General features: G+C 56.9%; 6 protein-coding genes, 3 long non-coding RNA genes and 1 pseudogene across 26 annotated transcripts; 6 read left to right on the top strand and 4 right to left on the bottom strand.

Annotated features, from left to right (window-relative positions):
* Positions 1-3,121: 3,121 nt before the first annotated feature.
* LOC101129722 (CLK4-associating serine/arginine rich protein-like) lies at positions 3,122-4,664 on the bottom strand. Its single transcript, XM_055355664.2, has 2 exons — positions 3,291-4,664; positions 3,122-3,159 (listed from the first exon to the last, which is right to left on the bottom strand). Exons 1-2 carry the CDS (start codon positions 3,910-3,912, stop codon positions 3,122-3,124), a joined length of 660 nt encoding a protein of 219 aa, XP_055211639.2. The 5' UTR covers positions 3,913-4,664.
* A 33,535-nt stretch (positions 4,665-38,199) lies between these two features.
* On the top strand, positions 38,200-42,993 carry LOC129525217 (uncharacterized). Its single transcript, XR_008669356.2, has 3 exons — positions 38,200-39,451; positions 42,434-42,498; positions 42,770-42,993. It is a non-coding gene; the product is annotated as an uncharacterized lncRNA (long non-coding RNA).
* Positions 42,993-45,409, bottom strand: LOC129525216 (uncharacterized). Its single transcript, XM_055354209.2, has 2 exons — positions 44,587-45,409; positions 42,993-44,436 (listed from the first exon to the last, which is right to left on the bottom strand). The coding sequence occupies exons 1-2, from the start codon at positions 44,914-44,916 to the stop codon at positions 43,453-43,455; spliced, it is 1,314 nt and encodes a 437-aa protein (XP_055210184.2). The 5' UTR covers positions 44,917-45,409; the 3' UTR covers positions 42,993-43,452.
* Positions 45,410-55,414: 10,005 nt separating this feature from the next.
* Positions 55,415-57,960, bottom strand: LOC109025278 (putative uncharacterized protein DDB_G0291608; annotated as a pseudogene).
* A 12,125-nt stretch (positions 57,961-70,085) lies between these two features.
* DUSP8 (dual specificity phosphatase 8) lies at positions 70,086-87,920 on the top strand. 2 transcript variants are annotated; one of them, XM_031016285.3, is made up of 7 exons: positions 70,086-70,188; positions 76,151-76,489; positions 78,097-78,235; positions 83,028-83,194; positions 83,812-83,971; positions 84,166-84,289; positions 84,509-87,920. In XM_031016285.3, exons 2-7 carry the CDS (start codon positions 76,259-76,261, stop codon positions 85,563-85,565), a joined length of 1,878 nt encoding a protein of 625 aa, XP_030872145.2. In that variant the 5' UTR covers positions 70,086-70,188; positions 76,151-76,258; the 3' UTR covers positions 85,566-87,920. The 2 variants fall into 2 exon arrangements, with proteins under 2 accessions (XP_030872145.2, XP_055210182.1); XM_055354207.2 differs by lacking the exons at positions 70,086-70,188; positions 76,151-76,489; positions 78,097-78,235 and adding an exon at positions 78,296-81,404.
* Positions 86,600-87,473, top strand: LOC109028957 (protein enabled homolog). Its single transcript, XM_063710871.1, has 2 exons — positions 86,600-87,131; positions 87,400-87,473. Exons 1-2 carry the CDS (start codon positions 86,600-86,602, stop codon positions 87,471-87,473), a joined length of 606 nt encoding a protein of 201 aa, XP_063566941.1.
* A 19,946-nt stretch (positions 87,921-107,866) lies between the features above and the next one.
* Positions 107,867-178,185, top strand: MOB2 (MOB kinase activator 2). Of its 4 annotated transcripts, none has more exons than XM_055356639.2 (5): positions 107,867-108,030; positions 166,592-166,752; positions 166,991-167,084; positions 176,225-176,349; positions 177,157-178,185. In XM_055356639.2, exons 1-5 carry the CDS (start codon positions 108,014-108,016, stop codon positions 177,471-177,473), a joined length of 714 nt encoding a protein of 237 aa, XP_055212614.1. In that variant the 5' UTR covers positions 107,867-108,013; the 3' UTR covers positions 177,474-178,185. The 4 variants fall into 4 exon arrangements, with proteins under 4 accessions (XP_055212614.1, XP_055212615.1, XP_055212613.1 ...); XM_055356640.2 differs by lacking the exon at positions 107,867-108,030 and adding an exon at positions 115,044-115,313; XM_055356638.2 differs by lacking the exon at positions 107,867-108,030 and adding an exon at positions 160,731-161,081.
* Positions 178,186-184,920: 6,735 nt separating this feature from the next.
* BRSK2 (BR serine/threonine kinase 2) lies at positions 184,921-250,034 on the bottom strand. Of its 12 annotated transcripts, none has more exons than XR_008669993.2 (22): positions 249,592-249,832; positions 211,249-211,343; positions 209,048-209,133; positions 206,591-206,731; positions 205,188-205,304; positions 204,655-204,688; positions 204,391-204,459; positions 204,161-204,307; positions 202,791-202,822; positions 202,328-202,492; positions 202,118-202,215; positions 201,879-202,029; positions 199,766-199,831; positions 197,758-197,818; positions 196,800-197,007; positions 196,155-196,203; positions 192,982-193,105; positions 191,070-191,250; positions 190,911-191,000; positions 190,549-190,643; positions 188,372-188,419; positions 184,921-186,652 (listed from the first exon to the last, which is right to left on the bottom strand). XR_008669993.2 is itself a non-coding variant. In XM_055356630.2 (21 exons), exons 1-21 carry the CDS (start codon positions 249,680-249,682, stop codon positions 186,898-186,900), a joined length of 2,277 nt encoding a protein of 758 aa, XP_055212605.1. In that variant the 5' UTR covers positions 249,683-249,857; the 3' UTR covers positions 184,921-186,897. The 12 variants fall into 12 exon arrangements, 8 of the variants coding, with proteins under 8 accessions (XP_055212605.1, XP_063566937.1, XP_063566938.1 ...); XR_010135422.1 differs by lacking the exon at positions 184,921-186,652 and adding an exon at positions 187,008-187,073 and having other exon boundaries at positions 249,592-249,833; XR_010135423.1 differs by lacking the exon at positions 184,921-186,652 and adding an exon at positions 187,082-187,121 and having other exon boundaries at positions 249,592-249,833.
* LOC134759321 (uncharacterized) lies at positions 207,633-209,107 on the top strand. The gene is made up of 2 exons (XR_010135425.1): positions 207,633-208,449; positions 208,778-209,107. It is a non-coding gene; the product is annotated as an uncharacterized lncRNA (long non-coding RNA).
* A 46-nt stretch (positions 250,035-250,080) lies between the features above and the next one.
* LOC129525593 (uncharacterized) lies at positions 250,081-253,450 on the top strand. Of its 3 annotated transcripts, none has more exons than XR_008669996.2 (3): positions 250,081-251,072; positions 251,176-253,069; positions 253,164-253,450. It is a non-coding gene; the product is annotated as an uncharacterized lncRNA (long non-coding RNA). The 3 variants fall into 3 exon arrangements; XR_008669995.2 differs by having other exon boundaries at positions 250,081-251,357; positions 253,007-253,069; XR_010135424.1 differs by having other exon boundaries at positions 250,081-253,069.
* The last annotated feature ends 25,727 nt before the right edge of the window (positions 253,451-279,177 follow it).

The raw sequence follows: 279,177 nt of genomic DNA, 5'->3' as shown, positions 1-279,177 counted from the left end.
TCTGGGAATGCAGGTGGGCTCCATAACTCACCATCGCCCGTGTAGTTAATTACTCAATGTTGGTCTTCATTCTACTGTCCTGAGCCCTTCCTGCCTTGCCTATCCCTGCCTCACTCCTTTAATTGGAATGAATCCCAATTGTGTAGGGTCCATATGATTTTCCCGAGTCCCAGGTGCTGTCGTCTTAGATTTCTGCCATTTTGGAGGCTGTGTTCCTGTTTTCTTCTATTTGAAGGACGTTTTGTCGCCATGTTCTTGGGTCATGTTTTGGTTTTGTCCTTTTTGGAGAAATTGATCACCTATCTTTGGGTTTATGACCTCTCTGAGGAGCATCTAGGAGCAGCTAGCTATGAGCACCCTCCTCAGCCCTGACAGCCACGGCAGACTGGCCAGGGATTTGCAGAAGCGGCAATGTTGATTCAGCCTTTGGAGTTCTGTCACCAAACCACCACGGGCTCAGTACTCAGCATTCCGCCTTCATTCTTTCCTGGAGCATGTTACGCTCTTTGGGGCTAAACTTTCAGATCTTCCTGCGGGTCATGGTGCATTTCTCTGGCCTTTGAATCTGCTTTCTGCTCCATTTGTTAAAGCCTCCACTGCTTACACCGATGCTGCAGCTTTCCTGTCCTCCCCGTTCGCCAGCCTCTCTCTGGCTGATTCCACGGCTTTGTGCTTTAGCCACACTGTGAGCATCTCGCGCCCTTCTCGGATGCCAGCAATCCAAGTCCCAGCCACCTCCGTTCTGCCCCTCACTCTTCCTAATCACCAACTCGAACTGTAATGACTTCTGGTGCTCATTTATTCCCTGAGGCCTCCGCTCTTCCTTTTAAAACTTACTCTATAGGCCGGATGCAGAGGCTCACGCCTGTAATCCCAGCACTTTGGGAGGCCAACGTGGGCGGATCACTTGAGGTCAGGAGTTTGAGAATAGCCTGGCCAACATGGTGAAACCCTGTCTCTACTAAAAATACAAAAATTAGTGGGGTGTGGTGGCACGTGCCTGTAATCTCAGCTACTTCAGAGGCTGAGGCAGGAGAATCGGTTGAACCCGGGAGGCAGAGGTTTCAGTGAGCTGAGATCACATCATTGCACTCCAGCCTAGGTGAAAGAGCAAAACTCCATCTCAAAAAATAAACAAATAAACAAAATAAAACTTACTCTATAATTTTACCATCTCAACTGAGAGCCCTATTAAAGTTAGTATGCCATATTTGTAATTTGCTGCCATATTTGTTATTATTTGTTGCATAACTCAACCATTTGCAGGAAATCTACTTTTGTCTCCCGGATGACAAGTTCGCTTAGAAAGGTTTGTCTCCTTCCTTCCCTCCTCCTTTTGTTTTTTAAGGTTTGCTTTCATAGCTGTTACAGAATCTCACGTTACCTCTCTTGGGTTTGGCCAATCCTGTCTAGATCTTCTACCTGTGTTGAAACAAAATGGGATGCTCCTGGTTCCCTTTACCGAGCACCTGAGGGCGGAGCTGCCAAGCTCTGGTGAGCACCTGGGGTGCATGATGGTCTGCTCACGTCCAGTGCGGCCTCGCGCAGGGCTGGTGGGGGATGGCTTTGTTAGGATGCCTGGGCTCTGTGCTCACAATCCAGCTCTTATGAAATGTCCCCATCCCAGCCTCACCGCGCCCAGTCGGGAGGCGTGAACTGTTGCCACACAGGGCTGCATCCTCTGACCCAGTGTGTTCCCTAGGAAGAAGCCATTTTCAGCACAGCGGGCACTTCCCTCTCTGTGGGTTTCTCTCAGTCCCCTGCCCCCACAGCCCCCATTAGCAATGGGAACGACGGAAACTATAACCCCTCTCTCACCTTTTCCAGACAAGACAAGGCCTTTATCCCAAGCTTGAAAGACATTCTTTTTTTTTTTTTTTTGAGATGGAATCTCGCTCTGTCGCCCAGGCTGGAGTGCAGTGGCGCGATCTCGGCTCACTGCAAGCTCCGCCTGCCGGGTTCATGCCATTCTCCTGCCTCAGCCTCCCGAGGAGCTGGGACTACAGGCGTCCGCCACCACGCCCAGCTAATTTTTTTTTGTATTTTTAGTAGAGACGGGGTTTCACCATGTTAGCCAGGATGGTCTTGATCTCCTGACCTCGTGATCCGCCCACCTCAGCCTCCCAAAGTGCTGGGATTACAGGCATGAGCCACCGCACCCGGCTGAAAGACATTCATTTTTATACCATCTAATAATGTTGGCGAGGCTAAAAATGACGAGACAAAGTGAGAATGGTTTTTTAAAATGTCAGAAATTAAACTCAAGTACATGCCTGTGGAAAAACAAAGTGCACTGTTTGAACACAAGGGATTTGTTCTCTCAATATCCAAATAACTTTTAAAGCAGTAATGAGAAGTCAAAAAGGTATAATTTTTTTTTTTTTTGAGACGGAGTATTGCTCTGTCGCCCAGGCTGGAGTGCAGTGGCATGATCTCGGCTCACTGCAAGCTCCACCTCCCAGGTTCACACCATTCTCCTGCCTCAGCCTCCCGAGTAGCTGGAACTACAGGCGCCCACCACCATGCCCGGCTAATTTTTTGTACTTTTAATAGAGACGGGGTTTCACCATGTTAGCCAGGATGGTCTCGATCTCCTGACCTCGTGATTCGCCCGCCTTGGTCTCCCAAAGTGCTGGGATTATAGGTGTGAGCCACTGTGCCCTGCCAATAAAAAAGTATATAATTTATATTGGAGTAAAAGAATCACCCTCACTAATAGTTAATTGAAGAGATTAACAACAGGATGATAAATGAGATCCCCCATCCACCCATGAAATTCCTGAGATTTTTAACATAAACAATACTCACCATGTGAGGCTGTGTATGCAGCAGCCAGGAGTCCTGAGCACCCCACGACCTGAGGCTGGCGGAGGAGAGATTCACTGCAGTGCACCAATGTGTTAAGACAGAACCAAGATACAACATTGGTTCCTCAATTAGCCTCTTTAATTATATGGATGAAAGCTTAGTTTTTAAAAAATTCTCTTTACACAAAGATCACAGTTTCAAAGAAAAATATAATGCCATAGGTGGGAAGAAAAGGTGGGAAGAAAACAACCAAATGATCTTTGTAGAAAACCCATCCTCTGCCCGTCACATGAGGAAAACAGAAGGCAGGTGATCAGTTCAGTACAAGGTCCAGTTCCAAGGAGGAAGTGGCTACATTTAGAAACATAAGCAGGTGGGTGTTGGATCAGGCCAATGAGAACCCGAAGTCCAGCAAACAAATAATCACATACCCAGGAAGTACTGGGAATGATGGAGTGACCAAGGTCTCAGAGCAACCCTACCCAGGGATATAAGGGGGTCCAGGCTCAGGGGGCTCCACACCTGCACCTCCATCTCATCCGCTCCTCTACCTGCTCCACCCTCAATCCACCAGAACCATGGGCTGCTGTGGCTGCTCTGGAGGCTGTGGCTCCGGCTGTGGGGGCTGCCGCTCTGGCTGTGGGGGCTGTGGCTCCGGCTGTGGGGGCTGCGGCTCCGGCTGTGGGGGCTGTGGCTCCAGCTGCTGTGTGCCCGTCTGCTGCTGCAAACCCATGTGCTGCTGTGTGCCTGCCTGTTCCTGCACCAGCTGTGGCTCCTGTGGGAGCTCCAAGGGGGGCTGTGGCTCTTGTGGGGGTTCCAAGGGGGGCTGTGGCTCCTGTGGGGTCTCCAAAGGAGGCTGTGGCTCTTGTGGCTGCTACCAGGGCAGCTGCTATAAGCGCTGCTGCTGCTCTTCAGGCTGTGGGTCATCCTGCTGCCAGTCCAGCTGCTGCAAGCCCTGCTGCTGCCAGTCCAGCTGCTGCAAGCCCTGCTGCTGCCAGTCCAGCTGCTGCAAGCCCTGCTGCTGCCAGTCCAGCTGCTGCAAGCCCTGCTGCTGCCAGTCCAGCTGCTGTAAGCCCTGCTGCTCCTCCTCAGGTTGTGGGTCATCCTGCTGCCAGTCCAGTTGCTGCAATCCCTGCTGCTCCCAGTCTAGTTGCTGTGTCCCTGTGTGCTGCCAGTGTAAGATCTGAGGCTCTGGACTCAGGCCTCATGTGAGTCCTGCTAATCCTGTCTTCTGAAGCTGTGACCTGTCCTTCATTGTTGAGCCCCAAATCATTGCTCAGGGTCCATTCCCCGCTGTAGAACGATGCCATATCTGGCTGCCTTTTCCTAAGAAGAGTCCACCCTAATTAATGTCCATTGTCTCTCCTAACAAATTCTCTTCCCAAGTCAACTGCAATTGCAGCTGAATCACCCCTCACCCACTAGCCTCGCCTTTGCTCATCTTTTCAGAGGCCTGAGCTCCTGAACCCACTTGCAGTCCTGTCTTTTCCAGCTGGAGCAGCTGGGCATAAGCGTCCCACCTGCAACAAGGTGGGCGTTTAAGAGGCTTCCTTGGAGTGGCTTTGCATGTCCAACACTCTGCTGTATCTTTTTTTTTTTTTTTTGAGACGGAGTCTCACACTGTCACCCAGGCTGGAGTGCAGTGGCACCATCTCGGCTCACTGCAAGCTCCGCCTCCCGGGTTCACTCCATTCTCCTGCCTCAGCCTCCCGAGTAGCTGGGACTACAGGCGCCTGCCACCACGCCCGGCTAATTTTTTTTATTAGTAGTAGTAGTAGAGACGGGGTTTCACCATGTTAACCAGGATCACACTGCTTTATCTTAAACAGAAAGTTGCAAACTAATAAAAATACCATGCCGACAAACTGAAACACATATCTTGCTGATTTCTCTGTTGTTCGGTGTCATTACTATGGCTATGGCTATTGTTTTCTTATTCTTGTTATATTTCGGACTCCGTGAGTCTGATGGTGATGTTGCTGGAAGGTGCTAGGATGGGGCTGGCTGTCTCCCCTGCCTCTCGTCCTTCTCAAAAAGAGAAAAAAAAAAAAAAGGTAAGAGTCAAACCTGGAGAAACTCTGTATAGACAGACTTGGAACAATCTGAACACCAATTTCTTAACTGGACTGATACACATCAAATATGTTTAAACTAGGAGTGAGTAATCATACACACACACATACATACACAAATAATAATAGAGATACTATGCAAACTGTAAAATTTAGTTGCCTTTAGAGGATTCTAGGAATCAAGTCATTATTTCGAAGATGACTATATAAAGGAAAATAATCAGGCACTTATTCTATCTCTGATAGACAAACTCTATCTTATGGTAACCAAAAAATTAGAGGAAGTGTTCCAGTTTATAAATAAAGAAGAAATCGTAGAATTAGAAACTAACCATTTTGTAACCCCTAATGAAATAATGGGGCTATCAAATTTACTGCATGCAGCCAAATCACTGCTTAGAGAAAAATTTATAGCCTTAAATGCATATGTTGGAGTAAAAAAAAAAAAAAAGCTTAAGCTCATTTAGCCAAAAACCTATCTATAGGACTGGCAGCATTGCCACGCAGAGCCCAGAATGGAGTGGTAATTAGGGCTATTTGTAGGCATCCTGGTTCTCCTCTCCTTCTGGGAACAGGTTGGATGGCAGGTGGTAGGGTGGCCCTTCCATGAGCCCTCTCTAAGTCAGGTGCGGCCATGTGATTTGCTTGCGTCAGTGGGAAGAAGTTTGAAGCACCTGCTGCAGTCTTCTGCATTCTCTGTTTCTTCTCCCGCCATGACCACTAACGTTCCAAGCAGTGGCTGCTGCTTCCGACTGAGTCCCAGAGTGACGAAGCACAGAGCAGAGTCACCAGCTGACGTGCAGTGGCCTGGGATGTGAACAGGAAGTAAGCCTGTGTCGTGTGAAGTCACTGAAACATGGGGGTGGCGTGTGCGAGCAGCGTAATTGGTCTATCCTGGTTGACCCAGAAACCTACCAGAACAAAAACATAGCATTGTGGCCCTGGTTTATTGGTCAGGGGGCGGGTGGAAAGGAAAGCTATCGGAGGCGAGAAAGGTAGTTATTATGTGTTTGGTAAGACTGTCCCAGATCGTGTATCCCTGAGGGAAGAGTTCAGAAAACACAATGCCACTCCCGCGTGGGTCGTTGTGGCTGCATTTATCAAAGCATTACAAGAACAGGGTGAGCTCGAAAGAACCGGCTGATTTGCCAGCCAGGAGGAAAGTTCTAGAAAGCCTGGAGAAACCTGGGGAGCTACAGAGTTCTCAGTTCTGCCTGGTAAATGATAAGACTTAGAAGGCTTTTGAGCAGCAAAGGACAATTAAAGCTCAAATGAAAGAAATTCTTTTTTTTTCTTTTTTTTATTTGAGACGGAGTCTCACTCTGTTGCCCAGGCTGGAGTGTAGTGGCACGATCTCGGCTCACTGCAAGCTCTGCCTCCCGGGTTCACACCATTCTCCTACCTCAGCCTCCCAAGTAGCTGGGACTACAGGCGCCCGCCACCACGACCGGCTAATTTTTTTTTTTCTGTATTTTTAGTAGAGATGGGGTTTCACTGTGTTAGCCAGGATGGTCTCGATCTCCTGACCTCATGATCCGCCTGCCTCAGCCTCCCAAAGTCCTGGGATTACAGGCATGAGCCACCGTGCCTGGCTGAAAGGAACCCTTTTTAAGGGTACACTTTGATGAGGTTCCATGACAGCGGACCACACTGAGGTAGGGAGTTGGTAGCTGCCTCCAGCCTGGCCAGTGGGGCAGGAGGGGCTGCTGTGGGGTCAGTGGGTCCAGAAGAAGACGCCGGAAACTTCTCCCCCCATGGCTCACTTGGCGTTCTCTTTGCTTGGCCTGTGGCTCCTGTGGGTAAATTCATGTCTTGCTGTGTGATGAAGAGGTTTCTGCAGGGAAGAGAGGGAGGTGTTTGGCCCAGGCAGGACCCAGTGACCTGCAGATCAAAGATGGCCTCACTACCACGGTAATGGGCACCAGAGAAGAGCCTGCTGCCAGCCATTCGTTGGAAACAGGCCCAACAGAACCAATGCTGTCTGTGCTTGTGGTGTGGGGGTAGAAGAGAAAGCGAAAGAAACCCAAAACCTTCCTTAATAATGAACAGATGTCACATGATTGTTAGCAAGATTTAAGACATAGTTGTAACTCTCCATGAAATCAACAAAGAGAAAATCACGTGTTGGATATTTTATGCATAATTTTTTGATAAAATCATAGGATTGCCTGCTGCAACATCCTTCATTTCACAGTTGGCCGTGACAGAATGACGCTGAAGGGAGTCGCGTAGCAAAAACAACTGAGCTCCTTCTCATCCTTCACGAACGCCTCTCTTTGAGGTCAACTCACCCCGTTGGGAAGCCCCTATCTTGTCTCCTTGGCCAGCTTCTCTTTCAGGGTGAACTGCCTGATCTTCACTGTGGTGGCCTTGCCTGGCTCCCAGCAGATGTTCTCCAATGTCACTTTCAGTGACATCACAGAATCCTAAGTTTCTTTTTTTGCAAGCATTGCAATTTTACTTAAAATTTGCATTGTAAATATGACTGTGGAAAATGTATTTAAGAGAGCTGGTTCTGCAAAGACATGGAAGACATTTGGGAGGGGTGTGTGGGAATAAGTGATATTGTTAAGTAAATGAGCTGCTTGAGTGGAGAACACTTTTGGAAGTGGTCAGCTTGGCCCCATCTGTGTTAAAATACAAAAAAAGAAAAAATTAGCCAGATGTGGTGGTGGGCACCTGTAGTCCCAGCTACTCGGGAGGCTGAGGCAGGAGAATGGTGTTAACCCAGGAGGCGGAGCTTGCAGTGAGCCAAGATGGTGCCACTGCACTCCAGCCTGGGTGACAGAGCGAGACTCTGTCTCAAAAAAAAGTAGTCAGCTTGGGCTTGGCTTACTCCTGTAATCCCAGTACTTTGGGAGGTTAAGGAAGAAGGAACACTTTAGCTCAGGAGTTCAAGACCAGCCTGGGTGACATAGCCAGACCCTGTCTCTGCAGAAAAATGAAAGAATTAGCTGGGCATGGTGGTGCACACCTGCAGTCCCAGCTAATGGGGAGGCTGAGGTGGAAGAATCTCTTGAGCCTGGGAGGTTGAGGCTACAGTGAGTTATGATTGCACTGCTACACTCCAGCCTGGGTGACAGATTGAGACCCTGTCTCAAATAAATAAAAAATAAATAAATAAATGACATTGTCAGCTTGTTTACTTGTTTGTGATTATTTTCTTTTTTACCTTCCTCTTCTTGTTTTTAATAGAGATAGAGTCTCACTGTGTTGCCCAGGCTGGTCTTGAACTCCTGGGCTCGAGGGATCCTCCTGCCTCAGTCTCTCGAGTAGCTGGTACTACAGGCATGCACCACTGCCACTAGTGAATATTTTCAAGGCCTGATGGTTTACAATGAGCACAGGGAGACCCTGTATGGAGCCTAGAGATGCTGGCTGGGTGTGGAGTGGTCACCGAGGGAGCATCTTAGCATGAATCTCTGGTCAGAGTGATCGGGGAACCAGACTCTGTGTGGAAACAAGCAGGGGACACCTTCAGCTTACAGACAGCAGATTGTGGAGCTGCTCAACTTCCATAATTGCAGGGTCCAATTCTTCAGAATCATCTGTGTATCTATCTATGTATCTATTTATCTATGTATCTATTGATCATCTATGTATCTCTGTATCCATCTATGTAAGTATGTAAGTACCTATCTATGTATCTATGTATCCATCTATGTATGCACGTATGTATGTATCTATCTATGTATCTATTTACGTATCTATCGATCATCTATGTAACTCTATATCCATCTATGTATGTATGTAAGTACCTATCTATCTATGTATCTATGTATCCATCTATGTATGTATCTATGTATCCATCTATGTATGTATGTATGTATCTATGTATCTATGTATCCATCTATGTGTGTATGTATGTATGTATCTAGCTAGCTAGCTATGTATCTATGTATCCATGTATGTATCCATGTATGTATGTATGTATGTATGTATGTATCTATCTATCTATCTATCTATCTATCTATCTATCTATGTAGGGACAGAGCCAGCCCAGTGCAGAGCCCTGGCTTCCTTTCTGTGCCACCAGCCACTCCACCTCAGTCTCCATTGCTTAATTCTCCTCCTCCAGGCCCTGAGCACTGGGCGGTGCCAGGTTCAGCCGGGGGGGTCTCTATCTCACCTGCGACCTCCTCCATGTCTCTCACAACACCTTCCCCTCTAGGTTCCACACTCACAGGCCCAGGTGCCTGCTTCTCATGGACATGTGGCCTTTCAAACTAAGCACATCCCGGACTGAACTCCTCCTCCTTCCCCTGGAACCAGCGCCTTCCCAGCCTTCCCCATTGTGGTTCACAGCAGCTCCATCCTTCCCAGGGCTCAGGACAGAAGCCTGGGCATCCTCTCGACTCCTCTTCCTCCCTCCACATCCAATCCAACAGCAAATCTCCAAGGTTCTACCTTGGAAACGTATTTGGAATCTGATTCGCCAATTGCCTAATTGGTGATTTATCCCATGACCGCCTTCACTGCCACCACCCGATATTGACAGCACCTCCTGCATTCCAGCTACTCTCCCACGCACTTTATAAACATGACTCCCTGAGTATCTGTGAGGTATGCACTCTTTTTTCAGTTTAACTTTTTATATTCGGGTGATTGTAGATTCACCTGCAGTTACTTATAAGAAGTCACTCGTAAGAGGACACAAAGGGGATCTCACGTACCCTTTCCCATGTCCCCTGTGACAGCATCTGGAACACAGGTAACATAACACCACAGCGATATTGACCTTGGCACGGTCACAATACAGATCATTTCTCTAGCAAGGACCCCACGCGTTGCCCTGATGCAGCCCCCACATTTCCCTCCTGTTCTCCATTTCTGTAATTTTGTCATTTCGAGAATGCTCCATGAATGGAAACACACGGTGTGTAACCTTTTCAGACTGGCTTTTCCTACCCAGCACGATTCTCTGGAGATTCATCTGGGTCATCGAGCGTCTGTCATTCCTGCCATTTCATGGCTGAGATGTGTCCCCTGGCAGAGGTGAACCAGTGTGTTTCCCCTTCACCCATCAAGGGACATGTGGGTGTCTCCAGCATTTGGTGATCATGAATAAGCCTACTATAAACATTTGTGGACAGGGTTTCCGTGTGCACATGTCTCTGGGATAAATGCCCAGGAGTGAGATTGCTGTGCTGAATGGCGGTTGTGTGGTTAGTTTTTTTCACAAGCTGCCAACCTATCTTCCAGAGTGGCTGTGCCATTTTGCATTCCCACCATCAACATACAAGTGGCCCAGCTTCTCTGCCTTTTGCCAGCATTTGGTGTTGCTGCTATTTTTTTGTTAAGCCATTCTCATAGGGGCATCATGATATTGCATTACTGGTTAGTTTGTCTTTCCTAAAGTCTAAGGATGTCAAACTTCCTCTCACATCCTTATTTGCCATCTGTACGTCCTCTTCAGAGAATTGTCTCTTCAAGTCTTTTGCCCATTTTTGGATCGGATTGTTTTTGTTTTTATGTATGATTTGCTGCTGTGTTTTGAGAGTTCTTTACATAGTCTAGATTTGTATATTCCAGTCCTTTGTCAGATACGTGGTTTGTAAATATTTTGGTTAGGGTGCAAAGTTATTTTATTTATTATTTATTTACTATTATTTTTAGACAGGTTCTCACGTTGTTGCCCAGGCTGGAGTGCAGTGGTGCAATCATGGCTCACTGTCCCCTTGATCTCCCAGGCTCAAGTGATCCTCCCACCTCAGCCTCCCAAGTAGCTGGGACCACAGGTGCACATCAGTATGCCTTTTTTTTTTTTTCTGTAGAGATGGGGTCTCCCTAAGTTGCCTAGGCTGGTCTCAAACTCCTGGACTCAAGTGATCCTCCCGCCTTGGCCTCTTACAGTGTTGAGATTACAGGCATAAGCCACCATGCCTGTAAGCCAAAATTCTTTTTAATATACTGCTGAATTCTATTATGAATAGTATATTTTTCTTTTCCTCTGCCACAGCAACTGGCTGCCTGGGTTATGGAATAAGAGGCAGAGCCCCAGGTGTCTTGTGGTGGTGGGAGGTGTGGGTTGACTTAGCTACTGAGATCTTGGTGTGGTTTGTTGCTGCGGCACAACCCAGGCCATCCTGACTGACACTGGGTAAATGAAGGGCTGGAAAAGAAAACATGCCGAGAAAGGCAGTTTCCACACGAATACACAAAAATCTATACTGCATTAATCGGGGTTCTCCAGAGACACAGAACCAGTGGGAGATTAGGTACACAGGTAGATTAGATAGATAGATAGATGCATACATACATAGATAATAGATAGATACATAGATACATAAATGGATAGATAGATACAAAGATAGACAGATAATAGACATATAGATACATAGATGGATACATATAGAGATACATAGATGATAGCTAGATACATAGACACATAGATACATACATAGGTAGATATATACATAAATAAATAGATGATAGGTAGATAGATAGCTACATAGATACATAGTTAGATAGCTACATAGATAGATACATACATACATAGATACACAGACAGATACATGGATACATAGATACAAAGATAGATACATAGATGGATAGATACATATATAGATACATAGATGATAGATACATGCATAGATACATAGATACATAGCTACATAGATAGTTACATAGATAGATACATACATACATACACACAGAGAGAGATACACAGATACACAGATGATTATGAAGAATTGGCCCATGCAATTCTGGAGGCTGAGCAGCTCCATGACCTGCTGTCTGTAAGCTGAAGACCTAGGAAAGCTGGCGGGGTCATTCTGTTCAAGTCCAAAGGCCCGAGAACCAGGGAGCTGACGGTGTGAGTGTAAGTCCAAGGGCAGGAGACCGATGTCCCAGCTAGAGCGGTCAGGCAAAAAGGGACTTCCTCCACCTTTTGATCTATTCAGGCCCTCAGTCATCAGAGGAAGCCACCCACACTGGGGAGGGCGTCTGCTTTCCTGAGTCCACTGATCCCAATGCTGGTCTCATCCAGAAACCGCCCTCACCGACCACCAAGAAATAACATTCAGCCAAATATCCGGGCACCCTGGGATCCAGCCAAATTGACGCATAAAATTAACCATCACATATACCTGATTCAAGATTTTAAAACAGATGACAAAAGTTTTCAACTTTTACAGAAAAATATATCATGATCTCAGAGAAGTATTTCCTAAATAAGGCCCCAAATTACTCTAATTCTAAAGGAAGAGGTGGGTGAATTGATAAGTTAAAATTAAACACTCAAGGATTCTCATTTAACAAGGGAAGCTGTCGCGAGAATGAAAAGATGAACCAAGGAGGATCTTGCAACATAAAAGCTGACCACGCGACAGTTTGCTGAGTAAATGACGAGTAATGGGTGCAGCACAACAACATGGCACATGGATACATATGTAACAAACCTGCACATTGTGCACATGTACCCTAAAACTTAAAGTATAATAATAATAAAATAAAATAAAATAAAGCTGACCGTGGCTCAGCATTTGAAAACACAAAGAGCTCACACCAATTAGCAAGCAAAGAAAACAACTAAACAGAGGAACCAACTCATAGACATCAGCAGGCATTTTATAAAAGAGGAAAGACAGACCGGGCGCAGTGGCTCACGCTTGTAATCCCAGCACTTTGGGAGGCCGAGGCGGGCGGATCACAAGGTCAGGAGATCGAGACCACGGTGAAACCCCGTCTCTACCAAAAATACAAAAAAAAAAAAAAAATTAGCTGGGCGTGGTGGCGGGCACCTATAGTCCCAGCTACTCAGAGAGGCTGAGGCAGGAGAATGGCGTGAAGCCGGGAGGCGGAGCTTGCAGTGAGCCGAGGTCGGGCCACTGCATCCAGCCTGGGTGACAGAGCGAGACTCTGTCTCAAAAAAAAAAAAAAGAAAGAAAGAAAAGAGGAAAGACAAAGACTTGGTGGGTGCAGTTACCTTTGTTCCCACGGGATTCATAGTCTGGTGATGAGGGTGGGGGCTGGAGTGAGGAGACATTTCCCAGTCTTAGAATTCCAGCTTCAGCCTTCAGCCTTCTCCAATTGCCCACATGGCACAGGGGCTCTCTCCAGGGTCTTTCCCGTGCCTCGGCTGTCTATTGCAACAGCAACGGGTTTTTTGGTATTTGAGATGATCAAGTTGGTTCTAAAATTTCGCTGGAGAAGTAAAGGAATTGGAAACAAACAAAACAATCTTTAAAAAGAAGAATGAAGTTGGAGTCTCACAAGACTTAACTTCAAAACCTCCCATAATGTCACAGTGACGCTGTGTTTGCATTAGGAAGCGGCATACAGACCTGCGGAGCGGGACACAGGAAGAAACTCGCCATAGTGTCGGCTGATTCTCATTAAAAACACCAGTGATTTCAGTGGGATAAGCACGGTTTGTTTGTTTGTTTGTTTGTTTGTTTGTTTATATCGAGACAGAGTCTCACTCTGTCACCCAGGCTGGAGTGCCGTGCTGCAGTCTCGGCTCACCGCAACCTCTACCTCCCGGGTTAAAGCGATTCTCCTGCCTCAGCCCCCTGAGTAGCTGGGATTACAGGCGCCCCCCACCACGTCTGGCTAATTTTTGTATTTTTGGTAGAGACAGGGTTTTGCCATGTTGGCCAGGCTGGTCTTGCACTCCTGACCTCAGGTGATCTGCCCTCCTTGGCCTCCCAAAGTGCTGTGATTCCAGGCGTGAGTCACTGCGCCTGGCCAGGAAGGTCTTTTTATCAAATGCTGCTGAAACAATTGGATGAAAATGTGAAAAAATGGATCTCAACTCCTACCTCACATTACACGCAAAAATTAGCTTGAGATCCATCATAGAACTAAATATAGAAACTAAAACTCTAATGCTTCTAAAGGAAATGCTAGGAAAAAGGGTTTCAAAGAGGTCACAAGAAAGCACTAGCTGTCAAAACAAATGTTAACGTGGACTTCAAAATCAAAAACGTTTCCATATAAAAAGTTCAGATAACAATAAGGCAAGTCAAATACTAGAAAATTATATACTATATATATTCTACATATATATTATATACACACATATACACATGTATATGAAATATATATGTAAATATATATACATACATATGGCAAAGCACTTCACATATTCATTCTTGATATAGAATTTATGAAGAGTTCCAACAACTCAATAACAAAAAGACAAAAAAAACACAATAAAATGGGCAAACAATTTTAGCAAAACTTTTTAACAAGAAAGATGTGCAAATGTCCAATAAGTGCAAGAAAGAATCCTTGCGAACATTAGTCATCAGAGAAACACAGGTCAAAATCCACACGAGATGCGATTTTACACCTATCCGATGCCTCACATTTGAAAAGCCGCTGGCCAGTACTGACAGGCCTGGGGCAGCGGACACTCTCAGGCATTGCTGGGGAGGGGGAAAGCAGCATGAGCGTTTGGAAAGCTGTCTGTTTCTTAGCAAGTTAGGCATACGCTACTCTATGGTCTAGCAAGGCCAGTCCTCAATATTTAACCAAAAAATTAAAACTAAAAACATGAATACGGAAGGACTGGAAGGCATGATTATGTGTTATTCATCATCACCCCAAACTGCGAACGATTCAAATATCTACAAACCTGAGAATGGGGGAACGCAGTGGAGAATATTTTTACATGGAATAAGGGGGCACCACCCCTCATATTGTCTTATGCCCAATTTCTGTCTCCAAAGAAAAAAGAAGTAAAAACTAAATCCACAGGCAGACAGCCTGTCACCACACCCTGGGCCTGGTAGTTAAAGATTGACCCCTGACCTAATCAGTTATATTATCTATAGATTCCAGACATTGTATGGAAAAGCATTGTGAAAATCCCTGTCCTGTCCTGTTCCGTTCTGATTACCGGTGCATGCAGCCCCCAGTCACGTACCCCCTGCTTGCTCAATCGATCACGACCCTCTCGCACAGACCCCCTTAGAGTTGTAAGCCCTTAAAAGGGACAGGAATTGCTCACTTGGGGAGCTCGGTTTTTGGAGACATGAGTCTGCCGATGCTCCCAGCTGAATAAAGCCCTTTCCTTCTACAATTCGGTGTCTGAGGGGTTCTTGTCTGCGGCTCGCCCTGCTACAGAAACACTATGTGGTGATTACAAAAGAAGAAGGCCAGGCGTGGTGGCTCATACCTGTAATCCCAGCACATTGGGAGGCTGGGGCAGGTGGATCGCTTGAGCCCAGGAGGTCGAGGCTGCAGTGAGCCATGAGCGCACCACTCTGCACTCCAGCCTGGGTGACAGAGCAAGACCCTGTCTTAAAAAAAAAAAAAAAAAGAAGAAGAGCAAATCATTGACACACAGAATAACATCGTGAGGGAAAGAAACCAGAGTTCATTTTTAATGATTTCATTTTTGCAACATTCAACAACAGACACAACTGGTCAGCACAGCTGTGCCTGGAGCGATGGGCAGGAAGGGAAGGCGGCGAAAGGGAACCTTCTGGGGGTGAAGCAGTTGGTCATGGTTGGAGTGATGGGCACACGAGTACATGTTTAGCAGAACTCATGGAATTGTACACTCAAAATATGTGCAGAGCCCAGGAGACCAAGGCTGCAGTGAGCTAGGATCACACCACTGCCCTCCAGCCCGGGCGACAGAATGAGACCCCGTCTCAAAAAAAAAAAAAAAAAAAAAAAAATGCAGCCCAAGCCTGGTGGCTCATGCCTGTAATCCCAGCACTTTGGGAGGCCAAGGCAGGTGGATCACCTGAGGTCAGGGGTTTGAGACCAGCCTGGCAAACATAGTGAAACCCCGTCTCTACTAAAAATACAAAATTAGCTGGGTGTGGTGGCGGGTGCCTGTAATCCCAGCTACTTGGGAGGCTGAGGCAGGAGAATTGCTTGAACTCGGGAGGCAGAGGTTGTAGTGAGCTGAAATTGTGTCACTGCACCCCAGCCTGGGCGACAGAGGGAGACTCAGAAAAAAAAATTTTTTTCACTGCATGTAAATTTTACCTTAATAAAAAATTAAAATTTGGCTGGGTGCAGTGGCTCACACTTGTAATCCCAGCACTTTGGGAGACTGAGGCGGGTGGTTCACCTGAGGTCAGGAGTTCGAGACCAGCCTGCCCAACATGGTGAAACTCTGTCTTCACTAAAAATACAAAAAAATTAGCCGGGCCTGGTGGTGGGCGCCTGTAATTCCAGCTACTGGGGAGGCTGAGGCAGGAAAATTGCTTGAACCCAGGAGGCAGAGATTGCAGTGAGCCAAGATTGCGTCACTGCACTTCAGCCCTGGTGACAAGAGCGATACTCCTTCTCAAAAAAAAAATATTAAAATTAATCTTTTAGAAAATAAAAGTGTGTTAGAGAGGGTGGCTAATCGAAATTTTTGTAGCTTTCAAGAAGAATAAACTTGAAGAATATCCATTGATTTGTGGAATTTTTACAAAGAATTAATTGAGGAAAACTCGAAAGCGTTAGAAAGGGTCCCGTTCCTCTGTTCCCTCTGTGAGCCCAGCTTGCCTGAAGGGAACGTGGGTCTAATCCGTGTCTGGAGGAGTGAGCCAAACCGCAGGAAGAAGAGGTAAGAAAGACAAAGGAGAACCAGGACCACACTCAAATCCATGCTCTTCAAAACTTTGTTTTACAGATTTGACAAAATATTTATACTTGAAGTTTTTAAGCGGTGGAACCTATAGACAGCCTTTTCTTTCAGCTTATTTTTTTAATTTTTATTTTATTTTATTTTTTACAAAATGACCATCCTTGATATAAACACCAGTGCCAGGGCGTGGAGGGTCTGCATCGCTGAGGAGAGCCCTGAGCACCAAGTACAATGGTCCACCCTTCGGCCAAGCCACCACCGCTTCCCAGGCTCCTGGGACACCCGCTGGAGAGGGAGCCCAGTGTCTTCTAACAAAGGGAAACACCTATGAGGAAGAGGCCAAATTTAGAAACCAAGGAAAGGACAGCTTGGCTTAAGCTGATGGTGGCTCATGGGATTGTGGAGAGATTAAAAATAACACTTGTGCATGTGAAATGGCAGAAACAACAACAGAAGTATTCACGTGTTCAGTATAAACACCTGGGCAGGAATATAAAGAGCCCGGGCTCAGGGAGCTCCACACCTGCACACCTCCCTCTCACCTGCTCCTCTACCTGCTCCACCCTCAACCCACCAGAACCATGGGCTGCTGTGGCTGCTCTGGAGGCTGTGGCTCCAGCTGTGGGGGCTGTGGCACCGGCTGTGGGGGCTGTGGCTCCGGCTGTAGGGGCTGTGGCTCCGGCTGTGGGGGCTGTGGCTCCGGCTGCTGTGTGCCCATCTGCTGCTGCAAGCCCGTGTGCTGCTGTGTGCCAGCCTGTTCCTGCTCCAGCTGTGGCTCCTGTGGGGGCTCCAAGGGGTTCTGTGGCTCTTGCGGGGGCTGCAAGGGGGTCTGTGGCTCCTGTGGAGGCTCCAAGGGGGGCTGTGGCTCCAGCTGCTGTGTGCCTGTCTGCTGCTCCTCCAGCTGTGGCTCCTGTGGAGGCTGCAAGGGGGGCTGTGGATTTCGTGGGGGCTCCAAGGGGGGCTGCGGTTCTTGTGGCTGCTCCCAGTGCAGCTGCTGTAAGCCCTGCTGCTGCTCCTCAGGCTGTGGGTCATCCTGCTGCCAGTCCAGCTGCTGCAAGCCCAGCTGCTCCCAGTCCAGCTGCTGTAAGCCCTGCTGCTGCTCCTCAGGCTGTGGGTCATCCTGCTGCCAGTCCAGCTGCTGCAAGCCCAGCTGCTCCCAGTCCAGCTGCTGTAAGCCCTGCTGCTGCTCCTCAGGCTGTGGGTCATCCTGCTGCCAGTCCAGCTGCTGTAAGCCCTGCTGCTGCTCCTCAGGCTGTGGGTCATCCTGCTGCCAGTCCAGCTGCTGCAAACCCTGCTGTTCCCAGTCCAGCTGTTGTAAGCCCTGCTGCTGCTCCTCAGGCTGTGGGTCATCCTGCTGCCAGTCCAGCTGCTGCAAGCCCTGCTCCTCCCAGTCCAGCTGCTGTGTCCCAATTTGCTGCCAGTGCAAGATCTGAGGCTCTGCCCACAAACCTCAGTGGGTCCTACAGATCCGGGCTCTCCAGGAATGACTGCAGCTGTGTCCTGAATTCCTGAAGCACGTCTCTGAATCTGTCCTCCTCTGGACTAAGGCAGCCTAGCGTCCAGGGCTCAGTACTCAGCCGCTCAGCCTCTGAGGTCATGAGGGCTTCTGGCATGCTGGGTCCTGCCCATCAACCCTCCCGGAATCCCCTCTTCCTTTCCTGACACCACCACTTCAACCTTCTCAGGGCTTCAAGATCCCACATCCCTGGGCCCCTCCTGTGAGCCTGCTGGAAACACGCTGAAACTGGAATCCTCTGACCTGCTGCCGCCTCTCCCCGGTCCCTGCAACCTCCTGGCTCCTCCCCCCTTCATCTTCATCCTGCCTGAGCTGCCACAGCTCCGATTGCTTTTGGAGTTGACCTAGAGGACTCAGAATTATTAGAGACCCCAGGATCCTCTCCAGAGGAGGAGGGGTGCCCAGTCTCCTCTTCTACCTCCGAACTGGCCTTATTTCTTTCCCCAGGGCTTTGCCTTGTAAGTGCCTAGGCTAGATCTTCTAAATAAATACAATCCGCACCTCCCACGAGTTTGCATTGTGATTCTTTTGTTTCAACTTCTGTGTGATTAGAGAAATGTACACTTTTCACAGAGTTGCACTCCCAGGCATTTGGGAACCCCCCATACCCTGCTGTGTGAGTTTGCTAGGGCTGCTCCACAAACCATGTGGCTTAAGCAACAGGAGTGGATTGTCTCACAGTCTGGAGTCCAGAATCTGCAATCGAGGTGCCTCAGGGCTGGGTCCTCCTGAGGCCTCCCTCCATGGCTTACTGATGCCGCCATCCCTATATCCTCACGTGCTCATCCCTCTGTGTGTGTCTGCGTCCTCATCTCTTTGCATAAGGACACAGATTAGATTAGGGCCCACCCTACTCCATTAGGTCCATGTTTGAACTAATCACCCCTGTAAAGACCTATCTTCAAATAAGGTGCCATTCTGAGATACTGCGTTGAGGACTCCAACATATGAACCAGGGGGCACAACTCAGCCGTGGCATCCACTTGGCTTGGGGCGTCGCCATCTTTCCCATCTTACAGGATACAGAATTGGGAGGCCCCTTGGGCTTCTCTCCCCCACAAGTGGCCAAATCCTGCAACATCTCCTGGAAGGCTTCCTACAGACATCTATTTCCTGCCTCCTTGTGACACCTCCCTACACAGACTTCTGGTTCAGGTGCCCACCTGTCCCTTCCCTGCTGCCTCTGTCAGCTGGGGCTGCCAGAACAAAACCCACAGAATAAGCCTGGAAGACGGAACAACAGACACCATTTCTCCCAGTTCCGGAGGCTGGAGGGCCTAGACCAAAGTCCAGCATGTTCGACTCATGGGGAGGGAAGGCAGGAGCTGGCGGAGGAGGAGGTGGGCTGCAAGGCTGGAGCCCCCAGACCCAGGCGTCTGTAACAGCAGAGCACTGGAGGCTGCTCGGGAAGCCACCGTCTCACAGGGTGGTAGGCAGTGAGTGCCTGACGGAACTGTAACAAGAAAGTGAAAACTCAACAACACGGAAGTTTTAGAAATTGCTCCTGAGTTTCTGTTTTGGTAGTAAGGTTGACTAGACGCTATTCACAACCCTGAAACTTCTAAAAGGACATGGTGAAACCCCGTCTCCACTAAAAATACAAAAATTAGCCAGGCACGGTGGTGGGCGCCTGTATCCCAGCTACTTGGGAGGCTGACGAAAGAGAATTGCTTGAACCCGGGAGGCAGAGGCTGCAGCGAGCCTAGATCGCACCACTGCATTCCAGCCTGGGCAACAGAGCTAGAATCTTTCTCTAAATAAATAAATAAATACATAAGTAAGTAAATAAATAAAGCTTTAAAGTGCTATATTTAAAGCATATATATATTTTTTAAGTCACTGAGCTGTTGAAAAACTAAATAATCCTCAGAGCCAACAAGCAAGAGAGAGCTGGACCCACAGAAGAAGGTGAAAGTCAAAAACGGCCTCCACCCCATGGCTGGACCAGAAAGAGGCCCTCTCTGTTTTCTTCCACCTGTGTTATTGCTTCTGTTGTCAGCAGGAATCTGAGAAAAACATAGTTTCTCTGCACTCTCACACAGAACACTCTCATTCCTGATGTGCGGGTTTTCCCCACACCACTCAATTTTCTGCCTCTTTCCACACTGACCGATTCTCTGACACCAGCTGGGTGTCCTGCAATTCACTCCCATCCTGAAACAGAGTTCATTTCAGATCCCACAGGCAAAGGGCTCAGTCCCACAAGACTGTCCCCACCTGAGAGGCTGACATGGTTTTCCTGTGTCCCCACCCAAATCTCATCTTGAACTGTAGCTCCCACAATTCCCCTGTGTTGTGGGAGGGACCCAATGGGAGGTAATTGAATCATGGGGGTGGGTGTTTCCTGTGCCGTTCTCATGACAGTGAATAAGTCTCACAAGATCTGATGACTTTATGAATGGGAGTTTCCCTGCACAAGTTCTCTTATCTTGTCTGCTGCCATGTGAGATGTGCCTTTCACCTTCCACCGTGATTGTAAGGCCTCCCCAGCCAGGTAGAACTGTGAGTCCATTAAACTTCCTTCTTTTGTAAATTGCCCAGTCTCAGGTATGTCTTTATCAGCAGTGTGAAAATGGACTAATACAGATGCCAATCACAAGTCCAGCCTCCCGAGCTTCTAACCAACAGGCTTCACCAATCAGGGTTCACAATGATACCTGAAATGAGTGGCTGAGGCAAAGCTCTCTGTCCATCAAGGTTTACTAAGCCTGCTTTAAGGTGCATCTGAGAAAAATGCAAGATGCAGGCACATCTGTGGCTGTTTTCCCAAAGAGGTTTTTGGGAAGTTTGGTATTTATACATTTCCTTAAAGGGGGGCAGGCAGGTAGGAAGAGGCAGGTAAGCATTAGGCAAATGATTGCATTCCTGTGAGACTTTAGTTAGTGCCCAGTAAATCTGCATTTTACATAAGGTAAGGTGAATGTTTGAGGAGAAAAAGAGACTAAAGGAAGAGTCAGTTATGCAGACCTCTCTGGGTAGGTGGAGGAGGGACTGGTGTCATCTTGTTTTTGTTCTGCTCCTGGGAGGATAGACTCATAATCTGTATGATCGGTGTGGAATGGAAGACTTTCGTTTTAGGAGCTGGAATTGGATTGCAGGCCCAAAGTCACAACGGGCACATCCTTATTGATGGCAGGACACACGTCTTGAGAGGTTTTGCAACCAGCACGGCGCGTATTTATGAGTGATTTGCAGAGGCAGTGTCCTGAGATGCCTGAAGCCTTTGTCGTTTCCTGGGCCTGGAGAGCGAAACACACCACGACACAGGCTGTGGAGAAACAGCGCTGCTTTTGTGAGAGGGTGGTGCGACTCAGCCTCCGTGCTTAACTCTCCCTTTGGCCTGAGGAATTTGGGAGTTCTGAGATGTTTATTTTCCTTTACTCAACACCACCCTCCTTGGGTTCGATAATCTGCTAGAACAGCACCCAGAACTCAGGGAAACACTTGCTTATGTTTATCGGTTTATTATAGAGGATGAGACACAGATGAACCCCCAGGTGAAGAGGCACCGAGGGTGAGGTCCAGGACAGTCCTGAGGGTGGGAGCTTTGTCCCGTGGAGCCGGGGGCATCGCTCTCCCAGTGGGGGAATGTGAGGTGAAGAGGCACCTAGGGCAAGGTCCAGGACGGTCCTGAGTGTGGGAGCTTTGTCCCGTGGAGCTGGGAGCATCACTGTCCCGGCAGGCTGATGTGAGGTGAAGAGGCACCTAAGGTGAGGTCCAGGACGGTCCTGAGTGTGGGAGCTTTGTCCCGTGGAGCTGGGGCATCCTTCTCCGGCAGGAGGATGTGTGCACCAACTAGAAGCTCATGGGATCTCACTGCTTGTTGGGGTGATCAGACCCAACACCGGGTCGTGGGGGCAACGAAGTTGGGCAGAGTCAAAGGTTTGAGAGAGAAAGTGGGACCAGGGGGCCATCGCGAGTGTGGAGGCTGTGAAGTCCCTGAGCTCTGGGAGCCCACACTATTTATTGGTGCTCAAACAAACAAATAGGTGGTGAGGATGTGGGGGTTGAAACAGTGTATCAAGTGAATGAGAAACATATGGCTGTTTGAGATAACAGGAGTGCTAGAAGCAAGGAGCCAGCAAGTCTAGCAGACATGCAAGCCCTGCCTCAGCTTCTCTCCCAACACTCAGCTTTTCTCCCAACACTGTTCAATTTTGTAGAGTTTTTACCCGCAGCCCTCCCCGTCCTGGAGCTGAGAGTTCCCAGGCTCTTTTCACTGCATCTTTCCGGCCACTGGTCCCATCCTGAGGCCATGTAGGGCCCCCCACCAAGCTCATTAGCATAAACTCTGTGATCTAAGGGAGCTTATTAGAAATAACAAACAAACAAACAAAAAACAATAACTCTCAGAGAAATTGCAAGGATTTGAAGAGCTCTGTGCCAGAAGCCAGGGAGTAAGATCAAGACCGTCTCTTCTCACACAGTGAAAGCTCCATGTCAGTGTGCTTTGCACGTGTCCATGAGTCCTTTCCATCATTTGATTCTGTGCAACGGGTACAGGAGGAAGCTATTACGAATCAAGGAAGAAAACAGCTGAGCTTTTAAAAAGGCTTTGAGGCCGGGCACGGTGGTTCACGCCTGTAATCCCAGCACTTTGGGAGGCCAAGGTGAGTGGATCACCTGAGGTCAGGAGTTCGAGACCAGCCTGGCCAACATGACGAAACTCGCATCTCTACTAAAAATAGAAAAATTACCTGGGCATGGTGGTGTGCACCTGTAATCCCAGCTACTCAGGAGGCTGAGGCAGGAGAATTGCTTGAACCGAGGAGGCGGAGGTTGCAGTGAGCAGAGATGGCACCATTGCACTCCAGCCTGGGCAACAGAGTGAGACTCCATCTCAAAAAAAAAAAAAAGACTTTGACAGGCCCAATGTGGATGGGCATGAGCGTTTAAACACCCAGGTATCCCAGCCTAGTTGAATCAGTACCAGCCTGCCAGCTCTGTTTCCCCATGGCTCCTGAGAAAGACTGCACACAGAGGGTAAGTGAGGCATCAGGGCCACTGAAGAAGCAGCTCAGAGTGGAGAGCCAGACCACCCTGAGAGCCAGGCCACAGCAGCAGCTGCTGGAGGAGGGCCAGGGAGCCCAGGGCTGCCTGGAGGACAGACACAGGGGCTGCTGACTTCTGAGGAAGGCAGGAGAATGGACAGACACACTGCAAGCAAGATCACAGATCTGCTCAAGGGAAAGGTCCCTTCCTGACCTCTAGCACTTGAAGCCCATAGAACTGAATCTAACTAAAGAAGCCATGAGTCTGGAACTGCCCAAGGGGTGGGTTCACCTTGCCCGCTGCCCACACAGAGCTGATTCATCAAGACAGGAGAACTGCAATAGAGAAAGAGTCATTCACACAAAGCCAGCTGTGCGTGAGATCGGAGTTTTATTATTACTCAGATCAGCCTCCCTGAGCATTTAGGGAGCAGAGGCTTTTTTTTTGTTTTTTGTTTTTTGTTTTTATTATACTTTAAGTTCTAGGGTACATGTGCACAACATGCAGGTTTGTTACATTGGTATACATGTGCCATGTTGGTGTGCTGCACCCATCAACTCGTCATTTACATTAGGTATTTCTCTAATGCTATCCCTCCCCCAGCCCCCCAGGCCCGACAGGCCCAGGTTTGTGATGTTCCCCGCCCTGTGTCCAAGTGTTCTCATTGTTCAATTCCCACCTATGAGTGAGAACATGCAGTGTTTGGTTTTCTGTCCTTGTGATAGTTTGCTGAGAATGATGGTTTCCAGCTTCATCCATGTCCCTGCAAAGGATATGAGCTCATCCTTTTTTATGGCTGCATAGTATTCCGTGGTGTATATGTGCCAAGGGAGCAGAGTTTTTAAGGACAACTTGGTGTGGGGGGAGAAGCCAGTGAGCCAGGAGTGCTGATTGGTCAGGGATGAAATCACAGGGAGTCAAAGCCATCTTCTTGCGCTGAGTCAGTTCCTGGGTGGGGACCACAAGATCAGATGAGCCAATTTATTGATCTGGGTGGTGCCACCTGATCCATCAAGTGCAGGGAGGGTCAGAATCTTGTAAATGACCTCTGGCTATGTGACTCCTAAACCGTAATTTCCAATCTTGTGGCTAATGTTTGTCTAGTCCCCAGGCAAGAAGGCGGTCTGCTTTGGGAAAGGGTTGTTACTGTCTTTGTTGAAACTATAAACTACAAACTAAATTTCTCCCAAAGTTAGTTCAGCCAACGCCCAGGAATGAACAAGGACAGCTTGGAGATTAGAAGCAAGGTAGAGTGGGTTAAGTTAGATCTCTCACTGTCTCAGTCATAACTTTGCAAAGGCGGTTTCAAGCCCAGCTGCCAACCAGAGGAACTCACTCAACACGTGAGCAGCAGGCAGAAGCAAGAGCCTTCCCCCGAGAAATCAGAAGGAAATCCTAGCCACGCCCCCACCAACCACTGACCCAACGGGACCCCTCTTGGCCAAGGGGGTGTCGACAAAGTGTCAAACTCTAAAATATTTGAAAAGATTCTGAGCTGAACATGAGTGACCAATGGCCCATGACACAGCCCTCAGGAAGTCCTGAGAGCAGGGGCCCAAGGTGGTCGGGTGCAGCTTGGTTTTATATATTTTAGGGAGACATGAGACTTCAATCAAATACATTTAAGAAATACTAAGGCCTAAACTCTGTTTTTTTATCTTGCTCAAATTCCTATCTAAGGGGTCTGGACATGCCGTACAGATCATAAACTCTCATCAGACAGGTTTTGTCTAGCCCTAAATATTGAGACTTTCTTTCCAACCCGACTCTGGCATAACATTGCTAGACAAGGAAGAAAATCAAAATAGTTTCCCCTAAACATGTTTCTTTGCCATATTTTGAAATGGCCCTGCAAAGCTGTCCTTTAAGGGGGAAAATTTGCATCTGGAAAGAATCTCTGTTAACATAGCTAGGTGTTTTTCTCCCAGGCCTCCCCAGTCCTAAAGAGATTACCTAAGGGTCTAGCACCCTTTAAACATAAACATCTGAATAGGAAAATCTGTCATCTATTGTCTCTAAGGGAGCCACTATAAGACTTCTAAAGAACCTTGGTGTCCACAATCTTTATCTTAACCTGAACACTCCCTTTCTGCCAGTCCCAGGTCTTTAGACAAACTCAACCAATTGTCAACCAGAAAACATTTAAATTTACCTTTACCCTGGAATCCTCCCACCCCCCAACCCCCACCACCTGCTTTGAGTTGTTCCGCAAATATGGACCAAACCAATGTATTTCTGAAATGTATTTGATTGATGTCTCCTGCCTCCCTAAAATATATAAAACCAAGCTGTACCGTGACCACCTTGGGCCCATGTTCTCAGGACCACCTGAGGGCTGTGTCATGGGCCATGGTCACTCATATTTGGCCCAGAATAAGTCTCTTCAAATATTTTACAGAGTTTTACTCTTTTCGTCGACAATACATTGGTTTGGTCCAGAAAGGTGGGACAACTTGAAGGGCAGGGAGCTTCCCGGATATAGGTAGATGTAAAAATTTTCTGTTTGACAATTGGTTAAGCTTGTCTAAAGACCTGGGATCAACAGAAAGGAATGTCTGGGTTAGGATAAAAGATCATGGACACCCAGGTTGTTATTTGCAGAGGAAGCCTTTCGGTAGCAGGCTTCAGAGAGAAGAGGTTGTGAGACGTTTCTTATCAGACTTAAGGTCTGTGTGGATGTTAATGCCAGAGAGGTAGAATGAGGCATGTCTGACCCCCACTGCCCGTCATAGTTTCTCGGGTTAAATTTTAAAACAGCCCTGGCTGAGGAGGAAGTCCATTCAGATGGTGGAGGAGGGGGCCTTAGAATTTTATGTCTAGTTTACAGGGAAACCTTAGAAGCTGAGTTCCTGGCTCTGAGGATGGGAGGCTGGACTCACCTCCTTCTGCTTCCTGGCCAGCCATGATCCAGCTCCTTCACTGTCATGTGTGTCCTTGTGAAGAGACCACCAAACAGGCTTTGTGTGAGCAATAAAGCTTTTTAATCACCTGGGTTCAGGTGGGCTGAGTCCGAAAAGACAGCGAAGGGAGATAGGGGTGGGGCCGTTTTATAGGATTTGGGTGGGTAGTGGAAAATTACAGTCAAAGGGGGTTTTTGTCTTGCGGGCAGGGGCGGGGGTCACAAGGTGCTCAGTGGGGGAGCTTCTGAGCCAAGAGAAGGAATTTCACAAGGTTAATCGCTCAGTTAAGGTGGGGCAGAGACAGATCACAATGGTGGAATGTCATCAGTTAAGGCAGGAACCGGTCATTTTCACTTCTTTTGTGATTCTTCACTTGCTTCAGGCCATCTGGATGTATACGTGCAGGTCACAGGGGATATGATGGCTTAGCTCAGGCTCAGGGGCCTGACACTCACCTCAGGGAAAACAGAAACCTACCCTGTGGAGACTGTGCCTCTGAGATCAGCAAACCCCTGACGTTGCCCCTCTCCTTCCTGATAGAAGATCCCCCACGGAGAGGCCATGGCCAGTCTAGGGAAGAGGCGCAGGGAGGGCTTCTGAGTCCGCTGCTTCACCTTTAATGTCAGAGGGCTTAAAACTCCGCCCTCATATCAGGCTAACACCTCTGGTTTTGGCACGTGGAGAGACGTGAAGCTCAGTTACACATATGCCTGGTTTCACCTCTCATCAATATTCATGCCCCTCCCACAGCTTATTGAATATGCATATTCAGCCACCCCCACACAGTGTAGATCTCTGCCTTATTCATCCCTCCCTCCAAGTGTCTGTTTCCAGCTTCCTACCAGAAGCTGTGCCTCCCAGATGGTCAGAACAGCCACACTCAGCCCGCAGCACTTTATGAGAAGTAAAGCGCTCCTTTCCAAATTGACGACCTCGTCCTTCTTCAGTTAACACCTCCCTCTCTCAATGACGATGATGGAGCATGTCCAGGTGTTGGTGACACAGCTGCCTGGCTGCTTGTGGGATAAAGTCACTGCCCCTTCAGAACTCACAGTCCCCTGAGGAGGGACACACACCTCTAAGAACAAACAAGGGTGAGAGCAGAGCCAGCTTGGCATCATGGGAATCAATAAATGAAGCAGAGAATGCAAGGTGGCAGGGGCAGTTATCTCGGGATGGGGTGTCAGAGGTGGATCTGAGCTGGGCAGATAGGAGGGATGCAATCCAGGGCAGTCCTGGGTGAGTCTGTTCCACGTAAAGAACCGCCAGCACACAGGACGTAAGGAAGAGTGCGGTGTGGCCGCGGCACCGATCCAGGGCTGGATGAATGATTGAGGCAGTTTGAAGATGATGCCAAGTCATTCTCCTCCCGTGGAGAGGTGGACTTTCTCTTCTCTCTGCAATCTGGACTGGCCTTAGTGACTTGAGGAGGCTGGGTCATAAGGTGCCTTCCGGCCTCTGCTCCAGTGACCTTGTAGGAAGTACAGCTGCCCTGAGCCCACCATGCTGTGAGGAAGCCCAAGCCAGCCATGGGAAGAGGCCGTGAGGTGGGGGAGAGGAGGGAGATCTGTCCAGCGTCACCTGTTGTAGCCATCCCACAGGTGTGTGAACACAGCATCTTGGACAAGCCAGCCCCAGATGACATAATTTACAGAAAAACCAAGGAACCCTGCAGACAGCCGGAACTGAGGTCCCAAAATATAGCCCAGCCAAGCCATGCTGCCATCATTAGCCATTGGTACCTTCCCAACTGAGACCCCACAAATCATGCAGCCTGTGCCACCATCCAGTGCCAGATCTGAACTCCTGATCCACTGAGCTTTGGGCTGATTGGTTCTGCAACGATGGGTGGCCAAGGCCACGGTCAAATCCAGCTGGAGAGGTGGGTGGGGTCAGCGTCAGGGGTTTGGATTTCACCCCAAGTCAGCTGAGGCACACTGGAAGGTTGTAAGCCTGCACATCCACTCATCACACATTTGAACCGTATCTGAGTGTGGACCGTACCGATGGGTTCCTGCACCTGCAGCCTCCACACCATTGCTGGTGCCCTACCTCCTGGCTGCAGTATCCTTCCTGTCTCTTGGCTGCTCTTTGTACCCATCATGGTCCCCCCACCACCCTTCAAGCTCTGCTCCAAGCTTTGTTTTCCTCCAAGAGAAGAATCTATCCAGACAATAGTTTCAAAGCAGCAGGAAACTCTGCTTACGTGTCCCCAAGGACCACGCTGTGTGAAATTCCCTTCTGTAATCACAGAGCCCATTGCCCTGACCACAGGGACTGGCCCAGGAATAGGGAGGAGGTAAACAGAGGATGCCTCCTTCCCCACTGCCGAGAACCCTGCCATCCTCAGCCACAGTTGCCACAGAGAAGATACCACATCCCTGGGGGCATCAGCAGGAATCAGGTAGAGAGCGGCACTGCTCTGGGGAGGGAGGGCGTCTCACAGCATCAAACGTCGAAAACCCACAACATTGACCCAGTCCTGCCAAGATGGAACCCGGCATGAGCGTGGGGGATGGGGAGTTGGGGTGTTGCGAAAGAAGCAATATATGAATGATCTCAGATAATTCTCATGCAACCCCCAGAGGCTGGTGTTGCTAGCACCCCTCTGCAGGAGAGGAAGCTGGGGCTCCAGGGCTGATTGGATCTGCTCAAAGGCCCAGGAAGAGTAAGAGTCAGGACCTGGGACAGAGCCTAAGACCTTGAGGAGGCTGCACTTCCTCCTGAGGTGAGCCAGCGTTGGAGCTGTCTTTCCTTTCGGTATGAATTCCACAAGGAAATCACCTCATGAGGAAGAGCTCATACTTGGATCCAGAAAATATCAACATAGCCAAAGAAAAACAATCAAGACATACCTCCAGGAGCTGTGTAAACAGCAACCAGAAAAAGACAGAGATGATGGTGTGTTCCTATGTGGGGTAAAAAGGGCCTGGGCTCAAGGCGCTCCACACCTGCACCTCCTTCTCACCTGCTCCTCTACCTACTCCATCCTCAACCCACCAGAACCATGGGCTGATGTGGCTGCTCCGGAGCACACACATACACACACAAACACGCAGACACATGCACATATGTGGGCACAAAATCACATACAAACATACAAACACACAAACACATGCACATGCAGACACAAATGCACCACACACAAACACACACACATGCACAAAACACACAAAAAACACACACATGCATACATATACATACACAAACACACACAAATACACACACTTACAAAAACAGAAACACACCACAGAAACACACAGACACACCACAAAAACACACACTCACACAAACACATGCATACGTACACCACACACAAACACACACATCACACACATATATATACACATGCACACACCACACGCATACACACATACACACCAACACACATGCACATACACATACACATGCATACACAAACACATGCCCACATACCATAGATACACACATACACATACACACCAACACACATGCACACACGCATATGCACACACATACACATATCAAACACACACATACACACATACATATACACATAGACACCTCCACACACCACATACATACCCCACACACACACATATTCACACATGCTCACACACACATACACACAACACATACATGGCACACACCATACATACATGCACACACAGAAGTTTTGCAGATTTTGACATATACTAAATTTTCCAGGAATGCAACTGCCATTGTCAATCAATGGAAGGGTGTCGTTTTAAAAAACATTTCGAATGTATTAAGATCTGTTCATCATGTTGGAAATTCACATCCCTTTGGGGGACAGCACTCCTGGTACTTGGCCTGCCAACATGTTGGTCTTATGGTTGTCACCACCACCTGCAAATACATGAGGAACAAGACCTGGGAATCCTTTGAACAGACTCAGAATGAAGATGTGAACACTGAGGAGACACATGAAATGCAGGGCTCCATTGAGTTCCATCAATAGAAGTTGTTAAAGTGTCTTGTATTATTTGCAGGGCCCCAGTGAGTTCCATCAGTAGAAGTTGTTGTTAAAGTGTGTTGTATTATTCGCAGGGTTCCAGTGAGTTCCATCAGTAGAAGTTGTTGTTAAAGCATATTGTATTATTCATAGGGCCCCATTGAGTTCTATCAGTAGAAGTTGTTGTTAAAGTGTGTTGTATTATTCGCAGGGTTCCACTGAGTTCCATCAGTAGAAGCTGTTGTTAAAGGGCATTGTACTATTTCTGTCCCACACATTCTTGAAATTGTTGCTGCTTTGTAACAAGAAGCCTAGTGTGTGACTGCACGTGGAAAGCCTGCAGCTCTTTGTGGGTTGTCCCCGTGTTTTCATCCCACCCTGACCTGTCCCCAGCGGTCTCCTGCCCAATGCTCTCTCCATCCTCTTCACACTGAACGCCTCACTCTTCAGGCTCTTTTTGAAGACTGGAGGGAGACGTGGCCTCCATAGGGACTGGAATTGGAGGCACAAGATGTGCTTCCTGTGATACTTTTCGCAACCCGGGGAATGACATTGATTTTCCATGGGTAGGTGAGACCCAGCTTGCAAGTGGTCATCAGTCAGCCCTGTGTGTGCATGTGGACGACCGCTCATCATGGACAGTGAGTCCAGGCCGGGCCACGGGTCCTGTGTCCCTGCACGGCCACTCCTTCACGTCTCCGTGGTGCTCACGCAGAATCGTGTCTGCCGCCACATTTCTCCTCTCTCTTACTCCTTTCTTTCTTTCTCTTTTTCTTTCTTTCTTTCTTTTTCTCTCTCTCTCCCTCCTTCCCTCCCTCCTTTTCTTTTCCTTCTTCATCTTCAACTTCATCTTCTTCTTTTCTTCTTCTCCCTTTCTTTTTTTATTTTTTGAGATGCAGTTTCACTCTGTCAGCTGGGCTGGAGTGCAATGGTGCAATCTTGGCTCACTGCAACCTCCACCTCCCCGGTTCAAGCAATTCTCCTGCCTCAGTCTCCTGAGTAGTCGAGATTACAGGCAAGAGCCACCATGCCCAGCTAATTCTTATATTTTTAGTAGAGACATGGTTTCACCATGTTGGTCGGGCTGGTTTCGAACTCCTGACCTCAAGTTATCAGGCTGCCTCGGCCTCCCAAAGTACTGGGATTACAGGCATGTGCCACCACATTTGGCTACTTTTTGTATTTTTAGTAGAGATGGGGTTTCACCATGTTGGCTAGGCTGGTCTCGAACTCCTAACCTCAGGTGATCCACCCTCCTCGGCTTCCTAAGGTGCTGGGATTACAGGCATGAGCACTCCGTGCTTTTTTTTTTTTTTTTGAGATAGAGTTTCACTCTTGTTGCCCAGGCTGGAGTGCAATGGCGCGATCTTGGCTCACCGCAACCTCCACCTCCCGGGTACAAGCAATTCTCCTGCTTCGGCCTCCCGAGTAGCTGGGATTACAGGCATGCACCACCACACTGGCTAATTTTGTATTTTAGTAGAGATGGGGTTTCTCCGTGTTGGTCAAGCTGGTCTCGAACTCCTGACCTCAGGTGGTCCACCCGCCTCGGCCTCCCAAAGTGCTGGGATTACAGGCATGAGCCACCGTGCCCGGCCAGGGGAGCTTTAATTTTTAACAAATTGAATGGGGAAGATGGCTCACTCTATGCAGAAAATTAAAATTAGATGCCTACCTCACACCCTCTACAATCCAGATGGATTTAAGACCTAAAAGGATATGTAAAAGTGAAAGGAAAATATAAAAAGAGTGGAAGATAATATAGGAGACTGTGTTTATTATCTTGGGGTCAGGAAATGAATTCTTAAATATGATCCCCAGAACATAAACAGTAATTAGGAAAATGCTGTATTTAACCACATCAAAATTACTGATATATGTCTGGATATCACCCCACAAAAAAACCATTAAAAGATGATTGGGGCCAAGTGTGGTGGGTCACCCCTGTAATCCCAGCACTTTGGGAGGCCGAGGCGGGCAGATCACCTGATGTCAGGAGTTCGAGACCAGCCTGACCAACGTGGTGAAACCCCATCTCTACTAAAAATACAAAATTAGCCGGGTGTGGTGGTGCATGCCTGTAATCCCAGCTACTCGGGATGCTGAAGCAGGAGAATTGCTTAAACCCGGGAGGTGGAGGTTGCGGTGAGCCGAGATTGTGCCATTGCACTCCAGCCTGGGCAGCAAGAGTGAAACTCCGTCTCAAAAAAAAAAAAAAGAAGATTGATCAACTGGGAGAAGATATTTGCCATTTGCCATATTTATAACCCCTAGAAGCTAATGTCTAGACAGGAACCCTGAAAATCAACAGAAGAGGGCAGGAGACCCAGTGGAGAAGTGGGCAAAGCATAGGAATGGACCACACACAGATGGCTAGTGAGGACGCAAAAAGACCTTCAACCTTATTTTTAATCAGAGTTAAGCAATGAAAACAAAACGCCCCTGGTTTTTGAAGAGAATGGAAACACCTGCAGTCTTACTGACATGTTACATTTAGTGCGTAGTATTTAGTGAGAGGCGTGAGCAGCTATGTGCTTACCTGCGGCATACAGCGGGAGTCGTTACGTGACTTCTGCCTTTCAAGCACATACAGTGTAATGGGGTCCATCCATCACACAAATATACTACCTCTGTACACAGCCTTGAGGAGGAGCAATATTTTTGGTTGTTGTAAACTGCATTTTTTTTTTTTTTTTGGTATGGCCTTTTGATTCTGGGAAGCACATTCGTTCTATGGCTATTGCCTTTTTAGATCATGAAAGCATCATTCCATATTGATGAAGAAGATGTAGATATGGCGCTGATCAACACTTCAGTCACCTTCCTTCCAAAACAGATACTTCTCAAGAAATCTGGGGCCAGGTGCGGTGGCTCACGCCTGTAATTCCAGCACTTTGGGAGGCCAAGGTGGGCAGATCACAAGGTCAGGAGATGGAGACCATCCTGGCTAACACGGTGAAAACCCATCTCTACTAAAAATACAAAAAATTATCCGGGCATGGTGGCGGGTGCCTGTAGTCCCAGCGACTCGGGAGGCTGAGGCAGGAGAATGGCGTGAACTCAGGAGGCAGAGCTTGCAGTGAGCTGAGATCGCGCCACTGCACTCCAACCTGGGTGACAGAATGAGACTCTATCTCAAAAAAAAAGGAAAAGAAATCTGTTCTCCCAGGCTCCCCATTTCAGCATCCTACTCATTGATCATTGAAAACTCATTTGCTAGGTTCACCACTCCTGGGTGTTATGCTGAGGAATGAGGATATTCATCATGGTGGATTATATGGCAGCAAAGAGCTCAAAAAAGGGTGATGGATGTGGGAAATGGGGGGGCAGGAATCTAGTGGAACACACTTCAGTGGCCAGAAATAATACATTGTATTTTCATGTAGCAATACATGCCAAAAGCACCAGATTTGCTTAAAAGGAAAGAAACAGAACAGAATTTATAACCATCATGAATTTAAATAACATACACGGCCGGGCGCGGTGGCTCACGCTTGTAATCCCAGCACTTTGGGAGGCCGAGGCGGGCGGATCACGAGGTCAGGAGATCGAGACCATCCTGGCTAACACGGTGAAACCCCGTCTCTACTAAAAATACAAAAAAATTAGCCGGGCGTGATGGCGGGCGCCTGTAGTCCCAGCTACTCGGGAGGCTGAGGCAGGAGAATGGCGTGAACCCGGGAGGCGGAGCTTGCAGTGAGCCGAGATTGCGCCACTGCACTCCCGCCTGGGCCACAGAGCGAGACTTCGCCTCAAAAAAAAAAAAATAAATAAAAATAAATAAATAACATACACAAAGCTGGACGCAGTGGCTCACGTCTGTAATCCCAGCAGTTTGGGAGGGCCAGGCAGGTGGATTACTTGAGTCCAGGAGTTCGAGACCAGCCTGGGCAACGTGGTGAAACCCTATCTCTACAAAAAATACAAAAATTAGCCAGGTGTGGAGTGTGCGACTGTAGTCCCAGCTACTTGGGAGGCTGAGGCAGGAGGATCATTTGAGCCTGGGATGTGGAGGTTGCAGTGAGCTGAGATTGCACCATTGCACTCTATCTCCAGCTTGGGTGACAGAGCAAGACCTGTCTCAAAAACAAAACCAAAACCAAATACATACACATTGAAAAATGCTACATATTTGTCATGATTATTTGCAAATGTTTGTAAACAACTTATGGAAGATGAATTGGAAAGATACCTGCAAGGATGGATGCCTATGGGTGGAGAGGATGATGGGACTTGAGATAATAAAGGAGAAAAAAGTTAAATAAAAACAATGTCTATATAGGATTCATTAGCTGAGGATTGTGATCTATAAAATTCTCAGCACATATATGATGCATGCATATATATGTATGTATATATATATTTTTTGAGATGGAGTCTCACTCTTGTTGCCCAGGCTGGAGTGCAGTGGCGCGATCTTGGCTCACTGCAACCTCTGCCTCCTGGGTTCAAGCGATTCTTCTCCCTCAGCCTCCTGAGTAGCTGGGATTACAGGCGTGCCCCACCATGCCCAGCTATTTTTTTTGTTAGTTTTAGTAGAGATTGGGTTTCACCATGTTGGTCAGGCTGGTCTCAAACTTCCGACCTCAGGTGATCTGTGCGCCTCAGCCTCCCAAAGTGCTGGGATTACAGGTGTGAGCCACTGCACCCAGCCAGGCCTTTGTTTTTATTTTGCCTACTATTAGTATAGCTTTCTTTGCATGTTATGTCTTTTTCTATCCCCCCCTTCTTTCTTTTTTCCATTTTTGAATCCTTATGTTTTAGATGCAACTTTTGACTTTACATATAGTTACACATTTTTTAAGAAAACTTGTCTAGCAATCTTTATATGTAAACTAGAGCATTTTGTCCATTTACTTGTGATATAATTACTGAAATATTTGGGTTTAAAACCTATGTTCTTAGTCTGAATTTTCTATTGCATCACCTGATCTATATTTCTTTTTCTCTTCTATTGTTTTTGATTAGTGCTTTTTTATTCTAGTTTTTTATGTAATTGTTTGACTGTCATACATGACTTTGGTTAGGAGTCTTGGATCTTCTTTGCTTCTTTTCAATTTTTGTCATTGTCTCTTGAATCCTTTTTAGTTCTTCATTTCTTTTTGGTTTTTAAAATTTATTGTACTTTTTTACTCATATGTTTGTCCCATTTTAGACTTTATTTCTAGAGTGATTTCTTTTAACTCTAATTTTCTCTTGAGTGATGTCCCCTCATTTAGCAATTCTTCTATTTATGACTTTTGTTGTTCATTTATGTCTCTTTTTTTGAGATGGGGTTTCACTCTGTTGCCCAGGCTGGAGTGCAGTGGCAGGATCATAGCTCACTGCAGCCTCAACCTCCCAGGCTCAAGCAATCCTCCCACCTCAACTTCCCTAGCAGCTGGGATTAAAGACACACACCACCATACCCACTTAGTTTTTAACATGTTTTGTAGAGGTGGGGGGGTCTCATTATGTTGCCCAGGCTGGTTTTGAACTCCTGGCCTCAAGTGATCGTCCTGCCTCATCTCCCAAAGTGCTGCGATTACAGGTGTGAGCCACCGCGCCCGGCCTTATTTATGTCTGGTATCATTTCCTTTCATTGTTCATTAGCTCCTTTGGAAACAGTAGGCTACCACTGTGATCTGTTTCACGGCAGGCTTCCTAGCTTTCTTCCATTGCCTCTAGGGACTTACCCAGGGCCCTTGCACCCACTCACCACTAGAGGGAGGAAAACCTTCCCCATTTCAGGAGCTGAATTCAAAATTCATGCTGCGCTTTTCCAGCACACACCTGTTGGCTCTTTTGAGGTTCCCCTGTTTTCGGCTCTGTTAGATGTTTCTTCGCTTTCTCCTGCACAGACACTGAAACCCTGGGGGACTGTGGCTCTTGGAAATTTATCCCCACCTTTTTGTACTTTTAGGTTCACCTGCTTTTTCTTAAGACACCATCTGACTTTATATTGCCCAGGCTGGAGTTCAGTGGTGCGATCACAGCTCACTGCAGCCTCAGACTCCTAGGCTCAAGCCATCCTCCTGCCTCAGCCTCCCGAGTAGCTGGGGGCTGCAGGTTTGCGCTACCATGCCTGGCTTACCTGGTTTTGTTATAAGTCTCCAGCATGCATTTTTGGTTTTGTTACCGAGTTGCTCGGTGTCCTGTGGGCTGTGGGAATGTACAGGGCCCAAATATAATGAACTCTGCGTTCACGTCTGCTGCCACCTTCTGGAGTTTCCCAGTTTGGATTTTTGAGTAAACTGTCTTAAGCAGCATTTCCTTTTAACGTCGTGAAACTAACGATAGCCATGTCCCCTAGCAAGATGCACCTTTGACACACTTTTATTCCCTCTCCTAAAAGTGGCTGCATTAATCTAAGCCTTTATTTCTAGATTATTTCATTTTTCCTTACATTGCATCTCTTTTCTCTCAGAAATTTGTCCTGGAAATTCCCACTCTGCTCTTCCCTGGCATTATCAGCAGTCGCTTAGATCTGTGGGTGTTCTGTGGGAGCTCATTTCTCACCAGCGCTCCCTGTGTGCTGTCTTCCCTCCACCTTTTCCCTCCGGGTTCGCTTGTCTGGAGATCATCCTCAGATCACTCTCGTCCCCTCCTCCCCAGTGCGTGATTTCTAAAGCCTTGCCTGTGACACTGGTCAGAGAACAGGCTCAGCGTGGTGGCACGTCACCATGAAACAGATGGACTTGGCTCAGGGTCCCCAAATGTGTCATTTCCCAGGAACTCCCCTTTCCTGCCGGGAGACTGAGCTCCGAGGACACCTTGGGCCATTCTGTAACTTCCTGGTTACCTTTAGTTATGGAAAGCCGTTGACCTCATGATTGTAAAAGGCTAATTGAGTGTTTGAATCAGAGTGCGCTGGAGCTCAGCGGTGCTTCACTCCTCCCTCCTCCGACCTTGCCCTGCCTGGGGTCCTTCCAAGGCCCCAGAGGAGAGCGGGAAGCTGGAAGCCACGGGTCTTGTGCAAGGCCCTGCTTGGCTGGTCGTCAGGACTCAGGGCCCGCCTGCACCTCTGTGCCTCTAGGGCGGGCATTGAATGCCGAATCCTCCCCGGGCTGAGCCCTCTTCTCCTGCAAGCAGAGACTGTGAAGATATTTGAGGCCGAGAGGAGGACAGAAGGGAATGGCAGGCTTTTTTATGAATGTACCAGGCCTGCTGGCAGGCGTTTCCCAGCTTAGCTGACAGATCAGAACACAGAATCGGTCACCGCACAGGAAAGGGGTTGGACAGAATTGCACCAAGTGTACAGTTGATTTACAGACATGAGAGGCTTTATTGCAAGGAAATTCATTCATTATTTTGTTATTTTTTTTTTTAAAACAGGTGGAGACAACAGGAAGGAAAGAGACCTTCCTGGTCACAGTTGGGCCACAGGAGAACAGGCAGCGGCCCAGGAGGATCCAGGGTCCTGATGGTGGTTGAGAAGCTGGTTCTTAGTGATCACTCAGAAACGTCGGCCTGGCCTTGTGGGGTCAGACCTTGCGTCTCAGTCAGCCCAGGGAGAAGAAGAAGATGGTCCACACCAAAGTGCAGGGAACATCATGGCAGTCGGCTGGGTGCCTGCGTCCAGGCAAGGACACCTCCCGCATCAGGGAAACACACGTTTCTGGAGTGAGGAGGCTGAAGGCAGGGCCCAGAGGAGAGCCGAGCCATGGAAGGAGGTGTGTGCATGGATGGTGAGCTACAGCAGGTGCAGGTGCCTCAGGGAGGATGTGTGGGACGAACTGACTCAGGGAAACCATAAGAAATGCTTTCACCAAACAGGAGAAACCTGAAGGTCTGGGTCCAGAGCCTCAGATCTTACACTGGCAGCACACAGGGACACAACAGTTGGACTGGCAGCAATGGGGCTTGCAGCAGCTGGACTGGCAGCACACGGGGACACAGCAGCTGGACTGGCAGCAGCAGGGCTTGCAGCAGCTGGACTGGCAGCAGGATGATCCACAGCCTGAGGAGCAGCAGCAGGGCTTACAGCAGCTGGACTGGGAGCAGCCACAAGAACCACAGCCCCCCTTGGAGCCCCCACAGGAGCCACAGCCCCCCTTGGAGCCCCCACAGGAGCCACAGCCCCCCTTGGAGCCCCCACAGGAGCCACAGCCCCCCTTGGAGCCCCCACAGGAGCCACAGCCCCCCTTGGAGCCCCCACAGGAGCCACAGCCCCCCTTGGAGCCCCCACAAGAGCCACAGCCCCCCTTGCAGCCCCCACAGGAGCCACAGCTGGAGCAGGAACAGGCTGGCACACAGCAGCACACGGGCTTGCAGCAGCAGACAGGCACACAGCAGCTGGAGCCACATCCCCCACAGCCGGAGCCACAGCCCCCACAGCCGGAGCCACAGCCCCCACAGCCGGAGCCACAGCCCCCATAGCCGGAGCCACATCCCCCACAGCCGGAGCCACAGCCCCCACAGCCGGAGCCACAGCCCCCACAGCCGGAGCCACAGCCTCCAGAGCAGCCACAGCAGCCCATGGTTCTGGTGGATTGAGGGTGGAGCAGGTAGAGGAGCAGGTGAGAGGGAGGTGCAGGTGTGGAGCTCCCTGAGCCTGGGCCCTTTATATCCCTGCCCAGGGTCAGGTGTGAAGCTGGGCACATGGTCACTTCCTGGTTCCTCTTTGTGCCATTCTCCCAGGAAGATTTTGTTTGCTTTCTTGAAACTAGAAACAACCACGTTCTGTTTATTGTGTTTTGCAGTTTTACTTCTGGCTCTGCGTCTCTACTCTGACTGGCGCGTGCCACACCCGTGTATCATGGAACTGACTGGGGCTCGCGGGCGCCCGCTGGACCTGCCACACATCCCCTTCCCCAGTGGTTGTCCTCACACGACTCCTGGCCATCAGGGGAATGCCTCTGAACAGCCACCAAGAGACCCGGAGAGCTTGGCCAGGAGGGGCGTGCAGGACCTCGTAGCTTTCACAGCTCTTAGGGCAGGAGGCTGGGATCAACTCCTCCCTCCTGGGGGGCTCCCCAGCTGGGCAGCTGCCAGGAGCTGCTTGCAGGGCCTCACGCCTGAGGCTGCATCAAACCCAAGGTCACGCATGTGCAGGGTGATGGGGCTGGGAGGGGCCCGACACACTCGTTCAGAAAGGCAGAGCTGGCGGGGTTACTCTTCCGACACTGTCGAGAGAGACCTTTGCAGGATGTCAGAAAAGGAGGGAGCTAGAGGCAGGGGTGAAGCCTGTGTCCCTGTCCTGGGGCTCCCGTGACAAATGACCACAGACTGGGGGCTCAGACAAGAGGAATTAGTTCTCTCACAATTACAGAGGACAGACACCTGGGTGTCTGCAGGCTGAGCTCCCGCCAAAGGCTCTCGGGAGGCTTCTTCCTGCCTCTTCCAGCTTCTGGGCTCCGGGTGTTCCCTGGCTGTTCCTTGACTGTGGCCGCATGGCCCAGCCTCTGCCTCCGCAGCCACAGGGCCGTCTCCTGCGCTCCAGGCCTCTCTTCTCCTGCAGTCAGGTTCCTCCGGCCTCCCTCTTACCAGGACGCTGAGGTCACGCTCAGGGCCCGCCCCGGAGTCTAGGATATCCTTCCCATCTCAGGATCCTAGACACAATCACGTTTGCCAAGGCCCCTTACATCCACAGGACCCAGGAACCTGGACTTGGGGGCCAGGAAGGCATCGGTCAGCCAAGCACAAGACCCCTGGGGTCACCCTTGGTGCCTGTCTCTGTACAACAAGGTGGGTCCCTTATGAACACAGCTTCGGGTTCCAGGTGGCCTCCCCGCAGGAGCCACTGCCCCTCGGGGGTGGTGGGCAAGAGGGGGCAGGCCCTGGTAAGGTGGCAGAAACTTTGGGGCTTTTGTGGGTCTCCTCGTGTCCCGCGGTCTGTGTCCGCGGTCTGTGAGCGTCAGGCAATGTTCTGTGCAAGCTCATCCTGGCCTGGAAGCACTGGGGGAGGAGGAGGTGTGGGAAGGAGGGGTCTGGAGTTAGGAAGCCAGCTCCTGCTCAGGAGGGCCCAGCTCTGTCCAGCAGGGAGCCGTGAGGTCTTGGGCCGGAGCAAGGTGTGGGGTGAGGGTAGTTCTGAAAGGGCGAGGGGGGCTGAGGCTGAGACTGGAGAGGAGGGAATCCCAGGAGAGGGAACCCCAGGAGAGGACAAAAGGAATGGGGCTTCTCCCTCCTCCCACCCTCAGAAGATGGAATGTTCATTCCTGGGCCCCAAAACTCCGCTGCCTCTTTCCAGGATCTAACACGCCGCTCACTCCCTGGATAGGCAGCTGCTGTGCTGGCACAGAGGGAAGGGTTGTGAGGGGTCCCAGCGCCAGCCCCCGCTGCTTCTGGTTGCTGTGTATTCCTTCAGGGCTCTGGACCTGCACCTTTTGTTCTTCCATCTTAGAGAACACCGGTTTGCTAATGATGATGCACGTGTGCACGGGAACACATACATGTCATTCAATGTGTTCCTTGTAGCATGATCAGTTTGCAATGTGGAAATGAATGAAGGCTGCCTGAATAGGAATGCGCGGAGGCTGTTTACCCGGAGCTTGCTCTGGCAAGGGGTCAGCCACGCCACCTGCATCGGGCACTGTCGGTTGATATATTCAGTCTCTCAACACTTTATTTGCATATCATTTAAACAAATTTCACCAAATGTTGGGTATATATATTTAAAAAGTCAGATAATGACAAGCGGCTTACAGTTGCTTCACCTTGCTCAGCCCAGCCTCATGCAGGGATGGGCATGTGTATAACCACCCGCCTTCTGCGGTTACTGGCCAGGCTTTCCGTAGGTGCCGGTCCTGCAGGCTCTTGGTGTATCATTTTGAGAGCATAGGTCGTTACTTTCTGTTGTGATGTATGCGGGCTCACCTCTCCTACACACGTCTTTTGTGTCCTCCCAATACACTCCCTGTGTGTGTTTTGTGAAACCACCGTCCCCATCATTGGAATGTTTATGTGAACATTGTTCTCTGTGGAGCCAAGCTGCCCATGCGGGTGCCATTTCCTTCTTGCTCAGCTGCCTTCTTCGGAAGCTTAGGTTGGCTTTGTTTTTTCACTTTTATCATTTGTTCTCCCTGAGGCTTGATTCTCCCAGGGTTTCACTGTCTCATCTCTGCCAGGAGAGGCGCCAGGCACCAAGGCTCTTGTCTGGCCCCATGCACAGTGATCACAGGGCTCAGGTGGGAGGTGGCGTGGGGGAGGTTTTAGCCAATCTGCTTCTTCAGGAGATTCTGGGTGATGAATCTGTCCCTGAACACCCTGTTTTCTTGGGACCTCTTTTTCCTAGAGCCCCTGTCTTCCTGATCCAAACTGGGCAGATCTGATTGGACCCACACACAGCTGTCAACCCAGGTCTTGGTCCTTGCCTCTCCTGGGCTGAGCCCCCTCCTTCTTGGAGCCTGGGCCTTCTTCCTTCTTGGTTTACGCCTTTAGTTGACTGAGCAACTCCCCACGCCAGACCACACCCCAGACCCCACCCCATGTAGCTTCCTAAGTGAGCCTGGGAAGGAACAGCCAAGCTCTTGCATGCATTACTCTATCCTTTCCGCCTTTGTACGGACTTGAATTTGGAGGTTGATGGCCGGGCGCGGTGGCTCACGCCTGTAATCCCAGCACTTTGGGAGGCCGAGGCGGGTGGATCACGAGGTCAGGAGATGGAGAGCATCCTGCCTAACACGGTGAAACCCCATCTCTACTAAAAATACAAAAAATTAGCCGGGCATGGTGGTGGGCGCCTGTAGTCCCAGCTACGCGGGAGGCTGAGGCAGGAGAATGGTGTGAACCCGGGAGGTGGAGCTTGCAGTGAGCCGAGATCGCGCCACTGCACTCCAGCTGGTGCCACAGAGTGAGACTCCGTCTCAAAAAAAAAAAAAAAAAAAAAAAAAGAATTTGGAGGTTGAAACCATTTCCATTTCCAGCAACCAGCGCTGCTGTTGTGAAATCCAACAGAAATTCTTCCCAGCCTCCTGTTGTGTGGGGCCTGTTTTCTCTGTCTGGAAGCTTGGGGCCCTCTCTTTGCTCCTGATGTGTAGACATCTCATGACGGAGACTCATTCCATTCACTTTCATTGATTGTGCTGCAGCTCCTCTCGTGTGGAGGCTCACAACCTTTGCCATTGGGGCTTTTTTCTTACATAATTTCTTGGGTACTCTCCTCTCCTTCATTTTCCACTTTTTATCCTTCTGTAATTCCCATTAATCTGAAGCTGAGCCTCCCTGATCAGGCCCAAGAACTCTCTTTCATAAGTATGAGTATTTTGTAATTTTTTTTTAGATAGGGTCTTGCTATGTTGCCCAGGCTAGAGTGCAGTGGTGTGATCATAGTTCACTGCAGCCTCAACCTCCTGGGTTCAAACGATCCTGCTGCCTCAGCCTCCCAAGTAGCTTGGACTACAGGAGTGCACCACCACACCTGGCTAATTCTAAAAATTTTTAATGGAGACCAGGCTCTCACTCTGTTGCCCACACTGGTCCTAAACTCCTGAGCTCAAATGATCCTCCTGCCTCAGCCTCCCAAAGTGCTGGGATTACAGGCGTGAGCCATTACGCCCCGCCAGCATAAGTATTTTGTAACACCTTTTTAATGCATTGAAATAAAACTTATAAATAATATAAACAACCTACACATGTAAGTTTAACAAAATCTATCCAAAGCCCCAACTGTTACATAAAGAGGAAGTAAAAGGAAACCAATTAATACTAAAACTTTGTGCATTTCTCTAGATGAAAACTAGGCGCAGCTACACTGGAAGACGGAATGCTGGCTATGACATACTTATCCAAAATGTGTAAGTTTGCATGTAAAGAAATGCATCTTCTGAGGGTGGGAGGAGGGAGAAGCCCCATTCCTTTTGTCCTCTCCTGGGGTTCCCTCTCCTGGGGTTCCCTCCTCTCCAGTCTCAGCCTCAGCCCCACTCGCCCTTTCAGAACTACCCTCACCCCACACCTTGCTCCGGCCCAAGACCTCACGGCTCCCTGCTGGACAGAGCTGGGCCCTCCTGAGCAGGAGCTGGCTTCCTAACTCCAGACCCCTCCTTCCCACACCTCCTCCTCCCCCAGTGCTTCCAGGCCAGGATGAGCTTGCACAGAACATTGCCTGACGCTCACAGACCGCGGACACAGACCGCGGGACACGAGGAGACCCACAAAAGCCCCAAAGTTTCTGCCACCTTACCAGGGCCTGCCCCCTCTTGCCCACCACCCCCGAGGGGCAGTGGCTCCTGCGGGGAGGCCACCTGGAACCCGAAGCTGTGTTCATAAGGGACCCACCTTGTTGTACAGAGACAGGCACCAAGGGTGACCCCAGGGGTCTTGTGCTTGGCTGACCGATGCCTTCCTGGCCCCCAAGTCCAGGTTCCTGGGTCCTGTGGATGTAAGGGGCCTTGGCAAACGTGATTGTGTCTAGGATCCTGAGATGGGAAGGATATCCTAGACTCCGGGGCGGGCCCTGAGCGTGACCTCAGCGTCCTGGTAAGAGGGAGGCCGGAGGAACCTGACTGCAGGAGAAGAGAGGCCTGGAGCGCAGGAGACGGCCCTGTGGCTGCGGAGGCAGAGGCTGGGCCATGCGGCCACAGTCAAGGAACAGCCAGGGAACACCCGGAGCCCAGAAGCTGGAAGAGGCAGGAAGAAGCCTCCCGAGAGCCTTTGGCGGGAGCTCAGCCTGCAGACACCCAGGTGTCTGTCCTCTGTAATTGTGAGAGAACTAATTCCTCTTGTCTGAGCCCCCAGTCTGTGGTCATTTGTCACGGGAGCCCCAGGACAGGGACACAGGCTTCACCCCTGCCTCTAGCTCCCTCCTTTTCTGACATCCTGCAAAGGTCTCTCTCGACAGTGTCGGAAGAGTAACCCCGCCAGCTCTGCCTTTCTGAACGAGTGTGTCGGGCCCCTCCCAGCCCCATCACCCTGCACATGCGTGACCTTGGGTTTGATGCAGCCTCAGGCGTGAGGCCCTGCAAGCAGCTCCTGGCAGCTGCCCAGCTGGGGAGCCCCCCAGGAGGGAGGAGTTGATCCCAGCCTCCTGCCCTAAGAGCTGTGAAAGCTACGAGGTCCTGCACGCCCCTCCTGGCCAAGCTCTCCGGGTCTCTTGGTGGCTGTTCAGAGGCATTCCCCTGATGGCCAGGAGTCGTGTGAGGACAACCACTGGGGAAGGGGATGTGTGGCAGGTCCAGCGGGCGCCCGCGAGCCCCAGTCAGTTCCATGATACACGGGTGTGGCACGCGCCAGTCAGAGTAGAGACGCAGAGCCAGAAGTAAAACTGCAAAACACAATAAACAGAACGTGGTTGTTTCTAGTTTCAAGAAAGCAAACAAAATCTTCCTGGGAGAATGGCACAAAGAGGAACCAGGAAGTGACCATGTGCCCAGCTTCACACCTGACCCTGGGCAGGGATATAAAGGGCCCAGGCTCAGGGAGCTCCACACCTGCACCTCCCTCTCACCTGCTCCTCTACCTGCTCCACCCTCAATCCACCAGAACCATGGGCTGCTGTGGCTGCTCTGGAGGCTGTGGCTCCGGCTGTGGGGGCTGTGGCACCGGCTGTGGGGGCTGTGGCTCCGGCTGTGGGGGATGTGGCTCCGGCTATGGGGGCTGTGGCTCCGGCTGTGGGGGCTGTGGCTCCGGCTGTGGGGGATGTGGCTCCAGCTGCTGTGTGCCTGTCTGCTGCTGCAAGCCCGTGTGCTGCTGTGTGCCAGCCTGTTCCTGCTCCAGCTGTGGCTCCTGTGGGGGCTGCAAGGGGGGCTGTGGCTCCTGTGGGGGCTCCAAGGGGGGCTGTGGCTCCTGTGGGGGCTCCAAGGGGGGCTGTGGCTCCTGTGGGGGCTCCAAGGGGGGCTGTGGCTCCTGTGGGGGCTCCAAGGGGGGCTGTGGCTCCTGTGGGGGCTCCAAGGGGGGCTGTGGCTCCTGTGGGGGCTCCAAGGGGGGCTGTGGCTCCTGTGGGGGCTCCAAGGGGGGCTGTGGTTCTTGTGGCTGCTCCCAGTCCAGCTGCTGTAAGCCCTGCTGCTGCTCCTCAGGCTGTGGATCATCCTGCTGCCAGTCCAGCTGCTGCAAGCCCTGCTGCTGCCAGTCCAGCTGCTGTGTCCCCGTGTGCTGCCAGTCCAGCTGCTGCAAGCCCCATTGCTGCCAGTCCAACTGTTGTGTCCCTGTGTGCTGCCAGTGTAAGATCTGAGGCTCTGGACCCAGACCTTCAGGTTTCTCCTGTTTGGTGAAAGCATTTCTTATGGTTTCCCTGAGTCAGTTCGTCCCACACATCCTCCCTGAGGCACCTGCACCTGCTGTAGCTCACCATCCATGCACACACCTCCTTCCATGGCTCGGCTCTCCTCTGGGCCCTGCCTTCAGCCTCCTCACTCCAGAAACGTGTGTTTCCCTGATGCGGGAGGTGTCCTTGCCTGGACACAGGCACCCAGCCGACTGCCACGATGTTCCCTGCACTTCGGTGTGGACCATCTTCTTCTTCTCCCTGGGCTGACTGAGACGCAAGGTCTGACCCCACAAGGCCAGGCCGACGTTTCTGAGTGATCACTAAGAACCAGCTTCTCAACCACCATCAGGACCCTGGATCCTCCTGGGCCGCTGCCTGTTCTCCTGTGGCCCAACTGTGACCAGGAAGGTCTCTTTCCTTCCTGTTGTCTCCATCTGTTTAAAAAAAAAAAATAACAAAATAATGAATGAATTTCCTTGCAATAAAGCCTCTCATGTCTGTAAATCAACTGTACACTTGGTGCAATTCTGTCCAACCCCTTTCCTGTGCGGTGACCGATTCTGTGTTCTGATCTGTCAGCTAAACTGGGAAACGCCTGCCAGCAGGCCTGGTACATTCATAAAAAAGCCTGCCATTCCCTTCTGTCCTCCTCTCGGCCTCAAATATCTTCACAGTCTCTGCTTGCAGGAGAAGAGGGCTCAGCCCGGGGAGGATTCGGCATTCAATGCCCGCCCTAGAGGCACAGAGGTGCAGGCGGGCCCTGAGTCCTGACGACCAGCCAAGCAGGGCCTTGCACAAGACCCGTGGCTTCCAGCTTCCCGCTCTCCTCTGGGGCCTTGGAAGGACCCCAGGCAGGGCAAGGTCGGAGGAGGGAGGAGTGAAGCACCGCTGAGCTCCAGCGCACTCTGATTCAAACACTCAATTAGCCTTTTACAATCATGAGGTCAACGGCTTTCCATAACTAAAGGTAACCAGGAAGTTACAGAATGGCCCAAGGTGTCCTCGGAGCTCAGTCTCCCGGCAGGAAAGGGGAGTTCCTGGGAAATGACACATTTGGGGACCCTGAGCCAAGTCCATCTGTTTCATGGTGACGTGCCACCACGCTGAGCCTGTTCTCTGACCAGTGTCACAGGCAAGGCTTTAGAAATCACGCACTGGGGAGGAGGGGACGAGAGTGATCTGAGGATGATCTCCAGACAAGCGAACCCGGAGGGAAAAGGTGGAGGGAAGACAGCACACAGGGAGCGCTGGTGAGAAATGAGCTCCCACAGAACACCCACAGATCTAAGCGACTGCTGATAATGCCAGGGAAGAGCAGAGTGGGAATTTCCAGGACAAATTTCTGAGAGAAAAGAGATGCAATGTAAGGAAAAATGAAATAATCTAGAAATAAAGGCTTAGATTAATTCAGCCACTTTTAGGAGAGGGAATAAAAGTGTGCCAAGGTGCATCTTGCTAGGGGACATGGCTATCGTTAGTTTCACGACGTTAAAAGGAAATGCTGCTTAAGACAGTTTACTCAAAAATCCAAACTGGGAAACTCCAGAAGGTGGCAGCAGACATGAACGCAGAGTTCATTATATTTGGGCCCTGTACATTCCCACAGCCCACAGGACACCGAGCAACTCGGTAACAAAACCAAAAATGCATGCTGGAGACTTATAACAAAACCAGGTAAGCCAGGCATGGTAGCGCAAACCTGCAGCCCCAGCTACTCGGGAGGCTGAGGCAGGAGGATGGCTTGAGCCTAGGAGTCTGAGGCTGCAGTGAGCTGTGATCGCACCACTGAACTCCAGCCTGGGCAATATAAAGTCAGATGGTGTCTTAAGAAAAAGCAGGTGAACCTAAAAGTACAAAAAGGTGGGGATAAATTTCCAAGAGCCACAGTCCCCCAGGGTTTCAGTGTCTGTGCAGGAGAAAGCGAAGAAACATCTAACAGAGCCGAAAACAGGGGAACCTCAAAAGAGCCAACAGGTGTGTGCTGGAAAAGCGCAGCATGAATTTTGAATTCAGCTCCTGAAATGGGGAAGGTTTTCCTCCCTCTAGTGGTGAGTGGGTGCAAGGGCCCTGGGTAAGTCCCTAGAGGCAATGGAAGAAAGCTAGGAAGCCTGCCGTGAAACAGATCACAGTGGTAGCCTACTGTTTCCAAAGGAGCTAATGAACAATGAAAGGAAATGATACCAGACATAAATAAGGCCGGGCGCGGTGGCTCACACCTGTAATCGCAGCACTTTGGGAGATGAGGCAGGACGATCACTTGAGGCCAGGAGTTCAAAACCAGCCTGGGCAACATAATGAGACCCCCCCACCTCTACAAAACATGTTAAAAACTAAGTGGGTATGGTGGTGTGTGTCTTTAATCCCAGCTGCTAGGGAAGTTGAGGTGGGAGGATTGCTTGAGCCTGGGAGGTTGAGGCTGCAGTGAGCTATGATCCTGCCACTGCACTCCAGCCTGGGCAACAGAGTGAAACCCCATCTCAAAAAAAGAGACATAAATGAACAACAAAAGTCATAAATAGAAGAATTGCTAAATGAGGGGACATCACTCAAGAGAAAATTAGAGTTAAAAGAAATCACTCTAGAAATAAAGTCTAAAATGGGACAAACATATGAGTAAAAAAGTACAATAAATTTTAAAAACCAAAAAGAAATGAAGAACTAAAAAGGATTCAAGAGACAATGACAAAAATTGAAAAGAAGCAAAGAAGATCCAAGACTCCTAACCAAAGTCATGTATGACAGTCAAACAATTACATAAAAAACTAGAATAAAAAAGCACTAATCAAAAACAATAGAAGAGAAAAAGAAATATAGATCAGGTGATGCAATAGAAAATTCAGACTAAGAACATAGGTTTTAAACCCAAATATTTCAGTAATTATATCACAAGTAAATGGACAAAATGCTCTAGTTTACATATAAAGATTGCTAGACAAGTTTTCTTAAAAAATGTGTAACTATATGTAAAGTCAAAAGTTGCATCTAAAACATAAGGATTCAAAAATGGAAAAAAGAAAGAAGGGGGGGATAGAAAAAGACATAACATGCAAAGAAAGCTATACTAATAGTAGGCAAAATAAAAACAAAGGCCTGGCTGGGTGCAGTGGCTCACACCTGTAATCCCAGCACTTTGGGAGGCTGAGGCGCACAGATCACCTGAGGTCGGAAGTTTGAGACCAGCCTGACCAACATGGTGAAACCCAATCTCTACTAAAACTAACAAAAAAAATAGCTGGGCATGGTGGGGCACGCCTGTAATCCCAGCTACTCAGGAGGCTGAGGGAGAAGAATCGCTTGAACCCAGGAGGCAGAGGTTGCAGTGAGCCAAGATCGCGCCACTGCACTCCAGCCTGGGCAACAAGAGTGAGACTCCATCTCAAAAAATATATATATACATACATATATATGCATGCATCATATATGTGCTGAGAATTTTATAGATCACAATCCTCAGCTAATGAATCCTATATAGACATTGTTTTTATTTAACTTTTTTCTCCTTTATTATCTCAAGTCCCATCATCCTCTCCACCCATAGGCATCCATCCTTGCAGGTATCTTTCCAATTCATCTTCCATAAGTTGTTTACAAACATTTGCAAATAATCATGACAAATATGTAGCATTTTTCAATGTGTATGTATTTGGTTTTGGTTTTGTTTTTGAGACAGGTCTTGCTCTGTCACCCAAGCTGGAGATAGAGTGCAATGGTGCAATCTCAGCTCACTGCAACCTCCACATCCCAGGCTCAAATGATCCTCCTGCCTCAGCCTCCCAAGTAGCTGGGACTACAGTCGCACACTCCACACCTGGCTAATTTTTGTATTTTTTGTAGAGATAGGGTTTCACCACGTTGCCCAGGCTGGTCTCGAACTCCTGGACTCAAGTAATCCACCTGCCTGGCCCTCCCAAACTGCTGGGATTACAGACGTGAGCCACTGCGTCCAGCTTTGTGTATGTTATTTATTTATTTATTTATTTATTTATTTATTTATTTATTTATTTTGAGGCGAAGTCTCGCTCTGTGGCCCAGGCGGGAGTGCAGTGGCGCAATCTCGGCTCACTGCAAGCTCCGCCTCCCGGGTTCACGCCATTCTCCTGCCTCAGCCTCCCGAGTAGCTGGGACTACAGGCGCCCGCCATCACGCCCGGCTAATTTTTTTGTATTTTTAGTAGAGACGGGGTTTCACCGTGTTAGCCAGGATGGTCTCGATCTCCTGACCTCGTGATCCGCCCGCCTCGGCCTCCCAAAGTGCTGGGATTACAAGCGTGAGCCACCGCGCCCGGCCGTGTATGTTATTTAAATTCATGATGGTTATAAATTCTGTTCTGTTTCTTTCCTTTTAAGCAAATCTGGTGCTTTTGGCATGTATTGCTACATGAAAATACAATGTATTATTTCTGGCCACTGAAGTGTGTTCCACTAGATTCCTGTCCCCCCATTTCCCACATCCATCACCCTTTTTTGAGCTCTTTGCTGCCATATAATCCACCATGATGAATATCCTCATTCCTCAGCATAACACCCAGGAGTGGTGAACCTAGCAAATGAGTTTTCAATGATCAATGAGTGGGATGCTGAAATGGGGAGCCTGGGAGAACAGATTTCTTTTCCTTTTTTTTTGAGATAGAGTCTCATTCTGTCACCCAGGTTGGAGTGCAGTGGCACGATCTCAGCTCACTGCAAGCTCTGCCTCCTGAGTTCACGCCATTCTCCTGCCTCAGCCTCCCGAGTCGCTGGGACTACAGGCACCCGCCACCATGCCCGGATAATTTTTTGTATTTTTAGTAGAGATGGGTTTTCACCGTGTTAGCCAGGATGGTCTCCATCTCCTGACCTTGTGATCTGCCCACCTTGGCCTCCCAAAGTGCTGGAATTACAGGCGTGAGCCACCGCACCTGGCCCCAGATTTCTTGAGAAGTATCTGTTTTGGAAGGAAGGTGACTGAAGTGTTGATCAGCGCCATATCTACATCTTCTTCATCAATATGGAATGATGCTTTCATGATCTAAAAAGGCAATAGCCATAGAACGAATGTGCTTCCCAGAATCAAAAGGCCATACCAAAAAAAAAAAAAATGCAGTTTACAACAACCAAAAATATTGCTCCTCCTCAAGGCTGTGTACAGAGGTAGTATATTTGTGTGATGGATGGACCCCATTACACTGTATGTGCTTGAAAGGCAGAAGTCACGTAACGACTCCCGCTGTATGCCGCAGGTAAGCACATAGCTGCTCACGCCTCTCACTAAATACTACGCACTAAATGTAACATGTCAGTAAGACTGCAGGTGTTTCCATTCTCTTCAAAAACCAGGGGCGTTTTGTTTTCATTGCTTAACTCTGATTAAAAATAAGGTTGAAGGTCTTTTTGCGTCCTCACTAGCCATCTGTGTGTGGTCCATTCCTATGCTTTGCCCACTTCTCCACTGGGTCTCCTGCCCTCTTCTGTTGATTTTCAGGGTTCCTGTCTAGACATTAGCTTCTAGGGGTTATAAATATGGCAAATGGCAAATATCTTCTCCCAGTTGATCAATCTTCTTTTTTTTTTTTTTGAGACGGAGTTTCACTCTTGCTGCCCAGGCTGGAGTGCAATGGCACAATCTCGGCTCACCGCAACCTCCACCTCCCGGGTTTAAGCAATTCTCCTGCCTCAGCATCCCGAGTAGCTGGGATTACAGGCATGCACCACCACACCTGGCTAATTTTGTATTTTTAGTAGAGATGGGGTTTCACCACGTTGGTCAGGCTGGTCTCGAACTCCTGACATCAGGTGATCTGCCCGCCTCGGCCTCCCAAAGTGCTGGGATTACAGGGGTGACCCACCACACTTGGCCCCAATCATCTTTTAATGGTTTTTTTGTGGGGTGATATCCAGACATATATCAGTAATTTTGATGTGGTTAAATACAGCATTTTCCTAATTACTGTTCGTGTTCTGGGGATCATATTTAAGAATTCATTTCCTGACCCCAAGATAATAAACACAGTCTCCTATATTATCTTCCACTCTTTTTATATTTTCCTTTCACTTTTACATATCCTTTTAGGTCTTAAATCCATCTGGATTGTAGAGGGTGTGAGGTAGGCATCTAATTTTAATTTTCTGCATAGAGTGAGCCATCTTCCCCATTCAATTTGTTAAAAATTAAAGCTCCCCTGGCCGGGCACGGTGGCTCATGCCTGTAATCCCAGCACTTTGGGAGGCCGAGGCGGGTGGACCACCTGAGGTCAGGAGTTGGAGACCAGCTTGACCAACACGGAGAAACCCCATCTCTACTAAAATACAAAATTAGCCAGTGTGGTGGTGCATGCCTGTAATCCCAGCTACTCGGGAGGCCGAAGCAGGAGAATTGCTTGTACCCGGGAGGTGGAGGTTGCGGTGAGCCAAGATCGCGCCATTGCACTCCAGCCTGGGCAACAAGAGTGAAACTCTATCTCAAAAAAAAAAAAAAAAAATTAAAGCTCCACAATGGATGGGTCTTTTCTGGGTTCCTGTTCTGTACTTCTAACTATTTATCCATTCATGTGCTAGTAGCAAACTGTTTTAACAATGAAGACTTTATTATGCCTTAATATCAGGCAGAGACTACCCCTTCTGAATATTATTCAGGAGTGTCTCAGTTATTCACAAGTTTGCACATAAATTTTAGATCTATGGAAGAATTTTCAGAATTAAATCCTTCTGGAATTTTAATGGAATAAAATCCATTGAATGTATGAATATAAGAAACTGAACTTTTTATAATGTTAAGACTTTCCACCCATGAACGTGATATATTTCTCCACTTATGAAGGTCTTCTTTTATTTATTTATTTTTTTGAGATGGAGTCTCACTCTGTTGCCCAAGTTGGAGTGTAGTGGCAAGATCTCAGCTCACTGCAACCTCCGCTCCTGGGTTCAAGCCATTCTCCTGCCTCAGCCTCCCAAGTAGCTGGGATTACAGGCATGCACCACCACACCCAGCTAATTTTTGTATTTTTAGTAGAGACAGGGTTTCATCATGTTGGCCAGGCTGGTCTTGAACTCCTGGCCTCAGGTGATCCACTCACCTTAGCCACCCAAAGTGCAGGGATTACAGGTGTGAGCCACCACGCCTGGCCAGATTGTGGACTTTTAAATAGACAAACTGTATATGCACATTTTATCTCAATAAAACGGTTTTCTTTTTTTAAAAAAGACACATGGGGGCCAGGCGCAGTGGTTCACGCCTGTAATCCCAGCACTTTGGGCAGCCAAGGCAGGCGGATCATGAGGTCAGGAGTTTGAGACCAGCCTGGCCAGCATGGTGAAACCCCTTCTCTACTAAAAATACAAAAAATAAAATAAAATAAAATAGCTGGGCATGGTGACAGGCGCCTGTAATCCCAGCTACTTGGGAGGTTGAGGTAGAAGAATCACTTGACTCCGGGAGTTGGAGGTTGCAGTGAACCAAGATCTCGCCACTGCACTCCAGCCTAGGCAACAGAACAGGGCTCTGTCATAAAAAAAAAAAAAAAAAAAAAAGACATATGGGGACATGTAGTAGATTTGACATTTGTCCAACTAGAGATGAGAGAGACTCGGGAGAGGTGAGACAGGGAGAGTCTCCCAAGGTTGAAACTGGAACCCTCGGTCCAGGAAGGACATGGCATGAAGCAGGTGGGAGAACCAAATGTGCAAGCCAGCTTCCACAGCAGACATGGAAGGCCAGGGACTCCAGCCTGCACAGCAGACACAGAAGGCCAGGCAGCTCCAGCTTCCACAGTAGACACGGAAGACCAGGACTCCAGCTTTCACAGCGGACACAGAAGGCCAGAGACTCCAGCTTCCACAGCAGACTCAGAAGGCTGGGGACTCCAGCGGAGGGGCAGATAAAGTGACAGCAGCAGCAGACGAAACAGCCGCCAGTGACACCTTTCAAGCACTGAGGAATTTTGTGCCAACCAAAGCATTATTCAAAAGTGAGGGCAGGCCAGGCATAGTGGCTCACGTCTGTAATCCCAGCACTTTGGGAGGCCAAGGTGGGAGGGTTGCTTGAGCCAAGGAACTCTAGACCAGCTTGGGCAACTTAGAGAGACTGCATCTCTACACAGAAATTAAAATTAGCTGAGTGTGATGGTGTGCCTTTGTCATCCCAGCTGCTGGGGAGGCTGAGGAGAAAGGATGGCTTGAGCCCAGGAGCAGGAAACAAGCCACCTCCATGTAAAAATGCAGACTGTCTACTGATGAATGCTTGTGAGGGAACTTCCGGAGGATGTTTTCAGGAAGAAGGAAGCTGAGCCCGGAAGGAAGAAGTATGGTGTAAGCAAGAACCACGCCTAGAGTTGTTGGTGGATGTGTGGCAAGTTTAAGCAAGTACTGACTATAAATAATCAATGATGAGCAATGTGAGAGGAGCTAAGACGCTGGAGAAACTCCCGCAGCTGACACCGGAGGGGCTGGGCAGGGGAAGAAGCTGTCCCCAGCTCCCTGCACAACTCTCAGCAGGGGAGGAATAGAGGGCCATCACGTGTAGACAACATTTGTTTAAAAATACACATGAAATGCATAAGGTTGCTGCTAAAAACAGGAATAGCATATATAACTTCTAAGTCAGTCAAAGCAAAACAAAACAAAAACAAAAACAGAACCTTAAAAACTACATCTAAAAGAAGAAGGGAAGGAAGCACTACCACAGGATGGTGAAATGCAAAGGGTGGTGGGAAGCAGCCCACGTATGTCAGAAATCACAGCAAACCCCACAGGCTTAGCTCATCGGGTAAAGAACAGAGACCCCAAAATATGGGAGCTTTTAAAGCAGCCCCACAGTAGTTACAAGACACAGCCCTCACCCGGAAGCTTGCAGAAAGGCTGAAAGAAGCTGAATGAAAATGACTGCAGAAAAGGGAGGGAAGGAGGGAGGGAAGGAAGGAGGGAGAGACAGAAAGCCCAGATGGCAGTGACTCTCTATCGCACGCCTCCTGGCCTGACAGTCCACGTCCAGCAGACAGTCACGCACCCCAGCACCCACATGTTTAGAAAGTGCAAAAAGAACAATGGAGAAAACAAAGATATGAGCAGAACTAAATAAAAATGTTTAACACATACAACAAACAGAATCAACAAAATCAAAAGCTGGTCTTTCAAAAGACAAAGAAAATCAACAATATTTAGCAAAACCGATGAGGAAAAAAAGGGTCGGGCAGGAGAAACAGCATGTATAACCTGAAGCAGGGATGGAAAATGGCGAATAGGCCGGGCACAGTGGCTCACGCCTGTAATCCCAGCACCGTGGGAGGCCAAGGCAGGTGGATCACCTGAAGCCAGGAGTTCGAGACCAGGCTGGCCAACATGGCAAAACCCTATCTCTACTAAAAATACAAAAATTAGCCAGGCATGATAGCAGGTGCCTATAATCCCAGCTACTCGGGAGGCTAAGGCAGGAGAATTACTTGAACCCGGGAGGCAAAGGTTGTGGTGAGCCGAGATCACACCACTGTACTCCAGCCTGGGCGACAGAGTGAGACCCTGCCATAAAAAAAAAAAGAAAGAAAAGAAAGAAAAGAAAGCAAATAATGACAAATTTAGCAGCTATTAAAAATAACAGGCTACTAAGCCAGGCGTGGTGGCACACGGTAGGGATTTGTAGTAGTCAAATGTGGTAGTCTGTAGTAGTCCCAGCTACTTCAGAGGCTGAGGACCACTTGAGGCCAGGAGTGAGTTTGAGACTGCAGTGAGCTATGATGGTGTCTGTGAACGGCCACTGCACCCCAGCCTGGACAACATAGCAAGATCCCATCTTCAAAAACAGAGGCAACTATGAAAAGTACATCCCAATAAATTTGAAAAACTTAGAATAAATGACATCTATGTTAAGAAGAAACACAGGAGGATGAGGCAGGAGAATTGCTTGAACTCGGAGGCAGAGGTTGCAGTGAGCCGAGATCACACCACTGCACTCCAGCCTGCGCAACAGAGCGAGACTCTGTCTCAAAAAAAAAAAAAAAAAAGAAGAAGAAGAAGAAGAAGAAACAAAAGGCTGGGCGCTGTGGCTCCCGCCTGTAATCCCAGCACTCTGGAAGGCTGAGGCAGGTGGATCATGAGGTCAGGAGACCAGCCTGGCCAACATGGTGAAACCCTGTCTCTACTAAAAGTACAAAAATTAGCTGGATGTGGTGGCACGTGCCTGTAATCCCAGGGGAGACTGAAGCAGGAGAATTGCTCAAACCAGGGAGTCAGAGGCTGCAGTGAGCCGAGACCATGCCACTGCACTCCAGCCTGGCAACAGAGCAAGACTCCATCTCAAAAAAAAAAAGAATCCAGAAAATTCAAAGAACTTCAGACACCAATAAAAATAATAATGATCTTGGCCAGGTGCGGTGGCTCACACCTGTAATCCCAGCACTCTGGGAGGCCGAGGTGGGTGGATCACTTGAGGTCAGGAGTTCAAGACCAGCCTGGCCAACATGGTGAAACCTTGACTCTACTAAAAATACAAAAATTAGCCATGTGTGGTAGCACACACCCGTAATCCCAGATACTCGGGAGGCTGACGCAGGAGAATTGCTCGAGCATGGAAAGCGGAGGTTGCAGTGAGCTGAAATTGTACCACTGCACTACAGCCTGGGAGACAGAGCAAGACTCTGCATCTCAAAAATTAATAATAATAACTATCTCAATTTTGTAAAGTGGGCCAAGGACGTGAAATTAATGAGACTCTAATGACAGGTGACCATATGGAAAGAGGCACAGCATGGCTAGTAACCAGGAAGAGGGAAGATTAAACTACAGTGTGTAACACTGTGTTACACACCCACATGAAGGGTGTAAGTTGACAGTTGCAAGTTTTGGTGGGGGTGCCAGGAAACAGGAGCTCTCTGGCAATGCTGGTTGGACAGCAGCTGGCTGGGAGGATCCCTTGGGAAGACAGCTTGGTAACAAGAACCTCCTGACTTTCAGGCACCCACACCTGCAGGAGGAGTTTTGGGCAAGAAAGTTGCAGTTTGCTTGAAATAGCAACAAAAAGGAAACAAAATGTCCACCAACAAGTAAATGGATAAGTCAATGTATATTTAGAAATCAGAGAAAACAAATAAATTAAAACCATATGTATCCCTAGAGAAAATCTCTTTAGCCTAACACCTATTTTTTTCAAAAGCAATTTACAGAAAGAGAAATACAGTGTAATACCCATTACATAAAGTTTTCAGCATGTAAAACTTTTTTTTCTTTTTTCTTTTTTCTTTTTTTTTTTTTTTTTTTTTTGAGATAGAGTCTCACTCTGTTGCCCAGGCTGGAGTGCAATGGCGTGATTTCAGCCCGCTGCAACCACTGCCTCCCAGGTTCAAGCGATTCTCCTGCCTCAGCCGCCCGAATAGCTAGGATTACAGGCACATGCCACCATGCCTGGTTAATTTTTGCATTTTTAGTAAAGACAAGGTTTCACCATGTTAGTGAGGCTGGTCTCAAACTCCTGGACTCAAATGATCCGCCCACCTCAGCCTCCCAAAGTGCTGAAATTACAGGTGTGAGCCACCGCGCCTGGCCACAAAACATTTTTAAAGGAACATACATATTAAGTAGGAGTGTGAGGACCTTCATGAGAGTGGTAAATTCCAAATTCAAGAAATTATTAGGGTGGGACAGAAACAATATGGAGAGATGGATGAACGGAGACTTCATTTATTTACATCATTTTTTCCCAAGTTAAGTAGGGTTTCTTAACATTTTTTAAATATATTACTCTTTATACCATCTGTTCAACTAAAATAGATCACTTTTTTTTCTTTCTTTCTTTTTTTTTTTTTTTTGAGACAGAGTCCCGCTCTGTTGCCCAGGCTAGAGTGCAGTGGTGTGATCTCTGTTCACTGCAACCTCCACCTCCTGGGTTCAAGCGATTCTCCTGCCTCAGCCTCCCAAGTAGCTGAGGTTACAAACATGCACCACCATGCCTGGCTAATTTTTGTATTTTTAGTAGAGATGGGGTTTTGCCATGTTGGGCAGGCTGGTCTCCAACTCCTGACCTCAAATGATCCACCTGCCTCGGCCTCCCAAAGTGCTGGGATTACAGATGTGAGCCACCACACCCGGTTAATTTTTGTGTTTTTAGTAGACACGAGATTTCACCATTCTGGCCAGGCTGGTCTCCAACCCCTCACCTCAAGTGATCCACCTGCCTAGGCCTCCCAAAGTGCTGAGATTACAGGTGTGAGCCACCATGCCCGGCCTAAAATAGATGCTTTTGTAAATCCAGTGTGACTCTGGAGTCAACAGGGAGAGGCTAGACCCTTGGGGGCCTCCATTAAGTCTGGACACAGATTCAGCAAGAGAGCAGTGGCCCACTGAGCAGCCCATACACCAAGGGGCGGATTTCTAGAGGAAACAAGAAAAAGGGGCCCTGAAAATGGCACAAACAGGAACCAGGAAATGACCGTGTGCCCAGCCTCACACATGACCCTGGGCAGGGATATAAAGGGCCCAGGCTCAGGGGGCTCCACACCTGCACCTCCCTCTCACCGGATCTTCTACCTGCTCCACCCTCAATCCACCACAACCATGGGCTGTTGTGGCTGCTCCGGAGGCTGTGGCTCCAGCTATGGGGGCTGTGGCTCCTGCTGTAGGGGCTGTGGCTCCGGCTGTGGGGGCTGTGGCTCCGGCTGTGGGGGCTGTGGCTCCGGCTGTGGGGGCTGTGGCTCTGGCTGTGGGGGCTGTGGCTCCAGCTGCTGTGTGCCCGTCTGCTGCTGCAAGCCCGTGTGCTGCCGTGTGCCAGCCTGTTCCTGCCCCAGCTGTGGCAAAGGGGGCTGTGGCTCTTCTGGGGGCTCCAAGGGGGGCTGTGGCTCCTGTGGAGGCTGCAAGGGGGGCTGTGGCTCCTGTGGGGGCTCCAAGGGGGGCTGTGGTTCTTGTGGGGGATCGAAAGGGGGTTGTGGCTCCGGCTGTGGGGGCTGTGGCTCCAGCTGCGGTGTGCCCGTGTGTTGCTGTTCCTGTTCCAGTTGTGGCTCTTGCGGGGGTTCTAAGGGAGGCTGTGGGTCATCCTGCTCCCAGTGCAGTTGCTGTAAGCCCTGCTGCTGTTCCTCAGGCTGTGGGTCATCCTGTTGTCAATCCAGCTGCTGCAAGCCCTGCTGCTCCCAGTCCAGTTGCTGTGTCCCCGTGTGCTGCCAGTGCAAGATCTGATTTCTGGCTTTGCAGGACTCTTACCATGGCCAGGCATTCCTGCCCAGCCTTTACCTCCTTTTCCTGGCACCCAGTGAGCCAGACTCTCCTTCCCCACCCACTGCCCTATCTCCCACCCTCCTGCCTTGCCAAGCATGAACACTTCTCTTTGACCTTCTACCAAGAAATGCCACGGGCCCATGCATCCAAGAAGAATGACTTTCAAGGCCTCTCTTCCAGGCATCTGGAGACCAGCCCCCCACCGCCCCAGCCACCTGCAGCAAATGCCTATCCGCAAGCCCTGCCTGCTGGCATCGCATCCAGCATGGACAGCCCTGCAGGACAGCCCAGGGTGCTCGCTCACTCTGCAGTCACTAGGAGTTCAGATCTCTGTCCTTTAAACATCCAATAAACCGCTCACCCCAGCACCCCATAGCTGTCTTGGTATATTTATGTTTATTTCCCTCTCGAGGCAGGTGGGGGGGCATCTGTGGCTACACTGGGTCCCCTGGGAACCACACACACACACACCGGCCCTGAACCAAACCGGAGCAGGCAGGTGGGTGCCCTGGCCAGCAGGGATCCTGGATACATGGTGGCGGTCAGAGGCAGGAGCACCAGCCTCTGGCTCAGCCCCTCGCCGTGCAGCCTCTACCACACCCTCTCAGCATCTGGCTTAGGGCGGGGGTGCCTTGCCTTGATCAGGCAAAAGCAATCACTAGGGGGTCCTCATGGCCTGTTACCACGCGGTGTTATTCTCTTTGGGCTGATGTAACAGAACACCATGGACTGACACGTACAACAGAAGTGTATTTCTCAGGGTTCTGGAAGCTGGCAGTCTGAATTAAAGATGCCGGCGGCCAGGCGCGGTGGCTCATGCCTGTAATCCCAGCACTTTGGGAGGCCGAGGCGGGTGGATCACGAGGTCAGGAGATCGAGACCATCCTGGCTAACAGGGTGAAACCCCCCTCTCTACTAAAAATACAAAAATTTAGCCGGGCGTGGTGGCGGCGCCTGTAGTCCCAGCTACTCAGGAGGCTGAGGCAGAAGAATGGTGTGAACCCAGGAGGCGGAGGCTGCAGTGAGCCGAGATCACGCCACTGCACTCCAGCCTGGGCAACAGAGCAAGATTCCATCTCAAAAAAAACAAAAAACAAACAAACAAAAAAAGCCAGAAGAATGCAAATATGACATTCCAGAGGGGATGTATACGGAAGGTCAGCAATCCCATCGCAGCAACCAGAGAAGGCCACATTAATTACAGAACTCAGATGGTAAAATAAATAAATAAATAAATAAATAAATAAATAAATAAGTAAGTAACTTCAGGAAATCCTACCGTATGTATCTTACCACATTTTTTTTTTTTCTGAGATGGAGTCTCACTCTGTTGCCCAGGCTGGAGTGAAGTAGTGTGATCTCCACTCACTGCAACCTCTGCCTCCTGGGTTCAAGCTATTCTCCTGCCTCAGCCTCCTGAGTCTCTGGGACTACAGGCATGAGCCACCATGCCCAGCTAATTTTGTTTTGTTTGTATTTTTAGTAGAGACGGGGTTTCACCATGTTGGCCAGGCTGGTCTCAAACTCCTGACCTCAAGTGATCTACCTGCCTCACCCTCCCAAAGTGCTGGGATTATAGGCGTCAGCCACTGCATCCGGCCCACAATTTTGAAATACCGGAAAAATGTATCTATAAAAAAGACATTGGAGAACTGTAGAAGCAACAAGAACCAGATGAAAACATTCAGAGAGAGCCCTTCCAAGATGAGCTGAATGTCGGCTTCTCTCCCTTTAAGGAATTAACCAGTGCTGGGTATGAGCTGAGCCTCGGTCCCACTGGGGAAGAGGAATTCTACTGGGAGAAATACCCAGCAGGGCTCTTGGCAACCACAGGGGCTGGAGCAGAAAACTGGGACATTTGCAAATTTCTGGGGAGGCTAGGAAGTGAGGCCTGAGGCCTCCACAGGTGCGTTGAAGTCTTGCATAGCCTTGTGGAGCTTAGTACACAGAGCTTTTCTAGAGGAAGGGGTCCTGCCCCAGGCACAGGTTAATCTGGCCCTTAAGACATTTTCCAAATTTTGAAGCAGCCTGAGCAGACAACTAAAGAGCTAAGCCTGTAGCTCAGGGGAAGAAGTGACTCTCTGACAGCCTGTCAGGGATGAGAAGACACGGACTGGCCAGGCTCTTAACCAAAACTCCAGGAGAGCCACACAGAGGGACGATGGACTGAAGTGGCCCAATCCCTAACCGGGCGGGTAGACGAAATGTTCAGCTCCTCTCCCTGTCTGCACTAGAGAGGGAGGCCACGTGCTCGCTGTTGGAAGAGAGCAGCTAGACCCCCACAGTCCTTAGATGGAGACCCCCACGGTCCCGAGATATGGACCCCCACGGTCCCGAGATATAGACTCCCACAGTCCCTAGATATAGACCCCCACGGTCCCTAGATATAGATCCCCACGGTCCCTATAGATCCCCCACGGTCCCTAGATATAGACCCCCACGGTCCTGAGATACAGATCCCCACGGTCCCTAGATATAGATCCCCACGGTCCCTAGATATAGACCCCCACGGTCCCGAGATACAGATCCCCACGGTCCTGAGATACAGATCCCCACGGTCCCTAGATATAGACCCCCACGGTCCCGAGATATAGATCCCCACGGTCCTTAGATATAGATCCCCACGGTCCCTAGATATAGACCCCCACGGTCCCCAGATATAGATCCCTACGGTCCCTAGATATAGACCCCCACGGTCCCTAGATATAGATCCCCACGGTCCCTATAGATCCCCCACGGTCCCTAGATATAGACCCCCACGGTCCTGAGATACAGATCCCCACGGTCCCTAGATATAGATCCCCACGGTCCCTAGATATAGATCCCTACGGTCCCTAGATATAGAACCCCATGGTCCCTAGATATAGACCCCCACGGTCCCTAGATATAGATCCCCACGGTCCCTAGATACAGACCCCCACGGTCCCGAGATACAGATCCCCACGGTCCCTAGATACAGATCCCCACGGTCCCTAGATATAGACCCCCACGGTCCCGAGATATAGATCCCCACGGTCCCTAGATATAGACCCCCACGGTCCCTAGATATAGACCCCCACGGTCCTGAGATATAGATCCCCACGGTCCCTAGATATAGACCCCCACGGTCCTGAGATACAGATCCCCACGGTCCTTAGATATAGATCCCCACGGTCCCTAGATATAGACCCCCACGGTCCTTAGATATAGATCCCCACGGTCCCTAGATATAGATCCCTACGGTCCCTAGATATAGACCCCACGGTCCCTAGATATAGATCCCCACGGTCCCTAGATATAGATCCCCACGGTCCCGAGATATAGACCCCCACGGTCCTGAGATATAGACCCCACGGTCCTTAGATATAGACCCCCACGGTCCCTAGATATAGATCCCCACGGTCCTGAGATATAGACCCCCACGGTCCCTAGATATAGACCCCCAAGGTCCGGAGATATAGACCCCCAAGGTCCGGAGATATAGACCCCCAAGGTCCCTAGATATAGACTCCCACGGTCCCGAGATATAGACCCCCACGGTCCTGAGATATAGACCCCCACGGTCCCTAGATATAGACCCCACGGTCCTGAGATATAGACCCCACGGTCCTTAGATATAGACCCCCACGGTCCCTAGATATAGATCCCCACGGTCCCTAGATATAGACCCCCACGGTCCCTAGATATAGACCCCCACGGTCCCTAGATATGGATCCCCACGGTCCCTAGATATGGACCCCCACAGTCCCTAGATACGGACCCCCACGGTCCCTAGATACGGACCCCCACGGTCCCGAGATACGGACCCCCACGGTCCCGAGATACAGACCCCCACGGTCCCGAGATACAGATCCTCACGGTCCCTAGATATAGACCCCCACGGTCCCTAGATGTAGATCCCTACGGTCCCTAGATGTAGATCCCTACGGTCCCTAGAAATAGACCCCCACGGTCCCTAGATATAGATCCCCCACGGTCCCAAGATATAGACCCCCACGGTCCCGAGATATAGACCCCCACGGTCCCTAGATATAGATCCCCCACGGTCCCGAGATATAGATCCCCCATGGTCCCGAGATATAGACCCCCACGGTCCCTAGATATAGACCCTCACGGTCCCTAGATATAGACCCCCACGGTCCCGAGATATAGACCCCCACGGTCCCGAGATATAGATCCCCAACGGTCCCGAGATATAGACCCCCACGGTCCCGAGATATAGACCCCCACGGTGCCTAGATATAGACCCCCACGGTCCCTAGATATAGACCCCCACGGTCCCGAGATATAGACCCCCACCGTCCCTAGATATAGACCCCACGGTCCTTAGATATAGACCCCCAAGGTCCTGAGATACAGACCCCCACGGTCCCGAGATACAGACCCCCACGGTCCCTAGATATAGACCCCCACGGTCCCTAGATATAGACCCCCACGGTCCCTAGATATAGACCCCCACAGTCCCTATAGATCCCCACGGTCCTGAGATACAGACCCCCAAGGTCCCTAGATATAGACCCCCACGGTCCTGAGATATAGACCCCCACGGTCCCGACATATAGACCCTCCACAGTCCCGAGATATGGACCCCCATGGTCCTTAGATATGGACCCCCACGGTCCCAAGATATAGACCCCCACGGTCCTGAGATACAGACCCCCACGGTCCCTAGATATAGACCCCCACGGTCCCTATAGATCCCCACGGTCCTGAGATACAGACCCCCACGGTCCCTAGATATAGACCCCCATGGTCCTGAGATATAGACCCCCACGGTCCTGAGATATAGACCCCCACAGTCCCGACATATAGACCCCCCCACGGTCCCGAGATATGGACCCCCATGGTCCTTAGATATGGACCCCCACGGTCCCAAGATATAGACCCCCCCCCACGGTCCTGACATATGGACCCCCACGGTCCCGAGATATGGACTCCCACGGTCCTTTGAGGCATACCTCTGACAGAAAGCACGAGATACAGGACACAGCAGGAAACAGTGATCAATAATCATGTGGAAAGCTAACAGAAGAAGCAGATTACAGATAAGCCACATATTGGAGTTAGGAAACAAGGGCTTTAAAATAACTATGATTGGGCCAGGCACAGTGGCTCACGTTTGTAATCCCAGTGCTTAGGGAGGCCAAGGAGGGCGGATCACCTGAGGTCAGGAGTTCAAGACCAGACTGGCCAACATGGTGAAACCCCATCTCTACTAAAAATATAAAAAGTAGCCAAGGGCCAGGCACGGTGGCTCACGCCTGTAATCCCAGCACTTTGCGGGGCCGAAGTGGGTGTATCACAAGGTCAGGAGTTCAAGACCAGACTGGCCGACATGGTGAAACCCTGTCTCTACTAAAAATATAAAAAGTAGCCAAGGGCTGGGCACAGTGGCTCACGCCTGTAATCTCAGCACTTTGGGAGGCCGAGGCAGGCAGATCACAGGTCAGGAGATCGAGACCAGCCTGGCCAACATGGTAAAATCCCGTCTCAACTAAAAATACAAAATATTAGCCGGGTGTGGTGGCATGCGCCTGTAGTCCCAGCTACTCAGGAGGGTGAGGCAGGAGAATCGCTTGAACCCGGGATGTGGAGGTTGCAGTGAGCCGAGATCATGCCACTGCACTCCAGCCTGGGCAACAAGAGCAAGACTCTATCTCAAAAAAAACAAAAAAAAAAGTAGCCGGGCATGGTGGTGGGCACCTGTAATCCCAGCTACTCGGGAGGCTGCGACAAGATAATTGCTTGAACCTGGGAGGTGGAGGTTGTAGTGAGCCAATATCACACCATTGCACTCCAGCCTGGGCAACAGAGCAAGACTCCGTCTCTAAATAAATAAATAAATAAAACAATATTTAATGTCCTATAAAATTTTTAAACTTCGTGGAAGTAAAATGTATGACAACAGCACAGAAGTCAGGAGAGGGATAAACAGAATTAAATAGTTGTAAGGTTCTTGCCTCGTTTATGAAGACATGAGATTATTAACCGATAATATGTTATCATAATCTCGGGATGGGTGCAGAAGCTCACGCCTGTAGTCCCAGCACTTCGGGAAGCCAAGGCAGATGGATTGCTCGAGACCAGGAGTTCAAAACCAGCCTGGGCAACATGGCAAAACTCCATCTCTACCAAAAATACACAAATTAGCACGGTGTGTTGGCAGGTGCCTATAGTCCTAGCTACTCAGGAGGCTGAGGTGGGAGGATCACCTGAGCCTGGGAGGTCAAGTCTGCAGTGAGCCATGATTATGCCACTGCACTCCAGCTTGGATAACAGAGTGAGACCCCATCTCAAAAAAATAAATAAATAAATATAACCATCTCTAGGGTAGCCATTAAAGGATAATGAATACATAACACGGAAGCTAACAGAAGACAGAAATTAGGCCAGGTACGGTGGCTCATGCCTGTAATCCCAGCTCTTTGGGAGGCCAAGGCAGGCTGATCACTTGAGGTCAGGAGTTTGAGACCAGCCTGGCCAACATGGTGAAATCTCGTCTCTACTAAAAATACAAAAAATTAGCCAGGTGTGGTGGCACGTGCCTGTAATTCCAGCTACTCAGGAGGCTGAGGCACAAGAATCACTTGAATCTGGGAGGCAGAGGCTGCAGTGAGTTGAGATTGCACCATTGCACTCCAGCCTGGGTGACAGAGTGAGACTCTGTCTCAAAAAAAAAAAAAAGGAAAAAAAAAAAACACAAAGACGTTAAATAAGATGTATGTTGTTTAGAAAAAACAAACCCTAAATATCAAGATCCAGGAAGATAGAAAGCAAAAGAATAAAAAAAAGATATATTAGGCAAACATTAATGTTTTCAAAAACCTAGTATAATGATAGTAAGATCAGACAATGTGGACTTTGAAACAAAACCATTATTAGAAGAGATAACATTTCATGATGATAGGAGAGTTCATGCAACCAAACAGAAAACAATCCTAAACTTCTATGTGCCAAATAACAGAGCTTTAAAACATATAAAGCAAACATTGACAAAACTAAAAGAAGAAATAGATAAATCCACAAATACAATTGGGACTATAATTGGGAATGTATAGGAATAATTGGGAATTTTAATGAACCTCTCTCTCACTCCACACAATGTGCCAGCTTCCCCAAACCCTCAGACACTCTGGCCTGCCCAGCAGCTGCCAAGAGGGGCCAGTAACACCACCTGAAGATGCAGGGAACTTAATTCCTCAGGAGAGCAACTCTGACCTACGAGAGCAGAAGACAGGAAGGAGCTTGCAGAGAAACTGTTCTCCCTTCCTCCTCCCTGTGGACCATTCTGAGGTGGAGGATCGCTGTAGGGTCTCGTGGGAGAGGGTGTGCAGATGTGCCCAGCTGAGCTGCAACTTCCAAAAAGCCACAGCAGCTGAGTAAGAAGCAGCCTCGCCTCAGCTTCACCTCCTCCCTGGCTTGGTGTGTTCCTCCCTCATGCTTGCATCCCTAGGATTCACCCTTCCAGAAAACGTGTGCACTGAGCTTTGCATCTGGCTACTTTCTGGGGAATGGAAGCTAAGACTCCCACCATCACCATGTCCACTTAGCATTATAATGGTGATGCCAGCCCATGCAATATGACAAGAAACAAGCAATGTGAGGTTTGGAAAGAAACGAAAGTGCAGATTCATAGATGATAGGGCCGTCTACCTGGGAAATCCAAGTGAACCTACAGGCAGCCTGCTTGGAGGAGTAAGAGAAGTCAGAGAGGGTGATCGACAGCCAGCCCATGACAGGCAACAACACATCAGAAATCGTGGTTTTTATAACCTTTCACAAAGCAACCGAAATCATAAGCTCAGGAGTAATATATGCAATGGGAAGACTGTAAGGCCTTCCTGGGGAAGATTATAAAGCAATATAGAAGGACGTCTTCAAACTAAATATGGAGTCTGTGTGAGAAGACACTCCAGTGTCCTCCTAGTCAATCCATCAAGTAATGCAGCTATAATCAAAATGCATAAAATCCCAAGTGTTGGCAAGGGTTTTATTTTATTTTATTTTGAGACAGAGTTTTGCCCTTGTTGCCCAAGCTAGAGTGCAATGGCACAATCACAGCTCACCGCAACCTCCACCTCCCGGGTTCAAAGGATTCTCCTGCTTCAGCCTCCTAAGCAGCTGGGATTACAAGTGCCCACCACCACACCCGGCTAATTTTTGTATTTTTTAGTAGAGATGGGGTTTCACCATGTTGGCCACGCTGGTCTCAAGCTCCTGACCTCAGGTGATCCGCCCACCTCAACCTCCCAGAGTGCTGGGATTACAGGTGTTAGCCACCATGCCCAGCCCTGGCAAGGGTTTTAAATGGAGTTCTTCTAGCCTGCTGGCAAGGTGTGTATTAGAATTCCCCACTCAGGGCAACTTTGCAATATCTGGGGACATGGAAGGTGGGGGCAGGGGGCACTGTGGCTCACGCCTGTCATCCCAACACTTTGGGAGACCGAGGCGGGCAGATCACCTGAAGTCAGGAGTTCGAGACCATCCTGGCCAACATGGTGAAACCCCATCTCTACTAAACACACAAAATTAGCTGGGCATGGTAGTGGCCGCCTGTAATCCCAGCTACTTGGGAGGCTGAGGCAGGAGAATCGCTTGAACCCAGGAGATGGAGGTTGCAGTGAGCTGAGATCGTGCCACTCCACTCCAGCCTGGGCGACAAGAATGAGACTCCGTCAAAAAAAAAAAAATCTACTTGAATAATGGGTGCCAAGGGCTGGGGAGGGGGTTGGGAAGTTGGTGTCTAATGAGGACAGAGTTCCAGTTTTGCAAGACGAAAAGCTCCAGACATGGGTGGTGGTGACGGTTACACAGCAAGTGAATGTACTTAATGCTGCCAAATTCACTTAAAAATAGTTAATATGGCACACCGTATGTTCCTGCATGCATTTTACCACAATAAAAAATCATACGGTTTTTAAAGAAATAACGGGAGAAAAAGTCTACTTGAACAGCTGGGATGGGCATTGTATTGAGTTAGCTATGCTTTGACTTAAAAAAGTTGGGGAAATAGTGGCATGGCGGTTTGCTACACATAATTAGTTGCAACGATTATATGCACATTAGCGAGAAAAGTGAACCCCACTGTTCCTTCTGCGCAATAAGGATGCTTTAAGAAACGACCTTGGACGTCCTCCCGGAGGCGAGAGGAGCTTCAGGCGGCCGAGCCTGCGCCACGGCCTGCGGACGGCAGAGGGCGCGCGCGAACCGCCGGGCCGGCCCCGCTCGGACCCCACCTGCACGGCACGGAGCGCGCGTCCCCGACCCAGGCTGCTGGACCCCGGCACGACCCTCGCCGCGGCCTTGGCGCCTCCCTGGCCCCTCGCAAGGTCCTCCCCAGCCCCAGAGACCCCCGAGGCGGCGTCTACAGGCCCGGGCCGGGACTGAGACCGCAGCCCTCTCCCTAGTCGCGCCTCCCACCCCCGTCCACACCTGTGCCGGGAGGCGGTGCGGCCGCCGAGCTGAGCTGAGCTGAGCTGACCTGGTCGGGCACCCAGGCCCCTGAGCCCACCGCCCAGGCCGGCCTCTGCTGGGTGCAAAGGCAACGTGGAACTAAGCAGCGGGGCTGCAGAAAAACCACCGTCCTCTCCAGGGTGCCACCTCCCTAGTCCGCCACCCTGGTTGGGGGCAGAACCTAACGCTCTCAGTGCTTATTTGCATGAAAATGACTACGGGGATTATAACAATCGCCGCCCAGGGCACTCTGCCCCCCCCAGGGACAGCCCAGGCCCTCCATGGAGCCGTATTCCCCTCCAAACCACCCCCTGGGAGCCTCCAGGAGGGACTAAAGGTCGCTGCCTGCCGCCTGCTCCAGCCTGACCAGTAGCTGACCAGGGTATAACCAGAGCTCTTAGGGGACAATGGGCACTCCCAGGCCACAGGCAGATGCTGGCCACATCCCAGCTGGGCAGAAGACACGCCCATCGGGCTCACCTAGGCCTGGCAGGGAGAACAAGCCAGGTGAGGCTTCCTCCCAGGCGACAGCCCCTCTATCTAATGGCCAACAGCTCCCATGCCTGCGGGTCCCAGGTCCTTCCAGGCCTGTGACTGCCTCCTCAAGGACCTCCTTCGCCCCCTCCGGGTCTCAGCCTGAATCCTCCTGCCCCCTCCCAGGGCCAAGCCTCCCCCACTTTTCAAACCCAGCAAGGCTGCACCAGGCAGCCCTACTCGCCTGGCCCCGCATCCGGGTCCGGCACCTCCAGTCTCAGGGTCCCCCTCCAGCCAGGGCCTCCCTTCTCGCAGGGCCCTCCCGCTTTGGGGCGCAGCCCCAACCCCAATAACCCCTGGGCTCCCTTCCGGGACAGACCCACTCCCGCCAAGGCGTTTGTTTGTGCTGTGTGCCAGCTCTGCGCCAGGATGCACTCCACCGCCACCCCCACCCCATACTGGCCACTGCCGCTCCCCTCAAGCTGGCCAGGGAAGGGAGCTGCAAGCGCTTATTAATCGCCAACGGTGTACTCAGCTCTGAGGCTGGCAGGAAGACTGAGTATGGAAAGGGGGAGCCCCAAACCCCGCTCAGCATCCCCTGCTACCCACAGTACTCCCCACCCCCAGCCATCACCATTGGCACCCTGAGCTCCGTGGTCCTGGTGCCCACTGAGGGTTCTGCGGTCGTTGCGCCAGCTTCACTTTCTGTGGCCCTTCATTCAACCAGCGGCCGAAGCCCCCTTCAGAGCCCCAGGGTGACCCTGGGGGGCCCAGGCTGGCTGGGGGCTCGGGGGCAGAAGGTGGATCCCCCCACGCTCCCTCTCCACCAGGCAGCGGGGAGGGGGCCTTTTAGAAATGTCTAGGGTGTCTCGTGACACCCCCCCCCCAAAAAATCATTACTTTCAAAGGCTCCCAGGCTCCTGGGCAGGGGTCTTTCTCCCCTTCCTCCAGGACAGCGAGGCCTCCCCCGCCCTCCCCCTGCAGTGCGAGTCTGACCCCCTTGCTCCCGCCCAACACCTGCCGAAGGTGCAATTACCCGTGCGTTCTTCCTGCCCCGGACTCGCCCCGTCCCCGCCGCACGCGCGGAGGTGTTCCCACAGCGGTCGGCGGGGTGCGGCCCCTCAACAGCCCGCACAGGGGTCGTCGGGGCGGCTTTCCACCGAAGCGGGAGGGCTGGGGGTCGTGGGGGGTCGGCGGCGTCCTGGGGAGCCCGCCCCCGGAGTTCGCGGATGTGTGACCCGAGGCAGCCGGCTCGCCTCTGAGAGTCCCAGGTCCGCCCGAGTGCAGGGGGATCCGACTCCGTCCTGCGGGTGTCGCGGCGGGGCGAGCACAGCCGCTGCAGGTAAAACGCCGCGCCTGGGTCTGGGGAGGGCTCCCCGGCAGCGGCCCAGCGCCAACAAAGGCCAGGAGAAGGGGGGAGCGGCGCCGGCGCCTGTCCGGGTCGGGGGGAGAACTTCGCGCCCGGAGCCGCTCAGCTGGACCGTCCGGGGTCTGTGCGATGCGGCTGGGGGCCCGGGTGACGGGGGGGCCTGGGTGACGCGGGGCCCGGGGCCGGGAGGGCTTCCTGGAGGCGGGGTCCCGGACGCCGCGTGGTCCCTTTAAGAGCCGGTCCCGGGGTGAGGGCGGAAGGCGGCGGCAGCGCGACCCACCCGCACCCTGCACCCCGCCTCCCCCCCCCGCGGCAGCCGCCTCAGCTTCACCCCGAGCCCGGGCTCCGCTGACGTCACCTGCCCCCGAGCCGCGCGCGCTGATTGGCTGCAGGTGACGTCAGGGGCTTTTTTCGCTCGGCATGACCTCATCCCCGCCGGCGGCCCCGCCCTCCGCCCCGGGCCTGTCACTCGCGGCCGAGCGCGGCGGCCGAGGCGGCTCCCCCCACAACGCCCCGCCGGACGCCGGACGCCCGAGCCCGAGCCCGAGCCCGAGCCCGAGCCGCGCCGGAACCGCCCGGCCGCGCCCGCCGAGCCGCGGGGCTGGGATGCGCGCCGCGAGCGCGCGTGCCCGCCCGCAGTGCGCGCGCCCCGGCCCGAGCGAGCGCTCCCCGCGGCGTTGGCGGCGGCGACGGCGGCGACGGCGACGCGGCCCGCGCGCTCCCCCGGCCCCTGCCCCGGCTGCGCGGGCCCCCGCCGGGCCCATGGACGGCGCAGCCGAGCGGGCGCCCTGAGCGCGGCGCGGGTCCCCGGAGCGCCCCCGAGGCGAGCGCGAGCGAGGTGAGCGGAGGCGCCGGCGGGGCGGGGGGCGGGCGCCGGGGATGGGGTTCACCGGCCCGGGCCGGGGGGCGGAGGGCGCCGCGTCGGGGGCGCTGGGGCAGCGGCACCCGGTGGGCGCCCGGGAGGAGGAGGCGGCCCCGGAATGAGCGGCCACGGCCGGCCAGGACGCCAGGGACAGGGAGGCCCCTTCCCCGCCCCCCGCAACGCCCGGCGGACCCGGGCCCAGCCCACGCCCGCCCGCCGCGTTGCCGCCCTTCTCCGCGCAGCTCCTTCTTTGGGTGTGGAATGGGGGGGACAAAAATCCAGGACCCACCAGGGCCGCCTGAGATCCAGCGCGGATCTGCGCGAGCCCCCGACGTCCCGAACGGCACCCCCGCGGGGGCCAGAACCGGAGCAGGCGGACCCTGGCCCGGAGTCGGTCCGGGAGGTGTGGAGCCTCGGCCGTGGGAGGGACGCGACGGCCTCTGGCCTGGGACACCCGGGAAGGGGCCTTCCCCTGTCGCGGGGGAGGGCTGCAGATCCATCCCCCCAGTGTCCAGACCGCACTGCATCCCCACCCCGGGGTGCCCAGCCGGCCCCTGAGGGATAAAGCCCCCGCGCCCTTCCGCCTGCTGCAGAGGCAGCCGCGGCGCTGGGGGAGGGGCTGGCACAGCCAGGCTGCTGCAGCCACCTCGCTAGGCCCAGCTGCCCAGCCTGGGATGAGGAGCAGACCAGGCTGGGGGTACCTAATAGTCTGGCCTGGAGGGGAGGGGGCAACAATAGGCCCAGCCCCAACAGGGTCACCCCTTCTGGGAGAATCTGCCTCCGTCTCCCTGCTGCGGGGTGTACCGGCCTCTGCTGAGGGGAATAGGGGCTCTGGTGCTGCAGTGATGGGGGGCGGGGACACTGTGGGATGGAGGAGGGGGTGGCAGGATGTAGCGTGGCTCCGCAGTGCTCTTGCTGTGCAGCTTGGGGTGGGGGTGGGGTGCTGCAGGCCAGGGAAGCTCCTTTTGTGCCCCAGCGGGGGGTCTGAGCGGAGGTCCAAGCCCCGGCACTCTCCCTTGCCTCCCTTCTGGCACAGCCCACCCAGAGACACTGTTGCACCTAGGGCGGTCCAGGGGTGAATGTAGCACCCCAGGCCCCAGCCCTCCACCAGGAGGACAGTCCCATGCATTCACTGCTAATAAGCACTGGATACGGATGGCAGATCATGTGACCCCAGCTGGAAGTTCATCCTGAAGTCTCGCTGAAATACCTCCTGCTGCAGCCAGCCGGGGGCTGCACGAGTGTGGCTGGGCAGGTTCTATTCCCCTGGTATCCTCTGTCCTCCGGGAGGCTTCTGGGAATAAAGTCCCATTAACAGAGTGCAGAAAGACACTTAGAGTCAGTCTCTGCTCCAGGACCCTTCTCTTCTCAGGCTGGGGCTGAAGTCAGGGCCTAGAGGCTGCCACGGGACAGGTGCCTCGAAGGGGCATCAGCTACGGCCTGGGGAGACCTAGGTGTCACTTCTTGCAGAAGGCAGGGAAAGGGGCAGACCCACAGTGAGAGAGAGGGGGTTGGACTCTGGCCATGAGAACTGCACCCGCTGAGGCCCCCTCTGCTGGAGTTGCTCAGGGCAGTGAACCTTGGAAGCCCCACACTGGTCCTGATGTTTAGCGTGTGGCACAGTGACCAGGAGGAGGGGCACAGGTCTGGTGGGAAGGGAGGGAACCTGGATATGTCTGGCTCTGAGACTCGACTGTTACGGCCCCTTGTGCCAAGTCCTCCCATTCCCTGCCCTGCCCGGACCCCGTTCCTGGGATCGGAGGGAGCCCCCAGCCCCACCCCACTTTCTCCCAGGTCCACAGCTTCCCCAGGCCAGCGGAGCAGAGTGTAGGCCAGCTTGGGTCCTACACCACTAGCCAAGGGAGCTGAGGGGAGGCAGGGATGAGGGCATCTGGGGGAGCCCAGTGAGGGAAGATGAGCTGACCTGTGTGAGTGCAGGGTCCCTGCCTCCCAGAGTTGCCACCCTCCAGTCTCTCCTCAGCCTCCTTAGTGTGACGATTTCTGCCTCCAGAAGCATCCCTGGGTGACAGTGAGCCGGACAGCTCCAAGAGCCTGCCTAGGTGTGAGGGGGAGACACAGTCCCATCCCCCCGTGCTTGACAGTCCTGGCAGCTGTCTCTGAAGGTAGTGAGTCCCCATTTCTAGGTGCTGAGCAGAAGGTAACGTGGTAAGGATGCTGTCAGTTGAGAGCTGGGGGTGGCCTGGGACTCCCTGGTCCCGTCCGTGCTCAGGGACAGGAATGTGCTGCACTGAGGCGCTAGGTGTGGGAGCTCATGTTTGTAAGGAGTCTGAAGCTGACCCCTCGGGTACCGGAGTACTGGGGTTCTCAGGGGATCCTGCATACAGAGGGCAAAGACGTGTGTGTGCTCTAGTGTATGTCCAGCCCACGTATGTGCACATATTCACGCGTGGGTACTTGCACACAGGGCAGGTGGATTGTGGGTAAGGAGCACCAGCCCTGTGTGTGGAGTGGGTGTGCAAAGAGGTGTGTTCTGGCACGCACAGAGGGCAGTGTGCACGCAGCACTGGAGCCAGGCGTGCTGTGTCCCAGGGGAGGGTGGCGGCCTGGTGCCTCCTGGAAGGTGTGGGCCTGGGAGGAGCCTTCTTCTGACTTTGGACTTGGAAACTGCTTCCTCCTGGGCTCAAAGACCTTTGAAAAGGGTGTATGGGGCACACTAGGGGGCATCCTGTCCCCAGCCCTGCCTCTCACCCCCCAACCCCTAGACACTGGAATAGCAGGGCCACAGGTACTCAGGAGGGCTTGGCATGTGGGGCCGTGAAAGGAGAGGCGTGGAACCAACACCATCCACATTGCCTTACCTCTGTTCCCACATGGCCAGTGCTGGCCCCACTGACCTGCACCAGGCTGTCCTTAGAGTCTCTGCTCCCCACCCCACCCAACCTGCCCCATCCCTGGCAGAGCTGAGCCCCGATCCTTAGCATCTGGGGAGACAGAGGTGAGGAACATGTCCCCCTGGGAGCTGCAGGTCCAAGGAGACCCTGTGGGTGAGGATGCTCTCCCAGAGGCCAGCATGGCACAGAGGCTTCCTGCAGGAGGGGGCACTCGGCCAGCCCTTCGCAGTACAGAGAAGGCCTCTGAGGGGGCGGGGAGCCAGGGAGCTGCAGGGAGCGTGCTGGGCACAGCAGGTACCGGGAGTGGGAAGGAAGGTTAGGACCAGGTAGGGCAGAGGAGCGGAGGGGCTGAGGACTGGGCTCTGCACTGCCGGGCACCTGCTGGGGTGGGTAGGAGAGAGCAGGGAGGGGCGCGTGCCCACTCTGCAGAGGAGCCTGCTCCATGGTGGTGGCTGCCGCAGGAGCAGCGGTTGCCTGGCACCTCTGCTGTTGCCGTGGTGACGATGGAGGTGCTAACTTGCTAATGAATCCCCTTCGGCTGTAAATAACAATACTATTGTGGGTGATAGGCCCAGCTCCAGCTCAGCGTTGCTTAGGAGGCAGAGCAGGGCCAGGTAAAGGCCAGGACCCATCCTCCCGCCCCTCCAGCCCCTGCCCACCACCCTGCAGCTGGACTTGCCCTCCTCCCTCCCCTCCTTCTGGGTCTCAGATCTGGCTGGCTGCACCGAGGTCTCTCATGGCAGTGTCAGGACTCAGGGCTGTATGAAGGCTAGGCCCTGGCTGCAGAGAGGGCGAGGGCCTCTCCTCACACCTGCCCTCCTCCCTGCACTGGGGGGTATTTGCTTCTGTTGTTTTCAGTGAGAGAGAATCCACCCCCACTTAATGGATGAGGACATTGAGGCCGGGGCAGCTCCTCAAAAGACCCCCAGCCCAAGTGTCCCTGCCACTGCAGCCTTCTCGGGGTTCTGGGTCTCTGAGCTGGACCCTTGGGTATCCTACGGGGCACCTGGAGCCGCTGTCTCACCAGAACCACACATCTGGGCCCTCGCCTCTCACCACCTGTGCAAGGCTCAGGTAGAACTCGGGAAGGACAAACAGCTCATCAAGGACCCCCTGTGGGCAATCAGGGACCCCCTTGGCAGACAGAGACCCTCCACAGCAGGCAGGCAGCAGGCCCTTTTGCTGTTGAACTTGCTGGGTCTGGCCCTGGAGAGGACTCCCAGGCCTCGTTCCCCACCCTGTGGTGGAGGCTGGAGCACCAGCCCAGGAACGTTATCTGAGTGGGATCCTGAGGCCCTGCTGACCAGGTGCCACCGCAATCCCTGGTGTCAGCCGTGGGGTCAGCTGAGGCTGCCCATCCACAGTCAGGTGTTTCCCTGGCCTCTGGCAACAGGAGGGATGGTGGGAATGCACAGAAGCCTGGGCCTAGTCGAGGCAGGAGGGTCCAGGCAGGGGCCAAGCTTGAAGTGTCTGGAGAAGGAGAGTGAGTGCGAGGCTGGGGCTCCTGGGCAGGGAGGAGCTGGGACCTGCCCCTCAGTGTGGAGTCGGGGCTGGGCCAGGGACGAGGTCCACACCAGCCTTGCACCTGCTGCTCTGTGAACTCTCCCATGGGCCCCCGCCGGCCTGGAAGCTGACCTGGAGAGTCCAGAAACGGTGGTGGCCTCTGTCCCCAGCCTGCTGTTTGCAGTGCACGGGTGTCCTCAGGGCGCCTCCCCCCAGTGCCTCCTGTGGCTGTGGGTTGGGGGTCTGGCTTGCTGAGGGCCCGCTACCCACTGTAGCCCGCTTTGCACAGGGCGCAGGGCCCAGGGTACATCTATCTCCCAGCCTTCCCTCAGTCCTGAGCTGGGTGGAGTAAACTTCCTGACTGCCGGCAGCTGTGGAGGCACAGGGGAGATGGCATTGCAGGGACACCCAGTGCCCATCTGTGTGTGGCCCAGGTGTGACCCAGGTCCCACCCCTGCCCCAAGCCTCGGTTTCCCCATAGTTAAAGCAAACTCATCATCCTTAACACTGTGTGCCTCCTAGGGGCTGTGAGTCTAAAGTGGACCCAGAGGAAGGCCAGTCCTGGCAGGTGACAGGGAGATGGGGCCCGGCAGTGGGGCAGTGACAGGCTTGTCATCAAGCCTGCAGGAGGGGCTTCCAGAGACTCCATCCTCAGACATCCCTACTCCACCTGCCCACCCGGCAGTCTGAGGCCTTTGCAGGCCATGCCGAGGGCCTGGCACCTGCGGGGTCCCCGACACTGACCCTCCTCCTAGGGCTGCCCCGCCCCTCCCATCCTGGGCCCCATCAGCCCCTGAAGGAGCCTCCTAGACCCCAGGCTCCGCTAGGGGAGGGGCACTGTGTGGGTGCGACACGCCCCTGCAGGAGCTGGGCACTCACCCCCAGCAGGCACGTGGCGCACGCTAAACCTCAGCCTGCAGGTCAGGAGGGCAGCAGTGGCAAAGGAGCCGTGCCTCTGTGCCTGAGCCCCTCCCGCACCCGCCTGCTATCCGGCTGCCCCCGGGAGCCCACTCTCCAGTGGAGGCAGCCCCAAGGCCACCATCCACCAGGGGCTGGATTATCAGCTTACGGAGCTGCCCTGGAGTCAAGTCTCCAGGGATTGGACTCCCTGGGGCTGTGCTAGGGAGAGAGGGGCAGGTGTGAGGACAGCAAGCCCGGAGGAGGGCAGAGAGCTTGACCGTGTGGGAGGGTGAGGTGCAGTCCAGACCCCGACTTGCTGGGGGTCCTGTGGTGGAAAAGATGCAGAAGTCACAGCAGGGAGATGCCTGTGTCCCAGGGATGAGATGGAATGTTCTGGAATGCCTAAGGGTCCGTGAACCCCAGGGCCCACAGGAAGGACCCCTGGCCTCTTCCAGTCCTCAGACCCTTCTCTGTGGGGCCCATTTGCCCCCCTCTGCCTTGTTGCATCCTGCTGAGAGCTGGCCTTGTGACCTGGACGGGGTCTCTCCAGAGGGAGAAGGGTTCCCACGGGCACTTGTTGGTGTGTCCTGGTGGGCGCAGCTCCCAGCTCTGATCTGTCCTGGGGATCTTCTGGGTGCCACCCAGGGGCCCGCAGCACTGCTGACCATCCCCCGTCCCTGCAGGTCCAGCACCATGTGCTAGGTCACTCCCAGCGTGAGGCCACACCTGGGCCGTCGGAGCAGCCCCTCCTCACTTCAGGGGTCACCCTCCCCAGCACCCATTGCCCCACCATGGCCGGGGACCGGCTCCCGAGGAAGGTGATGGATGCCAAGAAGCTGGCCAGCCTGCTGCGGGGCGGGCCTGGGGGGCCGCTGGTCATCGACAGCCGCTCCTTCGTGGAGTACAACAGCTGGCATGTGCTCAGCTCTGTCAACATCTGCTGCTCCAAGCTGGTGAAGCGGCGGCTACAGCAGGGCAAGGTGACCATTGCGGAGCTCATCCAGCCGGCTGCACGCAGCCAGGTACCCAGCCCACTGCCCACCAGGCATGCACCACGTCCAGAGTCCATGGCTAAGGGGCCCTCAGCTCGGGCAGCACCCCCCTCCTCTGCCTTCCAGTCCAAACTCGACTCCTTGGGGTCACAGCCAGGGGCGTGTGGAGCAGTCCTCTCTGGCACTTGCCTCTCACCGCTGCCTGTTGCCCCTGCTCAGGGAATCCCCCGCACCCCCGCCGGCAGCACCCCTCCCTACCCTCCCTCCAGGGCCTCCTTGCTCAGCTTCTGCACAGAGGTGCCGGGCCCTCCCCACGCAGATAGGACTGTGTGGCCAGGGCCAACGCAGGCTCACAGAGGGGAGCAGTGAGTGGAATAGCAAGGTGTGACCACATGGCAGTGGGAGCGGCCCAGCTGGCCTACACGGGACAGGGACAGCTGTGTGGTCCACTTCCACTGCTGTGAGGACAGGAGGGGTGGTCAAAAGGCACACATGAGCAGTCCGTGTCCCCATCCCACAGCTTTCCCCAGCCCGCAGAGTATTCAGGGACCCAGAATTCTCTCTGTGGCCCCCCAGGAACGTCCTTCTGGGGAAGGACAGCTCATTCTGCCCAGGACCATCAGGTGCAGCTGGGGAGGGAACAGCAGGGCTGTTGACCTGTGAAGGTGGCGGCACCTCTTCCTTCTACTGCCTCGCAGGGGACAAGGGTGACAAGCTCTTGGCCCTGGAGGCTTTGAGAGGGGTCTGGGTCACTGATAGGCCCTGTTCGGAGCTGGGACATGGGAGGACTCAAGTGGGATGGCCACTGGCCAGGAGTCCGCCCGCCCCAAGGCCAGAATCGGCTCCCTTTGGTTTCCAACAAGGGGAATCCGGTGATTAATGACCCCCAGCAAGGACTCCCAGCAGAGTGCGATCCCATTGGCTGCCGGTGACGTCACCCAGCCCGGGGTTGGCGGCTCAGCTGGCTTAAGGGCTGAGTGTGTGCTTGCAGGGCGGGGGCACCGGTGCTGTCTGAGCAAAAGCCGCTCAACATCTGGGCTGGCCCTTGGGGTGGGGGAGGAGAGCAGGAGGAACCCAGCTTCCAGCTGCTGCCTCCGGAATTGGTGCGGGGGCCTGGGGTCCTGCTGCAGCCCTCTGTTTCTCCACTGGGGGTTGGGGAGGGGATAGGGTGGGGAGCAGAATTGCTGGCTACAGAGTTAGCCCCACTGAGAGCCCACACCCGAAGGCATGCGTTTCAGGGCCGAACTTCTCTGTCCCTCCGCCACCCTGGGAGCCAGCCATGTCCTATCCTGGGCTCCCATCGCACTCACCTGTGTCTCCTCCACACAGGCCTGGCCCAGAGCTTCCGTCCCCTTCACCGATGTGCATGGCATGGGGGCACAGCTGCGCAGGGCAGGAGCCCACCCCCTCCCTGCCCCCATGGCTTGCTGTGTGGTGTGGGTGTGTGCACCTGGGCCTCTGGCAGATGGAGGAGAGTGTGTGACCGCACCTGCCCTCCCCTCCAGGCAGCAAGGTGACAGCTGCCTGCCTCCCATCATCTGATGCCCTTACTATTCCCTTGAGCCAGCATGGCTGGGACGGGGCCAGGGCATCGATAGGTGGAGGCAGCATGCTGATCTCTGCCCCATGGCCCCCAGGTGGAGGCTACAGAGCCACAGGACGTGGTGGTCTATGACCAGAGCACGCGGGACGCCAGCGTGCTGGCCGCAGACAGCTTCCTCTCCATCCTGCTGAGCAAGCTGGACGGCTGCTTCGACAGCGTGGCCATCCTCACTGGTGAGTCCGTGACCCACGCCTCCCCAAGGCACTTGCTCCGCCAGCAGTGGGGCTGGGGCTGGGGCTGGGGCTGGGGCATCAGGGAGGCGTCTGCTGGGCACGGGGGGATCTCCATACATCTGTGGTTCTTGAGGCCCCACCATCCTCTCCCCAGGACGCCCACACTTCAGGACCCACCAATATGACTATCCTCAACACAGAAGGAAATCTCACAGTACGGCTGGGCTCCAGAGGTGTAGGGCAAGGCATGCAGGCTGGGAGCCCCTCCCCCTCCCGGAGCTCCTGTCAGAAGCCAGAGGCAGAGGCCCCATCCTCTGGAAACTCAGTTGGAGCCGTGGGGTCCCGAGGAAGTCCCCCTGCCCCCGAAAGCCCAGCTGAGTGCAGGTTGCCTGGCAACAGCCTGGCATCAAGGCTGCTGCCTGGGTCCCAGCAGACAGCCCCCAGGGATCCCTGTGGCCCAAAAGCAGTCTGGGCAACTGGCCCCAAGCCCTGGAGGCAGGGAAGCCGCCCCCCTACACACGCTGATACACACTCATATACACTCACACACTCGTGGTCCCAGAGGGTTCTTTCTTTCTTTGGGCTGTGGCTGAGGGCGTGTCTGTAGAATCCACCTCCTGGGGTCGGCCCAGGTCCCAGAGCCGGACGGAGCTGGCCTGTCCCAGGGATGTGCACCCTCCCCCATCCAGGTCTGGGGTCTTTGTCCAGGCTCCTTCTGCCTGGCCTCTGCTACCAGGGGCTGTTCCAGGCAAGCAGAGGGTATGGGGGACTGTGGGGTGCAGGCACGGTGGGGTGAGGAGTAGGCAGCCAAGCCAGGCCCTTGGCCCTGCATCCAGTGGAAGCAGGGACCTTCAGCCAGCCTGAGGGCGGCTGTGGGGGATGAAGGGGTGGCAGCCGCTTTGGCCAGGCCAACCTCCCGACATGCCATGTCCTGGGACCTAAAGGGCACCCGGGAGGCTTGAGGGTGGTCCAGTGTCCTGGGCAAAAGCATTGAGGCCAGGCTCCCTCCCCACCTGTCTGTGGGTGAGACCAGCAGCCTGCACTGCTGGGTGGCCACGGTCAGAGGGTGTCTGTGCGTCCGTGCATGGCTCTGGGCGTCTGGTGACCAGCATCTGCCTCTGCGAGTGTGTACGTGAGCATGTGTGTGCATGTGTGTGTGTGTGCGTGTGTGTGCATGTATGTGTGTGCATGTACGTGTGTGCATGTATGGGCATATGCATGCCTGTGTGTGCACATATGTGCATGTACGTGTGTGCACGTGTATATGCATGTATATACACGGAGGTATATTTGTGTATGTACCCGCCTGTGCTTGTCTGGGTGAGATTTGGGATTTGTGTGCGTATGTGTGAACTCTCAGAACCAGAAGCCACAGAATGACGCACTCTGATCCAACCCTGTTTCCCTAGGTCCAGTTTGAGGACTGAACTGGTGGGGGGCGGGGAGAGAGTAGTTTGGGGCTTTTTACAGCTCACCAGGTGTAACAGGACCCCTCCCAAGGGCCAGTTTGCTGCCCTAGCCAGGAATGGGAGTCAGGAGGCTCTTCTTGGAGGCTGAGAAAGGTCCCAGAGTGGCACCTCCCTACTTGCAGGCAGATCCCAGGAAAGTCCCAAGCCTGGAAGGGCCTGTCTCCCTCGAGGCCAGAGTGGGACGGTTTGGGGGGCTGGGGCCCTCACCCAGCACTGGTGGGTGGGACAGCATGGGTGTGCAGGTGGGCGTGGATGGGTGTGGGCATGGGAGGGGCCGGGCCTGGGCTAGGATTTGCCAGGAGGGCACTCCCAGGGCCTGGTCATGCCACCCTCAGAACTGCCTTTCTGTGCTGACATCTGCCCTGCAAGGTTGAGGCTGTGTCCCCTTTTCTCCAGAAGTGCAGCTGCCAAGGAGTCCCAGGCCCCGTGGTATACAGTGGGCTCATGGCGACACCCAGGCAGGCCCACGGGCTCTGCCCTCAGGCTCCCTCCCACCCTGTGGTGGGCACAGCCCCTGCTCTGGGCTGGCTCTGCGAAGAACCAGGGAGAGTGGGAAAGAATATATTGGGTGGGGCAGGGGTGCTGCCCCTCACCCAGGAGAAGGGATGTTCCAGGATCCCGCGGCACAGGCAACACAGCTCCTTGGTCCATTTGCGGGGATGGTAGAGGCCAGAATGTGAGGACCAAGCCTCTGTCCTCCCCACAGCAGGGCAGGTTTGCGGGAAGCGGGAGAGAGACAGTGGCGGGACAGGCTGTGCTGGGGTCCCAGGACTGCTGTGAACCCCACCTCCCCCTGCCGCTCCTCTTCCCCCACTCCAGCTGCGCTGCTCATGATGTTGGGGGGCAAGCGGCAAGGGATGGGAGAGGGGCCTGGCCCTTTAAGCAGCGGCCTGCAGTCGGCCTTGGACCCTTGGCCGGGTGACTGCACTGCAAGTGGGTGGGGTGGCGGCCCCCGCCCTGGCGGGGAGTCCGGGGGTCATGGAGGTGGCGGGCAGAAGCGCATCTGTGACTGTGGCCATAAGCGCTTGCAGGGTCTCCCAGGTGGCATGGGGCAGGCACATGTCCTGGTACACACGCCTTTTTTCAAGTCTGGGATTTCACTGTGAGTAGCAGGTGAACTGCAGGCGCTGCCCCAGAAACCCCCGAGTCAGAGAGCAGGAATACTGGGAAGGCGCCTTTGGAGATGCCTGGGGGTAGGGGTGCCTCCCCAGGGCCCAAAGAGTGCTGAGACCTACAAAGGGTCCACTGAACCCCAACACCCCTCACTTATCACTCACTCCCAGAGCCTGGGTGGTTCTGAAATCCCTGGAGCCTTGGTCTGGAGCCTCGGTCCCTGCTAGGCCTGGCATCCACAGTGGGGTGTGTAGGGACATCCACACTACCTGCTCCACCTGGGGGGTCCTGGGAAGCTTCCTGGGGAATTGCTGACATAGCTGTCGGTTCTCTGCACCTGTCCAGAGACTTTCCTGCCTTTACCTCCTCTGGGAGAGGTGGGAGGGTTCTGATGGAATCCCCAGCACCTTCTCCTTTGGCCAGGCCCTGGAGAAAGCAGAGAGTAAGGCACAAAATCCCTGGGAGAGCCACAGGGAGGAGGAGAGGCAGCAGGTGGCAGAAGAGTCTGCAGAGAAGTGGTGCAGCCCTTCCCCCTCCGCGGGGCTGTCCTGCAGCGGGAACATCCAGGGCTCCCCCAGCTCAGAACAGTGAGTGGAAGCCAGCTACAGTGCCCATCCCGGCCTCTGCTCAGGGGAACCTGCAAGCTGGGGCGTCGTTGGTGACAAGTCACCTACCTGCTTTCCCCTGTCCAGCCAGCAGGTTCCCACAGAAGAGACTGTTCCTCCAAGGCTGCTGCCTCAACCCACCCAGCCTGGAACTTCCCCCATATCCACAGTCCCCCAGCGTCACGCCCTTTTTAGGGACACGGGGAGCTGGCACAGCAGGTGTTCTGGTTGGGGGTTTGCACACACTCCCCTGTCCTCAGGAGTTATCCAGGGTGGCTCTACTCCACCCAGCAGGGGAGGATGGAGAGAGGAGGAGCCCTGGGCACTGGGGGCACGTGGGGCAGGCAGTGGGCACCTGCTACACATGTGGCACCAGCCTCTTCTGCAAACCAGGACAAAAAAGAGCCCTGGGGTTCCCAGGCCCTGAGCTCCCGCCGTCACTCCCCTGCCCCGTCCAGTGGGATAGGGCAGGCCTCAGCCCAGCTGCCTCAGGCTCTGCACAAGCAGCAGCCGGCTTGCCATGGGGCTTATGTTCTGGAAGGTGTCCCCGGGGTGGTGCTGGGCCATGCTGGCCTCACCCTCCCAAGAGCTGGCAGCCACCAGGTGGGTGCTGCCCAGTTTCTGGTCCACATTGGTGGTCGCCCCAGCCAGGTCAGGGACGGCCAGGTCCATTCTCACCATGTGTCTTCATGCTCATTATCTTCTTGGAACCACGCGATGCTGTGTGGCAGGCAGGAGGAGGAAGCTGAGACCAGAGACATGGTGTGCACTACCCATGGTCACTGAGTCAGACATCCAGGGATTCACGTTCGGGTCCTTCCAGCCGATGCAGGGCAGGGGACTTCCTCCCACCAGCCTGTGGCCTCGGACTTGGACGCGTGTGGAAGGCAGCAGCACACGCTGGTCACGTGTGCAGCGGGTGCCCACTGCCTGCCCCGCGTGTCCCCAGTGCCCCGGGCTTCTCCACTCTCCGTCCTCCCCTGCTGGGTGGAGTACAGCCATAACCAGACGGCAAATGCCCCGAGGGCTGTGCCAGGGTGATGTCATGCCTGGGGACGGGGAGGGCCTCTCGGAAGCCCTGGCCTCCTGGTCCTGGCACCCAAGCCCAGGCCTGGAGCTCCCAGCCAGCTGGAGGCAGGGAGGCATTGCATCAGTGCAGGGGAGGAGGAAGGCCCGGCCCGGCCCCAGGCCATGGGTATGAGAGATGGCGGGGCTCGTGAGGGCCTCTCCTCTGGGCTGTGTGACGCACACCCTCAGCAGGAGACCCCTGTGGCCTCTGAGCTCACCCCTGCCTGGGCCCAGCGCGTGCCATGATGGCCAGCCACCTCAACGCCACCTTTACGGGCATCATAGCAGCGTCCTCAGCTGGGTCAGCCCCTAATTAGCATGAGGAGGAATGTGGGCGTAGGTGCAGGCTGTAAATGTGTGGCAGTACCCCCTCCCCCCACCGCGGGCAGAGCAGGTGCTCTGCCAGAGGCTTGCCAGCTGGGCTCAGGCTTGGGTCTGGGCTGGGTGTGACTGATCCTCAGCAGTAGATGGGGTGCCCTAGGCGGACAGGGAGCCCTAGGTGTTCTCTCAACCCACTTGACGGCCCTCCTCCCACAGGGGGCTTCGCCACCTTCTCCTCCTGCTTCCCCGGCCTCTGCGAGGGCAAGCCTGCTGCCCTGCTACCCATGAGCCTCTCCCAGCCCTGCCTGCCTGTGCCCAGCGTGGGCCTGACCCGCATCCTGCCTCACCTCTACCTGGGCTCGCAGAAAGACGTCCTAAACAAGGTGTGTGTGCAGTGGAGTTGGGGGGGTGGTCAATGGGAAAGGGGCAGGAGCTCCAGAAGCAGCTTGGCAGCGGAGCGGAGGATGAGGGAGGAAAGGAGCTGAAGGCAGTGGATGAGCTGGGTGTGGGAGAAGCATGGGTGGGGGCCCAGGAGGACCCCAGGCTCCCCATCCATGCCCCCAGAAGGACCACAGCAGGGCTTGGGGGAGGGCCCGGCAGGGCTGGGGGGAGGAGCGGGGAGCTGGCATGCCAAGCTGTGGATGTCACTGGGCCTCTGGCCAGCTCTGAAAGAATCCCGTGTTTTAAAAATGGTGACGAGGGAAAAGGGTAAAAGCCACCACCCAGGCAATCATAAAATTCCTAGGAGCCCACCACCCGCCGTGGGTGGGGCCTGCAGTCGGAGGCCAGCCGTGCCCCACCCCCCGCACGGGCCCAGGGTGCCAGGGTGGACCAGAGAGGCCTCCTGGGCCCTCCCCTGGATACGCTGGGATCTGGGACAAATTCCAAGGCTCCCAGGATTCTAAAGGCCCTCCTGACGGCAGGGCAGGAAAAGCCTCCACCTTCACTCCCGCCCCAAGCTTCTCCCACCCCTTTCCAACCCACCCTCCCGCCCCTCCAGGATCTGATGACGCAGAATGGAATAAGCTACGTCCTCAACGCCAGCAACTCCTGCCCCAAGCCTGACTTCATCTGCGAGAGCCGCTTCATGCGGGTCCCCATCAACGACAACTACTGTGAAAAACTGCTGCCCTGGCTGGACAAGTCCATCGAGTTCATCGGTGAGTCTGCGGTGGGCGGAGGGCGGGGACCTGGCTAGAGGAAGGCTAGAGCTGTGTGTGGCCACAGACACAGGAGGGGTCCCCAGGAAGTAGCCGGAACTGTTGGCAGTTGGGCGAGTGGGGTCCCCTACCTGGGCCAGGGAGAAGCTGTGCAGTCTTAGCCCTCACCTGGCCCCCATGGCCCACCTGCCCAGATAAAGCCAAGCTCTCCAGCTGCCAAGTCATCGTCCACTGTCTGGCTGGCATCTCCCGCTCTGCCACCATCGCCATCGCCTACATCATGAAGACCATGGGCATGTCCTCCGACGACGCCTACAGGTACCGCCTTCCCCAGTCGCGCACTTGTGGCTCACAGCGTCGCCTCCCTTCCCCCGGCTGCCCACTTGCACCAGAATGACCCCACCGTCCAGCACCCGTGGCAAGGGAGGAGGGTCTGAGACCAGCCTGGCGCACATGAGCTCGTGGGTGCCCAGCGGGTGCGTCAGGTGGGCAGCCTGGCCCCGGCGGGCGCCTGGGACTGAGCCTCCTCCCCTGCAGGTTCGTGAAGGACAGGCGCCCGTCCATCTCGCCCAACTTCAACTTCCTGGGCCAGCTGCTGGAGTACGAGCGCAGCCTGAAGCTGCTGGCCGCCCTGCAGGGCGACCCGGGCACCCCCTCAGGGACGCCGGAGCCTCCGCCCAGTCCTGTCGCCGGGGCCCCGCTGCCACGGCTGCCACCACCTACCTCAGAGAGCGCTGCCACAGGGAATGCGGCTGCCAGAGAGGGCGGCCTGAGCGCGGGCGGGGAGCCCCCCGCGCCCCCCACGCCCCCGGCGACCAGCGCGCTGCAGCAGGGCCTGCGCGGCCTGCACCTCTCCTCGGACCGCCTGCAGGACACTAACCGCCTCAAGCGCTCCTTCTCCTTGGACATCAAGTCTGCCTACGCCCCTAGCAGGCGGCCCGACGGCCCCGGGCCCCCCGACCCCGGCGAGGCCCCGAAGCTCTGCAAGCTGGACAGCCCGTCGGGGGCCGCGCTGGGCCTGTCCTCGCCCAGCCCAGACAGCCCGGACGCCGCGCCCGAGGCGCGCCCACGGCTCCGCCGGCGGCCCCGGCCCCCCGCCGGCTCCCCCGCGCGCTCCCCCGCGCACAGCCTCGGCCTGAACTTCGGCGATGCGGCCCGGCAGACTCCGCGGCACGGCCTCTCGGCCCTGTCGGCGCCCGGGCTGCCCGGCCCTGGCCAGCCGGCCGGCCCCGGGGCCTGGGCACCGCCGCTCGACTCCCCAGGCACGCCGTCGCCCGACGGGCCCTGGTGCTTCAGCCCCGAGGGCGCGCAGGGGGCGGGCGGGGTGCTGTTTGCGCCCTTCGGCCGGGCGGGCGCCCCGGGACCAGGCGGCGGCAGCGACCTGCGGCGGCGGGAGGCAGCGAGGGCTGAGCCCCGGGACGCGCGGACCGGCTGGCCCGAGGAGCCGGCCCCGGAGACGCAGTTCAAGCGCCGCAGCTGCCAGATGGAGTTCGAGGAGGGCATGGTGGAGGGGCGCGCGCGCGGCGAGGAGCTGGCCGCCCTGGGCAAGCAGGCGAGCTTCTCGGGCAGCGTGGAGGTCATCGAGGTGTCCTGACCCCTCCGCTGCCCTCGGCCCCGCAGCCCGCAGCCAGGCCCGTTATAAGTGTATATTATATATAATGCAAAGAAAGGTAAATGGTTTTACTGGGATTTTTATCGAGAAGTAAATATTTCGATTTTTTATTTATTTAAGCTGTTCATTCTGGCAATGATTTGGCAACAGTGCGGGTGGTCCTCGAGCTCTATTTTTACTGTCTGGTATTTAAACTGAAACATACGTTTCTAAGCAATACGAGGCCACCTTCAGTCGCAAGCTGGGTGCCAGGCCTGGGGCCCCTCCCAGTTCCCCCGCCCCAGGAAACACTGCTGACCTTTGCAAAGGCTGCCGAGCTTTCGTGCACTTTTTACATAACAAAAAGGTGAAAAAAAGGAAAAAAAAACTTCTTTGCCACAAACTGAGCCGCAGAACCCCCCTTCTTCCCCCACCCACCTCCCCTGCTCCTTCCCTTCTCTGCACCGGCCTAGGGCTCTGCACCAAAGCCGTAGGATGGAGGAGCAGGAGCTGGTGTGCCCCGGAGAGGTGCGGCCAGCCCTCCATCAGCTCCAGGCACCAAATCTTGGTGGCAAGGAGGGCACCCCGCTGCCCGTTGCCCCAGAGCTGTTCTCTGCCAGGGGAGGACAGGCATTGGGCCCCATGGTGCCCGGGTGTTCAGAGGGGCTGAGAAATAGAACAGTGTGTGTAGGGGCTTCGGGCAGGGAGTTCTGGAACGTCAGGTGAGGTGGAGCCCAGGGGAGGACAGAGGTGTTAGTGCCCCCAACTCCTGCCAGAGCCCCAGTCCAGCCACAGAGTGGCTCAGAAAGGCCATTCCTAGAGGGCTGCGGCCCTCCCTTCTCCCTTGCCCATGCCCCCAGAGCTGCCTGCCGGGCAGGGTGGCACCACTGCAGGAGAGGAGCTTGGCCTCCGGGGGTCAGGCAGGAGGCGCCTGGCTAGCCAGTGCTGGCTCCACTGGGCAGGAAGCCCTGGACCCCCAGGTATGAGGAGGGGGTGGTCTTAGGGTTCTGTTCCAGGTCTGCCCCCTGCCCCCAGCCATGCCCCAGGCAGAACTTGGAATTCAGGTGTGCACCTGCAGGCTGAGGGGCTCTGTGAGCAGGTGCTGCTCACACAGGGAGTTCAGGCGCCAGCCAAGCCCCTGTGCTGCTGGGATAGGCCTGCTTCACTTAGGGAGCGCTGCCTCAAGACAGGTAAAGCCCCCTCGTTTGCCCCCACCCCCATGGGGCCGCTCAGGAGAGAAACTCCCATTCACCCCTTTCCCAGGGTGCTCTCTCTCTAGGTGGCATGCCAGCTCCCAAACACAGGTGGCTTTTGGGCCCAGGTGGGTCAGCCTGCTGCCCCTGCCCCATACCCCCTCGGGCCATTGGGGCCCCTGCCCTTCAGATGTCCTAGGGTCTAGGAGTGGGGCCAGTCACTGTGGGAAGAGGCCAGGGGCTTGGCCAGAGAGGCAGCCCAGGGCAGGACCCAGTCCTGAGTCCTGGAGCAGGGCCAGGGAGGCGCCCACCCCGCCCCGGCCAGCCGCCCTCTCTGCTGTTTCTTCTGTTTGTTCTTCTTTTCACCCACAGCTCTGTGTTCCTGTCATCCCTCCTTTCAGCAAAAGTCCTGTTCCCGTTCCCTCTGTCCCCACCCACTCCTGTTCCCCCAAGAAAATAAGCTATCATTGTTGTATTTGCAATCTATGGATTAGAGGTTTAAGTATTTATTATTATTGGTTAATTATTAATTATGTAAATTTGCCTCCCATCTGTCTGTTGCGTTGGGTTTCTGAGGAGACCCTGGGTGAGGAGGATGCACTGGCTCCCCGCTTCTCGCCCCCCACCCCTGTGCTGTCCGGGAGACAGTGGTCTGGGGCCACTGGTTGGGCCCCCTTCTCCCTTCCCCCTTCCCCTCGTCCTTTCTGCAGGCCGTTGAGGGGGGGCTGTCTGTCTCAGTCTGTCTCTGCTCCCACTCTTGAGGCACTGGTTACCCCAAAGTGAGCAGCCAGCAGGGGGACGAAGGTCCTGTGTTGGCCACTGCCTCCTCCAGTGCTGCAGGAGGCGGGCTGAGGCCCCACCTGGTGGCTTTCTCCTGACCGAGCCCTGAGTCCTTTTCAAGCCTCTCTCCTGCCCCTCCCACCTGGCCACTGCCTGGCATTGGGATCGCCCCAAAATGGACCCGGCCCCTCCTGTTATTTGCTGGGAAGTCCAGCGGAGGAGAGGGTGCAGGTCCCCCGATGAGCCTCCAGTCTCTGTAGACTGGGCTGCCGGCCCTTCAGCCCCCCTTGGAGCCCCTCCCGCCGCAGCCGCACCTTCTGCTCCTGGCCCCTCCCTTTGTATTTGGAGACAATGTGTTGTAATAAAGCTTAAAGTGGATGTTTTCCCCACGACTCCGCGCCTCTTCCTCCAGACTGGCAGTGGGCAGGGTGGGGGCAGAGGCTGCTGGGAGGCAGGCCTGAGGCCAGAGCCTAGTGTGTTGGGTCTGGAAACTTGCCCCAGGCTCACACTGTGGGCGAGCTCTGAGAATAGTCCCTGGGGGCCAGGCATGGGCACAGGTCCTCAGCTGCAGCTTTAGGGTATAAAACACACTTTTTCGGTTGTTACATGCTAGTAAAAGCTTAAATAACTTAAAACGATATAAAAACTCAGTGTTACCCACCACTCCCCTCAATCCCACAATCCCAATGTGAACAGTTGGATGCTTCCCTCCCAGCCCCTCCATGTGTGCTGTGTGGTGTGTGCATGTGTGTGGGTGCCTATATGTACCAGCAGAAATAGGGGTCTAGCTATATATAGTGTCTCCAACCAGACTTTTTTTTTTTTTTTGAAATGGGGTTTCGTTCTGTCATCTAGGCTGGAGTGCAATGGTGCGATCTCCGCTCACTGCAACCTCCGCCTCCTGGGTTCAAACAATTCTCATGCCTCAGATTCCCAAGTAGCTGGGATTACAGGCACGTGCCATCACACCTGCCTAATTTTTGTATTTTTAGTAGAGATGGGGTTGCACCATGTTGGCCAGGCTGGTCTCAATCTCACTGACCTCAAGTGATCTGCTTGCTTTGGCCTCCCAAAGTGCTGGGATTACAGGTGTGAGCCACTGTGCCCGGCCTCCAACCAGCTTTTCAAATCTTAAGTAATGTGCACGTCATACAAGGATCAAAAGCACACCAGGGTATGTGGTAGAAAGTACTGGTTTGTCTCCCCCAGGCTTGTCCCCAGCCTCCAGGGTCCTCTCCCTGGAGGCAGCCCCAGCCCGGCCTGCAGAGCCCCGCCTCCCCCCCCCACCCCCCACGGAGGGCAGACCTGGCTGCTGCAGGTGCCACAGGCTGCAAAGATTCACAGTGTGCGTGCAGTCCGGGCTGAGGCTTGTCTACACTGCGGCGGAGGATACCAGATCTGTCCTTACCACACAGACCTCTGGTTCATGCAGCTTCTTCCAGGTTTAGTATACCTATCCCAGGGACCCCTCCCAACCAGTGATGCTGTCCAGACTGTGTGTGTGAGCGCTCATGAGACGGGAGGAAGAGGAAGCAAGAGAGGGGAAGAGGAGGGGGCCAGCCCCTCCTCGGGGGCTGCAGGAGGAGGTAGGGTCCTTGAATCCTGCATCTTTAAGAGTCCTCAAAAAGGAGGAAAGCTAGAAACAGAGTCTGATGCTCCCGCAAGGCTATTTTTGGCTCAAGAACATCTATTTATAACTCGGGCAGCCCCGAGCAGTCAATAAAACTGAGGCCTGGAAAGAGCTGATGGCTGACTCAAGCAGCACCGAGGTGCTCCCTTACCCCTTGCGCGCAGGAGCACCTGCAGCTCCAGCAGGTGGGTGACAGCCTCTCCTAGGATACCCATCTGGGACACACAGGTCTCAGGACCCTGGGGGCAGTGTAAGACTCCAGATGGAAGGAGGGGGTCTCATTTACCAACTCAATCAGGCTCCTAGAGGTCCAAGAGCTGCCCAAAGTAGGCGGTGAAGCAAGAGTTGAACACTGGTGGACTGGCCTCCAACTGCTATATAGAGTTCCCTAAAGGCTTGATGCCCTGCCTACAGCTGTGTCTCCCCCCAGGACAAGAGCTTTAGTTGCTGGATGGGTCTTGGATGGGGGGGTAGATGGGTGGATGAGGGAGGGAGACATGGATGGATGGATAGGTGAATTTATGGATGCGCAGATGGATGAATGGTGGATGGATGGATGGGTGCATGGATGGGTGGGTAGAAGGGCAGATGGATGAATGGGTAGAGGGATGCATGGGTGGGTGGGTAGATGGATGGATGGATCAATGAATGGGTGGATGGGTGGGCAGATGGATGAATGGTTAGAGGGATGAGTGGGGTGGGTGGGTGGATGGATCAATAGGTGGAGGGATAAATGGGATGGATGGATGGATGGGTGGATGGATGGATGGATGGATGGATGGATGGATGGATGGATGGATGGATGGATAGATGGGCAGATGGATGAATGGGTGGAGAGGGATGAGTGGGGTGGATGGATGGATGGATGGGCAAATGGATGAATGGGTAGAGGGATGAGTGGGGTGGGTGGGTGGGTGGATGGATGGATGGATGGGCAGATGGATGAATGGGTAGAAGGATGAGTGGGGTGGGTGGGTGGATGGATGGGCAGATGGATGAATGGGTAGAGGGATGAGTGGGGTGGGTGGATGGATGGATGGATGGGCAGATGAATGAATGGGTAGAGGGATGAGTGGGGTGGGCGGGTGGGTGGACGGATGGATGGATGGGCAGATGGATGAATGGGTAGAGGGATGAGTGGGGTGGGTGGGTAGGTGGATGAATGGGTAGAGGGATGAATGCGGTGGGTGGATGGATGGATGGATGGGCAGATGGATGAATGGGTAGAGGGATGAGTGGGGTGGATGGGTGGGTGGATGGATGGATGGGCAGATGGATGAATGGGTAGAGGGATGAGTGGGGTGGGTGGGTGGATGGATGGATAGGTGGGCAGATGGATGAATGGGTGGAGGGATGAGTGGGGTGGATGGATGGATGAGCAAATGGATGAATGGGTAGAGGGATGAGTGGGGTGGGTGGGTGGATGGATGGATGGGCAGATGGATGAATGGGTAGAGGGATGAGTGGGGTGGGTGGGTAGATGGATGAATGGGTAGAGGGATGAATGCGGTGGGTGGATGGATGGATGGATGGATGGGCAGATGGATGAATGGGTAGAGGGATGAGTGGGGTGGATGGGTGGGTGGATGGATGGATGGATGGGCAGATGGATGAATGGGTAGAGGGATGAGTGGGGTGGGTGGGTGGATGGATGGATGGATGGGCAGATGGATGAATGGGTAGAGGGTTGAGTGGGGTGGGTGGGTGGATGGATGGATAGGTGGGCAGATGGATGAATGGGTGGAGGGATGAGTGGGGTGGATGGATGGATGAGCAAATGGATGAATGGGTAGAGGGATGAGTAGGGTGGGTGGGTGGATGGATGGATGGGCAGATGGATGAATGGGTAGAGGGATGAGTGGGGTGGGTGGGTGGATGGATGGATGGATAGGCAGATGGATGAATGGGTAGAGGGTTGAGTGGGGTGGGTGGGTGGATGGAAGGATGGATAGGCAGATGGATGGATGGATAGGCAGATGGATGAATGGGTACAGGGTTGAGTGGGGTGGGTGGGTGGATGGATGGATAGGTGGGCAGATGGATGAATGGGTGGAGGGATGAGTGGGGTGGATGGATGAGCAAATGGATGAATGGGTAGAGGGATGAGTAGGGTGGGTGGGTGGATGGATGGGCAGATGGATGAATGGGTAGAGGGATGAGTAGGGTGGGTGGGTGGATGGATGGATGGGCAGATGGATGAATGGGTAGAGGGATGAGTGGGGTGGGTGGGTGGATGGATGGATGGATAGGCAGATGGATGAATGGGTAGAGGGTTGAGTGGGGTGGGTGGGTGGATGGATGGATGGATAGGCAGATGGATGAATGGGTAGAGGGTTGAGTGGGGTGGGTGGGTGGATGGATGGATAGGTGGGCAGATGGATGAATGGGTGGAGGGATGAGTGGGGTGGATGGATGGATGAGCAAATGGATGAATGGGTAGAGGGATGAGTAGGGTGGGTGGGTGGATGGATGGGCAGATGGATGAATGGGTAGAGGGATGAGTGGGGTGGGTGGGTAGATGGATGAATGGGTGGAGGAATGAATAGGATGGATGGATGGATGAATACATAAATGGGTATTCATAAATAGGCAAGTAGATGGGTGGCTAGGGAGTAGAAGGAAAGGAAGGTGGACAGATGGATGGACGGGTGGATAAGTGATGGGGTGGATAGGAGGTGGAAGAATGGGTAAATGAGAGGGAGGGAGGGAGCGAAGGTGGGTGGGTAATAATGTTACATTGCGTTAGTTGCACTTCTGTTAGTCTTACATTAAAGCCAGCGTGTGCTTACCTCCATTCTCCATTGGACTGCAGATGGGTACCTGGTCTTTGCATACAGAAGGCACCCAGTGAATGTCCAATGAATAAGCCACATACTAACTGTCTTGGAGTGGGACATCACAGGAGAGACCCTCTCCAAGGCCCAGGGAGAGGAACAGGCTTGGTCAATGTCCCTTAGAGGGTCAGGGGCCAAGTTGGGGCTGGGCTTGGTTCCTGGTCTCTCAGGCACCATTCCTCTGCCTGCCGAGCAGTCCCTGGAAGTGAGCTGGAGGCTGGTCTCAGTGGCATCCCTGCCAGCTGCCACTGTACTCCTGTGGATGGACTTACCAAGGCCCTTCCGGGGCTCAGAACTGAAGAGACTGAGCAGGAGAAAGGGCAGAGGGCCAGTTCTCAGGAAGCCTTTCAGGAGGAGAGTTTTGGCCTCTGAAGACCAGGTTGTGTTTGGAGGGGCTGGGGGCAGGTGGGGCAGGAGGACATTGCAAAGGTCAACAGCATGGGAGAAAGGGCAGAGGTAGGAGCGCCCTGCGGGGAGCCAGGCAGAAGCTGAAGGCCTCTGGCCAAGGCAAGGCCCGACGGGAAGAGGGTGCATCTCGATGGGGCTCTGAATGGCAGGTGGGTTGGGGGAGCGTCTAAGAAGAGTGGTTCTTTGTGGGCAAGATGAAGGGAGGACTTGCTGTTAAGGGGAAGCCATGGAGTCTTTGAGGGGCCTATACAATGGACACCAGCAGAGGGTGCCCCAACCTCCCCGGAAGGGCGCAGGGCACAGGGCAGGGCAGGCCCTGGACAGAGGGTGGGAGAGGAGGGGCTGATTCTCAGCAGAGCTTCACAACAAATGCCTTGTGTCCATGGCGGGAGCACGTGGGGAAACTCAATTATCCCTGCAGGCAGCTGGGGCTTGGCGGCACAGTCCCTCCAGAGAAAGCACAGCCTTCTGGCCCAGGGGTGAGGGTCTAGACCTGTAAGGCAGCCCACAGTCCCAGGCCCCACTCCTGCCCCTGGGAATGGGTCTCCTGGCGTAAGAGCCTCTGTGGAAGACACTAGGCCCTGAAGGCGTGATGATGGCTTGTTTGTGAAGCGCGCGGCCCCTGACTGTGGGGACCAGAGCTCAGAGGGGATCCTGGTGGGGCGAGGGGAACATGCGTGTGCCTCCCACCCCCAAGCAGGGTGATGCCAGGGCAGGCCTTTGCCAAACACTAGGCAGGTGCCTGGGTGGATGCCCTTCAGTCCTTCCAAACTGAGCAGGTAGACTTGTCTTGCTTCAGAACCCTTCAATGTCCCCCTCCGGAGGGGCTGGGTTGGGGGTGGCCTCAGGGAGGGAAGGGGTATGGGAGCTGAACTGGAGTTGAGTGAGAATGCTGGGGAGAGGGAGGCCTCAGTAGTGGGGTGAGAGGAGAGGAACTCAGTGAAGGGCCTTCATTCTGGAAGGTGGGCGGGGGGAGGGGGATGGGTGCTAGGTCCAGGGGCATCTCTCCCAGTCTTTGCAGACACCACCCATGAAACCAAGGAACAGTGGCCTGTCCCCAGGCAGCTCCCAAGAGGAAGCTCTGGAAAGGAAAGGGGAAGACGCCGCTTACCCCTTCCCCGCCAGGAATTCTGCTGGCCCCTCACCAAGTCCAGTGCCCTCCCACTCTGCCCCAGCACATGCGCCCTCACGGCTGAGCGCACCTGCAGAACGCACTCCCGCCCCCCACACACCTGGGGCCTCCGACCAGGACAGCGCAGGGCAGGTGACTGCCCAGGAAGGGTAGGGGAATGTAGGGGGACTGGTGGCACCGTTGGCATCGCCGGCCGAAGCCTGCCCCTGACTGACGCAATTGCCGGCCGGTCACAGCTATAAATAGCCAAGGAGAGCTGGAAATAGAAGCCAGGGAAGGGCCAGAGGCGGGTGGAGGGAGGAGCTTGGGCTTGAGCACCTGATGCCAGAGGAGGAAAACAAAACTCCATTCTAGGGCTCCCCTCCCTCATCCCACCCTAGCCCAGAGGGGCGTTTGCACCCGGAAACGTTTGGGGAAGCAGGGTGAAGTCAAGAACCTGCTGGACAGTGGGCGGGGCCTCCCTGCCGCGAGGGTCGGGGCGGTCTTCGGCTCTGGGTCATCTGCGGGGCAGTGGCCCCTCCTGATATCCGCCCGCCCCCGCTCCCAAGCAGAAACAGATTCCGGTGCCTCTCAACCCTCCCCACCCCACTCCCTCCATCAAGCCCCTGGCCCAGGAGACCCCCGACAGCCCTGGAACACAGGCCCGATTGGCGAGATCAGTGGACACTAGGCCTGCCCAGAGCCTAGCCGGTGGGGGCGGCGTCCTGCGGGCAGGAGGGGGGCTTGTGGGGCAGTTTCCATATCTTCCTCGCCCAACCCAATCCTCCGGCCAGCGGCAGTAATGGGGCTCAGAGACTTTGCCGGCCTGGGGCAGGGCGCACTGCAGCCAGTGTGGAAGCCAGACCCAAACCGGACGGTCCCGGTGCCTGGTTCTGCTCGGTCACCTCTTGCCCACCTACCCAGCGGGCGCTCACAAGCTGGGGGCCCAAAAGAGGAACAGAAAACCACAGGACGGAGGGGGGCGCTTTGAGGCTGAAGGGCGAAGGCCCTTCCCGGACACCCCTGAGCCCTCCACCCTGAGCCCCTAGCAGCGCCAGGGAGTGACTTCAGTCCGGGTTCCCACTGTGGGGCCTCCGCCTCTCGGAGGGCGTTAGGGCTGGCAAGGCGCGGCCGATGGGGCCCTTCGCCTGTGTGGACCGTAACAAGAAACTCCAGGAGGGGCAGGATTGAGGGCAGTAGGACGGGGTTGGTGTGGGCGAGGGGAGGTTTGGGTCCCCCCACCTCTCCGGGCAGCTGGTGGCGGCCCCGCCCTCCCTGAGGGCAAGGACCCCGCAGCCGGGAGGACGGCGGCTGCAGGCCAGTGTAGGGTGGGCGCGGTCCCATAGAGCGGGCGGGGTCCGCCAGGATGGGCGGTGAGGTCAGCCCCGACGTAGGGGGCCCAGAGCATCGCTGGGTGGCTCGGGTGGCACCGGCGTTCGGGCCGCCAACCCCGCAGGAAGCGCCCAGTCACAATCCCGCCCCAGGGCTCCTCCACGCCCCGCCGCCCAGAGCCCAGAACTTGCCCAACCTGCGCGCGCCGCGGAGCGCAGCCGGGGGCTCCGAGGACCGGGAGGCAGGCGCGGGGGGTGCGCCAGCTGCTCGCGATGACCTCACGCCCGGCGGGGCAGCGCCCACTCCCAGACCGCCCTCCGCGGCGCTCTCCATCCTCAAAGCGCCGCTGCTCCTCGGCTCCCGCGTCCTGCGCGCCCCTCGCGGGTCCGGGTCCCCGGGCACTGCTGGCGTGGAGGGCGGGCGCGGGGAGCAGCTGCTCCGCTCCGAGCACGTGGGTAGCGCGGCTCCGGGTCCGGGGCCTAGGTGGGCAAACACCTGTCCCGCATGGGCGGGGCGAGCGCCCCTCCGGAGCCCGCCTGTCCGGCCCGGGGGACGTAGTATGAGCTCTTCTCCCGCCTCGGGCTTCGACTTGGGCTCGCCCGCCACCCCCACCCGGCGCTCCCCGAACCCGAGGCGGAGCGCAGCCCGGCAGCGCCATCTGCTGCCCGCGCCCGCCGAGGCTGAGGCCGGTTCTCTGGCCCGGGGCCCTGCACGCACGCCCACCCGTCGGGAACCCACCTGCTGGGAGGAAGGCTCAGCCCTGTCTCCACCCCGCGCCCCCAGCCCACCCTCCTTCTAAGGCCCTCCCCTTGGTCCTTCGGCTGCCTCAGCTGTACCTACAACCTGCACCTGCTCTGGGCTTGCGGGTCCCGCAGGAAGGTCGCCCACACCGCGGCCCCAGGGACTCACGCAGTCAGTGACCAGCTGTGTCTCCAGCCAGGTTTTCTCCCTGTCCTCCAGACCGGGCAATGCCAAATGGCAGAGGCCACCTGCGTCTGACTAGGCCCCCATCCCAACGCCTCCAACCCTCTTCGCGGCCACCCCTCCTTCTCAGATAAGCAGTACACCTAGCTGCTGTTCTTGGCTCTCCCGCCACCACGCCCTCACCTGGATGGTTCCACCAGACCCCGCAGGCCCCTTAGTCCGCCCCAGCCCTACCCAGCTGTCTACAAAGCGCATTCCTGGAAGGGCCCCTCCCTGGTCTGCCGGTGTGCTCTGCGCTCCTCCCCCAGCTCAGGTGCAGGGCGGCACTCTGAATCCCCTACCGTGCAGAGGGCATGTTCACCTCGACCCTTGACTTCCCAGCAGGGCCTGGCATTGAGGATGCCGCCCTGGGATATTGTGTGTGGCCTGAGGCTGCTGGAGCCAAGCACCGCAAACCAGGCGGCTTCAACAGAAACGTCTCTCCAGCCCTGCGTGGTGGCTCATGCCTAGAATCCCAGCACTTCGGGAGGCTGAGGCAGGCGGATCATCTGAGGTCAGGAGTAAGACACCAGCCTGGCCAACATGGTGAAACCCCAGTCTCTACTCAAACTACAAAAATAAGCCGGGCATAGTGGCAGGCGCCTGTGATCCCAGCTACTCAAGAGGCTAAGGCCGGAGAATCCCTTGAACTCGGGAGGTGGAGGTTGCAGTGAGCTGAGATTGCGCCACTGCACTCCAGCCTGGGTGACAGAGCAAAATTCTGTCTCAAAACAAAACAAAAAAAGAAGAAAGAAGGAAAGAAAGAAAGAAAGGAAGGAATGAAGGAAGGAAGGAAGGAGGGAAGAAAGAAAGGAAGGGAGAGAAAAAGAAAAGAAATGTCTCTCCAAGGCCTGGAGGCCATGAGTCCACGATCCAGGTGTAGGCAGGTGGGCTCTGTGGAGGGCCAGGAGGGAGCATCTGCCTCAGCCCCTCGCTGCAGCCTTTTACAAGGCCGTCCACCCACCCTACTCCAGTGTGGCCTCATCTTAACTAGGTTCATCTGCAGTGACCCTAGTTCCAAATAATGAGGTCACATTCTGAGGTACTGGGGTCAGGACATCGACATATGAATGTGGGATGCACAACCCCACCCATAACATGTATCGGTGGGAGAAGGAGGCGTGTGCACGCTCTATGGCCACCACCGGGAGCCCTTCAGACTGCCCTCACCACACTGCTGGCAACCAGTCCTAGGAACGGGCTCCGCAGAGGTGAGTCTGCAGAGCCAGCGTCCCAGGAGGTGGGGCCCGCATGGGTTTGATAAGTAAAAGCTGTCAGGCTGTCAGGGTCCATCTGGTCCGGGGCCTCCCACCCTCCTGCCCTCCAGCAATGCCTGGGGAGATCTTTAAATACAGGGCCCAGGGACCTACATAGCCAGCCTCTGTGGGGGCAGGGCTCAGGAATGTGTATTTCCAAAGTTTCCCTATGGAGTCTGCTGCATCTGTTGATGAGACATGTACATTTGGGGACCTGAAATCTAGGGGTCCCTACCCAGTGGATGGAGGGGACAATAGTGAACCCCAGCTGGCTAGAGGCAGAGCCAGGAGGAAGGCTGAGCCTCCTGGCCTCCATCTGTAGTTTCTGTGTGGGTGCATCCCCACGAGGCCGAGGCCCTGCTCCTTCACTGCTTCCTGACCCTCCACACCTCCAGGCCACGCTTTGGCCATGTGCACCATGCACTCTGTGTCCCAGAGCACAGGCTCCCACCAGGACAGCTTCTCCCAGTCTGGCTCCAGGCTCTGCGTGGCTTGTGGGATCAGCAGCAGCTCCCACTGGACCCTGGAGGGCAGAGCTGTCCTGCCAGTACCCCACCTGTCATGGGCCTCAGTGTCCCCATCCAGGAGAGGGAGCTGGAGAAGGCCTGGTGCCTCCTCCTTCCCGTAGGGAGACGGGGAGCCTGTGCACAGGCTAGCTCTGTGGGGGCCAGTTCCATACTGTGCCGCACCCACTGGGCCCTCTGGGGCCTCAGGGTCTTGTCTGCAAAATGGGAACTGGGGAGGGGTGGAATGTCAGTAACTTACTTTCCCGTTCCTGCTTTTTGTGGATTTTTTCCATTAACATGTGTGGAACCCTTCTGGTGCTGGGGATGGCCCCTCGGAGCCCCAGTGCCTGGGAAACAAGCCTCTGTCATCACTCTGAGATCAGTGGTTTCTGTGCCAGGCATGTACAAAAGGTGCCACCACTCAGGAAGGGGGCAGCAGGAAGGCTGCCTGGAGGAAGGGGCATGTGAGAGAGGCCTTGTGTGATGAGCGGGAGTTCTTTGAGAGGAGCAACTCCTTCCCAACAGTAGCAGCACATTGGAAGCCCCGCAGTGCAGGGGAGCCCACGACTGCAGCCACGGGAGCCCCTGACCGACCACACACCCACCTAGGGCCAGGCGCCCTGCCGAGTGCACAGGATGAAGTAATTCCTAGAGCTGGGGAGGGGGCAGGGAATGGTCAGTTCCCAAGGATGTCAGACTCTGTCCCCAGGGCAAGGGGAGCAAACCTGCAGGTCCTTGCCTGAAAGGGTGTTTTGTTAGGGGCTGGCACCACCGGCCAGGAAGGGTGGTGGATCCCGGCCGGGTGGGGGTGGCAGGAAGGGTGGTCATCGGGGACACAAAGGGCAAGTTCCCAACTCCTCAGGTCAGTCACCTCTTTGCTTCAAGGAATGGCCTGCAGGTGACCCTGGGGGTCAGGGCCTCAAGGAGCAACCCACGGCAGCCTGGACCCTGCCTGCCCTGAGCGCTCTCTGCCCAGGTCTGGACAAGGACTCTGCCCATCCTGCACTTGCCGGCTGGCAGGTGGCCTGTGCCCCAGCCTCAGGCCTCATCTGTATTTGCAGATCACTGGCACCTTACAAGAATGATTCCCAGGGGAGATGAGCCCCGTCTCAGCCTCAGGTAAAGCGCACCCTATATGCTATGAATCATGTGGCCGGTAACTGCACCTGTTACAAGTTGAATTGTGTGCCCCAGAAAGATATGCTCAGAGATGGGGCACGGTGGCTCACACCTGTAATCCCAAGGCTTTGAGAGTCCAATGCAGAAGGATCGTTCGTACCCAGGAGGTTGAGGCTGCAGGGAGCTGCAATAGTACCGTTGCACTCCAGCCTGGGCGGCAGAGCCATACCCCATACCCTGTCTCAAATAAATAAATAAATAAATAAATATTATATATATATATATATACATACACACACACATATATACACACACATACATGTGTGCGTATAAAATAATAAACATATTTTATATATATACATATATATGTGTGTGTGTATGTGTGTGTGTGTGTATATGTATATATATATATGTATATATATATATATATATATGAGACAAAGTCTTGCTCTGTCACCCAGGCTAGAGTGCAGTGGCACGATCTCAGCTCACTGCAACCTCTGCCTCCCAGGTTCAAGTGATTCTCCTGCCTCAGCCTCCCGAGTAGCTGGGACTACAGGCATGTGCCACTACGCCTGGCTAATTTTTGTATTTTCAGTAGAAACAGGGTTTCACCATGTTGGCTAGGCTGGTATTGAACTCCAGACCTCAGGTGATACACCTGCCTCGGCCTCCCAAAGTGCTGGGATTACAGGCATGAGCCACTGCTCCTGGCCAGGACAGGGCAGCTTTCTGGGAGCAGAGGCTCCAGCCCTCCCTCTACTGGACCTCAGTGAATCCTGGCTAGCGGGAGCTTTGATGGGGGTTGTTGCAGCTGCCTGCAGGTCCTGGGGGATGAAGTGGCCTGGAGGGCCCTGAGTGAATGGGCAGGTGAGAGCCCTGGATGTGGGTAGCAGCATCCACCAGAGATGAGCAGGAGCACCCAGCCTGCCTCCCTGTGGTGCCGCCATGGCCCGTTTACTTAGCCACACCGGGAGATAGGGAGGCAGAGGGTACCCTCTCAGAGAGCACTGGCAGCTGCTTCGGGTCATGCACACGGAGCTTTCGGCTGCACCTGGCTCATGGGAAGGCCCCAGCCATGATCCCAGGTGACACTGATTATCAGCATCCTCATGCCCTGCCTGCATTCTGGTCACCCCAGGGGCACCAGGCCCCCACGGAGAGCTAAGCCAAATGCAGGGGCTGTCCTGGCCTCTGGAGGGGAGGCGGGGACGACTGAAGCCCGGAGAACACTGCCCAGCCTGCTCCCAAGGGTGACCACCTTGACTGTTTCCTCAAGACCCAGGGAGGAGCATCCCTTTGGGAGGCAGGTCGTGGTGGGACAATGGCGGGCTTGAGAGCAGATGTTTCTGGAACCCCAGCTGCCCGCCCACTCGCTGAGTGACCTCAGACAAGCCTCTGGTCCTCCAGGAGCCTCGGCCTCCTCTCTGGATTGTCACTGCCTGGGGATTAAGTGAGGGAACAGGAGCAGGACAGCAGGCACAGTGCGATCAGCAGGAGGTCGTCTGAGGCGTTTGTTGAAGGCTTGGAAGAGCTGGCGGCACCTTGGGACCGGGAGGCAGGGCAGGCTTCTGCGCCACCATCCCCAAATCAGACTCTGTTCAGGTCTAGGAGGTAAAGGGAATGCTGAACCATGGGGGTGCTGGGGATGGAGGGGCTGCCCAGGCAGGCGCTGGCAGCTGTGGCTACCCTCAGCCTCACTGGGGACTGTCCCAAGCACAAGAACCAGCTCAGAGGTGAGAGGGAGCCATTGTTCTCCAGGCTCTGCAGCGTTGGAGAATGTGTGTGTCACGAGGCCTACCCCGTGCCAAGGCCTCTCGGCGGCGCAGCCTGGGACAGAGAGGGGACGCTGAGCACCAGCTATGTCCCCTGCTGGCCCCGAAAGGCAATGAGTGGGCCTGAGAGAAGGACAGGCAGGGTCAGAGCAGAGTCCGTGAATGACCCCGCAGGGCTTGGCCTGCATCCTGGAGTCAGCGGTTGACTGGGGAATCAGCTCTTTCCCCTGAAACATGCCATGAGGTCACCCTTATCCTGGAAGCCCCAGCTTTCCACCCCACAGTGGAGGACAGCTGCCCGAGGATCTCCACACAGGTCCTGCCTGTAAGGGGTCCCCAGTCTAGATGGAAGCATGATTGGGAAAATCAAGCCCCTCACTTCTCTGGCCAGAAACTCCCAGTGGGCACAGCAGCCCCCGGGTAGAGCCAGGCAGAAGGAAGGAGCCTGATTAGAAAGGGCAGGGGCTGTCACGAGGTGGCTTCAATCCGCAGAAATGAACTGTCTCTCAGTCCTGGAGGCCAGAAGTCTGACATTGTCAGCATCACCAGGGCTGGTTTCTTCTGAGGGCTGTGAGGAAGGGTCTGCTCCAGGTGTCCCTCCTCGGTTTGTGTTGTAGATGGCCTTCTCCTTCCTGCGTCTCTTCACACTGTCTTCTCTACGTGAGGCTGTGTCCAAACTCCCCCCAACCCTTTTTATTTTTTTTGAGACGGAGTCTCTCTGTCACCCAGGCTGGAGTGCAGTGGTGTGATCCTGGCTCACTACAACCTCTGCCTCTCAGGTTCAAGCGATTCTCCTGCCTCAGCCTCCCGAGTAGCTGGGATTACAGGCGCCCACCACCAGGCCCAGCTAATTTTTGTATTTTTAGTAGAGACGGGGTTTCACCATGTTGGCCAGGCTGGTCTCGAACTCCTGATCTCAGGTGATCCACCCGCCTCTGCCTCCCAAAGTGCTGGGATTACAGGCGTGAGCCACCGCACCCAGCCTAAATTCCTCCTTTTTATAAGGTCACCAGTCATATAGGATTGGAAGCCCCCATTCCACCAGGACCTCATCTTAACAAATGACATCTGTGGACAGGGCATGGGGGCTCACGCCTATAATCGAGACCAATCTGGCCAATGTGGTGAAACATCGTTTCTACCAAAAACATAAAAATTAGCCGAGCGTGGTGGTGGACACCTGTAATCCCAGCTACTCAGGAGGCTGAGGCAGGAGAATCAATTGAACCTGGGAGGCAGAGGTTGCAGTGAGCCGAGATCTCACCATTGCACTCCAGCCTGGGCTACAAGAGCAAAACTCCATCTCAAACAAACAACAACAACAAAAAATGACGTCTGCAGTGACTCTTTTTCCAGATAAGGTCCCCTTCAGACCTTACTGGTACTAGGGGTTAGAACTGCCTCTTATCTTTCCAGGGGACACCCGTCAGCCCACGACACTGAGTGTGCCGTGACCCTCTCCCTGGCTCTGTTTACCCCAGGGTACTGGTCATTTTGAATGCGCTGCCTGCTTTATTATTTTTTTTCACTGACACACCACAGCTCCTCAAGGGGAGGCTTTAGTCTGTTGTGTCTACTACTGTTCTCCAGGCGCCTTACAAGTGCCTTGTCCTTGTACGTAGTTGGCACTCACTACCTATTTGTCAGATGAATGGGTGAATGGAAGGAGGAGAGGGCTGAGTGGGAAACACTACGGGTCTTCTTTCCCACCAAAACTGTCAACCAAAAGCAAACCTTAATCTCCAGAGATGCCCAGAAATGGGTGCCACCCTCCCAGACCCCAAAGTTGCAGAGAAGGGGCCCCTCTAGGATTCCAGTCTCACTCCCACGTCTTGTCTGTGCGGAAGACAGAGAGTGTTGGTGATTGACAGTGGATTGAAAGATGTCACGATTCCAACTGCAGCTGTTCTTCCAGACGTGGTGTCCTTATTGGAGCCAATCAACAGTTATGATTCAGCTATTGATCAGGCAGCCACACCCACCTCAATCCCAATAAACAGAGAACATCAGAAGCAGGGTGTCGTTATTTGGAGAAATTGGCAGTATACCTCCCCACTCAGGCCTCAGGGTCCTGCAAACTCGAATTCGCTCTGCCACAATTTCGTCCACACCGACTTTTTTTTTTTTTTTTTTTTTTTTTTGAGACAGAGTTTCACTCTTGTCGCCAGGCTGGAGTGCAGTGGCGCCATCTCGGCTCACTGCAATCTCTGCCTCCAGGGTTCAAGCAATTCTCCTGCCTCAGCCTTCGGAGTAGTTGGGATTACAGGTGCATGCTACCACGCCCAGCTAATTTTTTTTTGTATTTTTAGTAGAGATGGGGCTTTACCATGTTGCCCAGGCTGATCTCCAACCCGCCTCAGCCTCCCAAAGTGCTGGGATCACAGGTGCCTGCCACCACGCCCAGCTAATTTTTGTATTTTTAGTAGAGACGAGGTTTCACCATGTTGGTCAGGCTGGTCTCAAACTCCTGACCTCATGATCCGCCCGCCTTGGCCTCCCCCAGTGCTGGGATCACAGGCATCAGCCACCGCGCCCGGCCTCATCCACACAGATTTTGATTGTCTCTTAGGATATCACATCATATGAATGATGCCACGTTCACAGGCCCCGGAGCTGAGGACCTAGATACTCTAGAGGCTAAATCATACACGTGTGACCGGGCGCGGTGGCTCACGCCTGTAATCCCAGTACTTTGGGAGGCTGACGTGGGCAGATCATGAGGTCAGGAGTTCGAGACCAGCCTGACCAACATGGTGAAACCCTGTCTCTACTAAAAATACAAAAATTAGCCAGGCGTGGTGGCGCACGCCTGTAATCCCAGCTATGTGGGAGGCTGAGGCAGGAGGATCCCTGGAGCCCAGGAGGCAGAGGCTGCAGTAAGCCGAGATTGTGCCACTGTACTCCAGCCTGGCAACAGAGCAAGACTCTGTCTAAAAAGAAAAAAAGAAAAAGAGAAAAAATATACATGTGCTTGCCAAGAGATATATCCCATGAACATTTAGGGACTTGGCAACATTTTGGGGATCTAATGATCTGAGAACATTCTTCTCAAAGTAAAGGATGGGCTGTTTCACCTCCAGCACCATGATACACTGATGGATGCGTCAATTAGACATTGTCTTTTCCTTCAAGTAGCAGAAATTTGGAAGAACGATGATTTAACCCATATTTCTTTCAAATAACATAAGCACCTTGGTAAGAGAATCAGGACTGTCATAGAGGGTTCTGAGTTTCAGCATGAACCCAGGTTCTTTCTGCCTTTCTGCTCTCCATCATCACTTCCTCATGCTCCAAGGTGGCTGCAAGAGCTCCAGCCATCATTTTTTTTTTCTATTCTGGTCAGGAAGCAGGAGACTGGGTCAGGGTTGGGGTAGATAGGAAGGACAAAAAGGATTTCCTGGAAGCTATGCAATAACTTCACCTTACATCTCGTTGCCCACCTCGCCTACCTGGGAAGCTGGATAAAATAGTTTTTCCTGTGGTCATATTGCTCAGCATTCAATGCCTAAGTAAAAAGAGGAGGAGGAAGGAGGAGGAAGAGGGGGAGAAGCAAAGAGAAGAAAAAGGAAACGGAAGTAGACGTGGGGCAGCTAACCTACCCTCTCTGACCAGTACTTACTGAATGTGCTGTTCTTAACTAATTAGCAAGAGACCCAAGAGTGCACAAAAGCTTTAAATGTGCCCCAGATTGAAAACAATGTTTAGCTGGGGCTGCAGTACAAGCAGTTCTGTCAGTTGCCACTTTTTTTTTTGTCTCATTCTTGTTGCCCACACTAGAGTGCAAAGTCATGGTCTTGGCTCACTGCAACCTCAACCTCCCAGGTTCAAGCGATTCTCCTGCCTCAGCCTCCCAAGTAGGTGGGATTACAGGTGCCTGCCACCATGCCCCGCTAATTTTTGTGTTTTTACTAGAGATGGGGTTTCACCATGTTGGCCAGGCTGGTCACAAACTCCTGAGCTCAGGTAGTCCACCCACCTCGGCCTCCCAAAGTGCTGGGATTACAGGCGTGAGCCACCGCACCCAGCCTTTTTCTTTTCTTTTCTTTTTTTGAGATGGAGCCTTCCTCTGTCACCCAGGCTGGAGTGCAGTGGTGTGATCTCAGCTCACTGCAGCCTCCTCCTCCTGGGTTCAAACGATTTTCCTGCCTCAGCCTCCTGAGTAGCTGGGATTACAGGTGCCCACCACCACGCCCGGCTAATTTTTGTATTTTGAGTAGACCATGTTGGCCAGGCTGGTCACTAACTCCTGACCTCAAGGGATCCACCCACCTCGGCCTCCTAATGTGCTGGGATGACAGACATGAGCCACCGCACCTGGTCACTTGTTACTTCTGACTCAACAGATCCAGTGGCACCCCATGTGCTGCTACATGGAGATGGTGGCAAGCTCTACTAGGAGGGTGAGCTAGGAGGGCCCCAGGGCTTTGGAGCAAAGCCCTATCCTCTTAAGAAATAAACATGATTCTTAGAGATGCACGTTCCGGCTTGCCACTGGGCTCCAGATCAGACAATATGTAACACATGAGATAGCACACATGTGATCTGGGCGGGACACACGAAGACATGCATGGGGTGCACTGGGCAGGGGTCCTCAGGGGAGGAGGGCCGGGCCAAGGCAGGAGAGCTGCCCAAGCCAGGGGCCACACGCCCAGCATGCCCACCCACTCCCCCATGGCTCCTCACCTCCGCCTGCACCAGGGGCCTAATGAAGGATTTCTTAAGACAAGTTTGCTAATATCATTCCCATTCCACTAAAAAGGAAGCTGAGGCACAGGGACATTAAACAACCTGTCCAAGTCAGGCAGGCTGTCACCAGGATTGCTGGCACCCAATGGGGCAGGAAGGAATGTGGATGGAACCTGGGGGGGGCTGCCTGAAGCATCCCTTAGGACAATCACTTTCAGGGGAGCCATTACTGGAAGAGGCCAGCACCTAGGAGCAGGCAGGGCCACCAAGGGTTCCTCGTCCTCAGGAACGATGGGTTGGGTCACTCTGCGAGGTAAAGAGATGCAGCCAGCCGAGCGAGCGGTTTGTTAAAGCAAAGTGAGCATGAAGCAGGGAGAAGGAAGTCATCAACCTTGGCCACACGAGTAAGGTAACCTGTCCTCTCTGACCAGGGCTTACGGAATGTGCTGCTCTTAAGTAATTAGCAAGAGACCCAAGAGTGCGCAAAAGCTTTAAATGTGCCCCAGATTGAGAACAAGGCTTAGCTGGGGCTGCAGTACAAGCAGTTCTGTCACTTGTCACTTTTTTTTTTTTTTTTGAGACGGAGTCTGGCTCTTGTTGCCCAGGCTAGAGTGCAGTGGCATGGTCTCCGCTCACTGCAACCTCTGACTCAACAGTCAGACCTGGGTGACATGTGTCTGTCTTTTCTTCCTTCCCGAGATGCTGTGTGTTAAATGCGTGTTCCTCCTCTTTCCTTTGTCTTTCCTATTTTATCTCCGGTGTTTTTTGCTGGTTAAGTTTGCAATGTTCACCCATGAGCTTTACAACCAGGAAAGCGACGCAGCAAGAGTGGACGCCTCCCAGCCTCTTGGCGGTTGCTGATAAGCTGCGGGCTGGGCCCTGGAGGGAGTGGGGGTTCACCTCTACAAGGCTCAGCTGCACTATGAGGGCAGTAAGGTGAGGTGTGGGCAGAACGGTGTTTGTACAAAGCAGCGAAATAGAAGGACTGTTGTGGGCCGTTTCGTTCTTCACCGTCTAAGCACCTTAACTTCCTGGAGAAACCCCCTCTTTAGGAGGCCGGGTCCGCCTTGCATTGGAGAAGCTGCCAGCGGCGGTGCAGGCAGACGCCCTCAGCTTCCCTGTCAGCAGCACCTGCCCAACTTGGAACGGAAAGCGGCATGCACGGCCCATGCGAGCAGCAGCAGCAGCAGCAGCAGCGCTTGGCCGGCGGAGGCGGCATCTCCAGCACCAGCACTCAGGGATGCGGGACGCTGGCGCCCTGTGGTTGCAGCAGTGACGCCTTTACTGTCCCAGTTCTGTGCTCACACATCAGGCAGGAAGAGGCTTGGCTGTGACCAGCAGAAATTCCAGTGCCGGGTCTGCATTTCCCGCACATCAAGAGCTCCGGAGAAGGGCAGCCCATGGCTGGTGCAGCCGCTTTTTGGAGTCATCTACGTCCCAAGCTCTTCCGGTCTTCTCGGTCCTTGTTTTCTGTCAATGCCTCCCACCAAGGCAGTCCCAATACCTGGTTCCCGCCCTCCAGGTATTCTGCCCGTGCAGAAACAGAAGTCAAACAGCCTCCCTGCGGAGGCGTCATTCTCTCATTCGGGTGGGAAGCCTCCCTGGCCGACTTCTGTTCTGACTCCATTGACCATAACCACGTCACGCAGCCTCCTGCTGCTGCGGGGAGGTGGGGCGGGGGGGTCTGGGGTTGAAAGGTTTCGCCTGCTGGTCTCAACTGTGGGGCAAAGCCAGAGAGAAGGGACTAAGAACGGAGGCCACTGCGACTGGAGGCGTTCCCAGATGCACGGTCTTAGAAGTTCTCGAGCTTTCTGGGCAATGCCGTGAGCTACCCAGGATCTGTTATGAATTCCCTTTCACCTTAAGCCTTTCTCTTGATGGTAACTGAGAGTCCTGCCTGATACCTAAGCATTCTCGAGCCTGGAGAGAGGCCAGGTGGCAGGAGGGGACCTGGGGAGAGCGGGGAGGGGCCGCTTCCCCCTGGCTGAATACAGGGCAGCAGGCGGGGCTGACCCTGGAGGGGCGAGGTCAGCTGTCCTGATGCGGTCACTTGTCTGACAAGCATGGTGGAGTGACACAGCCACTGGGCTTCAGACAAGTGACCGCATCAGGCCAGCTGACCTCGCCCCCTCCAGAGTCAGCCCCGCCGGCCGCCCTGTATTCAGCCGGGGGAAGCAGTCCCTCCCCGCTCTCCCCCAGGTTCCGCGTTCTCCCTGTCCTGATTCTGTGCTCCTCCGAGCATCTTCCCCGGGGGAAGCATGGGGAATTCCTGTCACTGAGTAACTGCTGTGGGCCGGGCCCAGGACAGAGTGGCTAGGAGCTCAGATGCCCAGGGGACATGGGGACACCCAGGGGCTCAAGGGGAGAGTCTGGGATGGGGGAGAGACAGCCAAGAGCGAGGCGATACACAGCCCACCAAGCGGGGACAGCGCAGGGAGCGAGGAGAGGGCCAAAGGTGGGAGAGGACAGCCGGGGGCGCAGGGGGACTGCCGGGGAGGGAGGGGGCAGCCAGGGTATGAGGGACAGTCCTGGAGCAAGGGGAGCGCCCAAGGCGGAAGGTAACCGTCCAGGGCGTGGGGGACAGCGCGGAGAGAGCCCAAGGGGGAAATTACAGCCGGGGTGTGGGGAGACAGTTCAGGTGCGCGGGGACAGCCCGTGGAGCCAGGAACACCCGGCGGCCAGGAAGCGCAGGGTGCGAGGCCGGGACTACGCGTCCCAGCAGGCGGCGCGCGGGCGCATCACTTCCGGCGGCAGCGGGCGGTGCGTGTGGGAGCGAGCGGGCGGGCGAGTGTTTACTTCCGGACGCCGGGGCTGAGGCCGATCGCGTCGGGCAGCGGGCGCGGCGGCCCCGCGCAGCCATGGACTGGCTCATGGGGTGAGTCTGCGGCCGGGCCGGGCTCGGGCGGGCGCCAGGCGGGGCGGTCGGGGCGCGAGTGAGTTGCGGCGCTCAGTGCGGGCACCGTCGCTCAAGGGCATCGGGCCCGGGCGGAGCGGGCGGAGCAGACGCGCCTGTCCTGGGCGGGCCGGGCCGGGGCGGGCGTCTCGGGGGCAGCCCGGTTCTGGTCCCGTCAGAGGCCTGGCCCGGCCGCCCCGCGCGCCCGGCTGTCGGTGGGCCGGGGCCTCGCAGCTTTCCCTGCCCGCTCCGCTCCCTGCGCGGGGCTCGCTTCTGGACTAAGTAACTTGAACACCGGTAGAGGCAAGTTCCTTAAGAAAAAGGAAAAAGAAGTGAAAGACCCCAGTTTCCTGAGATACTCGCGGGGCTGTGGCCAAGGACGGGAGCAGGACTGGGTGTTGCGGGCTGCGGACCCACGGAGGGTCCCGGCGAGGTGCAGATCTTGCTGCGGTCCGCAGGCGGCCGGGGCAGGAGGGTGGAGTAGGAAGGAAGCCGGAGAAACTGCTCGCTCTTAGCTGGGGAGCCGCGGCCGCCTTCCCCTCCCATCCGCTTCTGTGTTTAGCTTGCTGGAAACCGGAGAAGCGGTATAGCAGCTAAAGCGTCGCCGCTTTGCCCGCAGCAGTTATTCTGGCTATAGTGATTTAAAAAAAAAAACACACTTTTTTCCTTTGGAAGAACAATAAGGACAGGCATTTTCACCCGACAGCGTGGTCCTTGCGCATCTCTGCCTGTCCATGTAGCTACCCCTATAGCGCCTGCCCAGAGTCCGCTTACTCATTCCAGGGGCCTGGGGTGGGAGTGGGGAGCCGTTGCTCTTGGTTTTGGCCGGTGGAAGGACTTGTGTAGACACCGAAGTTCAGAAAGTGGAGTGAAAGGCTTGATGGACATTTTGTTTCAGTGTCTCTCAGGCCCTTGGGAGTCGAAGGGCGGCGTGGGGGCGCGGGGTCGGGGGGGTGTTGTCAGGATAACCAAGGAGAGGAATTAGAACCGTTCTTGGCATCGCATTGCATGGACTTCAGTGACGGGGAGACCAGGGAAAACAAGCAGAATGGGATGAATCAAGAGACGGCAGAAGTGCCCAGTGCAGCGGGGATCGGCCTGGAGTCAGAGTGCAGGGGTCAGGGCAGCTGTGCAGATGGCTCGGGGGACCAGCCATGGGGTGGGAGGGCTCATGTCTTTTTTTTTTTTTTTGAGACAGAGTCTCACTGTGTCGTCCAGGCTGGAGTGCAGTGGCGTGATCTCGGCTCACTGCAACCTCTGCCTCCTGGGTTCAAGCAGTTACCTGCCTCAGCCTCCTGAGTAGCTGGGATTACAGGCTTCCGCCACCATGCCCGCCTAATTTTTGTATTTTTAGTGGAGATGGGGTTTCAAGGCCAGGTTGGTCTTGAACTCCTGACCTCGTGATCCACCCGCCTCAGCCTCCCAAAGTGCTGGGATTACAGGTGTGAGCCACTGCGCCCGGCCGGCTCATGGCTTCTTGAAGAGGCAACACTGCTGTTCCAGCCCTGCCGCTTATTAGCTGTGTGAGTGGTCACTTCATCTCTTTCTTTAAATCACTTGCTTTAAAAAAATCACCCCTAAGGCGGAAACTGTACGACTTGCAGTGCATGGTTGTGGAGGGAAAGACCAAGGTAAAGGCTTAGCCCAGTGCTTGGCGTGTGGTAAATGTTGGCTACTGTTAGTGTGGAGAGGTGTTTCATGCAAGGCCTCTGAAACCCACGGACACTGAGAGTTGAGGCCGCACAGCTGTGTTTGCTTTATTCCGAATCATAGGCGCTTGCTTGCTTTCTGCATTTACTGGGAGGGACTGCATTGGAAGCACCCAGGCCTTGGAGTGGGAAGTAGACTCTTGAGCCGGTGAGTTGAACCCACAGGGATTCGTGTCAGCGGGACCAGCACAGTCAGCCGGGTTCCCAAGGAGGCAGCTGAGTGCGTTTTGTGAATGTGTGATTATTACCTGTGTACATTCATAAGTAGCAGGTACTTTGTGCCTGGAAGCTGACCAGCAGTTGGTCTTTTTAAACTCACTTAGGTCTATGCTTTGTGGATTTTGCTGTCATCATTGTCAATATTCAGAAATTAACTAATACTAGCTTCCGGGGGACTGATTCTTGTTTTTGTTTTGTTTTGTTTTGTTTTGTTTTGTTTTGAGATGGAGTCTCGCTCTGTTGCCCAGGCCAGAGTGCAGCGGCATGTTCTCGGCTCATCACAACCTCCGCCTTCTGGGTTCAAGTGATTGTCCTGCCTCAGTCTCTCAAGTAGCTGGTATTACAGGCACGTGCCACCAGCCCAGCTAATTTTTGTGTTTTTAGTAGAGACGGGGTTTCACTATGTTGGCCAGGCTGGTCTCAAACTCCTGACCTCAAGCGATACACCTGCCTTGGCCTCTTAAAGTGCAGGGGTTATGGGCATGAGCCACCACGCCCAGCCTGGGGGACAGATTCTTGTGACCCTTGTTAAGACTTTGGTAACCAAGTAATCCTCCAGGGAAGGATGGTGGTGCACTCATCTCATGGGCCCCAGGCTGGGTCTGGGTGCCAGGGGAAGGCTGGCGAGGACCTTGGAGCTGCTGCCTCAGAGGGCCCTGGCCAGGGAAGGGGTGTTTGCCGCTGCCTGGCTGTAAAAGTGGGCAGTTCCAAGAGGGCAGTGAGATTTTCAAGTGGGATTAGGATGGAGTGCAGTTATCTTTGCATACGTGGTTTCAAATCTATTGGACGTTGTGAATCATGAATTCTTTAACAATTCCTTAAATATATGCTTCCCCCCGCCCCCCCTTTTTTTTTTTTTTTGAGACGGAGTCTTGCTCAGCCGCCCAGGCTGGAGTGCAGTAGCGCGATCTTGGCTGGCTCACTGCAACACTGTTTCCCGGGTTCAAGTGATTCTCCCCTCTCAGCCTCCTGAGTCGCTGGGATTACAGGCGCCTGCCACCACACCCGGCTAATTTTTTTGTGTTTCAGTAGAGATGGGGTTTCACCATGTTGGCCAGGCTGGTCTTAAACTCCTGACCTCAGGTGATCCGCCTACCTTGGCCTCCCAAAGTGCTAGGATTACAGGCGTGAGCCACCGCGCCTGGCTGTGCTTCCTGTTTTAAGAGGTACATTTCAGTGGTCAAGTACTGCTTTTCCTCCAGAGCCTGTTTTAAGCTGGTATACAAGGATGCAGAGCAGAGAGGGCCCAGGGACTACTCTGTCTCTCCTTCCCTCTGCTCATTTCACATGTTTATTGAGCATCTACTATAAAAATAAGTTGTAAAAGCTGAAGAGTGAGCGAGCCGCAGAGACCCACAGGTCTCTCTCATTCTGGTCCACTGCTCACTTAATCAGGCTCTACCACTGGAGAGGGGTCAGCGGTGAGTGAAGAAGCTTGCTCCTATCTGAGCAGCTTTTGTGTGGTCATTGCCAGCGCTTTCATTGGCCATTAATCCTTCAACTAGGTGTCAGTCTGGGATTGGGGAAATGTGTTATTTTTGACTATTTCTTGATATTTTTAATTAATTCAAAGCACTCACTGTCAGCCAAGTAGTTAGTTTGGAATACAGGTCTCTTATGTTTTAAAAGTTTTTTTTTAAAGAAAGGATTTCTTTGAATTAGTTCATCTCAGATGACAAAGTATGGACTTGACAGTAGCAGCAAACAGTGCCTTTGCCTGCCGTGTTCTCTTCTGATCACCAGAAGAGTGTTCTGTGGATGTGCAAGTGAAAAGCCACGTCTTCCTTGTCAGTGGGAGAAGAGCTAAGAGCCTGGCCTGCTGAGCATTCTAGCAGCCTTATCATCAGCACTCCCAGCCACTCCTGAGGAAGGGGGGCCCTGCAGGGAAACCTGTTCGGGAAACCGGAACAGAGCCCAGCACGTCAGGACTGGTGATGATGAGCGTGGCTGGGGCTTTTCTGGAGAAGGTTTGCAGGCATGGCTCTCCACCATCTCTTTCTCGTAGGTTTCCTTTGCTTGGCATTGCTTTGAGTTTGCTGGTGAAGTAGCTGTAAAGGTAAACTTTTTTTTCTCTCTTTCTTCCTTTTACAAAGAGTAACTCGTAACTTGAAAACGGTTTCCACTTTTTGTATACAAGCTCTGTTCCATTCTGGGCAGCCAGTGACAGGATGTCATCCCTCGCCACTGAGTTGTAGGCAGGTGGAGAGGAGAAGCTTGAGCTGCGGTGGTTTCCCTGGAGGCTAGGGAAGGGAGGAACTCTACCACACAGTGTTTGGAGTTTAGGAGAAACTTTTGTCTTGTCTTTAACTGACAACAGGCATTTGTGAAGAGGTGTGTGTGCAGTCAGTGTTACCCAACGGAACGCACAGCCCAGGAGCAGCTAAGCATCCGGGAATACAGGAGAGGAAACACACTTCCTCCCCTCCCGACTGATGGGAATGTAGCCGCCCTCCTGCTGGCCCTGCACAGGGCCCAGTGTGGTGGAGTTTGCGGGGAAAGGCCCCTCTCCTCCAGGCAGCTTCTCCGGCTGGCCACAGCCAGGGCAAGGGGGCACGTATCTCAGGCACCCTTCCTTGGGGCTCTCCTGGCTCCTTCTGAGGCCGCACGGTGCCTTGACACCAGTGCCCTGGTTACTCTCCAAGCAGCAGGTGAACTGTGGGTTAGCGGGCTCGGGCTGTGGCACCACAGTGCTGGTGATTGAATACAGACTGCAGGTGAGTGGGGAGGGCCTCTCTGGGGCCGCTGGCCTGTGCTTACTGACTCAGCTCTGATTGAAGACAGGCTGCAGGTGAGTGGGGAGGGCCTCTTTGGGGCTGTTAGCTTGTGCTTACTAACTTGGCTCTCCCAGCTGCCTTCAGGGGTCCTCCTCTCTGACCGAGATAAAATCTCGTGAGTGTGTGTCTCTGCAGGAATGTGAATGGAGTGATGACGACCTTGTTTTTCTTCTTTCTTTTCTTTGCCGCATGGGAGGATGTTACTGGTGGTTGACAGTTGATTCTGATTATGAGGACACCCAGGCTGAACTTGCTTGAATCTCTAGAGTTCTTTTAACAGCCTCATTGAGGTATAATTTACATACCATAAAGTTAACTTAAGTTTGCAATTAAATAATTTTTGGTAAAATTACAGGGCTGAGTAACCATCACCACAGTTTAATTTGAGAACTTTGCTATCATGCCCCAGAGAAGCCTCACGTCCACTGGCACTGCTCCCCATCCCCACCTCTAGCCCCGAGGCGGCCACCAGTCTCCCGCCATCTGTGTGGATGAGCTGAATCATGCAAATGGAATCCCAGTACACGGGCTGTGTGCCTGGCCCACGCGGCGCAGTGTTGCGAACGTCCATCCATGGCGTTGCGTGTGTCTGCAGCTCCGTCCTCTTCATCACCAAGTGCAGTTCAGTCCTGGGGAGATGTGCATCTGCCACTCTCCTTCCACCACTGATCCGCGGTTTGTGACTGTGACTTTTAGGACAGTGAGCTGGGCCTGTTCCTCAGCCGGGGGCCCCAGATTCTTGAGTTCATGGGCTGCCGTGTACCAGGCTCTGTGCTGGGGCGGAGGTCCAGAGATGGAGACACAGCCATTTCCGCTTTTCTAGAGCTGTCAGGCTGGTAGAGAAGGGCCCCAGGCAGCAGGAGAATTGAGGAGTGGGTGAGTGCGGCCAAAAGCAGGGGGCTCGGTTAGAGCAGGTATGAAGGGCTTTTCCAAGAGGGAAGGAGGAAGGAGGTGGCCCAGGAAGAGGCAGCAACACATGCGGAGGTGTGAGCAGAGAAGCCGGCTGGCCCAGGTCCGCTGTATCTCCAGCAGGCAGCCCTGGAAGGTCTGGTTTCAGGAATAGCCTCTTTCCATCAGGGCTCCACCAGGGCGCTCTTAGGCCTGGGTTTCAGAGGTGTTTGCCTAGGGTGGTGTTGCATTCAGAGTCCTCTTCTTTAAAAAAAAGTTTTCCATCACCCCTCCCGTTTCCAAATTAACCTTAAAAAGAGCAGTGGTCGGCCAGGCGCGGTGGCTCACGCCTATAGTCTCAGCAGTTTGGGAGGCCGAGGCGGGCGGATCACGAGGTCAGGAGGTTGAGACCATCCTGGCTAACACGGTGAAACCCCATCTCTACTAAAAATACAAAAAATTAGCCGGTCATGGTGGCGCGTGCCTGTAATCCCAGCTGCTTGGAAGGCTGAGGCAGGAAAGTCACTTGAACCCGGGACGTGGAGGTTGCAGTAAGTGGAGATGGCGCCACTGCACTCCAGTCTGGGTGACAGAGTGAGGCTCCATCTCAAAAAAAAAAAAAAAAAAGCAGTGGTCGTGGATACATGGAGCCCTTTTTAGAATGAGCCTCCCTGTAAACCCCTAGCGACACCCCTCCCGTTTCTCCTGCTCGGACTGTCTACTAGGAACCCTTGCACAAGTGTCCTTGAAGCTGGGGGTGAGCCCACCAGGGGAGCTGCAGACGGCCTCCCCTGGTCGGGGGCTGGTAGACGGCAGGGCTGTGTTTCTCATCATGAGTGTATCTGAGACAGCGCAGCCCCCACCTTTGCTTTAGTGTTGCCACCACCAAGTGCCACCCTTGTGTCCTGGCTCATGAGGGCCTCTTCCCAGCCCTGGGAAAGCCAGCCACCCTAGGGGTCTGCCTGCCAAGTGCTGCTGTCAGATCGAGCAGGGGCTTGGTGTACCACCAGACCCCCTCTCCAGAGGAAGCTGTGGTCTCTGCTGCGGTCATCCGATACGGGAGGAGGGGTGTTGAGGCCACTGTGAGGGAGGACCCCTGTGCCATGCCCCTGTCACCCCAGTGTTTCTCCTTTGTCCACACAGCGGTCTGGGTTAGAAACATCAGGGCCCACTGCAACTTTTGTTAGGGCCACTGAGTGCTGGTTGGGAGCCACAGGGCCGTGGCCTTTGTTTCTCCGTGGTGATTACTGCGTGTGCAGCCTCCTGCCAGTGCTAGACCTGTCTGGAAGGGAAGGGCGTGTGCTGTTCCCGTCTGTCTTTGGCCAGAAGAGCCTCCCATTCTTTGCCTTCACCATGTTTGTTTTTTTTCTGCACAGGATTTCTCCTGGCTGGGGCACACCCATTGGTGTTCAGTGGAAGTAGAAACAATTGGAACAAACAAAATGTGGAAGCTTAAAGAGAAAAGAAGGAGACGGTGGGCAGGGCTTCCAGGCCACGTGTGATCTGTGGCACTGCTTGGCCTGTGGACTGTGGCCACAGTCACATTGCTGTCCCTGGCTCCCTTCTCTTTGAAGGTCTCCTTTGCCAGCGCACACGGCTCCCTGGGCTGGAATGTCTGTTCATTCATCCCTGCAGTTGTTTGCGGATGTCCCGGGGCTAACGTGAGTTAGTTAATGTGAGTGAGTTAAGTGCTGCAGCTCCTGTTTTTCACCCTGCGTGGTGGTGATTTTGGTCCGTGTCATCGAGCATTTCGCTGTGGTGGGCGGGGAGGCAAAGAGCTCCCACAAAGGTATGCAGCTTTTCCCTGCAGAAAGCAGGCAAGCTGGAGGGTTGGAAAGCACGGAGGCACCATGCTGTTTCCCTTTTGCCCGTGACCTTTGCGGGTTGGGAGACTTTTCTTCCAAGCACCCTTTCAGCAGCGCCTCTTCCCCTCCAGACATGGTGGCTGTGCAGGCTGTGGGCTGGCAGACCCTATCCCCACAGCAATGCAATCTCAGGAGCCCATGTGGGGCTGTCATCTCGGGGTTTGGCCTGCACCGTCTACGGAAGCTCCTAACTCCTGCTTTGCTGGGACTTGTCCTCAGCCCATGGAAAGGCCTGATGGTGCCAGGTGGCCCTGAGGAGCCGGATGCCTGAGCCTGGGGCCAGGCCTGGGCGTGAGCCCAGGAGCATAAAATTAGCTCGGGCGTGGGTTGAAAGTTGCTGGTGCGAGCATGGCTTGTCTGTGTTGAGTTTGTCGTGCACAGCCCTGGCCTCTCCCCACAGCCTGCGGCCAGCCCTCTACATGGGCGGCCACTCTGGGTTCCCCCTCCCGGCACATCTGCCCTTCTGCTGCGTGCCCTGTTCTTTGTGCCCCATGTGACGGGACCATTTGTCATAGCAGTGGTGTCATGAAATACAAGAGTGTGGGCCTGAGAATGTGGGTTGAGTCAGGTTCCTGTTGGAGGCCTGCACGCGCGCAGCCTGCTCTGAGCGCTCTGGACACGCGTGAACAGAGGCAACAGGAGCCACCCCTGGGCAGCTTCCCCACTGCCGAGGGGGACGGGAGTAAGGAGGTGTGGGATGGGGTGCCTGGAGGGGGTGCGTGGGAGAGCTGTTTGAATAGGGGCTCTAGAAGGCCTCTTTGAGAAGGTGCTGTGGAGCTGAGACCTGCAGAGGTGAGGGAGGGGACTCGCCATGCAGGCCTGTGGAGGGAGCCCTGGCTCCCTGGTGCTTTGTCTCAGAAGGGCTGCCTTTGCCTCCTCCCCCTCATGGTTCCAGGGACACGTGGGTTTTTATTTAATATTTTTCAGTCGATTGTCATCTTTAATAATACTTTGATGAATGGGCTGTGTCAAATTTAGCCAGCAGGAGCGCATGTGACTCAGCTCCTGTATCAGTTGAATAGACGAAGGGGAAGGGAGGGAAGCCTCTGTGAGCAGGAACCAGTGAGCCTGGCTGTGTATCACCTGGATAACCTCTGAGCTGAAGAGCTGTGCCGGCAAAGCACTTGAGCTCATGTGGGCATGGGGGACAGTCTGAGGACGGGAGGAACAGCAAGGAGACCTCAGGCTGCGCTCAGGAGGCTTCGGTGGCAGGTCAGATTGCTCTTACAATTTGGCAACCATCTTATGAATATTGTGGGTTAAAAGAAATAATCAGTGTCACCGGTAGCCAAGTTTTCAATGTTAAAAAAGATGACAATATAGAATAAAATGAACCCCTGCAGGGTTCTGTGGGGAGTATTACCATGAGAGCATCATTCTGTGCGTAGGCTGTGCTCCCTGCCAGCAGTGGGCTTCCCAGCAGGCGGCCTTGGCTGTGCGTGTGACATGCTCGGCCTGCAGCACCGTGTGCCCTCCTGAGCAGCTCTGCTCTGGTGGATGCTCTCAGCAGAAAACACACAACTTCATGGTCCCTTCTTCTGCCCCTGGCAGGGGTAGTGTGTGGGCCAGGGTGCGGGTGTGCATCCCACGCCCAGGACTGCCAGGCAGGCCGCATGGTCAGCCACCAGGGTCAGGTGTCAGGCGCTGCTCCAGACGCGTGCACCTCTGATCTTGGGCATGGCTCAGCAGCCTCCAGCTTGGCCGTGGGTGGTTCCTGCTCACCTGTTTCTGAGTAACCAACCCTGAAACTTCTGGGCCTAACATGAGAACTCATCACCTTTCCCGCATCTGTGGGCTGGTGGGTGGGGCTCTGGCCCCACAGGTTATTCCTGCACTGCCACCCGTGGTGGCTGGGCTGGCAGCCCTCAGGGGCCTTGCTGTCATGGGTGTCTGCTGGGGTGCCACAGTTTCCCCCACATGGATGTCTCCAGGCAGAGTTTTATATCCTCACCCTAGAGCAGAGTTTTTGGACTTCTTGCTCTCAGGACCCCTTAAAGTCCTTGTTGAGGCTGGGCATGGTGGCTTCTGCCTGTAATCCCAGCACTTTGGGAGGCCAAGGTGGGAGGATCACTTGAGACTAGGAGTTCAGGACCAGCCTGAGCAACATAGGGAAACCCCATCTGTACAAAAAAGTAAAAAGAATTAGCCAGATGTGATGGTGTATGCCTCTAGTTCCAGTTGTTTGGGAGGCTGAGGCGGGAGGATTGCTTGAACCCAAGAGGCTGAGGCTGCGGTGAGCTCTGCACCACTGCACTCCAGTCTCAGTGACAGTGAGCCCCTGCCTCTCAAATTTAAAAAAAAGTCCTTATTGAGTTTACATGATGGAGCTATGAATATTCATCTTTTAGAAATTAAAATTGAGAATGTAAAACAACTTTAATTCATTTAGAAATAATTAAAAACCCAGTATATCTTAACATAAGTAATATTTTTAAAATTAAAACCTATTATCTTCTAGAGTCAAATAAACAGAGTGGCTTTACTTTTTGCAAATCTCGAGAGCTGGATCTGTCAGGTTCTGTGTTTATCCTGCTGTAATTTTACAGGCCAGGTGGCTTCCACAAGGCTTTGGCACATGGCACCTTTGTGGTACTGTAAGGACAGTGCTAACCTCATGGTCCCAGACCACACTTTGGGCTCTAGGACTCCCCACGTGGCCTCTCTTTGCCTCTGCCGGGACGGCCTTCATCCCAGGAGAGCCATCGTGAAAATGGCTGGAAGACAGTGCATCCTTTCAGCCACCTTCTGTTGGTCAGGGAGTCACGGAGCCACCTGGATCTGGGGGTGGGAGTGGTTAAGAGTGGACAGCCTGCCTCTGGATGGAGGAGGGCTCTAGGAGGCCCTGGTCCTCCTGCCTTCTTCAGGAGGCCCTGGCTGGTCACCTCAGAGACCAAGGCCTTTTCTCTCTCCCTCTAACTTCTGGGCAGGGCTCGGCCCTCCTCGCGGGCTACCTTCCTCTTCCTGCCATTTAGTTTTCCTCCCAGGGCGTGCAGCCCGGCACTACTGTGGGCCATGGGGTTGTGCAGGTGGGGCAGGTGCTGTCTCCGGGTGCCACCGAGGGCTGCTGAGGCAGAGCCAACACTGGACAGCCCGCGTTTCCATTGCTGAGCTTTCGTGGTGCCCGCTCAGGTGAGCGTCGGCCTGTGCAGGCCATGGCCCAGCGTGTTCTGTGGCTTCACCCAAGCTTTCAGCTTGATTCAGTCCAGTGTCACTGTGACAGGGCTTCCATGTGGCCCGGGAGACGCCTCTAGGGAGAGGCTGCTCAGGCAGCCCCTCATTTAGGAAGAGCTCCTGAGCCCTAGTCTCCGGTCTGAGAGGGTGTCGGTACTCAGTGCTGGCCTGGACTGTCCTGGGAGGTATGGGGAGCACACCCCGGAACTCACCGAGCCACACTGCCTGGGACTTACCAAGCAGCAAGCTGGCCCTAGCAAAAATGGCAGAAATCGTATAAAACAGGCTACGAGCAGATAAGCTGCTCCTGTGTGGCTGTGTCCACGGTGTTTTCAGAAGCCGCTGTTTGTGGGCTTTTGTCCTTTCTCGTGTTTGGTCAGGCTTCTCTGTGGAGGCACTGCACGCCCCTTCACCAGACGTCTCTCTGCACTGGCAGTGGTCTTACCAGCCCTGGGTGGGTTCCTTGGCTACTCAGCAAGACAGACCCCACAGGGCTTCCCAAGTGCCATTCTCTGACTCAGCAAACGGGACCTCAGCATGGGCCTAGTGGTCTCCAACAGGGAAGGAAGGGTGCATGGGAGGTGAGGTTTACTGAGCCGGGTTTCTGGCCCCACAGGGTGGGCGGAGGGAACCATGGGCAGGGACAGCGGGACCCTTCCCTGTCACTGCAGCTCCTTCTGGGTTGATGCTTTTATAACAGTGGGTAGCGCTGGCTGGTGGAGTCCAGGAGTGGTGCTGAGGGTGGGGCTGACCCGCACCTGCCTCTGGCTCTGCAGGGCCTGGCCTCAGGTTGTTGTGCTCAGCAGCCATTCATCTTCCCAGCACCCATTGGACCCTGCTGGTGTCCTATGTACCTTGTGCTGGGGGGGGGGGGGACCTTAGGAAGAAGGACACATTCCTGCTCACCTGGGACTTGGTGTTACGTGTCCATTGTAGAGACACAAAATACAGGAAAAAAAACCCGGAAAATCAAAAGCAAATCCTCCTACCACCCAGCGATAGTCTGTACTTGACATTAAAACCGGCCTCACTCTGTAGTGGGACTCTTGCTACCCAGGGGAGTTGTCCACTGCTCCCCTGCCGGTGGGAATGGGGACGTTCCCAGGCTGTGTGATGCTTCCCGAGTCCCTGGGAAGGGAGCGTGGGGCCAGTGCTGGTGTTTCCACAGGTCGGTGCCCGCCACTTGTGTTGGTCTTTTCTGAAGAAGATCTTTGCCACATTGACAGGCGGAGAGCGGTGCCAAGGTTTAGTCCGTGTTTCCTGCAGGAGGGCTGATATGGCCGATGCTTCTATGCACGGTGGGCCATGCCATTATCTGCTTGGTCTTTGCCTACTTTGTCTTGAACTGGTCCAGTTTTCTTATGACTGGCATGGGTTCTCTTTAAGGGTATTAATCTTGAGTGTTAAGATTTTAGAGCTTGTTCTTAAAGAGACAAGTACAAGCCCAGGCAGAAACGATGGGAAGTGCTGGAGCCCGAGGCAGTGTCTCCACGACTCCCCTGGCCCGCAGAGGGGCAGAGGACAGGTACACTGCGAGCCAGACCAGAGGGCCAGGGAGAGCCGGGGGCCGGGGGAGCTGGGGGCCAGGGGGCAGCCTGGGAGGGCGAGTGCCAGGAAGCCTTGGGCACCTGCTGGCCCTGGGCCCGCTCCTGCCCTTGGCTGGCGCCTGAGGGATGCTCTTCTTTTCACCATCCCTTACTTTTTATTTTTTATTTTTTTTTTTGAGACGGAGTCTCGCTCTGTCACTCAGGCTGGAGTGCAGTGGCGCGATCTCAGCTCACTGCAACCTCTGCCTCCTGGCTCCTCCCTCAGCCTCCCCAGTAGCTGGGATTACAGGCGCCCGCCACCACAACTGGCTTTTTTTTTTTTTTTTTTTTGTATTTTTAGTAGAGACGGGATTTCACCAGGTTGGTCAGGCTGGTCTTGAACTCCTGACCTCGTGATCCACCCGCCTCGGCCTCCCAAAGTGCTGGGATTATAGGCGTGAGCCACCATGCCAGGCCTGTCCCTTACTTTCTTTTACAGCCTCCCACCTGCCTCCTTTCCGAGTGGCTGGAGCCGTGCGCTGGTTAGTTCCTCTGTCAGGAAGAAATCCAGGCCACGCTGGCACCCGACACCACTGACCTGTTCAGGACTTTGGTGTGGCCTGGTACAGGTTGGGACCACGTTTAGTCACTGAGGCTCCTCAGAGCATGGAGAGGGCAGTGGGCACGGGGCCATGCAAAGGGCTTAGGGCCATGTTTCTCACCGTCTCTCAAGAAACACTAGTCCTCCCGGACAACCAGGTGAATTCGGGAAGCCCCAGGTAAAGTCTGAGGCCCTCTTGGGAGCTCAGTGGACGGCAGTAGTTACAGGCTCTGAGCAAGGGAACCGTGGTTGACTGTGTGACCTGTAGTTTCCACTGCCCGGCTGCTGCCACCCACTGTTCCCACCCAATTCCTACTCCTGTTGCCCGCCCTCATCCTGTTCTTAGCTGTCAGAGGGGATGGTGGAACGGGAGCAGCCAAGAGAACTTAAAGCCGCCGATGGTCCACAGGTACCACCCCCAGTGCCGACGGGGGTGCAGGCCTGGTGTCTGCCCGGCTGTGCTCCAGAGGTGATTTTACTCCCCCCCGGGGTGTCGGGTATTATGCCCTCAGAGATCCTCTTTTCATGCCACGGGGCCTCTGGGATGTGTGGCCTGAGACTGCCTGGGGCTGGTGGGTGGCTGTGCGGCGGGTGTGCAGTTGAGGCTTGCTGCTTCCTTGAGAGCGGAGTGGGCACCTTCATTTCCCAAAGCTGGCCATCTCTCCCTTCGTGACAGCAGCGTTTTCTGCTGAACAGTTTCCTGTGTCCTCCTTGCCTTCATAAATGTGTAACAAATACTGCTTCAGGGCAGGCTTCATCTTCTCCACAGACCCACACGTACCCCTGCTGTACCTGGCGTGCCCAGGGCAGGGAGCAGGCGCTGGATGGGTCTGACCGCCCAGGGTATGCCTCTGCCTGGCCGGCTGGCTGCCTCCTGGACACCTGGACACAGAGCTTCCTGAGATGAGCTCTGCGTTGGGATGCACGGAAGGGATTTGCTTCCTCTCGTGCTTGGGGTCTTGGGAATGCTTTTTTTTTTTTTTTTTTCCCTGAGACAGGGTCTTGCTCTGTCATCCAGGCTGGAGTGCAGTGGCATAATCATGGCTCACTGTAACCTCCGCCTGCCTCCCGAGTTCAAACGATTCCCGTGCCTCAGCCTGCTGAGTAGCTGGGATTATAGGCACATGCCACCAGGCCAGTGTAATTTTTTTTTTTTTTTTTGGATGGAGTTTTGCTCTTGTTGCCCAGGCTGGAGTGCTGTGTCGTGATCTCGGCTCACTGCAATCTCCGCCTCCCGAATTCAAGTGATTCTCCTGTCTCAGCCTCCCTAGTAGCTGGGATTACAGGCATACTCCACACCTAGCTAATTTTTGTATTTTTAGTGGAGACAGGATATCGCCATGTTGGCCAGGCTGGTCTCGAACTCCTGACCTCAGGTGATCCGCCCGCCTTGGCCTCCCAAAGTGCTGGGATTACAGGTGTGAGACACCCGTGCCTGGCCAAATTTTTCTATTTTTAGTAGAGATGGGTTTTCACTGTGTTGGCCAGGCTGGTCTTGAACTCCTGGCCTCAAGCAGTCTGCCCACCTTGGCCTCCCACAGTGCTGGGATCACAGGCGTGAGCCACTGTGCCCTGCCTTGGGAGTGCTTTTTGACATTCACTCCTGCACTGTCAGTGTGGAGACCCAGGGGCTTTTCTGGAGGTGGCCACTGTCAGGAGGTTTAGAAACCCTTTTTCATTAAAACCTTTATCTTCAAGTACATTCTGTTATTCCTGCTGGGAAGGCCTCCTACCTTTTTGGCTGAAGAAGTGCTGGGCCAAGCTGAATTGCGTGAGGGTTCCTGGGTATTTATAATTCATGTGAAAATAAAAGTGTTGTTTTCTGTGACCCCGTGCCTCTCTGAGGCCCTTACTCCAAGGCAGACCGAAGGCAGCTCTGTGCTGACGACGCAGGATCCTGGCCCACAGTTGTCCTCAGAGACTTCTTGGTAGGAGTGGTGGTGTCTCGGGTGCTCTCCTGCCCAGCAGTCTTCCCTCCTTTGCTGTCTTCTCCTTGTTGGACACACAGGTTCTAAGTAGCAGCATTTGTGGTTTGTCGGCTCCCGAGCTCTGCAGTGTCCCCAGGAGTGCAGCAGGTCCCAGGGTTCACTAGCTAAGTGTCCTGGCTCCTGAGCTGCCCTGGTGGTGGAACAGGGACTTGGGGCCTGGGTGCCCCCCGAAACCTTTGTGGAGCTCATATCCCACTCCCACGAGGGTCTGGACAGGCCTGGGTCCAGGGACTTGCTATGCCATGCAGTGGCTGTCCACGAGGCACCTCTGTGAGGGCGGGGCGGGAGGCCTGTTCTGTCTGGGCCCACGGTGCAGCGTGGACTTCAAGGGCGTCAGTCTGTACTATGCTGGGGCCTGCGGCCACCTTCCTTGCCCTTCCCCGGCAGGCTGGGGATCAGCTCAGGTGATCCGCCCACCTCAGCCTCCCAGAGTGCTGGGATTATAGGCGTGAGCCACCGTGCCTGGGCAGGTCATTTCATTTCTAATCAAAATAATGAAATGGGACCTGGTGGCTCACGCCTGTAATCCCTGCAATTTCGGAGGCTGAGGTGGGTGGATCCACCTGAGGTCAGGGGTTTGAGACCATCCTGGCCAACATGATGAAACCCCGTCTCTACTGAAATTACAAAAAATTAGCCAGGCGTGGTGGCATGCGCCTGTAATCCCAGCTACTCGGGAGGCTGAGGAAAGAGAATTGCTTGAACCGAGGAGACAGAAGTTGGAGTGAGCCAAGATGTGCCACTGCACTCCAGCCCGGGCGACAAGAGCAAGACTCCATCTCAAAAAAATAAAAAAATAAAATAAAATAAATAAAATGTCCCCCAAAATGACGTGTGGAGGGCTCTAGGGTGAGGATGGAGCCCTTTCAGATAAGGACCTTTTGCGTGGGTAGGTCCCTGTTACAGAGCCTGAAGTTGTGGTGGTGGCCTGTGTGTCCCGGGCCTCGAGCCTGCTGCTCAGGAAGGCCACGTCCTGCCTTCCCTCACGCCTCGCCATCCATGCCATGGGGCTCCATCCAGAAGGCTGTGAGGGTTTTGCTGGATTCCCTAAGCAAGCCCGCGGTTCCCTGGGCCGAGGCCTAGGCTCTCATAGCCATAGGCACCTGGCGGTGGTGGGGATGTATGTCCTTATCTTTGACTCATGCTCCACACAGCCACCTGAGAGGGCCCACATGTCATCCTCCTATATACAAGGCACTTTGGTGGACCCCCATTGCCTGTGGGGTGAAGTCCCCTGTCTCTCTCCAGCCCCACCCTCTGTGGCCCACGTGCGCTTCAGCCTGGCTGGCCCTCCAGTGTCTGCAGTTCTGCCAAGACACCTGGCCTGTGCGCACACATGTCCTTGTTGTGGCTGTTGTCAGGTCTCTGAGCTTCTTTCCCGCCACCTGTTGTGGGCACAGGGCTGTGACCTGCTGACTCCCGTCTGTCTTTCTGACCCCGTGCAAGCTTCTCTGGCTGTTGGCTGTCAGGCACTTGAACTCCAGCCTCCCTTGTGTCCTGAGCTTCAGGACTGAGACATAGGTGGGGGCAGGTGGAGCTTTCTAGTCACCGTCTGGAAGATGCTTGTCCTTCCTCTTCTTCCTGCCTTCCTGCGGCTCCTCGACAGCCCTTGGTGAGAACAGGGCTGCCCCATGGCCGGGGCCCCAGGAAGGTGTTGGAGGGTGAAGTTCGACCCCTGCCCTGGGCTAACACCAGGGAAGGACTTGGGGCCTGGGACGGTGGGCCTTTGTCCCAGCAGCTCAGCTGTACTCACAAGTCAGCATGAAGATTTCAAAGCCAGATTCACACATTTCACCTGACAGGAAGAATAGGGAACCTACCCCTGACAGGCTGTGTGCCCCCTTTACACGCTGATGGAACATTGACCAAAACCTCCGCTTATTTCAGTGAATTGAATTCCTCTGGAGTGTGCTCTTGACCCAAGTGGAGTTAAACTAGAAATCAGCAAAGTGATACTCCTAGTATTTAGAAATTAGGAAGCACACTTCCAAGTAACCAGTGGGACAAAGAAGAATTTGTAATGGAAATTACAACATACTTTTTAGCTGAAAGATAACAAAAATATGCCATGCTGAGACTTGCAGGGTGCACACCGGCCAGGAGCGGTTCACAGCCCTCAGGTACTCGTCACTCTCGGAGCAGTAGCTGGGCCCAGAGACGGTGGATGGAGGGAAATGAGGCTGGAGCAGAATTTAACAAAGCAGGAAGTCAGTCTCCCATAGATATACTCATCGAGGCCAGAGTTGGATTCTTTGAAAACAGTAATATAGTGGAAAATCTGGCAAGAGTGATCAAGACAGGGAAAAAGAGATGGCACAGATAGCCAGTCTTTTTCATAAGTCATGCTGGCCAACCAGATAGCCATATTTAAAAAAACCTTGGCCTGTACCTCACACCCTACAAAGAATAATTGAGCCCAGTAGAATGTAGGTCTAAGTGTAGAAGGTTCTGGAACTGCTGTCCAGCACGGCCTCCAGCCATGTAGCTAGGCAGCGCTAGAGATGTGCTGAGTGTAAAATACACTAGACTGAAAAAAATACAGTGGCACCTGGTATTTTCTGTATTGATTGTAAGTCGAAAATATTTTACATCTGTTGGGTTAAATAAAATTAATCTTGGCTGTTTCTTTTACTTTTCAATAGGGCCATTAGAACATTTAAAATTATATCCATGGCTCATATTATGGCTTGTGTTATATTTCTCTTGAACAGCACTGTTATAGAAGATGCTATTCTTGACCCATGGGTTAAGAAAAGTTTTTTTAAACAGGACTAAAAAGTACTCATCATAAAGGAAAAGATAGATAATTTGGTTTACATTAAAATTAAGCAGCTCTGTTTATCAAAGATATTCCTTAAAAACTGAAAAGGCTGGCCGGGGACCGTGGCTCACACCTGTAATCCCTGCACTTTGTGGGGCCGAGGCTGGAGGACTGCTTGAGCCCAGGAGTTCAGGACCAGGCTGGGCAACATAGTGAGACCTCATAAATAAATAAATAAATAAAAATAAATTAACTGGATGTGGTGGCATCCGCTACTCAGGGGGACTGAGGTGGGAGGATCCCTTGAGCCCAGGAGGTCAGGGCTGCGGTGAGCCATGATCTCACCACTGTACTCCAGCCTGGGCCACAGAGCAGGACTCTGTTTCAAAAAAAAAAGAAAGCAACTTTTGCAGGGGGAATTTACCATACCTAGAACTTACCGGAGCTCAGATCCAGACTTCCCCACGGGCTCCAACAAAGAACAAGAAACAGCTCGTCCTGTAGAAGACGGGCAGAGGCTTGAACAGATGCCTCATGAAGAAGGACATGCAAATGGCCCCGAGCCATGGGAAAGAGCCCTTGACCACGTCTACCTTGGGGTGAGCCCGGGAAAACCCCGAGCCTCAGTTAGACGCACCGCACGTGATAGCGGGTGTCTAGTGAGCACCGCGCCACTAGAGCGGGTGTCAGGTCGCCTTGCTAACCCTTTCCACCTGGTGTGCTTGCTGCTGTGTGTAACTCCCATCTTGTGCTTTTCATCTTCCCATGCTTTGTTTGAATTTCTTCTTTTTATTTTTTAATTATCCTTCTTTCAAATTGCCTTGGAAGTTAGGTACTTTATTTTATTTTTTGTAGAAGCAGGGTCTCACTATGTTATCCAGGATGGTCTCAGACTCCTGGCCTCAGGCCATCCGCCCACCTTCACCTTCCAAAGTGCTGGGATTACACTGTGAGCCACCGTGCACACCCCTCCTTTAGTGGTTTTCTTACAGCACACCCTAAACTTCCAGGGTCTGATGTTGATTAACAGCTTTATCCGCCTCCCCGAAGTACCCAAGATACTAGACCGCTTCTGGGTACTTCCCCTCTTGAGTTGTAAGTACTTGCTGTGTTTTAAATTCTGTACACTTCAGACCCCCACATGCTACTTGTACGCTGGTATTTATTTAGGTTGGCTGGTTTTGTGCTCCATCTCTTTGGCTGTACCCTCTCCTTCCTCCTTTGTCCTTCTGGGTTTGTCCTTTTGCATCTGTGACCAGTTTTCCTCTGCTTGTGCTGCAGCCTTGAGCTTTCTTGGATTTTCTTTCAGGTGACTCTGCTGGGGGTGCCCTCTCAGTCTCTGTCTGAAAATGCCTTCAGTTGTCCTTCATTCTTGGCAGAGCTGTTCGCTGTGTGTCGTGTTCTTGGTTGGCTTTCTTTCAGCCCGCTTTCGACGTGAGGCCGCCGACCTCCGGCTTCCGGCGTTGCTGTGGAGAAGCGGCTGTCAGGTGCACTGCTGCTCCCTCGAGGGTATCTGCCACCTCCTGGCCCCAGCTGCTTCTGACGTTTACATTTTTAAATTTTTACATAATTTCAAAGTTAGAAGTTGCCAAAGTAGCGTGAATAATTCCTGCACACCTTCTCCCAGATTGGCCAGTGTCAGCATTTTTGCCACATCTGCCTTACCGTTTCCTCTCTCTCAGTACGTGCACACGGGTCTTTTTCCCAGCAGTTTGAGAGTGACTTGCATCTTTACCCCAGCATAGAATAGAATGCATTTCTGTAGGGAAACACCTGGGTGCACCCACACAGAAAGAGATGGTGAAGGGGTCAGACTGTCCGCCCTGTTCAGGATAAACTTTGAAACAGGCTCAGAAGTTACTTTATGTGAGATGTGGGGGAGACACAGAGGCATGGTGTGAGCGAGTGATAGCAGATCAGGCTTGCTGCATATTGAGAGGGGGACTTCAGTGGAAACTGCCAGCACAGAGCGGGACCGTGAGGATGGAGGGAGCCCGGGGGTGGCCAGCCCGATGTCCAGCGTCTCAGTGGCATCTCCCTGGGCGGCAGCCTGAGAGGGGCAGGGCAGCAAGCACGGCTGCTCTCTGGGAGCCCCACTCTCAGTATTAACGTGCAAGTTCACAGTCTAGTTCCTGACGCCGTGGAGACCAAGCCCTTCCCTGGGGACTGGAGGAGAGATGAGCAAAGGGAACAGAACACGACCCTGAGAAACTGGGGATCTGACCCCAGGCCCGCAGAGTGAGCTGCAGAAACAGTGGGCAGTCCCCACATGGCCTTGTTACAGCCTAGATTTCTTACCGAAATAGTTTTTTTGTTTTGGTTTTTATTTTTTGTTTAGAGACCAGGCTGGAGTGCGGTGGTGCAATCACAGCTCACTGCTGCCTTGACCTCCTGGGTTTAACAGATCCTCCCGCCTCAGCCTCCTGAGTAGCTGGGACCACAGGTGCGCACCACCGTGCCCCACGAATTTTCAAAAAAATTTTTTTATGGAGGCAGAGTCTTGCCGTCTTGCCTAGGCTGGTCATAAACTGAAAGACTTTTAAAGCAGTCTCCATTAATGAAAATTAGCAAGACTCTGTTTTTCATTTCTCCACTGATTCAATAGTATTTAGTTTTACATTGTTTAAAAGGAACATTCAGTCTCCTTTGCAATCATAGTTCTTGATTTCATATTACTGAATGGTTGCATTAAAATCCCTTTTGACTAATTATGAGGTTGGGAATTCTAAAGTCTGTTGAGCAGACAGCTTGTGTCAAGTGAGGCAGCTGCTGATTTCTGGACACTCTTGATTCCATCTGAGCTTCCTTTTCCAGCACAGCCTTATCCTGAACACCTGATTTCGGGGGTAACTTCTTATAAAGCCCACTGTGTGTTATTGTGGACACGGTCTCCTGGTGTCCCCCCTTGTGGTGACAACTAGAATGCCTCCGGGTTTCCAGCACTCGCCGCCCTCACTGGTGTAAAGCTTACCGCTCTGTTCCGTGTCCTGCATCTCTGGTCAGCACCGCAGTCTGTTTCCTGTGCTTCTGCCTGGGTGGCCAGGGGCTGCCCAGAAATGACCCAGATTCACACCCCAGCCTCCTGCTCCCCTGTAGCATGCTGGGTTTCTGTCCACGGTAGCATTTGCTGGAAATATCTGTTGTTCCTTTCCGTCCTGGCCTTCGTTCCTTCACTTGCTGGCCTTCCCTGGGAGGCAGGGGCAGTGAGTTCTTGGGTTCGGAGTCTCAGGGCAGTCCTGGGGCAGGTGTCCAGTGGATGGATGTGTGCTGGGGGTGTGTGGAGGACCCTGCAGAGCATGCATCGAAGCTCCTCTGCTACACTCACTCACCCTCAAGGGGAGTCTGCTGCCTGCCGGCCCCATGCCGCTGAGAACTGGGTGCGCACGGTCCCACTTGGTCCCCATTGCATCTCTGCCCCAGAATGGAGGTGCAGAGAGGCCAGGTGTGTGCCTGGCGCTGTAGGGCAATGGTTCCCCAGGTGGGGTGTGGGCACCAGCAAGGGCAGTGATAAAAGAAAAACTTAATGTAAAGGTCTTTAATTGAACAACAAACGATTCTTGGATTGACAGCCTCTTGAGCCACAGTAGTCTCATAGACTCCAGAGCAGCCCTGTGGGGGAAGATTTATGGAAAGGGAAAGTGACCTACGGAAAATGGAAGTAAGGCATAGAAACAGCCGATTGGTTACGCTCGGCATTTGCCTTATTTGAACACAGCTCGAACAGTTAGCTACATATGATTGGCCAAAACTTGGTGATTGGCACAAGTATAGGCTATGATCTGTTTACACCTGTACTTGTCATAGTTCACGATGTACAAAGAAACCTTTAGGTGGAACTTAAAATATGTAAGGAGGCAGCTGTAGGTGAAACTTGATTTATCAATAGTGGGTTGCTTGGGACCTTGTTAGAAATGCACGTTCTTGGGTTCTACCCGGAACCATTGCTGCAGAGACAAAGGGTGGCCCGGCTGGCTGTGCAGACGAGCCCTAGGCAGGCGGCTCCAGGGACCACGGGGGCCCAGCTCCCCGCAGGCTTGTCTGGCCCGGAGGTCCTGCTCCCCTGCTGTCACACGCGTGAAGCTGTCCCTGCGTGCAGGCCAGTCTCGCAGGGGTCACCACGGAGCGTGTGCACCACACTTTCCCCGTCCCTTGATCCATCATTGGGTGTTGAGGTTTTCCCATGTCTTGGCTGTTGTACCTGGCGGCTCTGCGGAGTAACCGCTGCGGACACACAGTAGGATGGGAGGGAGAAGCCATTGTGTTTCACCCTTTCATGGCCCTTCCTTTCCCCTTCCAAGTGAGCTCTTTGAGGTGAGCCATGGAGGGCAGCGTCCCTCTGCATCCTGTCTGGGGTTGTCAAATATGGCCAGGTGGGCTCCATCAGGGTAGCGGGTGGGGTGGGGGGTGTCTGTCAGAGCAGGCAGCATCTTCCTACTGTCCCCGGACCCTTGTTTCTCAGCCACCTCCTTTCTCTGTGGTTATGTGGCTAGTTAGGCCTATAGCTGTGACATCAGGCAGAGTCACAGTGGGCACAGTGCTGGCACAGGTGCTGGCGTGACCAGCCCTAGAGTTCTGACTGTCCCCCTGCTCACTGCCACACCCTGCAGGGCGCTTACCGTGACCCTGTTATGTAGGTGGCAAAATGGAGGGACAAAGTGATAGGAGCCTGCCTGAAGAACTGAGAGGTGGGAGTTGTGTCTGGCCCAGCTGTGCTCGACCCCCTTCCAGGGTGCTCAGGCCGATAACGGAGGGAATTGACAAGCCTCACTCTGGGGAGGGAGGTGGTGGAGATGGCGGCCAGGTGTCCCTGAGCAGTTGTGGTGGGGCATCGTCTGTGGAGAGATGGCAGGCGTTGGGGGCGCCTCTCAGAGGCAGACCCGGTACCTATGTCAGACATCTCTGGACACAGTGAACTGGAGGTGAGCTGTCTGGTATACCCTGAGCGTGCTGCCTGGGGGAGCCAGAGGTGGGGGTAGCGGGGACAACAGGAAGAGCTGGTGCGAGAGAGAAGGAGCTGGAAGGAGCTGTGACGGGTGGCTGCAGGGGAGGCCATGATCAGCCTCCACAGGTGCCTGCCCTGTGTTACAGGGATGGGAATTGAGGACACGGCCAGCTGAGGGTGGCCTCAGCCAGAGCTGTTTGTGGCATGGCAGAGGGTGGTGGAGAAGGAGAGGCAGGGGGTTGAACCCCCAGAAGGTGAGGGGGTGGAGCCGGCACATGAGGGTAGCGTGTACCCATTGTGGCTCTGGAGGGCGGGACAGTGCTGCTGGCCGGGGAGGTGGGGCCGGGCAGCCTGGCCCCCGGGCACTCTCTGCCCTTTGCGTCCTCTCCAGTGAGCCTGGGGTCGTCCTGGAACGGGGGCCACAGAGGCTGGGCGCCGGCCCAACTGTCCTGGGGGGGCTTGTCCTGGCTCTGTGTTTTCTTTTTTGGTTTATGTAATGTTTTTCTTCATTGTTGGAAGAGAGACTATAAAAAAGTAAAGTCACATGCTTCACCTTACAGTGGTGAAAAGTAGCACTGAAGCCTCCATCCCTCCCCACAGGGGCCTGTGTGCTAGACCGGGACATGCCTGTCTTCCTTTCTTTGTCTGAAACAAAAATGGGTTCCTCCTCTGTTCTGGATCCTGCCTAACGGCATCACCTGCAGGCCCTGCATTTGAACGCAGCCCTGCTGTGAACAGGACTGGACTCCGATTTCTCTCTCCTTTCTGCCTGTTTGTGGCGGTCCACTCCACCCCACCGTGCAGTGCTCGAGCAGCAGGGCCCGCACTGGCTCGTCTCTCCCTTGCTTGTGTCTAAGAACGGGCACCCGTTCCCCCTCTGGCCTGATAGGTTTCACCACTGTCTAAGTGTCCCCTTCCCCTACAGGGCAGGTGCCACTCTTTCCCTGCCCCCCGCTCCATCAGCGGCATGTGGTTTCGCATGCATCGGGCTGCTCTGGTTATTGGTGAGGCCGAGCATATTTCGTGTCCTTATTACCAGCCGTCTCCTGTGATTTGCTTACCATGGCCTCAGGATGCCGTGCTTCTGATTCATGTGGCCACCGCTGAGCAGTGGGTGTTTTGGGTACTGCCCTGGGGCTGATAGGAGGGGGATGACAGTCAGACCTAGAGAGACCTAGAAAGCAGCCAGTACTTGGCACCTTCTGTTTGCACAGCTAGAAGATTCAGCTTCTCCATGGCCACTCGGAGCAGAGCTTGCCACAGAAGTGCCTTTTTTCTCGTCACCTTGGTTCTGTTAATTTTGAAAATGATTGCCCAAATGGTGTGTTCAGGGGTGCATTCAGGGGTCACTGCTGCCCCTGTTGGTGTGGACACTCCTTTTGGGCAGCTGGGAGGTGACTTTGCTGGTCTTGCCATGCCCAGGAGCATCCAGGGGTGTCCAGGGGCTGGTGTTGGATTCCCCGGGGAGGGCCACAATCTTCTACCTGCTCAGGACATGCTGGAGGTCAGCATTCCCATTTTATAGGTGGGAAAATGCAGAGAGGTGATGTCACTGGCCAGGGCCCTGCAGCTGGGAATTGAGCCCAGGCTGTCTGGTTGATAAGTGGCAGCGTCCTCTGCTCCAAAGCCCCTCGTGCCTCTGTGAAGGCTGTGCCTCTGAGGAAGGTCCAGGCAGATCCCCTTCTCTGCTCCCAGGAGCGCCCCTGAGGCCGGTAATTCCTGGAGGGCCAAGGAGTGTAGGTGTGGAGAATGGGTGCCAAGGACCCTGCCAGGGCTGAGGGAGAGAGCCCTCCTCTAGGACTTGGGGACTAGATGGACCACTGCCATGGGAATGCAGTGCCGCGGAGGCCGAGCCAGTCTCCACCAGAGGGCGCTGCTGGCCACTCGGAGGGAGCCGGGCGCTGGGCAGGGACTGCCGTGGGCCCAGCCTGCCCGGTCCTGGCTGTGAGCATAGTGGTTAGGGTTTCACTCTGGAGCCCCGACCACGTGAGTGTGACTCCCTCTGTGAGGTCTCTCGTGCTGCTGGGGGGTCGAGCCGGTGAGCACCGGGGAATGCACCAGATACCTGGGGCAGAACAGGAATGGGGTGCCAGTGCTACGTAGCACACGTGTGCACACGTGCCTGAGGAACTAGACATCCAGGGCTGTCCCTTTATCAGGCATGTGGTGCAGCCGCGGCGGGAGAGCTTGTGTGCTCACCTGAGTCGGCGCCGGCTGGCATCAGTGCCTTCGCCTCTGACCGTGAGAAAAGGTATTGTCTTAGTTGAACCCCTCTGTCCTGTTTACTTTAACCTCCCCACCCTAGTGCTGGAGTCTTGTGTGAGGGCCTTCTGGCACCTCTCAGGTCGAGGTCCCGGGATTGGTTCCCCTACCGAGCTCCAAGCCCTGGAGTCAGGTAGTACCCATGCCTGGTTCCGTGCCCAGCTCATGATGGGGGCCAGTGTTTGAGTACCTTTTCTGAAGGGGGCACTGGGAGGAGGTCTGCGTTTCCCCCAGGGTCGACCTTGGTTTAAGTGTTCACTTGTCGAGGTCCCTCTGAAGGTTGTGCCCTGCTCAAGGGCTGCTGTCCACCACTGTCCCCACTCTCACGGTACGTGGGGACCTGGAGCTGGTCACTGCCGAGATTGGGGCTCCCTGTGGCTCTCCCCGTCGGGGTGGGACTCTCCGAACCTCACGAGCTCATTCCACGGTTATTGCCATTAGACGCATGGCTGAGCTTGCATGCAGGCGTGGACTTGGGCCAGCACACTCTGTGCTGTGGCTCAGAGCTCCTGCTTGGCGGGACTCCTCATCAGCCCGCTGTGTGAAGAGAGAAGCGGTGTGGGTGTCGCTCAGCAGCTGTGGTTGGGGGCCTCTGGGAAGGACAAGCGCCGTGGCCTGCGGTGATGAAGGGCTCCGCGTCATGGTGCACTTGCTGTTCCCTGGGTGCTCCCGTCCCACTAGGACACTGAAGAGCAGAGAGACAGGGCTCTGGCTGATGAGCACCAGTGAGCCTCTGTGCTGGCCCTGCTTCTCGACCCCACTTGGATAAGCGCCCAGGGAGTTTCGGAGAGGCAGAAATCCGCAGGAGCAGAGAGTGCAGAGGAGACGAGAGCAGACACATTTTGGAAGATGGAAAGCTGAGGGTCGGGTGGAATGAACGCAAACTCAGGAAAGCTGAAATCTGACCAGCAGGGGAAGTGTTTTCACTGAGAAACTGTGGATGGCTCCCATGGAGTCTGGGAGCCCCTTGGATGGCGGAGCTGAAGACAGCAGAGCTGGTCTGGAGGCTGGAGGTGTATGTAGAAGCAGCTGGACACCCCCTTCATGTCTGATCTGTGTCTGGAGGATTAGTCCGAGCACGTGGGATCATAGCACTGTCCGCTGAGACCCAGGCGTAGTGGAGGGCATCATCCTGCACATGAAGCCTTGACAGCTTTCCACATCTACCGGGGAGGTCCCCTTCTGCCCCTCCCACACTGGGTCCTCAGGACCCCAGCAGCTGAGGTCCACCCTCCAGCAGAGAATGGGAGTCTCCCCAGCCAAGAGAAAAAACCCTTGGGCACTGGGAATGGGGAGGAGGGGCCACCCGTGTCCCTTGGTGTTCTGAAATGTCAGTGTGTTCCCTGATGTAGCCTCTGCATTCAATGACGTGGATGCTGGGCGAGTCCCTTCAATCTGGTAAGTCGTTTCCTGTGATGCTGGAAAGGTGTTGAATACAGCCAGACTCCCCCAGCGAAGCCCCCTCCGTGCACCTAGAGCCGTCAGTGAGCTTTGCAGTGCCTCCTGCCACATGTGATGTGAGGGGGCAGGAGTCACCAGATACACCAAAGCAGATGAAAAAGCAGGAAGCCAGCCCAAACCAAAGAGTAAAGCATAGCGTTCGTGGGTCTCTTCAGAGTTGTAAAGACCACGTAGCAAGAGCAGACTTGTACAGGAAGGAGCATCCGGTGCACAGCAAAGAGTGCCTGAGAGAGGAGGACCGGACAGCCAGTGAGGTATGGGAGATGCTGCTGCGCACCCTTCCCAGCAGGCCAACTGCGCGGGGCGGGTATCAGGCATGGACACCAGGAGCACAAAGGTACGAAGACCGAGCATCAGGCAGGGGTCACTGTAGCTTGGTAGGAGTTCCAGGAAGAGCAGGAAACAGAAGGGAGGAAATCACCAAAGGAACGCCACAGTTTTCCAGAAATGAATTCACAGATGAAATGGGCTCACACAGTGTCCAATGCAGTGAATGAAAAGGCGACACCAGAAGACACCAGGGATAAAGAGCATATTTTTACAACTTCCAGAGAGAAGAACAAAGCAAAACAAAACCCCTTCGTCTGTTTGTGCCGCTGAAACAATACCTGAGACTGAGTGGTTTACAGAGAACAGAGGTTTATTTCTTGCAGTTTGGAGGTTTGGAATTCCAAGATTGAGGGTCCCATGTCTGGCAAGAGCCTTTGTGCGGTGTCACCTCGTGGGGAGAGGTGGAAGGGCAAGAGGTGGAACTCACAGCCCCAAGCCCTTTCAGAATCAGATTAAACCATTCCTAGGGCAGAGCATCCCCATCCCTAATCACCCCCCACCAGGCCCCACCTCCCAGCCCCACCCCTAATCACCCCCCACCAGGCTCCACCTCCTAGCACTGCAGCACTGGGTGTTCAGTTTCCAGCACATGCCTTTGGGGGACACATTCAGAGCGAAGCACCAGGTTATCTACAGTGTACTGAGAACCAGAATATGAATTCCAACCTGGAAACTAGCAGATGGTCTTCAAAATGCAGTCAGAAAAGGATTTCCAGAGTAGACTTCAGCATCAGTTAACCTGTCAATGATGTAAGAGTAGAATGAAAATATTTTCTGATGTGTGAGTTCTGAAAGAGTTACTTCCCAAGCACCCACTTCAGGAAGTTCTGAGGAGGTCGAGTGTGAGGAGAGAGGAAGGGTCTAAGGATGCGGAGAGAGTGGGCAGCGGGCGGCAGGAGCACCGTGTGTGGCTGTGCCAGCAGTGGGGAGTCAGAGATGAGACTGCCCCTGGTCGTCAGGAACCACTTGGAGCCTGCTGGGGAGGCCCAGGGCTCTTCCCCAGCTGTGTTTCGCTGGGGGGCCACCTCTGCCACCTGTCTTGCCTCAAGCCCATCTTGGGTCTTCCACATTCTGAACAGGCTGCACCTGGCTTCAGTGTAAGCAACTGGAGTGACGGCACCTTGCCTGAGACTGGCGGAGGGGTGCCTGTTGCCTGCAGTCCTGACACACACGTGTGTTCATGGTACCCGCCCATGCTTTTCATTCTTCCTTGTTCTACGTGCAGTGTCTACTTGTTAAAGACATTTTGAGGGGAAACCATTTCCCTTTGAGGGAAAACTAGTTTACTTCTTAAAACGGAGGAAAATTCAACCCTAGCCCTGTGTTCCATCCTGAAGAAAGTTCTAATGATGGAGTGAGTCATCCCGGCCGTGGTACCAACCACCTAGGAGCCCACCTGATGGGGGTGGCCGCCCAGCCCCCCAGCCCATCTCCACAGCCATCATCTTGTTTGTGCTTCAGCAGCTTCTGCTTGAATTGGAGAAGTGTGCGTGTGAGCAGCTGGGTTTTTTTTATGATACAGGATCTTGCACACCCACGGGGGGGCCACATGCAGAAGCCCAGCAGCTTCAGACAGCCCCAGGAGGCAAGGCCGGTGACACACCAGGCTCATCCCCTGCAATGTGAAAAGTCACGATTCCCAGTGATAGAAACGTCCCAGGAGCCTCAGCCTCCTGAGTAGCTGGGACCACAGGTGCACGCCACCATGCCTGGCTAATTTTTAATTTTTTTATGGAGATGGGGTCTCACTGTGTTGCCTTGGCTGGTCTTGACCTAGACTCAAGAGATCCTCCTGCCTCAGCCTCCTAAAGTGCTGGGATTTCAGACGTGAGCTACCACACCTGGAAGCAGCTGTGTTGAAGGCGTTGTTTACATACGGCAGAATTCTGTGATTTCAGGCATACAATTCAGCGAGTTTTGGTGAACCTACAGGTCTGTGTGGGCAGTGCCTGCAGCCTGTGCCATCCTCAGGAAAGCTCCTCGTCCTGCTGGAGGTTTTGCCTGTTCTAGAATGTGGGGCGGATGCTCCCCGTGGCCCCGCTGTCTTCTGTGTGGCTCTCTCCATTCTAGAACGTGGGGTGGATGCTCCCCGTGGCCCCGCTGTCTTCTGCGTGGTTTTCCCACTCTGGTGAGTCCGCACACCGCGTGTGGCAGTTGGTCCTCTTGGAGCTTAGTGCAGATTCGGTGACTGATGTCCCTGTTCCCCAGCAGTGAGCATCTGGGACCCAGTTTTCAGCCATCACTACCAGATTCCTTTGATTCCTCGCAGACAAGCCTCCAGGCGCGTAGTGAGGCAGGCATCATCGAGTGTGTGTTTAAGTTTTTAGGAAACTGTGAAATGTTTTTCTGTATGTAATTTTTAAAAATCTGTTAGAATGTAGATAGTGCACTTTTTTTTTTCAATTATAAAAGGAAGATTAGTGAAAATTTGGAAACCAGAATAAAATGCCTCTTCTGGGCATTTTCTTTGGAGGTCTTTTCACTTTTCCCAAAATTAAATTTTTTTTTCTTCTGATTGTGGTGATGATGTATTTTAACATGGAAAATTCCAACAATTCATAGAAATATAAAGAAAGTAAAATACGCAGGCTTAACCCTAAAGCTCTGGAGGTGTGTACCTTCCAGCTATCCCCTGGCAAGCCTGGCTCTGACCTCCCGGGTCCCCCGCAGCCCTGGCTCTGACCTCCCGGGTCCCCCCGCAGCCCTGGCTCTGACCTCCCGGGTCCCCCCCGCAGCCCTGGCTCTGACCTCCCGGGTCCCCCCCGCAGCCCTGGCTCTGACCTCCCGGGTCCCCCCCGCAGCCCTGGCTCTGACCTCCCGGGTCCCCCCCGCAGCCCTGGCTCTGACCTCCCGGGTCCCCCCCGCAGCCCTGGCTCTGACCTCCCGGGTCCCCCCCGCAGCCCTGGCTCTGACCTCCCGGGTCCCCCCCGCAGCCCTGGCTCTGACCTCCCGGGTCCCCCCCGCAGCCCTGGCTCTGACCTCCCGGGTCCCCCCCGCAGCCCTGGCTCTGACCTCCCGGGTCCCCCGCAGCCCTGGCGCTGACCTCCCGGGTCCCCTGCAGCCCTGGCTCTGACCTCCCGGGTCCCCCCACAGCCCTGGCGCTGACCTCCCGGGTCCCCCCCGCAGCCCTGGCGCTGACCTCCCGGGTCCCCCCCGCAGCCCTGGCTCTGACCTCCCGGGTGCCTCGCAGCCCTGGCGCTGACCTCCAGGTCCCTGCCCACTGGGCTCTTCTCCCTCTTTGATGACTGCATAGCAGGACTTGCTAAGGAGACCCTGCGAGTGTGTTAGGCAGTTTCCAGCATTTTCTTTTATGAGCAATGCTTCATTCAGGTTTATTATTCATAGTCATTCTGAGTTTGAATACTTGAGATAAGTTCCCATTTTACGTTCTCAATGTTCTGAGGAGCTTCTCGGCCAGGGGTGCCTGGCACTGGCTGTCATTGGAAGGTCTTGTCTTCAGTTGCTTCTAAATTAGGGAAGTTGATCTTCTTATGTTTATTAACCATTTGTAGTTATTTTCTGCCTGTGAATGGTTTTCTCTTTGCCCCTTTTTTTGGGGAGGGGTGGTGGTCATTTTGTTCTTATTGGTTTGCACACATTCTTATTGGTATATGAGCAGCTCACTCACTCAAACGCTTTCAGGTTCCAGCTGCCAGCACTGCCCCTGTTCTCAGCCCCCAGGACAGAGCAGAAAATCACTGCTGCGCTCCTGCTCCCGCTCCTGTTGGACTGTTAGGACCCAGCAGGACACAGAGCAGATGGCATCGCTGGTTGAGGTGGAAGCTGGGGTCTCCTAGATGACATTGGGCAAAGGCTGGCAGTAATGACGTTGGGGGTGGGAGGAACAGTCTGGAGGCTCCTGGGGCTGAGGACTCCGGGGTAAGGCTGGCCTGAGGGGGCACGTGCATGACCCTGAGAAGGAGAGGCAGGCCCTGGTGACTTGGGTTTGAGGAGGATTCTCTGGCTGAGGCCCGAGGCTGGGTCAGGGTTGGCTGGGTGGCCAGTGCAGAGGCTGCGTGGAACTCACTGTGCATGAGGGACCAGGCTGCCAGGCCAGGCCTTGCCCTGTATGGGGCCAGCTGTTGCACTCCTCTGCTCCCGAGGGCACCCTATGCTGTGTCTCCTCCCTGCGCAGCCTCAGCCACGGACCCCACTTGAGGAATCTGAAGTATGTGGGCCGTGGCGCCTCCCGCTTAGTTTCTCCTCTTGCCTTGGAATGTGGGGTTCTCCCACATGTGACGCATTTTCTCCAGTTTCAAAGACAAAAACAGCATTTCCAATTAGAGGGGAATGTGCCCCTGCAGGAGCAGCCCGCCTGCCCGCCCAGTGTCCTTTTCCCCTGGGAGTGGGCTTCCGGGTCTTCAGTTGCCTTCCTCCCAGCCTTCTGGAGTCCACCCTGTTACCCGCTTTACCAGACACCTCGGGCCAGAGCCCTGCCCCAGGCGCACCCCACACCAGCGTCCACAGCAGGACAGGGAGGATGGTGTTTGTTCGAACTGTCACCTCAAGGGGGTCTGTGCAGTGACGTTTGACCACACCCTTTGCAGTGTAGCTGGTGTGTGCCCAGGAAGCTGCCCCGCCCACCCAGAGCTGCCTGCGCGCACATCAGGGGTGCCCGTTCTCCCACAGGCCTATGGCGGGTGGCTTTGCTGAGGGCTGTGAAGGGGAGGGCAGGGCACCAGTCACCTCCATGCATATCTCGGGGTTGTGTCCGTCTCTGGAGACCCCCCCACTGTTCCAGAGCGCAGGGGGAGGGCAGGGCACCAGTCACCTCCATGCATCTCTCGGGGTTGTGCCCATCTCTGGAGACCGCCCCACCCCATTCCAGAGCACCAGGGCACGTTTCCATTTCTCTCTGGCATTTTTCTAAGGAAAAGCTGTTTCTCGACTGATCTCAATATTTTTTGGGGAAAAAAATACTGACAAAAACATTGATTTCCAGTTTTTCTGTTTGAGCCCCTGCAGGCCAGGTTGCCATGGCAGCACCCGGGGTCAGGCCCATGACCAAGAGGGTCCCCACAGCCAGGGGTCCTCAGGAGCCGGCTAGTGGGCGCTTCGGGCTGACTTCTCGCCAGCTCCAGGGGGCCGTGGGGTGGGGGTTGTGCTCTCGCAGGCCACTCCTCCTCCCTTGTGGGGCTCCCAGCTTCCTTCCTGTGGGACTCAGGGACTCAGCCTGGACTAAATTTTGCAGCCAAGGTTTTTATACCAGCCAGAGAAGGGCAGCGTGGCCTGGCAGGGCTCCACCACCCTGTTCTTAGGCGGCCTGGGCCCTGCTGGGCTCCGTGAAGCTGGGGGTGGGGAGAGCACAGAGTGACAGAGAGGCAGGGTCTCACCTATCCCCTGGCTTTTCTGAGCCTGTGAGCTCCTGAGGGATCGTGAGCGCTCTTGTTTGTTTTAACCATCAGTCCACGCCCCACCGCCTTGCTGTGAGCAGGTGAGTGTGGGGGCTCCTCCACTTTTTTCAGCAGCATGATAGATGGGGGCTCTTAAGTCCTACCTGCCCCCCAGCCCAGGGGTTTTCCTGGATGAGCGAAATGCAGGCATCAGGAGGGAGAGGGGTCAGAGATCCCTGGAGGCCCCTGCCCTCCCGCAGTCAGTGGTGGCTGGGGGCCGGGAGAATGACTAGGCAGGCTCCAGTAGCCACTTTAATTGTTCAGAGTTTGGCTTGACTTGAGCTTGAAATGGACAGTTTTGGAGGTGCGGTGATGCATTACTCTGCCTTCTAAATTTATACCGAAATCTCGGCGCCCAGCCCCCCCGCCGATGGCTCCAGGTGGCTCTTTCTGTACCGAAATCTCAGCCCCCGGCCCTCCCGCCGATGGCTCCAGGTGGCTCCTTCTGCATGGCCTCCACCTGGCTCTTGGCCTCCTGGCAGTCTCTGATCACCCTTACCCCAGGAGGACACTTGACCCCCAGCCTGGCCCCCCCTTGTCTTCCTTCCTGGATGTCCCCTGGCCCACGGGCTGTGCTGTGCTTGGAAGGCATACTGTCTGAGGGGACGAGCCCTGTGGCACTGCCTGGGACTTCTTTCAGGGCTAGGATGGCCCTGGCTTGCTTCAATCTTTCTCTGCATGCTGGCAGCGCCACAGCCTGTCCAGGCCCCATGGATGTTGGCACCTCCAGGTCAGCTGTGGCAGAGAGGCCCCTTGCACTAGGAAGAGAGGCTATCACTGTCTCCTACTAGGGTGGCGTGGAAGAAAGCTGTTGTGTTTCGGGCGCTTTCCTGTTTGGTGTGAGGCTTGTTGGCCAGCTTGCTAGGAGCAGGGGTGGGTTTGGGGTAGACTTGATGGCATTTTCTCCTCCTCTGCCTCCTCCTCTGCTGACTGGGCTGTGGGAACTAGGAGGGCAGTGCCCCCCTGGGAACAGGAGGTGAGCCAGGGCAGGATGGGCTTGTGCTGCGCTCTGGGCCGGGCATGTAGGGATAAGCTCTTTCCCCTTCCACATGCTGCTGTCCCCTCTTGGGGGCCAGTCACGTGTGAAGGCTAGAGCCAGGCTGCCAGCAAGGGGGTCAGCACAGAAATAGCCTCGGCTGCTGTGTGTGGGGAAGTGCGGGGCTTAGGGGGCCATGTTCACCCCTGCACCAGTGGCTCTCCCTGCAGAAACCTGCCCCATCCGCCCATCCCCTCCTAGTCCAGACTGCGTCTTCCTCATGGTCTGTGGTCTCCTTTTGATTTGTGTTGCCGATGGACATGTGTGTCCTGAGCGGTCTCTCCCTGACTCCAGCCGGGGTTTTACTTGCTTGGCAACTCCAGTTTTCCCTGCCTCTGATGCACAGTATGGAGGCTCCACGTGGACGTCCAAGGCTCCATGCAGTGCTCCTGACTGTCCGAAGTCACAGAGCAGCTTTTCTCAGGTGGCTCCTGAGACGTTTCTTTGTTTTTGTTTTGTTTTGAGACGGCGTCTCGCTCTGTCACCCAGGCTGTAGCGCAGTGGCGCAATCTCGGCTCACTGCAACCTCTGCCACCCAGGTTTAAGCAATTCTCCTGCCTCAGCCTCCCAAGTAGCTGGGACTACTGGCGCCCACCAGCACGCCCGGCTGATTTTTTGTATTTTTAGTAGAGATGGGGTTTCACCATGTTAGCCAGGATGGTCTCGACCTCCTGACCTTGTGATCCGCCCTGCTTGGCCTCCCAAAGTGCTGGGATTACAGGTGTGAGCCACCACGCCCGGCTTTTTTTTTTTTTTTTTAAACCTTCTCTGCCCCTGCCGCTAAAGAGGTGGTATTCCAGGACTCTAGGGAGGCTTGGAACCTCCAGTGTTACTTTTCAGTGTTTGTACAGGGTCTCTTTTCTAGATCCGAAAACGCCATCAGTGGATGCCAGGACCCTGTATGAATATCCTGTCGAGCTTGCTTCCTTATCAGTAAAATGGGCAGGGGCAGGTCTGGGGGGTGCCAGTTGAGGAAGTCGAGGGGTTCTGAAGCCTGGTTATTCAGAGCTGGCTGGAGCGCTGCTCTTGGACTGGCTGTTCTCAGAATCCAGCTACTCCCTTCTTTGGGCAGGCCCTGTAAGAGCGCCCCTTCAGATCAACCTTTAGCTTGATGTGGGCGTGGTTCCTTTCTGGGTAGTGTTGCCGATCCCTACCTCGGGGGCTACTTGCTTCAAAAGCCATTTTTGGGGGTCCCGGAACCAAGTTCAAAGGCAGTGTGTTTGGTTCCTAAAATGCACATTTGTGTTTCCTTTAACTATCATTTATTTATTTAGAGAGTCAGAGTCTCGCACTGTCACCCAGGCTGGAGTGCAGTGGCGCAATCATAGCTCCCTGTCGCCTTGAACTCCTGGCCCCAAGCAGTTCTCCCACCTCAGCCTCTCAAGTAGCTGGGGCCACAGGTACACCACCATGCCCAGATAATTTTGAAGATTTCTTTGAGATGGGGGGGGGGGGGTCTCCTTATGTTGCCCAGGCTGGTCTCAGACTTCTGACCTCAAGTGATCCTCTCACCTAGGCCTCCCAGAGTGTTGGGCTGGGGTGGCTAAATTTGTTTTTTCTGCAACAGGACCTGCTTTAGAGGGAGGCAGCCTTGAGTTCCAATTAAAGGACTCCTTGGTAGCGGAGGGTCCGGTGAGGCTGTGCACGTCTGTTCGGGTCTGCCCTGCAGCGGCCTGTTGGCTGAAGTCGGGGGATGCCTGGGAAGCACACGCCAATGTTCATGTGAGGCCTGGCACTTAGAAGGTTCTCCGTGAACGAGTCTCTTTCCCTTCCCTCGCATTTTATTCCACGGTTTGCCTAGAGTCTTCTGACAAAGCCAGCCATTCGGTGTCTGTGCCTGGCATCCGTGCCCCAGTGTGGTCCCCTTCCCCTCAGTTCACCCTCGGGTGGCTGCCGGGCTTGGTGTGTGGTCAGGAGAGCAGGTCCCTGGCCTAGCCTAGGCACTCTGTGCCGCAGATGTCTCGTGACATAGCTGCTGTGGAAGCCCTGGGGGTCTTCTGGGAGTCCCGAGAGTGCCCTGCCCTGGCTGTCTTGGACTCGCGTGAGTGCAGACACAGCATGGGTTTCTCCCCGCTCGCTGCAGCCTCCACCTCGAGTTCTCTAGCTGGCTGAGTCTACTCTGAAGGGAGCTGTGGGGAAGAATTCACACATGGGGCTCTCCTGTCACCTGGGGTTCTTCAGTGCCACTTGTTTAACAGTCTTAGCTTCTGGGGCAGCTGAGAGCGTAGCGTGGGTGCCAGGAGCCGCCAGCCGTGTGGGCTGCCCAGTGGGCAGGTACTGTGAGCCTTTCCATGGACAAGGCCCTGGCGGCCCCAGAAAACTGCCTCCTGAGTCCAGACCTCCCTTCTTCTCGCCCTCCCAGGGCTGACATCCCCCTTGGTGCAGCCGTCATTGTGATTTTCGACCTCATGGGCCATTTCTCAGCTATAAATTGCGTAAGCTGCTGAGAAAGGGCAGCGGATGCTATCTGGAGTGCAGCTGAAGGCTGCTCCCTCCCACCTCCTTGCCCCTACCAGTCTCCTCTCCGTTCTAGGAGCACTCTGCTCCCATCGTGGGTGGGCGGGCCAGGCAGTCACCCTCTCTGCATCCCCTGGGCTCTCTGGCTTCCTTCTGCCTGGGGGCATCTCCTTTTCTGCAGGCTCTCAGCTGTGGGCTCCTGGTGACTGGAAGGCAGGAACGAGCTGCCCCAGCCAGGGCTGAGCGGGTGGCGCTTTCTCTTGGCGATCAGAAGGCTGCCGCTCATTCTGGACCTCTTCCTGAGAGTGCTCTCCCGGGCATGCGGCTTGCGAGGAGTGGCTCCCACACCCCAGCCGGGTGCGCCCCTGGCCAGCGCCTGCCAGCCACCTCTGCCACTTCCAGTGAAGTCCAGGAGCCCACAGGGCCGGCGGGTGGCATGTGACTTGGAGACCAAGGGCCCCTCACCAGACTCTCCCATGTGCTCTGGAGAGCGTGCCGGCCGTGCTCACTCGTGACAGGCACTGAGAAGCCACTTTGCCATTGTCTGTGCTTTCCTGACAAGTGGATCTTGCCCCAGGAACCCGATCCAATTGTGAAGTTGCCCCAGATGTGGCCGTTTGTAGACATCAGTGTATGAGAGTGTGTGGGGGACACCTGTGCCCACGCAGGGGCCCTGCTTTGGGGTGCCCGCTGTTCTGGGGACCCACGGTAGTAGCTGTGCAGTGCGGCAGCCGGCTCTGTGGGCTCCTGTGGCCTCTGTGGTCTTGGTCATCTGCCCTTGTGTCCGGCACTGCAGACCATGTGTGCGGTCACCTGGACAGGGCCCAGTCTGGAGCCAGAGGAAGGAGCTGTTTGGGGGTGTCTCTCGGTTGACCTGGGGCTGCCTCATTTCTGTCTCCAGGGTGGGACAGGGCCTAGGTAGGGATTCCATACTTCTACATGGGGATGAGCAGTGCCACCTGAGGTGACAATGTGCGTGGTGTGGCATCCAGGATGTCCAGGTCAGGGCCAGGGCCTGGATCCAGCCCTGTTAGACGAGCCTCGCGCCCATGTCTGGCTGCGGCCCAGGGCTGTCTGGATCTGTCCACTTCTCCGTCTGCCTCCTCTGGGCTGCCAGCCTTCCCCTCCCCATCCCTTCTCCACAGGCTCTGCAGGCTGGGCAGCCTCAGCTTTCTGTGCCTTGGCCAGAGTCCAGAGCCGAACCTCACCCACTCTCCGCACCCCGCCTCACTGTGCTTTTGGTGGGTGGATTTAAAGCCTCCTCCCCAGCTCTCTTCTGCACATGCCTCTCTCCAGCCATCCAGAGCCCTCCTCCTCTTTGTCGCCTGAGCCCCTCACCCCTGAGGCCTCCCTCATCCCACGCCCTTCCCCTTCCCTGGTCGCCTCTTCCCGCAGCCTATCAGGGTTTGGACATTCAAATGCTGAGACCCTGGGCTTACTGGCCACAGGTCCGGGCTGTGGCGGGCTCGCCGTGAGCAGAGGGCGTGTGACCTGAGCTCAGAGGGGAGCCTGCCCGGAGCACCCCCGGCACGCTGTGCCTCGAGCTCCCCAGGAGCAGCACTCTGGCCTGATGGCCCCACCTGGGCTGTGGGGGGAGCTGGGATGGAACCCAGGATGCCCTGTGGTGCCACATTTTCTCCCTCAGGGCGCTGGGGGCTGCCAGGGTGTCCTCGCCTGGCCGCGTGGTACTGCCTGGAGCAGGCATCCATCTGCTCATAGAAGGATCTGCAGGAGAGCAGGGTGTCAGATGCTGGCTTTTCAAAGTCAGGTGCCCAGGAGCCAGCAGGTCGTGCCTGGTGGGAGTCATGGGGGCCCGGGCCTGGGGACAAAAAGCAGGGCCGTCTCCCTACAGCGCCAGGCAGGACACTGCAGTTCAAGGGCCTGTGGACCTATGAGGCCACATCTTCACCGTGGGCTGACCCCGGGGCTGACCATCAGGCCTTCCTCCCTCTGGTGGCGCCTGAGGCCCCTGGCCTGGGTGGGCTGGAGGAGGACGTGGGTAATCCATGGAACAGGCCTTCCTAGCTGAGGTTTGATGGGACCCCAGCCCAGCGATGTGTGGAGCTGTGTATCTGTGCACTGGGTAGGGCTGGGGCTTCAGCGTCTGGCAGCAGCCCTGGGGGATCTCCAGAGCAGCCCCCTCATGTACAGTTGTCCGGCACCCTCATCTCTGTCCCTTAACACAACTGCAGCTAGTGATGAATGCTCAGTTTCACCAGAATCGTCCGGTGCAGGATCAGGCACGAGGAAGGCCGCAAGTATGAACAGATGGCTGGGCTGAGGGTTGACTGTAGGCACAGAGAGACGGTGGTGGTTCTGGCTGGGCGTGGAGGGGTGCAGGATTCGTCCCCTGGCCTCCCATCACCATGGCAGGCACAGTGGGGTTGGAGGCAAATCAAAGGAGGTAGAAGCAGATGAGAGGTAGCAGTGCAGCCACAGGAGGTGGTTGTGCGTGCAGATGTGCACTTGCGGGGTGGCGGGGCGGGAGGCAAGCCTGGAGGGACGGGAAGAGCCGCAGACCAGACGCTCACTGCCTAGCTGGCCAGCCTGCCGCAGGCCCTTTTCAACTGGGCCAGATCCCACATTCAACAGACAGGGCATGTGGTTGGCTCTCCCCCAGTCCCTTCCCTTGGCACAGGTGCCACAAGTCCCGAGGTCTGCTTCCCCCAGACGCCACCATGGCCAGTGCCGGGGCTGTGGTTCCCTTCTAGTTGAGTGCGCATTTAGTGCTGGCGTCCGCCCTAGTGTGGGCAACTGAGCCCTGGCAAGCACCGGGGCAGAGTGTTTCGTGCAGACATCACACCTGGCTGGAGAGGTTCCCCTGAGGATCCCCTGGCACCCTGGGTGTTAGCATCGCCCTGGATGTCACTGTGCAACTGCAGGGCACGGGCATGGACTGAGAACGTGGGTGAGAAGGGGAGACAGGTTTCATTCGCTTGCCCTCCACTCACCCAGCACCTCTCTGCTTTGAGAGCTGCTTTCTTGCTCTGATGCTGACTTGGCATTTCTTCCGTTCATTTAGCAAATATTGACTGCCTGCTGTCCCCCTGTTCCGGGTGCCGGGAATATAGTGGACACAAGACCCCTGCCCTCCTGTGAGGCCTTACATTGTAACAGGAGTGCTGGACAGATGTGCCTGTCTGTCACAGACTGAGGAGCGCCAGGTAGGGCAGCCAGAGACGGAAGAAACGAGTGGCCGACCGGAAAATGGGAAGTCTGAGGAGGAGCGCTCCAGCCACAGCAAAGGACAGGTGGCCGGCCCCGCGGTGCCAATGTGCTGGGTGCCCAGGCCACAGAGGAGACTCGAGGGACCACAGCGAGGGGAAGTGGGGAGGGCACAAAGGCGGCGTGGGGAGCACTCAGGCTCATTCACTGCACGGCGCAGGAGTCGTGAGGGGCTTTGAGCAGCAGGGGGTGGGATCAGAGCTGACTTGCCAGGATCACACTCCCAGTCATGTGGAGAGTGGATTGGAGGGTGGGGGCACAAGGGGGCCTGCCTGAGACCATGGGTAGTGGCACAGGAGGCCCGCGGGGGTGTGTGGGTGAGGGACGAAGGGGGAAGAGACACCCCCCGGCGTGTTTTGTGGGCAGAGCCGTGAGGACCTGCTGATGGATGGATGTGGGGTCTGAGAGGGGTCCAGGGAGGACTCCCGCATTCCTCTGAGGCAGTGGGAGGATGGAGCAAGTGTCTCTGGAGTTGCAGAGGACACCTGAGGAGCCAGTTCTGGAAGGAATGCCTCAAGTCTGAGATGCCCATTAGTCTAATGGGGACAATGGGCAGGCACTGGGCCAGGAGCCCAGAGAGGAGTTGCTTTTCTTTTAAACCTTTACTGCAGTCTGCTTGATATACCGTGAACCGCCTGTGTTTAAAGGGTGCAGCTTGACAAGTGTGGACATATGCATGTGTATCCCTGAAGCCACGGCCACAGCCAGGGAGAGGAACACACCCATCACCCTGGGGTTCCAGTTTCCTCCTGCCTTTCTGTGACACTTCTCTCCCCCACTTCATCGCTCCCAACTACTGACAAGCTTCTGTCATTGTGGTCACACCTTTATGTTTCCTGGAATTTCCCGTGAACGGAATCACAGTGTGAACCTGATGTTCACCTGGCCTCCGTCACTCAGCACACTTGCCGTAGTAGTCTTCCGTGTTCTGCGTGTCTCCCAGGCCACTCCTGTCTGTGGCTGAGGCGCGGTCCGTGGATGCTGAGGCCGCACCGTGTCGCCTCCCCATGGTGGGTGTGCAGGTTCTCTCCTTTCTGACCAGCACACTTGCAGCTGCCGTGAACATTCGTGTGCGGATCTCAGTAGAAATGTGTGCTTTCCATGAAGTGGCTGAGAGTGCAGTGCTCAGACCGTAGGTGGATATAGGCTTAACGCTTGTAGAAGCTGCCCAATTGCATTCTAAAGCAGTTCCAGTTCCACCATTTTGCATCCCCACCAGCAGCCTCAGGGCCCTGCTTCTCGGCACAGTGGCGGGCACGTGGCAGGCATGTGGCATGCTCATCCCATGGTCATCCCACAGGCATGTGGCATGCTCATCCGTGGTCATCCCGCAGGCACGTGGTTTGGCCGTCCCGTGGTCATCCTGCAGGCATGTGGCAAGCTCATCTGTGGTCATCCCGTGGGCACGTGGCCTGGCCGTCCCGTGGTCATCCCTCAGGCATGTGGTTTGGCCATCCCGTGGTCATCCTGCAGGCATGTGGCAAGCTCATCTGTGGTCATCCCGTGGGCACGTGGCCTGGCCGTCCCGTGGTCATCCCGCAGGCATGTGGCATGTTCATCCCATGGTCATCCCACAGGCACGTGGCGTGGCTGTCCCGTGGTCATCCCACAGGCATGTGGCATGCTCATCTGTGGTCATCCTGCAGGCACATGGCCTGGCCGTCCTGTGGTTGCAGCTGTCCCTTGCGTGGCTGCAGCATCCTGTGCTCGTGTTTGGCGTTCTGCTGATGGCCAGTGATGTTGAGCATCTCTTCATGTGCTTCATTCGGCTAATCATATCTCTTCTTTGGTAAAGTTTCTGTTCAGTCTTTTGCCCATTTTTTATTGGGTGACTTGTCTTCTTGTTATTGAGTTGTAAGAGGTCATTATTTGTTTTAGATGTCCTTTATCAGATCTGTGTGTTGAAAAAATGTTTTCCAGCCTGTGGCTTGTCCTCGTTAGGTGGCCTGAGCTCAGGCATGGGCTGTTCATTTTCAGTCCTTTTCTGCTCTGGTTTCCTCTGCAGAGTTGCTGCTGCTGTGTCTTTGAGTTCAGCCACCTTGGCTCTGCAGCGGCCTACATGGTGCTCATGTCAGACATCTTCATGCCCACATCTGGAAGTCCAGTTTGGATTTTAAGAAAAATCTTCTTTATCTCTGTTTACCACGTCTCATGTTTCTTCTGGCTTTCTGGATGGATGGGATACAGTTAGTGTGACTTAAAATGTCATCTACTAATTCTGCCATTCGGCCATTTACGGGACTTTTCCTGTGGATCGATTTGACTCCTAGGAAGGGATTATTTTTCTTTCTTCCTTGAACACGTGGTGATCTCTGATTAGAAGCAAAACACTGTGACCTCTTGGCTTTGTGCTGATGCACACACAGGCACACGTGCACATGCATACACACACACGTGCACACATGCACATGCATACACACACAGGCACACATGCACATGAGTTTTGTGAGCCAGCAGTGCTGTGCGTGCACCCTTGCTGAGAAGAGCTCACATCCTCGAGCCACACCTGACCGTAGAGCTCTTCCGTTGTGGCCCCATGATGCCCCCACCACGGCTGCGACGCTGGGATGGAGTATAAATCGCTAAGCTCAGGTAGCTCTGCTGTTCCGAGGAGCCGGGAGAACCGATGGAAAGCTGTTGTTAGGGAAAAGACTAGTTGGGGTGTTCACGGGGCAGCTTCTCTCTGGAGAAATTCTGTGCGTTTCTTTGATAGAGATTGGATTCATGAACTCATTTTAAAAGAAGGGCGAGTGATTTTGGTGGGTACGTGTGTTCAAAGCCACACCCAACTCAGTTGTGATTTTCCCGCATCACCCAGATGATTTTGAAGGAAGTTCTGAACATGTTTCATCCGTGACTATTCTGTATGTCTGTAAAGGAGAGGGATTCTTTTCCTTAAACATAAGATGTCTCATTATCATACCAAAAGTAGTGATTTCTTCATAACATTGAGTATCAAGCCTTTATGTTTGTCTGGTGTCTCATGACTTGTTTTTAGAGTGTTGAATGTGGATTCAAATAAGGTCCATGCATTGCACTTGGATGACAGATTTTGAAACTCTTTAACTTTATATTTTGAAATCATTATAAATTCATAAGAAGTTGCAAAAATAGCACAAATTCCAGGGCCACCCTCAGCTAGCCCCTACAGGGACAGCACCTTACACACTGGAGCACGACATTGGACCAGAGGTGACGGGCACAGGTGCCGAGTGGTGACCAGGCTGCAGGCTCCGCCCCGTGTCTCTGGATCCACTCCACCCTTCCTGTTTGTTTTTTTTCCCATCCACTTACTTTGTTAGTGGAGCCTGCCTGCTCTTCCTGTGATGTCTCCCAGGGTCTGAATTTTGCTAATTGCATGCTGTGGTATTGTTTAGAACATGCTTTTTATTTCCTGTAAATTGGCAGCTAGATTTAGACCTTGATCGCATTCTCATTCTTCTTTGGAGGCCAGTTGGCTCCGCTGGTGGCTGTGTTCCCCCACAGGAGGTGCATAATATCTCGTTGTCTTTTTGTGTTGTTTGCAGCTACTGCTGACCTCTGCCTAGAACCTTCCTCTCAGTATAAGGCCAGTAATCCCATCTGGAGGGCCCCACCCTATTTCATGACTTCATCTAACCCTGATTACCTCCAATGGTGCCATCCCCAAATAGCATCACAACACTGGGGGTACGGGCTTCAACCTGTGAATTCGTGGGAATTCCGTCCATGACAATAACTTTTTGATTTAAAGTGTTACTGGTATCTAATGGAAATACAATTTTCTTTCCTTTGTATGCAAACTTACCTTTTATCAAAGGACTTTCTGTTCGTCATAAGTCTAGTAATATTACTAGAACGCCTTGGTGTGAGTTGGTCTGAGGTGACATTTGCCTTTTCCATATGTAGTTGCAAGTCTTTTTTTCCTTTAATTTTGTCTGCCGCTTTCTCTCTTTCCTCCTTTATAGAAACTTTTAGTTTTTCAGAAGTTGACATATAATTTACAAACAATGAAATGCACGGATCTCAAGTATTCAGTTAAGTGAGTTTTGATGAATATGAATTCCCCTGTAGCCCACATCCCTGTCAAGATGCAAAATGTTTCTGTCTTCCCGGAAAACACCACCACATGCCTTACCAGTCAGCCCTGTTTGCCTGCCACCTCCCCTCCCAACAGGCAGCCACTGTCTGATTTATTTTCATCAAGGACTAATTGGGCCTTTTCTAGAACATCAGATACATGGAATCTGATGGTCCCCGCTCTTGTCTCTGGCGTTTTCCCCCTGACATCACATCTGTGGGGCTTAGCTGTGCATTGCATCTTAGTGGTGGTTTTATGCTTTGGGTTGCTGAGTGGTGTTTTGTTGTATGAATATACTGTCGTTTGTTGAGCTGTTCTTCTGTTCATGGACTTTGGGTTGTTTCCAGTTTCCGGCTATTGTGAACACTGCTGCTGTGAACGTTCTTGTAGGAGCCTTTATGTGGATGTATGTTTTTGCTTCTCTTGGGTCAGTACTTAGCCATGGAATTATGGAATCCTACATGCATATTTAACTTTCCAAGAAACTGCCAGCCCTTTTCCTCAGTAATTGTGGCTTTTTCCTCAGTAGTTCCTCGCCCTGCCTGCAGCGCATCAGTCTCCTGGTTCCTGCCTCCTCCGCACCTTGGGTGTTCTCAGTCTGTGCAGGTTTAGCCATTCTGGAGGGCATGGCACTTGCTCTTGTACTTATCGGCCATTATTTGTTTTCTTATGTAAAATGTCTGTTCCAGTCTTTTGCCCTTTTTAAATGTTGTCTCTTTTATTGTTGAACTGTAGACCTGCTTTCTATAGTTTAGCTAGAAGTCTTTTGTTGGATATATGCCATCTGTGGCTTGCCTATTCATTTTTCTTAACAGTATATTGAATAGAAGTGTGTTTATGATTAAATTTTGATGAAATGTATTTTGTCACTTTTTGGTTAGTGCTTTTTACATTCTAGGAAATCTTTGCCTACTTTGAGCTTGGCACAGATACTCTCCGTGTTTTATTGTAGAAGCATTGTAGTTTTGCTTTTATGTCTGAGTTTCTGATCCGTCTTGGTGTGAGGTAGGGATTGAAGGTTTCTTTTTCTTCAGAGATACTCAGTTTTCTCCAAACTATTTATTTAAAACATTTTCCTTTCCCCCTTTGATTGATTTCACACTTTTATTGACGTCTAGTTGACCATGTAAGTGTAGGTCTAGTTCTGAACATTATTCTGTTTTATTTATGTTTATTTCGGTGTTTAATACTGTAGCTTTAAGGTAAGTCTTGAAATTCGTGTGAGTCCTGCTACTTGGGTCTTCTTTTGCAAGAATGGTTGGATCCTTCAAAGTCCTTTTGCATTTCCACGTGGATTTAAGAATCCTCTTGTTAGGCTGGGCGTGGTGGCTCATGCCTGTAATCCCAGCACTTTGGGAGGCCGAGGTGGGCAGATCACCTGAGGTCAGGAGTTCAAGACCAGCCTGGTCAACATGGTGAAAACCCGTCTCTACTAAAAATACCAAAAATTAGCCGGGCATGGTGGCGGGCGCCTGTAATCCCAGCTACTGAGGAGGCTGAGACAGGAGAATCACTTGAACCCGGGAGGCAGAGGTTGCAGTGAGCTGAGATCATGCCATTGCACTCTAGCCTGGGTAAGAAGAGTGAAACTCCGTCTCAAAACAAACAAACAAAAAACAAACAAACAAAAAAACAAGAATCTTCTTGTTAATTTCTTTTAAAAATAAGAAATTATCCCTGGATTTTGATAGGATTGTATTTAATTAAGAAAATTGACATCTTAACAATATTGAGTCTTCTAATCCATGGCCATGGTAAATTTTTTTATGTGTTTAGGTCTTTAATTTTTCTCAGCATTGTTTTGTGCTTTTCAGTGAGAGGTTTTGTACGTTTGTGTTAAGATTATTCCTAAATTTAAAAATTATATTGTAAATAGCAGTTTTATAATTGTATTTTCCATTTATTTGTTGCTATTATATAGGAATAAAATTAATTTTCTTTATTGACCTTGTGCCCTGTGATGCCACTAAATTTACTTATTAGTTCTAGCAGACTTGCCCCAGTTTCCTTAGACTTTTCTGTTTACATAACCATGTTACCTGCCAAACAAGATGACCTTTTCCTTTCCGGTATTTATGCCTTGTATACCTTTGTCTTGCCTCATTACAGTGGCCTCATTGTGCCACTGGTATAAGAGTGACACCGAATAAGAGTGGTGAGAATGAGAAGTGCTCAGAGCCCCTTCCTTGTTCCTGATTTTAGGGGCAAAATCTTTACTCCATCAGCAGCATTTCATGTTAGCTTCAGATTTTTTATAGGTGTCCTTTCTCAGCTGAGGATGGTCCCTTCTGTTCCTGGTTTGCTGAGAGTTTGCATACACGTTTTGCCATGTGCTGTGTCTGCATCTAATTGAGATGGCCATATTTTTTTCTCCTTTTATTAATGTGGTGAATGACATTGATTTTCAGGTGTTAGCTAAGCTTACATTACTGGGTGAATCTCTCTTGGCTATGCTGTATTATCCTTTCAATATGTTGTTGAATTAGTTTGTTACTATTTTATTATGGAGTTTTGCATCCACATTCATGAAGGATATTGGGCTGTAATTTCCCTTTTCTAGGAATGCTGTTGTCTCACTTTCGCAGCTGCATTATGCTGGTCCTCCTCCTCTGTTTTCTGAAAGAGTGTGTGTATGGTTTGTATTATTTCTTACTTATATCGTGTGTAGAGTTCATCCGTAAGCCACCTGCACCCACCATTTCCTTGTAGAAAGATTTTTAATTATAAATTCAGATTTTCTACTTCTTCGTATGTCAGTTTTGGTAGCTTGTGTTTGTGAAAAATTTGTCTGTTTCATCTACATTTTATCTTGGCATTCAGTTCCTTACAGTGCTTTGTTACCCGCTTAATATCTGTAGGATGTGTAGGAATGTCCCTTTCATTTCTGATATCGGTAATTTATGCCCTCTTCCTCTCTTGGCTCTCTGTCTCTTTTCTGCTTAGTCTGCTTGGGAAATTGATCTTTTTTTCTTTTTCTTTTTCTTTTAAGTTTTCGAGGCTAACTTTGTGTTTAATTCTTCATTATTTATTTTTCATTTCATAGATTTCTGTTATTTCCTTCCACTTTGCATTTAATATGCACTTCCTTTTTCTGGCTTCTGAAGGTGGATGTATGAATCACTCATTTTAAGCCTTCTCTCCTAATATGAACATTTATAAATTTCTTCCTCAGCTTGGCTTTAGCTGCATTCTACACGTTTTTATAAGTGATGTTTTTATTGTAATCTTCTCTTTAGCACCGTTTAATCTGATGTTCATTTCATCTCAAAAATTTCATTTTTGATGTATTCTTCAGTTCCGGGAATTTTTGTTTATTATTTTGTGGAGTTTCCGATTTTTTCAGAGCCCTAATTGCTTTGTTGATTATGTCCAACCTTTCCTCTAAATCTTTGGATATATTGGCCGGGCACAATGGCTCATGCCAGTAATCCCAGCACTTTTGGGAGGCCAAGGCGGACAGATTACTTTAGGTGAGGAGTTTGAGACCAGCGTAGCCAACATGGTGAAACCTCATCTCTACAAAAATACAAAAATTAGCTGGGCTTGGTGGCGTTTGCCTGTAATCCCAGCTGCTCTGGAGGCTGAGGCAGGAGAGTCACTTGGGAGACGGAGGTTGCAGTGAGCCGAGATTGCGCCACTGCACTCCAGCCCGGGCAATAGAGGACACTGTCTAAATAAATAAATAAACCGTTGAATATATTTATTTCATTCTTTTAAAGTCTTTGTTTGTTACTTTCATTATCTTTGTTATCTCTAGGCCTGTTTCTGTTGACTTATTTTTCCTGGTTATGAGTTAACATTTTACTGCTTCACCTGTCTAGTAATTTTTTTGTACACTAGGTATTGTGGTAGCAATGTTGTTGAAAGTCTCAGTTATGTTTTCCTCCCTTAAAGAGTAGTGTGGTTTGTTCTGGCAGGCAGTTAATTTGCTGTTGGTTAGCTAGGGTCCGTTTGAGGCTTGTTTTTAAGCTTTATTATGCCAGGTCCAGAGAACCCCTCACTCTGGGCTATTGTAGCCCAGTCCCCATGGCACAGCCATTGTGGAATCTCTGTTAAATCCATTCGCCCAAGGTGTCTCCAGTCTGGGTGTGGGAACACGTCTGTCTCCTGCCCCGTGTGGCCTCCAGAACCTCTCTTCCTCACGCTTCCCAGAGCTGTTCTCTGCCAGGTCTTGCAGATGTTCTCTCTGACACCCTCAGCTATTTGTCCAGAGGCTTCCTTGGATCCCTGTTGATGTTTTTAGAGTCCCTTCTCTGTGCAGCTCTGTCCTGACTGCCTCCTCATCCTGCAAATTTCAACAGCTCAGCAGCTTGAGACTTCCATCCCTGCCACCTCAGCTTCTCCAGACTGCAGGCCCCATGTGGTTTCACCATCCCCACCTGCAGCCCGGGAGGCTCCCAGTCATCACCTGTGCGCAGGGGCCACCGTCCTGCACGGCGGTATCCTGGGTCTGAAGCCAAGCGCTTCATATATTCTACCCAGTTTGTAGTTGTTGACAGTGGAGGTGAGGTCCAGTGTCAGTTACTCTGTCATGAGTGGAAGCAGAAATCTCTTCTTTCCTTTATTATTTTAAGAAATTCTTCCTTCCCATCTTCTACTTGGACATCATGGTGGTTTTTGTATTCTTTCTAATTTAGACTTCATTTCAAAAATGGTTTATCCTCTCATTCCTGATTCTTATTTTGCCTCTTTTTTCAAATATTTTCTTTTTCTTTTCTTTCTTTTTCTTTTCTTTTTTGAGACAAAGTCTCGCTCTTCTCCCCCAGGCTGGAGCGCAATGGCGCAATCTCGGCTCACTGCAACCTCCACCTCCTGGGTTCAAGCGATTCTTCGGCCTCAGCCTCCCAAGTAGCTGGGATTACAATAGCCTGCCACCACGCCCAGCTAATTTTTGTATTTTTAGTAGAGACAGAGTTTCACCTTGTTGGCCAGGCTGGTCTTGAACTCCTGACCTCAGGTGATCCGCCTGCCTCAGCCTCCCAAAGTGCTGGGATTACAGGCATGAGCCACTGCGCCTGGCCTCAAATATTTTCTTAAATTGCATTGTTTCCCTGATTGTCTTATTGGGTTGTAGTCTTCATCTGTGTTGTGTCTTCATCTTTGTTGTGTGTCTTCATCTTTGTTCTGTGTCTTCATCTGTGTTGTGTGTCTTCGTCTGTGTTGTGTGTCTTCGTCTGTGTTGTGTGTCTTCATCTGTGTGTCTTCATATGTGTTATGTGTGTGTCTTCGTCTGTTGTGCGTCTTCATCTGTGTTTTATGTCTTCACCTGTGTTGTGTGTCTTCACCTGTGTTATGTGTGTGTCTTCGTCTGTGTTGTGTGTCTTCACCTGTGTTATGTGTGTGTCTTCGGCTGTCTTGTGTATCTTCGTCTGTGTTGTGTGTCTTTGTCTGTGTTGTGTGTCTCTGCCTGTGTTGTGTGTCTCTGCCTGTGTTATATGTATGTCTTCGTCTGTGTTGTGTGTCTTCGTCTGTGTTGTGTGTCTCTGCCTGTGTTATGTGTATGTCTTCGTCTGTGTTGTGTGTCTTCGTCTGTGTTGTGTGTCTCTGCCTGTGTTATGTGTATGTCTTTGTCTGTGTTGTGTGTCTTCGTCTGTGTTGTGTGACTTCGTCTGTGTTATGTGTGTGTCTTTCTGGGATGTTTTAATTGTCAGTGGGAGAGTGTTACTCTCCTCTATTCTTCTTGATTTTCATCGGACTCAACCGTGAAACTTTCCTGCTTGCTTTTAAGTGATCCCACTTTCCCTGTGCCTTTGTGAGGGTGCCGGGGGCATTGCTTTGCTGCTTCCGTAGCTTTTGAGCTCCTTCTTCTGTTGTTTTCACAAAGTGATTAAAAACACAAAGCTCTCCAGGAGTCTCCTTGTTGGAGGGGAGGCTACAGACGAGCAAGTGGATGGGCCAGTGTGGTCCAGGCAGTGATGGCTGCAGGAGTGGGCTGGAGACCTCAGGGGAACCGCTGCTTAGCTTAATATAGATACAAATGTCTACATGTAGGTGGAGATTGAGGCGTATGAGTGCATGTGTGTATACACGTGCCTCCGTGTTCTTCCAGCTGAGCGGGCCTGGAAGCAGTGACACCCACTAGCAACGAGCCCACCCAGTGCTCTGATCTTAGTGTTTTTGTTTCTCGTTTGTGTAGACCCAGGCTGGAGTGAGGTGGTATAGTCATGGTTCACTGCAGCCACCAACCTCCTGGGCTCAAGTGATCCTCTCACTTCAGCTCCTCAGTTGTTGAAACCACAGGCACATGCCACTATGCCCAGATAATTTAAAAAAAAATTGTTTTAGAAATGGGGGTCTTGCTGTGTTGCCCAGGCTGATCTGAAACTCCTGGCCTCAAGCGATTCACTTACCTGGGCCTCTCAAAGTGCTCTTGAGATTCCAGATGTGAATCAACGTGCCTGACCAGGTCTCAGTTTTGAATTCATTCATTACTTTTTTGAGGCAGGGTCTCGCTCCGTCACCCAGGCTGGAGTGCAGTGGTGTGATTATGGGTCACGGCAGCCTCAATCTCCTGGGCTCAAGTGATCCTCCTGCCTCAGCCTCCATGTAGCTGGGAACACAGACACACACCACTACGCCTGGCTAATTTTTACATTTTTTGTAGAGATGGGGTCTCCCTTTATTGCCCAGGCTGGTCTCAAACTCTTGGGCTCAAGTGATGGTCCCTTCTTGGCCTCCCAAAATACTGGGATTACAGGCATGAGCCACCATGCCTGGCCAGTTTTTTTTTTTTGAGACGGAGTCTCGCTCTGTCGTCTAGGCTGGAGTGCAGTGGCGTGATCTCAGCTCACTGCAAGCTCCGCCTCCCGGGTTCACGCCATTCTCCTGCCTCAGCCTCCCGAGTAGCTGGGACTACAGGTGCCCGCCACCACGCCTGGCTGATTTTTTTGTATTTTTAGTAGAGACAGAGTTTCACTGTGTTAGCTTGGATGGTCTCGATCTCCTGACCTTGTGATCCGCCCATCTTGGCCTCCCAAAGTGCTGGGATTACAGGCGTGAGCCACCACGCCCAGCTGCCTGGCCAGTTTTTAATATTTTCTAATGAAAAGAACCAGGGCTCCTTGGAGAAGGGGCTGATTCCCGGTCTGGGGCAGGGAATGCAGGAGGAGCCTGGAGCACCCTGCAGTGCCAGGAAGTCAGGACATGCCCCAAAATGAAAAGTCTGTTGATGGGGGTGTGTCAGGGGACCCAGCAGCTGATGGCAGGAGCTCCCCAGGGCCAAGGACGGACAGTGTGATTCACAAAACAAAGTAGTGTTGTGTTCTAGCTCGGAGTGCAGCCTCAATAGCCAGGACTTCATCCCAATATAAACAAATGGCTGAATATATAAGTGAGTGACCAAGAAGAGGCCGCTCTCTGGTGCCGAACTTCCAGTAATTCCCATAGCTACTCCTCCGTCAGGGTGGTAAGGGGTGGTGCCCGCCCCTTCAGTGTGGGCTGCGTGCAGCAGCTTCGTTCGAGAGCGCGGTGCGGGACGGGGAAGACGAGAGTGTCTTTGCGTGGGGAGGCCTGGCAGTCACAGCCTCAGCCAGGAGATCGGGAGCACCTCCCACGATGAGCCGTGCTGACAGGACAGGCCGTGGGCACGGGGCGACGAGAGGGACATTTCCCTCTGTGCTCTTCCTACCCACACCCACAGCCCAGCCTCGTCGTGAGGAGAGCAGTGGATGGATCCAGACGTCTGAGTCAAGTTTGGACCTTGCTGCGTCAACGTGGATTTGTTCATTGTTAACAAACAGACCATCCTAGTGTAAGGGTTAGCAATAGGAAGAGTGAGTGTGGGGCCATGGGGATTCTGTGTTTGCAGTTCTTTGTAAATCTAACACTTTTCTAAAACTAAAAGCTTAGTAAAGGTAAAATAACCTCTGACACAGACACATGGCCCGTGCCCTCTGCCCCGTCCCGCCTTGGTTGCGACTGCTCCCCCCGCGTGGTGCCTCTGCCCCGCTCCTGTGCTCTCTGTTCCTGGCCAGCTCCTGGCCCTGGCTGTGCCCGGAAGGTGCTTTTGCTCTTCCTTTTCTGGGGTGGCGGGGCCAGGCCACACTGGCACCCGTCACTGGCCTGCGGGCCTCTGTGGCAGCTCCCCGTGGAGTCTGCAGAGCCTGCTCTGGGTCTGCTCCTCTTCCCAGTGCGGTGTCTGTAGCTCAGTGTCTGTGGGTTCCAGCTGCCCCTCACCCTCCCCCACTCCTGCCCCACTCCCTAAGTTTTGATCAATAGGAATACCTGCTCCCTGCACGTGTCCCCCAGTGAACAAACACAGATGAATGTGGACGTTCCTCTGGCGCCAGCCCAGCCCTCTCGGGACAGTGGCATAAGCCACAGAGCTGCCGTGTGCTGACCAGACCCACTGGGCACGCTTGGCGTGGTCCCCCACCCTACCGGGCACCTTGTCTTGACTGTTCCCCCGCCCCCGTGCCACCCTCACCACTGCCTTGCCTGGAACAGACCCACTGGGCACGCTTGGCGTGCTCCCCCCACCCTACCCGGCACCTTGTCCTGACTGTTCCCCTGCCCCCGTGCCACCCTCACCACTGCCTTGCCTGGTTGCCTGGCTTCTTGTGCCCGAAGCCTTCACCATCCCCAGCTTCCTTTATGCTCTGCCCTCCAACGCCCAGCAGCTCATTCTCCCTGTCATGGGCCTCTGCGCGGCCTCCTCTGTCCAGGCCATGCCTCCCGAGAGTGGGCAGGTCTGCGTCATGCACCTCCTGGTCCCAGCCCTGCTACTCACGGGGGCCTCCCCAGGCCTGGAGCCCGCTCTTCCTGTGGCTCCCTTTGCCACTTGGGTGACCTGCCAGAACCTGTGTCCCTGCTGTTGATGGAGCCCCCGAGGGCAGACCGGCAGCCGTGAGCACAGTGGCTGGGTGCGTGTGGCACCACAGGGCTGTGGGACGGCCTTGCCAAGGCAGAGGAAGGCCCGTGGGCGCATGGACGTCCTGATCCTCACCGGGCTGTTTGTTCTGTAGAGACCAGTTACGCACTGCTCAGAGCGTGGCTTAGGGACTGGCCTAGTGGGGAAAATGAAACTGCAGCCTGTTGGGCCTGCTGCTGCTGCTGCTGCTGCTTAGGGAGGCGGGGGCTGGCCTGGGGCCATCCTCTGCTGTGGCTCCTGGAGAGTGTGTCTGTGCTGGGTTGGTGTGCTGTCTCCCCGTGCGCCCAGGCTGTGTGTGTGCGTGCAGTCCAGACACTACAACTCCCATGGGGGCTGGTATTGATGGGGGTGAGCCTGCCCTGGCTGCTTTCCTGATGGCTCTGTGCTCCCCGCAGCAGCTGGTACCTCGGGCTGTGTCCTGACTCCTACAGGGCTTCACACCGACAGAGGTGCTGGGACAGCTTCTGAGGGGCAGTGGCTGGAGATGCTGGGGTCTCTTGATTGGCAGGAAGCACAGGAAGTATGGCTCCCATGCGGGTGGGGGATGCTCCTGATGACCCCTTGTTGTCAGGGGGCTGTCACTGCCAGTGGGGTGCACGCTGACTCAGGATGAGGAGAGAGCATTGCCCTCTCAGGTGTTTGCATTTTCGGGATGTGGTGGTCTCCTGTGTGCAGACCAGCCAGAAGGAAGGCCAGGGCCGTGCCGCTCTGTGCGCCCCCATGGGGAGCTGCTCTGGGCATTTCTGTTGGGCTGGGTGCCCTGTAGTCCTGGCTGGCAGCAGCCTCAGCCCAGCACCATCCAGGCACCGCAGAAGCTGGTCGGCCCCTTCTCTCTCCAGGGCCATCCAGCAGGAAAGCCACTTTGAGTGCCTCCAGCTGTGTACACACTGCAGGGCAGGGTGGCCTATCTGTGTGTCCGTCTGTCCCCAGCCCGAGCACTGACTGGGCTAGGCTGGGCTGGAGAAGGGAGAGGGGAGTGCCATCGACCTGGAGCTCGTCAGCAGAGCTGCTGCCTGTGTTGAAAAGGCCTTTCCCGGGGGCTTGGCACCAGACGACCTTGAGGTGGACCCCAGGACCTTTCTGATGGATCCTTCTTGCAGGCCAAGGACGGCCCTGTCCCCTCCCTTCTGGTCCCACCCCCACCACCTCTTCTGACAGCCAAGCCACTTTGAAAAGGCCGATTCAGATGCTCCCTTATTTAACCAGCCTTGGCTGGCCCTTGCCTCTGGAAAGGGAGCAGCTGTTTGTCTCTGCCAGGCGTCCCATTGGCCAGGGAGTGAGGGTGGAGGGCCGAGAGGCTGGAGGGCCCGGCAGCAGGCATTTGCGAGTACTGGCCAGCCGGCACCCCGCCCCGCTTCTCCTCCCCACCTCCCCGTCGCCCACATCATGCTGGGAGACCACTGCAGTCTCCCTGAAGACCAAGCCCTGCCCGGCCAGTCCCCGCAAAGTGGACTCTGCTGCAAAATGGTGCTTCAGGCTGTCAGCAAAGTGCTCAGGTAACACCTGCCGGCCTGGCTGGGGGAGGGGTGTGTAGCACATCTGTCTGCCCTGTTCTTGCCCCCAGGAGGTCAGGGTGGGGAGGCGGTGGACTGTGTCCGTGGCTGCCCTCCCAATGTGGCCGGCGGCTGTGCAGCGAGCTGTGCTGGGCCACACGCAAGCTGTCCAGGGCAGAGGCGGCCGTGCAGTCCTGGGCCAGCCTGGCGGGTTTGCTCTGGAGCCCTGCCCAGTGGGGCTTTCCTTAGCTGCCTGCACTTCCTGTTGCTCTGTGGGAGAGGAGCGGGTCTTGATGTCCTCGACCTTCAGGGTTGACCCCACCTTGCCAGCACAGGAGCCTGCCTTGTCCTCCCGCAGCCCACAGGGTGTGGTTCCTCAGCCGCCAGCAGGTGTGCCTGTCTTTGTCCCAGCCTGCGGCTGTTTGTGCCCTGGGCAGGGGCTTCAGCCACCCAGGCAGAGGTGACCCGGAGTCTGTCCTTGTGTGGCCTTGTCCAGAGAAGTGGCATGGGGCTCCCGGGTGCCTATTTTTGTGCTGGCTGCCATAGGGATGTTGCCGGAAAATCCATTTTTGACACTTTTCTCACCTGTACTTTCTCTGACCTGCTGCAGGGGTGCCTCCCTGCCCACACCACTCAGCCTGGTGTGTGCAGGGGCGTGTGTGGGAGTGTGCGCCCATGTGTGTGGGAGTGTGCACCCGTGTGTGGGCATGAGGGGCCAGGGGAGTGGGGCAGGCACAGCCAGCTGCAGCAGTGAGCGTGTCCTCCCGGGTGGGGTTGCCTGGTGGGGGTGTGAGGCGAGCGTGGCCTGCTGGACGTGCCCTCCAAGCCGGGGGCTGCGGCACCCGTGTGCATCTCTGTGCCTCTGCCTGTCCCTGGGCACCCGGCTCCATCTTTCTCTTCATAGGCTCCTTCACTGTCTCCCGATCACCTGTGCATTCAACAGGGAGGGCTCCACAAGTAGACACAAGGGTGCCGGCCGGTGACCCTGCCTAGGATGTCCTATCTTAAGGTGAAACCGTGAGGTTTTGGAAACGTGTGGGCAAGTTGGCAGTACTCGTGAGTTCAAATCAGGAATGGTGCCTGACATCAGTGGTGTGAGGGGACTGGCGCGTGTGTGTGTGTGTGCCTGTGCCAGCGTGTGCTTGTGTGTCTGAGGCCAAATGCCGAAGGCAGCTCCACAGGAGACACAGAGGCAGGCCTGGAGCCCAGCCAGGCCCTAAGGAAGACAGACGGAGTCCCTTCCCTGGGGCTCAGGAAGGTTTCAAAGGAAGCGATGAGGAAGCCACCTTGGCTGGGAGCTGGACGCATGGAGGGGCCGAGGCGCAGTGGAGCATGGCGGCCATGTGGGGCTGAGGTTCTAGGACAGCAGCAGCACCTGCCTGTTTGGACGTTTGGTCTGGGATGTCTGCGGGCGTTCCTTGTGCCGTCTTGGCTTTTTCCTTCTCAATGGGCCTCTGCAGAGGGCACAGTAGGCTGGTGAAAGCTCGCTTTGTCTGGGGCTCCTGACCTGTTTGGGGGGGCAGACAATTAAACTCAGAAGAGAAGAAGCCACACTCCACAGCTTCCAGCTGGCTGAAGCCTGTGGGCAGTGCAGGCTGTGCTGAGAGATGGACAGGGGCTCCGGGGGCCTTCCCACCCCTCACCCTGAGGCTGTGTGACAGAAGTGGGATCAGCACCCAGGGAGAACTCGGGTTAGAACACGGTGTTAGAAATGCAGTTTTCAGGCCCCCCACAATACCCAGAAGGCCACATCAGAAATGTAGGGGTGGGGGTGGCGCCAAGCACCCTAGCATGTGGTGCCCTCCCTGCATGTTGGGGTGACAGGAGGTGCCTGTGGTGTGCACCCTGGGCAGCAAGGTGTGCTGAGACCGGGGCTCTGTACCGGGTGGCTACTGGGGGCTCTGCCTGGCCAGGTCTTCAGGGAAGGGGTCACTGGGAGCCTTGACTTTCAGGCTCTGGGTGGACCAACCAGCACTGACATTCACCCGAACCAAGGAGCATGAGGGGCCCGGTGCAGATGGCTGAGTGGGGTCCAAGGACCATGCCCTCCTCAGAGGCGGTGCCTGCGGGCCTTTCTCTCTCCTGCACCCCACACGCTGCCTGGTCACCGTATTTTCCAGGCCTGGGCTTGGGGACTTTCATTTCTGGGCCCCTCGTGCCTGCCACACCCCTTGGCGTTGACCTGTGGTGGGAAGTGCCAGAAGAGGGCCACCTCCTGCTGCTGCCCACTCACCTCAGGGTCTACAGGCTCGACTTCATAGCAAGCGTGCTCTGGGCGAGTGGGGGGTCTCTGAGCCTGGAGCACCCCATTCCTGTGGGCCATGGGGCCTGGCCAGGATTCCATCCCTGTAATAATGAAGTTGACACTCGTGGCACAGGTGCAGGGCACTCGGTTGTGCTGTCCTCGTCCCTCAGGGCGGATGAGGAGTGGGCGGCTCCCAGCCCACTCCCCAGCTCCCCCTGCCTGTGAAGCAGTGTGCACCTGCTGTGGGCAGGGTGAGGCCCCCTGTGTGTTGACTGTGTGGTTGTCTGCGTTTTCACGGGAGCCCAGCAGCTCTGATGCCTCCCTGTGCCCCTTCCCTTGCCCACCAAATTTGTGTCCAGCAGGGATTGCCTCACTTCCCAGTAGGGATCGGTTACGTGCTGGGTGCCAAGGAGGCCGACTGGCACGTCATGGGTACCACTGGTGAGAATGGGGAGGGTGGCACTTGACAGGCTCTTAAAGGACCAGGAGAAGTTTGCTAGGCCTGGTGTAAGATGGGCAAGTTGGCAGAGCAGCAGCTGGTGCCCACAAACAGGGTGCAGACCCCTGTGGCGGGCAGGACAGGGCATCTAGAGCAGGGAGGAGGGAGGTAAGGCTGGTGAGTGTGTGGGAGGCAGGAGGGAGGTGGTTCCATCTGGCCCGGCCCCTCCCAAGTGCATGGTGCCTGCCAGGCAGGACCCAGGCTCAGAGCCCACCTGTTGGAATAGTGTGAGGGACTTTGTTCTGGGGGCTGTGCACACAGCATCTGCCTTTCTGCTTCTTCCAAGTGGTCACGGAAGCCCTGTGGGTGGGCTGAGGTCCGGGGTCCACTCCCCGGTCCCTTCAGCGCCATCTCTGTCCTGCCTGCGGCTGGGGCCTGCTCCCACAGTCCTCCCTCCACATCCAAGGACTTGGTCTTTCTGTGCCCCGGGGCTCCTAGCCAGCAGCACAGGGGGAGCTGGGAGCAGGGCGCAGGGCCTTGGCACTTCCCTGGGTTGAGGGGCAGCTGGGCCACTGAGGCAGTGACTGGGCAGACCTCTGGGCCTGGACGGCGCAGAGCCTGTTTCAGAGCCTGTGAGCCTGCAGGGGGCGCCGCAGAGGTGTTTTCTCCACTGGGCAAAGCCGAGAATGACTAAGGACAAGAAGAGTGCCATGGAGGTGTCGTGTGCTCTGAGGCCTCCTCGGCAGCTGCCGCTGGCTTGGACCGAGCAATGGGCTGCCTCAGAGTGACTGCTTCCTGCCCAGGCCTGGGCCTTCGCTGAGAGCCTGCCCTTCTGGGAAGGAGGGCACTTGAGGTCAGGGAGACGTGGGTGCTGCCAGGCGTTCGGGGCTTTCCCATGGAAGTCCCTCTGTTGGTGCCCACACAGCCGTTCCTGGAGCAGAGGCCATGTCCTGCGCGTCCCCTTGGTCCTACTACCTTTGGGCCAGTGCCTGTCCACCTGCCCCACGGGAATGAGTGACCGGGTCCAAAGAAGGTAGGCTTGCAGGAGGCTTGTCTCACAGTGCACCAAGCTCCGGGGCCTGGCCAGCCCTGGGTGCTGGGGACAGGGTGAAACTGGGGGAGCAGCTTGGGGAGGCCCAGCCTGGAGGGCCTCGTGCGTACTTTTCTTCTGTGTTCTAGGAGAGCAGGTGTGGATGGGAAGAGGCAGGGAGGCTGAGGCGCCAGTGCCGGAGTGGCGGCTGCTCACCACCTCCTGACCACAGCCAGAGCCTGGGAGAGGGAAGCCAGGTCTCCAGGTTCTGCCCCTGCCCAGCCGTCTCTGAGGACCGGAGGTGGAAGGTAGCCCCGGCCTGGAAGGCTGGCAAGGGGGCAAGAACTGTCAGTAGGGCAGCCTCCCTGAGCGGGCCCTGGGGCACACCCTGAGAGTGAGCGCACTGACAGCTGCTCCTGCTGGCAGTCCTGCGTGACCGACCACCAGGTAACTGCCACCTGGAGCTTGCCAGTTGACACAGCTCCTAAGACACAGAGCAGGGAGATGGCTTGTAGCCCGCTTGGCAGCCTGGGCCCCCACTGCAACCCACCCCTCCAAATGGGAAGGCCGAGCCCAGGCTGTAGCTGCCCGGGTGGGGTGTGGTGTGCTGTGCTGTGAGAGCACAGGGCAGGGAGGTGCAGGCCCACCTGCCGGTGGTCAGGGCCAGGCCCAGCGTCATGGGGAGAGCCTTCCCTGTGGTGGACACGCTGGGTATGGCCTGGCAGAGGCTGGTGTGGAGTCTGGGTGCCTCGCTGTGCTGGGGCGAGGGGCTGCAGGTTACACGGAAGCTCACCCTGTCTGTCCCACCCCTGTACTGTGAGGACCCCAAGTGCCTGTGCTGCATGTGGCCCATCCACACCTGTGCTTCCTCTTCCTCAGACCCCAAGCCCTATGCTCTGGAGAGATGGCAGAGTGGGAGTGCCAGGGCCCAGGGGCCCTACCCCTGCCCCTGCCCCTGCCCCTGCCCCTGCTCCTGCCCCTGCTCCCTGCCTGGCTCTGGCTACTCCCAGCACTGCCCCCAGAGGCCTGCGCTGGTCTCCTTTTAAGGCGAAGATTTGCTGTGAGAAGCTGAAAGGGAAACATTTCCCTGGCATTCAGGGAGCATTTTTCCTTTCTCTTTCTCTTAAGTAAACCATTAGCAACTTTTCAAAACAAGAAAGGAAAAAAATAAGGACAGGGTCAGGTTGCCATAAAGACCTTTGGCCCCCATCCTCATCACCCTGTGGCCTCCCCAGGCCTGGGGGACAACAGGGACACTGGAGCTGCAGGCCAGGCTGCCGCCTGATGCCAGGGGCCCCGTGCTCTCAGGCTGGCCAGGAAGGCAGGTGCCCTGCACAAGGCCTGTGGTATGTTTTCACCGGGGCCACCAGCGGCAGGGGCAGGGACAGGCTAGCCAACTCAAAAGAAGCCAGGAGTGAGAGGGTTTGCTTCTCCTTTCCTTCCAAGAGCACTGGAAAACTGGAAGGTGGGCGCTGGGGGCCCTAAACCCTGGGCCCCTCCCTGGTTGGAGGACGTGGTGAGGGGTGAGGATGCCCTCCGTGCAGGGGCCCTTGTGGCAAGTGGGAGCGCCAGCCCTTCTTCCCAGGAGGTGCCATGCAAGGCAGCTCCACTGGCCCCTCTGCGGAGCAGCCTCACCGTTGGTGTCCCGTTGGTGTCCTTTGAGCCTGGCAGGGAGGCAGTGTCGCCCCGATGGGCTCGGGCAGCTCCCTCTATACCTGCGCTGGCCACAACTGACCCCCCGGGCAGGCCCTGGGTCTGATGGGCGTGTAGTGACCACACCGCGTCTCCTCTCTTGGCAGGAAGTCCAAAGCCAAGCCCAATGGCAAGAAGCCCGCTGCGGAGGAGAGGAAAGCCTACCTGGAGCCCGAGCACACCAAGGCCAGGATCACCGACTTCCAGTTCAAGGAGCTGGTGGTGCTGCCCCGCGAGATTGACCTTAACGAGTGGCTGGCCAGCAACAGTGCGCGGGGGCCTGGGGGCGGGCCCCTTCCCTCCTCCCCGCTCCTCCTCGAAGCCCCTCCTCAAGGGGGACCCCCACGGCTGGTGCTCAGCAGCCCCCTGCCGCGAGGGGAGAGTGTGGCCCGTGGACGGGCAGAGCTCACCCAGCCGAGCTCCTGCACCTGTTGCTGGAAGCAGGGGTGGACAGGGCGGCTCAGCTGTGGTGTTTTTCACATCTGGCTCCTTCTCTTCTCTTCCAGCCACGACGTTTTTCCACCACATCAACCTGCAGTATAGCACCATCTCGGAGTTCTGCACAGGAGAGACGTGTCAGACAATGGCCGTGTGCAACACGTGAGTGCTGCCTGGCTACAGCCCACTTTCTCTTGGGAGACTCGGTGGGCTCTGAGCCCCCGCTGCCCCAGGCTCCTGTCCTCTCAGATTCCGTTCTCACCTGGAGACCCTGAGAAGTCTTGGCACAGGCCTTCCACAACATCAACCTTCCTGTGGAAAGGCCACAGGCTGGGCCAGTGGCCCAGCTACCCAGGTCCCCAGTGGGGCCCAGAAGGTGCAGGAGCTGGTGGGGGTTGATGGGCTATGTTTCTAGGGACAGAGACATTTCCAGAAGGAATGCCCTAAGATTGCAGAGAGCCCTTCTCCGCTGGCTTCTCCGCTGGCTCCCGTGACAGCTCTGGATGGGACAGTGAGGGCTGGGCTGGGCAGGCCACAGCTCCTTGCTCGGCTATTCATTTCATGGGGGCTCAAGTGCCTTCTCCGTGACCATCCAACATGCCTGGTGCTGGTAGCTCTCTCCTGGAAGCACTGCACCCTGATTTCCTCAGTAAGTGGGTGTCCGTTAGTGGCCCTGAGCACCCCACTTGCGTAGCACAGGAAGGAGCGCCGCCAGGCCTGGGTTGCTGAAGGCAGCCTTGGAGGCTGCAGGCAGGAGGAGGTTGGGTCTGCTGGGCTTAGCCTGGGACATGTGCGGCTGAGGAGGGCGAAAGCTTTTCCCTGATGTCCCGTTGTTGTCAGTGCACACAGGTCAGGGACAGAATGTGTGCCTGTGAGTGCGTCCTGAAAGTCATCCTGCCCACAGACATGGCTTTCCTGGCCCTGGCACAGGGAGACGTGGTCCCCAGGCAAAGCTGAGTTCTGCCTTCAAGAAGCCAAGGGGAGCTTCTGCACAGGCAGGTGGCAGGCGTCCCCTTGGCTTCAGTCCTGCTGGGCCCCGCCCTCATGGCCATGATGGGTCACAGCTTGGTTTGGTTATGGGTGACACCGGGGCCAGTACAGACAACAGCTGGCTTCACTCTCTTAATTCCCCAGGAAAATGAGGTGTCACAGCCAGGCATGGCCCAGGAAGATGGGGACAGTGCTTATGGCTTTGAGGGGAGCAAGCTCAATGTGAGACGGCGGTGGCCTCCATGGATCAGGCATGGAGATGGGTCCTGAGGTGGCAGGGCAGCACCGGAGAGCTACTCAAGAGCCTTGTGTCCACTGTGGCTCTGGAGCGACCTGTGGCCAAGTGCTGGCTCAGCGCCTCTGCTCCTGGGCAGACGGGGCCTGGCACCCTTCCCAGAGGCTCTGCTCCTGCGTGTTCTGTGGTACTGGGTTGGTTTGGAAAAGGGGTCCTTGGAGGAGTGTAGGATGTGGTGTTGGGCAGACCTATGTCCCCTTGGAGGGCCTAGGCCACCCAGATTTGCCTCTTGGTCCTTCTCATCTGGAGCTGGCATCATGGTGGTAGTAGATGTGTGTGAATTAATTGCATGTAATGCCTTCCCAGGAATCCTTTCAAACCAAGGGCCAGAAATCCACTCAAACTAAGAGAAACATGGAGACTTCTCAGAGGGCCTCAGGGCCACTTGCCACCCAAAAGACCAGCAAGTCTGCCTGGGTCGTGTGAGGGCTCTGGGATTGAGGCGTGTCTCCTCCCTGCTGGGGCCTGTAGGACAGTCCCAAAAAGGCTGATGTCTGACTCCTAGGGAGAGGAGAAAGGGGGCGGGGCCGGAAACACATTGCAGCAATAATGGCTGAGAACTTCCCACAAAGACACAAACCTACAGACTTAAGAAGCTAAGCAAACCCCAAATAAGGCTCACAGACACGTGCAGATGCATGCAACCAAATGCTGAGAACTGGGGGCAAAGAAAAAGCCCTTGGCAGCCATCCTCTGTCAGCAGATGGCGGTGGCCTGGTACTGACAAGAGATGCCGCAGTGAATGACCGTGGCACTTGTTAGAAACCCAGGAGGCCAGAAGGAAGAAGGAAGCCCCACACATCTTCCAGTGCTGGGAGAAAAGAAAGGTCATCCCAGAATTCCGCATCCAGCCAGTGTCCAAAGTCACTCAAAACCAAGAGCCCTCACAGCCAGCAGACCTGTTCCAGAGGCTCCCTGCAGAGTTCTCCCAACAGGAGGGCCTCCTCCCACTGAGTATTTGTGGAGACGCCAGTGATGGTGCAAGAAAACAAGAGTAGTGTCCGGCAGGGCCCGTGCAGTGCCGTTCCCAGGGCGGCCGTGGGGCCTGTGGCGGCTGTGGGGCCTGTGGCGGCCGTGGGGCCTGTGCAGTGCCGTTCCCAGGGCGGCTGTGAGGCCTGTGGCGGCCATGGGGCCTGTGCAGTGCCGTTCCCAGGGCGGCTGTGGGGCCTGTGGCGGCGGTGGGGCTGTGGGCAAGAGAGCTGCTATGCTCCAGTGGAAGCATATATGTGGGTGCCATGGAGAGCATGTGGGGTTGAGGTGCGTGTTACAGCCCTTTGAGCAGGCCTTGCAGAGCTTATGTGAAGAGACGCAGTCAGAATCAGAATAGGTAAATTTAAATGAAATACAAAAACATTTCATTGGCCCAAGAGAAAGCAGGAAAGAAGAAATACCATAAGGAATGAGAAACAGAGGCAACAAACAGCAAATACTGGAAAACCTAAATGCTAACAGATCAACAGACGGGACTGGGCAGCTTATGGGAATGGATTTTTAAAATAACCAACTCTCTGGTGTTTACAAGAAGCTCATTTGTCGTATTTCATTCGGGATGCTGTCACGAAACACGATAGGCTAGGTGGCTTGTGAACAACAGAATCTTATTTCTTGCGGTTCTGGAAGCTGAAAGTCCAAGGTGAAGATCCACTGTGGATCAGGAAGGGGGCACTGACCACGTCACTGGATCTGATTAGCCAGATTCAGTGTCTGGTGAGGGTCCCTTTCCTGGTCCACAGACAGCACCTTCTTGCTGGAAGGAAGGCAGGGCGACGGAGCTACCAGTTCCGTTCATGAGCGTTCTGCCCTTGCAACCTCATCACCTCCCGAAGGCCCCATCTCCAGATGCCCTTGCGTCTGGGGTTAAGCTTTCAACATGGGAATGTGGGGCATAAGCACCCTGTGTGTCACACCACTCTAGGTGCTGTGGTGCAGGCAGGTGAGAAGTAAGAGGACAAGATGTGCTGAGAAAACACCCATCAGAAGGAAGCGGAAGTGGCTATGTCAGTGCCAAAGGAGACTCCGAGGAAGGAAGTGACCAGGAATAAGAAGGTTATCTATTTAGAAAAGGAGCAGCTCTTGAAGAAATCTTGCCGTAAATGTGTGTGCGCCAGACAGCAGGGCTTTCCACACAAAGCAAACGGACGGCCTGAACGGCACGGAGACATGGGTGGAAATCACATGATAGCCGGGGATTGCAGCCCTCCTCTCAGCGATGGAGCCTCATAAACAGCGAGAGCACGGAGCCCGATGACCCCACCCGTGGGTTGGATTGAAATGACACACACACTGCAGCCTCAACAGCAGAACACCCATCTTTTCACCTTCACAAAGATTAGCTACCAAAATGGAGCATACCTGTCACAAAAGAGCCCTTAACAAATTTTAAAAAATCAAAACCATACGAAGTAAGTTTTCTGACCATGGTGGAGTTAAATTAGAAATCAGTAACAGAGAACAGGAACGTCTCCAAACACTTGCAGACTAACACAATTCTGAGTAATCCATGGGTCGGAGAGGATGCCTCAAGAAAAAAACTTTAACAAACTGTGCACAGGAAAATACAGCATGTCAGAATTTGTGAGACATAACTCAAGCAGTGCCTAGAGGGGATTTATAGGATTAAATGCTTTCTTAGAAAAAGAAGACGACTTTCAGTAATCTAAGCTTCCAACTTAAACTAGAAAAAGAGCAAAATAAGTCAAAATCAAGGAGAAGAAAGTAAATAAGAACAGAAAGCACTGAGATTGATTTTTAAAACAATAGGGGAAATGAGTGAAATCAAAATGTGATGACTTGGAAAGGTAATAAACTGGTAAACCTTTAGTAGGTACAAAGATAAGAGAGAAGATGCAATGATCAATAAAAAGGAGTGAGTGTCACTAAACCCTGTGGATGTAAAGAGGAGTGTCACTGTAGACCCAGTGGATGTTAAAAGGATAATAAGGAAGTATTGCAAAAAAAACCCTCTGTGCACATGAATTCTATGGCTTGGGTTAAATGGACCAACTCTTTGGAAAGCGCAGTATATCAGAACTTGCCTAAGATAGTCAGTGCCATAAGGTAAGAAGAAAGAATAAAAGGCATCCAGATTGGAAAAGAAATAAAACAATAAGCCCCCCTTATCTACAGTTTCCGTTACCCATGGTCAACTATGGTCTGAAAATAGTAAATGGAAAAATTCCCGAAATAAACAGTTAATAAGTTTTCAATTGCATGCTGTTCTGAGCAGTGTGATGCGGTCTCCACCGTCCTGCTCCAGGTGTGCCTCCTCCTCCTTCGGCCCAGCTGTGCCTCGGCCCCCGTGCGGATCCACTGCGGCAGTGCCAGGGTGCTCGTGCTCAGGTTGCCCTTATGTGACGTGAGGCGGCCCAAAGCACAAGAGCGTGATGCTGGCAATTCAGATATGCCAAAGAGAAGACAGAAAGCACTTCCTTGACCTAAAGATGAAAAGGTGAAAGTTCTGAGTAGAAAGAAACAGATTGTGTGTGAGGTTTGCTAAGATCTAAGGTAAGAACAAATCTCTTCTTTATGAAATTGTGAAAAAGGGAAAAAAAGTCACGTTAATTTCGCTGTTACACCTGAAATTGCAAAAGTGACAGCCACAGTGCGTGTTGAGTACTTGGATCTGTGGGTGGAGGAGGTGAGAGGATGGGAGCAGCAGCGTGTTGCCATTGAGCCTGCAGGAGGCCAGCAAGGGACCCCCTGAGATGCGACCCCAGCCACTCACTGCAACTGATTGTCCTCAGTTTATGAATTACACTGGGTGTGGTGGCTCACACCTGTAATCCTGGCTACTCAGGAGGCTGAGGCAGTGGATCACTTCAGGAGTTCGAGACTAACTTAGCAACATAGCGAGACCCTATCTCAGTCAATCAATCAAATCTGCCTGTCTTTATCTTAGTAATGTATGTATAGGAGAAAGCGCAGCATATATAGGGTTTGGTGCTCTCTGTGGCTTCAGGCATCCCCTGGGGGTCTTGCAGTGCATCCCCTGTGGATGGGGGGGATTGCTGTATCCCTGTGCACACATAGTGTGATTGGGAAAACCTCAAGGATTGTAGCAAATAATAATAATAAATTTAGCGAGGTCAACACACACAAATCAGTCATAGGTCTGGATATTAGCAATGTGAAATTTAAAACTGAAATTAATATTTAAAATGCCATTTATAATAGCTCCAAAAATAATGCGATCCTTAGTTATAAACTTAACAAGACATTCCCAGGATCTGCACCCTGGAAACTACGAAATGCTGTTACAGAAAATCGACGGTCTACGTAAATGGAGAGACGCACTGTGCTTATCACCTGGAAGATGACTCCAAACACAAATTCTCCCCCAAACTGATCTGTTGGTTTAGTGCAGTCTCAATCCAAATCCCAGCAGAGTTCAAGTATAGACCAGTTAGTTCTAAAATTTATATGGAGGGACAAATTAACTGAAATAGCTACAATGATTTTGAAAAAATAAGTTAGAGGAATCTCACATTTTTGAGACTTACTGTGAAACTCTAGTAATTAAGACAGTGTGCAGTGTTGAAGGAATGGATACAGAGCTCCATGGAACACAGCAGAGTCCAGAGATAGCCCCCACACAAATGTGTGGATGGAGAGTCTGGAGATAGCCCCACACAAACGTGTAGACGGAGAGTCCGGAGACAGCCCCACACAAACGTGTGGACGGAGAGTCCGGAGACAGCCCCACACAAACGTGTGGACGGAGAGTCCGGAGACAGCCCCACACAAACGTGTGGATGGAGAGTCCGGAGACAGCCCCACACAAACGTGTGGACGGAGAGTCCGGAGACAGCCCCACACAAACGTGTGGATGGACAGTCTAGAGATAGACCCACACAAACGGGGCCCTCAGAGTTTTGACAAAGAGCAAAATAAATTCAAGGGAGAAAGGGTAGTCCATTCAACAAATGCTGCTGGGAAAAGCAGTCATTTGTGTCAAAAACCAAACACTGACCTAACCCGCATGCCTCATGCAAACATCTAAAACTACAAAGCTTTTGGAAGAAACCATAGGAAATCCTTATGACCTGACACTAGGCAGCAAAATTCAGAACTTTTGCTTCAAGACACTTTTAAGAGAAAGAAGACAAACTCCAGGCTGGGAGAGAAAACATTTGCAAATCACACATCCCACAAAGGACTGATATCCAGAATACATAAAGAACATACACAACTCAGCAGTAAGAAAACAAAACAGTCCAGTTAACTGTCAGCAAAAGAAATGAGCAGACAGTTTGCCAAAGAGGGTGTAAGGATGGCAGCTGGGGCTATCCTGTGTTGTTAGCAATTAGAGAAAGGCAAGCCGAAACCATGGGCAGACCCATGTCCACCTGCCCACATGCCGGTCGGGACACTGGTGCTGGCCAGGATGTGGCCACCTGGGGCTCTGTTCTGCTGGCAGGGACACAGGTGAATAGATGAGCACGCCATGTCCGTCTCTGCAGGGGCAGTGTCTGGGCAGTGAGGAGCCATGGACTTCCGACACATCTGCCACGTGACTGCATCCCAGGGGCCTCCGTGCAAGAGGGGCCCAGATCGGGAGGATCCGCATGGTGCGATTCCTTCCTGCGGCCCATCCCTGAGGAGCCATCCCCGGGGTGCTGGGGGCACAGCAGCACGGGTGTGAGGGGCCACGTAAGCCGCTGCGTGTCCTGATTGTGGTTATGAATGCGTGAGTCCACATGTGGATAAAAATCTTAGAACTATATACCAGAAACGGTTTACTGATAATTGAAGAAGTACAGGAAACAGTGGTGTTCCATCTTTCAGAACAGATGGGACAACCCACAGTGTCCCTGAGTTACTGCTTTCTCTGGGTTTGCATCGTGGAAAAGGGTTTCCGTCTCTAACCTCCACTGTTTTGAGACCTGTCGCACACCTGTGGCCGGGTGCATCAGATGTCAGCTTGCAGTGTCAGGGTCCCTGGAGCCGGTGTCTGACTCCTGCAGAGTGCTTGGCCATCCTGGCTGGGTCCTCGCCCTGGAAACATGGGCCTCAGCCTGGCCCTTAGGGGCTGGGCCTCCCCTACACTATCTGGGAACCCCAGGACAGTGGGGACACGTGCGTCCTCTACATCGTTCTCGAGGAGCAGATGCTGAAAGGACTGTTGTCTCTGCATTCTCAGAGGGTCTGACAGCCTGGTGGCGATGCCCACGGTGAGGCCGGCAGCCTGGGCAGGTGGGCGTGAAGGTCATGCAGAGCTGCCCCAGGGGGAGGACAGCACCTGAGAGGCAGGTGTGGACACTGCATCCCCGTCCTCATGGCCTGTCCATTTTGGGGCTGCACTTCCCCTTCGGGTGGCCTGAGTCAGCCCCGCACAGGGCACACATGAGAGCTCCTGGTTTGCATTCTGGAGGTGGGTGCTGGGAGGGGGTTGTCCTAGGGCCCTGGTGGTGCTGGGAGGTGGCCTGATGGCTGTTTCTGTTGCAGAGGGCAGGGTGCCAGCATGCAGGGCTTGCAATGTCATCCTCTAGCTTCTTGGTAACTCTGGTGACTCCCCCCGGGATCTGCAGTGCACAGGCTGAGGGGCTTCTTGGACACAGCAGAGGGGTGCCCAGAGACACTGGAGGCCCTGTGCCCGGAGACGCTGGAGGCCCTGTGCCCAGCTGGGAGGATGGCTTCTCTGGCTGCGCAGGAAGTGGGCGATCCCCCCGTGGCCGTTTCAGCCCTTGGGGCATCTCCCCAGGTGCTTGGTGGGCTCTGGAACCCAGGGCACGATGCTTGGAGCTGGCCAAGAGAAGAGTGGCCTCCAGAGTGGAGCCTGGGTCCATCCTTTTCAGCACTGCCCCACCCAGGGCCATTCCAAGAGGAACCGTGACTGGATGAGGAGGGTGGGAGCGGTTCATGTGGAGCCTGGTACTGGCAGACTGCCCGTTGGTCTAGCTGGGGCAGTGGAGGCGATGGTGGTTGTGGCCATGGTGTGGAGGGGGCGTTTGCTCAGTGGCCAGTAGTGCTCTGTGCTTTGTGGCCCATTCCCACCTGTCGTGAGCTGGGAGCTGGCTCTCAGGGAGGAAACCCCGACCCATAGTGTTGGCCATGTCTCAGGTGTAAGCACTCCCACCACAGCACTCTCCACTGCCTGTGGGTGGGGCTGCGGCATCGGCCTCAGCATGCCCTGGTTCAGGCCTGCGGGGGCAGCCACTGTGGGCATGGCCTTGGAGGACTGAGACCCAGCACCGTGGCGGGGGTAGAGGGGTGGTGGCTGCCAGGTGGGTGCCCTGGGTCTTGGTGTTGTGCTGGGGGAGGAGGGGTGTTAGGGGCTGGGGGTCACCTTATATTTACATGAGCTAGAGCACACCCTTGTCATGGCTGGACCCAACAGTAAGAGGCAAACCCAGGGTGTCCATGTCCCTAGGATGCTCCAGCCTGCTCTGGGGCCACGAGTCTCACATGAGGACTGGCCGCCCTGTGTACAGGGCCAAGAGGGGGCCTCGGGTTGGGCCTTCAGGGGCCAGGTCCCTGTCCTGGCCAGGCTGTTAGCTGCAGGTGCCCACGGAGACCACCGCCCTCCTCTGGTTTCCCCGGAGAGGGGCGTGGCTTCTAGCAGTCAGAACAGGGCTCTCCCAAAGGGTGGGGCCTGGCCGACGAGCCACAGCACAGCTTCCTGGGAAGAGAAGGAGCTCTGTGTTTTGAAAATACAACAGAAAAACAGCAGCACGCACTTGTGTAAACGAATACAATTGAAGCCATATAGAAGCGGAGAAAATGAAGACGACCCCTTCCTTTAATCACACACCTGTACAGCCATGTGGCTGGCAGGCTCCCCAGCATGATCCTGGCGTAGTTCTAAGTCAGCGCAGGCAGTCCCCTCCATAGAGTGCAGTGTGGTCCCTGCAGACAGTGTGTGGGGACAGTGTGCATGTCCAGGGAGGGAGACACCTGGGTCTGCCACACCTCCGCTGCTGGCGCCACCTCTGCCCGCAGATGACCTGAGCGGGTGGGACCCAGTGGCTGGGTGGGTGTGCAGTGGGCGCATGCCCTGACCGTGTCTCTGTCTCCACAGACAGTACTACTGGTATGACGAGCGGGGGAAGAAGGTCAAGTGCACGGCCCCGCAGTACGTTGACTTCGTCATGAGCTCTGTACAGAAGCTGGTGACGGATGAGGACGTGTTCCCCACAAAATATGGTTCGTCTCCCCCAGCACTGGGCGGTCATCCTCACGGTGGGGCAGGGAGCATTCAGGACGTGTCTGCAAGTGACCAAGCCCCTGTGCTGAGAGGGGCAGAGGCACGGAGGGCGGCAGCTGCACCATCCCAGCCCCTGCTTAGCATGGAGCCACCTGGGCTGTGGGGTGAGGCCGGAGCCCTTGGGCAGGGGTCAGCCCAGCCAGGGCCAAGGGCCGTCTCCCTGGCCCTCTGGGCCATGCGGCTGCACTGGGCCCCTCTTGGTTTCTGCCGCTCATGCTGCTCTCACCGTCCAGCTTGTGGGGGCTTGGGCTGGATATCAGCCGCCGAGCCTGTGTCCAGATTTTGGTGGGATGTGGTGGGGCTCCACGCCACTCCCGTGCTGCCAGAGGGACGGCAGGGGACAACAGGAGAGGCCTGTGCCCCCATCGCCACCTCCGTCCTGGCCTGGGAGACGGCCCCAAGTGTCCATCAGGGAGACACCACGGGGGCCCGAGTGCCCAATCACAGGCCCCTTCCTGAGGAGGTGGCCAGGATGGCCCAAGGAGCTCCCAGCCCTCAGGGCAGGTGCAGCCTCCGGAGCCTGAGCACGCAGGGAGGTCTCAGCAGCCCAGACCCGGGGTTGGCAAGTCCCTGTGGTGCCTGCTGATGGGCAGAAGCTGTTGCTGCTGGGGCTTTTTGTAGGCCCTGAGGGTGGCAGGGTCAAGGTGTGGGTGGCAGGTACCAGACCCACCAGGCTGGGTGCCAGGGGCCTGGCCTCTGTTGGGGCAAGGGATGTCTGCAGCTTATGACACGGTGGCCTTCCCCAGGCAGAGAATTCCCCAGCTCCTTTGAGTCCCTGGTGAGGAAGATCTGCAGACACCTGTTCCACGTGCTGGCACACATCTACTGGGCCCACTTCAAGGAGACGCTGGCCCTGGAGCTGCACGGACACTTGAACACGCTCTACGTCCACTTCATCCTCTTTGCTCGGGAGTTCAACCTGCTGGACCCCAAAGAGACCGCCATCATGGACGACCTCACCGAGGTGCTATGCAGCGGGGCCGGCGGGGTCCACAGTGGGGGCAGCGGGGATGGGGCCGGCAGCGGGGGCCCGGGAGCACAGAACCACGTGAAGGAGAGATGAGCCTCCCAGGCCGGACAGGGGCGCACGTGTGCAAAGAGACGGTGGTGTGTGTTCTCTCCTGCATCTGCGTGTGCACACGTGCTGGGCACGCGTGTGGTGAGGTCTGAGAGGGCCCCGGGCTGCACTGGTGTGGGCTGCACAGGCACAGACGCAGACGGCCTTGGCCGTCTCCTGTGGCCCCCTGTCGGATGGATGCGTGCCGTTTGTAGAGAAGAGCCTTTGGGCCCATTCACTCGTTCAGCAGACACGCATGGGACTGATGCTTTGAGTTTTCTTCTGTGGGGTTTTCCTTTCTCTGGTCTCCGTGCAGCCCCTGCCCTCCCTCCGGTGCTGCTGGCCTCAAAGGAGGAACTCTTGGGGGGAGGGTGTGATTTGCAGACCTGGGTCTCTGCTCTGCTCTGCTCTGGGGGTGGGGCTTGCTTTCACAGAGACCCTCCTTCCCTCTCACCTCTCCTCTCCCGGCCTCGCCAGGAGTCTTGGCTGTTGGCAGCTCAGAGGTGGGGGAGGCCTGTGGTGTGGGGTGCCCTGCACCTGCTCCTGTCACCCCTTCCTGCTGCCTCCTCCATGCCCAAGGAACACCCATGGTGCAGTCCTCAGGCAAGGCCAGGACGGGGCTGAGGCCCTGTGTGGAGATGCTGTACCAGCAGAAGGCTGAGACCCGCTTACCTTAGTTCATCTGTTCACTCGTAATAAAAAGAATTCTCTCAGGTCAGAGCCTGTGTACGTCTCAGCGTCTCGGTGACCCCCCCACAGTGTGGGCAGCACGGCCACTTGCTTGGTGGGCAGCCCCAGGAGCAGGCACCCCGGAGGCTGCCCCGAGAGTGGGGGTCGGAGCAGACTCGCCCCTCACTGCCTGCGAGGGTCCACAGCCAGCATGCAGGTGCCGTGGGGGCAGCAGAGAGTGTGTCACTCGCTCTCCCCAGCTGCCTCAGCCCCCTGCCTCTCCCCATGCTGGTGGCGGGGACCCTCAAATGTGGCTGCAGTAAGCTGGGGACATCTCCGAAGGGCTCTGGGCCAGCCTGAAACAGTGGCTCTGCCGCAGGAGCCATTCCTGGCCGGGACAGCGTGGCCCAGGGGCAAGCAGGTTTGTGTCCTCAGCCTGGGAATGGGTGGGCACGTGCTGCAGGGAGAGGGGCCCTAAGCTGAAGCCTGGAGCTTATCAGGACCTGAGTGGGCTGAGAAGTGGGAAGAGAGGGCTTCCAGGGTCAGGGCCTAGTTGGTTCAGACTTCAGGACTGTGGGCCCCTGCCGATGGCACCTGCTGCACAGTGACCTCGGGCAGTCCGCTCCCCCTTAGCTAGTGGGGCCTGCCCAGGTCGTGGTGCTCCCCTGGCCTCGGGCTCAGCCTGCACGATGCACCTGTGGCCAACAGGCCCCTTCTTGGCTTTCCCAGGGACCGAGCTGCAGGTCAGAGGCCCTTCCCCTGCCCTGTCTCTGCCTCCCACCCCGAGAGCTGACAGCCTCTGGGCTTCTCAGAACATGTCTGGAGTCAGCTGAGGGCATCTCCTCCGACATCCACGCGTACCCTAAGGCCTTCACCGCCTGGTCCACCACCTCCCCACGAGGGCCCGCACTGACTCCGTGACCCTGGGCCGCATGGTGAGTCAGTGCCTGGAGCCAAACCCAGTTCCCAGAGAGAGGCCTGCTGGGTGCCACCCACCCTTGTCTCCTGATGCTCTGCGTGGACCCCCAGAGTGGAGGCCCCAGGACACCCACAGAACTTGACTGAAGGGGCTGAGCGTAGGAGCCTGAGGCAGGGACCCGCGCTGGCCTAGGTAGCAAGGAGGTCCCCCGGCGAGGGAGGGCAAGAACGGGCGGGTGGCCTGGTGGGGCCGCCCTCTCTGGCTGAGGCTCCGGCTAGGGTGTGCAGGGAGCTCCTGGCTGAGGCCACAGGGAGCCAACCGGGCACACAGCCTGGGTCGCTGTGTGCTGGCGAACCTGGGGCCTGGCTGCCGAGTGGAGGCCGGGTGGAAGATTGGACTGAGAGTGCTGTAGGGCACAGGGGGCTGGGGGCCAGCTCCACTGGGGCTGAAGGGGCTAGGAGGACACCGGGATTCCAGCCGGAGCCTCTAAGGCAGCCTCAGATGGAGCGTGTGTGGAGGCTGTGGGACGGCCTTAGGAGGTGTCCGGGGTGCGCATTCGTGCCGGTCTCACACTCAGGATGCAGCTGCAGGGTCCCCAGGGCACGTGGGAGTCGCGGACATGAGTTCCTTTGGGAAGGGTGCCTGGGAGGAGGGCTGGCGCTGGGCATTGGGGGCGCCTGCTGCTAGGCCATTGTCTGGTGGACCTGTCCCGCTCCTGGGCTGAGGGGACTGCTGTGTGCTGTCCTCCACTGGGATGGGTTCTTGCTATAAGACCTGGAGTCCTGGTCAGGCCTTCCTGCCTCTGCCTCCGTTTCCCTCCATGAACAGGAGGCCTGTACACTGAGGGGGGTCTCAGTGTTGAGGGCTCAGCCTCACCCCCAGCTGCAGCCATGGCTCACTAAGTCTCTATCTATGGTCTGTGTTCTGAAAGGCAGAATGATGGTCCCCAAAAGAGATCCGTGTCCTAATCCTAAGAGACTGTCTCCTTAGATAGCACAGCAGGATGGAAGCTGCAGATGGAATCAGGTTCCCGGTCACTGACCTGAGGATGGGGAGGTTATCTGGATGGGCCCAGTGTTGTCAGGAGAGCCAAGGGCACTGAGCAGGGAGGCAGCGGAGGAAGACAGCACGGCGTGGGAAGGGCCTGAGTCAGCAGTGCAGGCAGCTCCTAGAAGCTGGGAAAGGAAGGCACCCAGAAAGAACCGGCCCTGCATACTAGCCCGGTGAGGTCCGTTTGAGGTAAGTTCGTTTTGCCTCCAGCCACGAAGTTCATGGCAACTGCAGCAACAGGAGATGAAGGCAGATTTTGGTTCTAGGCATGAGGCGCTGCTGTAGCAAATACCTAGAAAGGTGGAAGTGGCTTTGGAATTGGGCTGAAAGAATTTTGAGGGTGATAGAAAAAGCCTGTGATGTTGTTAAACAGGTGGTAGAAGGATGGAGGCGAGCGCGGCTCGAGGGGCTCGGAGGAACCAGCCTGGGCTCTGAGAAGAGTCAGAGCTGCTCTGACCCGCCCGTTCTCGGACATGTGGAGTTAAAGGTGCAGGTGGGAGCTCAGAGGGAAAGGAAAGAACGGGAGCCAGGGAGAGCCCCGTCCATGGGGGCAGAGGTGCAGCTGCACTCTGTCCCGTTGCCACGTGCGGGCAGCACTCACGGGTGGTCAGCCTGGGCCCCTTGCGCTGCTCAGGTTGGCCACTGAGTGAGGGAAGGACATTAGCAGAGGGGTGAGCACCCTGCCATCGGGAATTCTCAGCTGAAGATGCTGATGTCAGGAGATTCACTGTCAGGAATGTGTGCTCGGAGTAACGGCCACACCAAGAGCTCCTGGAGGAGGGCGAGCCTGTGGCTGGTGGATGCCCTGGGTCACTCAAGCAGATGCTCAAAGCAGGGACCACTGTGGGAGGTCTGTGGACGAGCCTTGGGTCTTACGGATCCGGTGAAGCCCTGTGGGAACCACGAGGGGCTCTTACACCATCAGAAACTCAGCTGGCTTGGACTGAGGCAGAGGGGATGTGATGAAAGGCTCTTGAGCCCCAAAAATCAGCAGGCAGGAAGCAGACTAAACTGTTCAGCTGCAAACACTTGCTACGTTTCATAAAAAGAGAGCATGGCCCTGAGGGTGGAGGCGTCAGCACAGAGGCAGAGTTGGGACCCACAGAAGGAGTTCCCAGGCCTTGCTGGGATGGAGGAAGTGTGCCCAGCTGGATTTTGGATTTCTTGGGAGCAGCGACACAGGCACCTTGCAGCTTTCTCTGTGTGTCACGTGTGCGTGTGTATGCACATATAAATGACTGGGTTTCACCGTCACCCAAACTGGAGTGCTGGGTAATCCTAGCTCACTGCAGCCTCAGACTTCTGGGCTCAAGCAATCCTCCCCCTTCAGACTCCTGAGTAGCCAGCACCACAGGTGCGAGCCACCACGCCCGGCTGATTTTGAAATATTTTGTAGAGTTGAAGTTTCACTACCCAGGCTGGTCTTGAACCCCTGGGCTCAGGTGATCCCTTCTGTCTCAGCCTCCCAAAGTGCTGGACCGTCACACCCAGCCAAACTTTCCTTGAAAACAGGAGTGTCTGTGACTGGCATTCCGCGTCTGTTCTCTGGTCGTATTTTGGGAGCAGGTAACTGATTTTCTAGCTTTCGGGGTCCACAGATGGAGAGGAAACTGCCCCAGGGTGGAATGCCCAGAGTGTCACCCATACCTGATCGGGGTGTCTTAGAGGGTGCGACTTGCGACTTGTGAGCTGATGAGCTGTGCGTGAGGTTTGGGACGGGACTGGGTGCTGTGTTTGGTGGAGACTGTTGGGGCCGTGAGGGGAGGGATGCATTTGCACGTGGGATGGGTGTGAAGCAGCGGGAGTGGGAGGGTACTGCGGTCGGCCTGAGACATCCCTCACCACCGGTGATGTCCACATCTAGTCCCATGGAAGTGAACGTTGTCACCCAGCAGCAAAGGGGAATGAAAGCAGCGATGGGATTAAGGCAATCAGCTGACCTTGAGAGGCAGAGATGGTCTGGGCCCAGTGAGAGCACGAGGCCTTCATGGTGGAAGCTGGACGCAGGCTGGGATGCGTAGGACACAGCTGTGAGGAGGCTCCACCCACGCTCCTGGCTGCGAAGCTGGAGACCCCGGGCCACGGGATGCAGGCGGCCACAGGTCCTCCGCTGGAGCCTCCAGGAGGAGCACACCTTGATTCTAGACCAGGGAGACCCCTTGAGTGAGACCTGGCCAGTCCTTGACTCTGGGACTGTGAGGTATTGGTGTTTTAAGCGTCTTACTTTGTGGTAACTTAACTTTGGCGGTGGTAGGAAACCACGGGAGACGATGGCATCTACCAGGCAGGCCAAGGCGTTCTTACAGGGTCCTGGGGGCAGGTGCACAAGAGGGCCCAACTCCCCGGCATGAGACCCACAGTGTAGACTGTGCCAGTCCGGCTGGCACGAACGTGGCTCCCCGGGTAGTGTTCCCTGCACGTCTGTCAGCCCTGCCCAATCTCCAGCAGGCCCCGCTGCCTGGAAAGTCGCCACTGGTTCTCCCTCCTGTTGCCGGCCTCCTCCTCTCTGGCTCTCTGCTGACCCCAACCCCTTGCCAAATCACACCAAGAGACTTGGGTTGGTGGTAGGGAGTTGGGGTGGGATGGGGAGAAGTCACTGGAGTGAGTGGGGAGGCACTGGACTTAGGGCAGAGGGCCTGGGCACCACACCACTGGAGGGCAGGAGGCAGGCAGGACGGGGAGGCAGGGCCAGTCCACCTGTGGTGAGCTCCCTGGCAGGGGATGGGAGCAGGGCAGCTGGAACGCCCCACCTTGAAGCTGGCATGTGGGCGTCAGCCTCCTGCAAGCTCTGAGGCTTTGTGACACCAGGAGTTGTTCCATCTTACAGCTTAGGAGGCTGGGGCTCTGTGCCTCTGCCTTCAGCTGACGGAAAAGCCCAGGGCAGGCTCCCCATGGAGCAGACCTAGGCCTGGACTGCTGTGTGCAGGGCCCCTCCCTGGAGCACCCACCTCCCGCCTGCATCCTGTGCAGGAGGTGGGTCAGACTGTCGTCCCCCGCCACCCACCTGCCATCCCATGGGTGGGCTCACCAGTCGGCTCGTTCACCAGGGCCCTAGCTCTCAGGCCAGGCCGTGGCAGGCTCTGAGCCCAGATGCGCCCGTCAGATTAGCCACCTGGGAACTGAGGACCAGGACTGTGAAGCCGTCCTCTAGGTGGGCAGACCGGCCACCACATCCTTTTTCAATCTCCATTTTAATTTCTTCATAGAAATGATGTGAGGACCGACTGGTGTAAAGTGAGACTAGTGTCTGCCACATCAGAAGTCCTGCCATATTTGTTTTCATTTTTTATATAAACCAGCAGATTCTGGCTTAGCTCGCTTTGGGTTCTGTTACTTACAACCAAGAGAGCTTGGTGTCAGAAGTGGGACTGCAGGACACAGCCCCTTCCTGAGCAGTGGGGAGCTGGCAGGACTCCTGACACACTGTTTCCTTTTGGGCCTCCAGTCATGGGCCTGAGAAGGCTGACTTCTCACCGTGTATGTTTAGAGGAGGGCCAGGAGTGCGTGTGTCAGCCGCTCTCAGAGAAGCAGGTGCAGGACCACAGGTCAGGAAGGCTTCCGGTCCAGGGCCAGTAGCCTGCGACCCCACAGACTGTCCTGTGCCTCACTGAACCGTAGCAGCCAAATTCCTTTCCTCAGCCTGTTTCTTAAGGTAAAATGAACCGGGAAACTGTAATCCAGGGATTGGAATGGATCCTGATTCCCTGGGCCCCTCCCAAGTGCCTTCTCTTCAGGGTACCAACCTCCTGTGAGCTCAGCCACTTGGCAGTCCAGGGTCAAACAGAGGACGGCTCAGCTTCCCTCTGTGTCCTGGGCTCTGAGCGGAGCCCTGAGCTAACTAAGCCTGGCAAACATGGTGACCCCCTGGCTCCCTCCAGAGAGATGGGTACAGGCACAGCTTGAAGTTCAGGGCAGTGGCTCTCACCTGGGGGTGATTCTGTCCCCTACCAGGAGACTCATGGCAATGTCTGGGGATGTTTTGTCACAATGGAGGTGGGACAGCTACTAGCTTCTGTTGGGCTGAGACCAGGGATGTGGCCCCCACCCCATGGTCATCTCCCCCCCCAGCCACCATGTGGTTAGCACCTGCTCCAATGATAGACAGCTGGGTGCAGTCCGGCCGCATCTGAGTCCTTCACATGGGAGGGGAGTGTGCGTGGGCCTCCCAGGGCAGCTCTGTGGACGCCGCAGTCTCTGCCTGGACCCTGCTGAGGCCTGCTGCTGGCCTCCTCCAGGCTGCGGTGGACTCCCGGCCACTAGCCTCACAGCATGGGCCTGGACTCGCCCTTCTGCTGCGGCGGCAGAGGGGCAGCCTGGCCAGGGCGTCGTGCCAGTGGAGCCCACGGCCCTGGCTGCCCTCTGTGGCAGGTATGGCTGGGACCATCCCCGCTGTAGCTCCAGGGGCTGTGCTCAGCCTGGGCTCCTCACTCCCAAGGCTGGGTCATGGCACCCTATCCGGACCCTTCCCAAGTAAAGAGTGGGAAGAAGGCTCATTCTCCAGGAAAAGGCCTAGGCCCTGGGTGGCCGTGCAGGCCTTGTGGAGTGGCAGAGGTGCCGTGCAAAGACTGCTCCGCCCAGGCCCTGGCCCTCAACGGGAGCCCGCCTCAGGCTGGGGCAGCCTCGGGGGATGGCCTCACACATCGGAAGTGACCTCTGACCTTGGCCGCCCGGAATCTCACCCTCTTCAGCTGGGCAGAGGGTAGCTGCATTCACACTGGCGCAGCCCAGGGGCTGCAAGTGGGGAACAAGAAGCTGTCCTGGGCTGTCACAGAGCCCTGCGCGCCCGCCCTGCCCAGATGAAGACCTGCGTCGCTGTCTTTGCGGAAGGGATTTATTGTTCCGGAGCCGCAGCTGTTCACAGTTATGACAGGGGTACACTGCAGGGGCTTGCCCATTTCCGTGGCGCCTGCTGGAGTCCGCGTGTGTCCGAAGCACAAAAGGGGAAGGCAAGCAAGAGGCAGTTTGCTTCGTGTCCTCGATCTCCGTGGAGAGCCCCTTGCCGCCTGTACCGCGTGGCGTTTGCTGTCCTAGGTGTTTGCTTTTGTTCTTATGTATAGAAATCCCAGCCTGTGGCAGAGGTCTAATGTTAACAGAAGCGTTAAAATCTATACACGAGGTGGGTGGGAGGCAGGGGCAGGCACCGAAGCAGACAGACGACTCCACGGCAGAGGCATGCATCAGACCCGCCGCCCCCCACGGCCGCTGCACCCGGGCTGTGCCCGCCTGGGAGGGCTGGGCACATGGGCGGAAGGGAACACAGAAGCTGGAGCTGGGGTGAAGCACGGCGGCGGGCACTGGGCAGGGTGGGCCTGCAGCCCTCTCAGGGCTGCGCCCTGGGCCTCGCTCTGCACAGAACGCCCTGCAGAGGAGCGCCACCGACTCTTTCTGTCCTTTGTTTTTTTTTTTTTCAATTTTTTCATTTTAATAAGAAAAACCCCACAGTGCCCCTGCCGTCCTGTGTGTGGGGAGGGCCAGCTGAGGGCCCTCCTCCTACCCCTTCACCTTTGGACACAAAACCAAGATTGCCCCAGCCTGACAGAGGGGCGCTGGCACTGCCGCCCACTACTAGACACCGCCCCTCTGCCCCGAGCCCCCCCAGAGGTGGAGCTGCTTCTCCACAGAGAGAGACGGAACCCATGACAGAGCGAACCGCACCGTCTTTAGATGTGTGTGTAGAAAGAAGCCGGAGCAAGGAACTAAAACACAAAACCTGGCCCTGCCCCAGCGGCGCCCCCACCCCCACACCCTTTTCCAAAAACCACCAAGAAAAAAAAGTTTATAAAAATATCTTGCAGGAATTCTTTAAAGTTTACAGTAGCTCGCCAGCACCCCCGCGCCCCACCAGCTCTGTCCTCAGAGGGCGCCCTGGCCCCAGCCCCCCCACTGCCTGAGACGCGCAGACGGCAGGGGATGTGGCCGCCGTCCTTCCCTGAACAGAGGTGCAGAGAATCCATAAATTAAAACAGCAAATAAATAACACTGATCCCAGCCCAGCGGCCTGGCCTGCTGGGAAGGCTCTGGTGCCGCAGGGTCTCTCTGTTTCCACCTCAGCCAGAGAGGAGCCCACAGCCACCCCAGATGAGGCAAGGGAGGCGCGGGTGAGACGAGAGGACGGGAGGCAGCCTGAAGAGGCCAAGACTACACGGAGGCGGCGCGGCCAGGGAGGCGGGGCACGGGCCTGCGAGGAGGCCTCCAGGTGCGGCGTGGAGGCGGTGGACGGGGTGGACGGGGTCTGTTCCTGCGGCTACGTTGCCCACCGGGGGTCCTGGCCCCAGAAGGCCACCAGGCAGGCTGTTCTTGCTGAGGGGTCAGGTGACCGGGAGTCCGGGTCGGCCGGGCTGGAGGAGGCTCCCCCGAGCCTGGCCCTCCTCCCACGGGCCGTGCGGAGCTGAGGCGAGGAGCTGCCGCGGGGTGGACGGGGCGCTGGGCTGGGCCTCACTGCCCGGCAGCAACAGCAGGAGCGGAGGGAGGGCGGGTCCGCAGCAGCTGCCTTCGGTCACAGAGGATGGCCTCGTGGAGGTGACATGTTAACTTTTCGGGATAATTCCTGGTATCAGAGTGGAAACAAGTGATGCTGTCAGAGACAGGCAGAGACAGAGACAGAGAGAAAAGAGAGCGGGCGCGGGTGGCGCAGCCCACAGGCCGGCCCCAACGCCCCTTTCCTTTCCTCCCAGGCTCTGAGAACAGTCTGGACGGACGGGCGGCGCGGCCGCGGGTCCACTCGGGGCAGGGCGGGCGGTGGGCGGCGAGGCAGCCGCTGTCAGTGCTGTGCTGGGGGGGGGGCTAGTGTGTCTAAGGCTGCTCGCGGCGGGCGGCGGGCGGGCCCATCTTGGCCGTGTCCTTGCCCGTTGGGTACTCGGCGTCCCCTCCGGGGCCAGGGCCAGCGGCCGCGGAGTCACCGAGTGGGCCGTGGGCACTCCGCTTGGCGGGCGTGCTGGGGGCCTGGGCCGCCTGCCCGTTCTTCTCGTCTGAAAAAAGTTGTTTAATTACGTCAAAGAAGTTACTCAATGGGCTGCCTGGGTACACAGAACAGAGACAAAAAAAAAAAAAAAAGAAAGAAAAAAGAAAAAAAAGGGAGAGAAAGAGGAAGGGAGGGAAGGAGAGAGAAAGAGAACAAACAAACAAATGAACGAAGGGGCCTCGACGAGGGAAAGAACCCAGAGATGAGGCTGAGATGGGGCGGAGCGGGGACCGGTGGGCGGCAAGCAGGGTGGGCAGGCGGCGGCAGGCAGGGGCCCTGTACGCTGGGGGCTGTGCGGTGGGGAAGCTGTGCGCCGTGGGGCCAGGAGCTTAGGACCCCAGCGCCTCCGAGCTGTTGTGCAGGACCCAGTGTTCCTTTGGCGAAGTGAGGCTCGGGGCAGGTGGTGAGACCCCTCCCTCCCCACCAAGGCCTGGCCCGGAAGACCCTGCCCCACCCCCTTCCCTCCCCACCTTGCAGCCATGAGGGCCGACCCACCCCAACTCCGGAGATGACAGCATAAAGACAAGGGCCTGCTGGGAGCTCTGAAGCCTCGCAGGACCCTGGGGGCAGCTGCTGACCCCACTGCATGAGGCCCAGTGGATGACAGGGAGAGGGTGTGCCCACCACACCTCCCCAGAGAGGCCTGAAGCCCGACCCCTGGCCAGCTTGGACACAGTTTAGCAGCAGACAGACAGATGAACAGATGGGTGGGCAAGCATGGAGGGGTGGATGTGGGAGGCAGGCTGGGGGGCTGGGAGCAGGCGGCTAGAGTCATGTCCCGGGTCCCTGGGATGGGGGCAGTCCTGAGAAGAGGGGCGGAAATGGGGAGCCCACCCTTCTTGGGGCCCTGTGCTCACTGCCCAGGTGTGTCGATGGAGGCCCCTCAATCCCACTTCCTAAGCCTAACCCCGACCTGGGCCCTGAGCTGTGGGCCCCTCTGCTCCCTGCCAGGCACAGCCTCCAGTGGACAGAGGGATGGGCACCGGCCCCTCCCCTAGGCCACAGCCTGCACCAGTGGGACCCTCACTGGCTTCAGGCCTTGGGAGCCCCTTCTTGGGCCTGCCCTGATCCTAGGGCCTGGCAGAGATGAGTCTGGCCAGGAACCCCGCCTGGGCTTGCTGTGGTGGGGGAGCGACCTGGGCTGCTCCTGGTAGAGGATGGGGCCGGGGACATCTGGGCTGCTGGGTGCCTACATCTACACAGGGAGGCCGGGACAACCCAGGTGGCAGGTGGCGGCCACAGCGGGCTGAGGTTGAGCGGTGAAGTGGCAGGTGGAGGTGCCAGGTGAGCATGGGGGATTCTTACCACATTTGGAAAGCCGCCCCGTCATCATTTCCATACAGTTAGTGGTGTCTGGAGTACAGAATGGAGAGAGGAGGGAGGGAGTGAGTGAAAGGCTGTCCTGGGCCTTCTGGCTGGACGCCCACAGCCTCGATGGGGAGGGGGCGGAGCCAGGAGTGGGCAGGGCCCCAGAGGCATGGCTGGGGAATATTGGGGGGGGGGCCCAGAGCCAGAGGGGGCGGAGCTTATAAGGGGCAGTGCAGGGGCAGGGCCTGGAGTGAGGCGGGGCTGCGGAGGCAGGGAACAAGGCGGAGCCACCTGGGCAGCAGCCGGACCTCCAGCGGCCTGAGCCTGAGCCTGGATATGGCTGGTGCCCTGGGTGGGCCTAGCCCCTCCCCTGGGCTGACAACCCTGCCCTGGCCGTGGCCTGCATCCTCACTGTGCCACTCGGCAGCTCCAGGGCCCTGTGGCTTCCAGCTGCCCTTCAACTCAAGGCAGGCACCCTCTTCCTCGGCCCTCTTCCCTACTGCTGGGCCTGGGGATGGTGCTGCCAGGCCAGGACTGGGGTGGGAGCAAGGCCCTGGGAGGGGCTACTCCCTCAAGGCCCTCACTGGCGCCTGCACAGGGTGGACACATGCCCTGGTCTGCCTGTGCCTGCTCACTGGGGGCTCTCAGCCTCCCCTCCCTCGGCCGGGGTCTCTGGGAGGGTGGGCAGTGTCTGAGGAGGCCCCCTGCTGGCTAGCCACCTTCCACACATCCTTGGAGCTGGGCTCACTGGACAAAAGCATCCAGTGTGGGACGTGGGCAGGGCTGGGCGTAGCGAGATCACGGGGACAGGCTGGGCTCCCCAAGTCCAAAGGGAGACAGATGGGGCCCAGAATAGGCCCCCAAGAGCCTCTGCAATGGGCTCCACTGAGGTCAGGGTCCGGGGCAGGAATAGAGAGGGGCTTGGAGTTGGCTCCGGGGGAGTGCTGCGTGCTGACAGGTGGGACCACACTTTAAAGGGCCAGGCTGGGGGAGCTTTGCCTACAGCCCACGCAGGAGCAGACTGAGGCACCCAGGTCGCTGCTCAGGTGCAGGGACACCCTGGGCAGCACCCCGGGGCCCGTTTCTGCTTGCCCTACCGGACAAGCCCTGTCCATCCCTGGCCTTGGTGGCTGCCCTGTCGTTCCCTGGCCTCGGTTTCCCTTCCTAAGATGAAGGCTTTCAAGGCTCAGAGAGCCAGAGGCTGCTGCCGGCCGACAGCATGGCCTCCGCTGTAGGGCAGCGCCATGTGTACCTGCGGGGCCGAGCACCTGGAACCCTGCTCCTCCTTGCCCGCTGTGCCAGCCTGGCTCCCAAAATCAGGAGAAGGGGGCTACTCCTCCACCCACTGGGCCTTCAGTTAGGGCCAGGGCTGTTGGGGACCTCAGCCCCCAGCCCGCAGCAAGGTGAAGCACACTCTGGGGGGGCTCCCACAGGTGATGGCATGATGATGGAATGAGGATGTCACGGGGAGGGGCAGGGGGGCCCTCTTTGGCTTCCAGGACCCCACACGGAAACACAGGAAGTGACCCTAGCATGCCACAGAGCTGCAGAGATGCAGGCTGGGAGAGGGACCCCCAGGGTCCAGCCGGGTGCTCCCCCATGACGCCCAGCGCCCCCACGCCGTACCACCGTTCAGAGGCACACCCACACCCCCTTGCTGACAGACCAGGCCCATGCATGTGCCCAGTGCTCCGCCCTGCCCCCACCACACATGGGCCCAGGGGAGTGTGGGGAGCCCTCCCTGGCGGATGCCGAGTGGCACGGACCCTCGGGCTCCTAGACCCTGGTGGTTCCAGGCTGGGGCAGCCCTCCCCTGCATGAACCCATCAGGCTGTGGTGAAGCCCCCGCTCTGGCTGGGCTCAAGCCCCTCTGCCCTGCTGGAGGCATGGCCCTGGGCTGTCAGGAAGTATGGAGAGATGAGAAGTCACAGCCCGTCAGGCAGCCCGCGGCCCTCCTAGGGTGCCATGGCGGGGAGCCCCGAGGGCAGGGCCTTGTCACTGCTCTCCCAGGGCCTGTGCGGGCTCCCTAGCAGATGGGCCGCCCGGGGCATGCTTGGCCTGTCCAGGGCCGAGACCTGTGGGTGGGCATGGAGGGCCCTGCTCAGGGCCAGCCTGGCTCCGCCGAGGACCTGCCCGCAGCCCCTCCCCGCCCCAGCACAGGCCGGGCGCCTTACCTGCCAGCGTCAGAGGCTACTCTCGTAGCTGGTGGCCACCTTCTGGCCCTTAAGCCCAGCACCCCAGCTTAGTCCTGGCGCTGGTGGGGGGGGTTCTACGGTGGACAAGAGGCGCCTTTCAGTGTGGTGCGGCTGCGCCCTATGTCCCTGGCGTGCAGAGGCGAGGCGGGTGGTCCCGCCGGGCCAGGGAGGGGCCCTGCTCCCTGAGGGGTGCAGCCACAGCTCGGGGCAGGGAGGTAGGGGCGTCCGTCAAGAGGGGCCAGGAGGCTGCGCCCGGGTCCTCACGCCTCCCGTCCGCGCAGCACCAGCTGGCCACGCCCCACTCGCAGGCTGCAGGTTGGCCAGAGCTGAGCCCGCCTCACCTGACAAGTGCTGGGCCGCGGGCGGGTCGTGTGTGCTCAGCAGCTGGGCCTGGATGGTCTCCACCACCCTCTTGAAGCGACGGCTGGGGCCTAGGGGAGACAGGGGGTTACGCCCTGGATGGGCCTGGGCCCGGAGCCGCCCCGGGGACGCCAGCTCACCTGAGAGCAGGGTGAAGGTGACGGAGTAGATGCCGTTCTCCTTCTGCGCCTCCCCACCCTCCGTGTAGGTGATATCAACCTGGAACTTGACCGGCTTCTGGAACACGGCTGGCCCCCCCGTGGCCTTGTACTCGGCCCGGAAGCTCGTTTGGGAGATGACGCTGTGGCTGAGGCTGGGAATCTGTGGAGAGAGAGCAGCGTGCGCGTGGCTGGCCTGGCAGGTCCCACCCTGGCCCTCTGGGGAGGCAGCCCTGGGGCGAGCCAGCCCCACCGTGCACACATTGTGAGCACCCAGGCACCTCTGCTTCTGTGAGGGGCACAGTGCGGCTGGAGACGGCTGGAGCAGGGGGAGGGGCGTTTCCAGCCCCCACCCTCCAAAGCTTTGGTCCACTTAGCGAGCACAGCTAAGCCCCTGCTGGGCTTTTCTCACGCAGCCACAGCACAGGATGACCAGGACCTTACAGAGGAGCCTTAAGGGCAAAGATGGAGGTGGGAGGTGACCTCTGCAGCCTGAGGTGGGGTTCCAGGGTGGAGCTGAGTGGGAGGTGGGGGGTCTGGGAGCTGCCGCTGAGAGGGAGGTGCAAGGGCGGGGCTGGGGCTGTGCCCTCCTGCTGGGGCTTCCTGGGACTCCCACTGGGTGCGGGACCTATGGTGCTGGACTGGCTGGGTGGGCTTCACAGTACCGAGGGGGCAGCTGCAGGAAGCAGAACTCAGGGCCGCCCAGCGCACAGGGCCCAGGCTGGCACACGGCCGCCTCACTGGGGCCGGCATGGGGAGGGGCTGAGGCCACTGCTGAGTCTGAGGTTAGCTGTGGCAACCAGGGGCAGCATGAAGGGATGTGGTGAGGGAGGAGGCCGAGGAAGTGAGCAGCCTGTGGGGATGGGGACGCTGAGGACCCCTGAGGCCAGGGTCCAAGTGCAGTCTGAGGCCTGCCCTGCCCTGCCCAGCGCTGGGCTCTCCTGGCCCTGGAGCCTTCTGCAGGGGCTGCAAGCTGTCCCCACAGCGTAAGGGAACCTCAGCTGCAGCCAGGGCAGCAGTGGCCTGAGTGCCCGGGGGCAGAGCATACGGTGGGGTGGAGGCCAGTCCCTAGCTAGAGAGGCTGCCGCAGCGAACCACGGCCTGATCTTGCCAAGATCCTGGGGCCAGGGAGGGCGCCTGGGCAGTGGTGAGCACAGGGCAGGACAGCAGCCCTGGGGAGGCAGGCTAGGGGCGGTGGGGGGCAGCCCCTGTGATGCCTTGGCGCTGGGTGCAGCACAGGGTGGGACAGGGCCGGCAAGGAAGGGGTGTCCTGATGGGACTGGGTGCTGGAGTCCTGGCAATAAACTTTCTCCATTTGAGGCTTTTAGGGCCTTTCTGCTCCTCCTAACCCAAAGATGCCCAGCAAAGACAAATGAAGCCCACCCAAGACCCAGAGTGCGACCACTCTGTGGAGAGCCACCTGGCCTCCAAGGGCAGGGTGAGACCAGGATAACTGAGACACCTGAGGGCTGGGGGTGTCCACTGAGGACCAGCAGGGCCCCACGGGTCCCTGGGGCCATGGCCTCACAAGGGCTTCTCCCTGAGTCTGATAGAAGTGTCCCCCTCTGAGACCCACCCAGCCGGAGCCTTCCTTCTGTCCCACGTGCCAGCTGCCCAGGCCTGTCCGGCACACACCTAGGGCTGCTGGGGACCAGTGAGCAAAGCCCTGACTCCCTCCGCAGGCCAAGCACCCCAGATGGGCAGTGACCCCTCCCTCACGAGGGTGGGCAGGAGAGAGCGCCTGTCCAGTGAAGGCGGCCAGGCAGGCCCACGGGTGAGCAGACGTCCGTGCTGTGTGCGTGGACATGTCCTAAGTGAGGAGCCTGGATTCTTGGGGCTGGGCTGTGTGGGGTTGGGAGGGCTGCCCGCCTCCCCCGGCGCCCTGTGGCCTCACCGACAGGAAGGCGTGCACGATGTCAGCCTTGATGGAGCTCAGAGGTTTGTCTTTGATGACCACAAAGATCTGCTCCTCCTTCTCCAGGCTGATGAAGTTCCCAAACCAGGACTTCTTGGCCAGCCTGGGCAGTGGGAGACAGAGGCTGTGAGGACTGAGGTGTGGTACCGTCCACACCCCTGCCTCCCTCGAATCTGGGGTTGGAACGGTGGAATCCTCAATTGCTGCATGATAGAAACGGCTGTCTCCACAGTGCTAGCCAGAACCCATGGCCCTGACCCCAACGCCCTAACCCTGGCCCATATGCCCTGACCATCACCGTGGCTCTAACCCCAACCCTAACCCTAACCTTTCTCCAAGCCCTAATGCCCTGACCCTGGCCCATATGCCACCCACTCCCAAGTCTGGGGATGCCCCTCCACAGGTGAGCCCCCCCTCACCAAGGCCACTGTGAGAGGTGGCTCAAGCTGGGCTCCTGAAGTCAGCTGTGCCCCCCACCCCCAGGAGCAGGCGGGGCCTGCAGCTCGCTTCCAACAGGAGAGTGGGGAGGCGCTTCTGAGGCCACAGAAGGCTACTCCTGTCTTGCTGGCAGGCTCACCCCAACATGCAGAGGCCCTCTGCTCTCCAGCTCAAGAGCACCTGAACCCCACCCACCAGCGCGGGGGCCAGGAAGCCCAGCCGTGAGAGGACCACGGCCAGAGGCGCCTCTAGCACAGCCCGAGACTCTCAGGCAGAGCGCGCCTGGGTGGCTATTCACAGAGGTGGCACGCGCTGCTGGCGTCCCCTGCCGCTGCTGCCCGGAGGCGGAACCAGGTGCACTGAGAGGCAGAGGCAGCGACCGGGAGGAGGGGCCAGCAGGGCTGGGGCTCAGTGGTGCCCTCTCCCGACTGATTCTGAGGCCCCCCCAGCGGCCTCACAACTCCCCTTTCCCTTGCCCATTCCTGGAGCTGCCTCCTCGGCCACTGTGCGGCCTGGGAGTCCTGCCGGACAAGCACGGGGACCAGGTCCAACCATCACTCAGCCCCTCGACGCCTCCTCAGTGTCTTGCCGGTCTTGGCGGCTGTCTGTTCTGGGTTCAAAGCTCCGAGGGCCACCTCTGGCCCTGACCTTACCCCAGCCCCATGCCAGGGTCTGGAGCCAGGAAGTGCACAAGGCAGCCTGGCAGTTCTGGAAGCACAGGTGAGTTTCTGCATGGTCGATGTTCTGCCCGACGAAGAGACAGGACAGATGGTACAAAAGTGACTATCTGCTTTGAGGCCCAGGGGTGCAGCATTTGGCAAAAATAGTCCCATGTGTGAAAGATGCCAGACGGCCCAGGGAGGCCAGGCCGACGACGGGTGAGGGGCCTGCACTGTGACTCCAGCACCCACGTGGTGGGCAGTGCACAGCCTGGCCGGACACTAGTCTGGGTGTTGCTACGAAGCTATTTTTAGATGAGACGAACTTAAATCAGTCGCCTGTTGAGTCTGGCAGGGGACCCTTCCTCACAGGGTGGGTGCATCCGCCAGGTTCAGTCTTCCTGGACAAAGAACGCCCCTCGAGGCTGCAACCTGGAAACTGCCTGGGCTTCCAGCTAGCGCTTCAGACTCAAGGACATCAGCCCTGAGTGTCCAGCCAGCAGCCCTGCGTGTCCCAGACAACCGCATGCGCCGCTTCCTGAAGCCAGCTGCCTCCCTTGGTGCTGTTCCTCTGGGGTGCCTGGTTGACATGGGGCTGGCAGCAGCTGGGGCTGGGGGTTATCTCAGGTCCCCAGCAAGCGAGTTGTCGCCAAAGAGGGACTGTGGGAGGCATCCGTGCTGGACCCTCGTCCAAAAGGGCTGTCACAGGCATCTGTGCTGGGCCCTTGGGTGGGCCTGTGGGACGCATCTGTGCTGGACCTTCGGGAAGGGCTGTCACAGGCATCTGTGCCGGGCCCTTGGGTGGAGCTGTAGGAGGCATCTGTGCTGGACCCTTGGGAAGGGGTGTCTGTGCCAGGCCCTTGGGTGAGGCTGTGGGAGGCATCCGTGCCGGGCACTTGAGAGGGGTCAGGGCCTCCAGGCCATCTCAAGATGGGGGAGGGGAGAAGCGCAGGCAGCCACAGTGGCATCAAAGCCACCTTCTCGGCTTTGATGTTTTCCACCTTCTCTGAGGAAGATTATGAGTTTGTTCATGACAGCTTTTGGTAGCAGCAGAAACGGCAATGTCGGGGCCTAGGCGGAAGGTTCCCAAGTCTCCTGAGCCCTGTGCATCTGGGCTTGCGACGATACCTACACACCTCCGACCTGGGCACCCAGCTGGAAGGGCCACCTGATCAGCGCAGAAAGGCCACTGGGGTGGGATCCTGGCACAGACTGCAGATGCTGCTCCTGGAGCTTAGCACTGAGCAGTTTCCACAGGGGCCCCTGGTTTAAAGCCAGCAGCAGGATGAAGGTTCTTCTCTTACTCAGTCCACAGCTGGCCACACCTTCATTTCCCGGGGTCTCCTGTGAAGTGACTCCAGCCTGGCCACCGCTCTCTGCAGCTGCCTGGCCTGGGGTCACGCTGCAGGCTCATATGTGTACACCACCAGTCGCCTGGTCTCCAAGACACTGCCCAGTGACTAAGGCCATCATGGAGGGGAGGGAGAGGGCCTTGGCGCTGGGAAGGGGTCTCTCTGGGGACATCTTTGCCCAGACACCAGTCACAGCGGCCCCCAGGGCATCTCAGCACCTGGGCGCTGTAGAGTCTCTGCAGTGGCACCTCTCATGGCTCAGAAAGGTGGCGGGGCCAGACCTCGGCTTGGCTGCTCTGCTCCGCCCCTGCACACGTGTTCCCACCAGGCCTGCTGCCCCTTTGTTCTTAACACGGGCTGCTTTCTCCTTGAGACCTGAGCAACCCGGTCTCTGCCCTGGGAGAGCTCAGGCCCTGGGGAGACTCTGCCCAGTGTACCCCCTGCTCGCCTCCAGCCAACCCTAGGCTCTCCCAAGGCCTGAAGCTTCTCAACAGGGCTGGGGGCTCCTCCCCTGGCTGGCCTTCCCCTCACAGCCGGGAATTCAAACTTCAGAGACTCAGTGGCCGAGACGGGCCTGCCTGCAGTGGGAGGTGGGGCCACGTGGAGAAGGAGCACCCCGTTGGCCATAGGGGAAGGGTTCCATGCCCCTCTCCCGGCCAGCCTGGTGTCAGATACCAGGAGGCCTCCAGCAGGGGCCACTTACTCTGGGGATGACTCTGGTGTCAGGTTGGACATCTCCTCCGGCGTCGGAACTGTGCACACAGGATGAACAGGAGGGAAGGCGTGGTGACCGCTCCATCCTTCCCCTGCCCTGGCCACCTTGCGCCGAGGTCAGGGTCATCAGGAGTCCACCCACACACACTGGGACAGCCCCCCAGGGGCACTGGTCCACCCCAGCTCCCGGCCACCTTACAGGCCCACTGGCAGTGGCGCCCCCCGGGCTAAGGGGAGCTGTCCCCGCCTCTGGTGCTGAAGTCGGCTGTGCCTTCTCCAGCAGCACTGGCTGGCCCTCGGTGCCCCACACATGGGGCCTCCTGACTGGCAGTGCCCCCTCGGTGGCCAGCTCTCCTTGCTGTGTGCCTGGCCCCAGGACACAGAGTGGGTAGACTCAGGAACACAGAATGTCTGGAGGGGATACCAGCCTGTGCAACAGGTAGGACACAGGCTGCTGCTGGGCGCTTTCGGGACAGTGAGACGTGGGCAGGCCCAGGCCACCCCTGCAGCTACAGGCCCCAGGGACTGGTCTGGCACTGCCGGGCGGGGGGCGGGGGGCGGGGCCCTGGGCCCTCCCCAAGGCAGCCTCTGCTCTCTCCCAGCCCCACTCTGGCGCCTCCGGGCAGACACTCACCTTGCAGTTTCCGGCGGTGGAAGCGGGGTGAGCCCAGAAAGCTGTTCTTGATGGAGTTGAGCCGCGCCCTCCAGGGCACCCCTCCAACGCTGGGGCTGGACGGGGGCGTGGGGTTGGGCGTGCCGGCCGGGCTCTCCTTTGGCGTGTGGACAGGCGTCCCCTTGGGGGTGGGGAGGGGACTGCCCCTTGGTGAGGGGTGAGGGGTCACCTGTATGGTGGGGACAGATTTGGTGTTTGGTTCAATCCTGGCGGGTGGGGGCCGGGGGGGCACCTGCAGGGCAGGCAGGCCCAGGGGTGGTGCCAGCTGGGGACAAAGGCCAGTGGCGGGAGGCCGGGCTGGGGTGCTGGCCGGGAAGGGGTTGGACTTGGTGCCCTGCAGAGGCTTGTCGGTCAGCTTGGCCTTGCACGGCAAGGTCTGGGTCTTGGGGTCGGGCCGCAGGGCGGCCTGCAGAGGGAGGACGTGTCCAGGCCTCGAGGCGCTCCCACAAGCTTCGGGCTCCGTGGAGGTGGCCAGGGGGCGGGCCACGAAGGGCGGCTCGGGGGGCGGTGGGGGCAGGACAAGCTTCCTAATAGGCTACGGGGAGGCGCAGGGAGCGAGCGGGGTGGGGGCAGCCGCGCGGCACATGCACCCCAGTCCCCCGCATGCACACGGCACAGGAGAACCAGAAAGAAACAGGCGGGGGCGGGAGGGTGGGGAGGCAGGCAGGCATGGGCAGGAGGATTCGCCACAAAAGAAAACAAGTGACACACAAGAAAACAAACAAAACAAAACAAAAGAGCGTGCAGTTAGCAGAGCAGCCCGCACCACAGAGCAGCAGCCGCCACAGGAGCTCGGGCGTGGGGGGCGCCTGGGGCTGCTTCCCAGGGTCCGCGAGGCTGCCCCCACCCTGGCACACGCTGACTGGGAGGGCTGGGGCCTCTGTGCATCCGAGCTGGGTGGGGGCGGGGGGTCACTCACCCGGGGGCTGCTGAGTGGGCTGGTGGAAAGGCCTGAGGAGGCACCGCTGATGGACCGAGACCTGGAGGTGGGGGAGGGTACAGGGCCACCGCTCAGCCAGGGGGAGGGTACAGGGCCACCGCTCAGCCAGGGGGCAGTGGAGCAGCAGGTGCTGGGCTCTGCTCCCCCCAGGTAAACCCTCCAGGAGGCCTGGAGCCCGGGCCAAGAGCCTCGAGGCCCTGGGTCCTGCTGCACACCCTGTCAATTCAGGAGGGCCCAGGGCGCCTGGCTGTGCCCAGCCCCACTGGGGCCCCCATCAGAGCCCGCGTGTGGGGGCCACCCCATGCCAGCAGCCCAGGCACAGCACAGGATACGGCATCAGACAGCCGCGGCAAAGGACCATCCAGCGTGGGGGTGGACGGAGGGACGAGGGGACAGACGGGAGCTTCCTGTATGCAGCCCCTTCTGCTCCAGGCCTCGTGCTGGCTCCAGCCTCCCAACTGGCAAGCCCCCCCGGCTGAGCTCTCACAGGGCCTGCAGCCTGGTCCTCCATGTCCCTAGATGCCCGTGAGGGATGCCTGGGTCAGCGGCCGGCCCTTCCCTTGTCCACAACCAGGAGAGCCTGGGCAGGGCCAGGCTGGGGCAGCTGCTGGTAGGGACGGTGGGGCCTTGTCCCACCACTGCCCTACTCAGCCTGAGACCTGCACACAGCAGGAGGGAGGCCCTGGCCCGGCGTGCCCGGCTGAGACTCCGGTGTGTGGCCGCCACCCCCGTGCAGGGACCAGGACGGCTGTGCGTCATTCCACCACACTGCACGGACGAGCCGGCGCCCACGCGCCCAGACAGTGGCAGCTGCCATCCTTGGAGGAAGGAAATGCAGGGAGGGGCCGAGGCAGCCGCCGAAGAGAAGAGGACAGAGAAGAGTAAAAGCCCGGCCTGCACTGCCCACCAGGCCTGCCCACCGCCAGCCGGCCACGAGGGGCCTCGCTGGTCCACACCACGGCCCAGGCCCCGGACCGTGGAGAGTGCCACGCTGGCCACACACCTGGCCCCCGGACACCCGGGGGCTGGGCCCCACGGCGACGACCCTCCAACTCCCTCACCAGACACAGCCAAGGGGCAGGGAGGCGGCGGGGACCCCATGCCCAACCCAGCCTGTCTGGGCCAGGATGACACCCAGGGCTGGAACTGGACCCAGAGCTTTCAGGGCTGAGCTGGGAGCACGGACAGCCCTCATGGGGGCAGCAGCCACCAGTGAGGCCCTGGACCTGTGGTTCCTGTCGAGCCCGCCCAGAGCTCGTGACTGGGCACAAGGAAGACAGAAGAGGCGCTGGAAACCCCGGGGTGGAGGAGCCGAGCCCCGGTCCTGTCCGGCCAGGCAGCTGCTGGGAACACTGAGCTACAGTTGCTGGGGCAGGGGCAGGAGAGACGGCGCCGGCCCTCAGGGCAGCCAGGGCAGGCAGAGTGAGGGCACACAGGTGAGGGTCCCAGGTAGGCACGGGGCCAGGGCTCAAAGAGAAGGGGCCCGACCGGCAGCCACCACAGTGCAGCCTTGGGGGGCGGCGCCACCCGCCCAGGCTCGCAAAACTGGCCCCAGGTAGAGGCCCCTCTTGACGGCGGCGCCTCCTGCCCTCCTCAGTTCCTGCAGGTGGGCACAGAACGGCTGCTCGGCTTCAACTCTGGCTGGCCCCAGGGGCAGCAGGGCCACCGAGGCCCACTGGACACAGCACAGGGGCTGGCAGGAGGAGCGGCTCGGCCTGCAGCCACTCCGGGCTCTAGCCCCAGGCCCTGTAAGCCACGGTGCGTGGTCCCTCACAGGCAGGCGTGGGCCACGCCTCAGCAGCCCCATCCCTCCTCCTCGGCCTCTGCCTGGCCCACGGGCCCTTGCCTGGCTTGCTGGCCGGCTTCACCGCAGCAGGAGCCCTGCAGCCCAGCCCGCCACCAGACCCGCCCATGTGCCTGCCCGGCCTGAGGCAGGACAGCGTGTCTGGGGCTGGGAGGTGCGGGGACGGGTGGTCGGGGTGTATACCTGTCTTCTTTGCTGAATTGGGGATGGGCCTCAGCGATATCCAGGCTTTTACTGAACATTGCTTTACTACAGCAGAACAGAGCGAGAAAACACAGTTACTGACGGCCACACGCGGGCACAGGTCGGCCCCCAGGGCCCGGGCCACACCAGGTAAGAACTCCACGTGGCTCTGAGGCCGCCGCACAAAGATGGCGAGAGAGGAGGCTGGGCCAGACAGCACACCCCGCACCCTGTGACTGCTGGGCAGGGTGGCCTGGTAGCCCCCACCCCAGCCCCCAGGACCCCTGTGTCCCCAGTCAGCAGCCCTGTGTGGCCCAGCACCAAGCAGCTGGGTTTCTGCTGGCTGCACAGGTGGCCCCACCAGGAGTGGAATCTGGCTGGGACATGCCAGGACTAGTGGCCTTCCAGAGGCCCCGGAATGGTCCACGGCCTGGCCCATCCCACACCTGCCCCAGGCAGCCAGGCCTGGGAGTTGCAGCAGAGGCCAAGAGGGCGCCCTCCCACGCCACTGACCAGAGAGGCCAGGTAGTGGGGTGGTGGGGCCTGCCCTGCAGGGTCAGGGGAGTCCGGGGAGGTGGCCACGCAGGCAGGAGGCAGGCACCTGGGCTGCAGGTTGAGGTGCCCCCATGACATGCAGGCTACTGAAGGTCAGGACAGTAGAATGTAGATAGGAGGGCCCCTTGCTGCCCCCTAGTACTGGGGTCAGGGCTGCAGCTGACTGGGCCCTGGGAAGGAGGTTCTGGGGGCTGGAACCCCAGGTTGGAAGCTGGGCCAGCCTGAAACCCTAGGGAGGGCCTAGGACTCCCAGGGGGCCATGGCCTGGGAGCTGTCAGAACTGGGACCACCAGTACTCTGGCCAGGGCTGGGGCTGGAACAGGTTTAGCCTGATGGCTGCCAAGCTACCTTGCAGTTCCCCACAGCTTCCCCCAAGTTCCTGAGGAACAGGCCACGCCTGTCCCACCCCCCACATCTCCAGTACAAGGAGGGGGCCCTGGGGTGCTGAGGCCCAGATCACAGGGCAGACCAGAGACTGCTGCCCGGGCTCCTGGACCTCCTGGTGTGCTCCTGGGCCCAAGGGCTGTCCCCAAGTGTTGGAAGCTGCCAACTAGTGAGGGACGTTTGAGCTCATCCCCACCGGCTCCAAGGATTTGCTGACGGCCTCGTGCGGGCAGCCCAGCCCTGCCCCAACCCAGCAGAGGCTCCAGAGGGGCTGGGTGCCCTTCCTCCGGCCACGGGTCTGCTCATCACTGCTGAGTTCTGTGATGTCCCTAGCCACACACACCACACTTGCCACCCAGAGCCGGGCCCAGCATTGCTGGGACCAGGGGGACAGGCTTGCTGGGCTGATGGCTCTGAGCATGGTGTGACCATATCACAGCTCAGCCCAGCCAATCTTGGGTCAAGCCAGCCCAGCTCAGCCCTGCCCAGCCTGGCTCGGCTCAGCCAAATCCAGTTTAGCCCAGTTTAGCCCAGCCCAGCCCAGCCCAGCCCTGCCCTGCCCAGCCCTGCCCTGCCCAGCTCAGCCCAGCCCAGCCCAGCTCAGCCCAGTCAAATCCGTCTCAGCCCATTCTAGTCCAGCCTAGCCCAGCTCAGCCCAGACCTGCCCACCCTAATTCAACTCAACCCTGCTCAGCCGCGCAGTCCAGTACAGCCCAGCTCGGCTCAACCAAGTGCAGTCTAGCCCAGCCCAAACCAGCCCAGCTCAGCCTAGTCTAGTCTAGACCAGCCTAGCCCAGCTCAGCCCTGTCTATTCCAGTTCAGTCCAGCCCAGCCCAGCCCAGCTTATTCTAGCCCAGTCCAACCCAGCCCAGCCTAGCTTAGCCTAGCCTATGCCAGCCCAGCTTAGCCTAGCCCAGTCCAGTCTAGCCCAGTCCAGTCCAGCACAGCACAGCCCAGCTCAGCTTAGCCCATTCCAGCCCAGCCCAGCCCAGCTCAGCTCAGCTCAGCTCAGCTCCCAGCCCAGCCCAGCTCAGCTAAGCCCAGTTTAGCCCATGCAGCCCCACCCAATGGCCTCAGCCGAGACCCCAGGCCAATGGGTAGCGATGAGCCAGGCAGCAGTGCCGCGCAGCCAGGGCCCAGGGAGGGAGGCCCAGCAGCCTCGGGGCACACACACCTCTGGCCGTGCTGGGCCATCTCAATGGCCCGCCGCGCAGGCACCGGGGAGCCGCCGTCCGTCACGCTGAGCACCTCCATGGACTTGCGTTCTGGCCGCCGCTTGCCGTGCCGGTTGAGCATCGGGGAGTCCACACGCTTCCGGGGAGGGTCTGAGTACAGACGAAGGTCAGGCCAGACAGCCCCTGGACCCCAGTGGGGCAGTGCAGGCCGGGCTGGAAGCCACCGCTGGACCCATACCTATCTCGTTCCGGGGGGGCAGGTCCTCGTCCTCCTGGCTCGGGTACCTTTCTTTCCGGTCCAGGAGGAGGAAGTAAATCATCTTCTCCTGGTTCTCCCTACAGCAGGCGAGAGGCGCAAGACGCGCTGGCACACGGGGCCGCCGGCTCCTCCGGGGCGGCGCTCCCACCCCAGGCCCCGTGCCCCACCCGGGAGCAGCCCCAGACGCACTCTTCGGACAGCAGGTCCTGCAGCAGCTTGTTGCGGTCTCGGAAGCAGCCCAGTGAGTGCATGCTGTCCAGCACGTCGGGGTCGATGTCCTCCAGGCTGGGCAGCGAGCGGATCTGCACCTTGCGAGGAATGGGCTGCTCTGGTTCGGGCTCATTCTTGCCCCCTCTGTGGACACAGGGCGGGCCGCCCGGTCATCAGCTCCGGCCGGGCCTGGGCGGCTGCGAGGGTGGGAGGCCCGCCCTCACCTGGGGCCCTTCATCCTGCCACTCTCCCTGTGCCCAGCCCGGGGAGGCCTCCTGCGTCCTGCCCGCACCCCGCACCCAGCGCAGGCCACGGAGGGCCAAGGGCCAAGGCAGGGCAGGGCCTGCGCTGGGCCGGCGCCCTCCCCCCGCCTTTCCTAGCGGGGCCTCCAGGCCACAGCAACAGGCAAAGCAGGCGATTAGTGGGTGGAAAAGCTACTTACATATACCATATGTGTTTCTGAATGTGCTCTAGCTACAAGGAAAGAGAAACAGGGAGTTAGTACGGACGAGGGACGGAAAGAGCCCACATTAGGAGGTGAGGGGGAACGCAGGGGCGCTGGGAGCACGGAGAGAGCAGGAGACGGTGAGGGCAAGTGAGTCGGGGGAAGCTGGGGAGGAGGATAGGGAGGGGGCTGCGTTCCCAGAGGCTCAAGGCCAGCACCCCTGCTCCTGCCTCTCCCAAGTGGAGAAGAAAACGCAAACCTCAAGGAGGAGAGAAGTCAGGGGAGCCGGGGTCGGAGGGGGTGCTCCAGGTAGGGGCAGGGGCCTGGGGAGTGGAGGGAGAAGGGGAGGGAGGGAAGCTGGAGCCAGGGCGGCCCCAGGTGCCTGTGCTGCCTGGGCTGGGCCCCTCCGTGGCTCTAGGAAGGAACCAAGGCAGGAGAGCAGGGAGCAGCCAGGAGGGAGCTGAAGCCAGGAGAACCCGGCCCACCTGTGAGGCGGGGCAGGGCTGGGTGCAGGTGCAGGCAGGAGGCTGGGAGGGCCGGCCAGCCACACGGCCCCTTCTCTCCACCCTGACTCAGGGACAGCTCGTGGGGTGTGAGGCAGTGGCCACTTGGGAACAGGGCAACGCTACCCTGGAAGGGCCAGCCCAGAGTGTGACCTGCTTCTGTCAAGTGGACACATGCGGTCCCCACGCCAGGCAGCCCTGGAGGAGGTCAGGACCAGCAGCTGGGGGCTACCTTTGGCTCTTGCCAGCCCCCACAGCTGCTGGGGGCACTCAGCAGAACTATTCACGCTGCCTGGAGCTTGCCCCAGCAGCGTCTGGAGGCAGGATGGCCGTGACGGGGAAGCACCAGTGCTTCTGTGTAACTTATAGCCAGGTCTCACCTACATGTGCACACAGCCCCCCACACCTGTGCACACCCCACACTGGTACAAGTGCTCATATGCACCTGGACACACCTCCCCACACGTGCACATGCCCACACCTACGCCCTCAATCACATGAACCTGGGCATGTGCCTGGGTACCCCCACACCCTTGAACACACACCTGGGCATGTGCCTACATTTGTGCACCCACACACCTGAACACAAGCCCACACATGCCTGGGCACTCCCACACCTGGGTGTGCGCACACACTTGAACACTCACCTGGGCACCCACACACGGGCATATGCCCACATTTGGTCACCCACACCTGAACACAAGCCGACACCTGTGCACACGTCCACACACCTGGGCACCGACCCACACACCTGGGTGCCCACACGTCTGGGCACACACCTGTGCACACACAGGCACACGCCCGCCCCCGCGCCCCCCCCCCCCCCGCCACGCTCTGGGGCCGCCCCGCTCCGAGGGCACGCACCGTGAGGCGGCGTGCGGCATCCACCTCGATCATGCCCCGTAGCAGACTCTGGCAGTCGGGCGGGATAAAGTGCGGCATGTGGAACACGCCCCGCTTCACCTTCTCCAGCAGCTGTCGCAAGTTGTCATCGTCGAAGGGCAGAGCCCCCTGCGGGCGGCCGGGTGGGGGTCAGCGTGGGCGGGCAGGTTTGGGGAGAGGCCAGGGCGGGGTTGGGGGGGCCAGGGTCTCACCACCAGCAAGGCGAACAGGATGACACCGCAGCTCCACACGTCCGCCTTCCGGCCGTCATACTTCTCCCCCTGTGGACAGCAGTGCCCGGGCTGTTGGGGGGCGCGGGGCAGGGCGGGGGCCTTGGCGGGCCTGGGCTCAGAGGGAGTCGGCCCGGGGACAGGCAGCCTAGCAGCACCTGGGGGTGCGGCAGGCTGGGGTCCCACCAGGGTCAGGTCCCCGCCACCCTGGGACCCACAGAGCTGCACACGGCGGCGCTGACTCACCCGGATCACCTCGGGGCAGGCGTAGTGGGGGGACCTGCGGGCAAGGGCAGAGGTCAGCGGCGGGGCTCCGGGCACTGCCAGGCCCTCCCCCCAGGGTGACGGTGCACCGCAGGGCCCTCAAGGAGGCCTCCAGGGCTGTGGTGCCAGACGCCCCCACATTCCCTGAATCCCCAGGCGGGCTTTTGGGAGGAGATCAAGATGGGGCACTGGGTCTCTGCTGCGCCCAAGGCTGTCTGCCCACTCGGCCGGGCAGGGGCCAGGGGGTCCCCAGGAGAGGGGCATGTAAGTGGGTCCCAGCCTCTCTCCCAGGCAGGCCAGGGCCAGGGCTGTACCCCTACCCTTACTGTGCCGGGAGGCCTGTCTCCCCACCACCACCAGGCTGTGGGGTACTGGGAGGCTCAGGCACATTGTGGGGGGCCTGCCTGTGGGGTGCCGGGAGGCTCAGGCAGGCTGGGGGCCTCTCAGTCCACTGGCTCCTCTTCCCCCAGCCCAGCCTGTCCCCCAGCCTCTCCCCAGGGCAGAGGGCCACGTACCCACAGCTGGTCTCCAACAGGCTGTCGCCAACCTGCAGGGATGCCATGCCAAAGTCTGCGATCCGGATGTTGTTCTTCTCGTCCAACAGGAGGTTTTCAGGTTTCAGATCCCTGTGGCTGGAGAGGAGGGTGGTGAGGCTGAACAGGGCCAGTCTCTGCCTTGAGCGCCTCCCCGCCCTGGAGACCCCCTGCCCAGAGCCCACTGCCTCTCCAAACGCCAATCACACAGAAGGGCCAATAGCAGCCCAGCCTGGTGATGTCATAGGCAGCCAATCAGAAGTCCCCTGCCTGGTCCGTTTGGCTCTGGCCTTTGGTCAGGCATCCCTGTTTCTCCTGCCATGCCCTCCTGCACCCTGGCAGGCTCCTTCCTGCCCCCTCCTGCCCCCTCCCGCTCCCTAGCACACCTGCTCTGGCCTAGACCAACCTAGGGCCCCCAGGCACGTAGGGATGCAAGCAATGGCCCCTGGAAAGGCCGAGGGGCTCCCAGAGTGCTTGGGTGGGCGCCAGGCAGAAAACTTCCCGACACACTGCCCACTCAGGGGAAAGGGGAGGTGTAGGGGGTCCTCGGGGGGAAAAGGGAAGCACCTGGTGCGCATGGTGCACTTGAGGGGTAGCTAATGGGAGGGATGGTGCACTTGAGGGGGAGGGGATGGTGCACTTGAGGGGCTGCTAATGGGGGGGAGGGTATGGTGCACTTGAGGGGTAGCTAATGGGGGGGATGGTGCACTTGAGTGGTAGCTCCTAGGAGGGGACAGTGCACTTGAGGGGTAGCTAATGGGAGGGACGGTGCACTTGAGGGGTAGCTAATGGGGGGGAGGGGATGGTGCACTTGAGGGGCTGCTAATGGGGGGGAGGGTATGGTGCACTTGAGGGGTAGCTAATCGGGGGGATGGTGCACTTGAGGGGCCGCTAATGGGGGGGACGGTGCACTTGAGGGGTAGCTAATGAGAGGGACGGTGCACTTGAGGGGCAGCTAATGGGGGGGAGGGGATGGTGCACTTGAGGGGCCGCTAATGGGGGAGAGGGTATGGTGCACTTGAGGGGTAGCTAATGAGGGAGACGGTGCACTTGAGGGGCCACTATGGGGGGATGGTGCACTTGAGGGGCAGCTAATGGGGTGGACGGTGCACTTGAGGGGTAGCTAATGAGGAGTACGGTGCACTTTAGGGGCAGCTAATGGGGGGGACGGTGCACTTGAGGGGCAGCTAATGGGGGGATGGTGCACTTGAGGGGTAGCTAATGGGGAGGGGATGGCGCACTTGAGAGGCAGCTAATGGGGGGCATGGTGTACCTCGGAATAGCACCATAGGGGGTGTAGTCCTTGGGGCACAGGGGGCATCTGTGGTAGCGCACTGGGTGTGGGGGTCCCTGGGGAGTGGGGGGGCACCAGGGGTGGGGCTCACCATATGGAGTGGCTGTGGCAGAAGTCCAGTGCGGAGATAATCTGCCGGAAGAACTTCCGAGCCTCCTTAGGCGTCAGCCTCCCCTTCTTCACCAGGTAGTCGAAGAGCTCACCACCTGACACGTGTTCTAGCACCAGGTACCTGCAGGAGACGGGGCCACCAGTGCGCCCAGCTGCGGCTGCCCACCGCCCCTCCTCATCCCAGGGCCTCCCACAGCCGCCTCCTGGCCCAGCCTCTCTGCAGGCCGTCCCCATCCTCCCGCTGGCTGGAGGGGCAGCTGAGAGGAGCCCTGACTATGGCGGATCTCAAACCATCTGGGCTCCTGGGGGTGGACCTCAAATGAGTCTGCAAGGAGCCTGGGTTGGGGTGGGGTGGGGTGAGGGTGGAGGGGCAGGTGAAGGGATGGTTCTGGGGGCACAGCCGCCAGGGAGGGTTTGGAACCCACAGGCTGAGTGTGGCGGGTGCTGGGGCCAAGGCTCGGTGCATGGGGTAGCCTCGGGACTCTGCCCTGCCTGCTCTGGCCCTCACACCCTGTGGTCCTCAATGGCACAGGCACCGAGCAGGGAGACCACGCAGCCGCATCCAGGGGCCCAGGGACTGTCTGGGCCTCTGTTGGGGGAACAGGAGGTGTGAAGGCCAGGGGAAGGGGGTGAGGAAAAGGTTGGCCTGGCCCTCCCCTTCCTGCCCTGGTGGGCTCCCAGCACCGCCCCCGTGGGGTCTCAGCCACATGGAGGGTCCTGAGGGGCTGGTTCCTGGTGAGAGGCCCGTGGGACACTGGATGCAACTGCCTGGGGGCCGCTCCACCCAGGCTGAACTAGCTCGGGGGGGAGGCCTGTGAGGGTGGTGGCCCCTGGTGTGGCTGTGGTGATGTAGGGGGGCTGTACAGCCAAGGGGGTGGCACCTTGGTGCATGCTCAGAGCTGCCGTGCGGACTGGGATGACTGGCTGTCCCAGGAGCTGGTTTTGGCAGGAGTCAAGGGCCCAGTGTGGGGATGGGAGCAGAGGTTGTGGTGAAGCCCCCAGGGCAGGGGAAGGTGTGAAGCCCTCAGGGCAGGGGAGGGTGTGAAGCCCCCAGGGCAGGGGAAGGTGTGAAGCCCTCAGGGCAGGGGAAGGTGGTGGGGGCCAGGGTGGGATTCTGGGCAGGCGGGCGGCCAGGCCCAAGGCTCAGCATAGGCCACATGGTGTCCAGAGGGGGTGGGACAACACCCAGGGCCAGACCTCGGGAGAAGCCACGAGCCTGGCCGTGCCCACTTCCTGGGCTCTTTCCTGTTCTTAGGCCTTGGCCTGCTGTGCCCGTCCCCCCTGCACTCCCCTGCCCTCCCCTCCGAGAAGGCGTTCCCAGGACCCCACTGCACCGGCACCGTGTCACCATGAGGAAGCCATGCCCCTTGTCACAGTCCACCTTGCCAGCATCAGGGCCAGGACCACCCCCGCCCCCCAGGCCTCTGGTGACAGTTTCTGAGCCCCTGCTCATGGTGGGGCAGGCGGGCTCCCCACACCCCACCCCTGGGTTTCCTCTCCCCAGCTACACACGAGCTGGCCACCTGCACATGCTCCCCACGAGAATGCAGAAACCCAGGCCAGAGCGAGCGTGGACGTCGCTGCTGGGGGAAGGGGAGCTGCTGGGTTCAGCCAGGCTCTCAGCCAGCTCACCCTGAGGGCAGCCCCCAGCCCAGCCCTGTATGTTCCCTGCTCCCTCAGAGCCTGATGCCTCAGAGATGCCCGGCTGGGATCACCTGGCAGGTCACGCTGCCGCCCTGGGACCAGCAAGGATCAGATGGGGCTCAAGGCCAGACAGCCCTCGGGCAGCAGCCCCTCATCCGTCAGAAAGCCCCATCAGAGCACACAGAGGAGACTGCCGTGAGTGACCACTGTGCCCACTCCCAGGAGCTGCCTGAGGCTGGGTCTGGGGGGATGGGGTTCACAGCCAGGCATGCCTGGGACAGGGTAGGGATTTCTGCTGGCCTCAGCGGCTGTGGAGGTGACACTGCCAGCCACACTCGGCAGCCAGGGTCCACCCAGGGCGGGATCCTGGTGGCTATGCCTCATGTGAGGGAGCCTCAGGGATAGAGATATGGCTCAGTGGGGCTGGGGACGTCCTGGGCAGAGGCCAGGAGGCTCAGCGTGGCCATGTGGGGAGGGCCAGGTGCTCCTGCCCCTTGCCCTGAAACTCCTATCTCCCCTCCAGAAGGTCCTGTTCCCCCTTGCCAGCCTCAGGCTGGTGGCTCTGCGAGCCTCCACAGAGCAGGTCTCCGGTCTGGTCCAGAAGCAGAGACCACAGCGGCCTGGGCTGAGACCCTACCCAGGCAGGTGTTCATGCTGGCAGGGCCAGGGCTGCTGGGATGCAGCAGGCGCCCTTGGCCTCCAGCCCCTGTGCTCCCCAAGCCCCGGACACCCACCCCTGCAGCGACAGCTGCCACCTCCGCCACCCCAGCTCTTCAGACCCAGCAATACCTACAAATATTTTTTGTTTTCATAAACGTCGTGCAGCTTTAGGACGTGGGGGTGCTCAATGAGCTTCAGGATCGCGATCTCCCGCTCCACCTGCATGGGAGAGGCCAGAGAACGTCACGCTCACAGGGCTGGGGCACGCATCGCTCCCCACAGACACTGTCTTTGATGCCAGCTGTGGGGGACGCAGGGGCCTTTGGTGCCAGCTGTGGGGGACGCAGGGGCCTTTGGTGCCAGCTGTGGGGGACGCAGGGGCCTTTGGTGCCAGCTGTGGGGGACGCAGGGGCCTTTGGTGCCAGCTGTGGGGGATGCAGGGACGTGGGCTGCTCAGCCGGGGCCCTGGCTGGGAGAGGGCAGGGGCCTCAGTGGAGGAAGCCCAGGCCGCCGGCCTGACACCAGCCTGTAGGGCTGAGGACTGGGGGCCCCTGGAGCAGGAGGGCCCCTCCCCACCCTGCCCAGGAAGGCAGGCAGCCTGGGCCTCTCTGTGAGCCCAGCCTCAGGAATGGGGCCTGGAGCTGTTGGAGACAAGGCCTCCCAGGCTCCCAGCCAGTCGGATGGAGGGCCCTTCCAGGCAGGCTGTGCCTGGGCTCCGCCCTTCCTCACGGTGGAGGCCTCACAGGAGGAGGGGCCGGGACAGGCCTCTGTGGGCTCAGGACTAGCATGAGGTGGGGGCGGGCATCCTGTTGTGTGTGGGACATACAGTAGGTGTGCAGGCCGCGGGCAGGGCACGTGCCCCCCATCCACAGGCTCCCAGCTGGTACTGTCCCCCAAGTGGGGAGGGCCCCAGGGAGGGGCAGAAGTGACCCCAGAGGGCACCTGACTCAGGACACCCAGTCCTGCTCTGAGGTAAGGGCAGGGCCCCCTCCCTCAGACATGCAAGCCTGGCCACGGGCAGCTGGTGGTCCGCCCAGCACAGAGAAGTGGCCGTGTCAGTGTTGGGGCCAGCGAGGCCACGGCCTGGGGTCCCAGCCCTCAGGAGCCAGCGTGGACCAGGCTTTGGAGCTAGGGCCAGTCTTGTGATGGGGTCCCAGCCCTGGCGAGTTGGCCAGCCTGTCCCCAAGCCCTTCCCTCCCAGGCGGACATCTGTGCACAGCGCCTGCAGGTGACAGGGACACCTCCCCTTTCCCGCATCCCCAGGCCCTCCTTTAGTTGGGGCTCACAGGCACCTCCCAAATTCAGCATGGGACTCTCCCCAGCTACGCCCCGCACTGGATCTCTCTGCCAGGCGCTGTCCTGGCCCCATCACTCCCAGGGCCTCTGTTTCTCCTCCAAGGCAGGGTGGGACCCTGCCAGCCCCATCCAGGCAGTCCTCAGCAGCCCTTAACACCCCCCCACCTCCCCATAGGGTCCCCAGGCCTCCCCAATTTAGTCTGGTTAATTCCTCCACATCCCAGCAGCTGGGGGGTGCCCAACATGTCACAGTTCCCAACCCTCAGCACCTTCCACAAGCCTCCCCTCTCTTGGCCACTCCCACTGGCCTCGTCCCCGTGTCCTGCCCCACCCGCAGCCCTGCATGCGAAGGAGCGAATGGAGAGGAAGGGAGAGGATGGGGCTCAACTGGCCCCAGTGCTGGGAGGGTCGCACACTGCCAGCCCAGGTCCCACTGTGGGCAGGACCCAGAGCAGCTGGGAGCCCCAGCCTCTTCCTCTACACCCAGGGTCAGGCTTCCCAGCAGCCGGGGCCGCCCCCTCCCCACTGAGAGGTGGGTCAGAGCCCAGAAACCCTCCACCCAGGGGGCCTGCCTGGTCTCCATGGTGACCAAACACCACCGGATGGAGCCGACGGAGGTCAGGCCCCAGTGGAGGAGGAAGGTGGGGCTCCCCTCTGCCAAGCTGTGCCCTGGTAGGAGAGGGGTGCTCTGAGGCAGGGAACTCCTCTCCATTCTAGCTGGGAACACTGAGGCCCTGCCTGCTAGCACAGCAGGTCCTGCAGCAACTGAACTGCCCAGCTGCAGCCTGTCCCCTCAGGGGTGCCCACTCTGCTTGGAGGCAGGAGAAAGGTGGGCAGGGCTGGAGGGGAGGAACAAGGGCAAAGGCGCCCCACCAGGGGACCAGCAGGGGTGTGGCGGCCCAGGAGCCTGCAGGACCCCCTCCCCGCAACCCGCATTCAGCACCGCAGGTCCCCACAACCTTGGCTCCCACCCCTGTGCTATTCCCCACCCCACCCCACCCCACCGCCGGCCCCGCCTCCCTCCCCAGCCCCACCCACCTTCATCAGCACAGACTCGCTGAGCTTCTCACGGTTGACGATCTTGATGGCCACCTTCTGGCAGGTGACGCAGTGAACCCCCAGCTTCACCAGACCTGCGGGAGAGAAGCAGCCGCGCTCAGACCCGCCCAGGGTGCCTGCAGCGAGCACCCAGCCGGACAGTGCAGGTTGCGGGCCTCCTCCCACGTCCTGGACAGCAGGGGCACCCCCTGCCCGCCTGGGTCGCTGTCCAGAACAGCTCAGTGCTGGCGTCGTGCTGCCCCTACAAAGCTGTGTCTTCCCTCCACGCCGGCCCTTTGGGCTTCTCAGGTCTCTGTGGCCCCCCTCGCCCTCTCCCCGTCCCAAGGCACCCAAATCCCCTCCTTCCAGCCTTCAGCCACCCTCAGCTGGGAGCCAGGGTGCCCTCGAGGTGCCTGCCTGGCCCAAGAAGGCTGTCCCCCGCACACCCTGCCGAGACCCCCACCTGCAGCCTTCTGCAGATACCTCAGCCGCAGCCCTCCGCTGAGACCCCCGCCGGCACCCCTCCTCCGCTGAGATGCTGCTCTGCACCTGAGCCCCAGCCCTGTGTTCACCCCAGGACACCAGGACGGGCCCCAGGTAGCTCCCCAGGCGGCACTGCCCTAGACCTCTGCGGCCCGGCAGCCCCTTCCTTCCCAGACCCACCTAAAAGGCAGGCAGGGTGCTCTGGGAATGTGCCTTGGCTGGGCACACGGTCCCGGTCCCCCTCCCCGCCTCGGCCCACCCTCCCCGCCTCGGCCCACCCTCCCCGCCTCGGCCCACCCTCCCCTTCTCCTCTCCCCACTCTTTTCACAGCCAGATACTTGCCCCTGCCCAGGACAGCCCGGCCACACCCCTGAGCCCCACCTGGCCTGAGCTGTGGCCTTGACACTGGAGATGCCACCAGGAACCCACAACCCAGGCCCTCTCCTACCATCAAAGGTCCTCAGGTGCACTCATGGGCCATTCCATGTTGGGGCATGTTGGAACCATGCGGGGATCAGGTTATCACAGGGGACCCCACTCCTAGGTGCCCCCAGACACGCAGAGCCGGCCCAGGTTATCACAGGGGACCTCACTCCTAGGTGCCCCCAGACACCCAGAGCCGGCCCAGGTTATCACAGGGGACCCCACTCCTAGGTGCGCCCAGACACCCAGAGCCGGCCCAGGTTATCACAGGGGACCTCACTCCTAGGTGCCCCCAGACACCCAGAGCCGGCCCAGGTTATCACAGGGGACCTCACTCCTAGGTGCGCCCAGACACCCAGATCCTGGCTGGCATTCCCACTGGGCATTAGTGGCCGCCATCCTTCCGTGCACGCGCTGTGCTCAAATTTCACCCAGACTCGGCCTCGCCCTGTTGACCCGCGGGATGTCACCGGTGTTTACTGACCGTGTGGGTTTGCTCTGGGCTCCTTTCCTGTTCTCGTTTTTATCCTGGTGCACGCATATGTGTGCATTTTCTTACCAATTTGCAAGGGCCCTTTGATTTTTTTGGGGAATTAATCCTTTATTTGTCTCACGCGTCAAGCCTCCATTCCCCCGGCCCCATCGGCTTTTAGCTTTATTTTGCCCTTTCCGTCAGTTTCATTTGTGTGGCGTCACGCCTAGATCTGGGTGAGCCCAGGCCAGGTGGGGGACCCAGGACCTTGCCGAAGAAGCGGGCTTCCCCAGAGGCAGGGGGAGCTGCAGGCCGGGCAGTGACACAGGCTGGGCACAGAGGGGAGCCCAGTGCTGGGGGTGGGGTTGGCCTCGGCAGGGTGTGCTCATGGAGGAAGAGCTGCTTCTCCCTGAAGGCCTTTGATCCAGCACAAGGCTTGTGATTCGCTCAGCCGGAGGAGCGAATGAAGGCCTAGCGCCCTTCATCCATAATCCAGGGCGGCTGGAGGCACCCACAGCACACCCCTCCCCAGGCACGAGGCTGGCCTGCATCCCGGGGCAGGGGTCCCTGAAGGAAGGACTCAGCCCCACACACGGAAAGGAGCAAGAGCTCAATGTCCCCCAAACCTGGCTGCAAGGCTAAGGCGTGGTCCGTGACGAAAGCCTCTGGTCCGAAGGGCATCGAGCTCCTAAAAACCCTCAGGACAAACTCCTGGAAGGATGCAGCCAGAGGCCAGGACAGAGGCTCCCAAAGGAGGGAGGAAATGACCCAGAAATGCCCAGCATAAGGCACTCTCAGGAGACCCCTCAGGAGTGATCAGGAGACCCCAAAGGATGAAGGGCCCACACGCTGCCCCAGGGCATCATGAGGGTGCAGGGGTGAAGCAGGAGGGAGGCTCTGGTCAAAGCCCCCAAGGGCACCGGGACAGCATTCCCAGGGTAGGTGACGAAGCCCTGGTGGCTCTGCATTTTCACAAAAGATGGCCCCAAACAGGAGGGAAGTCACTAGGGCACAGCCACCAACGGCACAGGGCAGCTGTTAAACAGTGGCAAAACCTGATCAGACCACAGAAGACGCTCACTGCTGAGCACAGCAAGATGCTGGTTACAGAGCAGCAGGGCCACACGCACAGACATGCACCTGTGTACACCCCAGGTGTGTGCATACCTCTATGCGTGCACACACACCAGTGCACACCCCTGTGCCTACACTCAGTGCACACACACCCATGTGCACACACCCACACACCAAGTGCACACGCACCCAGGACACACACCCGTGCACACACGCACGCACACCCAGGACACACGCCCAGTGCACACACCCACACACCGAGTGCACACACACCTGTGCACACGCACCCAGGACACACCCATGCACACACGCCCACACACCGAGTGCACACACACCCATGCACACGCGCATGCACAAAGGACACACACCCGTGCACACACACCCATGCACACGTGCGCACACACCTAGGACACACACCCAGTGCACACACCCACACACCGAGTGCACACACACACGCACCCAGGACACACCCATGCACACACACCTGTGTACACATGTGCATACACCCAGGACACACCCGTGCACACACACCCATGCACACACACCCAGTGCACACGCCCACACACCAAGGGCACACAAACCCGTGCACACACACGCACCCAGTACACACCTCCAGTGCACACAAGCGCCCAGTGCACACCCCCGGTAACCCGTGTGCACACACCCATGCACACACAGTACTCACGCCTGTACACACACCCATGCATGTACACACGATTGCATACATACACCCCAGTGCACATGCACACACACCCGCAATGCACACACACTCCCTCGTGCACATACCATCATGCACACATACGTACAAACATGCAAGCACACTCCCAGTGTGCACACACATCCTTGAATGACAGGAGCCAAAAGGTGTGGAGAGCACAGTCCTGCCTCCAGAAAAGGAAAGAAAGTGGGGACTGAAAATGGGAGGGAGCCTGACAACCACCTGGGCCAACTTTATTGAAAGGACACTGCTGGGCCCAGCACAAATCAGGACAGCCAAGTCTCGGAGCACTGGCCTTGCTCCAGGCGCTGCTTTGAGTGGGGCCGCTTCACCCCTATTTCACAGATGAGGAAACAGTGGTTCCATCCCCTGCCAGCACATGTGGCTCAGAAGGGCTGTGAGGACAGCGGACCACGTGGAATAAGGCATTCCTGGCAAGCACCCACCTTCCCAGAGGAGGTTACGGAGGGGATGGAGCCACTGGGGGTGGGCCTGCCGAATCCATAGAGCCTGCCCACGTCCTTGAGGCTGGACTCTGGGGGCTGCAGGTGGCCTCTCAAATAGCAACAGAGTCACAGAGGAGCCACAGCCACCAAGAGCCTCCTGCCCATGCTCAGGAGCCTTGCAGTGGCTCAGGTAAAGGCAGCCACGACGCAGCAGGCTGGGGCGTAGGAGAGCCGTCCCCAGCTGCATCCTGGAGCTCTGGTCCCTCCTCCTGCCTCCATCTTCTTTCACTTGCTGCCCCTATGCCTAGAAAGTCCTTTCCCCATTACTGTACTCTGAAGACTCCTACACACTCCTCAGAGCCCAGCATAGAGGCGTCCCTCCTGGGTAAAGCTTCCCTGGGGACCTAGGCAGCAGTGCAGGCCTCTGCGTCCTGGTATCCCTCAGCTCCGAGTTTCTCTGAGCAGAATGTTTGGGTCATGAGCAGTTTTGCCACTTTCTGGAGGCAGGGAGTGGGGAGTGTGCTGTGAGAGGCCCTCCTGACTGGGCTGTAGCCTGGAGGATGGGGGACGGGAAGCTGGAGCGGGGAAGCCCAGGGCCACCCTTCATCATCTCCCCCTGCAACTCACTGTGACTTATTTTCCAATTGAGAGTCCATCTCTAATTGCTGTCTTTACACAAACACAGGCTTCGCTGTTGAGAGGGAAGGCACGCAGTGCCACAGATCACTGCCCAGGGCCCTGAGGGGGTAGTCGGTGCACAGCAGCTCACGCCAGGCCCCATTTCTGTGGGAGAGTGTGCCGGCGGGTGCCCAAGAGTGCTAGGTCTCCCTGCGCCCCCCCACAGGGAAGGGCCTGGGCATGTGGAGCCCCAGGGCATCCCAGGGAAGCCACGGGTATGCCACGAGGATGCTGGGCCTCAGGGAGCAGACTAGCACGTTAACACGGGTGCCCCCAGGTGCTCCTGAGCCGGCCAGGAGAGTCAAAGGGAGCCCCAGGACTACCCTGCACGTGGTATCTGAGAGCAGGCCCTAACTCAAGTCCCAGGCTGGCCAAGAAGTGAGGGGCCTTCTCCTGCCTGGGCCGGGCGGGACAGCAGGACAGCCCCTGCCCCTGCACTCAGCTACCCAGGAGGACTGGCAGACAGGGTTGTGCCAGGAGGGCTGGCACTTTCTGGAGGGGCAGTGAGGGCTCAGTTCTGCAGCTCTGCCGGCAGCGCCCTGCCCCCAGGAAGCCAGTGGGGCTGTGGGGAGAGGGGATGGGGGGCTGCAGGTCCAGGAGCCAAGCCAGCCTAGGGCTGGACCGGCTGCTCTTTAGTTTGGGTAGGGGGCCCTGGGGCAGGTGGCAGTGTTGGCACTGGGGAAGGACCCTGCGCAGCCCCCTCACCGCCCCGGCACGCACCAGACTAAAGTTGCGCAGCAGGTATGGGGACAGCGTGGGGTGCCGCCCCCCCATCCCCCGCATGCAGACCTAGGGGGCTTCCCACCAGGCGGAGTGGTCCCGTTTCATAGACTTGCCTGCTGCTGGCCACTCCAGGGCCCTCCCCACCTGCACTTGGCTGAGGGATCCTGAGCTCCTCCCCAGCGGCCCCGCCACATCCTGACTGTGTCTGCACCCCCAGGTCCTCTCTGCTCCCCACCACGTGGCTGCTGGCCCATCTGTTGCCCCCACCCCCGTTGCCAGCAACCACCTCCTGGAGGGAGGACACCTCACAGGTGAGAGTCACACAGAAAAGACACGGGGCACCTTCACCCAGGGCCAGGCAGGAGTCACACAGAGAAGACATGCGGCGCCTTCACCCAGGGCCTCTGCGAGTTCCCGGCACCCCAGGGCCTTCCCTGTACACCCCAGATTTGCGGGGACAGACCCAGGCTCGAGACCGAGATTTGCCAGGACTGGGCACCCCCCGAGGGCTACATGCGTCCTCCCCGGCGTGTCCTGTCTCCTGCGGAGTCTGAAAGGAATAAAGTGACAGTTCAAGCCTCTTCTTTCCCCTGGAGGGGCCGTCTCAGGTGTTTACACCCCACAGACCCAAGCCCAGCCGCCAGCAGAGCACACCCCACACACATCCCCAGTGCCCGCTGTGTGCCAGGCCCCCATCCAGGCCCTGATGGCCACGTGGCCCTGCCCGTCCCACGCAGCTGGGTGCCCAGAGCACCCAAGGCCCCACAGGGACCGGTGTGTGCTGGTGTTTGCTTTCCTGAATGGGCACGCACAGGCTAGGAGCCAGGGGCCAGCCCACCGTCCAGAGCACTGGGTTTAGGGGGAAGGCTGGACAGGTGAGGTGTGCTCACCGTGGCACCACACCAGACAGCAGAACCTCAGCCCTCCCCAGCCATGAGGCCGCAAATCCTCTCTCCAGAGGCCTGAGGCACTGGCCCCAGGGCAGGTGTACCCAGGAAGCTCAGCGTTCCCCCCACGCCCTCCCCTGCCCCACGCCTCTTCCCATCTCCACAGTGCACATCCAGTGCCACGGCCTGGAGTGCCACTTGGGGACCCTGTCGGGTGCCTGCTACGCACCTTCACCCAGAAGGGGGTGGGTTCCCAAAGAAAGGACGGGGGCAGCTCATCTACCCCAAGGCCAGTGGAGAGGACACAGAGTGGGAGGCGAGCGGGGGTGTGGGGGGCTCGGGATGGGCTGCTGACCTCGGTGCCGAATGCGTCCCCTGTAGGTGAAGAGCCTCCCGTGGCCCCTGGCCCAGGCTGCATGGAGGAAACGTGCTGAGGGGGTGGGGTCATTGGACAGGCCTGCCCTGCCTCCACCCCACTGAGGCAGCTCCCAGAGACCAGGACAGGTGACAACCTGCCCCGTCGCTGTCACCAACTCGCACCTCTGGGACCAAGCGGGCCTCATCCACAGACCACAAGGACACCACAGCTTCCTCCTGGTCTCTGGGGAGCTCAGGGGAGCCCAGTGGGCATGTCTGGCAGCAGTGCCCTGCAGGGCGTCCATGTGCTGAGGACCCGAGGCCCCCACACAGCCTGCGGGACCCCCCCAGGAAGCAGCCCCTCCAGCCCAGCCTGCAGATCAGGCAGCCCTGGGTGACACCTTCACCAGAGCCACCTGAGAGGCCTTAAGCCGAAGCCACCTGCTGAGTGGCCTGGACTGATGACCCGGGGAGCTGAGACTCCAAGTGCTGAGAGCGCCGGGACCGACCGGCCACGCAGCGCAGGACGATGCAGACGTCAGGCTTCCCATCGCAGGCCTCGGGGCAGCACTCAGGACCGGGGTCCGAGTCCCCACGCCTGGCAGGAACAGCCTCGCTGAGTGGGAAACACGCGGCGTCGCAGCAGGGCCTGGGCGCCAATCCCACTGACCCCGCGGTCTCTGACAAGGGCCCCAGATTCTTTGCCCATGGAGGTGGGGAGAACACCCCTCCCGCCAGCACTCTGGGCCCACGAGGTGCTGTGTGAGAGCCCCAGGAAGGGGAAGCATGAAGGCCAGGGGGTCCTGCTCCGCCCCCGCATCCCGCTCCCCCGCCAGCAGGTCCCAGGGAGCCCACCTGGCAGAGGCTCAGGTCCAGAGCCCCCATCTGTCTGAACAGAGCCCCCAGCAGGCTCCACAGGGCCCTGCCTGGCCCCCCCAACTCCCTCTGTCCAAACAGTCCCAATGGGTCCTGAGCCTCGGCCTCCCAGGCCAGGATGAAGGGTGAAGCACGGGAGGAATGGCCTGTTGGCTGGATGCAGATGGAGGGCAAGGCAGCAGGTGTGTAGCTGTCCCGTCCTGCCGGGGCACAAAGCAGCCCAGGTCCTGGCGAAGGGTCCTGGACCCTTCTCCTTTAGATGTTGGGGGAGTTCCTGCCGCTTGGCTCCACCCCAGTGAAGGGGGTCCCTCACCTATCCTCAACTCCCACACTGGCCACACAGCCCCCACTGTCTGCCTGGACGGATTCTGAGGGCAGGTGGGGGCCACCCCGGCAGGACACCTTGTCCCCACCTGGCTCTCCCTGTCCTTCTTCCTCTTGACCCCACGCTCAGACCCACCCAGTGCTGGGGCACCCCCGAAATGAGGCAGTAGGGGGTGAGGGCCTCGCAGGTGGACACCCAGCAGAGACTTCCCTCAGCCTGGCCGGCAGGACCCGCTGTCACTCCAGGGGAATGGTCGGGCTCCCCCGGGCTCACGGAGCAGTTCCGGAGGCCACAGGGGTGCCGAGGGGTCCACCATGGCCCCACATCACAGCTGGAGGATGCGGGGGTGGAATGGTGACCCCCAAAAGATGTGTGTCCCAGTGCCTGGGGCGCATGAATGTGACCCGACTTGGAAAAACAGCCTCTGCAGAGGTTTCTAAGTTATGGATCTCAATATAACATAGCCCCGGATTTGGGGTGGACGCTAAACCCAACTACCAGCCTTCCTATCAGAGAAAGGCCGAGGAAAGTGTGGCTGGGGACACACGGGGTGGGATGGGGGCGCCATGTGAGGGTGAAAGCAAGATGGGGGTGGGGGAGCTTCTGCAGGCCCAAGGGCACTGGGAACGCTCAGCGGGGGAGGCCTGGGTCACCGGGAACGCCCAGCGGGGGAGGCCTGGGTCACCGGGAACGCCCAGCGGGGGAGGCCTGGGTCACCGGGAACGCCCAGCGGGGGAGGCCTGGGGCACCCGGAACACCCAGCGGGGGAGGCTTGGGGCAGGGCTTCCTTGAGGCCTCGGAAGAGCCAGCCCACCCTGGACCTTGGACTTCCCGCCTCCAGAATGTGAAAGAGCACGTCTCTGCTGTTCGGTGACCGGGTCTAAGGAACCCCAGGGAGCTCACGAGTGCCGTCCTCCGCTCACACGACTGTCCGTGGGCAGCATCCTTCATCATGAACCTCCTAAGGCACCTCGAATTCCAGGACCACTGTGGCCGCAGCACACCCCTACCCCTCCCACAGTCTCAGAACTTCTCCCCACACACACTCTCCACGTGCCTGAACCCAGCCAGAGGCCTCGGCTCCTAACTGAAGGCTCTGCACTGAAGTATTTACGAGGTCTCGAACCCACCCCTAGCCTCAAGACGCTAAGGACAGGACAGGGGGGAGGGTCCCTGGTTCTGCCGTTTCTGAAGCCTGGACGGCCACAACCCCACCGTCTCCACCACGTACCCCACAAGGCACCATGTCCCCCACGAGGCACCGCATCCCCCAGGAGGCACCGCTCTGGGGGAGGCCCTGAGGTACATGGAGGCACAGCTCTTGGGGAGGTCCTGGGTGCATGGGCCCTGGAGGTACCTGGACATTAACCCTCCGGGCTGCTCTCTGGCTGAGCTAAGGCTCCCAAGCTGCATTGCCCTCCCCTTGATCTTCGCAAAGCTCTGTTCCCTTTCCCAGGAGGGGACACAGACACCTGAGGAGCTCAGAAACCCAGGTCTGACAGACCTGGAGGTCCATCCTCCGGATACATCACCAGGTTGGGACTGGCTGTGGGGCTTGCTGGGTGGGCAGCGGCCCCCAGCTGGGGCCAGCACAAGCTTCATCTCCGTCACCCCCTTGGTCCTGGCTTGGGGAGTGGACATGGCGCTGGGCAAACAGCTGGCAAAACTGAGACTCTGGAGGGAGTGTGTCCAGTTCCCCACAGGCAGCCGAGCCTTGGACGGTCAGGCCTGCCTGCCTGTGGGGTCGCCAGAGCTCTTCCAGCACCATGGACAGGACTGTCAGGGAGGAGTGTCCTCGGAAGCAGGTCTTCAGCTCCTCGGAGGCCCTGCCCTGGCCACACCTTTGTCAAGGCCACCCAGTGGGGACTGTCAGCCATGCATCCTGGGGGTGTGGGCACTGTAGCAACTGCAAACTCAGGAGGCGTACAGGCCCCCCTGCACCGTCCTCACAGCTCCTCACTCGCCAGGGCCCACCACAGAGCCTCTGGCATCCTGAGCCAGCCTCGGCCCCATAAGCTGCTCCCCTTGTGGTCAGCACACCTCCGCCAGCAATACATGGACCCCCACCCCTCCCCAGAGCACCCCCCCCATGGGTGGCACACGGCAGACAGGGTGGAGGAGTGGCTGGAGGAGGGCAGGCCCCACCTGGGACTCTGCACACACAGGGTACCAAACAGCTCAGGAGGGGGCTGGGGGCTGTGAGCTGCGATGAGGCCTGGCCAGCCCCCGCCCCCAATCTACTTGGCTCACCCCTGATCATCCACCTGCATGCTCCCGTGAGGGGCTCATGGGGGGCCCACAGCTGGGGCTGGGCTGGGCTCTCACCCGACACACAGTTGGCTCTGACCCCGCCTCGAATACACCCGATGATGCGGCCCAGGCACAGGCGCCACCCTCCCCCCATGGGGCACCCCAACCTCAGGCTAGACCCCCTGCAGGCCCAGTGACACCCCCAGCCTGCCCCGACCCCACCCCCACCTGCCCCCTCCTCTCCCGGGCCCTGGTCAGGCCGCCGTGCTCACATCTGCAGCAGAGACCCCGGTGCTGGGCCGGCAGGTTTACTCCCCAGGCTGGGGGTCCTCCCACCTGCGCCAAGAGGGGCCTCTGAAGTTGCCGCAGACATTGAAGCCTTGTTCCTTCATTAGCACCCAGGCCCTTGCTCCCCGACCCTTCGGCCTCCTCAGTCTGGGGGCACCCAGGCTCTATGCACCCCCACCCTGCACACCCACGGTAACAGCCCCGACACAGGAGCTGGGGCAGGGGACAGGAAGGAGCGAGGCCCTCAGCACACGCTCAGAACATCAATAGATCCCACGGCCTCCACCGCCCACCAGTGCCAGGTGCAGAGGGAAGGGGCGGCACATCTCTTGGGAGACAACTGCTCACGTTGGAAAAGAACCTCTCTAGTTAAATTCGTGCCACCCTGAAGCATTTCACACGCACTGCAGCCGCCCCACTGCCTCTGCCTGGCTCCCGCCTCCTAACCCAGCACCTAAACAAAGGTGGGATGCAGCTCCCACTGGGGACCAGATTGTGGAGGAGGAAGCAGCTCCCCAACCCTAGGCTGTTCCAGGATCCAGCTCCCTTCCAAGCAGAGGCAGGCATCTCTGCAGCCGGAGATGGGCAAGGGTGGGCCTGAGCCAGGGCCAGAATGCAGATGCCTGCCTCCCTCCTGGGTGTGACCCCAGATGTGCCTGGCCTCAGGGGTCTCCTGACACCCCGTCCTGGGGGGTGAAGATTAAATGAGAGCCCCCACACTGTCCCTCCCCTCCAAAGCGCAGCCTGGGATCCAAAGCACAGCCTGGGACTATACCAGGAGGAGGCCCAGGGTCAGCCAAGCCAGGAGCCCACAGGCAGCCCAAAGATCTGAATCCTAAAGATCTGAGGGTATCACTCTGAGCATCCCAAAGCCCCTCTCTGCTCTGCATCCAAATGAAAGATTTCGGTGGGAGGCCCCAGTCAGGCTCCAGGGTTGAGACCTACTTGCCAGCACCCAGCCAGAGGGCCGAGGGGGCCCTGGGGGGCACAGGCCCCTCCCCATGAGAGGCTCAAGCCAGGCTCTTAAGGTCAGGCGGAAAAACAGGGAGTTGCCGGGCACCTGCTGGATGCCACATGGAGGCTGAGCCCCCAGGACTGCCAGCCCCACCTAGAGCTGAGGACAGGAGTAACTGGAGGAGTCCCCCAGGCAGGCCACAAAGAGGGTGACAGCCAGGGAGGAGGCTGCAGGGAGGAGGTGTGTCCCTAGGGGACAGCCCAGGCAGTGGAGGAAGAGGCTGGAGCTGGGGACCAAGGGGGTGGAGATAGGACTTGGGGGAGTCACAGGGGGTCCAGGCAGGGCCTGCATGGAGGGGCCCAGGCCCAGGCTGGTGGACCTCACACTCACCTGTCAAACCTTCCTGAATTAAACAAAAGGGAGCCTGGCCATGACGGGGGAACCTCTAAACATTCAAGAACCTTCTAGAGGCAGGCAGGCAGAGGAGGCAGGGGGTGGGCCTGGGCCTGCCTGTCTCCAGGGGACCTGGAAAACTGAAAATGTCTGTTAGCCAGAGTGCAGGGCAGGCCTCAGGTGGGGCTGCAGACACCCTGGAGCATCTGCCAAGGGTGTGCACAGGTTGGGGCAGCCCTGGCCAGCCTCTCCCCTCTCTGGGCCAACAAGAAGGGTAGTTGGGGTCACACCCAGCAGAGCGGGGGCCGGCCCTGCGGCAAAATCTGTCTCATCCTAACAAGGCCGCCCCACTTCCTGCCCATTAGGCCATCACACATGCACACACGCACACATGCATGCACGCACACTTGCATGCGTGCACAGACACCGAGCCTCCGGGCAGAGGCCCTGCCTTCCAGAGACTCACACAAGACAACATTCCCTCTTATCCAAGAAAGAGGAGACTCCGCACTCAACCAGGCTTCCTTGGAGACGAACAACCATGTGCCTGGGTGTGGGAGGAGGTGCGGAGCCTGGAGCAGAATCAGGAGCACCAGCCCTCAGGAAATCAGGATTTCAAACATTCTTGTTTCTGTTTTTTTCGAGATGGAATCTGACTCCATTGCCCAGGCTGGAGTGCAGGGGCGCCATCTCGGCTTACTGCAATCTCTGCCTCCGAGGTTCAAGTGATTCTCCCGCCTCAGCCTCCTGAGCAGCTGGGATTACAGGTGCATGCCACCACCACACACAGCTAATTTTTGTATTTTTAGTAGAGACAGGGTTTCACCATGTTGGCCAGGCTGGTCTCAAACCACGGACTCAAGTGAGGCACCCGCCATGGCCCCCCAAAGTGCTGGGATTACAGGCGTGAGCCACTGTATCTGGCCAGAAACGAGTATTTCAAAAATTCTGTTGACTGCACCAGTGTGCTAGGATTTAGTGAGTGGCTGCATCTATAAACAAGGTCTACAAAAACGACTAAGAAACAAAAAAATGCTCTAAGACATGAAAAATAATAACTGCTAGAATAAGAAACTATTTAAATAAGGACTGAAAAAATGAGAAAATTCCCAGCAAAGCAGAACAAGATAACAGAAAGACATAGAGAGACCACCGACCTGACAGCTCAGTATTTGGAGCTGCCCAGGCAGCCAGCGGCTGGAAACACCACCCAAGAGGGAATCACGTCCCAGGGCCCACAAACACAGCTGAGCGAAGGCCCCCCAGTGCCCAGACTCACACCTGACATGCACCTGCAGAGCCCATAAACACAGCTGATCAAAGCCCCCCTCATCCAGTGCCCAGACTCACACCTGACACGCACCTGCAGAGCCCACAAACACAGCTGAGCAAAGGCCCCCCCACCCAGTGCCCAGACTCACACCTGACACGCACCTGCAGAGCCCACAAACACAGCTGAGCAAAGGCCCACCCCGGTGCCCAGACTCACACCTGACACGCACCTGTAACCGGGAGCTCCCAGACACTTGCTGCATTCAATCAATCAATCGATCAATCAATTAATCAATCAGGTATTCACTGAGCTTCTATTAGTGACAGGCACTTATGGCACTACAGAAAAAAAAAGAAAATACTTCCCCACCCAGGGGTTCAGTCCCGTGGATATGTGTTAGAGCTGAACAGAAATTTGCTGGAGGGACCCCCAGTCCCAGTCCAGCTGAAGTCCTGTTTGGATCTGGCTGAGCAGCCCCCCACATGCCCAACACAGGCAGGGAGCCCCTCCAGGATGACGGCTCCTACTTCAGTCTGAACTGCTGCTCTAAATAAACAACATGCAGTATCCAACGAAACATTACAGCGTATGCAAAGAGGTGGGGAAATGGGACCCTGTCCCAAGAGAAGAAACAGCCCACAGAAGCAGGACACAGTGTGACCCACTCTCAAGAGAAGAAACAGCCAACAGAAGCAGGACACAAGTGACCCACTCTCAAGAGAAGAAACAGCCAACAGAAGCAGGACACAGGTGATCTAAATGCTAAAATTTTCAGAAAAGGATAAGATAATATCACACATATATATATTTCATTGCAGAAAAAGATGAACAAAATTAATTCAGTGGATTGGCTGAACAGCAGCGTGGGTACAATAGAAGAACAGTGACCTCGATGACCAGCCGCAGAAACTATCCTGACAAGCACCAAAGCCAAAGAGGGAGGTGGAGACCTCACAGCATGTCAGGTGCCTACGGAGCCCCCTCATAGTCTAAGGCACTTGTTCCCAGAGTCCCTCAATACAGGAAAGAGCAAATAGGGAAAAGGGCACATTTTATTTTTATTTTTTTCTGAGATGGAGCCTCGCTTTATCCCCCAGTGTGGAGTGCAGTGGTGCAATCTCAGCTCACCTCAACCTCCACCTCCCAGGCTCAAGCGATTCTCCTGCCTCAGCCTCCCGAGTGGCTGGGATTACAGGTGCCTGCCACTACGCCTGGCTAATTTTTGTATTTTTAGTAGAGATGGGGTTTCACCATGTTGGCCAGGCTGGTCTCGAACGCCTGACCTCGTGATCCGCCCTCCTTGACCTCCCGAAGTGTTGGGATTATGGGCATGAGCCACCGCGCCTGGCTGAAGAGGCCACATTTTAAGAGAGAACAATGAAGAATTTCCCCAAATATACTAAATACATCAGCCCGTGGATCCACGGGGCTCACTGAACCTCAAGCAGGACAGACACCTGGAGGAACACACCAAGGCGGGTCACTGCGAAACACACAAAACCGAAGGATAAAAAGAAAACCTCAAAAGCAGCCAGAGACGCACATCACACCCGGGGCCTCAGTGGTGGCTGCCTCTCACCAGCAGAGGACCATGGTGTAGCACCTGCTAAGCACTCAAAGGAAACCCAGAATTCTACATTCAGCAAAAGTATCCTCCAAAACTGAGGCTAAATACAGCCGTTGGTAGTTAAATGAAAGCCGGGGGAACGTGTTGGACACAGACGTGTGGGAAGCCCTTCGGTCCGAGGGAGGTGAGCCCAGGCCACAGCCTCAGGGAGAGGTGACGGGCACTGGGAAGGGGGCACATGAGCCTAAAAACCTGTTCTTACAAGAGCATCTCTCGAAGACTGACTCTGCAAAACAGCAGATTTTGTGGACGTGACACCCAGAAAATAGAACACTCAATGCTGCAGTCCACGGGCTGTGTGGCTGGAAGGACGTCCTCACAGGCATCATACTCTGTGCCCACGAGACCCCCCAGCCTCAGGACCCTCCACACTCTTAAGAGTTACTGACAAAATCAAAGTGCTGTAGTTTGTGTGTTTCTATCCACCAACATTATTGTACCTGAAATTAAAACAAAAATTTTATAAACACATCCCTCCCCCTCCCCTTGCCCTAGCTCGGGTGGCCCCAGGCCCTGGCCATTGCAAAGGTCCCCGTGCACCAGGTGAGCCCCGAGGTTGCCAAGAGCACTAATGAACTTGGTTCAGCTTGCCTGGTTCCAGTTCCCACTGGCAATGGACTTTGAAACTCTCAACTTTTCCCAGTCTGAAAAACCTACATCACAGAAAAGAACTGCCAGGGGCACTCACCTGCCCAAAGCTGGGAGCTCCGGCCTTTACCACAGCTGCCCTCCCAGGGGACAGTGGCCAAGGCCGTGGTGGAGCCCGTGCAACAGAAGGGGCAGCCGCTCCAAGTCCTCTGCTGGGACCACCCTGTGGGCAGTGAGCAGGTAATGGGTTCCTCCAAGCCAGTGAATTCTACGAAGGAAAGTGAGGGACCCAAGGGGGCAGAGCAGGCCCCGGGCAGGCAGGGGTGCCAGCCATCCAGCAGGGACCAGGGCTGCCTTTTCTGTGGGGCCTTAAAAAACCCAAATGAGGCTCACTAAAACTGGGTCCAATGAGAAAGTCTGGCAGCTCCTCAAAGTTAAACACAAGCCAGGTGCAGTGGCTCAAGCCTGTAATCTTAGCATGTTGGGAGGCCAAGGCTGCAGTGAGCCAGAATCAAATCGCTGCACTCCAGCTGGACAACAGAGTGAGACCCTGTCTCAGAAAAATAAATGAACTAATTTTTTTAAAAAGGTAAAGACAGAGCCAGGTGCAGTGGCTCATGCCTGTAATCCCAGCACTTTGGGAGGTCCAGACGGGCAGATCATGAGGTCAGGAGATCAAGACCATCCTGGCTAACATGGTGAAACCCCCTCTCTACTAAAAATACAAAAAATTAGCCAGGCGTGGTGGTGGGCGCCTGTAGTCCCAGCTACTCAGGAGGCTGAGGCAAGAGAATGGCGTGAACCCGGGAGGCGGAGCTTGCAGTGAGCCGAGATCACGCCACTACATTCCATCCTGGGCAACAGAGCAAGACTCCATCTCAAAAAAAAAAAAAGGTAAAGACAAAATTACCACTCTGAGGTCTATGCTCCCAGGAACTGAGCTCAGGGACCCACGTGGGTACTCACACACACGTCCACAGCATGCCACTCCTGAGAGCCACAAGGTGGAAGCAGCCACATGTCCACGGCAGATGATAGGCAAACAACGTGGTCTGTCCACACAGGTAAGTGCGTTCAGCCTCAAAAGGAAGGAAACCCCAACAGGGATGACAACAGGGATGGCCCTGAGTATGTTCTGCTGTGTGAAGAAAGCCAGACGCAGACGGACGCAAAGCATGGGACCAGTGTCTGTGACACGTCCAGAAACGGAAGACAGGCCACGCTCCCACGGATGGAGGAGGGGCAAGAGAACGTGTGGCGCAGGGTCCCTCGGGGTGGAACATTCTGGAACTAGACAGTGGTGTCCGCGTAGCACCGTGAATGCGCTAACCGTCCCTGAATTGTATGGTTAATTTTATATTATGCAAATTTCATTTTAATTAAAAAAATTCAGTCTACTTTTTATCGCCCTACACTAAACAATGTCAGTGATAAACTACATGCCATTTCCAAAACACAAATCTTCCTTGGCTTAAGTTCCAAACAACTGCTGCCTTTGAAGCTGCACCTTAGCATACTCTGAGGCTCCTTAGCTTCTAATGAACACCGCATTCCACACATAAGTTCATCCTGGGATCCCAGTGATGCGAACTCTCTACAGAGGGAAGTTCCTAGCGCCCTGAGATCCCCGGAGCATACTGTGGGGCAGTGGCATCCCCAGCCTCAAACTGCCACAGGGGCATGGAGATAGCTGTCCAGGCGGAGAAGCAGCCTGGACACTCCCAGGCCGTCCTCCTCCTGCCCGGCCTCTGGAGATTCTATTTGCACATAGAATTTTAAACGACGGAGCAATGGCATCTTTGGGGTGTGGTATTTTTGACCAGCACAAATCTTAGTTCATAGAGGAAAATTTGAGTATCTTTAATTTGAATATCTTTATGTTTGAAGGTAAACTCTTCCTTTTAAATTAATGAACAATTGTTTTTAAACTAAGCACAGATGGAGAAAACGCAGTTATAGAGCCCTGGGAATCACGTGACTATTTCCAAGTCTGGCTACAGTAAAGCGCGTGAGGAAGTGGCTGGCGCTGTGCGTCCAGTGTGGGAGGCAGCCCATTTTCCTCGGGGCGGAGGGCGGAGCCGGGCACTGTGGCTGCCCACCACTGTGCAGCAGCAGCCCCTTACCCACCCGACCTCACCTGAGCTCCAGCCCCTGGGGCTGCTCCTTGGCTCTGGGGCCACTGATGCCCCCAGAGATGGCAGGAGGGGCTGATGGAGTGGGGGTGCCAGGCCCCACCACCCCAGGCTCGGCTCAGGCCCCTCCTTTTGGTTCCCCCGTTCTGCCCAGGCCCCGCCATGGACCTGTGTTGTCAGGGTCAGTGGGTGGTGGGCAGTGCAGGGAGCCCAGCCCACATGGCTCAGCTCCAGGCACACAGACCCCAGACGCCCATGACCACTTCCTTCCTGGCTTGGGGAAGTTCTACTGGGGAGCTGGATGCCAGGGCCCATGTGGGCTGTAGGGGTCCCAGGGCAGAAGGTCAGGGCACGGCCTGGGCACAGGGCCCCTCCACCTGCAGAGATACCACTGCCAGGGCCCTCGGGGCTGGACAGAGACAGCTCAGGCCCTGCAGAAGCCCCTGGCCTCCAAGAAGGATGAGTCTCCTACCATGGTCCTGGGGCACTGCCTCTGTGAGTCTCCCCATGGCCCCTGCAAGGGGCTGCAGGAGTGGGAGGGGTGGGCCAGAGGGAGGGTCTCCTGGGCTGACCCCAGTGGACAGTGGGGTCAGGGCACACCACACCCGAGGGGGTGTCCTGAGGGGCCGTCCCCAGGGGCCGTCTGGGAGGCAGAAGCCCCCAGGGGAGCTCATGGCAGCTAGACATCTGGCTGGCTCCAGTCAGAGATCCTGGCTTAGGTCTGAGCTGGTGCCATGAGATGGGGAGAGACCCACCCCAGTCCCTGCCCAGCCCCATCCTCCCCAGGAATGTGGGTTCTGAACGCAGGCTCCTAACATGGGAAGAAGGAGGCCAGGGCCTGGGGTGCTGGGGGCAGCGCCTGCAGTGAGCCCCGCCCATCCACCCCTCAGGCCTACAGCAGTCAGAGAGGGCATGCACGGTGGGAGGCCATGGGCGCTCCCGTCCCATGCGAGTGACTGCCACTACTGTGCCCTGGGCCAGAGACCCGACGGGCCCGGGACGCAGGGTTGCCTGGGACACGGGGTTGCTGTGAGCGGCCAGGGCTAGTGACCCAACGGGCCTGGGTTGATCTGTGCAGCCAGGGCACCGTTGCCCACTCCCAGCAGGCAGGAGGATCCCATCTGGGCTGGGGCTGCCTTATCTGACCCCCCAGCCACTGTCCCTGGCTCAGTAAAGGTTTTCCCACCGACACCCCAGCTCTGCTGGGCCCCTCCCACCACTGGATGCCCTCCCCGCAACCCGACCCTGTTTCGCATTTTCTGAGGGCGCCTGCTCCCTCGGCCCCGCCTACCAAACAGCTCAGACTTCACCGACCAGAGAGGACAAAGCAGCACAGCTCAGAGTTCACCCACCGCAGGACGGGCCGGCGCAGCTGAGACTCCACCCACCACACGGCTGCTGTTAAGGCCGGTGACCAAGGCCATGTTCCCCACAAGACGGGGCAGCACAGGGGGCAGAGCTCTTTTGGGGAGGGCAAGACGAGGGCCCGGATGCCGGGCCGGGCCAGTGGGCAGGAGCCTCTCCACATAGGGGCAGGCAGCGCCAGCGTAGGAACCCGCACAGCTGGCCCTCCCAGCAGGTGCAGCCCACAAGGTGCTGGCGAGGTCCCCCGTCCCTGCTGCGGGGGCTGCATCCCTCACGCATGAACACACTCCTCCCTCGAGGGGCCCTGGCCAGCCAGGGAGCGTGGCACGCACCTGCTGGGCTGGGCTGCAGGCAGAGCCAGGTCTGGCCTTGAGGAAGGTGGAGGTGCGGCTGGAGCAGCTGTGGGCCGGGAGTGTGGCCAGCTGGCACTCTGTGATGTGCGGCCCCTCCCCTGCCCACTGCTGGGCCAGACCTGGGCTCTCTTGGGGAGCAGAGGGAGGAAGGGCAGGTGCAGGGCCGGCGGGGACGTGCCCATCGGCTGGGGTGGCCCTCGGGGCTCATGGGGTGAGGCTGGTGCCCTACCAGGCTCCCTCCCCAAACTAGGGCCAGATGGGGCAGAACTGTGCCCCCTGCTCCGGCCCCAGCTTCGGGACCCCACCCGGGCAGGCCATGGCGGGGCACTGGCTGCTTTCCTGCTGATCTGGCCCAGGAGCAAGGCTGTGAGGAAGGAAGCTCAGAGCACATCCAGAGCCCGCTCTCCCCTCAGCAAGGCTGGCTCAGTGACCAGGAAGGAGGAACCAGCCAGCCTGAGGCTGGAGCCCCCATCCTAGGCCCCTGAGGATCCCCAGCTGGTCTCCAAACCTGGGCTGCCTCCTCCAGAGCCCGCCCCCTCCTCCTTCCTGCCAAATCTCCATCTGTTGCCATGGTGACGGGAGCAGAAAAGGCAGACGCACGGCTGCTCTCTCCGCCCCTGCTCCTGCCCCCCTCAGCAGGGCCCTGGGCTGGAGCCCCCACCCCAGCCAGCAAGGGCCCTGGCCTCTGAGACCGGGGAACACCCACCTTCTGCATAAAAGGGCCGTCGAAGGCCCTCCTACCAAGTGGCTGCTGAAGCTCCTCCTCAGGCCACGGTGGTCTGGGTGGTGCCCTGCTGTGCCTGCTGGAGGGGGGAGCCCACCTGTGGCCTTCTCAACCAGAAGGGGTGTCCCCCAGCCCCTGAGAATGGAGGACCAGCCTCCCCCATGGGCCCACCCTAGGCAGGTGGGGGCTCCTGAGGGTGGGCGTCAGGCAGTGCTGACTCAGGGCCACAGGTGTGCCTGGGTGGGTGACCAGCCCTCAGAGACACAGTGTGAGCCCTACACTCGGAGCCCCCGAGTCCACTCCCGGGGACCAGAGAGCCTGACGACAACAAAAGCGGCGTCTCGTGCTCAGCAGTGGGGCCTTCGAAGCACCGAGGTCTGCAGGCCCAGCATCCATCGCGCACAGCAGCATGACTACACTGGGTGCTTTCACGGCGCCCCAAACACGGACTCGGCGACCGTCACCGCTCTGTGAGGCCGACGTCACAAACCCCCCCAAACACAGACTCTGCGACTGTCACCGCTCTGCGAGGCCGACGTCACAAACCCCCCCAAACATGGACTCGTCACAAACCCCCCCAAACACGGACTCGTCACAAACCCCCCCAAACACGGACTCTGCGACCGTCACCGCTCTGCGAGGCCGACGCCATGAGCGCCCCACCTGCACGCAGGGCTCTTCCCTCTGCTTTTGGAGCCGCTGGTGTGCTCAGAAAACCTGTGTCTCCAGCAGGCTCCCCATCTCGGCGGTTCCCGAAGCTCTGTGGAGGCACGACCGACACGTGACGACCAGCACGCACTTAAAGCACACGCGTGTGAAACCACGACCTGAGGGCCGACATACCTGACACCCTCAAAGCGTCCTTGTACCCTTCATACACCCCCCACCCACCTCAGCAGCGGCTCTGTCTCTGGACGGCGCCTTCTCTACAACACCCATAAACAGAACCACACGGCACAGACGCCAACTTCCGCGGACGCCATGCAGCCTCCAAGGAGACACAGAAGTGACTCAAAGCCCCTGGCACACCCTAAGCAGGGGAGCCCCGGTGAACTGGGGGAAAAGGCCCTTCTCACGGAAGGTGCTCTGACCAGTTCGTTACAAAACCACCAACACTCCAACTGTTTTAAATGAGCCAAGGACAGGTAAATCCCTAAGGAAACACAGATGACTAACACCTGTGCGAAGGAGCTCCACTCCCACGGCCCAAGCAGCACGACTGAGCACAGGGAGAAGAGGCGGGCACGGGAGCATGAGGATGCCAGCTGCCCCGTCTGCAGCCCCAGCCTCTCCCTGACTCCCCCAGCTCCAGGCTGCAAGGGGTGAAGGGGATGGCTGGGGCGGGGCAGAGAAACAGAGTGGGAAATGCAGGCCCTGAGGAAAGCCAGGCCCATGCCTCCAGGGTCAGACGGCACACACAGATGTGTGTACACACACCCTTGCACAGTCAGAAACAGGCAGACACATACACACACACCCCTGCACAGGCAGACACACATACATCCCTGCATAGGCAGACACATATGCACACCCCTGCACATACACACACACACACACACACCCCTGCACAGGCAAACACCTGTATACAGATACATACACACACACACACCCTTGCACAGGCAGACACACATACACCTCCATACAGGCAGACATACACACCCCTGTACAGGAAGATATGCACACACACCCCAGCAGAGCCACACACACACACACACACCAGCACAGGCAAACACACACCCTTGCAAAGCCAAACACACACACACACACCCCTGCACAGGCAGACGTGCACACACATACCCCTGCACAGGCAGATGTGCACACACACACACCCCACCTGACTCACTCTCAGATCTAGTAAGGACCAGCAGGGAGGGTTCCGACGTGAACCCTGACCTGTGCCATCAGGTTGAGGGTCTGCGGTGAATTCTGCCTGTCAGGATGGCAGCCACAGGGGTGCCCTTGAGGGTCCAGGCCCTGGACCTGACAAGGAGTGGCCACAGCACTCAGGTGTCTCCTGGGAAGACGGGAGGACTTGGCACAGTCTTTGACCTCAGGATACCCCCAGCCTGGTGGCCGCTGTGTGAAGAACCCCACCCCATACAGCCTTCTCCGCAGTTCTCCCGTGGCTCCTGCCCTGGGGCTGGACACTGGACTTCTAAGGTGGATGGTGACCTGGGACCCTGGACTCCACTCTCCCCAAAGCCAGGTGCTATGAGAGGATCAGCAGGAGCTGGATGGATTCCTGTGGCATGAGTGTGGGACTGCAGAGGGCTGCTGGACACAGGGAGGGGAACTGGTCAGGTGGCCAAGAGAAAGCTCCAGCAGTGGAACAGTGGGCTCTAGGAACAGGCGGAGGGAGGCTGGGGCCCGAGGCCAGGCCCGCCTGTGCTCCCCACGCCATGAGCCTCACAGTTTGCCCCAGGGAGGCCAGAGGATGGGCTGCAGAGAGTATGGGGCTCAAAGATGGATTCTGGAGTAGAAGGACCTGGGACCAGGAACCCCTCCACCAGGAGGTGATGGAGGAGGTGCCCGGGCAGCCCCTGCCCCCTCTAGCTGCAGGGCAGGTGGGCTCAGCTCCAGGGTGGGCAGGAGACCCAGGCGGCCTTCCCTGGAGGGCACAGGTGCCCTGAGGCTGTGGATCTGAGGGCACACTGGGCAAATGGAGCAGCAAACAGCCCCTCCCTGCCGGGCCCGCCCCACACTCTGGGAAAGCCCTCCTGGAGGTGGCACCTGCCTGGAGGCGGCGGGACCCAATCCCAGCGGAGCCAGTTGATCACGTGAGACTTCTATTAACTGGTTTTCACAATTCAATATTGAAAGATTAGCCCGACGAAACATTTTGATTGAATCCTGTAACTATTTGGTGATTCGGTCTCTGAAGCTAGTGTCCTAGTTTAGGGGCTGCGTCGAGGCCCCTAGAGGGTCTAGAACCCCTGCAGAGCTGCTAGAACCAGGCTGCTAGAACCCCTGCAGAGGTGGGGCCTGAGGCACCCCATGAAGGGGTCTCCTGGGGGTCAGCAATTTCCTTGAAGGTCATGCAGGGCAGGCGGCAGGAACAAGGGCCTCGGAGGGGAGGCCCGCGCAGGAAGACGAGGGGTGGCACTGTGGCCAAGGGTCCGATGTGAGAAGCCCCCCAAGTGGACTCTGTGGGGCCAGGAACCTACTTCCTGTGTGGACACCACGGTGTAGCCAGAGGGCACAGGGGGCAGCAGGGCCCTCTGCAGGCAGTGGGGCTGTAGTGGACACAGCAGAGGTGGCCAGCAGGAGCCAGTCAGAGCCAGTGACCCACACCACGCTCAGAGAGGGCTGGGGTGGGAAGGAGACAGCAGATGTGGGGGGCCCACGCAGACACCACAGCCACCACAGCAGCCTCCTCCAGGGCCTGCAGCTCCCTCCGCTCTGCACCTGCCAGGCCCCACCCTCGGCAGCCCAGGGGCCGGCTACCAAGTCGCCGTGGTGACGTTGGGACCCCCTTCCCTGGGAAACCCCAGGAGCCTCTGCCTGTCATCCTAGGTGCAGGCAGACAAGGATGCACAGACCTGCACACACATGCATGCGCACACACGTTTGCACGCACAGGCAGGCACGCATGCACACACCTGCACATGCAGACACACCACACACACACACACGCACACAGACACACAGATATGCAGGCGCACACAAACCTGCACATGGACATGCACACACATGCGTGTACCTCGTGGAGGGAGCAGATGCCTGGGCTCCTCTTTTCCAAGCTGCAGGCTGACACCCTGCCAGCCCCACCCCAGGCCCTGGGATGTGGCCCAGCGACAGGCCCACCCCCGCACCCTCCAGCAGTACAGCCAGCAGGGGGCCGAGTGCTGGACACACAGCTGTCCTGGCCTCTGCAGGCCTCCTCATGCCAGCTCCATGTGGCCCATCCTGAGAGCCTGGGGCTTGCTGGCATCCTCTGCAGGGGTTTGGGCCCCCGCCCTCCTGTGTTGCCAAATACCAGCTCCGCTCGCCCCCCATGCAATTTGCTGAGCTCTCTGGGGTCCTGAGTGGCAGGGACAGCCCAGGTGTGGCTCAGTTTATCTTTTTTTTGAGACAGAGTCTTGCTCTATCACCCAGGCTGGAGTGCAGTGGCAAGATCTCAGCTCACTGCAAGCTCCGCCTCCCGGGTTCACGCCATTCTCCCGCCTCAGCCTCCCCAGTAGCTGGAACTACAGGCACCCACCACCATGCCCGGCTAATTTTTGTTTTTGTTTTGTATTTTTAGTAGAGATGGGGTTTCACCGTGTTAGCCAGGATGGTCTCCATCTCCTGACCTTGTGATCCGCCGCCTTGGCCTCCCAAAGTGCTGGGATTACAGGCGTGAGCCACCGCGCCCGGCCCAGTTTATCTCCTAAGAAGGGGCCTCTGGCGGCTGGGCAGGGAGAGGAAGGCCAGGCAGGAGGAGGGGAAGGCTGGGCAGGAGGAGCTGCTGGCCAAGGGACACCCTGACCTCGGCAGGGGTGCGGGCAACAAAGAGGGTGAGGAGCTGGGACAGAGTTGGGAGTTTCCTGTTTCCGTATCTTGGGTGGGTTTAGGAGCCTGTGGGGGCTTGTGGGGGTCTGGGAAGGCTGGGGATGGAATGGCACAGGTGCGGACCAGCGTCTGACGTGGACAGAAGGGGCGCCTGGGGCTGGGCCAATCACTCTGCAAGGGGTGTGGGGCCTGCGGGGCCAAGGAGCAGGGGCTGGATGGGGTCACTGCCACGCAGGTAGGCAGGAAGGACCGAGCGCTGGAGATGTGGGCTGCTGGCTGGGGCCACACTCAGGAAAGGACGGACCTCCCCACCTCGGCACAGAGCACAATCTTTAGGCTGCCCTGAGCCCAAGAGCTCCGCACCCCATCTTCCTGGCTCAACCCTGGGTCCTCAAAGCTGGGGAGCAAAGGTCAACGGCCAAGCCTGTGCCCTTGGGGGTCGCTGGTGCCGCTGGTCAGTCCCCCATCCCAGACCCCTGGGCAGGACAGGGCATGTTTTCCTAGAGGAAGGGGCTGGGGCTGGCAGCTCGCTGCCTGTAACTGTAGGGTGCTGGCTGCAGGCAAGCCCTAGGATCCCAACTTCTCATCTATCACACAGTGGGGCTGCCACCAGCTCCCCCAGCCATCCTGAGCTTCACAAGCCACAGGGGGAAGGCTGGGCAAGGCTGGCACCTGCACACACAGGTGGGCACGCACACACACACCTGCATATGCAGACACACCACACACACATACACAGACGCACACACCTCCCACCCCGGCTGGCACGCAGGGCTCCAGGAGCAACGTCAGCTCCTGTCCCAAGTGGGGAGACGTGGAGGGTCCCAGGCAGAGGGCTAGGAGGGCAGTGTCCACATTCCCTGCCCCACTGACTGGCCCAGGGCTGTGGATGAGGCAGCCTCGCCCGGGCCGCTCCCAAGCCCCCTCCCAGGGCGACTGACCTCCCTGGGGAGGGGCTGGAGGCTGCTCAGGCCCCTCAGAGAGCCCCCCCCCACAACCCCCTAGACCACCAGAGACGGAGGCCTGCACGCCCGCCTGCCTGCCACACCTTGGGGGCCTTGTGTCAGGACACAGGGGCAGCGAGGGCTGGGGAGGGACTCCACGCAGGGCCCTGCGGCCACCTTTCCACAGAGCGGGAGTGCTGAGCCCTGCCCCCAGCCCGGCGAGCCTGCCTGTCCCAGAGGAGCCGTCGCAGCAGTAATCTCCAGGGCGCGGTAAGAATAGAGCTGCTTAGCGGGCAGTGGGTAGCAGGCGGCTTGCGGGAAGGGCAGAGAGGGGAGAGGCAGGGGCTGCAAGCCCACGCCCGTTGCTCCTACCCTCCCAAACGTTAGCATCTGTCCCTGAGTGCCTTGTGGTCTTAGAGGCAGGGGCCACATCAGGAACCAGGGCAGGGCATCCACCTCCGGGGCGCCCCCTCTGCCCTCCCAAGGCCGGTGCTCTGTGGCATCCAGGGAGGGGCCGTGCAGATGGTCTCCCCCGAGGACCTTTCTCCACCCCAACCTCCTCTGGGTGCTGGGACAGGGATGGAGGGGAAGACAGAGCAAGGGCAAGGATCAGAGGCAGGTGCAACTCTCGGCCAAAGGGATGTCTGTCCTGAGAGGCTGAGGCAGGCGGAGGGCTGGCTGGGACGACGGCCTCCTCCCGTGGCCACTCCCCTGAAGAGGGGACGTGACAGGAGAGCAGGGTCAGGAGAAGGGGCAGCATCAAGGACACGGGGCCCAGAGACAGGAGGGGAACACAGAGGAGTGAGGCCCTGGGCAGGCAGCAATCAAAGGGTGGCCGCAGGGCTGAGTCTCCAACCTCCCGGGGCCAGGCTGGAGGTGCTGTGTGCCCACACCGGCTTCTGTGGGACAGTGGAGAGGGTGCTGGCTCTGGAAGCTTTCACCCAGACAGATGTGAACTCTGCTCACACTTCACTGGTCAAAGAGCGAAGCCCAGGAGAGGGGCAGGGGCTTGGGTACAACTCCAGGCCAGGCTCACCCCATTCGCCCCATCTGACCAGGCCTACCGCCCGCCTCCCATCCCAACTCCCGTGATGCCACCGTCCCAAGATGGGCAGTGGGACCTGGAGCCCGGCCGCCTCCCCACGTGGGTAAGCGCTCAACGTGTTTCCCCCAGAGAAGCCAGGACACTTCCAGGTCACTCTCCGCACAGGCCCTGTGGGGGCTTGGTTTATCCAACGCCACCAGGAGCCACAGAGCCCAGAACAGAGCCCACTTCTGTCTCACCAGCATGGGGGTCCACAGGCGACCATCAGTGCACCAGGTGCCACAACAGGACTGTCACCAGCAGGTGAGGGACCTAAGAGGGCTGCCAGACACCACTGAACTGGGGTGATGGGAGCTCAGGACACACCGTCAGAGGTGGGGTATCAGTTATCCCCCTTTCACAGCAAACAGCCAGCTCCAACCGCCCGGGCCCCTCCTCTGCAGCCCCTGCCCATCCCATGAGCCTGCGGGTTTCGTGGCCTCCTGAGTGGAAGGAGCAGAGAGGGGGCTGAGACCAGGAGCGCAGGGCCCCCAGGCCCAAGAGCAGCCTTCAGCTCCAACCCCAGCACCAGCAGGGGCACCAGCAGGGTAGCCCTGGTGGGGAGGACCCCACAGTGACCGGTGAGCCAGTGACGCCATGGCCTGCGGTGAGGGGTGGCTGCCTCACGTGCTCTGCCACGCACAGCAGCCTCCATCCTGGGCCAGGGGACAACTGCCACGTTCCCTCCAGCAGACAAGGCTGGCCAGTCTGGTCACAGCAGGCAGTGACAAGGGCACTGCCCCAGGGGAAGGGTAGCGTGACACAGGCCCCCTGAGGATAAGGCCCCAAGCCAGCTGACCCCACAGTTGAGCTGTGGGATGGGGGACTCAACACCCCATGGGTGAGAGGCCGGGCAGAGGCCTGCAGCCAGGCACCTCCCCCGTGGTGGCCCCGGGGGCCCCGCCGTCCTCCCGCCCATGCCATCTGCAAACGCCCTCGGCGGCTCTGGCTTTTGCTGGAGACGGCGCTCATCCGTGCACTTTACGACGAGTCACAAATCCCCGGGGATTTGGGGTTTAGGGTCAACAAACCTCCAAGCAGATCTGAGCCCTCCATCTCCTCAGAGGCAGTCGCAGCCCCTCACTCTGCCGAGCTCAGCGCCCCTCCCGCCTCCTCTGCTGGGGGCCTGTTCCCTCCCCGTGTGTCAGCTGCCCCCACTCCACTCCCTCTCCCTTTGGCAGGAGACCCTGTGTCCCTGAGTGAGGGGCTGTGGGCCGGAGTGGCCTTTTCTGTCCTGGCCTCCTGAGTCCTGGCCCTCTGCCAGTGCCCAGGCAGGATCAGACGAGGCCCTAGAGAACCCTCTCCTGTGTGTGGGGAGCTCCAGGGAGATGCTGCCCCTCACGCCCCAGGAGGAGTCAGGAGGGCTGGCTGGGCTGGCCTGAGGGGCAAGTCCCCGGAGAAGGGTGGGGCAGCCAGAGGGTTACACGCAGCACCACCCACCCTCTGCGATGCCCCTCCCCGGAGGCGAGGCTCAGGCACGGACAAGGTTCAGGTGGAGGCAGCTTGGAACTGGGTTTGCGGCAGTAGCTCCTCTGCCCACGACCATCCACCCCCAAGGCCACCTTCTCAAACTCCTGCAACTAACCTACCCTTAGGCCACATGAGCCCTGAAACAAGGTGACTTGGAGGAGTTTGTCACAAAGGGCTCCCAGGAGTGCGCTCCAGGGGACACGGATCAGACCTCACCACAGCCTGTTGTGCCTGCCCCGCCTCGGGGAGCCCCGACACCCACCGCCTCTGGAGAGCGCAAGGTCAGGCCCCCTAGCCTTCCCCAGGCTGCTCCATGCCTGCTCTCCGGCACCCACACGCAGGGGCCCCCTCAGCTCTGCGGGGCCCTGTCCCTCCCTCTCCCCTGTAAGTTAAAGACAGAGAGGCCCTGGCGGGGCACGAGGGTCTGCTCAGGGCCCAGGGCTGGGGGACGGGCCAGCAGGAGGCACCGAACACATTTGGTTTCCTCCTGCCCCTCCTCAGCACAGAACCAGAGACCCACAGCTGAGGACAGGTTTGGGATCTTGCCAAAAATCACCGGCCCTCACATATCTCTTTCCAGCTGCAGCTGGGCTGCGAGGACCCAGCGCCAAGGCAGGCGCCCTCGCGGGAGGAGGAAGCTGCAGACTTCAGCACGGCTGGTGCTGGACAGCTCCCTGGGGGCCTCTCCGCCTCCCGAACAGGGCACAAGGTCCTTTCCTCCTCCTCAAAGTCGGCAAACTCCCTGCCGTGTCCCCACAGTCCGTTCTGGGACGATGCAGCAGAGCAGGGGCTTCCATACCACCCGCGGCTGCTGCCGCCTTCCCTGGAGACCAGAGAGGACGGGCAGGGGCTGCACCGGCGGTTGTCGTGGGCCCGAAGGGGCTCTGTGCAGCCTGCAGGAGGTGCGGCTGCTGGCCCAGGAGTGACGCTCCCCGGCTCCAGGAACATACTCCGGGGTATGCTGGCCCTGGTCCCAGGGGCTCCTGAGCGCCCCTGGACCGTGAAGGAAGGCGGGGGACTGGAAGAGCGACCTATTCTTCCAGGTTGTGACAATCCCAGGCAGACAGACTCACTATGAGACACAGACACTTCCAGGAGGGCACCCGTACCCCGGGCGTGAGCCCCGACTCACAGACACCGGCAGGAAGTCCCAAAATACAGACCCACGAGGGGAGCCGTGCATCAGTTGCTCACGGGTGAGGCGTGATGCCGCGGGCATGTGCTGAGGACACAGGCCAGGTGACTCAGCAGGAGAACTCTGTGAAGACGGGAGCCTAGAGGCCTGCGGAGTGGGCAGGGCATCCCCTGCCCCATGCAGCTCTGTGACCTGCTCCACCCTGCCCCGTGCAGCTCTGTGACCGGCTCCACCACTATTCTGTCTGCTGGTCCTCCCTGATGCCCAACGGTGGCTGTCCTGACACTCATGTGGCCTGAATGAAATGAGCCCTCATGCCCCGCACTGAGGTCAGGCTGGGAGCTGGGCACGCACCAGCAGGGATGGAAGGAAGGAGGGTCACACGGCCCCGCCGCCGGCAGCCGCTGGGCCAGAGAGCAGACGCCACAGGGTCCCAGCACCACGAGGAGCCTGGGGAGGGCCATGGCTAGACGGGAAGGGCCCCAGCCCTGGACTGGCTCCTCATCTGCACCCCTCCCAGTGCCACAGTGTCCGGGATGGGTGGCCGCAGGGCCCAGGCAGAGCCGACAGGTCCTCCACTACCTGCCCCCACCCCCGACCACAACGGAGAACAGAGCTGACGGGGGCCCATTCCTCCCATGTGGCATCTGCCCCCCGAGACCACCTGCACGTGTGTGACACACAGTGAATGTTCCAGCATGTGTGCCCCCAGGCGGGCAGGGCATTTTGCTGGCCCCGTGCCTGGCTTGGTGCTGGCAGCGTTCAGTGCCCAGGAAGGATGTGGACGGGTGGAAGACAGTACCCACGGCCGCTATACAGGGTTAGGGGTTATGGAAGAGGTGGTCACTGCCCAGGGTCAGGGGTTATGGAAGAGGAGGCCACCGCCCAGGGTCAGGGGTTATGGAAGAGGAGGCCACCGCCACCCCAGCTCTCCAAGTGGGGTCCCCCAAACAGCGTCAGCATCACCTGGAAACTTCTGAGAGATGCAGAGCCCAGGCCCACCCCATGCCCGGGCCTCCGGGGAAAGCTGAGGCTCAGGGCCCCTGGGAACAGCCCCCAGCCATGGAGGGGGCGGGAGACTGAGTCCACGGCCCCACGCAGAGCCCAGCGCCTGCCCACTCCCTCCTGCAGGGAGACTGGGCTGGCGGCGGAGGCCCAGGCCTGGGAAATGTTCTTTTAAAGTTAAAATCCCAGCATCCGACTGGCTTCCTGCCGGTTTCTAGAAATCAGTGCTAATTTCTCAGGGTGATAACGGCCCTTTGGTTTTCAAGAGTTTCTCTGTTATATGTGCAGACCAAATGTTTACAATAAACAGTGGCTGGGACTATTTCTGCGTAACGGAGGTGGGGGGTGTTGCTGGCAGCTACAGGCGGTGCTCGCCAGGCTTGGGGCACTCTCCTCTGCTCCCATGTGAAAACGCCAGGACCCGGAGCGAGGCCTCCATCCCAGAAAAGCCTCAGGAACCACAGAGCTGGGGCTCAGCCACGACACACCCCAGGGTGCCAAGGAAGAAGGAGGCTGGGCCCGACGGCACCGGGGAATTTGGTCGGCCCAGAACTCACTGCTTCCCTGTACCCCAAATCCCCCATGTCCACCCGGCAGAAGGCAGGGCCACAGCAGGTGACATGAGATGTGTCCGGGGTCACTGTGGCAGCAGAGGGACGGGCAGGACAAGCTCCTCACCAGCCCAGAGCCCTGGGGGGGCAGCCGCCAGTTTGAGCCCTGAGGGGCTGTGTGGCCCTGGCATCCCCAGCTGACCAGCCCGGCCTTGCCACAATCCCTATCACGGCTCACGGCTCCCCTCTCATTGTCCCCAGCAGAGAGAGCTCCACAAAAATCCCATCGGCTGGGGGAAGGCAACACGGTGACGCCATCCGAGCTGCTTCTCCCCACCCTCGGGCATCCTGGCCCACAAGCCATCTCCCCTCCTCGGCTGTCCTGAGGCTGACGCTGGCCCCAGTGGCAGGGCCAGATCCTGGGCTCAGTCCCGGCAAGAGCAACCCCCTGGCACCACCCCACCATCCTGTCTAAGCCACTTCACAGATAGGTAAACTGCGGTGTGGACACAAGCGACCACTCAGCCAGTGTCTGGAACCAAGTACCCTGGAGGTGGCCCTGCCCTGGGGGGCCTGCCCACAACAGACAGCACAGGAACGTCCTGGCCAGAGACCCCCAGTCACAACGGCTCTGTGGCTCTGGCCTGGGGTAGGGCTGCCTGCCCAGCTCCTTCTGGCTGGAGGTGCCTGTGTGCTGTGGAAGGGACGGAGTCATTCCGCAGCCCCCTGCAAACCCTGTGTGCAAGAAGTCACCACGGGGCTGGCAGAGGGACCCAAAGACCCAGGACAGCTCAGGACGAAAGCCAGGGACGGCCACGGGTGCCAAGGGCCAGTCTCCGCCCCAGACACCAAAGGCAAGCGGAGGGGCTGGGGGGGCTCCAGGCTCCCGGGGGCCCCACGCATCTCCTGGCGCCTACCAAGGACCTGGGTACACCCAGGCCCCATCATAGATGAGCAGGAGGGAAGCTTGAGCGCGGGGACCAGGACTCCTGAAGCCACACCGGCAGGGCCTGCAGCCTAACCCTGGGGAAAGGGCTGCCCTGGCCTATGTGGACTGGGGCCACCGCCTCCTGTCTGGACCCCTCGGAGCTTGTGTGGGAGGGGAACCTCTGGCCCCCTGGCTTGGCTGGCCCTCTGTGCTGCCCTGCGCTCTGCAGAAAGTTAATGGCACCAAGGGGCTGCACAGGGGGCAGCTGAATGAGCCCCCATCTGGCCACCCCAGGTCTCTGAGAACCCAGCTTTGGGGCTGCCTCTCCACCCCCTGTATCCCCAGGGGGCAGGGCCAAGGCGCCTGACATGGCCACCCTGGCCACCACCCTTCCCGGGGCGGGTACCACACCTATTACCTCTGTCCGCACAAGATAACTCTCGGACCCAGGGCAGCAACGTCACCCCCGCCCAGGGAAGCAGCCAATCAGGGGCCCAGGCCAGCCCCAACCAGGCAGCTCAGGCAGCAGCTAGCCCTGCAGCTGATTCAGGGTGCCGAGGACACGAGGCCCAATGCCAGCTGTGAAGAGGGGCTTTCCCTCAGCATGGAGGGTCACCAGGCACTGCCCCCCAGCCCCTATCCTGAACCCTTCTCCCATACAAAGGGTTCCCCGGGGGCTCCCAGGCCAAGCCACCCACAGAGGCCACATTCCTGGCCAGGCAGGCTCCCTGTGCCCCCGCAAACCACCCACAGCTGGACTCAGCCCGACATGCAGCCATCCCCGCTGTATCACGGGGATCATGCAGGCGGCCGTCCAGGCGCCCTCCCACCTCTGCCCGGGGCCGGGAAGGCCAGCCTGCTCTCCAGGGCCCTGGGCTCCAGCTTAAGCCAAGTGGGCAGTGATGGCACAAATGCCCTGGGCACCTCCATCCCCCTCAGGCCAAGGTGCCCAGAACTCCCACTGGCCCTACCCAGCCCCACCCCAGCCCAGTTCCATCCCAGGAGTGTCCATTCCCCTCAGCCAGCGCCATGAGGCTGCCATGGCCACCCAGGAAAGGCAGCTCTGTCCTCATAGGATGGTACTCCTAGGGCAGACAGGACCCAAGCTCAGCCCAAGGACGTGGCACCCAACGAGGAGCACGGTGCCCAGAGAGACGCATGCCAACCGACGGGACCTTGCCATCCACTGGGGGTGGTGCTCTCACTCTCCAGGGTTCGGGGAGGAAGCCAGGCCCAGCCTGCAGCCCAGGCCCCTGGGGCAAAGCAGCGTAGGGCAGCCACGGCCTCCGTGGGCCCCGGGACTGAAGGCAGAACGAGCCTGGGAAGCTGGAGGCGTCCAGGAAAACGAGGAGTTTCTCTTTAACAGCGGGACTTTCGGGAGCACTGCTCTGTGGGTGGGGCCTGGCTCCCAGCTGCTGGGCCCAGAACACTGGCCCCTCAGAGGCGGTGGAACAAGGCCTGGACCTGGCGGGCCGGGCCCTGAAAGGCAGCCGGCTTGGCACAATCCGTGCTTTGTCCCTGCAGCCTCTGCCCCAGCCCAGCCTCCATCTTGTCCAGAGCCCCAGGCAGCTGGCTCAGGGCAGCCTGGCCCGGCGGACATCCCTGGGGTGAGGCCTCAGGGAGGTCTGCAGGCCGCTTGGTCAGCCTGGGCTAGGACCTGGGGCTTGGGCCTGACACAGGCACCAGCCCTACAGGTGAAAGCGGGGCTGCCCTGCACAGAGGAGGTGGCAGGGTGCCGTTAACTTCCTGCAGAGCACAGGGGAGCACAGAGGACCAGCCATGTGAGCCCCAAGGGGCCTGACAGATGCTGGTCTGCCGTCCTCCTGCGCGGTACGGTGTTTCCAGCCATTGGAACCTCGCACAAGCTTCAGGGAAACCCCATTCTACACTCAGGGGCCCTGAGGTCCCAGTCCTTCCACTTCCGAGGGGCCAGGGTCCAGGTGGGCTCTCCAGAGCTGAGGGCAGGGCCCAGAACTGCACAGTGATGCCCCACAGTGCCACCATCTAGGCACAGCCCCACACAGGTGGATGCCGGCGGCCGGCAGTCACGGGGACCAGCCCGCCTCCTCTCCTGGTGCCGGCTGCCCAGCAGGGCTGCTGACTTCAGAGACAGCCTGACCCTCCCCAGGTGCCCAAAGAAGCTAGTCTGTGCCCAGTAAGGACTGGAAGGCACAGAAGCCCTCAAGCAAGCACTACCAGGTGATGGCAAAGGGGCCTTCCCGATGGCTCCTCCTGAGCGCCAGTGGCCGACGGGGAGGCACAGCCCACTCAGGCTGTTCCCAGGGACTGCGGTCTGACCTGCCCTCGGGCCAGCCTGGAGGGGGTCTCCTGTCTGCTTCAAAGCACCCAGAGCGCCGGAGCAGGGTGAGGCCATGATGAGAGGGCCCGGGGTCACTCCGCAGATGACTCCGGGAGTGAGAACCAGGAGAGCTCGCTTAGGCCCAAGTCCGGGAGCCGGTCCAAGCAACTCTGGTGTCCTGGGGTACAGGCCTTGCTGGCCCCATGCAGTCCTCGACGCGGCTGTAAGGGAAGAGGGACCAGGAGTGGGGGACGTGGGTGGAAGGGAAGAGGGACCAGGAGCGGGCGACGCAGGGGTCCACACACACCTGGCACAGCGACAACCTTAAGACACTCCCAGCCACCCTCAGAGCAAGGAAGGGACCTGGCCACCTCGGCAGCCAACGATGGTGGGGACCCAGAGGCCCTGGAGCTTGGGTTGTGGGCAGGAGCCACGGCCCTTGATAGTAGCTCCAGCTGGGCCTGTGTGAGATTTGTCAGAAACAGATCCCCTTGAAGCCTAGAGGCCAACCTCACATCACAGCCCAGGCCCTGCATTCCCCTGTGGTTCTGGACACGACTCCCTGCTCGGGCAGATGGTGGAGCAGGCGGGGCAGCAGCCAGCCATGGTGACTCTGGAAAGCCCTCCCTGGCACAGCTGGGGGAGGGGGCACAGCCTGGCCTTGAGGCTTCCACATCCAGGAAATCCACGGCGTGCACGCACCTCAGCAGAGCAGGGCCAGCACGGCCAGCACGATCAGGGCCAAGCGGTGCCCTCTGCCCAGCGTGTCTTTTCCAGCCATTGCCAGTGACAAGGCAGGGAGACCCATGTCAACAGGGACACACACACCTGAGGTGCCCAGGGCCACAGTGGGTGGGGACAGGACAAGGGCCTAGGGCTCCCGCCTCCAATGACCCTCCCACCCCCGCCTAGGGGAACTGCCGTCCTCACCACCCGGAACCTCTTTGCCAAGGGCCCTGACAGGGACACTCAAGGCCAGCTCTCAGCTGGAAAGGGGGCTCCCTGTGGAGGGCATGCAGGGCAGGAAGATGCCAGCGGCAGCATCTTGAGGCCTCCACCCTGGCACAGTCACTGACATGGCGCCCAGCGACACCAAATGGGCCTTTCCAGGGACTTCAGGGGGCCAGGGAGACTTCAGATGGGAGGGCTACCCACCATGCTGGCTCCCCGGGCTCTGTGCACAGCGCCCCTGAGAACAGCGTCCTGAGACCTCAGCTTGTAGAAACCCCGTGCAGGGCAGATGAGGGGTTCAGTCCGGCCCCAGGCTGCTGCTGCCCTGACAAAACAGCTGGGGTCAGATGGCCAGGGCCTGATGTGGGGAAGGCCACAGAATTCCCGGGGTCTCGCAGCAGACACCCCACGCTGAGTCCACCTTCACCTTCATGGCTGGGGAGGCTGCCGGGTCCTGTCTACCCATGCGCTCTCTGGGCTCAGCCCTGCACAGCCCATCTCCAGGGGCCCATCTCCAGGACCCATCTCCATGGCCCATCTCCAGGGGCCCATCTCCAGGACCCATCTCCAGGACCCATCTCCATGGCCCATCTCCAGGGACCTGCACACCACAGCCAATCACTGCCCATCCTGCTCAACTTTCTAAACAGACCCCATCTCAGGCCAGCTTCCTTCCCCTCCACATCTGCCTCCAGCTTCTGGTCCTGGGGTCACCCCCAGGGTCTCCCAGGCATAGGCTCTCCCTCCCCTCACCTGTTCCATCTTCAATGGCTCCTCCCATCCCAGGACCCCTCTCCACCCTGGCAGCCACCAGGGCTCAACCTTCCTAAAGGCCATTGAGAACATGGAGGGGCGGTCCCAGGTCCCTGGCAGCCTAGGTCCCTCCCCCACGCCACAGCAGGTGAACACTGCCAGGTGAGCTGCAGGGCAGCCCCTCATCCTATCTCCTTCGTTCCCTCGCAGGGAGCCCTATCGCAGCCATGTTCCTTTCTCCCGCCCCCCAGACAGAGGATTCCCGAAGGCAGGCCCCTCATTGTCCCATGCAGCCCACCCGTCTGCCCCCAAGAACAGCTCCAAGGGCCTGAGGTTCTCCAGCTCCTCCCACAGGGCCCTCCCAGGCCTCCCAGATTTCAGGAGCTAAGCCGAGGTTTGGGCAAGAAGGTGCCCTGCTCCACGTACTGATGGGGCACAGGGACAAAGGCGCGCAGGGACAAAAGCCACCCAGCCCGTGCCACACACCCTCCTGGACCTGCATGCTCCAACTCGGAGTGTCTGCGCCCTCCAACCTCCATGGTTGCCCTTGCTGGCAGGGACTGTGTCTCGGCATCTCTGCTGGGGTCAAGCTCAGATGAGGCTACACAAGCCTTTCTCAGCCCCAAGAAAAGCTGGGGCAGCACCTTTGCAGGTGGGTTCCCACCCCAACCCCAGCCTACATCCCCCTAAGTCTTGGCCAGAAACCACCAAGCAGCCGGCAAGGAGGCTTCCACAGATGCTCAGCGCTCTGACGGCTTCACCTGGTGCCTGGCACCGGCAGTGGGACCACTGAAGGCAACCCCCACGGCCACGGAGGGGAGCTGTGCAGAGGACGCCCCATGCAGAAGGATGACCCTACAGCCACACTGGCCCTGCAGGAGGCACAGACCCAACAAGACAGGCAGGTGCCGTACAGGTGAGACCATGCAGCGCTCACGCTGAAAGGCAGAAGAAGACAGCCGACTGGACCCTGCGGCGTCTAGAAGGGCGTCCTCCAGGCCCCGGTGGGGGCGCTGCGTGGTCTCACCTCCCCACACGGCCAGACTCCCCAAGGGCAGGTTTCGGACCACATCTTTGGCCCACCGTCCAGCAGGCCCCAGCTTGGGTCAGCCAGGTGGAAGGGCTCTCGTGGCACCACAAGGCTCACTGCCACTGCCACTGACCACCTCTCTCTCAGTGGCCACCTCAAGTCGAGCAGCTCCTACTTCCAAGGACTCAGGCAGAGAGAGAAGATGAACAGAGAGGGCCAAACAAAGCTGCCAGCCACAGACACGGGGAAGGGGCTGGAGTCGCGTCCACACCAATGGTCCCCCAAGCAAGGCCTCCACAGCTCCCCTGTGGCCAGGTCCCTGGAAGGAGAAGCGTTCTCAACGGCAGGATCAGATCATCCTTGGGTGGTGGCGGCCAGAAGCCCAGCCTCCCGTTCTCCCACGGAGGTCTCCTGGCAGGAAGCCTATCTCCCTCTTGAGCTTGGGACCTGGCAGCTCTCCTGGCATCTGGTGCCAAGTGGCCCAGCACACACACTCTGGGCCCCATGTCCACCCAACTCCTGGTGACCCTTCAGCAGCAGCAACAGAAGACGCACAGAAATGGTGGCCTTCTCCAGGGCCCTCCCGGTGACATGCTTGCGCTCTGCCCGTCATAACTCGGGAGAGAGGGGCCGCTTTGTGCCCCCCTCCAGCTGTTTTCTAAATATCTCTCTCAGCACGTTGTAGACACACACAGCCCATCCTTTTGTATTCATTACTGTTAATTACAGTGGAAACCTCCCGTAATTAACTGCCGCCAGCAGAATTCCATGAAGAGTGGAGACCAGCCCCTACCCACCGAGGCCGCGCACAGCACATAACTCATCCTGTCTTCATTTACACGCGGATGTTTCCTTACAATAACATTTTGTTGGGGCCGTAATTGGATTATCTCACTGACTCCTGCATCCCGCTGCCCTGGGCCCCTCCTTCACCACGGATTTCACACACTAGTTTTTCTTTCCGGGAAAGACGAGAATTTTGAACTCAGGTGACATGGGCTGAATGCCACCTCCTTCTCCAACCCAGGCCGCACCACCCCACCTGCCCAGGCCCTGCCCTGTGGCCAGGGGCCCCTCCGTGCCGTAGCGGGTGGCGGAAGGCTGTGCACCCAAGGTGAGGCAGCTCCCCTGAACCCCTCGGTCCAAACCCCTTCCTGCAGCTCTGCCGTAGTTACATCACAGCCACGGCCCTCCCCCAAGAGCCTGGGCCTGGCCCACTTTCTTTCCCCAACGCCACCTCCCAGCTCCTCCTCTGTGCAGCCGTGAGGGGCTGAGCCTCCACCCTGCACCAGCGCTCTCCTGCTCCTTCCCTCCACCCCTGCCCGCCCGGGTCTAAGGAACTTCTCGGATTGGAAGGGAGAGGCAGTGCCGTGGGACCTCAGGGACACCAAGAGACAGGCCGGTCCTGAGAGAAGAAAGAAAATGGCTGAGCCCCAGCCTCCACAAAGGCGACTCTGTGAATGCGCCTGACCAGATGAAGGGCTAGCCAAACCTAGCGGGCCGGGGAGAGTTGGCCACATGCGAGGGTAGCCGGGTTGCCTCTGGCCTGGGTTCGGCCCCGCAGGGACCCGGCCTGTTCCCTAGAACGACAGCCAGGCCCCACCGGGAAGCCCCCTCCACCGGCAGGCCGCGGGGCTGCTCCACGGGTCAGGTCCCACGCACTTCTGGTCCCAGCACCAATGGCCTCTCCCTGCCCCGGGGGAATGCAGATCACAGACGCTCCGCCCGCCCGAGCCCGAGCCGGAGCAGCGCAAGGCGCTGTCCAGCCCTCTGCAGGTCCCCGCACTCTCCCGCCCCCACCGCGGAGGGAGATCGGGCCTGCCCGGAGGCCCCGGTGGCCGGCGCGCGGAGGTGGGAGTCCCGCCGGGGGCGCAGCTGCTCGGGCAGCACGCCTATTAACGCGGCCGCGGCAGACGGCAGATGGGCGCCCGCGCGGCCCCCTCCTCCCGCGGCACAATGAGCCCGGTCGCTGGGGCGCACAATGCGGCCCGGGCCGCGCACCTGCAGCGGGGCCCGAGGGGCGCCGTCCCGTGCGCCCGTCCGCCTGCGCGCCCCGCGCCGCGCCGCGTGTCCTTGGGCCGCGCCCCGCCGACCGCAGCCAAGCGGCCTGCGGGATCCGCGGCGGAACCGAGGCGCACGAGCGGACGGGGGCGCACGGGCCGCCCATTGTTCGCGGCCGGGGCCCGGGCCGGGCCTGCGGCTTCGCGGCCGGGGCCTCCCTCGGGCGCCCCTCACCCAGCGCGCTGCCAGCGCGGCCTCCCCGGCCCCGGTCCCCGCCCCGGCCGCACGCACCTGTCTGCCCCTTGCCCAGCGTCTTCTCCAGCCGGTAGGGCCCAACATACTGCGCGTGCTGCGCGCCGCCGTCCTTCCCCGTCGATGTCATCGCTCCGGGGCCCGGCGCCGGCCAGGGGCGCCCGGGCGCGCGGGCAGGGAGGGGCCGCCCAGCGTCCGCCCGCGTCCGCCGAGCGCCGTCCGCGCCGACCCGGCCGGGGCGCCCCCGCGGGCCCCGCTGCTTCGCGCCGCCCGCGTCCGCCCGCGCCGCCGCCCCCCGCGTCCACTCCGACGCGGCAGTCCCAGGCCTGGCCCGCGGCGACGCCTCCGCCTCGTCGATAGGACAGGGCGGGCGGGGGCACCTGGCTTCCGCCGCCGCCGCCGCCGCCGCCGCCGAGGCCCGCGCCCCGCGCCCCGCGCCCCCAGCGCACGCCCGTCAGCGGCCGCGCAGCCGAGCCGAGCCGAGCCGAGCCGTGCAGCTGAGCCGAACAGCCGAGCCCAGCAGCCGAGCCGAGCCGAACAGAGCCGAGCCGAGCCGAGCCGCGCAGCTGAGCCGAACAGCCGAGCCCAGCAGCCGAGCCGAGCCGAACAGAGCCGAGCCGCGCAGCCGAGCCGTGTAGCCAAGCCGAACAGCCGAGCCCTGTAGCGAAGCCGAACAGCGGAGTCGAGCGGAGCTGAGGGGAGCCGAGCTGGGCCGCGCAACGGAGCCGAGCCGACACGAGCCTGTACGAACGCAGCGGGATGCGGCGGCGGCGGCAAGCGGTGCCCGCGCCGGCCAATCAGCGCCTCCCCACCCCGCCCCGCCGCTACGAGCGCTCGGGGAGACTCTAGGGGGCGAGGCGAGGCCAGGGCGAGGCCGGGACCTGGGAGCCTCCAGCTCGCCGGCTGCCACGTCCGGTCCCACCAGGCAGCAGAGCTCCCGCTGCCGCCCGACCCGCCATTAAGGCGCATCCCGGGACGGAGCAGGCAGTGGGCCCATGGCGAGGGGGTGCAGATGGCTGCCCTGGACGGGGGTTTTACCCTGCAGGGCGTGACCCCGGGTGTCCCAAAGAGTTTCCCGCCCCTCGAGGGGGTGCTGCACGCGCGGGGGATGGGGATGCTGCCCTGGATGGGGGCGAGTGTTGCATGCGGGGCGGGAGTGCTGTGCTGGGGAGAGGTGCTGTATTCGGGGCAGGGGTGCTGCACACATGGGGGGTGCTGCACGCCAGCGAGGGGCATGCTGCGCTGGAGGGGGCGGGTGTTGCATGCAGGGCGCGGATGCGGCACACGTGGCCAGGGGGCTGCATGGGAGTCTGTGGGGCTGCTGCACGCGGGCGTTGTCCAAGCAGTGATTGTGCACCCCCAAGGAGGACGTGGCCCTCCGCCTCCGCTCCCGAGGGAGAAGCGGCGGTTTTCCCAGTTATGCCACAGTGACCTGCGCGGCGCGGAGTCAAGGAACTCACCTGGGATCCGGCCGCAGCGTCCTGGCGCCTCCCGGCCCTTGCTACCGACCCCTCTTTCAGGTTGAGCAGCTGGGCAGGGGTTGCCGGGAGCAGCCTTTGGAGGTCTAAACACAGGCAGCCGAAGAGGCAGCCAGACCTGGACGGACCCTCTGTTTCTTTGCAGAAAAACACTGGTATTTCCTTAAGCCCGTGCTGCAGAAGGTGGTGGGAGGGGAGAGGTGAGGGAGACCCGGAACGCTGCAGAAGTGGGGGTCCCAGATCTTGCCCGTGTATGGTCTGCGGGCAACGTTTCCCCTGCGGTCTCTGCCACACACTGCTGCTGACCGTGGTCCGCTCCCCACCCTGGTAAGCCCGCATGAGCTCAGGAAACTGCGGGGTCTTCCCAGTGCGCCCTCCTGCTCTTTGGGCTGTCTGTATTTCCAGCTGGGGAAGGGGAGTAGGCCCCAAAGCGCCTGTCCACTCTCGGCCTGCACCCGCCCGCCCTGCTTCCCTTCAAATGCTGTGGACTAAGGGTCCTCCCTACCCAATTCTGGGGCCTCTGAGCATGAGCAATCAGGGCCCCACCAGTGGGGGCAGGGGAGGGGGGCTGAGAGCATGGGACAGAGGCAGAGGGCACTCCCCTTTCCCCCGCTGCTGCTGCTGTGAGTGGGGACAGCAGGCATTTTTAGCTGAATGTAGACTGTTTGGGACCTCCAGCTGGAGAAACTGTCAAGCAGTGAGGTCTGGCTGGAGGCTGACTGGGAGTGGTCTGGTCCAGGTGCCAAGAGAGGCCGAGGGTGTGCAGGAGACCAGGAGAGGGCGTCAGGCCACAGCCAGAGGGCAGGGGCACTTGACCCGAGATGCCCTCTCTCTGCTGCCACGGTCACCTGGCCTCCCAGGCTGCAGCAGAGTCAGACACACCTTTGTGACATCCTCAGCAGCATTTTGCCCTATTGACCGTTTGCATCCGGCTACTCCAGTGGCCAAAATTCTTGCTTTCTTCCTTCCCACTTCCTTGCCAGCCTGCATCCCTCTCCCACCCCTCACTGCGGCCCTGAGGCCTTTTCTTCCCTGTCTGTGTCTGAGCAGCCTATGCCATCGGTGGCCTCTGGGGCTCAGTCTGGGGCCTCTCTTCTGGCTCCCTGCCTGTCCTCCAGGCGTGAGAGGCTATTCAGCCTTCAGCCTCTTGAGTGCCTATCCTCAAATCGCCCTCCCAACCTCCCTTGGCCCTGCTGTCCCCTCTTGAAGGTGCTGCACAAAACCCCCGACTCAACGCCTTCTCGATAGCATGCCACGCCCTCCCTGCTCCTCCCTCCGTGCCCAGAGGAAAAGGAAATTTTAGGTGATCTTTGTTAGAAGATAACATTAATGGCCGGGCACGGTGGCTCATGTCTGTAATCCCAGCACTTTGGGAGGCTGAGGCGGGCAGATCACCTGAGGTCAGGAGATCGAGACCATCGTGGCTAACACGGTGAAACCCCGTCTCTACTAAAAATAAAAAAAATTAGCTGGGCGTGGTGGCGGGCACTTGTAATCCCAGCTACTCAGGAGGCTCAGGCAGGAGAATCGCTTGAGCCCACGAGGCAGAGGTTGCAGTGAGCCGAGATGGCGCCATTGCACTCCAGCCTGGGCAACAAGAGCAAGACTCCGTCTCAGAAAGTAAAACAAGAAGATAACATTATTGTCTGCAGAAAATTCTAAGCTACAAACTGGTACTAAAACGAATAAGCAAGTTTACCAAAGCCACAGGGTACAAAGCCAAAAAAAGGTCGATTCTATTTGTGTGCTAACCATCAATTAGAAGTTGAAATTATGAAAACAGTACCACTTACAAAGAGAATTTAAAAACCACGAAATACTAGGGGTAAATTTATCAGAATTTGCATGAGACCTGTACACAGAAAACGATTATATACATCTCTCAGTATATTGAGTGAGACTTAACAAGGCCTAAGTAATCGATTTAATTTTAATTTGATTTTTTAAATTTTCTCTCTCTCTTTTTTTTTTTTTAGAAATTGACAAGCTGCCAGGTGCGGTGGCTCATGCTTGTACTGCCAGCACTTTGGAAGGCCAAGGTGGGAGGATAGCTTGAGCCCAGGAATTTGAGACCAGCCTGGGCAGCATAGCAAGACTCCATCTGATATAGTTTGGGTATTTGTCCCCGCCCAGACATATGTTCAAATGGAATCTTCAGTGTTGGAGATGGGGCCTGCTGGGAGATGTTTTGGTCATGGGGTGGATTCCTCGGGGCTTGGTGCTGTCCTTGCAATGGTGAGTATTCGTGAGATCTGGTTAAGTGGGCGCCTCCCCTCCCACTCTCTCTTGCTCCCACTTCTGCCGTGTGAGACCCCCGCTCCCCCTTTGCCTTCCACCGTTATTGGAAGCTTCCGGATGCCATGCTTCCTTTACAGCCTGCAGAACCATAAGCCAATTAAACCTCTTTTTAAAATAAACTACCCAGTCTCAGGTATTTATAGCAACACAAGAACAGCCTAACACACTCTCTATGAAAAATAAAAATAAAATAGCCAGGCATGGCTACACACCAGGACTCCACACTTGTAGTCCCAGCTCCCTGGGAGGCTGAGGTGGGAGAATTGCTTGAACTGGAGAGATGGAGGCTTCAGTGAGCCGCCGTAGAGCCACTACGCTCCAGCCTGGGCAACAGAGTGAGGCCCTGCCTCAGAAAAATGATGACGGAACGCAAAGCACCTCGAACTCTCAGACGTTGCAGGTGGGAGTGCAAAATGATGCTTTGGGAACCAGTCTGTCAGTTTCTTATAAAATTAGACACACCGTTACCATACGATCCAACAATCCCGCTTACAGGTATTTTCCCAGGAAAAAGAAAACTTACGGCCACACACAACTTGCATGCAAATGTTCATAGCCACTTTATTAGTAACAGCCAAGAAGTGGAAAGAACCCCGTTGTCCTTGGGTGATGACTGGACAGACAGGCTGTGGTGCACCCACACGGGGAACGCGACTCAGCCATGACCACGGCGGGCCGGGAAGCGTGGCTGAGATGTGAGCAAATCTCAAACACATTAGGCCAAGTGAAAGAATCTGGCCTCAGAAAGCCATGTGCTGTATGATTCTATTTCTATGATATTATGGAAAAGGCAAAACTGTAGCTACAGAAGGCAGAGGGGTGGCTGTGGGTCCAGGGCAATAGGAATTCTTGCACATCCTGATGGCTGGCTCATTTGCTAAACTCATCGAATCATATACATACAATCTTACTTCAGTAAAGCTGCGCAGCAGCTCTTCTGAGCTCCACCCAGAAGAGCCCATGGGCCACGCGGGGAGACACACCTGGGTGCACCGGGTGCCCTGCCGGCCACAAGGTCCATGGCAACCCAAGGGGAAGCCCCGCCTGTGGATGGGTGGGTGGCAGGGGGAGGGCTTCCTGCAGGAGGCGGCTCCAGCAGCCTGAGGATGTTAAGTGCAGGCCAGTGGACAAGTGGGTCACTGAGGCTGGGGGCAGTGGCTCATGCCTGTAATCCCAGCACTGTGGGAGGCCGAGGCAGGCAGATCACCTGAGGTCAGGAGTTCAAGACCAGCCTGGCCAACATGGTGAAACCCTGACTTTATTAAAAATACAAAAATTGGCCTGGCACGGTGGCTCATGCCTGTAATCCCAGCACTTTGGGAGGCTGAGGTGGGCGAATCACGAGGTCAGGAGATCAAGACCTGGCCAGGTTTCACCTGGCTAACACGGTGAAACCCCGTCTCTACTAAAAAAACAAAATACAAAAAAAAAAAATTAGCCAGGCGTGGTGGAGGGCATCTGTAGTCCCAGCTACTCGGGAGGAGAATGGCATGAACCCGGGAGGTGGAGTTTACAGTGAGCTGAGATAGCGCCACTGCACTCCAGCCTGGGCGACAGAGGGAGGCCCCGTCTCAAAAAAAAAAAAAAAAAATTAGCCGGGCCCAGCTACGAGGGAGGCTGGGGCAGGAGAATCGCTTGAACCCGGGAGGTGGAGGTTGCAGTGAACCGAGGTCACACCACTGCACCCCAGCCTGGGAGACAGAACAAGAGGCCATCTCAAAAACAAAACAGAACAAAAAAGTGGGTCATTGATCACGCAGGCCTTCCTGGAGGACCCCGAGGGAGAGGAGGATACAGAGGGGGTCACCGGATGTCCCATCTCCATTGCCAGCCTAGAAGTTTCCGGCCGGCGGGGGTGGCCTTTGTTTCCAGGCACCGGCCCTCGGGGGAATGTGTGTCCAGAGGTTGTGAGGCTCCGGGCGTCAGCTGGTGTCGCACGTCCCCGGCCGCGGCCTCCGCTGCTGCGGAACTGGAACCACTGACGTCATCAGCCTTCCCTCCCTCCCCTCCCCGCCACCCCCGCTCCTGGCGCCCGGGCCCCGCGTGTGTCTCCCCGCGCTGAGGGCTCACGGCGCCATCCCTTCGCTCACCCACTCCACGTTGCCCTAATCCCCGCACCGGCACCAGGGATCCCAGCCCCTGCCCCAGACTGAGCAGGCGCACGACCAATGACGAGGCGCCCTGCTAAGCAGCATCTCCGAGCTGCGGGACAAGCTCACGGCCACCACGAGCTGGGCCGAGGGCCCGGGGGGAGAGGGCAGGTGGCACGGGTGGGCAGATGCCGTCGCGCGCATTCCCGGGGCCTCCCAGCCAGCCTCGCACCCCCTCCTGGACCCGCCCCCTTCACCGCCTGAGAGCTGGGCTTCCCGCGCCCGCCCCATCCCTGACCCGTCCCGTCTCCCTCACCAAGGTGGCTGTGTGGAGGGGGAAGAGCAGCCGCTTTCTTGGTTGCCAGGACCATCCGCGGACATCAGGGACACCTCTGGCCCAGCCGTAGGAGCAGCCACCTCCTTCCCCACTGGCAGGGCCTCCCTGGTTGGCCCAGGCTGCCCACGACTCCGTCCTACAAAAAGATCCCCCACTACCACGGGGGACCTTAGAGAAGCCACCCTGCCCACAGCCAAACCTGCCTCTGTCCTCTCTGCTCACACCCCGCACCCACCTGTCCCTGGACAGGGGTCAGACAGCTGGGTCAGCGCGGCTCAGGTTAGGGTCTCTGTTGCTGCGGCCCCCGTCCCACTCCCGCCCTGCCTTCGTCATCGCCTCTGGTCCTCCCGCTGCTCTCTCATCAGTCGCTTCCCGGAGGCTTGCCCCACGCCCCGCCAGCCTGGCGCCCACCAGCTCCGTGCCCAACAGCTATCGGCCTCTTATCTGGACAATCGGTTGCTCTTGGCCAGCCCGTCCTGCTGCAGAAAGGAACGAGGTGCAGTTCTAGAGAGGGTGGCCACAATCTAATTCCCCCTCTGTTGTACATAGGTGGCCAGAGTTCCCCATAGAGACAGGCGGGAGGTCAGTGTGCAGGTGGGAGCAGGTGCGGAGGTCTCCCACCCAGGCCCCTCTGGGTGTCCCCACCACCAGGTGCTCCCAGCCACACTGGTGGAAAGCAGCGCCTGTCACAGTGGGGACATTAGCTGTTGAACCTCCTGTCTCCATCTGAGCTCCTGTCCCTGCCCCAGCCCGGGGGCTTCCTGCTGCACTCAATGGAGGTGACCAGGAAGCCTGGAGGGGCACACTGAGGCCTCTGATGCTCAGAAGCCCAGCACAGATCCAGCATCTGCCGAGCATGTGTGCTCAGACCCCCACGATGGCCCCCGCTGAGGGACGAGGAGGGAAGCCTGGGAAGGGCAGTGCCCAGGTGGCCCCTGCTGGGGGTGGCAGGGGGGGTCAGCTCCACACTGCACACATTGTCCTGGAAGCTCTGCAGGTCACCAGCACACAGAGGTAAGCGTTGCCCACCCAGGAGCCAGACACCCAAGGAGGGCTTGCAGAGTGAGAAGACAGGCCAGAGGGTGGGGAGGGCGACACGGAGGGATGGTGCAGTAAGGGAAGGCCCCGGGAGAGAAGGAGCAGAGTAGCGGGAGGAAAGCGGGGGAAAGAGTGTCATGAAAGCAAGGTACAGCTCCCACAGTGGGGAAGAGGATTCTGAGGGTCAGAGTGGTGACCTGACTTACCCAAAGCCGGCCTTTGACGCAGAGGCCCCTGCTCCTCTTCCTGTTGAGAGAAGCCAGGAATGGGGAGGGAGAGGCAGCAGAATGAGCTGATAGCCAAGATTTAGACAGGAGGGTGGGACCAATGTGTCTGAAAAGACAGTTGAGAAAGTGATGCTATGTGGCTCTAAATTGACAAATACATGTATGGGTATTGAAGAAATTTTGAAAAATGTAGCCAAATGAAAAAACAATAAAAATCACCTCTGGTCCCACCACCCAGAGCAAACCACTAGTTCACCTCTAGCTCTGTGTCTGCCAGCTGTCTTCTGCTAAATGTGATGTTTGTAACATCCTCCTTTCCGTTAAAAATGTTTAACAGCTTTATTAAAATATAATTCACATATCATACAATTCACCAATTCACACTGCACAATTCAGTGATGTGTATTTTTTAGTGTATTCACAGAACTGTGCAGCCATCACCACAATCAATGTTGTAACATGTTCATTATCCCCCCCAAAAACCCACATCCATTAAACACACTCCCCACTCCCTGCCCCTGCAATTTCAGGCAACAACAGATCTACTTCCTTTTTTCTTTCTTTCTTTTTTTTTTTTTGAGACGGAGTCTCCCTCTGTCACCCAGGCTGGAGTGCAGTGGTGCGATCTGGGCTCACTGCAACCTCTGCCTCCTGGGTTCATGCGACTCTCCTGCCTCAGCCTCCCGAGTAGCTGGGATTGCAGGCGTGCGCTAATTTTTGCCTTTTTAGTAGAGACGGCGTGTTGCAATGTTGGCCAGGCTGGTCTTGAACGCCTGACCTCAGGTGATCCACCCATCTCAGCCTCCCAAAGTGCTGGGATTACAGGCATGAGCCACCGCGCCCAGACCATTCACCAATTTAAATGGCTCAATTCAGTGATTTGTATTTTTTAGTGTATTCACAGAACCGCGCAGCCATCACTGCAATCAATTTTGGAACATTTTCATCATCCCCCCCAGAAACCCCACATCCATTAAATACACTCCCCACTCCCTGCGATTGCAGGCAACCACAGATCTATTTCCTCACTCAGTGGATTTGCCTGTTCTGGACATTTTACACGGACAGGATCACACAGTATGTAGCCTTTTGTGTCTGGCTTCTTTCCCTAGGCACAGCGTCTCTGAGGCCCATCCATGTTGCGGAATGTGTTGGCATTTCCTTCCTTCTGTGGCTGAATAATGTTCCGTCACACGGACACTGTAGACCATGCCTTACTTATCCATGTAACTGTAGACCGTGCCCAGCCCATATGAATTTTAGACTCAGCTTGTCAATTTCTGTAAAAAAGGCAGCTGAGATTTTAACAGCAATTGCATTGAAGATGTAGATTAATTTGGGGAGTATTGTCATCTTAACAATAGTAAGAATTCTAATCCATGAACATGGGATATCTTACCATTTATTTAGGTCTTCTTTAATTTCTTTCAATAGTGTTTTGTGGTTTTTAGAGAACAAGCTTTGCACGTTTTTTATTAAACTTATTTTTAAGTATTTTATTCCTTTTGATGCTATTTTAAATGGAATTTTTTTCTTTTCTTTTCTTTTTTTCTTTTGAGATGGAGTATCGCTCTGTCGCCCAGGCTGGAGTGCATTGGTACGATCTCGGCTCACTGCAAGCTCTGCCTCCCAGGTTCACGCCATTCTCCTGCCTCAGCCTCCTGAGTAGCTGGGACTACAGGTGCCCACCACCACGCCCGGCTAATTTTTTGTATTTTAAGTAGAGACGGGGTTTCACCATGTTAGCCAGGATGGTCTCCATCTCCTGACCTCATGATCCACCCGCCTCGGCCTCCCAAAGTGCTAGGATTACTGGCATGAGCCACCATGCCCAGCCGGAATTGTTTTCTTAATTTCCTTTTCAGATTGTTCATGGCTAGCACACAGAAATAGAATTGATTTTTGCGTATTGATCTGCACCCTGCAATGTTGCTGAACTTGTTTATTAGAACTTGTTCTAATAGCTTTTCAGTGGATTCATTAGGATTTTCTATATACCAGTTTATGTCACCTACAAATAGAGATAGTTTTACTTCTTCCTTTCCAATCTGGATGTGTTTCGTTTCTTTTCCTTGACTGATTACCCTGTCTAGAATCTCCAGTACAATGACAAATAGAAGTGGTGAAAGCAAACATCCTTTTCTTTTCCTGATCTTAGGGGAGAAGCAGCAGTCCTTCATCATTAAGAATAATGTTAGCTGGCCGGGCGTGGTGGCTCACGCCTGTAATCCCAGCACTTTGGGAGGCCAAGGCGGACAGATCACGAGGTCAGGAGTTCGAGATCATCCTGGCTAACATGGTGAAACCCCATCTCTACTAAAAATACAAAAAATTAGCCAGGCGTGGTGGCGTGCGCCTGTAGTCCCAGCTACTCAGGAGGCTGAGGCAGGAGAATGGCGTGAACCTAGGAGGCGGAGCTTGCAGTGAGCCGAGATTGCACCACTGCACTCCAGCCTGAGCGGCAGTGAGACTCCGTCTCAAAAAAACAAAAAAAAGAATGATGTTAGCTGTGGCTTTTTAAAAAAAAAAATGCTGTTTATCAGCTGGGCGTGGTGGCTCACGCCTATAATCTCAGCACTTTGGGAGGTTGAGGTGGGTGGATCACAAGGTCAGGAGTTCAAGACCAGCCTGGCCGAGATGATGAAACCCCATCTCTACTAAAAATACAAAAAATTAGCCAGGCACAGTGGCACGTGCTGTAATCCCAGCTACTCGGGAGGCTGAGGCAGGAGAATCACTTGAACTCGGAGGGCAGAGGTTGCAGTGAGCCGGGATCGTGCCACTGCACTCCAGCCTGGGCGACAGAGTAAGACTCCGTCTCAGGAAAAAAATCAAAAACCAAAAAACAAACAAAAAAAATGCTCTTTATCAGGTGGGAGACATTCACTTCTATTCCTACTTTGTTGATTTTTTTTATATGAAAGCATGTCGGATGTTGTCAAATGTGTTTACTGCACCAGTTAAGATGATCGTGTGGCTCTGTTTTTTTATCCTATTGATATGGTATATCTCATTAATTGATTTTTGAATTTAAACCAGCCTTGCACTCCTGGGATAGACTCCAGAAATTGGTCATGATATATAATCCTTTTCTGTGTCACTGTATTCAGTTTGCTAATATTTTGTAGAAGGATTTTTGTGTGTATATTCAGGAAGGATATTGATCTATAGCTGCATAGCTGCCTTTTCTTTTTCTTTTCCTTTTTTTTTTGAGACAGTCTCACTCTTTGCCCAGGCTGGAGGGTTGGAGGGCAGTGGCGTGATCTCAGCTCACTGCAACCTCCGCCCCCTGGGTTCAAGCAGTTCTCCTGCCTCAGCCTCCCTAGTAGCTGGGATTACAGGCATGCACTACCACGTCCAGCTAATTTTTGTATTTTTAGTAGAGATGGGGTTTCACCATGTTGGCCAGGCTGGTCTCGAACTCTGGACCTCAAGTGATCTGCCTGCCTCGGCCTCCTGAAGTGCTGGGATTACAGGCATAAGCCGCCGCGCCTGGCCTATAACTGTCTTTTCTTGTCATGTCGTTGTCTGGTTTGGGTGTCAGGATGGTTCTGCCCCCATGGAATGAATTAGGACATGTCCCCTCCTCTTTGATTTCCTGGAAGAGTTTGTGAAGGATTGGTATTAATTCTTCCTTTGGTGTTTGGTAGAATTCACCAGTGAAACTATCTGGTCCAGAGTTTGTTCCTTCGGGAAATTTTTAAATTATTCCTTTAATCTTGTTTATTCAGCGTTTCTGTTTCTTTTAAGTCCATTTTGGTAGATTGTGTTTTTCTAGGAATTTGTCCATTTCAACTAACTTACCTAATTTATCCAGTTAAATGATCTAATTTGTTCAACTAAATAATTTAATTTGTTGGTGTAACGTGTATATTCATATTGATGAGTTCTCTGTGGTCTTTGACTTTTACCCTTGGCCCCTTATGAGGTAAACACAGGCTCCGAGGGACCCTCTAAGAACATAAGGCAGAGTCCATCCCCCATCTGCTTGCAACTCTTCCATGAGCCCTTCTCACTCAGGGTCAAAGCCAAGGTGCCCCCCCATCTCTCTGACCTCATCTCCCACTCACTCACCTGCCGTGCACTGCTCCAGCTGGCCGGCTTCTCCTCACGGTGCTGTGTGGTGGGCACACGCTTGCCTCAGGCCACCGCCCTGGACTTGGCCCAGAGGGCCTTCCCTTCACGTGCACTCGACTCACTCCCTCAAAGCCTGCCAGTTTTTCACCAAACGTCAGTGCATTCTTTCTGCTATGGCTGCCAAGACAAAGCACCCAGGACCGGGCGGCTTGGACAACAGACACTGATTGTCCCACAGTCCTCGAGGCCAGAGCCGGAGATCAAGGTGTCAGGGCTGGTTCCTCCCAAGGCCTCTCTCCTCGGCTTGCAGACACCGCCGTCTCCCTGCGTCCTCACGTGGTCATCCTTCTGTGTGTGTGTGTGTCCTCATCTACTCCTCTTATAACACACCAGTCCTACTGGATTGGGGCCCATCCCAGGGACCTCATTTAAAATCAATTACCTTTTTAAAGACCCTCTCCTCAGATACAGACACATTCTGAGGCCCTGGGGGCTAGGACTTTGACCTCTGAATTTTGGGGGGACGCAGTTGACCCCATAACGGTCAGCATGGCGACTGTCACCCAGGCTGGAGTGCAGTGGTGCAATCTCAGGTCACTGCAGCCTTCTGGGCTCAAGCAACCCTCCTACCCCAGCCTCCCGAGTAGCTGAGGCTATAGGCATGTACCACTACTCCTGGCTAATTTTTGTATTTCTTGTAGAGATGGGGTTTCACCATGTTGCCCAGGCTGGTCTTGAACTCCTGAACTCAAGAAATCCTCCCTCCTTGGCTTCTCAAAGTGCTGGGATTACAGGCATGAGCCACCGCGCCGGGCCGAGTTGCACTGATTTTACGGCCATGGGCTCACGCCCGTTCCTTCCTCCATCAACTGTGGATGTGAACCAGCCACCCTGGTGTGCCCTCATGGGCCGAGCTCTGACGCTTGTTACCCTGCACGTTTTCATTCACTGCTGAGGCGCCGCACTTTTTCCATGTATTTAGTAGCTATTTGCCTTTTTCTTTTGTGAGTTGTTCATGTCCTTTCTGGTTTTTAATACTGATTTATAAAGCCCTTTGTAAACAGAAGATATTAGCATTCTCTGTGGCGTGCGTGTAGCAATGATTCTTTCCCAGATCGTTTGGCTTTCGGATTCATTGTGGTATTTTGGGGGCTGGGGACATTTTCCCATCTGTGTTTATTTTATTTTATTTTTTATTTTTTTGAGATAGAGTCTCACTCTGTCACCCAGGCTGGAATACAGTGGCGAGAGCTCAGCTCTCTGCAACTTCTGCCTCCTGGGTTCAAGTGATTCTCCCGCCTCAGCCTTCTAAGTAGCTGGGATTACAGGGATCTGCCACCATGCCTGGCTAATTTTTGTGTTTTCAGTAGAGATGGGGTTTCGTCATGTTGGCCAGGATGGTCTCGAACTCCTGACCTCACGTGACCCACCGACCTCAGGCGATCTGCCTGCTACGGCCTCCCACATTGCTGGGATTCCAGGCGTGAGCCACTGTGCTCGGCCTTCCATCTGTGATGTCGGAGCTCATGGCCTCCCTCTCTGCAGCTCAAGTGCAGCAGGGGCCTTGGGCTGTCGCTCCAGGTCAGGGCTCTCCTCGCTGTTGAGCTCTCATCTAGGGCTGGGCCCCGAGTGGTTCTGTGCGGGTCCTGGCTGTGGCTCCGTGGACCGTCTGCCTACATGCGGCCTGCCAGGTCCTCCTGATGATTTAACAGAGAAGCCCAGAGGTGCCCCAGGCTGCTGCTTGTGTAACCTGAGGTCACATAAGCTGGGATGCTACGAAGGTGCCGCAGGGGCCCTGAGAGGCGAGGAGGGAGGGGTGTGGGAGAAGAGGCTTGAGGGGATGGGAGGTGCATGGTGGACGGAGGCCAAGAACCCAGCAGGACCCGGAGGCTCCCCGGGCCGGGCCCTGCCTCAGAGGCGCCGGTCCCGTATCCCCAAGGACACTATCCTGTCCGCCGGGCTCACCAGGTGGGTCACTGGCCACCCACCGTCGAGGGGACCAGAGCAGATCCCAGAGCTGTGTCTGGCAGCCTTACTCTCTGCTGTGAAAATGATAACCTTTGTGAGGGCCAAGTGCTGCCCACCTGCGTCACCCCCTCAACACCCCCAGCTCACCCTGGGGCACCCCAAGTGAAAGCTCCACTCTCTTCCCAGCTGGGCTGGCCGCTACCCCATCCCCTGGACTCAGGGTGCGGGAAGGAGAGCTGAGGGGGTGGGAGGCGCTGGGAGCAGGTGCTGAGACGCATAGCACCCTGTGGCCAGTCCCCACTGCCCACCCTTGCTGGGTCGTGCTGAGGCGGCTCCCAGAACCTCTGTCTGCTGGGGTTGGAGGGCCCAGCCTCTGTAGCCCACGGGTGACGGTTCCTGCCCACTCTTTGGGCAGCTGACGAGGGAAACAGGGGTGCAAGGGGGCTCGGAGTCTGTGTTTGCCTCTCATTAGCACGGGCTGTGCTGGAGAAAGATGGGGGCCTTGTTCCTGGGTGACTCCGAGGCCAAAGGGCCCAAGTCCTAGGGGGCAGGACCCAGCCGCAGGCTGCAGAAAGACCTTCCAGGGACTCAGAGGTGGGCACACCGCTCTGGGGCCCCAGGAGGCTCAGCCCAGCCTGGGTGGGGCTTCCGTACATGGGTGGGAGGGGGTGGAGGGGTCAGATGACTGGGAGCATAGGAACCTTCAGACCCGGCCTCAGATGAAAGCCCACGGCTCTGCCTGCTGCCCGTGAGCCCCTGCAGGTCCCCTCCTCGCTAGGTATCCATCAGCCATGAGCAAGGAGGAGGTGGGGGTATAGAAAGCCCGAGAGCAGGCTGCGGGGGGCGGGGGGAGGGCTGCGCAGTACAGCATGTATTCGCCCATTCTTGCGCCACTATAAGGAATCACCCGAGACCGGGTACTTGATACAGAAAAGGGGCTGAATTGGCTCACGGTTCCTCAGGCTGCAGGGGAATCCTGACGCTGGTGTCTGCTTGGCTTCTGGGGAGGCCTCAGGAGACTCTCAATCGTGGCGGAAGGCGAGGGGAAGCAGGCTGGTCTAACCTGACAGGAGCAGCAAAAGAGTGAGCGGGAGCTGCTGCATCCTTAAACACCCAGGGCTAGAGAGAACTCAGGCCGGGTGGGGAGGACAGCACCCAGGGACGGCGCTAAACCATTCGTGAGGAATCGCCCCCCACCAGGCCTCACCCCCAACCCTGGGGATTACAATTCCACCTGAGATTTGGGCGGGAACACAGAGCCAAACCGTATCAGTGCAAACGTACTGAACGCTCCCAAACTGTATACACTTAGAATGTGTCAGGTGGCGCCTTTTATGTATATTTCAGAACAATTTTTTAAATGCGTAAACAAGCTGGGAAAAACACGGGGGTCACATTCTTAAAAGTGGGGTTTTTCCCACTTTCCCCTCTATGGACTTCTGGGGGCTGCACCAGGCTGTCTAGCTGGTGCTGGGTGCAGGGTGGGAGGGGCAGGAAGGAGGGCGTCATCTCCGAGGGGCTCCCAGGTGCAGGCTGGATACTTTTGGAGCATGAATCCTATTCCTCGAGAGGAACAGGCCGAGTCCACACAACCAGCATCGTGGTGGTTAACCGGAGCGGAGTGAGGAGGGACAATGGGCCCCACCCGCAAAGGAGGAAAGAGGGGAGGCCACGCCTGACATCGGGCTTACTAACAAAGCACGGCATGCCGAGGCCACAGGAGCCCAGGAGGCCACTCTCCTCCCTCCTGTCCCTTCCTGAGATAACCACGAAGAAGTGATGTAGAAAGAAACTGTGTCCAAAGCAATTGAGCCAAAAATGCACCATGAGGAGCCTCCACCTCTGACCGATTACAGGAGTATCAAGACGTAATGATGTTTATAGTCTGGTGAATTGTGGCTTAACATTCCATGAATTTTTAGCATGACTGTCTTTGTATTCATTTGTTTAATGAAATATGGCTCTCGAGACCATGGCGAGGTCCCCGCTGGGGAGCAGCCACCACGGCCGTAGGGGTGCCCCAGCCCTGCCTTCCCATCCACCTGCACCTCGCCTGTAGTGAGACCGTTTATTTACGATTTCAATTTGTTTTTTATCATTACTATTATTTGTTTTTCAGATTTAGGAGAAGTACATCAGACATTCTCTCACCCCCAGAACAGGGCCACACAGCCCCACTGCACAGGAACAGAGCTTTCCTCGGATGCAAGGAGAAAGATAGCTCATAATTACACTGAACGTTAATAATTAAAGTTAATATGGCTCGATGGGTTGAGCCCGTATTTCTTGAAACGTGCCTGTCCATCGCTAGGCAACCCTGCGTGACAATTCCTCATGCCTAAAAGGCTGGTAGATTTCCAGTTTTGTAAAGTTATTGTTTTCTGTGAAATCTGCGTTTAATAAGAGATTTTCTCTTGGTTCTCCAGATCCCCCTCAATACCAGGACTGGTCGCCTGATCTTCTTTTACTGAGACAGGGTCTCTCTGTCACCCAGGCTGCAGTGCCTGGTGCGATCTTAGCTCACTGCAGCCTCGACTTCCTGGGCTCAAGCCATCCTCCCACCTCAGCCTCCCAAGCAGCTGGGAGCACAGGTGCATGCCACCACGCCCTGCTAATTATTATTATTATTATTATTTTATATATATTTTTTTATTCTTATTTTTGTAGAGATGAGGTCTCCCTATGTTGCCCAGGCTGGTCTTGACCTCCTGGGCTCAAGTGAGCCTCTCTCCTCGGCCTCTGAAAGTGCTGGGACTGCAGGCGTGAGTCACCGCGCCCGGCTCCATCACTTGCCCTTGACCTGTCTCTGGTGTGAGGCCATCTGTGGCCATCTGGCATACGTTGCACTGGTTCCCTGGAGAAACCTTTGTCCTATCCACCATCCCAAAGAGCCGTGGCTCTTGGGTCTCCAGCCCCTTCTGTGAATGAGCCCCACAAAAGGTCCCTGCCTCCCTGTAGGGGAACGGGGTCTGTGGGTCACCCCCACCCCGAAGGCAGCTCTGCAGCAGCCCTGAAGCTGGGCACTTTTGGACAGAGACTCCCTGTAGCCAGACCCCCATGGGGTAGCCTGGGATTAGGGTGAGCTCAGGTATGGGGGAGCCTGGGATTAGGGTGAGCTCAGGTATGGGGGAGCCTGGGATTAGGGTGAGCTCAGGGTAGGATTAGTCATCTTTTCTGGTCACCTGAAGGTGAAGCCTCCCAACGGTTGGGTGCAGTCGCTGGGACCCCGTGTAAAATCCTGGAGGCCCCTTTGCTGAGGGAGGCCATGGTTGGGCCTCAGTGCAGTGGCTGGGACAGGGCAGCGGCAGTCACTGAGGGGCTGATCCCAGAGGGCCCGGTTCCCACAGGAGAGGGAGGAAGGCCCACCCTGGTACAGCAGTGGCGCTAGGGAAGACTCCCTCCATGGGCCCGTTGGCCCTCAAAGGGTTGAGTCCTTCATCCTTCCCTGACGCTCCCTGGCCTGGAGCCTGTCCTCCTTCTCTGTTCCTCAGCCAGTGCCAGCCCGACGTGGAGCCACAGCAGGGCGGGTACAGAGCCTGATGGGCCAGCCCAACCCGAGGGGAGGCCGAGGGCACTGCAGGCCACCAAGGTCGGCCACTCCCTTGGTCTCTCCCGCACCTGCCGCACCTCTGCTCCCGGGACTCCCGTGGTCCCCAAGGCCCCCTTGGCCCCTGTGCACAGAGCTCCCTGCTCTGTGTCCCGTGGCCTCCCCTCAGGCTCGGGGCCCCCAGCTCCCCCCACCATCCCTTCCCCTTGCTCCCACCCGGGCTCCTCCATGACTCCTCCCACCCGGCCCCCTCCTGTGGGTGTTCTGGGGTCTCTGGTCTGCAGCCCCTCTCCCCTCTCCGGTCTCCCGCACGAGGTCCCCATCCATGCACTCTTGGTGAAGATCCCAGCCCCACCTGGCTCCTCCCAGTGAGCCCAGGGTCCCGGCCCCTGCTGAGGGGAACAGCCCCCGTCACTGGCTCCTTGGCATCGGCGTTGGCCTTTTATGTCTCCCTGCTCTTGACCCTCTAATACGGAAACCACAGCTGGGGTTAGAGGGGACAGGGGACAAATGCTCAGGCTGGGGAGCAGGGGCCCCCCGGGAGGACGGCCAGAGCCAGGCTGGCCCCAACTATGCAGGTGAAAGCACATGGAGGGCGGGTGTCACCAATGCCGTCCTGCATCAGCTACATCGTGTCCCCCAGATTCATGCATCAAAGTCCTGACCCCCAGGACCTCCATGTGGTTGCATTTGGAGGTAGGGCCTTTCAAAGGGGAATTTTGTTAAAATGAGGTCTTTGGGGCAGGCCCTGTTCTAGTCTTCTCCCCGTAAGAAGAGGAGACTTGGACACTTCCCCTCCGCCCGCCCCCCGGGGAGCCTGTGCACAGATGGACAGCCCCGTGAGGAGGCGGGGAGAGGTGGTGTCTGCAGGCCTACGACAGAGGCCCCGGGAGAGCCCTGTGGTACTGTGGTCTCCACTTTCCCAACTGTCCGAGCAGGTGAGAGTACCCTCAGCACCTTCCCGCCGCTGCCCAGCCCTGGGTGTGCTGCTGTCTAGTGAGGGCAAGAACACCCAGTGCTACCCTCAGAGGCTTACAAGCCTCCAGGGCAGGCTGCATCCAGCTGTCAAGCAAGGCCAGGGCGCAGGGCCGGGGATGTGGGGTGAGTCGCTGTCCCCCGCTCCCTCCAGCCCCACCAGTCCCCGCCAGCCTCCCTCCAGTCCCCGGTGGTGCCTTCCACGGACACAGGTGCACACGTCAGAGGTGGCCATGGGCCTGGTATAGGCCAGTGGGACGGGCAGAGCGGTGAGGCACTGGTTCCCAGCTGGACCCGCGAGGTGCTGTGTGCTCCACGGTCACCTGGGGACGGCAGGTCTCAGGGGCTTCCCCAGATGGGACTCGGAGCAGAACGATCCCCAGACCTGGCCACAGCCGTCCTTGCGCCTGCTCCATTGCCCTGTGTGGCACCGGGTGACCGAGGCTCCAGCAGTGCTCTCTCCCCTCGGCACCACCCATGACAGCACACAGGGTCCAGCTACCGAACGCCTTGGTCCAAGGTTTGTATGCCTTGGTCCCCGACACATGCAGGGACTGCTGGCCTCATTGCCACTGCCTGGCCGAACCCAAAATGCACAATGACCCCAGCCCACGTTGGCTTCGACCAGCCCCCCAGGGCCGGGCAGTGGGACCCATGCCTGGGACTCCTGTGCCTCGGGGGAGCCAGGAGGCCCCAAGGCCCCAGGCCGAGCTCCTGACTGCCTGCATGGCCCTGCTGCCCCATGGGCTGCCCTAGGACCCTGGGTGCGGGTCTGGGGACAGATTCAAGTCCATCTCTGCTGCGAGTGTCTGTGCTGCCCAAACGAATGGGAGGATGGACTGAGGGCACAGAGGGGACCCTGCTGGGTGTCTGTGGGCCTGAAGGTGCTGCAGCGCCCGTCATCCAGCGTGGAGGGCAGCGGGCGGAGGGAGGGTCGGCGAGAGGTCATGGGAGGTCAGGGCCCCCCACCAAGCCCCAGTGCCTGCCTGGCAGAGTCCCCCACACACTCAGGGCGGCCAAGGGGGACCCCCAGACAGGATGAGCCTCACCGCCCCTCCTCCTCCTCCTCCTCCTTCCCTTCCTCCCCCTCGTTGCTTGTCCCTGGAGAACTTAGCTGGGCTGGGCCGCAGGTGACATGCAGCTCCTCCATGGGGCTCATGGGGGCAGGGGGGCCCCACCTCTTGCTGAGTGGCAGGGCTGGAAGGAGCGGGTGGGACCAGAAGTGTCGCTGAGGCCACTCTGGGAACCCATGACGGGCCACACCAGCACCATCCCCTGCTGGCCTGGGTTCCCCTCGCTCCTGCTTCCAGGGCTGTCTTGAGTCCCTTTCTTGCCACAGGCCTCCCACACCCGTCCAGAACACCGCCAGCTTTCTCCCATCCCAATAGCTTTGGGGACCCCAGGCAGGAAGCTCCCGGAGCCTGGCCCCACCTCTCCCACCCGGCCATCCCACGCTGGACTGCTGGGTCCTCAACCCCAACCCCATTCCACCACTGCCTCCCTTCCTGCAGCCACGGAGGGTACAGCGCCCAGACCCTGGTACGCAGCTGGGGCCTGAGCCGCTAAACCTCGTGCTACAGCGGCTCTGAGACGCCTCCTGCCTCCTTCTGGTCCTCCATGAAATGACCACAGCAGCAGGTGTGGGAAGTTCCAGCCAGTTCACCCCTCCCTGATCTGTTGCTGAGTTCCCTGGGTGAAGGCTGGGACCTTCTGCTGTGGCTCCCCTGACCTCTCCACCCCGGCGTCCGCACTCCACTGGCCAGTAGGTCCCCATTCAGCCCTTCCCTGGATGCCACCTCCTCTCCCTTCCCTTCCCTGTCCTCCGCAGCACACACACACATGCCCTCACACACATCTCCGCCCTCCCTGGCACGCACACAGGTGCCCTCACACACCTCGGTCCCGTTCTCCCTGGCACACACAGGTGCCCACACATGCCTCTGAGGTCTGGCCAGGAGGCATGGGCTCCCCTCCTCTGGGAAGCCCCTGGGACTCCTGCAGGGCCACATGTCCACCCCAGACTCCTAGGGGCTGCACGTGCCCAGTGAGTGTCGGCTCCACTCAGGGCTGAGTCGATGCGCTTGGCCAGGAGCGCCTCAGTGACCCCCGCCTCCCACCAAGAGGGTGGCCCCTGGGTTGAGCTGGAGCCCACGTCAGCTCCCAACAGGTGGGCTTGGAGGCCGTGGGTGCAGGAAGGTGACTGCTCGCCCAGCTCCCATCCCCGACGCACGTGCATGATTTATTTTGTAATTACGTCATCTGTCGAGTTGATTTCATGTGGGTCCCTGCTGCTCCCCCAACTCGACTGTAAACCCCGTGACACCAGGGACCCGGCACCTCCTCTGCCATTCACAAAGTTAATAATGATGATTTGTATCTGAACCAAACTCTGAGTTTCCTAAAACCATTCACAAAGTTAATTACAATGATTTGTGTCTGACCCAAGCTCTGAGTTTCCTAAAACCCGTTCACCCGAATTATTCCACTCACCAAATCAGCCTTGCACAAGGGGCTTAGTGTCCCCAAGGCCACAGGTGAGAGGCATGAGGCTCAGGGTCACTCAGCATCTAGGCCATGGCTGCAGGAGGAGAGACGGAGAGGCGGGCACTGCTTACCCAGAGGGCAGCCGCAGAGGCCGGCCTGGCTGGGGAGGCAGACGCAGGGCAGGGTGACCCTGCAGTAAGAGGTCAGGTCCAGTCCCGCCAGGGCCCAAGGCCACTTTCCAACAGGGTGGAGGAGGCTCCAGGTGGCTTTGGGTCAACAGAACACAGGGGCATTTGGAGCAGGGTGAAATGGGTGTTGCAGATGGGCGAGCAGGGACCCAGTACAGCCCTGAGCGCCACGTGGAGCTGAGGTAGGGGCAGGACTTGGCTACAGAGGCCGGGCTCTGACACCCGACCAGAGGACTAGGCAAAACAGGGCAGGGCGAAAGCAGCTTTCCAATCAGACCTGCCCTCCGCCGTGCCAGGTCAATTTACTGTTGACGTGGCAACATCCAGGCCTTGCCGCCCTTTCCACAGCAACGACCTGATGGCCCAGAAGTTACTACCGCTTCCCTAGAAATTTCTGCATCAGCCACTCTTTAAAGTGCATGCAATTACAAGTGGGTATAAACGTGATGCAAACGGCCCTGAGCAGCTGCTCTCTGCCTGCTCGCCCTTGGATTCTTTCCTGGGCAAAGCCAAGAATCCCCAAGGGCCGAGCTCCACACTGGGGCTTACCTGCCCTGTATCAGAAGGGCTGGGACACGACCATCACACACAGCCTGGCTGGGAGCGGGGTCTCCATCTCCCAGTGTGGGGGGGCCTCCTGGTACCCCCACCCCTGGGTCCTGGCAGAGGTCCACCGTGCCCAGAGAACACTGTCCAATGCCAACCTTTCAACCATGTGGACATCTGTGCTGTGGCCACGACACGACGTGTGCTCCCATGTTCCATTTACGCCCAGAAAGAGGGGGCAGGGTTCCACAGGTGGTGTTTCCAGGAGCAAGTCTGTCTATCGTGGGCTCCAGAACGCCTGTCAAGTTACTGATCTTTTTCCTTCTTGTTTGTTGTCTACCGGAGGAAGTGAGTTAAGATTTCCAATGACAAGGCCGGGCACGGCGGCTCACGCCTGTAATCCCAGCACTTTGGGAGGCCGAGGCGGGTAGATGCCGAGGTCAGGAGATTGAGACCATCCTGGCTAACACAGTGAAACCCCATCTCTACTGAAAATACAAAAAAATTAGCCGGGCATGGTGGCGGGTGCCTGTAGTCCCAGCTACTCGGGAGGCTGAGGCAGGAGAATGGCGTGAACCCAGGAGGCGGAGCTTGCAGTGAGCCGAGATGGTGCCACTGCACTCCAGCCTGGGTGACAGAGTGAGACTCTGCCTCAAAAAAAAAAAAAAAAAAAAGATTTCCAATGACAAATGTGGCTTTATCGACTTCATTTAGCTCACAGGTTTGTCTTAAAATCAAGAGGGAAAACATCACAGACAGTGAGATGCAAAGGTTTTCAGTGCATATGATTGCGTGGGTTGTGGCGGAGCCACACCCCCATGTGCCCAACATGCCCCTCGAGGGAACCAGGAATGTCGTGACCACTAGCCCCAACGCCCCCTCACCCACTCCAGCCTCCCCTCCGTGGGCAAACGCAACCCCAACTTCTATTACCCCGGGCCCATTTTGCCGACTCTTGGATTCCACAAAAGTGAAATCAAACTGTGTGTTGTCTTTTGTGTCTGGCTTCTTTCACAGGTGGTAATGCCTTTAAAATGTGGATTAAATCTATTTTGCAGCTTTATGTTGTTGGGAGCAGGCCTCCCAAAATCTGGCCATAAACTGGCCCCAAAACTGGCCATAAACAAAATCTCTGCAGCACTGTAACATGTTCATAATGGCCCTAACGCCCAGGCTGGAAGGTTGTGGGTTTATGGGAATGGGGGCAAGGAATACCCGGCCCACCCAGGGCGGAAAACCGCTTAAAGGCATTCTTAAGCCACAAACAATAGCATGAGCAATCTGTGCCTTAAGGGCGTGTTCCTGCTGCACTTAACTAGCCCAACCTATTCTTTTAATTTGGCCCATCCCTTCGTTTCCCATAAGGGATACTTTTAGTTAATTTAGTATCTATAGAAACAACACTAATGACTGGTTTGCTGTTAATAAATACGTGGGTAAATCTCTGTTTGAGGCTCTCAGCTTTGAAGGCTGTGAGACCCCTGATTTCCCACTTCACACCTCTATATTTCTGTGTGTGTGTCTTTAATTCCTCTAGCGCCGCTGGGTTAGGGTCTCCCAGACTGAGCTGGTCTTGGCATTATGCAGATACAATGGAAGTCCATGCTATTAACACAGAACCAATGGTTACCACACGAATTCATTTCAGGTGACGTTAACTCTTTTTCACTACAGTGCAATGCGCATAACATAAAATTTACCATTGTAAATGCACGCAGTTTTAAAGTGCACAGTTTAGTGCCATTAGATACATTCACATTGCTGTGCACCTGTCACCACCATCATTATCTCCAGAACTTCAACTTCCCAAACTGAAGCTGTCCCTGATACATTCACGTTGGTGTGCACCTGCCACCACCATCATCATCTCCAGAACTTCTTCAGCTTCCCAAACCGAAGCTGTCCCTGACACATTCACGTTGGTGTGCACCTGTCACCACCATCATCATCTCCAGAACTTCTTCAGCTTCCCAAACTGAAGCTGTCCCTGTCCCCATGGAAGACCGACTCCCATCCCCTCTGCCAGCCCCTGGTGCCCACCATCCACTTCCTGTCACAGGGGATTTCACTGCTCTGGGTTCCTCATATACAGGGAAGCTTATAGGATTTGTCCTTTGCTGAATGGCTTCTTTGATTCAGCATAATGTCCTCAAGGTTCATCCATTTTGTAGCCTGTGTGAGAATTAATTTCTTTCCTTTTTTTTTTCTTTTTTAGAGACAGGAGAGATCATAGCTCACTGCAGCCTCGACTTCCTGGGCTCAAGCTATCATCCTGCTTCAGTCTCCTGGGTAGCAGGGACTAGAGCGAATTTTTTAAATTGTTTTTTGTAGAGACAGGGGTCTCATTATGTTGCCCAGGCTGGTCTCAAACTCCTGGCCTCAAGCCATTCTCCTGCCTCAGCCTCCCAAAGAGCTGGGATGACAGGCGTGAGCTGCAGGATTTCCTTCCTTTTTAAGGCTGACTAACATTCTCTGCTATGGGTAGATCACACTTTGTTTCATTCATCAACGTCCATTTTGCAGAGGCCCCTGCAGTCATTGGCAGCAGTGCACCTTGGCTTCTGGAGTCAGTTTGAGAATCACCCTGAGGTGCTACAAGCAGCTGGGATCACTGGGGTGGTTTCTAGCCATGTCAGTGGTACAGTTATCAGGGGGCAATGGATGCTACCCTTCTATCCCTGCACTTCCAGATCTCCTGAAATAACCTTCAATCCCCAAAGTTCTCAACATTTGTGTAAGCCTAGAGTTCCCTGCAATGAATCTCCTTCTACCCAAAATACCTAGAGTGACTTTAGTGTTCCCGACCAACCATTCCTGGTACCAGCAGTGTTTCCAGGAAGGCAGAACCTCGAAGATGGGAATCTGGAGTTAGTAATTGGACAGACCAGGTTTTGTCTGATGTCTGTGAGGACCACGTGAGGAGTGGGAAGCAGGATGGATGCAGATAATCTATGAACATTGTCACTGGTAAAATCATTACCTTGAGGTCTCTGCGATGCAGTGCCCATCACAAGCCTGGGTTTCAGACACCAGGGGGCTCTTGCAATAGGACATTAGGATGTGGATGGAAACCATGCATACAAGGATGTGGCATGGGGTGGCTGCTGCTTATTGCACTGGGGAACTGACAAAGAAAATGACAAGCTGTGGCCTTAAGTGCTCAGCTGAAGGTATAGACAGAGAACCAGAGCCCTTCTATAGCTGTCCTAAAAAAACCATTTTAGTTCTTGCAGCTGTAGAGTCAACTTTTTTTTAAAATGCAGAGTACAAATTTGATCTTGCAGGCTAATGAATTACAACTAAAGAATAATTAAATGTCTTACTAAATCTCTTAAGTCAAAGTTAAGGCATTTATTTGGAAAGAATGAGACCTCAAGAACTGGAGAGGGTGGATTTCTCTGACTCTGAGTCCCCTGAACATTAGACCTTCCTGAGTCTCCCTGTAAGCAGAAGTGACCCTTCCTTAGAGTCTGAGGTGAGTAAAACTGTGCCCAAAGATCTGTGATGGCTTCACTTGAGGAAACAGCCTTGCAAGATGACAGATCTCCCTTGAGATCCACCTCCACCTACCCTCATTATTCCCAGAGCCATGACTAGAGTTGGGTGCAGAGGGATAAACACACAGTGGGACCAAGAGGAGCCACATACACACTGAATGCAAGTTTTTGCCAATTTACGCCAGCAGAAATCCAGAGGCGTCTGAGGCCGTGGACTCTCAGAGTGTTGGACCACAAAGGAGGTAACAGAATGTTAGATCAGGGTAGATTTACCAATAAGACTCACACAGCAGAGACTCACTTAGCAGAGAAGTGTGCAGAAGCAGTGGCTGGGAGTGGTTCTCATAGTTTGTTCCGTTGTTTGACAGAAGCTTGCACACCACGTGAAATGAAATGAGCTGTCAGAACTTCCTCCATACAATGGAGAGGAAAGAAGGCAAAAGTGCAGACGTGGCAACGTTAGAGGATTTATCACATGGCCCTGTTCATCCATCCCAGCAATGCATCCTGGGAGAGAAAGGCATTGGGCAATATGCTGATGGAGGGCACCGCATCTTGGAAGGCTCTGCAGACCGAGATACTGGTGCAAATTGCTCTCATTGAACAGGCTGCCTGAGTGTTGGCAACCAGGTAGTAGCTCCAGCACAATGGGGTGTCCTGGTCTCAACGGGTGACAGGGCCAGGGCAGCACCTGTGTCCTTCACCCTGTAGGACTTTGGGGAATGTCTAACTGATCGAAGTGTCCCCAGGACTAAAACATGTAAGTAGCCTGCCAAAGTGTTCTCTGGTCTCTCTTAGTCTGTTTGGGCTACCACAACAAAAATATCATTAAAGAACTGGGTGGCTTATAAATGACGGAAACACGTCTCACAGTTCTGGAGGCTGGAAGTGCAAGACCAAGGTGCCAGCTGTGTTTGGTGGAGGCCAGTTTCCTCTCAGACAGCAACTTCCGGCTGCACCCGTACATGGGGCAAACAAGGCTCCCGTGGGCCCCTTTCATAAGGGCACCAATCCATTCATGAGGGCTCTGCCGCCATGACCTTGCCACCTCTTGAAGGTCCCACCTCCCAACACCATCACCTTGGTGATTAGGTTTCAATACCTACCTTTCGAGGGGGACACAAGCATTCAGACCATGGCAATCGCCGTAAGTGACAAAACCCTGTAGGTCTGGTGAACAGAGAAATGGCGTCAGCCAGCATGGTGGAGAATCCTGGCTTTTCCCCATATCCCAGAACTGAGCAGCTCAGAAACCCTGAATGCCGGGGGACCAGACCTCCTTACAGAAGGGCTCTGAGATACCACTGGCCCCACGATTGCGGGCCAGTCAGAGAGGGTGGGATGCTCGGCTCAGAGGTGCTGCCTAGCCATTCTCCAGGGCGAACTGTTTCCTTCCTTCCATCTGCAGCCACGCTGCCAAAGGGCTGCAGACTTCTTCAGAGAAATCCAGGAGAAAGATTTACAGTGCATACTGGCAACGGTATCCCAGATTCCTCTTTGTTTGTTTGTTTGTTTGTTTGTTTGTTTGAGACAGAGTCTTGCTCTGTCGCCCAGGCTGGAGTGCAGTGGTGTGATCTTGGCTCATCACAGCCTCTGCCCCCCAGGTTCAAACAATTCTCCTGTCTCAGCCTCCCGAGTAGCTGTGACTGCAGGCGTGTGCCACCATGCCCGGCTAATTTTGTATTTTTAGTAGAGACAGGGTTTCACCATGTTGGCCAGGCTGGTCTCAAACTCCCAACCTCAGGTGATCCACCCGCCTCAGCCTCCCAAAGTGCTGGGATTACAGGTGTGAGCCACTGTGCCCAGCTGGTATCTCAGCTTCCTATCACATCGTTTTGCTTCACCTCTTTGGCCTGTGAAGGACAGAGGTGGATTTTGGAGAGTGACCGTGGATGGCCGCAAACACAATCGGGTGGGGACTCCAATTGCAGCTGCCCTTCCAGATGTGCCTCGTGTGATGGAACACCCAGCCATGGCTTCCATGAGGAAACTCATCTGACCAACGTTTCCTTCCACATACAACAGCTGAGCCACAGGGGAAGGCTGCTTTCACCTGGCAGGGACAGCAATACACCCCAGCTCGTGCTTCTCAGAACTGTGCCCATCGTCCATCCCTTTGTCAAAATAGAGACCTCAGGGCCCTTGCCCATCTCAGTCCTGGCCATCCCATGGGACAAAGTGCCAGTTCACTCTGCCGATGGTGTAATGGAGATCAGACCTGGTGGCAGGAAGTAGTAAATACTCTAATTGTCTTAGTAAGGCCCTTTCGTGCCTCCATAGTAGGAGACGCACCTCACAAAATGAAGGATTCTGTCATTTCAGTGAAATTTCTAGACATCCTGTGGTCTGGGGTATATGAAGATATGTGCCCCCACCCAGGCATGGTGGCTCACTCCTGTCATCCCAGCACTCTGGGAGGCCACGGCAGGAGGATTGCTTGAGCCCAGGAGTTCAAGGCTGCAGTGAGCTGTGATGGCACCACCACACTCCAGCCTGGGCAACAGAGTGAGACCTTGTCTCAACAATAATGATTAATAATAATAATAATAATAATAATAATAAGATACCTGCCCCAAGTTCCTGTTCTTTGCACTAAGAAGGTGGCACAATGCTGCTTGGTAGGCCCTTTTAGACCCCAGAGAGCTCATGCACCATATTGAAGCAGGCTGCTTTGACCATATGGAAGCCTCCGAGGCTGTCAGTTTTGAAGGGGCCTACAGCAGCAGAAGGCTCTGTAGCAGGTCCAGGCTGCCATCAGGCACCTCTGCACGCGTGTCTCAGCAAATCAGATGGTGACAACGGGTCCATGTCAGACAGGGATGCCATGTGGAGCTTCCGACAAACCCTTCAGAAGAATCCCAGCTCAGCCACCCAGCGTTTTGGAGAAAAATCATGCCCTCTTCTGAAAGTAACCATTTTCCTTTGGAGACCCAGCTCCTGGCTTTCCACTGGGCCTCGGAAGAGATGGAAGTGCCAGATGACCACGTGACCTACTGGTCATGAATGAGGCAATGCAAGATTCACCAAGCATTAAAGCTTACCGTTCCCAGCATCCCTCCACCGTCACTTGGGGTGGAGACTATGGCACAGTCTCTGGGAGGGCCTGGGACTGCACTCCTCCCACTCATTCAGGTGGCCGCTCATCTGTGCCATGCACCCACGTCCACGGCACCCAGGCCCACGGCACCCAGGCCCACGGCACCCACGTCCACAGCACCCAGGCCCACAGCACCCAGGCCCACGGCACCCAGGCCCACGGCACCCACGTCCACAGCACCCAGGCCCACAGCACCCAGGCCCACAGCACCCACACCCAGACATTGCCATTTCTCCCTCCACAAGCACCAGTGCCTTCCAGGGCAATTCCCAGCCACCAGGGGACTGAGGAATCAAACACTCACACTCAGTTTCCAGGTAGGTCCAGACAGTTCCAGACAACACTGGCACCAGCTGAGAACACACGGGGCAATGCTGCAGACTCATCTGGGGATGGCCCTGTAGGGAGGCAGGACAGGGGCATCATCCTAGCGAGCAGCGCTTGGGGCGGCTTCACTGGCTGTGTCCTGTGCCTGGACAAGAGGACAGGACCAGACCTCTTCAGGGGATGTGGCTAACGGTTTGCCGGATGGTCCAGGACTTGGAAGCCGTCCATTCGAAAGGTTGATGACAAGGAGGTCGGGGAGAGACTTGTGGATGAACCTTTCCAGAGGGGCACAGGGCGTGGGGATGTTTGCATGTCCACGGAGGAGGCTCATCACAGCCAGCTGAACACACGGCTTGTCTTGGGGATGTCACCAGCCACCCCAGGCGTGCTTGATGGCTCCTGGGCAGTGCCCACAGCAGTGAGCATGGAAGCTGCGCCCAGCCTCAGACATGGGCCCCCACCACGGCCAAAAGCCCAACAACCAGCAGCAGAGAGCCAGAGCTGTGGGCCTGAAACTGCACTGTTCCCCACGGGACGAGCTGGTCACGGGGGGAGGTTGGTTTCACTGGACCCCAGGGAGGGTGCAACGACGTGTCCCGGTTGGAATAGACACTTCCTCTGGACATGAGTTTCTGTCCCTGGCCATGGCACTTCTGCCGACACCATATGCAGAGTCTGAGCAGCTGTCATAGTCCTCCACAAAGCATTAGCTGCGACCCAGGGCCCCATTCCACAGAGGAAAGGGAGAGAAACGGCTCAGGCCCATGGGTTCCCTTGCTGTACCTGGGCCACGTCACCCCCATCATGGGCTGTTGAAGGCTCACTTGTGTGACAATGTGTGACAGCTGTCTACAGGACGAAGCCTCTGGAGGGTGCGGTCCCACAAGGTGGGCCAGGTCCATGTGTGATGTTCTCCCAGAGCCGGGACACGTAGGCCCAGGGTGGTTCCCTGCACCATGGCCCTAGTGACGCACCGGCTAAGCCCATGCTCCCCGCGTCAGCACGTCTGGGTTTTGCAGGTGCTGAGGTGGTGCGGAGTATTCACGTCACACACACGCTTCCCCTGAAGGGAACGCCTGGACAGCCACAGGCCCGGGAGTCCTCTTGCCACCAGAGCAGTAGACCTCCTGCTGGGGCAGCGGGCTCAGGCGGCCAAGGAGAGTCAGGACGGCTCCTTCAAGAGAGCAGCGGGAGGAGGCTGAGCCTGGAGTCTCCCCAAGACCACCTGGAAGCCAAAGTTCATGGACGACATTTTATTGTTTTTATGTTTTGCTATTTTTTTTTTTTGAGACAGAGTCTCGCTCTGTCGCCCAGGCTGGAGTGCAGTGGTGTGATCTCAGCTCACTGCAACCTCTGCCTCCTGGATTCAGGTGATTCTCCTGCCTCAGCCTCCTGAGTAGCTGGGACTACAGGCGCCCGCCACCACGCCTGGCTAATTTTTGTATTTTTAG

The sequence above is a fragment of the Gorilla gorilla genome, chromosome 9, assembly GCF_029281585.2.
Source record: "Gorilla gorilla gorilla isolate KB3781 chromosome 9, NHGRI_mGorGor1-v2.1_pri, whole genome shotgun sequence".
In the NCBI taxonomy this organism is placed as follows: Eukaryota; Metazoa; Chordata; class Mammalia; order Primates; family Hominidae; genus Gorilla; species Gorilla gorilla.
Note: the sequence above shows the minus strand (reverse complement) of the source record. Positions and strands in the feature narration are given on the sequence as shown.

Bases quoted from the DNA above. Each gene is read 5' to 3' on its own strand.
- LOC101129722 (XM_055355664.2), bottom strand. From the start codon at position 3,912: ATGACCCACAACCTGAGGAGGAGCAGCAGGGCTTACAGCAGCTGGACT. The intron at 3,160-3,290 runs GTAGGGTTGCTC...TTCTAAATGTAG, and splicing joins GGACCCCCTTATATCCCTGG to CCACTTCCTCCTTGGAACTG.
- LOC129525216 (XM_055354209.2), bottom strand. From the start codon at position 44,916: ATGCTTTCACCAAACAGGAGAAACCTGAAGGTCTGGGTCCAGAGCCTC. The intron at 44,437-44,586 runs AGCCCCCACAGG...AGCCCCCCTTGC, and splicing joins GGAGCCACAGCCCCCCTTGG to AGCCCCCACAGGAGCCACAG.
- DUSP8 (XM_031016285.3), top strand. From the start codon at position 76,259: ATGGCCGGGGACCGGCTCCCGAGGAAGGTGATGGATGCCAAGAAGCTG. The intron at 83,195-83,811 runs GTGTGTGTGCAG...CCGCCCCTCCAG, and splicing joins AGAAAGACGTCCTAAACAAG to GATCTGATGACGCAGAATGG. The intron at 83,972-84,165 runs GTGAGTCTGCGG...CCACCTGCCCAG, and splicing joins CAAGTCCATCGAGTTCATCG to ATAAAGCCAAGCTCTCCAGC.
- LOC109028957 (XM_063710871.1), top strand. From the start codon at position 86,600: ATGCCCCAGGCAGAACTTGGAATTCAGGTGTGCACCTGCAGGCTGAGG. The intron at 87,132-87,399 runs GTGTTCCTGTCA...GCTGTCCGGGAG, and splicing joins TTCTTTTCACCCACAGCTCT to ACAGTGGTCTGGGGCCACTG.
- MOB2 (XM_055356638.2), top strand. From the start codon at position 160,972: ATGCTGGGAGACCACTGCAGTCTCCCTGAAGACCAAGCCCTGCCCGGC. The intron at 161,082-166,591 runs GTAACACCTGCC...CTCTCTTGGCAG, and splicing joins GCTGTCAGCAAAGTGCTCAG to GAAGTCCAAAGCCAAGCCCA. The intron at 176,350-177,156 runs GTTCGTCTCCCC...GGCCTTCCCCAG, and splicing joins CGTGTTCCCCACAAAATATG to GCAGAGAATTCCCCAGCTCC.
- BRSK2 (XM_055356630.2), bottom strand. From the start codon at position 249,682: ATGACATCGACGGGGAAGGACGGCGGCGCGCAGCACGCGCAGTATGTT. The intron at 204,689-205,187 runs GTACGTGGCCCT...CCTTGCCCGCAG, and splicing joins CTGTTGGAGACCAGCTGTGG to GTCCCCCCACTACGCCTGCC. The intron at 202,030-202,117 runs GTATGGGTCCAG...GTCTGTACTCAG, and splicing joins GCCCCCCCGGAACGAGATAG to ACCCTCCCCGGAAGCGTGTG.